This window comes from Embiotoca jacksoni, unplaced genomic scaffold, assembly GCF_022577435.1.
Source record: "Embiotoca jacksoni isolate LCO1_2020_lvr unplaced genomic scaffold, fEmbJac1.0.p SCAF_15, whole genome shotgun sequence".
Lineage (NCBI taxonomy): Eukaryota > Metazoa > Chordata > Actinopteri > Embiotocidae > Embiotoca > Embiotoca jacksoni.
Window position 1 is genome coordinate 5484884 of NW_027185285.1, and position 241758 is coordinate 5726641.

At 39.7% G+C, this 241758-nt stretch overlaps 16 protein-coding genes across 19 annotated transcripts; 3 read left to right on the forward strand and 13 right to left on the reverse strand.

Moving 5' to 3' along the window:
* Positions 1–4205: 4205 nt before the first annotated feature.
* med9 (mediator complex subunit 9) lies at positions 4206–5002 on the forward strand. Its single transcript, XM_069149075.1, has 2 exons — positions 4206–4305; positions 4510–5002. The coding sequence occupies exons 1-2, from the start codon at positions 4226–4228 to the stop codon at positions 4727–4729; spliced, it is 300 nt and encodes a 99-aa protein (XP_069005176.1). The 5' UTR covers positions 4206–4225; the 3' UTR covers positions 4730–5002.
* Positions 5003–5266: 264 nt separating this feature from the next.
* Positions 5267–6888, reverse strand: LOC138197987 (dexamethasone-induced Ras-related protein 1-like). Of its 2 annotated transcripts, none has more exons than XM_069149072.1 (2): positions 6345–6888; positions 5267–6237 (listed from the first exon to the last, which is right to left on the reverse strand). In XM_069149072.1, the coding sequence occupies exons 1-2, from the start codon at positions 6613–6615 to the stop codon at positions 5714–5716; spliced, it is 795 nt and encodes a 264-aa protein (XP_069005173.1). In that variant the 5' UTR covers positions 6616–6888; the 3' UTR covers positions 5267–5713. The 2 variants fall into 2 exon arrangements, with proteins under 2 accessions (XP_069005173.1, XP_069005174.1); XM_069149073.1 differs by having other exon boundaries at positions 6001–6163.
* Positions 6889–50438: 43550 nt separating this feature from the next.
* LOC138197989 (transcription factor Sox-8) lies at positions 50439–54299 on the reverse strand. Its single transcript, XM_069149076.1, has 3 exons — positions 53641–54299; positions 53065–53300; positions 50439–52903 (listed from the first exon to the last, which is right to left on the reverse strand). Exons 1-3 carry the CDS (start codon positions 54054–54056, stop codon positions 52149–52151), a joined length of 1407 nt encoding a protein of 468 aa, XP_069005177.1. The 5' UTR covers positions 54057–54299; the 3' UTR covers positions 50439–52148.
* A 40460-nt stretch (positions 54300–94759) lies between these two features.
* On the forward strand, positions 94760–137782 carry LOC138197993 (ras-related protein Rab-26-like). Its single transcript, XM_069149081.1, has 9 exons — positions 94760–95414; positions 97244–97354; positions 115116–115157; positions 116230–116296; positions 120136–120188; positions 133894–133959; positions 135269–135325; positions 135648–135724; positions 136222–137782. Exons 1-9 carry the CDS (start codon positions 95229–95231, stop codon positions 136319–136321), a joined length of 759 nt encoding a protein of 252 aa, XP_069005182.1. The 5' UTR covers positions 94760–95228; the 3' UTR covers positions 136322–137782.
* Positions 137783–138020: 238 nt separating this feature from the next.
* LOC138197991 (arf-GAP with dual PH domain-containing protein 1-like) lies at positions 138021–151535 on the reverse strand. Its single transcript, XM_069149079.1, has 11 exons — positions 151184–151535; positions 148937–149067; positions 147323–147414; positions 145854–145936; positions 141710–141822; positions 141249–141395; positions 140674–140757; positions 140161–140223; positions 139989–140060; positions 139232–139460; positions 138021–139152 (listed from the first exon to the last, which is right to left on the reverse strand). The coding sequence occupies exons 1-11, from the start codon at positions 151272–151274 to the stop codon at positions 139124–139126; spliced, it is 1134 nt and encodes a 377-aa protein (XP_069005180.1). The 5' UTR covers positions 151275–151535; the 3' UTR covers positions 138021–139123.
* A 665-nt stretch (positions 151536–152200) lies between these two features.
* Positions 152201–156561, reverse strand: LOC138197992 (RNA-binding protein with serine-rich domain 1-like). The gene is made up of 7 exons (XM_069149080.1): positions 156422–156561; positions 155433–155576; positions 155127–155306; positions 154858–154963; positions 154417–154570; positions 154169–154310; positions 152201–154037 (listed from the first exon to the last, which is right to left on the reverse strand). Exons 1-7 carry the CDS (start codon positions 156544–156546, stop codon positions 153932–153934), a joined length of 957 nt encoding a protein of 318 aa, XP_069005181.1. The 5' UTR covers positions 156547–156561; the 3' UTR covers positions 152201–153931.
* On the forward strand, positions 156520–160520 carry LOC138197990 (uncharacterized). Its single transcript, XM_069149077.1, has 4 exons — positions 156520–156713; positions 157612–158297; positions 158433–158546; positions 159220–160520. The coding sequence occupies exons 2-4, from the start codon at positions 157656–157658 to the stop codon at positions 160162–160164; spliced, it is 1701 nt and encodes a 566-aa protein (XP_069005178.1). The 5' UTR covers positions 156520–156713; positions 157612–157655; the 3' UTR covers positions 160165–160520.
* Positions 160521–162477: 1957 nt separating this feature from the next.
* On the reverse strand, positions 162478–167731 carry LOC138197998 (cytochrome P450 2K1-like). Its single transcript, XM_069149087.1, has 9 exons — positions 167525–167731; positions 167259–167421; positions 167016–167165; positions 166192–166352; positions 164543–164722; positions 164308–164449; positions 163508–163692; positions 163243–163384; positions 162478–162777 (listed from the first exon to the last, which is right to left on the reverse strand). The coding sequence occupies exons 1-9, from the start codon at positions 167729–167731 to the stop codon at positions 162590–162592; spliced, it is 1518 nt and encodes a 505-aa protein (XP_069005188.1). The 3' UTR covers positions 162478–162589.
* Positions 167732–168939: 1208 nt separating this feature from the next.
* LOC138197999 (phospholipid-transporting ATPase ABCA3-like) lies at positions 168940–173114 on the reverse strand. Its single transcript, XM_069149088.1, has 5 exons — positions 172932–173114; positions 172623–172793; positions 172332–172528; positions 172011–172084; positions 168940–171419 (listed from the first exon to the last, which is right to left on the reverse strand). The coding sequence occupies exons 1-5, from the start codon at positions 173090–173092 to the stop codon at positions 171288–171290; spliced, it is 735 nt and encodes a 244-aa protein (XP_069005189.1). The 5' UTR covers positions 173093–173114; the 3' UTR covers positions 168940–171287.
* A 138-nt stretch (positions 173115–173252) lies between these two features.
* LOC138197996 (cytochrome P450 2K1-like) lies at positions 173253–178446 on the reverse strand. Its single transcript, XM_069149085.1, has 9 exons — positions 178171–178446; positions 177905–178067; positions 177662–177811; positions 176839–176999; positions 175518–175697; positions 175283–175424; positions 174639–174823; positions 174374–174515; positions 173253–173914 (listed from the first exon to the last, which is right to left on the reverse strand). Exons 1-9 carry the CDS (start codon positions 178375–178377, stop codon positions 173727–173729), a joined length of 1518 nt encoding a protein of 505 aa, XP_069005186.1. The 5' UTR covers positions 178378–178446; the 3' UTR covers positions 173253–173726.
* A 1142-nt stretch (positions 178447–179588) lies between these two features.
* Positions 179589–183219, reverse strand: LOC138198001 (phospholipid-transporting ATPase ABCA3-like). Of its 2 annotated transcripts, none has more exons than XM_069149090.1 (5): positions 183062–183219; positions 182753–182923; positions 182462–182658; positions 182133–182206; positions 179589–181918 (listed from the first exon to the last, which is right to left on the reverse strand). In XM_069149090.1, the coding sequence occupies exons 2-5, from the start codon at positions 182890–182892 to the stop codon at positions 181805–181807; spliced, it is 525 nt and encodes a 174-aa protein (XP_069005191.1). In that variant the 5' UTR covers positions 182893–182923; positions 183062–183219; the 3' UTR covers positions 179589–181804. The 2 variants fall into 2 exon arrangements, with proteins under 2 accessions (XP_069005191.1, XP_069005192.1); XM_069149091.1 differs by having other exon boundaries at positions 179589–181922.
* A 519-nt stretch (positions 183220–183738) lies between these two features.
* LOC138197995 (cytochrome P450 2K1-like) lies at positions 183739–187887 on the reverse strand. The gene is made up of 9 exons (XM_069149084.1): positions 187681–187887; positions 187415–187577; positions 187172–187321; positions 186359–186519; positions 185651–185830; positions 185416–185557; positions 184770–184954; positions 184505–184646; positions 183739–184045 (listed from the first exon to the last, which is right to left on the reverse strand). Exons 1-9 carry the CDS (start codon positions 187885–187887, stop codon positions 183858–183860), a joined length of 1518 nt encoding a protein of 505 aa, XP_069005185.1. The 3' UTR covers positions 183739–183857.
* A 3037-nt stretch (positions 187888–190924) lies between these two features.
* LOC138198000 (phospholipid-transporting ATPase ABCA3-like) lies at positions 190925–192877 on the reverse strand. Its single transcript, XM_069149089.1, has 5 exons — positions 192832–192877; positions 192523–192693; positions 192232–192428; positions 191914–191987; positions 190925–191698 (listed from the first exon to the last, which is right to left on the reverse strand). Exons 2-5 carry the CDS (start codon positions 192660–192662, stop codon positions 191585–191587), a joined length of 525 nt encoding a protein of 174 aa, XP_069005190.1. The 5' UTR covers positions 192663–192693; positions 192832–192877; the 3' UTR covers positions 190925–191584.
* Positions 192878–193965: 1088 nt separating this feature from the next.
* LOC138197997 (cytochrome P450 2K1-like) lies at positions 193966–198713 on the reverse strand. The gene is made up of 9 exons (XM_069149086.1): positions 198507–198713; positions 198241–198403; positions 197998–198147; positions 197175–197335; positions 195874–196053; positions 195639–195780; positions 194995–195179; positions 194730–194871; positions 193966–194270 (listed from the first exon to the last, which is right to left on the reverse strand). The coding sequence occupies exons 1-9, from the start codon at positions 198711–198713 to the stop codon at positions 194083–194085; spliced, it is 1518 nt and encodes a 505-aa protein (XP_069005187.1). The 3' UTR covers positions 193966–194082.
* A 1433-nt stretch (positions 198714–200146) lies between these two features.
* On the reverse strand, positions 200147–226988 carry abca3b (ATP-binding cassette, sub-family A (ABC1), member 3b). The gene is made up of 31 exons (XM_069149082.1): positions 226712–226988; positions 225570–225660; positions 223703–223949; positions 220930–221057; positions 219541–219706; positions 218521–218780; positions 217153–217269; positions 216737–216857; positions 214661–214834; positions 214395–214576; positions 213372–213518; positions 213035–213164; positions 212795–212949; positions 212224–212379; positions 211921–212131; positions 211377–211527; positions 210851–210949; positions 209530–209728; positions 209138–209444; positions 208775–209048; positions 208252–208456; positions 207885–208104; positions 206691–206849; positions 206303–206475; positions 204754–204888; positions 204396–204590; positions 204078–204265; positions 203769–203939; positions 203478–203674; positions 203158–203231; positions 200147–202558 (listed from the first exon to the last, which is right to left on the reverse strand). Exons 2-31 carry the CDS (start codon positions 225621–225623, stop codon positions 202427–202429), a joined length of 5127 nt encoding a protein of 1708 aa, XP_069005183.1. The 5' UTR covers positions 225624–225660; positions 226712–226988; the 3' UTR covers positions 200147–202426.
* A 1938-nt stretch (positions 226989–228926) lies between these two features.
* Positions 228927–239421, reverse strand: ccnf (cyclin F). Of its 2 annotated transcripts, XM_069148521.1 has the most exons (18): positions 239254–239421; positions 238290–238444; positions 238035–238141; positions 237884–237951; positions 237511–237707; positions 237006–237059; positions 236556–236660; positions 236249–236326; positions 235646–235800; positions 235131–235295; positions 234888–235011; positions 234612–234792; positions 234354–234441; positions 232843–232942; positions 232577–232710; positions 231025–231203; positions 230570–230679; positions 228927–230431 (listed from the first exon to the last, which is right to left on the reverse strand). In XM_069148521.1, the coding sequence occupies exons 1-18, from the start codon at positions 239264–239266 to the stop codon at positions 230234–230236; spliced, it is 2211 nt and encodes a 736-aa protein (XP_069004622.1). In that variant the 5' UTR covers positions 239267–239421; the 3' UTR covers positions 228927–230233. The 2 variants fall into 2 exon arrangements, with proteins under 2 accessions (XP_069004622.1, XP_069004621.1); XM_069148520.1 differs by having other exon boundaries at positions 228927–230679.
* Between the last annotated feature and the right edge of the window lie 2337 nt (positions 239422–241758).

Consider the following 241758-nt stretch of genomic DNA (forward strand, 5'->3'; position numbering starts at 1 on the left):
TTTTCCCTTCTTAACAATCAATTCTAGTTCACTAGTGGAGCTCTGTAGCAGAATCACTGCTTTTTAATATAGTCTGTAGAAGATTTACCTCATGCTATTTGTTTAATGAACTAGATGAAGGAAAGGTAAAGGTGAAAGTCATGTTTAGAAGACAGACAATAGCTTTACAGTGTCTATGGCCTTCTGTAAGCCTTAAGTGCTTTAAGTCATCTAAAGTAGAGTCATTATTGATTTCCCGTTTATCACAAAAGAAGTTGTTACGATCTCTTAGAGAAAGAGAAATTAATTTCGATGAGGATGCAATTAAAAAGGTTGATGCTCATTAATGCTTTTCACACTGTTAACAACATATTATCACTATCAATACCAGTCTGAATGAAATGTTGTTTGAGTATTGTGATTAATGGTAATGAGGCTGTCTCTGACTTTGATGAAACCTAAACCACGGATGTATACTCAGATGTCAATGTGATTCACAAAAAATCGCGTAAAATTTGCAAAATTCATAAATCAATTGCAACAGGGAGATTTAACTAAATACAAAATTCTTAGTCAATGAAAACTATTCAATGAAATAAACTCTTACGTGCACATAATTTCCTATCTGGGCAGGATGTCTTCCTACTGTTGTCCCACACATTATATTCTGTGACATATCCTAATATCATTTCAAATACAGTAACAATGTGTGTGGTATTCCGGTCGAATATCTTCAATTGTTTGTGTGGGATTAAACTGTTGGGTCACGAAATGACCCACTTTTCATGTCATAAATGTGAGATGCAGCGCTTTCCCCATGACCCATATGGGAAAAGACTAAGACAACATAATGCCCTACAAACTCAAATCTAGGTCACTATACAAACTCTGTATATTTTAGCAGTGTGTTAACACTCAAAGTGATACTGGAAATGTGTGAGCACTGTCTGTCTGGTAAGGTCCTCCATACTCCCACTTAAATGGAGGCATGACCAGAGAAAATGTTAAATTACTGACACATTGAAATGTGAAGTTAAGTGTCTCTGAAGTTACTCTTAATTAGGGGTTCACTGGCTGTGTCACACAGGTGGTCTCTGCTTCGGTGGCTAATGAGGATTTGTTCCTGTGGTGTTTGCCAGGTGTGGGTAATGACTGTGTGGGGGGATCAACTGCTGAATCTATCCTTTGATGAGAACATATAGCTGTGAAGATATACAGTATATAGGTCAGCGATGTTTAAAAAATTGACAGATTCAATGAATCTTTCTATTCAATTTTCAATGAAATAGAAAAGACCACAGCGTTTTAACAACTACAACAAAGACCAGTAAGCTATCCCATGCCATGTGGTTTTGTGTTTTAAAATGAACTGATTCTTCACAGACTAATACACCACTATGTAATCTGTGATTCTGTTCATAAAGTGTATTAACACACTGTTATCAGCAGTCAAACACTCGGCCATCCTCTTGCAAAGTCCTTTGAGTTGTCAGACTAATGATGCTTGTTACCAACACTAAGATGATGGAGACCTATGGTTGATTGAAGCCCGATAATCACACTCTATGTAGGAGGCAGAAAAATATGAACCAAGCTATTTTTATATTTGCAGAGCTACAGAAATACTGTTCTTATCATGTTGGTTCATAAAGATAGGCTACTGCAATCGTGTACGTTACCAGCCGCATTTGAGCAGCAGTAAACTGTTGCTTAGAAATACAGTGAAGAGGAAGCAGTAGTGATGTTGATCATATTGTTAGGTTTTCCATTCTATTCCACATTATTGATCTTGTTTCAATACAAACTAACCACCTGTGCAATCAAGGCAGAGGGAAACCCAGGCAGAAATGTATGACCTGAATATGCAACACTTCAATAGTCTATAGAAAAGACATAGTATGACACATTGGAGTCCAATAAAGTTATTTGTGCCCATCAAGCACACTAACGTTTATACACGGTTGCCATGTTTCACTCTACATGCACATGTGGCACACTTGTGGACACAATGGGTTGTATTTAGGAAAAGGTGCTTCAGGTTGCCAGGTAGTGGGATGCAAAACATTTATTTCCAGTTATCGCAGGTCAGGTTTGTTTGCTCTGTGGATTAATAAATTATCCGTGGCTTATTTCATCGGAAATGTGGGCTATCAGGGGTTTCATTCAAATGAAAATTGATTTGGGGGGAAAGTCTTACATAAATTGCAGGATAAGTGAAACCTGGCGTTCTGGGGATCCCTGACAAAGAAATGCCTACCTGGCCTTTGCAAAATATATTTTTGTGACACACTGGACCCCCTGGCTAGATTTGTAACTCTAATCTCAGATGGGTTTGATCAGATTCAGACTACTGACTGGATTTTGTTAAATGTTCCACACATTAGATTTGAACTTGGAAAAACTGCTTTTAATTTTAGTGCACCTCACTCCATGAACAAAAGACAGCACCTTCTTAAAATGAATACACTTATGCCATTTAGACATTTTATAAATTTGATCTTAAACCTCCCAACCTTTACTTGCAATTGTTTTACATAACTGTATTTTATCCACTTTAATTATTTATTCAAACTAGCTATTGAAACTGAAATATCCTAATAGCTTTTTGACATGATTGTATTTCATGACATATTTCTGTTTATTTCAATCTATCTTTCAGGTTATCTTCCTCAATCTAAAAGTTAAATGGCCATTTATTTGATAAACTGTGGTTTACCTGTCATGTAATGACTCTGTTATGTCTTATTGTTGTCCTAATCTCCAAAATATAAATAAACGTGGAATGAATGAATACATTTATATATTACTACAATTTGGGCAAAAAAAAAAAGCAAACATAGTGACGATGATACTAAATTTTTCCACTTGTTTTTTGTGAAGGAAGAGAAATAAGAGTGAAATCCCCTCAGTTTAACTTGTTTCAACACCTGGGAAGCAACATTTGGGCCCAGCTAAACAAACCTCAGTTTCCTCGTTACTTTTGATCTGACATATTGTGCCACAAATTGCATACATATGAAAACTCAGAAGTCATTTTGAAACTATTGATGCTGACATCCTATCATGTCACTAGCCTACATAACTTTCTTCTCCAAAAATGTTGTTATGAGCATAGCTGTTAACGGAATCTGAATTTCAAATTGTGCCATTCTGTCTGTGTGTAATCAGCATCAAAACAAGGAACAACAGAAAAAGCAGACAAACACTTGTCTGGAATGTGGACTGCCCGTGTCTCTGTATAAGACTGGTGGATCCTCCATCCATTTTTTTTTTTTTTTTTTTAAGAGGTTATGCTACAGAAGGACTGTGAAATCCCAAGATGCCCTTTCGAGGAATTTGCTCACATAGAATTCTTCCAGAGAGAGCTGGATAGCATGAAGAAACAGGTAGGTGACAAAAAGAGGAAAAGGCCAGAGACCCCAAAAGCAGACCGCCTTCTGTAGACTTTGCCACGTGGTCCTAAAACATCGAACAAACAGCCCACACATTCACACACTGAACAATAGCCGGCCCTGTTGCTAGTTCTGTCATCACTCAGCATGAGGTTAATCTGAATGCAGACTTGGTTTGAGGTTATGTAATATTTTTCTTTCGGGATAATGAAGATAACTTGACAAACTTTGCCAGTAACTTTACAAAAGTGTACACATTTTGTAGTTATTCCCTTGTTAGTCAAGTATTTTACTCTGCTGAATATTGTATTGCAGAAACGCATTTTACAGTTGCAAATAACTTTCAATAGTTTCCACTCACAACACCTCAGTGGGGATTTGAACCCTGTCTTTTGTGTAATTTGAAGTAAATAATCAAATGCACAGGTTAGCATTTCAGCACCATGGATAGAACCAAAAGCTTCAATCCAATTGACTGTTTTTCTGCTACATCAGCAAAAGTTGTACCTTTTTAATATTTTAACTTTGTACATTTTATTTTTGTGTTGTATGTGTGGGTGGCTTTGCACCAAAGGTTCTGCATTTTTGAAATATTATGGCTGTTTTTTTTACATTCAAGAATGTTCAATAAAAACGTGCAATTCCTTACTGCTTACATTTTTAATTGAGACAAGTAAATACTGTATATTGATCAATAAAAAGTTCATTATTGGCTTGACTTAACTGCAATCTTTATGTGATTGTTTTTCAGTAAAGTAAGAAACTGACTTCGTTGCGATATGAGTCGCGTGTAGTGATGTCATCAGAATAGTGCATGTGACGGAAGCAGTGTGCGCCGGGAAGCAGGGAGAGCGATGGCGGTGGCTCAAACGAACCTGGAGAAAGAGAGCGACGACTGCTCTTTGCTGCCTTTAGTTCACGACATTATCAAATGGTGAGACTATAGACCGTTTCATGGTTGTTAAATGTGCATGTTTATTCACGTCTCGGCTTCAGTTCGTTCGGTGGGAGCTTATACGTTTGTTGACGTGTAAGCTAAAGCTAACGTTGCTAACGGCGGCTGAAAATGCGACGTTACATGTTCAAAATGGTCCGAGAAACACACCCGGGTCAATAAAGTGCTTTGTAATTTTCACAGCATGGACAAGGACAGCCAGGACGTGCATCAGGAACTGTCCAAACTGAAGGCGAAGATCCAGGAGGCTCGGGAGCAGATCTCCAACATGCCCGGGATCGACAGCAGCCCACCGGAGCAACAGCAGCAGCTGGCCACGCTGCGGGAGCAGGTCCGCACCAAGAACCAGCTGCTGCAGAAATACAAAAGTCTGTGCATGTTCGAGGTGCCGAAAGCATCATGAGACTTGAGGACGGGCTCAATGCGCTGAGAGACGCTGTGAAACAGAAACGTGTCCGATCCAAGGACGCTGAATGGACGTTTAAATGAAGAAGGACCTGTTTGGATCCATGTGCAAGATATTTTTGAACGTCAGAAAATGTCCTTTTTGTCCGAATTATTTGCATTGAGAGAATGGTGATTTGTTTATGTAGTATTTGTATTGAATGTTGATTTTTTTTTTTTTCTTACATTGTGATATTCCTATTTTATAATTAAATGCGTCAGATGAGCTTCATGTCGAGCCTTTATCATTAATTAAGCATCTTTTTTTTTTGTGAAGCCACCAGAATGCAGAGGCTGTTTTTTTTTTAAATTTTCTTTATTGAAGGGATTCACAATTCAGGTGCTAGTTTAAAATTGAATGAAAGTGCTGAAACAGTGTGGGGAGCATGTTTAGGGTCCCTTTGTTGCAGTTTCAACCGATCTGTCCGGGTATGAAGTGACAGGATGATGCAGTTTCAACAGATGGAGGAAACTGCTGAATGAAATGTCCAAAGAAGTGAAAGAAATGAGAAGAGGAAAGCAGGGGCTATGAAAGTAACAATTGGTTTTATTTTCTCTTTATGCAAAAGTTTGACAGACATAATAAATACACGTGTATAATTCAATTTGTTCATAATGCAACATGCATTCAAGTCCCACCATGTTTGCAAAAAAAAAAAAAAAAATAGCAAAATGTAAACATTTGTTTCCCTTGAGTGCTGCTTCTTGACGTAGTGCAGAAGCAGATTTACATCATTTTCAGAGCATCTACAGCACTACACGGGGAAAGCCGAGACGTATGAGCTGAGCCACTTCATGTGTCTCAGCCCGGCTTGGATGGTCGCTGACCCCTACGCGCTTAAGTCTTCAGTTTTGTTCCCTGAAGGCAGGCTGGCTGGCACGGACGCCACGACTCCGCAAAGTCGTCTCACAGGAAGTCTCTTGCACACTGGCACAGACATTGTCAGCATATGATGCAGCCTTTCTCTTTGGCCTGGCTGCCACCTATCGCTTTCTCCTTTATGTACATCAAGTCACTGTGCACGCTCGGTCTCCGCGCTAAAGGTGCCAAGATTCCGTATGCGTTTCCATCTTTGCACTTCTTGCTTCTGAAGGACTTTCTGTGGAGAACCTCGCAGGACTGCAGGGAAACTTTGCAGTGGCGGTCGGGGCTCATTTCGTTCGGCAGCTTGGCCATGGTAAAGAGGGTCTGAAACATTTGGTCCACGTTGGTGTTCTTCTTTGCTGAGATTTCAAAGTAAGCGCAATGTTCGTCTCCACCAACCAGCTGCTCTATCTCGTGCTCCTGCACCTCACGGTAAAAGTCCCTGTCACACTTGTTGCCGCAGATGACAAGCGGGACATCCACGTTCTCCTTGGTTTTGTTTCGCAGGCAGGACTTGGTCTCGTATATCTGACGCTTCAGGCGCTGCACCTCTTGGAAGGAGTCTCTGTTGTCTAGGCTGAACACCAAGATGAACACATCTCCTGAAAAACACAAGAAAAGACACGTTTTAATCCCCAAAACATGGCATTTTAATTGTAACAAATATCATGCAATATACAGGCTTGGAGTGGTTTAAAACTTGACTCACCTGTGAGAATTGAAAGCCTCCTCATTGCAGGGAAGGGATGATTTCCAGATGTGTCCAGAATGTCCAGCTGGTAAACATCTCCCCTGATGCTGTAGAATTTCCTGTGGAAGTCCTCAATTGTGGGAGTGTACTGGTCGTCAAACCTCTCGTTAAGAAACCGAGAGATGATGGCTGTCTTCCCAACTTTAGTGGAGCCTAGAATCACCATCCGGTGGCAATTCTTGGCTGGTATGTCGAACTTGTTCTCGGATGGGGACATTTTCTTAATCATAATTACAGCAGACGCACCCAGTCGTCGTTGGTGCTGTGTCAGATGGATGGACTTAAATCCGCTCAGTGATGTGAGGGGTCTAACCTCCCTGTCTCTATTGAGCCAGTGGAGAGCCTGCTGTGAATTTATCGGGGAAATTTGCTCCGCCTCCAATGCTTCTACGTCATTCTTCTGCTTTGGGAGCTGGAAGCAAGACCTGAAATTATAATGTTAGTGAGGCTGTTTTGTGTGCGTCACCTCTGTCCGCCCCCCAGCAAAAGAAAACGGAAAGATGCAAGCTCGTTTTCAATTAATAATTGTTTAATTGTTTTAAGATTTTACAATATTTGCATGCACAATTACCACATAATAAATGGCAATAATGTCTTCTCTTTTTTTTTTCTTCTTCTTTTTTTTTTAAATCTTGAAATGACAAAGTCGGTATAGTCACATATTTGCTTGTTGTGTGCATAATGATAAACGAAAAGGCTTTAATGGCATTGGATACCATTAAAGTCATTCGTTCTCCTGTGTGCATGAAACGAAAGAGCAGTTTTGTTGCTATAGCTCCGGCTCCGGCTCCGAATATTGCTGGCGAACACAACCTCCGCGTCCCCTCAATCACTAGTAATGAGTAAACAGTCTCTCCGTCAGGAGAAAGCAGCTGGAATGTGTAGGGATCGGGGAACGGACGGGGTCGCACCATCGGGAATGAGGGGGGGGGTTTGAGGTTTTTTTGGAGTCCTCATTGCCAATATGTTTTTTTTTTTCCCCACATGAGATGACGACTTTATGTGTCAGCCTTTTAAGACACCCTACTGGCAATTCAAGTTTGATTTATGTTATTACATGTTCGACAAAATGTCAGAATGAAAAACAATAAACCCACAACTGGAGTACAGCTGGGAGTGACTGGTGCCTGCAAGCGCTCCAATCCAATTTGGTATCGACTTCCGCGCGTGTATTAATCGAAGTAGCCCAATATAGAGCCCGCCGTTTGTGACTCAGTCTCTGCTCATCCACTTTACCTCCTCAAGCACGTATCGCCAGCTTTACTTGTCTTTTCACCCGTGAATCAGTGCAGAGAGAGCTTCTAACAGAAAGTCTGGTGGACGATGTATCCATGCGTTACTCATGCAGCCAAAATGTGTCGATATCCACTGTAATAGGACTACTCATTCTGTAAGCAATTTATTTCATTGTACGTCTTTTCTCAAGATTTGTGACAACCACAAAAAACAACAACACTGTTTTTACTGTACTTCACAAATAATAGCTTTGTTTAAACATGTACAAATTAAAGAGGCAATATAACGTCCAGTAATGTGTGATATTTGTGATTTTTTTTTTTAAAAGCATATTTTCTTGGCTATCATGATCATGACATCAGCTGTATCACCTTGTTTTAGAATATTGAGAAAATTACCAGGATTTAAAAAAAAATAATAATAATTTTATGATGTCCTGCATAATGCAATTTGAGAGTAGTTTGTACCTGACTGTTCTCGCTTATAAGATTTACAGGTTTATATACTTGCATCATCACAATTAAATTGAAGGAGACCAGCTGTTCATGGGGTTCAGGCATATTAAGGAAAACATAGTTATATGTCATATGTCTTGGTATTCATCTTCATTTTATGTGAAACCTAAAACTTGCCAACACTAATGACCTTTTTTTTTTATCCCTCAGTGGGGCAGCAGGAATGAAATCAGATAGGTATACTTAAGCCTGGGTTTTAAGCAATGGGTTTGTATAACCAAGGTGGGTAAGACCGCTGCTGCACCCTTGACTACTGGTCAGTAATCAAGCCAGTGTGTTCCCAGTGATTTGTACAGCAGGACACGTGCAGAATGACTCGTCCAACATGACTCCATAAGAAAACACATCTTTATCTCAATGTATTTTACTTTGTCGTTGTCAAGAGTTTTGATAGAGTGGTCTCTCCAAAGTACATTTTTAACCTTATAATAGTGGTTGTGAATAAGGGAATTTATGTTTCGTCTTCATACATTGCTATAGGATAGATTTCTGTAAGCCTGTATTATGGGGAAGTTATACAATGAATGGTGGAATTAAGAATAACAACATCATAAAAAAACTGCTATATTTGGTTCAAGCATGGTTTCCAGGTAAAAATTGATATTTGACAAATTAGTCCATATCTTGGTACCAGCTGACATAGCACAGGTCATGGTAAAGTGCTTAGCTGACAGAGGAAGAGAAACATCAACATTTTGATTTGAATTTTCTTGAACCTCAATGTTGGATACACAGACCCCGGCTGGTCACCTGAGAACAAGCTCATGGTCAGTCTTAGAAAATACAAACATACAGTACTGTATAATGTGTCTTCAGGCACAGTCTCTTTGTCTGTGTGCATATTGTCTGTCTTAAATCGTGAACCATCTTTGGGTCCCTGCCACCGTGCAGCCTGTTTTATTTGATAGACGGACCTTGACACATGCACCGTCCTGGCAACACGGCCCTCAGCAGAGTAAACACACCAGCTGCAGTCCACTCAGGCCATGGCCAGTTAAACACATTAGACTCACTTACTTACTTCTCAGTCATGTTTGCATTCGTCAATTAGTAAAGAGGACAAAAAACCTTGGAGGAAAAGAAAATTCTGTGTTTGTGAGGACACAATGTTTTACTGCTGATGTGAAAACAAAACTGTGTTTTTTGATCTCGTAACTGAAACCTGTGACACTAGAACTACACATCTTCTTGTTGTTCTAGATGTGTCAATAGGCACATCAAAGCCATGTTTTATTGTGAAGAAAGCAATCCAGTTAAAAATCTAAAATGGGATCATGGATCGGTTCCTTATTTTTGTCAGGGAAAATACCATAAAGGCTGATGACGCAGCTGCAGCATACTGTGGGGACAGTCTCAGTCGTTTTGCCGAGAGGAGCTACAGAGAGTGTATGAGTGTACATGGCATGTTTGGCATTTAGCACATTTGTGCAGTTGTAACAAAATTTGAGACATATTACAGATTGAAATATGTTTATGAGCCTGACGTCACCTTTTGCATGGACTTTTGCACAATTTGTCCTTTGGCCAACATCATAGAAATGATCCCTTTCTATATTGTATGAGTTGTGATGAGATCCAGACCCAGATGGAGGTTAAAATGTTATATTTGAATTGCGTATAGCCACAAAGTATTGACATCCCAGTTTTCTCTCAAATATGTTGGCAAAAAGCAAACAAAGACTACTATCGATAGTATGTTCACAAAGTCAGACACTTGCATGCTGATATAACTGATGGGAGGACTTGAAGGTACATTTTCTGATGCTACTTTTAAAAAATGAAATTTGAAGTTGGTGCAGCCCCATGAAAGGTTTGTGCTCCTTAAAAAGTTTGTGATTGCATTCACTGTTTACAGTATGAGTTGTTGCTAGATGGCTGAAATGTAGCGAAGACAATGTATTTTTCTTTTTTTCTTCACATCCATTCAAAATTGCCCGCCTCACTGAATGACTCCAATAAATGTGTAGCGTTTGTGTCAATGTTATTTGTCTACTAAAGTTTTAACTAACGCAAAAATATAGTTAAACCAACTGCGGTTCAAAAAAAAGAAAATAGATTTGTAATAATTAGTTATCTGGCCTGCAAGTCTAGTCAGTTTTGTTTATTGTAACAACCAAGAAAATAACTTAAATTGTGTGTGTTAAACATGTAATGTGTTTAAAGTAGCATGTTTTTTTTCTGCAGAATCACTTCGCTGATGCTCAGTTGAATTCAGTGACGTTGGATCTGCCAGTGCGGGGGGATAAAACTCGATGAATTTGGCCTCTCTGGTGCAGGAGAGGAGAGGCAACCTGATCCTGCATGTTTAGGGTAAGGAGGGGCCATGCTGTGTTTACATGGCGTGACACTGGCCCGTTGCGTGTCAGGCCGGGCCATCTTGCAGAGAAACTGTTGAATGAAGCATGAGCCTGTGATTTTGAGTACAAAGGCTTCAGAGCCAATCAGAGTCCTGGCTGCATTCTAGGTTTAGTTTACCAACCATCTACATGTTTTGATAATCTGTCAAGTGTGTTATCTGATGTTGGGCTCCCAGCATGACGTACAATGTGAGGTTGAAAATCTGTAAAACAAAACATCTTATATGGCAGCTGTGGGGTGACACCTGTGTTTTTTTGTATTTTATGTTCATGACGTTTAGTGAGTCTGACGGGCTACAAATTTATCTTACTCAGAGGGAGACAAAAACAGTAAATTATCACGGTTGAGTCTGAGAGATGATGACGATGGAAATCTGAAGACAGAATACGTTTTTTGAACTATCAGCAATGCATTTTCACGTTTCTAGGTAATCATAAATGATCTGAGAACAGTTGACAAACTCACATACTCTGAGCAGATGGTGGTTCAGAGGGTTCGCCTCGTTTGACCTATCTGACCTGAAGTTCTTCTTGCCAGGTGGTTATTTTCCGAATGGACTGAAGAGCAGTGAATATACAAGCGCATCTCATTATATGTGCCTAGAGACCTGAAAAAACCTTCAAACATTGGAAGGATTTCAGTTAGATCAATATTCAAACTTCCTACTTGAAAAACAACAAAGGACAGGAAACCCTCCAACACTCATCAGCCGGCGTGCGAGCACAGAAAAAAGTGCCATTTGTCTACATGCTCTAGTTAACCTTAGAGCCGCTCAGCTCAACATTTCTTTCTTAACAAAAGATCAAATGATTATATATACTGCAGTTTCCCATCAGCTCTACAGAGTTTGAGCATGTTTCAGTTTACTTTAGTGCTACTTTGCTGATTCAGTTTAGTCTTACTGGTACTTGCAGCAGGCAATTTCTCTCAGCAAAAAAAAATAAATAAATCCGATAAACCCACTGCACACTATCTGCCAAGCACCAATTTAAAATTAGTTGGTCAAAATAATGGAGCATTGAGCAAATTAAAAGCCAGCTATTTTTCCCAGAAGTTGGTGGCGACCAAAACCGATGAATAGACTATTGAACTTTCTCTGGTGGACAAAAACACCCCCCCTGAGATGACTGCTATGTTGCCCCATGTAACTGCCAGATGTGAAGACAGTCTAACATGTCAACTTTATGACATGTCAGTGTAACTCATGCACCTTAGTGACCCTAAGTATTTGGTTTAATTGTTGCATGTGTAGCCGGATGGGAAAGATATTCAAATTTCCATAACACCACTAGATGTCACCACTCTATCCGGGTGACCAAGGAGCAGAACGGATATTGGGGAGCTTATAAAGAGGGAACCGGAACGTTGTAGTTGTTTGTTTTACCGCGACGATGATGTCCATCGTTTTCCGAGTACTGGTTGTCATGTGAATGTAAATATCCTGTAAAAGTTTTGTCTTTTGCGTTAAATATCAAGTGCTGATTATTTGGAAGTGTTGGATATAGGCATATGAGGTTTTGTCCACAAAATTGTGACTAGATGTTGGATCTCTACAGATAAATGGACAATTGTCTAGTGCAGTGTTTAAAGATGAAGATGAATTATTTCATCACTTGACCATTCCCCTTGGAAAACTGTGCGACTTCTGAAGCTTCTGGACAGATGGATTAGTTAGTAGCACTATGTAAGTTTAGTTTATGCACTCATTGGCTACAAGACATTTGCCTAAATGTAAAATGAATCATTAGGAAATTGTGTGCTCTGTTGATGTTTACACACAGCAGTCAATGATGTTTATTTCAGCATCACTTTATTTTTATGAAGTCAACAATATAATACAGCTATTCCTATTTTTGAACGGTTTTAGATTACGCCTCTAAAGTATCCTTGTCCAATTTCAGCCATATTGTGTTCCTGCAAATATTTCACAATAATAGCTTTGATAACAAATTGAAGGGTTTCTTTATACTGAAATTCTAGAGGGCTTTTGATTTGAAACAAATGCAGGAAGTCTTGTAGTAATATGTAAACCAACTTTAAGAGGACAAATGATAGCAAATCTAAACCAGGCTTCAAGTTTGTTGTGAATCAATCAACACAACTTAACTTTCAATATGACAACTTTGACTATTTTATTCATTTTTATTGGCTGTGTTACATGACATGCACTAAGAGGGGAGCTCGGATCTTCAAGCATTTCAAAAAATTTAAATGTATTTCAACGGGATCAAGAAAACTGTTAACATATTTCCTCCCTTGGAGAAAAAGTGTTATAGTGTCATTCCTGGGGCAATCCGGCAGCACAACATCTACAGTATGTTGACCAACCACTATTTTTTTCTGTTCAGAATAAAGAACCCAAAAGATGTCTTTGTGTCAATTTTTCTAGGTGTGACAGGCACCAAATAAAAACTAAATTAGGAAATTTGGGGGTATCCATGAACATGAATGCAAATAGAGTACTTCGAAGTATTTCATGAAGGGAACTAGGAGACATGAATAATGAATTGTTTGTTAACAGTAATTTCCAAGATATCTTCCCTTACTTAACAGCTCAATGTGATGGATGTAACAGAAGATCATTTCTTTTCCTTGTGAGGTGCAAAGGAGCTCACTGAAAAGCACTTTTGGAAAATTGTCCCTCTATCCTTTACATTTTCCATGAGGCATTTTGCAGACTTGTATCAGGTGATGGTCAATTTTAAATCCGTGTTACGTCACTGAGCAGCGTAGTTGGTAAATGTGGCCACCACCGAGTGATCTTATAAATGCTTAACCTTAGACGTCAGTGAGCTGCTGCCCTTTGCAACACTGTTTACGTAACTCTAAAAGCTTCATGCAGAGACAAATTAGAGAGGGGGGGGGAGTAAGAGAAAGGAGAGAGAGAGAAAGGTAGCAAGTCTTTGGCAAGGACTGATTTTATTTCACTTCACGCGTGTGCTTGCACACACCTTTTATACCAGTAATAATGTGTTTAACAAACAACCAATATTACATAACCTCCCCACCAGGTATGAGCTGCTGTAAAAAACATCTTAGATGCCCGGACTGTGGGTGAAATAGTATTCCACAATGACTCAAGATTCAAAGACTTGGCAGTATGTACAGGCAATGGAAAACAAAACAAAAAACAAAAAACAAAAAAGCCTCCCATTGAAATTGTTGCCTTTTTTGACATATATGGACAAGCAAACATTTGATCTGTTTTGAATGTGGTTTACTTGTAATACAAGTCTGGATTTGAATGTGATAGGGATATATGTACTTTTACCATTCCACTGATCTGGTTTTTATATGTTTAAATAAGGAAAATAATGAAGGTATCTAATGTGTTAATCGGCACTATGCCAAAGAGGATCAAATGTTTTCGTATTCAGATATTCTGAAAATGTCATCAATTTCCGTGAGATGTTCTTATTAGTTTTTTGCAGAATTTTCATGCAGACATATTTGCAATAATTGCAGTTCTCAAGTGCTGACTGCAATGACACCTAAACTACACCCAAAGTGCTCACCCTTTTAACACTGAATGACCTGTTAGTGGGTCTCCAAAGGTTGTGCGTAAGGGCTGCATACATATACATTTAGAATACATTTAATTTGTTATTGTTTTCTAGTTTATCGTAGCATTTGAAAAATGTACCAAGATCCTATAATAGTAAACACTCGTACCATGACTTAAAAAGATGCCTGTAAGAATCTGAGGTTGCAGCATCAACATCAGGTGTTCCTGGTCTTGCTAACAGTATGTCACTTTCCTGTAAAAAAACATTTACCTCCAATTTCCAATACTAACTTTTTGGGGTCAAGAAAAACAGCCTCTTTTGAGAGGGTTTTGTAAATAATTTATTTCACTTAAAAGAATTTTTTTTTTTTCACTTAACGTGTAATCTTTCGGTTCATCTTCATTGGAAAGTAACATCATGACATTATGCACTGTGAATTTTCACATTCACTTCCTGTATTAGAGAACAACTCTTCAGGTACTGCCGCTAAAATCAACAAAGCCGGATTTCACAACACAAGATGAGACACGGTAACTCATGTCCAGAGATAATCACACGTGGCCTGTACTGCCTATTTTCTGTTTTTGTTTATGTCTACGCTGTGTAACTGGCGGCCATTACGACTCAGTATGATGCCAATTCCTCTGCTGAGCAAGGTTAGCGCTCAGCAGCCAACATGGACTTTCCTGCTGTTCAGCTAATAAGGCATATATGCACGTTCTTTTCAAATAATTACATTTTAACATGCACAAACACGGTCACTATCACCGGTACAGTGGATTTCAATATGGACACGTGATTCAGTCCTCTTAAACGAGCTCTGATATCTCTGTGATTGATCCGATGTGGAGACAGGAAGACATCACATGGATTGCACAGCACAAATAAATACGATTAGAAATGCACACACTGATTTTAAAAACAGTGAATGACAATTATTTTCTCAGAAATGATTGAACATTTAATTGACCAAAACAGGCATGGGATGTCATTTTATTGTAAAACGTTTTGTTTGCGAGAGCACCGCTTCCATGGCAACACATGGGGTAATCGCTAACAACTGGAAAACAATCAGTCGCCTCGGTAGAAGCGAATGTAAGGTATGCAATGTTGACCACTCCAAGAAGTAGTCCGACCCTCAGCAACGACCCAGCAACAGAGATGAGATCTAGTCCGTTTTATTGCTTTCAAACTGAATAAATACAGCACATAGAAACACTGAACTGCTCAGCTCGCTCAATCTCGTTGTAAGTAATATATCTGATGAAAGAAGATATCAATGGAGTCATGTATTTTTTAAGATTTTAGCACCGTGTCACGTGTTAAACATATCCAATCAAGTTAGCCGACGCTAGGACCATGTGACTATCTGTACTGTTACGGTGTGGGGTGCTCGGAGCGACAAAAAAAAACAAGTAAAAACAACATTATATTACATATTATATCAAATTCAATTCCAGTTATATATACCCATTGAGAAGGCGGAGTGATATTTCTAGTGATGAGCAGGGTGTGCTTTATGCTGATTTGAGCACGTTCCAAATGTACAGTTGACCAATCAGATCGCTGGGTCGGAACTACTTGTTGTATAACCTTACATATTGTGCAAGTCTGATATTCCAGAAAGGCTTAAAAACCTGATTCATTTCCTCTGTAAAACAGAAATGTAAAGTCTAAAGTCACAGAGTTATAAAACAACAGCCAGACCTTAACTACAGGAAGAAACCTGTGAGTGGTGGGTTCTTTCCATTGTGATTGATTTATTTTGCATGGAAACTGCTTGCTGAGGCACTCCTGAAGTGGAAGTAATCTTAGTGGAATATGAGAGCCATATTTGCTTGATTTCTTAAGCCCTTTCAGGTCTCGAACTCAGTGGGCTAATACAAAACTAATGTATATGAAGTGCTTTCATGTACTGCATGCCCTAATGTTTTATATGTAATAAGCACAACAAAAAAAACTTCATTGGATTTACTTGATTTTAACGTGTACATCGGTTCCACGTGATCAGAATGTGGCCACCTGACAGGATTTTCCTTGTCAAACAAAAGTATTTAATTCACATTAGACTGTTTGATAGAATCATATTAATTCAACATATTATTTTTCATTTAACATAAAGCCAATTTATTGAGTAATATTAGAGCAATTGTATTCTGCCAAAGGTACTTGATTTTCATCTGAAATGCCAATTTGATTTCTTCATGCTAATATTATTCAAAGGAATTAAGTAATTTTAAAGCAAATTAATTATGTCAAGTATCCAAGTTAGGTCTTGAAATCTAACTTGATTTGTTAAAGTTAACTCTATCCAAATGTATTGTAGATAGCAGTTTAATGTTCATGTGTGTGCAAAAACAAAATTAGGTGAAGAGTCAAGGGTTCTGTACAAAGTTTCTTCTGTATTGAACCTAAAAATGTTGAAGAATAAACTGCACACAGTTTTTGGAGGACTCAGTGCAATGCAAAAACTGGACACTGTAAGCCCTGCCTCAATAGTAGAGGATTCAGACATAAACACATTAATATCGGGGTTTTTTCTGTATCAATTAGACTGTGCTAATGCCCCATTTCACAAATGGTATGGCTTGTGCGTGGACTGGCTCCCTGTGGGCTGCGGCTGCACATTGCTCTGGATATGTGAATGCTCACTGCTCATAGATGTGTTGAATGTAGCTGTTAAATATGTAACACCCGGCAAAAACAATTCTTCTTTTTCAGAATCACATGAACAATAATTATTTTAATATCTCTGAAAAAGGAGGGTGAGATGGCACACTGTACTTGAATTGAAAGGACAAGACCGCTCCGGCAATATTATCAAGTGAGAAGCCAAGACTGAGCGAGGAAGAGCTGTGGAGAAAGGTGACTCATCGACAGGTGAGTAATGGTAGACACCTAAGGAGGAGACAAGAGAGCGCAACTGTAAACAAACTATACTGCTGGTTCAAATAACATTTCTTATAAAAGTTTTTAAAATGGATTTTGACTTAGATGCACTTTCACTAGGCGTTGTATGATGTGCAAAATGAAACTGGCCTTTGCGGGTCCAGGGGAAGTTGCCTGCTCTTAGGTTTGTTCGCCAGACTTGTTTGTGGGTTCAGTGCGATGGGCCTTTTTCACAACAGACAAACTTACTATAGTAGGAAAAGCCCAGTTGTAGCTAATATCATAAATGGTATGTCCATTTTATTCAAGTTTCTCTGTAACTCGTGACAGTGTGACTGAGACAGCATAACAGAACCCAGAAACTAAAGCATCTGAATGTGATTAATTACACCTGCTTTTTTGTCACTGGTCCATATTAAAATGTCCTCTGTGAAAAAAGCCTCTGCTATCTGGCAGCAGACAAAGGTGGAGATTTGCAAGACTGGAACAAATAAGAAATCAAATATCATTACAGAAAATTATTTTTCAAATGGTTGGTGTTGATTCATCTAGTGTTTCCCAGCTAATGATCAAAAAAATAACTCAGTGTAAGGTCATACTACAATACAAAACCCTGATTCTGTAATCTTTGGTGAGTAAATTAACTTATTTTACAAGAAGTGAAGAACAAAGGAATAATCTGATAGTCCAGCTGTTGGGGTGCATACTGTATCACATGGGTGTAAATGCCATCAACAGCGAGTCCCCGTTTTGATTGCCGTCTGGTCGGAGCTTTGCTGGCTGTCGGTCTCCTGTTCTATTCCCTCACATTTCCCATCCGTCTACATGGAAAAGAACAATTTAAAAAGAAGATGTGAAAAACAGAAAGGAGAGGTCAGTGAGGGTGCTGACTGAATGTACTCGGTCTACTTTAAAAATAGACAGACCATCTACGAGTGTGTGGGAACACGTGGAATATGGGAATTGACTATTTCTGTGGTTTCTGTTGTAGTAGTTGGATATAAGATCACATGTACTTTAGCCAAGGTTCAGTGAGTCCAAAGGACATTGTCGGAAATAGTTCACAGAGTGCAAACGTTATATAGGCCACTGTTTCCATGAAGTGGCCTATGTGGGTGAGTTCAGGTAAAAAAAAACGTAATGGTTGCAATTGCACATAGATACACTGCAATTATATGGGAGAACTTTTAGCCATTTCTCCTGGAAACACAGGTCAACGTTTGTCTGGTTCTGCTGATGAGATTAGTTAAATGCAATTTGGGAATTTCACCTGGTTTAGCACTTTAAGATTGTGGTCTGTTTATGTCTCTGAAATTATGCTCGTATCACCAGGTAAGTCTAATGGAAAGTGAAGCCAGGAGAGCACAGACGCAGTGAGCTAAGTGATAAAACAAGGTCATCTCTGCCTGCCAAGGTCATCTCTGCCTGTCTGCCCTTCTCTTGGCACCTACTTCCCTCAGTCTGCTGATGAATGCAAGGACAACTCAGTGGAGACAGCAACAAGTACAACAAATACACATATCAAGGTGTGTTTAGGGAGAAAGCAGTGACGTTATGGGTGCTTGGATAGGTCAGGAGGTGTGGGGAGTCAAATATTAGCCCATATTCCAGGTGGAACTGACCAAAACAGAATTTCCCCCCTCATGGTCTTGTTTCTAAATGTGGCAGGCGGTAATGTCTGTAGTTGTACCACATAACCAAGTGAGGGAACACAAGGCCATGTCCTACAAGCTGTGTGTCACTGTCTTTGTGGAACTCCTGGGTCCCAAACACCCATTATCAGCAGCTGGAGCACACAGTGTGCTGAGCAAATGACAGTCTTGGTCAATACTGGCTGACTGTTAGCCTAGCTACTGCACCAAGCTAATTGTGTATCACCAGCCCATGCTGCGTTGAGTGCATTAGTGGCACCATGGGTACAGGGATAAACGCTATAGAGAAGTGGATGTTAGTAATGTGAGACTGGACAAAGAGGTGAAAAGGTTCAAACAATACACAGCTAATGTGCATAACACATGTACAGATGCTCATACTCATCTGTATGAACTCATACACACATGCAAATACTGACCCTCGGTGCACTTGAACCCATCTCATTTCGCTCTGCGTCATGGCGGCTTTTGTGTTCATTCGATCTCTCATATCCTAATTTGACCAACTATGTTTATGAAGCATGATAGTGATCAACATCAACAAGGAGCAATCTTGTGCACCCGGTGTTCAGCTAACCTCAGGGAACCTGGATACTTAAGCCTTACCAAGCATAAATTGTACTGGTGTGCATCTGACTGAACTGGGGAGGATTTAATTACTTTGGGATCTAAAATACTTGAGAAATCTTTTTTTTTTTTCATTTATTGTCCTTCACCTACCAAATGGCAGCATTATTGACCCATCCAGACAGGAAATACAAATAACTGTTTGTGTGTGTTTTTTTTTTTTTTTTTTTTTAAAGTTTTCATCCTGGCCGCAGTGTAAGGAGAAGGATTCTCCACAAGATATACCCTAATATCGCCAAAGTGGCGGTGTGGCAGAGACTTGGTTGTTTTTAGAGTTTTAAAAAAAAGCAGTGGGAGTTGTTTATGGATCGTCGGTGCCCAAAACTTGTAGTTTGTTATTATATCTTTTTTTTTTTTTTTTTTTATCCAAATAGTTATGGCTTGAAACAGATTGAAAATCAATGCACCTGCTCTGCAGTTTTACAGATTGTCCAGTATTAGCTGCCATGTTGAAATGATGTTTTGCCCTCCAGGGTTCCGTGCTGTTCACGTTTACTTCTCCTTCAGAGCTTCAGTTCCCCATACTCTTTTTATTGTAGTGGGATGCTCTTACACGGACATGAAAAAGAAAAAAGAAAAACCTTTCACAGTGTGTTCTGTGAAATCACTCAATGTTCAACCTTTGTCAAAGGAACGCTGGATAAAGAAACTAATTTTAATTTTAATTTTTTTTTTAAATTTCCCCTCGGGGATTAATAAAGTAACTACCTAATAAAGTAACTACCTAATAGGCAGCCAGGGGATGTCAGGGGGCTGGGGAATTTTGAATAATCTAATGTTCCCTCACTGTGTTGTGTGTGTGACTACCTTGTTGACCCTTTTACATGCAGTATGTTACAACATGAAAAGCTTGTCATCTGGTCCCTTCTTACAAATATAAATGATACCAGTTAGTACACTTGTAGGATGTCATATGATCTAATTGGAGAACAGACGTCAGGAACTGCAGACAGCATTTTACTGTGAGGGGGACTTGAGTTGTTTAGTGTTGCTTCATTTAGCAGGGACAAGTATATCTGCGGATTAAATTATGGATGACGCAAATAGAGAGATTAACAGAGAGAATGAGGGTGTGCTTGATGTCACACTTAGATGTTATTGGTATGGTAACAGTCAGTCAAAACTAGCTGGGTCACGCCTCTATCCGCTTTCAATTTCCTCTGAGCTTTTGAAGATCAAAGAAGAGTCTGTGACATTTTGTATGTCTGTGTATTAGACACATTGAAAATAGGATTACATAACTAGTGAAGGCAAGAGCCACCCTTAATGCAGTTATAGTGCAAAATTAAATATCTCTCCCTCCCAACAATATGATGAAAATAGATTTATTTTGAATGCTTCATTGCACAAGTCAATATTTTTTGTTGCTATGTGCTACACTTAAATTTCTCATCGAGATGAGTATTCATGCTTGTGTACATAATGTATCCATACTTTCACAGCAAACACAGTGGCTTAACACACCTTGTACTGTATATTACTGTACGAGTCCCTGATAGTGTAGCACTCGCATTAATAACATTTTGTTGCTCTGGCCCTCAGTGAAACCTGTGTCCAGGGACTTTCTCTACAGGACTAGGTACAGTAGGGGCAGACAGGAAATTAGTAGGGGCAGACAGGAAATCAGGGATCTGGACTTTAAAATAAATAAATAAATAAATAATTTTGTTCTGGCTTTTAACTCTATCATTGCTGGAGATGTACCTCCAGTTAAAAGTAGTTGCGGGTTGGATCTGCAGGTGTTTGTTGATGTTGCCACCCACAGGCACAGAAAGTGAAAGCTGCTGCAACTGTAACATTGCCTCCTGCCACTCAATGAAAAGCACAGCTTCCACACTTTAAATTGCAAATCATATAACTTGTCTATGCCCAATAGAAAAACATGTAAAGGCCCTTTCAGATCAGACAGGACAAAATCATCTTTGTCGCCTAACCTCTTAAATTCCTGTTGACATAATTACAAAGCCGGCTTTCTGCTTTGTAGCTTGAACAGTTGTTGTTTCATGGCAGCTGCTGAAATGACTGATATTGTAATTCTTATTCAGGGACTGTCATTAATGTTTTCCCATCAGATTAAAGCAATAAAAAAATGTATTAAACTGAAATCTTTTTACTCATAAACAACAAATATTCTTACATTTAAAAAAAAAAAAAAAAAAACTCAGGTATTCTGCACTGAATTCAGAATTTAATCAACCTATTCTAATTTTCTGCTCTTTCAGCCATTGTAATCCCTTTCCTTCTTTATCTTCAGACAAACACATTTTGTTCAGGAACAGGAGTGGACAAGATGACACAATAACATGATGGACTCCTTTCAGTGTCCAGTTGAAAAAAAAAATGCTCTGGGTAGAAAAACTCTCCCTCTACTAAAGTAATAGTCATTTTGTGTAATTTTGGCTGTTATTATCTTCAAGCACTGTGCAGAGCCAGAGTGTAAGAAGGTGGAAATAAAAACAAAATAAAGCATCTGTAAGATATCCATTGTGTAACATTACAAGTCTTCATGTAAGAGCAGAGCATCAATGCATACACTGATACATATACTTTCATCCATGTAACTACTTCCATATTCTGTGCGTGTGACAGAGTTAAAGTGTGTGCCATTATGTTTGTACAAGATGTACCATAACAATTAGCAGCCTGGGGTCATAATGAGCTATAATTACACACCACATGCAATGACATTGTGTTTTAATCAGTGTAATGGTATGCAGTGTCACTCGCCAACCACAAACTGTGTTTTTAGCACATCTCCAGATCATGTGAGCATCTAAATCATCAGAGGATATAATTAAAGAAGCAGGATGATATTTAGCTAATATATCCTTATATAATACGCTTTAATTAATTTTTTGCTGTCAGAGCTCTGTGGAACAATCAGATTCACAGAATAATTTTCTTCTTTTAAACGTCTCCTTTTTAATATTTTGGTTTTGGCTAATTACCCGCTGGCCCCTATTTGCTAATTTGTCTGTTACCACATTGTGTTGTCTTGCGCGATTGTTTTTTTTACTTGTAGTGTTTCAGAGATGCCTGAAGCACTTTGAAATGAATGTGCTGCAAAAATCGAATTTAGATTATGAGTGGTAGTACTACAATGACAATAACAGAGAAAACTGAGCAGCAGGAAATCTGAGACAAACTAAACTACATTTCCTGAAGTTTAGAAATTGTTTGGAAAAATTACATGAAAGAACAAACAATAGCTTGATGTTTTTATGTAACCTAAACAACACAGACGGCAATTTATCTTCTGTTAAAAACAAGCACGTACAATAAATGGAATCTAGATTTTTTTTTTTTTTTTTTTGAGAAAAAGGAATGCGGAGAACTCTGTTCTGGGAAAAATATAGTTTTTCTGTCACAGATTTCTTTTTGGTATTTGGTGGTGTTATTTACAAGTAGAACAATGCAGCGGCTGGAACATACACAGGAAGCAGAACACTGAGTTTCAGCTACGAGCAAAGCAGCAACAGCTGCGAGGGAGGAGCGTTATCCAAGACATACACTCATAGTACAGAGACAAGGACACACCTGCCCTCATGTAGACATTCACTGGTCTATTTAGTTTTGCTGGACCCAGTGACCCATTACAACTGCATATAAAAAAAGCTCACTAAAGTGTAAGAGGATTAGTAGTTTTTGTATGCATATTCTATGTTAAAGTATGAAACATTATGTAAATCATGACTCACTTCTCTGTTACAAAAGCTTCACAAGTGCTAAAAGAATGTTTACCATAGCTGCCAACAGCTGGTTGGATGTAGGTCATTCAACACAAACCCTGTATTTCTGTTAAAAATAAGGATAGAAGCAGGCGTTAATCAGTGTCCCTTATATCTGTGCCTCTACGTGTGACGAAACAGACTAACTAACTCACCGATGTAGCCAAGGTTAATAGTGAGCTAAAAAGCAGAGAAAGAGGAGATGCGCTCTATGAAAATGTGTTTTTCAAGAGATTCAGGAACAGATTGTTCTCGCGCTTTGTCTCATTATTCAGTATTGAAGCTCTCACAGGGCGAAACAGTTTGAAACAGATGCACAATGAATGTCTTTACAGCGAGTGCAATAGAGACAAATCCAATGTAAATGGCAGTCATCTTAACCATCACAATCTGTTCTTTCAATACCATGTGGAACCAATCACAGACAGATGTGAACAAATGACAAAAGTGCTGACTTTCATAAGCCCTGTGGCAGTATCACAAGACCTTCATGCTAAGGCCATCGCAGCCCGAGCATAATTAAAAGAGCAGAACATTATCCAGAGTAAAACCCGTAGTGGAAAAGGTTAAGAGGAGAGGACGCCTAGATCTGGCTCGCTAACACACACACTGGACAAGCTGTTCTCTCTGTCTGACCTGTGTGTGTGTGTGTGTGTGTGTGTGTGTGTGTGTGTGTGTGTGTGTGTGTGTGTGTGTGTGTGTTTTCTCTCATGTTATACACATCATTTAAACCTTGCTCATTCCTGTTTCCAACCGCATGCCAGACAATAAGGAAGACTGTGATCTCTTGCCCACTCGCTGTTCAGGACACCCGCCTCCCCAGACTGCACAGTCAGAACTCTTTTTAATCCCCATCAGCAATATGCAAGGACGGGTAACATCTTGAACAATGTTGTTTCTGTCATTTCCATTACGCAGAGAAAAGTGTTTGATGGAGCAGACGATAAAGCCGTGTGTCCATGTAGGAGTACATGCTCTTCCCTTCTTCTTCTTCAGCCTCAGACACGCACTAATCCGGTTGAAGTGTAGATGAGTTAGTGGTGGGTGGCATGTAATAGAAATACAGCTCATTTCAGATAATAAATTCAGTCTTTGCTTGTCCCATGACAGGGCTTCATTTGTTGTTTATATATTAAATATGCTGTTTATGTGCATGTTAATACACATATTATATTGATACATTATTGTGCTCATGCATTGCACTGAATGTTTTACAGGCAAATGTGTACTGTATCTGCTTTGGGCTTCAGGCATTAGGTGTTCTCGTGATTATAATTTGACTCTCAATGATTTCGTTACATGATTATAAACCAATGTTCCCTGTGTTTGTGCTTCATATTTAACAGGGAATTGAAAAGTTTCAAAATGTATTATGAAGCGACAATAATGTGGAATACATCAATGCAAACAAAGGTAACACTTAACTCTAAGCAAATAGTTTATAACACAATATAATGTAGATGTAAGCTATAATTTAAATGTTTATTCATGCATTTGTCAACAACTATTATTCCTCTTGGAGCAAGCCATAAGTAAGCTGGTATACAAACAGATGAATGACATTGTTTTGAAAATCAGTAGTAAATACTTAAAATATGTCGCATAATATATCTTCACAGGATAGAAGTTTTACTTGTTAACAACAATGTTGTCCATGTCCAAACATTATAAAACTAGATGATAAATTATAGATCAGCACGCGCACGCGCACGCGCGCACACACACACACACACACACACACACACACACACACACACACACACACACACACAAACAAATTTCTAAAATCAAAAATGTATGTAGTCTAATGTGATATTTAGGGGAGAATCCATGGAAACAGATTAAGAAACTGAGCACATGGATTAATACACACGCAATTGTATCCCTAGAACCTAAAAACAAATGAATTATTAAAAAATAAATTACACGGTGGGCGTAAAATATAAGTGTAATTGAATGACCCAAGATCAATATAGTGTTTAAAGACATTTTTAAACTTCACACTTAAAGAAAATTTCACAAACATAAACATAGAGTTTATTCAGTTCAGGTCATAATATGCCTCCAAATCAAATTCTGTCTCTAAAAGAATCAAGCTGATGCTTACAGTGCAAAAAAATCCTGAGGACAACTTGTTTCACAAGTTTCACTCTCAGAGTGGACAGTGAGCACAAAATCTGTTATCTAAGGCTCAGAACAAAAGATACTATGTTTCTTTAATGGTGGCCCGTTCCTCTCTACACAGGAAAACCAGGAAATGTTGTTCAGAGAATATTCATCTAATCTCATTCACGGACAGGCTGACATTGAATCGACAGTAAAATCTCAAAATGTACTATCATGAAGAGGAAGATGTTGGTTCAAATCCCCTGACGAAATAGAGAAATGTTTTTAGAGGACATGAACAACAACAATATTTCGAGTCAATGTTCCTACAATGTGTCCCTATTAACCAATAGCGACAGCCTGTTTGCTATATGCTGAGAAACTGAATTGTATTACAAGTAATTGAAATTATACTCCAAAGAACAATAGAGAACATGCTCATATGTCTTGAAGAAATAGTTTCAACTAGTTCTACACTAAAAAAAAAACACTGAACACTGTACTATATACTCACAGTGTATCATCAGTAACCTAATTGTTAATACATTTTCATCAGAAAATGTAAAACTTGCTTGGTTTGCTACGGGAACTGTGATCTCTTACAGAAATCTTGACCACATCAGATTAAATGACCAAATGTAGACTGTCCACAAGGCCAGGTGCTGCACGTTGTATTCATGGTGAAGGGTGGGAGTCAGCTACATTCTTCACGCTTTTCCTGTAAAAAAAAAAAAAAAGCCTCTGTCTTTATTTGTGTGTATATAGACAAGGATTTCTTTAAATGCTATACAGCATGTTCAATTGTTCAATCCTCCCATTCAGGTCGAAGGGTTGGCAGAGCACAGAGAAGAGTCAGTTTGGTCCGAGTTGTGCATGTGTCTCGCTTACAATACAAGTAAGAAATCTGTTCCCATACAGGTCACTCAGATATTCCCCAATGTAAACCACAGATGGGTCGTTAGGGTTATGGACAAATCCAGTGCTTTAAATAGCAATAATCCATTTTAGTTTTTTTTTTTATTCAGAACATTGCAAGAAATATTCCTCAAATAGATGAACTGGCCGTATTGTCGTCATTGATCAGACCTTTTCTCAAAAACTCGTGCTCCATATATTGTTTGTCCATCATGGATTATTAACCTTTCACAGTGCTGTGAATGATTTGTCATACTCTATTGCAATAAATAAATCTATCCTGACTTCTGATGCCATGAAGATGTTTGAAATTTCTCTATCCCCGTAAAAAGTCTCTGCTCTACTTTGACAATTCAGACACCTGCTTGATGCACACTTTGATCAGTGTTTGAAATTCACGGTCAATTTGGTTTGTTCATACTGAGCCAACTTCATCTTTATTTGGCCCAGTGACCGCAGTAAAAACATTGCATTGAAATTCAAAGTTTGCTGCTGTTCATTTTAATTGGTGCAGGAATGATTCATTTTTCGAGGAATTGTAGCCGACAGCTTATAATGCGTGTCCAAACATCAGCACCTATTGTACCTCATGTCAAATCCATCCAGAAAAGCTATAATTTCACGTCATGCACATCTGAGTTCCTATGCCATGAAAAAAATTACTTTCAGCACCCTACTGAAATCCGTAGGCTTTATATATAAACAGTCTTTAGCAGATAGGAAGCAAGTCAGAAATAGAAATTGTCTCCTGGTACATCCGTTTATCATTATACAAGTACCATTATTTGTGCTTGGGATGTTTGCTGGTAAATATTGTATCATTAATGTTCATGCAGTTGAACTGTATGTTTCAACTATCCAACGTGACCATATTGGCGCAGCGAGGTGCATGCTGAAGGCACTCAGTCTGAATAAAAACACACCATTTGCCAGACACCAGAAGTGACATGTAAATGACTCACTCACTTTACCTATTAGCATCTACAACAGACAGTTAGCACGTAGCAGCACATGTAAATCATCATCATCGTAAGGCTGAGGAGCACAAAACCAGATGACGGATCCTGTAACAGGCTGGGTGCTTCACATTAGTCACACACACACACACACACAGGCTGAAACATAATGGCGAGCACATGAACGCAATGTTGTTACCAGCGTACTGAGCTGCTGACGTTGAATTTGTTCTCCAGCTCACACAGGGACACGTGCCTGGTCCACACTGAGAAATGATCTTTGATACGCACTCATTGTTTATTCACACACACGCACTGACAAACATCACTCACATACAGCATGAAAATACGGCCTTAAGCGGTTTTCCGTGCGCTGCTAAGGATTTTAAAACATAAAGAAATTCTTAAATAAAAGCCATTTTATTAAATAAAAGAAAAGATTTCAGTGTCTTAGTTGGAGACTAATTTTGAAATAAATGTAAAATCCTCCAGCTGGTAATTTCAAGACATTTTTAAGGGAGCTAAACCTAAGTGAAAAGTAAACATGACATGTTGCTGCCTATGATCATGGAATAATATTTTATTCAGAGCTGTAACTTCTCTTATACAGTAACACGAAGGGGAAAATGCTCTCAGACGAGCCCATGGACAGAGACCTTGAAAAGCTGAGCTTAAACATCATGTGCATGCAGGCAAAGGACCAACACTAAACTAAGAGATAATTCCAAATTGCAATTAATGATGACAAACACTCGTGTTGAGACTGGTTTATTTTTTCCGTCCTTCAACAAGGAAGGTCGCTACAGTGATTGTTGCTGGGCAAAACAATCAAACAAATTGTTCCTACTGGTACTGTTGAAACTCTCATACATATCAGATATGCACTGATAAATATTGCCCCAAGGTAATAGTCATGCTCACGCTCTAAAGCCTGATACATGGAAGCATAAAAAAACATGAACCTTAGTGTTACAAACTTGCTTGAGTACGGAGTGATAACATTTAGGTTTCATTAATAAGCGCCGGTGGTGACTGATACAGCACTACAAACATACGTACGCAGGACTTGAATTGGTTGCAGCTCTTGAACATACTCACATCCGACTAACAACCACAAAAACATCAGCAGCAACCAGTTCTGTCAGAGGTTTGTAGATTTAAAGGACTGAACTGTCACCTGGAACCAATTCACTTTAAAGTCACAGCTGGGCCATCATGTTCCCATGTGCAGTTCTACCATTTGACCATTTAGAGCATTGTGGTTGGATTTTGATCTTAGTGCATTGCTTGCTTGAGGGGCTTTGTAAATCATGTGTGGCCCGTCTACTATCCAAATCGGTAGATGGGAACATGAGTTCTTTACTTAATTTCATTGTGTCCGGATAACTAATTATCTCTGTATTATTAGTCTTGGATCAATAAAGAAACCTGGTATGGCACAGACATAACTTAACAGACTGATATGACAATGTAGCTGCTAAATGCATGTACTAACCCTTTAACCTTTGGAAATAATAAACACACCCAGAAACCGTTTTGAAATTAAATACAATGGTTTCCCACTTTAATTTAAGGCAAAATGAATCAAATAAATAAAAAAATAAATAAAAAAATAAAAAAAATAAAAAAAGGGAAATAAGTTTACTCTTCACTTTCTGTTACACTATGCAGCTTTAAACCAAATAGCTTGCTCTCCACACACTTGTCACTATGACCGGGATACACAAATACAAATGCACACACCAGTGACAATACCTAACTAAGCCGGCACATCAAGTCGTAAAAATAAAAAAATAAAACGTTGCGGGCCTGGTTCGATGCTCGGGCACGTGGAGACCAAAAACGTCACGGTCGCTTCACTCAACTGAGCACAAACAAATGAGACAGGGTGGTACCTTTTCCTGAAGTAATGCGGTCCAGCAGAGAGGGTTACCGGTCCACAGGCCTCCATCCAGGAGCAGGATGATGCGGGAGGGAGAGGGGGGGGGGGGGGTATATTCAGGGACCAGGGTGGTTATCCAGCGTTGCCAGAGGAACTCTGAGCAATCCCGGGTAGCTCAGAGCGCTATCTGGTGGTCCTCTCTCGGTTCACCGTCACAACCAGTCCAGACGAAGCCACTGAGAGCTGGGTCGAGCTGGGTCAGCTGGCAGCAGGCTGAGGTCCGTCCACGTGGCTAATTAACCACTCGCTGAATTAACGAGCAGAATACCGGTCACAGCGACATCAAACTTCGTGTGGAAGCTCACTGCTACTTCTCAAACATGTAGTCCTACAGATTATCTTTAATTAGATTAATGTAAAGATTTAATGAAATATACTTTTCCTGACCGCTTTGGCAAAACTATGCAAATACACCACTTTTCTCACTAATCCCCTCCTCCTTCTCCTTCTCCTTCTCCTCCTCCTCATCCTCTCTCTCTCTCTTTATCTTTCTATATCACACCCTCTCTCTGCATGTGCACACACCTCGGCACAGAAATCACTCAATCAAATGAACTACTTTTATCAAAAGAGGAAAACATAAAATACATGAATGCACTTTAAACATTCTTATCCATGAACTTTACATGTTATCACACACAAATGAAATATGTAGTTTAACCATACTTTTTTTTTTTTTTTAAATAAACTGTCTTTATTTATTAATTAAATCAAACTATTTATTAACTCCTGATTTATGCATGTTTTTACCTGGGCTACACATGTTTCATGTGTTAGTGTAAAGTTGACTGATCACTGCCAGTGCTGTGTTGTGTGTGTCTCTGTTTAACTGTTAAAAAGAATACATGACAGACAAACAAATACCACATAGAAATGAAAGGGTTGTACTTCCCAACAATAATCATTTTGGTTTGTGATGTATCACTTCAAAGTCAAAGTCAATAACGACAGGTGGGGTCGCTGTTATCTGCTGTCTACTTATTATTCTGTACTGCCTCCTGTGTGCGCCAGCGGTGGGAGGAAAAGAAACTCATGCTTATCCGCTTTAAGGAGTGAGAAGAGGTAATTAATACTTCTTCCACTAGCCTCAGTATTATCAGGGGAGGCCTCCGTGGAAATTATTTCTCAGTAAGTCATGACTTTGATCTTGTTCTGAGAGAGTGGGTCTGCAATTTTGAGGCATAAAGTGTTGTCAAAATCCACTTTATTTTGTTGTAAAGAAGAAGGTAGAAGCTCTGCATGGAGCTAATAACAAAGTGTCTGCTATCTGGAAGTTATTTCACGGTGTGAGGTATGATTGTTACTCGATATGGGCTGATTCCCAAAGGCCAGGGTTTGTTATCGGGATTGAAAAAGTAAAATCAATGCATGACACAAAATCTTTCTGAAAAGTGATTTGTTGTATCACTAAACTGAAGCAGATTACCTGGTTATTATTTAGGTGTTAAGTTACATAACTGAAACATTTTTATGACACCAGTGAGAACTCAAGTCCCTCAATAGGGACATGTTCTAAAGTAGACTATGCTTGAAGCTGGTGTACTTAATATGATATGACGAAAGTATGATCGGGTCTGAGCGACGTATACAAGCAGCAATTGTTAATTCATGAGCATCACCTTTGTGGTCCTGATGTGACTTTCAAAAAGTGCAGTCCCAGAAAGCTTTGTTCAACATTTGTGAGTAGCGAAATCACACTAACTAAATGCTTTCCACTATACATTGCACCAATGTAAAATATTGCAGCTGACGTGATGCTAGTCAATCTTTGCTCTTGAATAGTTTACCTGTTACTGTCAGATTGTTCTCCACTGAAAAAAAATAAACTAAGAGCAGAATAAATTCAACACTAACAAACAAAGCAGAACAACTCTGAAATACTTTTAGGCATACTTAATCCAAACTTCACCAACAAAAGGAAAGCAGTTAGCTGCATGCTTTTTTTTTCAAACATCATTAAACCTTTTTCCACACAAGTCCACAAGGGGACACCAAATCACCCTAAACAAGATCAGCTCAGTCATCTCTTCTTGATTCATCTTATCTGGTCTCCTCTTATTTCATCTTATCTCATCTTGTCTCATCTCCCTGTAAATGCATCCCCGACAAAAACAAATACATCCACTTGTCCCTTTGGACACTTGTGTTGGTGACCTGATGACCTTATTTGGCAGCAGTTTATTGGCCTCATAATTCTCTGGCTCCCTGGATGATCACTCACTGTAATCTCTCTAATGGGAAGCAGGGTTTCAATGTCACAAAAATAATCATCTTGTCCAAAACCAGCTGCGGTGTGAAGCTGCTATTCTCTCGTGTTTGGCTCTATAAGTACTTGACTTTTCAGTCACATATCAAAGTGAGAGCTACAGAAGAGCAGTTGTAAAATCAAGGTAAAGCAACAGCAGGAAAGCTCAGTGTTTTTAATAACAATTCTAGAAGTTAATGACAGACCTCCAACACAACTACAGATTGCAGATTTACATAAATAAACAAGTTCTTTGGTTAAATGAAAACATGCAGAAAAAAAAATTACAAAACCAGTTGCAGATTTGGAGCTGATTATTTAAAAACCTATTTTATTTTATTTGTATAGTTGCACAAGTTTGATCTCAGCTCTCTGCTTTCCTAGATAACCAGCTGCTTTTACCTGTAGTATGTAAAGCAACTAAAGGTCATTGGGGATTTTAATGCACATTGTTATGTATAACCTTAGTTCTACTTTTGTAAATTGCCTGTGTGGCCTTTCAGATATCTTCTCTCTAAGGTCATAACTTTTATTTAAGATTCATTGTCAAAATGTTTTAAGTTCAGGAAGTCAGTTCTAGTCTTTACATTTACCAGCCTATAGCCCATAGAATTTATTTGGAGTCGCGTTTCTAACCACCTGATGAATATAATGGTTACTCTTCTCTCATTACTGTTCATGTTGCTTTTTAAAGTTCCATAAGAAATACCTGTCACTTTAGCAACCAGATGTTTCACTGGGTTCTTCAGCTAGTTGATAATTTGGTCTTTTTGCTGTTTGGTGTTGGTGCGGTAGATCACAGTGGGGTTTTTAAAGCTTTTTTTTTTTTTTTGCTTTAAATTCCCACTGTGTTCAAGCAAAAAGAAAAGATTGTAGCCACAGAAACTGATGATAATATGTGAATACTAAACAATATAATTAGAATAGTCATCTCGAGGATGCAACAAAGAAAAAGAAAAGATGTTTTGCCAGCCATTTAGATGAGGTGGCTTTTATGTGTTTTATTATTTTCATGTATTTAAAGAAAATATGTCTCATATGTGCAGGTTTCAGTCAGGCAACGCCATTTTCCTTCAGAAAATTAATTGATTGTAAACAGGAGGCACACTTGTATGTTACCTTTCAGCTGCAGTAGGGACTGTCCTAGTCGTCACAGCCATGTGAGTCTGCTGATCTCAGTGACATACTAATACAGCTACTCTCAAAAATCCCTCTCAATCAAAGAGACACTTAGTACTGTCGACGCAGAACACATTAGCACATGCATGCATGCACAAATGTCTGCATACACACGACACACACAATCCCAGGACTACAAGTAGGTGGATGCAGGTGGGTCAAGTCACTAGTTCATCAAGTCACTAAACAACAAGTACAGCTGTGCCACGATGAGATAGAGAGGACTTGTGCAGAGCTGATGGTCATCACAGCACTGTAGAACCTTAGGGGGTGTGTGCACATACTGTATCTATATTTAATTGTAAAACCCGTCACACTTATATAATCCAATTAGTCGATGCGAGTGTGGGTGTGTCCATATCACTAAAGCATCATCTTCTAAGACCTGTATGTAACACTGAAGACAAGCTTTCCTAGGTGTATATGTGTTTTCCAAGCACTCTGCAATTGTACATCCCTTTAACCAATAATATAAAATACAATGGACATAGATTGCCATAGCTGAAATTTATTAAAAGACATAATAAATCACAATTAGATAAGGTTCTGTTTTAATTAAAAAAAATAATAATAATACAAAAAAAAAGCTTCTGATTGACACTTACTGATGAATGGGATTGAAAAATGTAGGCTTTTCAGACAGTTTACAATAAAAATTCTGTCTCCGTGTCACCTCACTCAGTTATGTTAAGGTGGCAGCAAAATAAAATAATTGGACTTGCACATGCAAGGAAGGTGTTAATACATGTGCATATCATTATAAAAGGGATCACATGCCAAGCAGAGAACACTGAGGTTAGAGGAAGTAAGTCATTACACTGCACATGGAAAAGCATTTAGATGTTCTGTCTGTGACTGTTCAGATGAGACAGGCTTTTGATGGGCTTTTTCATTATTTTAAAGTATTAAACTGTGTATATTTAACTTGATTTTTTTAAATCACAAAGTAAGTTTGAGAATTAATTGACCTATGTTTTGTTGTTATTGACTTCTATTGATTTCACTGTGGCATGAAAATCTAGTGAATGTGCCCCCATTATGTATAATCATAGATTAATTCAAGGCTTTCTGACCAAAATGCCTCCCGTATATCGAGATAGTATCTTGGTAAGTTAATAACCTTTTCTCATGATAAACTTTTCCTCATTAAAGTCCTGTTGCATAAGCACTTTTACAATGATGTTTTCTGATGTTACTAAACTTTCCAATTCAGAAACTATAAATGCAAATAGGGGACAAAGTTTCAGTTCGTAGACCGAGTTGTTCCAATTTTATTTTTTTCCAGGGAACCAGTTGCAAACTTAACTATGAGCTACTGTTCAGCTTGTATTTCATATATTTCCACTTAGTATTCCTCACTGGCCAAGACATAAAGCCACATTGTTTTCTCTGCCCTCCATTACGCACTTGAAACCATAAATATTTTTCTTCCCTACCCCATCAGAGTAAACCATTCAACACATACTGCTTCCTCTGCCCCTCACTGGCACTTGGATGTGTGTGGCAGAGCCCAATCATACAAAACACCTCATCGTGGTTGTTTAGCTGAGGCATTAAAAGGAAACGAATTACTCTTCAGAACAGAAAACATGCAACTTTCCAAAAAGGACTTTTGTACTCAGGCTTTTTTTTCTTTTGAGATCAGTTAAGTGCATAACTGTGATGCAACTGATTGTAGCTCATAGATAAGAGGGATGTCTGCTGTCTGTCCTTTTTAAAACACCATCATGTTATCATGCAAAAACAAAAAAAGGTCTTTGACTGGGGATTCATAAGAGGCCAACATTTGTCCCACAATAAGAGAAAACAGACTTATTTTACTTGTCCTGGTGTAATCAATAAGAAATTTCAGATTCAAAACTTTTTTATTTATTGTATTCATTTATTTTCCTTATGTTTAAGCTTTACATTTTATTAATATATTATATTTATTTATTTTATTAATTTCTTTGATATTGTGTAGAGTTATTTATAGAGGCTGGAATGAATACCATATACTGTATCATAAGTGCTATGATGATTGTTGTCTCTTTGACTTTAATTTTTCAAGTGCAGAGACAGACCTTCTGTATACAGACATCATTGAACATCCTTTGTTTCTTTTTCTATTCAAGTGCATATGAGACCACAATGCTTTTCTTTCTCAGCCATTAAATGTTCATAAACACTTAAACTTCAGGTATTTGTGTGTGTGTGTGTGTGTGTGTGTATGTGTGCGCATTTTTTTTTGTCCATGTGGACCTCATTGTTTGACAAAACAGAAAAGGGAAATTTAGGAGATTATGTTTTTTCGATATGAATAAATAGTCATCTGGATGTTGGATATGCTCCATAAATGAACAAAGTAATCAGTACACTTCATCGTAAGGACCACATGATAGTGGCATATTGTTCGAAAATCACATTACTTTGAAATACTCTAAAACTTGAACATGTATTTTCTAAGGTATTACAGTGTATTGTGGAGAAGCAAGAAGATTTACATTCTGAAATAACATCTCCCAAATGTTGACTTTGGACCCAGATTGCTGGTAAATACTTGCATTTCTGCATCCTGTGCTTGTCTCCATGACAACTGGGAGTCAGATGGATGCTGTTGCTAAGCAATGCTTTTAAAATACAGTGGTCAAAGGGCTGAATGAAACCTGCTATAATACCCATGCTTTTCACCCCCTCTTCCTCACTTCTCCCCCACTGAGCTTGTCTTTCCTCTAACAATGAAACACATCCTGTACATGCTGGTAACACACAGTCAGTGATCATACTCAAATAGGACTATCGCTGCACCAGCTTCATTTGTGCATTTGTTAGTAATGGACATGAACAAGCAGTCTAGACTTCATTGTAATATGTTTACACATAACTTACACGCAGAATTATCCATCCACGTATGAGCTACACCCGCTCATCCTTTTAGAGCTTTGTAGGAGGCGTGGAGACAATCCGGCCATTCATGGATCTGACAGAGAGACAGATAACTACTCACATTCATTCCGATTTTTTAGTAAATAAAATGTAGCAAAAACTACTTTGTTGCCAATTGTGTTACTCAATACAATGTTTTACTGTTGTCTCCCTCAGTATATGTTCTGCTGCCTTCTGCAAACTGCTAACCCTCTTATATTTCCTCCCTGCTGTATAACTTTTGTTACACTACAGGGAGTGTGTTTTCATTTGGTCAAAATGCAGTCAGAATAATTTGGTTTTTGCCTCTTGCCAGTCCAACATCATAAACTAGAATGCTTGCTTCCAAAACTCTAAGTTAATATGGTGAACAAAAAAAAAAAGTTAAATATTGAACATGTGTTTCACAAATCTCCTCAACACACTCCCTAATAACAGCCATCTGCTCTGCGTCCCCAGCCCATTATTATGGAGGGATCGGGGCTGCATTCAGCTCACACTCAATAAGACTCCCCATTACCCATTACTCACTGTTATTTACACAAATGAATAAGCCTCTCTGCACAGGAATATGATCTGGCTTTATTCATGCACCCGTTTCACCAACATTAATAAAATATGCTCATACTCAGGAAGTGAAAACATGGTTTACTGGCTAATGGGCATGCCTAATTGTTTTATTTGGATTCGTGTCTATATTTGGCACACATTAATATTTATGCATGCTTCAGAAATGATGAAAGTAAATATATGTTTGTTATATCTCAGCTGAATAGTGACATGGTATGATGGAGAAAAACTTTACTAAGCTGAAGTTTACAACTACAGAAAATATAAAAGGTTTTCACTTATCTGTATTGTTCAGGAACTAACATTTAAAAACTTTTATAAACTATCTTGCCTTGGTTTAAAATATTCAGCAAAACCATTTTGGAAGTTCTTCATACTATAGTATTGGGATTGTTTTGTTCAGATTTTTTCAGTACAAGTGCAACAAATTTAACAATTGCCTACTAACCTATTGCAGACAGTATGATGTGATATTTGTATTGGTAATGTATAGTGTATTTGGTACATGCTCATAAAGCTCAACATTCTTTTTATTCTAATGACTTACACAGTCCAATTTGTATGAAATTAACCTACGTTTTTAAATCCAGACTATTATCGGGGTGACAGAGGAAGTTAAATAGGTGAGCTACTGGTCTTCATGAAGGCGTTTCCACCACAGCCCTCTAACGAGTGGGCTCAGTTGATGTGTAAATGCCTCCCTAACAATCAGCCTAACAGCAGGGTTTACAAAGAGAACAGTTGTTTAGGCTTGCCAACTTGTTACATTCAACTGTCTGCAGACGTGGGTGAAGTGAAAGGATTATAAAACAGCAGTGTGGCCAGTATGGTCAAACAGATTGCTTAGTTAATTGCAAAAATTACAGAAAGTAGGTCTATCTGACAACCAGGAAGCTACTCTTAAAGATATTACAGCTAAAAAAAAAAACTACAACGATGTTTGGTCAGTCAAAAGTTTCAGGACTAGTCTATGAATATATGTCACTCAAACACTGGCTGAAACAATGCTTAAAATATTTGCATCAGAGTAATGTGGATCTTGACCTCAGTTCCCAGAGATTTGGGATTTAGGGTCACGCATGGTGCAGAAGTGTTGTTTTTCAGGACCCCTCGTGTTTTTGTTGTATTGACATTATTGTTTTTAAGTTTAAATCTTGGATCCAGCGCTTCACCATGCCTTTAGGTGGCAAGTAGCTGACTGATCTTTGTCATGCTGCCATTGGGGCATCACAACAAGTGTCAAAGTTGATTTTGCAAGTGTGTAAGCAGCCGAACCTGCAAAGCTTTTGAAAACAGTGTCCTTCTTTTTGTGCAAATGATGTTAATAACAGTGGTGAGAGCTGTTGAATGAGGACATTAAAATGATGGTGGATTTGAGTGTATCGTGCACGGTATCCTAAAAAACACACACAAGTAAAAAAAAAACACAAGCAAACTAAGAAAACATCTTCATCAATCTGACAACACATACACAACGTTAATAATTTAAAAAAAAAAGGTTGCTAAGTGAGACAACGCATGCTGCAAACAAGCTGCAAACTACTATGCAGATATTTCTTTTATCATCCAACAGTGGTATTAGAAAATAAACACATGAATATATGTTTTAAGATGTTGCTGTTTGTCTAAAGATTATAATTATTATAAATATTATTATAATATTCCAAATATCTGCTGCTAACTCTGCCGTGTTTCTTTATATAGCGGTGTTGTCGCTGCATTGTGAAGGCAGATTGTCAAAATAAAAGTTTAATGAGGCATCAACTATCTTTGCTGATGTAATTTACAGAGCTCAGGAAATTAGTGGATAATGAAGTGGATTACAGAGATTACGAGGGTTTCTCCATTGCAGTGTTGTATTGATAGAATAGCTCGGTTCATTTCTTAATTCTTTTATGAGAAAAACAGGTTTTGATATCACATGCCATGTCTAAAACCCAGTTTGATTGTTTTTGCAAATTTTTTTTGCAGAGAAAAATCTAATTCTTAGCATCTGGTGTTTAATCATTCGTTTTGTAATGGTAATTCATTTTAGTAATACAATATTCATGCACTTCCCTTAACAGTTCAAAGCTATAGATTGCAGTACTTTACATATTCACATATTTCTACTTACATCACTCACCAATCTATTTTATATATTGTCAGTTAGTCTTCCCTTACTAAATTGTTGGTAATGATCTTTTTAATAAGTCCATGTCAAAAAATTATCATCATCATCATTTCCAGTCTGGAACTCTGTTATAGACTAAACCTGGTTCCACTGATTTGCTGATGTCTCAGGAATCATGTACCAGAACTGATTAAGGAAGCACAGCTTTAGTCTCGACACACCACCGATGATCTTCAGCCAAAGATATAAAATGTATTTTTCTGTAACTTTATTGTCTTTGTTTAGGGTCCGGATCTGTCTCTGTAACCACAGAGGTGTCAATATTGTTAAGAGGAGCAGGGCTCATGTGTGAGGCAGCCTTTTGTGCCTCAGCTCCTATGGGAAGCTGCTCTGCTGTGTCAAGTCATGCAGAAGATCTTCAGTTTTTAAAATGTATTCACGAACCACTTTTCAGATGCATGAAATAAAATTTACAATGAGACCATTTTTCCTGCATTTCATACATTCAGGCAGATAGTTTACAAAAGTTTGTGTGTAATGTGTTCTTCTGAACACTCGGTGGAGCAACAGATCCCAGGATAAACATGAATTCATTTAAAGGGCTGCAGTGCCATCTTGTGGTGAACTCCTTTCTTTGTTTCTCCTGCCGTCCTGTTGTATTTGGGTGACACAACTATACATGTTCAATAATAATAATAATAACGTAAGTACATATGTTTTGTCAGTGTTAAGCCAAATCATTTACATGAGTTGAAAGGATTTACAGCTTTGCTTTGTGTTTATGAGGGTCGTATTGCTCAGCTGTGACTGGTTTCTGTGGTAACTGGGAGAACAGGTGGAACTTGGCCTCTTCTTTCTGAGAAAATCTGCTTCTCTCGAGCATCTCTGACCACCTGTGGGTCTTGTATTTTCCAGGAGAAAGTGAAGATGACATACATTCCCAACATTGAGCTGATCACTTCTTTGGTGTGGTTCAGCTTTCCCCCCGTGCCCACAGAGAGGAGGTGTGTGTGAGGTGGATCATGAGGTGTATGAGATACAGCGGGTGCTGTGTGTTTAGCTGTTACAAGAGGCTCTGCTTCTAATTTCCAGCACTGCTGAAGTGAATGGGTTGAGTGGGCTGGGTTATGGAGAGAAGTGACGATTTGGGTGAAGCACATGGAGTCAGTCTAAAGTTAGTATGTTTTAGATCATTCTGGAATGACTGTTGACAGAATTTGAATTGTTTTCGGTGGAAGGGCAGTCAAAGGGAGGCGGCTTTGAGGGGATTGTATTGGAGATCATGTTGGCACTCGCGACATGGAGGTTGCTGCGAGTAAAGAAGGTTGAGCCTCAGCTGTTGTTATGAACTAAGGACCTGGGTGACTGGACAGCTGCAAGAGCCAAGAAAGCAAAAGTTATTACTGTGCTGAGCAGTTGTCCTGTGTTGGTTGGGCCACTGAGTGTTATTATAGCTGAAGGTGCAGAGCACACAATAAAAGTGAGGGGAGAGAGCTGTGTCCTTCTGGTCCCTTACGATCTCACTCACGTGTACATACACACACATGTATAAAAGCACACAATCGGCATAATGTTTGTGATAAAAAGTAAACATTTCTGCTAATGACCAAATAGTCTATGTAGCACACAAAACCTAGTATTAATGCAACTTTCGAGAAATTTGATTTGTAATACTAAGCTAAATGTATTAACTTTAAATATTTGATTAAACAAGCATGTGATGTGCTTGCATCTTCCAATCCTCCCGGATGCAATTTCACATTATACGATTTTGGGTTATAGTTTGACAGAGATCGACTGTAGCCCACAAATTTAGGGGAAATCCCGTCAACTTTCCTGCCAAAATGCGGCTTGTTTTGCCCGCCAAATCAGGTGCCCTGGAGACATTTCAGAGGAGAGCTGGGGACAAGAGAAAGGGAGGTGGGGGAGGCGGTAGGGAATTTGGGATGAAAAGCAAATGATACCTTTGTCATAGTGGTGCCAACGGGTCTTGTGATGAAAGATCATGAGTGATGTTGGGAAAGTCCCTGCAGGGCAAGAACCTAAGATACCAAAGGCTATCATCTTTACCTTGGAGGAAATCAACATCGCATTTTGATTGTCATTTTGTAATATTAATTTTGTTCATCTTTTTATGTTTTGATGGGATAGTCCTATGGGCAGAATGGGTGATTGGACTTCAGAAGGCAGAGGAAGTCTAGAATTATGTGCGATTGAAAGCTTTTCTGGACCCAGTTCAAGAAGTGCTGACGAAGCAAGACTAAACATCACAAACCGCATTTGAAAGATTTGCACATGTGTTGGCTCTCCCTCCTCTCCTGCCACCCTGGGATTAGTCCCATCCTGGGAGAGCAGCTACATTTAAATTTACACACACACACACACACACACACACACACACACACACACACACACACACACACACACACACACACACACACACACACACACACACACTACACGTACTATAAATGGAAAGAAAGCAGAAAAGCAAAGCTGAGAAAAGAAGTAAGTGTCAAGAATGATGGGAAAAGGAAAATTGAAAAAGAAAATTGAAAGAAATGTAGATTCCTTGGTAACCACAACTAGCAGCATAAATAAAGTCGGCTACCCAGCTCGGGATCCAGTATGCAGGCCTAAGAGCAAGTTGTAAGTCTATATTTGGAATTGTAACTAAACAATAAAATACAATATATTCAATGATTTATAAAAAAAAAAAAAAAAAAAAAAAAGATTGTGGTGGTATTTCACCAAAAAAACAGAAAAAAAAGAATAACTAAATTATAGGTGGGCGTTGTAGCAAGAGAGCTTTTGTTCGACAGATGCACTCATTCAAGAGACATTTAATAAAACTGCTGCTCTTGAAGAATTCAGTGCGGATTTAGTGTGTGATATTCAACGTCTTAAATCTGAATGTAAGAAAACAGAAGGGAGATAGAAGAAAACAGGTGTTCAGGTACACTATGTGGCTATGAGGGAGTTGATTTCCCATTACAGTGACACGATTAAAAATGCTAGATTACAATATTTCTCCTACTTTATCTTTGCCTGTCAATATAACCCAAGGTTTTTATCCAGCACTGTTGATTGGCTTTTAAATCCAACCCCTCTGCCTCTGCTGAAAGTGATGCTGGCTGTGAAAAGTTTTTATCTTATGTTATTGATAAAGTAGAGTCAATCAGAGCATCTATTATCCCTACTGCCACACTCTCTAATGACAATCACTTACTACACAGCACAATAAGTCAATTTCCTCCCATTTCCCTGCTGGAGCTTTTAGAACTTGTAGCTCACATGGAAGCATCTTCCAGTCCGCTTGATGTAATCCCAACCAAAATTTTAGTTGAAGTCATTGAATCCATTGGGCCCTGGCTGTTGACAATTTTTAACAGTTCCCTATCCACCAGCTGTGTCCCAGACTATTTCAAAATTGCTTGTGTGCAACCTCATTTAAAAAAACGGGACAAGATACCAATCTCCCACAGAATTACAGGCCAAGCTTCCTTTTATCTAAAAAAAAATGTTAGAAAAATATGTATCCAAGTTTCTGGTTTTAGCAATGAAAAACAATAACATTTTTGAAAAGTTCCAGTCCGGCTTCCGAAAACACCACAGCACCGAAACTGCCCTTCTTAGGGTCAACAACGACCTCTTAATGGCTGCAGACAACAGAATGTACTCAATCCTTATTCTTTTAGACCTCAGTTCAGCTTTTGACACAGTGGACCACCATATTCGTTTAGACAGACTGAAACACTGGGTTGGACTTTCTGGCACAGCAGTGAACTGGTTCTCTTCCAATCTGACCAACAAGAGGTTCTGTGTGTCAATTAATAATTTTAGGTCATCTTTTGCCCCTGTAAAATATGGAGTGCCCCAGGGGTCCGTTTTAGGACCAATTTTATTTCCCTTGTATATGCTCCCATTTGGACAAGTTATACACAAACACAGTGCTTCCTTCCACTCTTATGCTGATGACACTCAAATATACCTGTCCGTTAGTGTCTCTGATCCTGGCATGCTGAGTTCTCTACACGACTCCCTTGATATCGTGAAAAGCTGGATGTCACGAACTTTTCTACAACTCAACTCAAGCAAAACAGAGATTCTTGGAATTGGTCCACCACACTTAACCAAACAAATCCACCCATCTGCTGGCCCGCTTGTAGAATACATTACACCTGTTGCAAAAAAATCGTGGTTTTGGTTTGATAGCAATTTGAGTTTCAAACACTATATCACAAAGCTTGTGCAGTCCTGTTTTTATCACCTTCGAAATATCTCAAAAATCTGTCCTATTTGAACATTTCATGATGCTGAGACGATTATACATGCCTTCATCTCCTCACGCCTAGACTACTGCAACAGCCTCTTCACCTGCCTCAATCAAAAATCCATCAGTCGACATCAAAATGTACAGAACTCAGCTGCCAGACTTTTAGCTAAAACCAGGAAAAGGGACCACATCACACCCGTTTCAGCCTCCTTCCACTGTCTCCCAGTATGTTTTAGAATTGATTTTACTGTTGACTTAACAGCCTCTCTGTCTCTCCTATTTAGCTGACCTGATTGTTTCATACAAGCCTACCCGTAGTCTGAGATCCTCAGACAAAAAACTTGTATCTGTTCTGGAGACACATATCTTAAAACTAAGGGTGACAAAGCATTTTCAGTCCCCAAGTTATGAAATGAGCTGCCTGAGGAAATACAGTCTGCAGTCAGTGACATCTTTTAAATCTCTTCTTAAAACATTTTTTTTTTTTATCAGAGAGCCTTTGCTGATTTTTTTTTATTTTAGTGATCAACTCATTTCTTTTATATCCTGTTCTAATTTGTTTTTTTAATTCACTTGTTGTTTTTTAATGGCTTATTTTATGTGAAGCACTTTGTAACTGTAGTTTAGAAAAGTGCTGTACAAATAAAGTTTATTATTTAGATTTAAACACTTTTTCCAGAGTTTAAATAAACAGCCCCAGGATTCACTCTATGCTGAAGTCAGCCTGGCTGGTTTACCTCCCCCAAGGATGTTTCTCTATGTAGACATCTGTCACACATTGCAAGAAAAGCACAACTAATATTATAAAAAACTATTGGATAAAATGTTCTCACAAAAAGTCTGATTTCTTTTGCTGACCAAACAAAATCATTGGAGAACTAATATCCTTTTTTTTTCTTTTTTTTTTTTTAAAAACAGTCTTGCTTTATTATTCTGACATAAAGGTTTCTGCCTATTCTAGTGATTTCATCCATTACTGTGTGGATTTCTAACCTACAGTAACCTTTCCTGCTGCAATGAGAGCACCTCTTCTCAGGGATATCACACCGCAAACCAGCGTAAGGTCTGTTTTATTAAAAAAAAGTCATCTCCCCAACTCCAGATCACTTTTCATATTCAATCATGCAAACCTTGCACACTGTCCTTCCCCACTTCAACGCTGCCAGATAGTGAAATGCTAGCCACCTGGCTAGCTGTGCGTGTGTGCTTCTCAGTGTGTGTATTTCCTCCGCAAACTTTAAATCTTTTGCATCTGTTGGTTTATTGCAAGAGAAGAAAGATGATGACCTCTAACTCAGTATAAAAGCCTAAACAGTTGATAAAAAAAAAAAAAACTTAAAAGGAGAGTTTCTTTCCACAAATATAGTGCAGATGTAACTTGAGTCCTGTTGTTAGATGATTCAGGATTTTATGTCTGAAGTAAGAGTAGGAAGTCTGTAACAGTCGCAATATATTCAGTCTTTTCATTGGAAAGCTTTAGCATATTCTCACTCCTCCTCCACAAAACCATAAAAACAGTTAGGCAGTACCAGGGGCAGTGCAGCCCCAGGCCCCCTGCCTAGAAAAGGCCAAAGTTCAAGCTCATTAGCTGCTACAGTTAATAGTTTGTCTTGCTGGCAAAAGCAAGCGTCCACCACGTCACTCTTCCTGCAGCCTGGCAGGACTCCACTCGGTCTTCTCTTTGTCCTTCTTTCTCGTGTTTGTGTCAGACCTTTAAAATTTGACACGGCCATTACTTCATAGCCACGTGACATCATGGCTCTGTCACTAAGACAAACGGCGAGTTTGAGGTTTCACTCTAAATGAAGAGCGATGCAGCTCGCTGGATTACGACATGTGACGGGAAGCGGGATGTAAAATGACAATGGAGTGTTGTGGGAAAAAGCAAGGTCCCTTCTTTTGACTCTTGGCTGAAGAACTGAGGAGACACTTGTGAAGGAGACTTTTATCTTTGGTCGTGAGGGAATTTCAGCATCCAGCACATCATACATCAGAAGTCAGATTTAAATTGTTTTACTGCATCTTTCTGTCGGGCTGTCTGATGACTTTTCAAACGGGCCAACATTTGATTTCAGGTTCATGTTGATTTTGAAGTCAATCCAGGTCGATTATCCAGGCCGGTGGTTCTGGCGGTGGATGTCCGTACTGAGTGCTAGCATAATGCTTATTCCTGGCCTTCCTGTAAAGTCAACATAGTGCTGTCAAACTTCGTTGTTGTTTCTCTATGAAATATCATGAATATAATTGTCACTGAGCACTGACTGTTGTCATGTGGATTCTCAACATGGGAGAAAATGGTGGAGTAGTACTAAGCCAAACATTACCTTGAGGAATAGGGGAGTAGAGAAAGGAGGTTAGGAAACCGCAGACTCTAGTCTTACCCTTGTCTTGTATTACTGGCTGTTTGCTGTCAAGGTTGGCACTCCCAGACCCAAAGTTCACCTCTGAAGGTTTACATACAGTGAGTCACTCCTTCCTTTTTGTTCGGCTTACATCTCAGAGCACCAAGTTTGCAGCGAGCATGACCGTAAAGTTTGTGTACACCTTATCTTCTACCCTCTAATATCTTGTCCTTAAACATGCTGATCTCATTTTCATTCACTCAAATCCTCATCAGCCTCTGCTGGTCCAAATATAACTCACTGCAAACATTTGCATCAAGCAGCATTCAGCTGCTGCAGTCAAATCAAACTGGTCTCCAACACAGGAATGACATTATCAGACACTGTTCCATCGCCTTAAAGCCACAGTTCAGGGCCCTTGTGTCCCAGCTCCCTGTGTGTGAGAGCAAGCCACGGTCAGGGACCCAGTGTCGGGTTGGAGGCGCCAGAGCATTGTGCAGCGGGTGACCTCCGCAACCACGCTGAGGTTTGTTGCTCTTACCATAGCTCAGCCATAATGAACTCAGCAGACCACTAAAAGGCTAAGGCTCTCTCTCACTGTCTATGCTCAGTCCCAGCTCCCCAGCCTTGCTGTTGCCTCAGTCCCAGGAAGAAGGGGGTCTAGCCACAGCAAGAGAAGGGCAGAAGATGGGGTTGAAAGCTAGTGTCATGGTTGTTTTACCTCTGTATGTGTTGTGTTGTTGTCCTGTTGAGATCGTCTGTTGACTGACTGCAGCTGATGAAGCACTTGGGTCCGATGTTGAGTTTAAATTGTTGATAGTTTTGTGTTGCGTAACAGTAAACCTAACAGTGGGGAGGTAAGTGGGTTCATTTATATTACAGAGAATATGGTTAATGCTATGAACCGCTAGTTCTTGGGATTTTACAATAATCTCCATAATTCATAAAATGTTTACTTATTTTTTGCAGTTGTGTGAATGCAAAAAACACTGAACAGAAAAAAAGGTGAATGAATTCTGGACAGTTTTGTTGCTAAATGCTCCAACATATTTCACTATATCTAAGTGAGAAACCTGGTAAGGAGATCATTGCTATTAATACAGTGTGTAGCTTGCTTGAAAGCCAAAGCAGGGAGCACTGCTCACAGTGTTAGGACTGTGTTAAGGTGAGAGAGGGCGGTGTAAATGCCCTCTCAGTCACTTGTTTTTTTTTAAGGTCCTCACACAACACACCTCTTCTACTGGCCCCTTATTGTTTTATTCTTTGACAATAGATTCAGTTACATAATGAATCCCATCCATATCAAAGGCTAAAGCGGGGACTGACTGGCGAGGCTCCAGGCCCCTCAGAATGGGCCAAAACCACATGGGAGAACAAACTCTTCCCGATTTTTTTCCTTCTCCCCCCCTCTACCCTGCTCTTTGTCATACCACAAACGCTATCAAGTGTGAGAGGATGGACATGTGTTGCTGATCATATGCATATTAAACAAATATTGCAATGGTCACCTAATATGTTGCGGTGTACTTTCCATTTTAGCATGGCCCAGAAACTAGAAAAAGAGTGGCATCCCAGACATGGATTTAAAATGCATTCCTCATGGCACTACAGTATATTGTATAGCCTTGTGAGAACTGCAGGCTTTTGGTACAGTATATATGCACAGATAGGGTAAATGATTTTGATGGGCTCTGCTGTTGTGTCTGAATCGCCATGTTGTGCTGGGCGACAAGATTTGGTGCTCCCACAGAGTGCACTCACACACAGCTCTGCCAACACTGAGCAACATTTAAAACTCTGGTCCTGCTGTCCCTGCAGCCCTTTCTGCCAAGCAGCTCTGCAAATAACGAGAGAAATATTTTTTTTCTTTTCTTTCTACCTGAGACTTTCCAGCCTTCTGCCTGTTTTCTCCTAATCCTTTCTTTTTTCCCTCTTCTTTCTTGACTTCTTTACCCTCTTCTCTTGCTTTGTATCTACATCTACTACCTCTATGCATCGGTAGCAAGAATATTTTGTGGCAAATGTTCCTCCAACACTCGACATTCCAGGATCTTACATGCTGGTGGCTCAGTCTTTCTTTCCTCTGTCTCATTGGTAACAGAAGAGTGCAACGTGTGGGTGTTGGGGGCTGTGGGACAGGGTAACAATGTGAGTGTGTGTAGGGGGGGAGGGGGGGGGGGGGCTAGAGGGTCGATAATATGCTAATTCATCATCCTTAATTACATCAGCCAGAAGAGAGATTCCCTCATTGACACAAAAAGTTTGAATTAATGATTATGGGTCTAAATGAGTCCATTTATTTAAGATATTAAAATTCTTGATGGCATCTCATTCACACAGACTGTAATACTTTAACATACACGCAGAAGTAGATGATTTGTCTTTAAAAAAAAAACCTTCATCACATTTTCAATCACAAAAAGAACCAAAATATATGTTAAATACTGTCAAGAAAAAGTCTTTATAGTGTGACTGAATCACGGGACAGTAAAGTCATATGAGAAGGGAGACAGGGAGTGTGAAGGGACAAGGTTGAGATGAGATAACTTGAAGAAAAGACAGAGAAAGTACATGACGATGGAGCGATGCCACAGTTCAACAAAAGCAGAAAGCTGTGACAATGAAAACACAGCCTCAGTTACTAATCAACAAGTCTTAAAGCTGTGGAAATAAGATGAGCAGCTATGTTACCACCCCATTCACAAATGAGATGTGCCAAGAAAAGTGAAAAGGAGAGAACAAATGAAAAAAGAAAGTGAAAGACTGTGGACAACTGTTCAGAGAACAGAACATGACCAGATGTCAAATTGTTGCTGTATTTATTTTCCCCATTTTCTTTCTTTATTAGAAAAAACTAAATAAGAACACTTAATCGACGATGAGCAATATCACTATTCAGATTTTACTTTGCTGATAAATCCCAGTTTTAGCCATGTATTTGTTATACATTTTAATAATATCTAGCCTTTGTCGTTGAAGGAATTGAAATGTGTTTTTTCTAAAATGTGAATCTTATAATACCAGAAACTTTTATTAATCAGAAAAGTAGAAAAAGTAACCTGACACTCTGTGACTCTTCCCTAATGCAGTAATCCCTCCCATCTGGCACTGCTAGCAGGTTGAATAAGACACTGAGTTATTTGCAAATACTTTGAGATCCAGGTCTGATTATCTTTCCAGTAAACAACCAAAATGAGACGCTCCACTGGAACACATTTAAATCAGAGGGCTTTTTTTTTTTTCTTCTTCTTTATAGTGTCTGATTGACGTACAAGATGTACAATTTTCTGATTACAAAGTTTTTAAAAGAGCTTAATTTATTGATCCCTTTTAATTTACAAAGACATATTACTTTTGTTTGTAATTTACAAACAAACTGCATCTTTACAGACATTTAAACAAAACTATTTTGCTTTGCATTTAAAACTCCAGACATGTTTGAAAAAAGTAATTTTTTTCTTGTCAAACATCATTTTTGGTTTGAGTTAGCGTCAGGTCCACACAGAAACTGGTTGATGTAATTATTGCCAGCCAATTGTAAGTGACCTTGGTGGAGCCAGTGTCAATTTAGTGGCATTTTGAAAGCCTGAGCGTTGGCACGGCACCTCTCACACTTCTTCTCTGTTCAGGCCAATCCGTGTGGAATTGGTCAGTGTTGGTTCTGTCTGCCACCCTGTTTTGCTTGGCCCGGTTGTGCCAGCAAACACAGAAGACACCAGTAATAAAATAGACTCCTTTATTTAGTGAGAAGAACAGGGGGACAAGACAAAATAGGCATCAGGAAGTCATTTACTTGGGTGGAGCTGCTAAAATTGAGCTAAATGTGTTTGCTTTGGAAGCAGCGCGAGATACTGTAGCAAACAAGAGCTTTTCTTTAGGAAACTGCTGAATGCCGTTTTGATTTTGATCGAAACATGCAAACACTCAGCTGTTACACATTTTACAGTGAAATAAACTGAAGTAGAATGGCTCCATCTTGAGTATAAAGTAATGTCCATTTTTATGACAAATACGTTTACATTATTGTAGACGCAACATACAGTTAAATGTTTAAAAATACATAACTTATTATTTGGTGTAGGATTTTCTTCTTCTTGCAGGCAAAAAAGAAAAATGCCACCAGTGATCAGAATTTAGTTGATAGGAAGATGACGATTCAGAGAACTTAGAAGAAATTACATCAAGTGGAATGAGGCTGAGCAGATTCAGCGGCAGGCAATAACCATGCTTTATGTCCACTTCATTTCCCTTGCAAATCAGCCTCGCATTCTTAGGGTTTTCACAGTTCCCAGCTCCCTCTTTTTTCCCCGAAACATGCCCTGAGTCAGCCAGGCTCATTAGGCAGGATGAGACTATTACCAGGCGAGTTATCCTGTGCCTAACAATGGGATGTGGTCAGGTGGTGGAAGCACCAGTTTCACTGGGTTCATAATGCTTTCCTCTCATGTCCTCTGGGTCCAAGACCACGACTCCCACTTTGGTCAATAACGCCTTTCCCTCCGTCTACAAAAAAATCTGACAGCTGGAATGTAACACAGCCTCAACACGGCATTGTTGAAATTAACGTGTATTTTATTTTTTCAGTTTCAGTTTCTGCATATATGTGTATGTGGAGTGAGAGGGTTTAGATGTGTGTGAACATCTACAGATGTATATACTGCTTATGTATTGTAACGCACTATAGGATTGCAGTGGATTTGAGCATCATATATGAACTGAACATATATAAGCAACTGCTGAGTAAAACTATTCCTTCCTTCCTTCCTTCCTTCCTTCCTTCCTTCCTTCCTTCCTTCCTTCCTTCCTTCCTTCCTTCATTCATTCATTCAGTCATTCATTCATTCATTCAGTCATTCATTCATTCAGTATACAGCGCGAATGTAACGCACAGTAAAGTTCCCCGTTGCAGTTCATGTTTTAGTTATTTACAGTAGGGCTTTCAAGAGGCCCAATCAGAAACTGTGGAGAAGTTCCAGGGAAACAGGACCCAAGCACCCTGAAGAGCCTTTTTGCCTCACTTTTATTCACTCCTGTTCTTTCTCAAGAGTTCCTCCTCAAAGTATTTGGCAAACACTTGTGAAAAAAAAAAGAGTTTGAGGGAAGAAAAACAACAAGTCGTTCTTGAGCCACCCACACCCCATCTGCTGTGGTATTATCTTCTTTTATTATCTACAGATTATGTGCGCTGATATTATTTCTGCAGTTTGGTCTGGTGGACATTGTGCTTGTTGTTCTTGTTGTTTTTTGTTTGTGGAGCGCTGTGATATGAGACAGCAAAGAGGGGGGGGGGAATCCTCCCCCATGTGCATCTAATCATCCATTCAGGACCCTCTTAATGGCTTGTCAGTTCCCCTTGCCCTTCCATTTTCTGTCCAATTAATTCCTTTCTAGCTCTCCGGATAAAGGGACACAATGGGGCCCCTCCACAGCATAATGAATCATTAAAATTCAGCAGCGCGGCCCTGGCACTTGGCTTCTCCCTGGGCTGGTTAGGGACGGCTGCTTGGCATGCATGCCAGGGCCAACTTGAGCATTCTACCCACTGGACCAGAGGAGATAGGATCTCTCCTAATTCCTTTCTCGTTGGAGGTTTAATGAAAAAATCAGAACCTGACTATGTTGATGGAAAAGTCTGCAAGCACACATTAAAGGTCAAATAAAGATCCTGTCAGGTCAGAAGGTGCTGAAGGGCCACCAAAAATGGCAACAACTGTTTCCTGCCATATATTGAATTTTTTTTTTTTATCATAGATATTTCTCAAGAGAAAATCTCATCAGGTCTACAGCAAGAATTTAAGCTGTATATAAACTTACTTACTAGATTTGAGCAGCATTCAAAGGTTTAATTTCTCAGAGTGAAAAGAATAATTCTCTAAAAGTGTCACCGATTCCCCTTACAGTTGTAGCTCACAGTACAGATGTTAGACAAGGAGGCCAAGATGGACAGCTGGTATCCAGCACACAGGGAAATTCAACAACACTGCTCACTGCAATTCAATTAATTATATTTATTAAAAAAACATTTCACAAAATCTTTTCAAATATGCCTAACAACCAAACCGTACAAGTTGAAACCAAATGTGGATGCAAATAAGAATGACAAATACAAATATCAAGAAAAAGAATCTTTTATTTAAAAAAAAAAAAAAAAGGCCAGCGAATGAGTTAGCTGTGCATGTGTGAGTGAAACTCTAGTTAATAGAACAACAATCCTTGTCACAGCCTTTCTCAAAATGATACACCATAATGATATACAAAACACAGTTCTGTGGACAAAACTTGGAATACGATGCTCTGTACGCTTCTCATACAGCGTGTCACAGAACATTACAAACCAAGGCTGGAAGGAATGATATCAAATTAAGGAGATAATCAGGAGCAAGTTAACTATCGGAGTCTCTGGAGTGGATTACTGATTGTGTGCTTCCCGCAGTTTGTTAATAAATCCATTTCATATCGAAATACTGACAATAAGCATTAGAAGGCACAAAAACATTTTATGCAAGACTGCAGCAGTGAGTTGGCACTTGATGGTTCATGAGATAAATATGGGCAAATGCTTTCACACTTCATTTTACTTTTAAACCCTTAAGTGCTCTTCTTTGACAGATGGATTAAATTCAAAGACAATTTTCAGTAAACAGTTGTTTTATGTATCATTTGGTGTGTATTATTTCATGGAAATGGCTCCCACATGCATAAATGTGTGATACCATACCATCTCTCTGACACACACACACACAAGGATGCATGTACGCACAAATATTCTTGTGCTGTCCATCGACGTATACAGAAGGTCCAGCTGACATGTCACTCAGAGCGTGTGGTGTTATTTTACCCCATTTCCTTTAACCCTAGATCATGACTAATCGCAATTTGCCAAGCATAGATTTCAGACACCTGTTCTGTCCTGTGCAAGTCTGTTGGTCCTGTCTGTTTGCTTGCAACTAGGAATGGAGATGTGTCTGGAAATTGGTCTTCAACGGAATAATATCAAATGCACTGTACTTGTACTTTCCTTTACTTCATTTACCTTGTTTTCATTAAAAGCCAAACAGTACTCTAAATAACCAAACCCACATTACATGTGTTCATCTACTTAAGAACAAAAACCAATAATGCATGAACATAAATACATATAAGACTTTTATGCCAAAATGACACTAGATTCATAGGAGCCATTTATTTAAGACTGATCCACTGATGCACGTAGTGTGTTGCGATATAGCTCTGGCCATTAATGCAAATTTTACTGCAAATTCACATAATTGGTCCCATGTACATTGTTCAATGTATCTGCTTCAAAACGGAGTTTGACCAAACTGTTTCAGTCCTGCCCGATTCAGTGGCAGGCCTTTGCTTTACCTCAAGTGTGCACACACGTGCAATCTTAAACTGGAAAGAAGGGGGATATACAGGATGTACAGGATGTAGGCGTAGGTGATTTGTCCTCATGGAGGAGTTTGGCTCACCAACAACACAATTTCTCTTTGTGTAAAAAGTCTGTACAAGTGTGTTTTCATGGCAACAATATAACTTTGTATAAAATCAGCAGGCACTTTTTCTTGTTTCTTTCATGTTCAAATGGTCACAGGTAGCCTACTAGCCCCGACACACACTTCTCCACCTGCTCCTTACTTCCTTCATTAGTAGTGCATCAATCTGAATGAGTCTCTGGTGCAAACTGACTATTTATTGTCCCCTTAAGGTCGAGACAGCGTGGTGTAGACGGGCTGGTCCCAGCTGGAGGTGGTGGGGCTGTGGGCAGGAGCCATGGACAGACTGTTGAGGATTGGGCTGCTATAGGGCCGCCTGGATGAGTGGAAGTAGGGGTACTGGTAGAGGCTGGAAGGATAGCCAGAGTACGGGTTGTAATAGTTGGAACTCTGGAGGTCAGTATAGTCACACTGGGAGCTGGAGAAAGAAGCTGCAGCCGAGGAAGCCGACGTGGCCGAGGTGACACAGGTCTGGCTACTGTAGGAGCCGTAATCGGAGTGTGAGGGTGACCCGTGGGAGTGCTCACTGTAGTGGCTGGGGCTCAGCTGCTCCGTTTTAATATGGAGACGGTGCTGACCCACCTCACTGGTGGAGGCAGAGGAGGAGGACAGGGTACTCTTTCGGCTCCACGCTGACCCGTTGCTGCCTGCATGGCTGTATGAGGAAGTGTAAGAGCTGCCGGGTACTGGAGCCTGCCCGTGGCTGTGGTCGGAGGACAGGGTGGAGGAGCCCGAGGCGTGGCCGTTGAGCGGGAGGTACTGGTCAAACTCGTGAACGTCAAAGGTCTCCATATTGCTGATGACATCCGTGCTGAGCTCAGAGATGTCTACATTGCTAAAGTCAATGTTTTGTCTGCTGCTGTCAACAAGGCGACGGCCCTCATGTTTCAGATCTGGCTTCATCCCGTGGTGCAGGTCTGTTTTGGGAGTAGTGGGTGGTGTTGGTGGACCATGGGGCTGCCCTGAAAAGCAAATTATATTACAAATCAAGTGTGAAGGTTCATCACTCCAAGTACAAAATGATTTAAACAAATAAGCCCATAACTATTTAATTCCTAAAATAAAAACTCACGCAGTATTTGTGTTTGGTGCATTATTTCTTGTGTTAAATTTGACAACATACCTGCATGTTCAGGGTGGTGGTGTCCATCAGTCATCCCTGCCAGTCCTCCCATCCCTGGTTCTGCTTTATACATATGATGTGCCAGCTCTGCTCCTGAGTCCGAGTCGCTCTGGCCTGGTTTCACATTTTTCCGTCGCCGTGGCTGGTATTTGTAGTCTGGATGATCTTTCTTGTGCTGCACCCGAAGCCTCTCCGCTTCATCTACAAATGGCCTCTTTTCACTCTCTGACAGCAAGCTATAGTGAAATAAATACAGATATAACATGTCAAAATTAACTAAACAAAGAATAATAAAAATAAAAATATACATTTATTAAATTCAGGGGTCAGAAACAAAATGCAAAAAACACCTTTTCTTTCTCAATTTCTTCTAAAACGTTTACATTCAAAATCAAAATATTTTGAAATTTTGTAAATTGTATATTTTCTGGTCAAAGCTGTAAATGTTATTTATGTAATGATGATCATCTCATGTTTAAATATTTAACAAGCACTTAATTCCCTAGTTCACGGTAATGTTACATTACCCAAATGATTGCTGCATTTCTGTTTATAATAAATAAAATATTTCCTTACCGCCAAAGTTTCCCCAGCGTCTTGCTCAGTTCTGCATTGTGCAGGTGTGGATACTGATCCGCCAGCTTTCTGCGGGCCGCTTGCGCCCAGACCATAAACGCATTCATGGGTCTCTTGACGTGAGGTTTATTCTTCAGGGATCCATTCCCTCTCACGGGCATAGGCACCAAGGACCAGTCGTATCCCTTGAGGACCTGAGAGACGGCGTCCCGTATGCAGGCTGGGAACCGGTCGTCATCCTCGGAGTCCAGTTTCTTGCCCAAACCGGCGAGCAGGGATCCTTGGCCGTCGGAGCCTGTTGGTGAGGAAGGAGCATCGGAATCGGACTCGTCCTGGGACATGGAACTGTTTGTACCCGATGGACTGCACGGCTGGTCGCTAATACACTTGTCATGCTCCTCTGTCATTTTTAACATTATTTGTTCAGTCCCTTGGAGATGAAAATCCGAAAATGTAATCTTCAATTGAAAAATAAAACTCTGCCACTAAATTCAAGCGCTCGACAAAGTGGCCAGTGCGCTTTTTACGCACCGTGCGCCACAATAAATTCCTCAAACAGTTTCAGTCAGTACGAGCCCGTTGTTTTCCCTCGGCTTTCCTGTTTGTTTGTCTTGTTTTCCTAGGCTGTCATTGGGGGTGCGGTCGTGAAAGTTGCGGTTCACAATGTGAGCTGTGGAGCTGCATGTTACAGCAACTTGAGTTGGAGTTTTAAAATCGTCACTCCACCTTCCGCCTAGGATTGGCTGGGGCAAAACACCACTTTCTCCCCATTGGTTCAGGTTTTTTATGTAGACTTCATTATTATAATGATTTTCATTTTTTTCATTGGTGACACAGTTCTGTTTTTGTTAAAGTTGCACACACTGTGTGACAATTACATTTTCTGCCACAATTTCCAAATGCTGTTTAGAAACGGAGTGAGTTCGGAAATTACTGCGTCTTATAAAAAAAATTGGGTCTTTGTTATTTGTTATATTATATTCAAAATATATCCATGGTTTATGGTTAAAAATCACATTTAGAAACATTATTGTTGCAATAGCTGGGCTGATGTTATTTTATACTGTATATTACTTTGGATTTTTTTCTTATTGTGGTAGAAAATAATTAAGTTAATTTGGATATTTCTCTGTCACAAATTACTCAACATATTAAGTCAAAGTAGATTGTTTTAGAAAATATCTAAAACATTGCTATTCCTTATGAAGATCGAGGTTTAACATTGGAGACTCCGAGGATACTTGATCTATACAAGAATTGATCCTCACAAAAAGTTGTGGCATTCAGTAGTAAAATGTAGTAAAATTAAGATTAGTAGATAACTACAAGTAGGTAGATAAAGGAATAGTGTGACTTATTAATTACATCAACAATTGATTTTATGTTTTTGAGGCATGACAAATAGCTTATGATTTGTACTAGGTATTGCTTATTATACCAATTATATAATTCATTTAAGGTCTGAAGGATGTCATTGTCGCAGGGATAGAATGACCCTCCCTCTTACAAGATAGAACTGGTGGCAGTGTTTTTTTCATAGTGAAACATGTTTAACGGTTGCTCATAACAATTGTGCAACAGTGTTTCAGGCAGGTTCTGCGTCTTTCATGAAAAAAATAAATAAATAAATAAATCGTAATTTCAGTGAAGAACAACATTTTGTGGCACCAAAACTTGTGTCTCACCTCAGAACTGATTTCTGGCAAAAGGTTAAAAAGTTTGATAACAAACTTCACAGGTCTGTGTGAGCCCAATTATAGCTTTAATAAATGTTCCAAGTTTAGAGGGAAGTTGACTTGTTCTATTAGTCTGTTTGTGATCCATTAGCCACTTCTCACCTTCAGTGAAACATTATTTTTATGACACTGAAGATACAGAGAGCAGAGGACACAGGAGGGTAGATTGAATCTCTGCCTTTGTTAAAGGTGTCTTTGTTCATGTATTGTGGGCTGATTTTTATCATTTGCCTCCCCATTAAAAGACAAGGTATGTTTGTGTGGACATCAGTTTGCTTTGTTCAATGCAACACTGCAGGTTGCTCAGGGAAGAGGAGAGTTTGTAATCTGGAGATAATAGAAACTATGGCTGGCACATTCAGAGTTTACTGCAAGAAAGGTAATGGCTTGTACAGTAAGGTAAGAAGTTTTCATTGTTGGTTCTTTTATTTACAATAGTCCTGCCAGTGACTTTGACTGATACAATATTGTGTTTGATGTCTGCAGTCAACATGTATTACAATGTAAGCCTTTTTCCTTCAACATTTTAATACAAAAAAAACAGAGAAACTGCTCACTTGGTCAGCCCTGATCCGTTTTCCATTCTAGCAGCTGCTGTCAAAGCAGTTGCCTGGGTCAAGTTCAGTGTGTGTGTGTGTGTGTGTATATATGTGTGTGCGTGTGCGTGTACGTGCGTGTGTGTGCGTGTGTGTGTGTGTGTGTGTGTGTGTGTGTGTGTGTGTGTGTGTGTGTGTGTGTGTGTGCGCGCAGACAGACAAGACAGCAGCTAATTGTCAAATGTGGATGACTCCTGGTTTATTTTCATTCTGATATGTAGAATTGAAATGCAGTGGCATTTTATTTACAACAACACCTCTAACAGTAAATGAAAGATAAGACTTATACTTCTCTTATCTCAGTGGTTTTTAACAGAAACTTTGACCTGTTGCTATTGCTGACTTAAAACTAGTGTTACTTTTGATAACTTAAAATTAAAAAACATATTTGAAAATGATAGGTTGATCATAGGTGAAGCTAAACAGCTTCGAATGCTCTTTAGAATTTGATGCAAAATTGAGAAAAGGTTCAATCTGCAGAAGACCCATCAGGTAAGTACCTTCAAACATCTCATCACAGGTAGCATGACAATAAAGACAAAATTAGTAAGAGTCCAAAATGAGTGACAGCTGCTGTCAAATCCTGCTAAGATAAGCGACTGTCTCTGTGTTTGGGTAGACAGAGAGAGACAGAAAGTAGGAAACAGGCTTAAACAGACTCCAGCCTTCCCCCTTCATGTCTCTGTATTGTGGGGAAAAACACTGACCAGAGTTTGCGGGCTTTTGACTCTTGATTAGAAAAGGAAGGAGCGACAGAGGAGAGGTAACCGCGCATGAACCCAAAGTGTACCAAAGATTGAAGGAAGGTTTTAATTTTCAGATTTTTGTGAGATGCATCTCAAAGGAAAAACCGGGGTGCAGATTTTCAGACTTTTGGGGGAGCCTTAGCAGAGCATGTTAGGGCCATTTCCCTTGGGCCCTTTGTCACTTCCACCCCACATGTAAATTATACTCTCTGGCTTCTAATGTACATACAAAATTAAATTACAAAGCCACCCACAGGAATCTTGCCCCCTTTGGTCTCTGCTTCTGTTTTAATACAGTTTGGCACATTTCTTCACTCTACCCGAGCTATTGGACAGAGTATGTTGAGTAGTTCAATTGACATAAATTGCCACAGCATTGTACCACATTGAAAATAGTTTAAGATTTGTGACTATGATGTGAATCTGATGAGAAGTTCATCGGGTCATCAACTTCAGAAAAACCTATGTTTGGTTAAATGTCTGTTCTGCAGCCAACTACATATTGCATGCCAGCCTTATATTAAATATTCAAATCTACATTTTTGTGCATGATGTATAAATTCTGCACCACAAGAATCCCGACAGAATTTCAATACAATTTGCCACATGAGGAACAGCTGTCTGAGCAGCCACCACAGCACCCTAACCCTAACCCAAACAGCAGGCCTTCATTTTGTTAAATAATCTCACTGATTGCACACTGAGTCAGTGTAAACTTGGTGAACTGTGGAGACTGGCATGCCCTCCCTCTCACCCAGACGATCCCGACCACTGCATAACCACATGTGGAACAACCTCCTGGGCTGCTAACAAACCATATTTCACCCCTGCACCACATCAACGAGACCACTTCTATCTTTGGTTTCACACACACACACAGAAAGAAGGTAATTAGTGCAAAATTAACAGTTGCAGCAAATGCAAGTGGAAGGTTGAGATACAGGTTTCAGACAGGATATTTCCAACTAGACATTTTACAGCCCTGGGGAATGTATAGGACACGGTATTGTTACATGTTCAACTGAAAAGATTCACAGGATTTTCCAGGTTCACACACAGTAAAGTGAACTCTCACTGATGGATGCACACACTCCTCTTTTCTGTTCCATCTCTTCTCATCCCACCCCCTCTGGAACTTGGACGGTGGATGTTTTCCATTTTGGTCTGTGGCCAAATCTATTTTCCAGGTTGTCTACTTAGTGAGGTCGAGGACCCGGGGATGTTTGACTCCACTGGTTCTAATCACAGTCCAACCCCCATGACAGCTGCTGTGTGTTAGGACCTCCCATTGACCTCTGACCTCACACTATCCTAAATTCATTCTATTAAAATACCATAATGAGGGGTTTACTGGACCAATTGCAGGTTTTATTTAAACCTATTAGTCAATGCAGAGAGGTGGAGGGGAGTGGAGGGGAGAGGAGGGGTGGCACGGAAGGGAGTTTTGAAGAGATTGAAGGGGGAGTGTTTGAGACTGAAGGAAACAATTAGTCCAAAATGTCTCTGGGTGTGTTTGGCCCTCGGCCACACTCAGTTTTTAATGTCAGGAGTATAAAAAGAGCTCAAGTGTTTCCAGATTATTTGCTGTGTTTTCTCTCTGACACATGACGGTTTTGTGAGGCAGCGGTTTTGCTTGTGATAGTTCTGTATGTTCATATGAATTAGAGCTTATGAAGAAGGAGGTTTTGGAAGCTGTTGTAGTAACAGGTTGGGAGGATTATGTTAAATCAATTTACCCCCCCAAGCCTCTCTAGAAATCTTTGATCTGGAAACTATCGGTAGGTATCTTGGTTGTGGAGTGTCTCACACATTTATGTGTACATTAGTGAAGCACATAATGGTTGTTGGGTTCAACAAAACCGTCTCTGTTTGGAAACTGAGTAAAGGTGAAGTGGGAATGTCCGTTCCACGTTATTTTCTTTTGACATGACAGTCTAAATCCTGAGATGTTCCGCAGAGACGACACTTCTCATGGTTTATCTTGTCCCAGCTTTGTCCCAAGAGGAGTGTGGGCGTATGTGTTCTTTTTTTTTCTTTACACTTTCTGATCTAGTCTCCCCTCTTTCTTTCTTTCTTTCTTTCTTTCTTTCTTTCTTTCTTTCTATCTTTCTTTCTTTATTCTTCTCTTTCTTTCTTTCTTTCTTTCTTTCTTTCTTTCTTTCTTTCTTTCTTTCTTTCTTTCTTTCTTTCTTTCTTTCTTTCTTTCTTTCTTTCTTTCTTTCTATCTTTCTTTCTTTATTCTTCTCTTTCTTTCTTTCTTTCTTTCTTTCTTTCTTTCTTTCTTTCTTTCTTTCTTTCTTTCTTTCTTTCTTTCTTCCCTGTCATCTTTATGGCATATGTTCTGAATAAAACTTGCGGTGTGCTCAGTTTTCCACATTGTCTACTTTTTTGATCGTTGATTCTCATAAATCATCTCCCTAATTTGCCTGTGAATTAGATGGTGCGGGACATGTAGACATTTAGGACAGGGCTCAGAGGCGGCGAGAGAACAGAGAGCCCACCCCTTGACTTTACGGGAAATGGAAGGCCGCTCCACAATACCGAGACTATTTAGAGGACTCGTCTGGCTGCGGGGACGCTGCCTCACAGTAATAAGATAACTGTGCTGCATTGTTTTTATTTACAGATAATTAAAACAAGGATAAAAATCCATTTGCAATGCTCATATTTATGTCCCTTTCATGAGCACAAGACTGAGCAAATGTGCGAGTGCAAGCCCATGTTTACACATACAAGTGCACACAGACAGTGTGTAGCAAATGAGCGCAGTGCACACAGATGAGTGCAGCATGAAACCTAAATCTCTTGTGTACAATTCATATATTACAGGATAATTTATAAGCTATTAAAGTGATTATTGGTGAAGTGGATCAAATTCTCCAATTAGGCTTTTTAGTGTACCAGCCAAGACTTTCAATGTTTATGAGCAGCAGTTAGTCTGTCTGTCTCCAGCCTGTCTATAACCTCTAATGGAATTGCTATAGTGAAAAAACACATCAGCACACCTGCTGCTAACCTCATGAAGAGAGCGTGTGTGTTGGGATCATCTTGGTGAGTTTTTTTTTTATTATATTTTATGAAGTTACAGCCCTGAAGTTATTTCCATGGACTCATGTAGACTCATGTTAATTTCTTATTTGACTGAAAACTTGTTTGTGCTTTAGCATGTGATCATAGGTGTTTCCCCCACAGGATGGTTGTATCACTTATCTACATATTGTCTATTAAAAATGCAAATTTACAATGTATCTGTTTTAGATTAACTATTCATATTTTAGTGTCTGAGTAAAAAGAAGAAATGTTTGAGGCTTCAGAAATATACTGGGTCCCCCATCCCCTCTATATCTTTGCATACGTCCTGTCTGTTGTCAACGTGTATCCATACCCCCATTAGCACCTCAGAGAGTCCGCAGTACTGACTGAAAACGGCATTGCAACATTATCCATAGATTAACACCATGCTTGTAGACTCTGCTACTTTACAGAGCCTCAGATCTGTTGTCACAAAGCCTCAATAGAATCAGCAGGCCTGACTCAGCGCTCAGCCTACCAGGGCAGCACCATTGTACCATACATTAATATTGTAAAACCTGCTCATCTTTTTCAGTGAAGACATTGCCTTAGTTTTGAGGGAGTTGATGTCATTTTTCAGGTGTTGTTGTTGTAAATGGTCAGAAGAGACTGTTTGTGTTTTCCCAGACCATGTTAAGGAGTGAAACAAGTAGCAGTGGACATCATATATTTAAATGAGCCTACCTAAAACAAAAACCCTGCACATAAAGATGACATGATACATTTTTAAATCGCTATCATACCTTTTCTTTCAAATCCTGAAATTATTTTTTGGGGTGGGATGATGAATTGTTTGCATGTTAATCTGTTGTGAATTGATATCTCACTTTTCAGTTTGAGTTGACATTCTTGATCCACAACATGCTGCCTAGCTTCCCTATCAACTGTCACACAGACGTCACTTGCCTCAGGCAGGGAAAGAAGGAAGCAATTGCTAACCGTTTCCACTGGTTACAGGTACAGGGTATTTCCTGGTAGCCACTTCACTATTTCCAACTGTTTACTGGACTGTTGCTAACATGCAAAGCAACAAAGTGAAAAGAGTATCTCGTGTTGTCATGTTCAGGAAGTGTATATTAAGGCAATGCCTCTGGCATACTTGTGGTACGGGTGAACTAGTGCTTCAACATGGATGTGCAGTACATGAGCATTGAAGTTGTTTTTTGTGTTGAATTTATTGGGTTGGTGTGGGGACTGTGGGCCATGGCTGCTTGGTGTACATGTCCAGATCACATGGGTGTAGGAGTTCAAGGTCACTAAGGTCACTTCCTGTTCGCTTTGAAGAGGTGCAGAGGTCTAACTGGGGACAAAAGAGAACACGGAAGTACTTGTGAGGCAGAGAGGATATAGGGTCCTTTCAGTCGACCACAAAGTCTGACCTTTTCATTCACAGAGGGATTTAACTTTCCCTAGAAGTTGTTTGCTTTGGAAATGCAGCCCTCTTTTCCTCCATCTGCAGCATGGTTACATTAATTCTGACGAATTGTTTTGCTCTCATAAGTTATTAATGTTTTGTCTACTTAATAACTAACAAAGATTTTGATTACTTTGTCTCATTATATTGCTCATGGTGAAGTTCAGAGTGTTTAACCTCTGCTCACTGGTGACTCTATTCAGCTCTTAGGACTATCAGTCAGTAGATGAAATTACATATCAGCTGAAATCAGGTCAAATCACCAACATTTGATTCCACTCACCACACTCACCTTGGCTTACCTTTCAGTGTATCCCTGTCTCTTTTCTCTCTCTTGTTTTGATTCAGTCACTTCCACCTTTACCAATCATTATTAATTTCATGTTTAATTTAAAGAACAATTCATTTTCACCAATTTTCAGTTTCAATATTTACTACTTAACCAGCAAAAAATAAGGGAATATTAGACACACTCCCCTTTCCCCTACCTCCTGTGTCTACTAATGGCTGCCCATGAGACATCTTTGGCTACATTTAACACAGAATGTAAATCTCCTCTGCCAGAGGGCACCTCGTTTAACAAGATGCTGCTTTATGGTGCTCTGCAAAAATCAGCTTTTTTTTGTGGATTATATGAAGAATATGTCATTGTTGGTTAAGTTGATTGATTATTGCATTTTACTTTGGACGTCTGCACTCCCCTGTTTTTTTTTTTATCATCTGTAATTTGACAACGTTTTAACTCTCAAACCAAGCTTTAACCAGAACAGCTGAATCCTCTTACTTGGAGAAATTGGAAAATTGTTTAAATACTTTATTGTGTACGTGCACATGCATGTTTGTATTGGTGTTTATGCAGCTCAGACTATTTTTGTGGCCCATGAGTTGTCCACTTATGACTCCGTATATTTTTGGGATAAATTGGTACCAAATTTAATCAGAGCCAATGACCTAAGCCCCCCCCCCCCCACCAGGCAGCCCAATTTTAGCTACATTGGGGCCTTTATAGCCTCAAACTCAGGTACATGTATTTATGATGGCAGTAAAGCAGGCTGCTGTAGTTAATCTCCTAACGACGTCTCCCTTCCTCTGCCACCAGTGAGTCTGGGTTCGGGCTACAGGGACCGATCGCTGGAGACAGAATGAGGATAACAGGGTCTAGTCTTGGAATGCAAATTCTGGGGTCCGAGGCCTAAACTGCACTGTGGTCGATAGGGTGGTGTGAAACTGGGAACTTTCTGTGTAGAGTGAAGTGCAAAATGACATGCATGTGACACTGCATATTCCAGAGGCATGAGAGCCATTACAAGTATGAGTGCCAGGGGGAAATTTTGTTAATGGGAAACAAATGGGCCACGTTTCTCAGTTCTTGTTACTTTCTACTTGAGGCAGCCTGCTGCTTTCTCTTTTCTCTTTTTTTTTAAAGGGCATTAATTTGCAAAGAAGCTTTGCATACACCTCTCAAACACCTTATTTAAACAATATTCACCAGTTCAATCATGCAGTCTTCTTTTGCATACATGCCTATGCACAGGTGTGTGGTCATTATTTCTATGTGAGGGTATGTTTTTTCTTTGTTGGCGGCAAAGCATGACTCCTTTGTAAGAGTACCTGCTACTGTATGTAACTTCACTTAAAGATACAGGATGGTGTGACATGCCGAGCAGAACAGTTACCGCCCTTTTCCTCTTTCTGTCTCCACTGTCCATCTTCCCTCCTCCTTCCTCTCTCCTCTCCTGGTTGCAGTTGTATTTGTGCGCCTTGGGAAGATTACAAAGAGGCGCTTTGTGAGGGGATGCAGCTGCTGAAATCCAACTAGATCCAGCTGAAGAGAGAAGGGAGCAGGTGGGTCAACAACGCCACCCTGCTGTTCCCAGAATATCAGGCTGCAGAGCTGTGCCTCCCTCCCCCACACAGATATACACACACACACACACACACACACACACACAGCAACACACGCACACACAGCCTCAGAGCACCCTTACCCCAAACCAGCGCACATACAAACATTATACCCTGTCAAAATACAAACACAGTGACACCCACAAAACAGCAATACAGCAATATGCACATGTCAAAGGACTGCCTCAGTGGGATTACTGCCCACTCAAACAAGTGTGTGTACAACAAGTATCATTCATACAGCGGAAGAATGTTGGCAGAAAGTTTGCTCCACAAAGATACACAAATTACTCTTAACACAGAAACATAGTGCTGCTTATAAGGCCCTATATTAATACCAAGTTGTGGCTCTGTTGCCTTATTTTATAATTTTGTTAACAGCAGTAATGACAAGGGCAGTCACAGGGCTGCAGAAAGCGAGAGGAAGATCCTGTCAGCTTTGTGAAGTTAAGATGTTAACAGGTCAGGATGCTGCCAAAATGTTGGATTTCTGCATCACAATGGGGACATTGGTAAAATGACCCTCATCCGGCTTTGTGCAGCTCAGAAAGAGGTGGTAGGAGATGGAGAGAGGAGAGGAATGAAAGAAAGGAGAGGAAGTCCTGCAGGCGAGCGATCTCGCTCATGTTGAGGCGGATCAGATGTCACCGTCCTCTCTGCAGGGGACACAATGCTGGACCAAGGTGACATAAAATGATCCAAATATAAATTTGCTTTGTCATTAGTACATTGTTTTCATTTATAAATACTAGGGGATTCAGTCGAACTGAATTATTACTTGAAAAATTAAAAATGATGCTCCCACTTTGAATTATCATCTCCATCTCCTGCCTTTATCAGCTCCAGCTCCAGACAATCTGCTTTTTTTCTTTTTTTCACATGAGCGTTTTCCTTGCAAGCACCAACCAAATTATGGATACATTTTTGGATTAACTTTGCATATGTTTTTACTCTGCCGTCATGTTCCATAGACAAGCTTTTTGATAATCATAAAAGAAATGCTAATGTGATGCGAAGGAGTCGGGCTATACAGAAAGCTGTGGGCTTTGTGAACTATTCATCAGCTTTATAAAACATGTTTCTCCCACTGAAGTCCCTCTGTATCTTTAATGAGAGTTTTTGACGCACTTGCCCCCCCCCTCTCCTTGATGTGTGCAATAATTCAGCCACATTGATAATAAGTTCCTCTGTCCCTTCCTAAAAATGCGTGAATGTCATTTCTTACATAGGGCTGTACCCTGAAAGAGCCCAGTGTCTGTCACACTTAGTATTCCTGCCTTGAGATACTTGCAGACATAAGAGTCCTGGAAGCTTTTAAAACCAGCAACTTTCATCCTTGTTTTACCAGAAACATTCATTTCCTCTGATATTTCTTCTTTAATGCAGGACTTACTAACTATAAGTGTGTCTCTGTGCATGTATGCAGTGTTTTTTCTGTCTCTCTGAAGACAATCAGCTTCAAATTTCATCACTCTCTTGACTTTTTTGCCCTTTAATAGCATGGCATTTTCATTATCACCATGCTAAAGTTCCATCCAGCTGATTCTTCTGTCTCTCAAAATAAAACAAACTCTTTTCCACTGGCCATATGTCACCACATTCCCCCATTTGTCATTTTCTTCCATTATATCTGAGTGACTTCAATTCCTTTCATGGGTCAGTTGTCTTGCACCATAGTTTTATTGAGACACTGAGTTCAGTGACATAATATCAGCTCCATCACGGAGCTGTCACATGCACCCCGCTGGCCTCTAGCCATGTCTTGCACCAGAGGGGGAAAGCACGGCTGCCGGTCCTCATACAGAGCTCTAGGTTATTATTAATTTTCTTATCTGTCATCCTGGTTCATCTGATACAGATAAAACAACACATTCTGGGTCATTCTGGGTTTCTTACTTGCTCAGATAACGGTGTGGGAGAGCAATCGTCATTAAAAGGTGGATCTCTGAAAATGTAGACTTTGAGCCATCTGGAGCTCCATCTCTCCACATGTTTTGGAGTGTGGGAAGCTGCAAGAACGTGTCACTGGTTTATATCAAATCACTAAATATTTCATCAACTCTGTGCTCACTCGTGGGCGTGTGGAAGTTATTGTTTGAATGGTTTCCTTCTTTTTTTTTCTTGTGGCCAATAACTCTCCCATCACTGTCATTTACCTTCATTTACATCAGTTCATTTGTCCTGTTAAATTTGTTTAAGCCCTGTAATCTGTGTCCAGTCCTCGTTTTTGAATTTTGACTAAATGAAGCCATATGCCCTTTGTAAGGCACTGATCAGATGTGTTTAGCTCAGCGCATCTCTCACCTCTATTCCATAACTTTTCTAGGAGAGTAATGGTCTCCACATTGCCTAGAGAAGCATCACGCCTGATTGCCGCCATTCTCACATCTGCTTCCTGGAACAGCAGCGGGGAAGTCTCCAAAAGGCTCCCAGCGGAGTGCGGGGCATGTGTGCTCACATATGAGGCGAGAGTTTGAGACGGGGGCTTGCCGGTGTGGTTTATTTTCAAAGGGTAGTGCTGAGGATGTGTTGAGAGGTTGAGGAGTTGAGAGAGCTCTCTGCACTCTGGTTTAGGTTTCGCCTCCCTGGGACACAGCTGGGGGGGTTTGGGTTAGGAGCCGGGGGAGGTGGTCCACAAGGAGTTTGTGTTTAGACAACAGCACAAACAAGACAGATTGTTTTCAGGGTGTATTTGTTAGAGTGAGAATGAGAGTGAGAAAGACAGAGTGGACAGCCTTGTACATAATGTTATATTCCTTTCATATTTTTCAGAAAGGGTTACCTTTTCGGTGACCTTGTACAGTTAAGTTTTGTGTGAGAAGGAAAGAAAATTAAAAAACATGCAAACAACCAAACTGAACACCAGCAGAACAGGGAAGTAAACCATCTACACCAGTTCCAGCAAACTGTCATATTTGCACCATTCATTTCCCTATTTTTCAGCAGCCACAGTAGCATGTGGAGTGATAGGCATCGCTCCAAACGGGCCACTTTGCATTGAAAAAAGGGCCTCGGCAATATGGAAAACGGAGGTAAACCGAACTTATTTGGTTATTCAAAGCTGTCACTCTCTCCTTACTGGCCTACATCCCCGTACATGTGCATTCCCCAGCTGGCACAGCAAACAGGGAAGTTGAATGCAAAATAAGATGCAAAACTGAAAATTTGCATCAAAGCACCGTCTTCGTACGAAGTCGTCAAGGCACACAATTTAGGCCTGGACATTATTGTGGGAGTGGTGATAGCAAGTAGGACAACGTGCTGACTGAATTTGGGGAAAATGACTTTAAACATACCCTGTTCAAGTTTAAATGTGATGTGTGGTTATTGACTGAGGTTTTATTATAAACCACTCTTGTTGTCATAATTTGCTGTTCAGCCTTCATCATTTCCCCTGGTTACAGTCAGTATTATTCTTTTTCCTCACATTAATTTTTAAGTCATAAACATCCTACTCTACACCCGCCTCCCTGGTAACCAATGTCCCACTGTACTGTGCCTCTAGAATGCAAAAGGGAAAGCAGACAGACGGCATGTCTGGATCTTTTTCTTTTTTTTTCTTTCTTTTTTTTAATGATTCTTATGGTTTCTCTGCATTTGCTGCATGGTGTTACCTGCCAAACACTGAGGGTGCCACAGAGCTGCTGCTGATGTTTTTTCGATCAGACTGGTGTGGACCTGGGAAGCAGAGAATGTGCCACAGTGGCTTTCAGGTGCCAAGAATATAATTTTCCTTAAGTGCTTACAACTGTAAAAACCAAAGTTGATTCGCTGAGACTGAAAGTAATTACAAGCCATTTCAAATGGAGAAAAAGGCAAAGCAGTAAGCTCTTGTGGTCTGTCTAATATCTGTTTAATTTGAATGGTTTAATTTTCAAGTTGGTAATTTATATTGGCAGTGTGTGATTCCTCTGGAGGAAATGCCACTGGCTGTGGTTAACCCGAAGACTACAAATTGTGAAAGATGGATTGGGCTTACATATCAATACTAATATACAAAGTAAAGTCTGGGATTAAATGGACTGTAATATCTATATTTAACATCTGTCTAATTATCCTTCTTCCTACAATATGACTGATTGCCTCTCTCTCAGCTTGTCTGTATAAATACCTAGAAGTTGGTTTTGTCTTCACACAGAGAGAACTTGAAACTCAGGATGCACTGAGCGTGTCCTATATCTGTTATGGCGGAGCAGAGGGGGGGGCTTCACCCGGCTTGCGAGAGCGTGACGGTGCACCTGTCAGAGAGGAAGGGCTGGCTCATGGCTGTAAACTGGCCACAGAGTGAACATGTGCGCTGGGGAGACCCTCGGGCCAGAGCTTGCCTGAGCTAAAGTGTTTCAATAAAAGAAAAAAAGGATGATGTATTTGGAGAATTTCCCCACATCATTCCCCCACCTTCCCGCTGCTCTCACTGCTCCTTGGGTCATCCCCCTTCCCTCACACTCCTATCCTCTTCAGACATCAGAAAAGTTTCTCTGTTTTCCTTGTTAAATCATCTGATTCTTGACAGTGCTTGCAACCTTGCTCATATTTGTTGACTCATCTCTTCTGTGAAACCCACTTTCCTGGGACTATCTGGCCTTCCATTGGCTCCCTCAGGTCTGATAGGGTAGAGTCTATTTCTCTGGTCTCTCTCTCTCTCTCTCTCTCTCTCTCTCTCTCTCTATCTCAAGATATTTGAGTCATTCTCTGGGAAAAGTAAATCAGCTCTCCGCAGAGATTCCAGGGAATAACCTCTCCGGTTCTGTTGACGAAGGGTGAGGTTCTTCTTCTCCTCACCTCTTGAGGCAGGACCACACAGCGTGTAAAAATCTGGCTCACAGATATATCTCAGTTTCCATGCGCAATAAAACATACATGTTTTTCCCACAACATATGACTTCACACAACAGTTAAGAGACACAAGATAATCCCCACTCTGTTTGTTGGAATAACTTAGGGTTTAGTTGAGTTTGTGCATAACTCTTGAAACAAATAGGTAATTACTTATAATGACCAGCAGTGGTGCGGTCTAAACAGCTGAAGGCAAACAGAAGATTTGTCTGGAGTTCAGCAGCATTAGCATGTTGCTCGCTCAGTCTGCCAAATAGAAGGAAAGTTTTCAATTAACATCAGATGTGGATGTCAAAAGTGTACCTCAGTTTTGTGTATCCTCATGAACACCAGTTCATTTCAGTTGTACATGTTTTTTGATTTATTGTCAAATTCCTGGAAGACTCCAAATTTATATTACATTGAGTTTGGCCGGACGGACTCAGATTTGATTTCGTAAACCCCTTTGTGTTTTCCGTGTGTCGGGTATAACTAATTGCATTTGGTCGGCACATCCAACTGCTTCATGTTTGTCAGTAATCGTTTGAAGTGACCACCATGACATTCCTTGAGAAGTCAAACCCTCGATTTTGTTGCACTAATGCCTCGATATTTTCCACATCGTTCATTTCCTTCAAAGGACCCTGAGCAGCCTAATTACTGCAGCTTGCAATAACAGATCATCAGTATTTCAAGACGAACTAAGAAGCCCACTTTCTAAAAGGGCTGCAGAAAGCACAGGCCATCTCTGCTGTTTCAATGCTTTGAAATACAATCACAGCCGACTGTAAATTAATTCTGCATGGCACATTGGCGATAAGAGTCTTAACTCCAGTTAAATTTTATTTTCATCAAGCAGAGTATTGGAGGTGGTAAAATAATAAATGATCTCAAAATATATCTCCAAAATACTGTCATATATGAGACACAATAAATATCGAGCAGTCGAGCTGTTGTTGTGTTGAAGCAATGATTCTTATTTGCTGGCCAAATGGGATTTGGTTCGTGGTGTTCACAAGTTAACACCTTCCTCAAAATCTGAAAAATGGGATCTTCAGTGGAAACTAATCCTCACACAAACCCATCAAGTGGAGTTTTAAGTGAATCGTCAAAAAACTGTCTTTTTAACAGATCCCTCCTAAACACTGGAATCTCGAGTGGGCATTCAACATGCAGAAAAGTGCCTTCTGTCTACAGCTTGCCAATGTGCTTCCACTTATATCCACCACCTCCTCCTTCTTTCTCCTTTGTCTTTCTCTCCTCTCCCTCTATCTCTTCTGACCCTGTCTTTTCCCCCAGGGAAGAGTTTGAAGTGGCGTTTCTTGCGCTTTGTTTCCTAAATGGGATGGTTTTGTTGTGTCTAGTGTCTGTTGGCAGGGGCTGGATGCTGAGCTGAAACCTAATCTAATGCTGCTCTCGCCACACCACAAAAGATGTTTTTTAGGATCCTCTTAGTGGCCGCTGGCTGCTTTATTCTGGACTGCAGACTCCCTTCAGAGGGCAAAGCCTTCCCATCATGGTTTTCTTTCTTCTATGGCCCGCTTTAGTTCAGATGTTCCTCCTATAGCCTCCTGCAAACTTATTGTCTTTACTTTATGTTATAGATAACAAACTCTCAAAATATTTGAATATGTTGAAACTGCAGTAAGAGATTATGGTGAGGATTTTGAGTCCGTATGTTCTGGAATTTTAGGATTCTGCCATCAGTCAAAAGACACAAATAAATTAATTTCAAAGAAAATAGGTAAGGCTTCAAGTAACATTATGCAACAGCGTCCCCTGTGGCCATAAGTGGTGACTACACCAAATAACAATTTCAATGCAAACAAAGATTTTTTTTTTTTCCGTTCAATCATTCATTCATGCCTTAAAGGTGACTTTTACGAGTTTGTAAGTTTGTTTTTTCATGAGGCGCAGCAGTGATCAGCTTGGATTATTTGTGCTGCAATGTGTTTCTTTCTCAAACCTCTCTTGTAGTGTCGCCAAGACAGAGCATACAGCACAAGATTAGCAGTTTAATGAAGGCTACATTATGAACAAAGCGCAGCAGTGGACATATGGCTATTTGGAATATACAACATTTTTGGATGGATAGACATAGAGTTGACATTTCTGTGGTTATGTCAATGCTTTAATGTAAAAATTGGTGTAATTAAACTGATATGATAAACTTTTACATCTTCAGAGGGTGAATATATGATGCTCAAAAGATACATTTTGGAATGAGACTTTCGCAGCCTGTACCATTTTCTGCTACTGTGCCTTTTTCTGTACCTGCCTCAACACACATACACACACACACACACACACACACACACACACACACACACACACACACACACACACACACACACACACACACACACACACACACACACATGGTCACAGAGCACTGTGGGTCCCCTGGCCTGACTGGGCTGTGGGTAGCTTGTAACCCAAGTGTTTTATTAGCAACTGGTCCAACACAGCTAATTGCTTCCTGAGGGAGCCGCCTCCCTCCGCTCCGTGACTGATTAACGGCCCACATTATGTGTCTCGACAACCTTGACAATTTCTTCTTTTTTTTTTTTTTTTTTTTTTTTGGTCACAAAACTTTTTATTACACTGCACTGCTGCAAATCTCCAGTGTAAATGTTCCCTCAAACCAATTTTTCACTGTGAAGCCATTAAAGCGTTCAGAAACTTTTTTTGTTGTAATTAATTCTTATTAATATGATTTAATGATTATTGTAAATGGTGTATTTAAGGCTCACTTACTGGCACAACTGGTTAAATGTCATCTGTTTTAGCTTTGCAGCATGTATTGGATATTTTTGATTTATTATTAAGAAATATCTTTTCCACATACAGATGAATCTCAGTTCTTTTCAGTCATATTTTGTCATTAATACTAATTACTTCAAACACATTCATGAATAATGAACTGATGATACACAACTGCATCTTTTGGTAACTTTTTAAATAGAAAATAAGTTTAGATTTTAATATTCTTTGACATTTCTGCTTTGTTTAGGGAATATTTGTGTTGCCTATAAATATTAGCATTCGCTGTATGTTTCTTGTTTCCAAAATGGGTCATTCATATTCAATAGTGGTTTTCTGCTTGTAATCAAATTTGTTGCTTGTTTCTTTCACAGGCCTTTTATGTTGCTTTTCTGAACTTGATTAGTTTCTTACTCTAAAACCATTTGCTAGGCCTGTTAGTTTGAACAGATTTTAGTTTGTCTTCTCCTTTTATGTGTGTGTTCATGTGTGGTTTGACTCCGTCACATACATGTATCACTCATGATGTAAGCATATAATAATGGGCTAAAACCAGGCATCATCTGGTTTTTGACCTGTTACTCCCCAAAAGAAAATCCTGAATAAATGATCAGTGGACATCTGTGTGGGTGGACATCAGCTTTGTGGCTGCTGAGAACTTCCCCTCATTTATTTACTTTCTTTTATGGTGTAGATATTTATTTAAAATGAAGCTTTTCATCTTCTCTTAATACTTTGTTCTTGAAAATCTTAATTACAAATGCTGAATCTCTGATCATAAAAGCAGCCAGTGCTTTCCGGACTCCTCTTGTTGCATGCGCTTGTCTCATATGTGTCTTTGATGATGCCACTGGGAGCTATGAGATGGGTTTCAAAAGGCTGCTTTCCCAAACAGGATATAGATGATGTGTAGGCCTGGAACAGGGATCAAATGGTGTTCTTCCACCCCCCACTGCTCCCTCCATCTCTGAAGGGTGGGGCCCGGACGGATGGTCTAAGGAAGAAATCATCCTCAAGTGTGTTTCAAGGTCAAATTGTCAGAAGTGCTGTATCATCATCATTTCCTGTAAACATAATCGTATTCATCTTTCTCCATTGTTTCTGCACCTTATTTTGATCCAAAGATAGAGCACTCTTAAATAATTGTCACAGTTACAAATAAAATGGAAAGCCCGGGCCCTGAAACCATGTTCAGGCACACTGTGGTAATAAATGCATATTTCTGGTTTGGGCTTGGAAGAACCCCTCCTGTGTCTTTTCTCAGAAGCCCAGAGCCAATGTCAACTACAGAAATACATTATTGACATAGATTTCTTTTGTGCCATTTCTTTTTGACATTTTCTTCCATAAACATGTCAGAATATTGGACATCTGCAGAGTGGACTCATCTGAGGGATCTGTCCTCTGCAGTGCACATGTGTTTCAGGATGTGCAGCAGTTACTGAATGGAGGAGAAGGACAGTAAAAATGGCACCGACATCAGGGGACGATGCTGCAAAGTCTTCTTCTGCCCAATGTCGTGTCAACCAAGTAGGCAAAGCCACTGTATGTGTTTGGTAGGAGGGCCGCTGGGGCAGAAGGATGAGGAGTCATTTTTGCATTAGCAGAATCAGATTTTGAGAAAGATGCAGCATTCCAGGGCCTCTTTATTTGATTAGCAGTAATGTCATAAATGCAAGAATGTACTCGGATAAATGGAAAAAGTAGCTGATGAATTAGTTATTCCCGTCAGCAAATACCCACACTAGCTTGCCCTCCCTGTCCTCATCCCACGGGCCACATTGCCTGCTCAATCTGCAATATGGAGCATAATTATACTAATTTCTGTCAATTGCATTAGCAAGGGCCTGGAGAAAAGAAAGGGTGTCTTTCAACGCAGGAGTCTTGACTATGCAGTCAGCCTCACTGCATGCACCTCAGAGAGCAAGTACAGAGGGAGGCAACATGACCCTTGGTCATCACCCCACCTCCACCCCACTCCCCCCATTTGCCTGCGCTCCCCTCTCTCCTCCTCCACTTCCTCCAGCTCTTGTCCCTCTTTTCTCATTCCATGCTTTCCTCCCACACCGGCTGCTTCATCTGATGTGAAGTGAAACTTACATGTTGGAAAACACTGATGTTCCTCTGGTACTTGTTGAATCTGAAAATTTTGTCTTTTCCATTTTTGTCTTTCATCTTTTTTCTTTGAGGGGGAAACGTGAAGGCTTCTATTTATATAGGAGACTTCTAACATTTCTTTGAGCTCATGTTGAAACATTACCAAACTCCTAACTTCTGAGGCATATACCTGCTCTGTCAAAGCAAGGCATCTCTTTGACCACTAATCCCCCAAAATGTAAAGCAATCACATCATATCATTTGGAAAGGTTTTTGTATCTACAGATTTAAGAACTACTTGGTTTAGTTTTGAATATGTTCTTTTACTTTTAAGTTTTTATTTGCATCTTTCTGACAAGAGCCAAAAGTGCAGCTTAGATCTTACAGCAAAAATTATATTCATATTGTCTTAGTCTACCTTTTTTTTTTTTTTAATGGACTGAATACACATTTATGGATTGTACAATATATAATGTGCAGTGTGTGTACATAGGCCCATACGATTCCTCTTTCTGTGTCCCCTTCCTAAATAGAACAAGTCCTCCATGACCAGGTCACATCACATCGGCCTGGTGGATGAGGGACTCTGGGGGACTGCAGGGTGCTGGTAGTGGGAACACTGCCTTCGTTATGAAAGACGCCATTGTCCTGTCTGGCTCGCCAACATAGAAAATGAATAAATCAAAGTGGAGAGATCAAGAGTGGAGGAGAGGAGGGGATGGGGAGAGAGAGGGGTGCGGGGGGGGGGGGGGGGGGGGCTATCTGACATCTGCATTTTTAAACTGGGCATTGAGCTCTGCAAGAATGTTGTTATCATCCACCCGCAACTGCTACAATGGTGAAGAATTTTATGATCTGACCTCTGATCGGATCTACCCAGCAGCCACCCCTCACATTTATCGACTTTCTATTTATCATAAAGTTTGGTTCAAAGCAACTCATGTTTTCTTCCGTCCTTTGATTTTATGATTTTTGGAAAGACTACAAGTAAAAAAAAAATAAAATATATATATATATATATATATATATATATATATATATATATATATATTATCAGTAGTTGGTGGGAAATGATTGCATGATTGCAAAGTTTGTTAGGGTAAACAGGTTCAAGCCAAAGATGATTTATCTTCACAAGACTGTAATTAGCACTGTCATGGAGCAACAGCCGTTTTCTCTTTAATATCAAGCAGTTGTATTGATGCATGCAAACATAATTCTGTTGATTTCTCCAACAGTAGTTTTAATTGATGTTTCATCATTTCCTCGTACTGCTCCAACTAGAGTTTGCCTTTTAACTGCATAAAACTGACAAGAGATGGATTCATTTTTTGAAAAACCAGCTAATTCAATCATCTGCACTCAATATAACAAAACAAAAAATTGACATTCAGGTCCAAAGATCAAAGGATAAACTTGGTAGCCGTGGTGATGATTCCAAGACAAGACTGGAACTATTTTTTTTTTTTTATCTGTAAGGTAGGGGCACAGGTTGAGTGGATGAGCCAGTTGTGTTATGTGTTTGTTTAGCAAGTTTTAAGTCAAGTAGGTTAGGTTAGGTAGTTACTTTATTAATCCCCGAGGGGAATTTTTTTCACTACAGCAGCATACAGGAAGCAATAAGATAATAATAGAATAATAGAAAGCAATAAAATAGCAGTAACAGTTTCTGTTTCAAGTCCTATATTTTTGAAAATGCCCTAATATTTACTCAGTACTCATTTCAAGTCCTGTCTTATTGGAAGATTATCCTTCAATAATAGTGACATGTCAAATAACTATCATTAAATAAGGGTACCCTACATAAGGGTGGCCAGTCAGTTGCCCAGCCTCTGCCTGACCTCCACAGTTTTACAGCCACGGGTATACTGGTGGATCCCTGTAACAGCAAGACAGCAGCTGGCTCTCTGATTCAGTTCAACACAGTGGCACTTTGCTGCTGCCTCCCATCCCAGGTGTGTGTGCTTGTATATATGTATGTGTGTGTGTCTGTGCATAAATGGTGTCCGCACAATGGCCACCCTGTGTGACCCTGTGCATCTGTGTCTTGCCCGGACAAGCTCTACTGTCCTGCCTGCTGCTGGGTCCTCTCTTGAGTGTTGACGGCACGCTACAGGTGCCTCACACATCTGGTGCTTCACACAACCAAACACATCTGCCGAGGCACTGATGAGTTCAATTAAGATAGCCTTCAAAGGAATACACTAACAAAATCAGTAGGAACATAACAAATTGCCTTCAGTGGTTAAAGAAGTGAGAAGTTAAGTGACTTTTTTTTCTTTATAGGGCCACAAATGCGTTCATTATTTGACCAGGCCACAAGTTCATGACCAGACCTCGAGTCATTAATGAAAGTCTGTGTCTGGGGTGGGACTCTGAACAGTCATCACACTGTTATTTCATCTAACACCCCCCGCCATCTTTCAGTACCAAACACATTCTGCACATAATCAATGCTCTGTCCGGCGGCAACCTCTGTTTGCTAACTCTGGACAGGCAAAAAACTTTGGTTGAAAGGGGCCATTTATAGATGTTTTTGTAAGCTAAAAGAACATTTGTGATTCATTTGGTAACTTCTGAAACACCATGGCACCCTGCAATTGTACTCGTTCACTCACGCTTCACTCTGCAGCTTGCTGTTGAACCCAGCTTGGCTACAAACTGGAATGTAAGCAATACACTTTTACCCCAGCCCAGATATGTGCAAAGCTATGCAAATAAATCATGTAAGTTTGTGTTTTAGTTCTGGCAAACAAATCCAACAGTGAGATCATCACCTTTGGTTTTCCTCACTGGCAAGCAGAAGCACAGCGTGATAATGCAGACCAGAGGTTAACCAGTTAACAGGTGCACTTCCTCCTTCACCTGACTGGATATTTGCATGATCATCTGAGGAGGAACTATTATCCGTGCCACCTGTGAAACTGATCAGTCTGCAAAGTTTGTGGCAGGTTTGAAGTTCAATCTCTTCCTCATTAACCTGTCAAACAGGTTTGTTTTTACACCAGAAGACAAGTCCACCTAAAAAATACTTTAAGGAAGGTTTAGCAGTATCTGTATCAAAATCTGTCCTCTTGACAGAGCAGAATGTCCCTCCCACTGTGTGTGTGTGTGTGTGTGTGTGTGTGTGTGTGTGTGTGTGCACGCGTGTGTGTGCGCGTGTGTGCGCGTGTGTGCACGTGTGTGTTATGACAGCTCTTGGTCCGGCAGGTCAGGTCACAGGACATGACAGTTGGCCAGTGAAGAGCAGCCTCTGGACGAGTACGAGCCCCCTCTCTTTCTCCCTCACTCTGGGTGGCCTGTGTTTACGAGCTCCAGGAGCAGGTCATCACTGCGCTGAGAACACGGCTGCTGCAGAGGGACTGTTACTGGGTCAGCCATATTTTTTCCTTGTCGTGCATGTCTTTACATGTGTATGTGTGTGCCCGCTGATGTGAGTTTGTGTGTTGATTCTGACTTCCTGTGTGCAGCAGTGCGGGGGAACTGGAGATGGGGGGGTGAGATGACCCTCGACCCTGACCACATGTCCTGGTCTGTTGGTCGATCACCCACACTTCCGCCTGCAGGGCCTCTGGGCCCCAGGAGTCTCCCAGCTCATCAGCACCATTGTAGTCATGTTGCAAAATGATTGTCATCATCATAACGGTTGTTGTTTGCAGTGTCACAGTTTTCATTCAGCTTCCTTCCTTTTCAAATACCATCTTTAAAGTTTAGGGGATAAATATGAGTGGAAACAGCATCTAAGCGCTGGGTCATGCTCTCTCAGAACTTAAGAAGGGCTGTGCAACCATGTTAGAAATATAGTGTTAATATAGTTGTTCTGAATAGCCACACTGGACGTCTGAGTGAAAAGCCTACTGTCATGGAGAGGGGGAGATGAGATATGGTTACAACTATGACTCTCTCACTTCCACACAGCTGGCGTGAAGTGGGTGTGAATATCAGATTGTTGGTTTTAAAAAGTTACACATATGTTACACAGACAACAGAAATGTGGTGGTGGGGTGTTCGGGTGCTATCCGACCATCCGACATGTAGTCTGGACATTCATATCGTTCTTTAAATTATGAACAAAAATGTATTGAAATTTCAGTTCATCTAATTTTTTAACTGCCCCCTTTTTTTAAACCAGTTTTATGGTCTGATTTTCTGTGTGCTCTTTAGTGACCTTTTAACCCCTAGCTTCCCTGGGAAAACGATCATTCCTGTTCTCTTACTCACAGAGCAGTAGTCACCGTCTCAGGGCAAACCCACCACAAGGCTTTCTTTGACTATTCCTAATGAGAAGACTATGGTACGGTATTGCAAACAGCGAAGAGAGTTTTGTTTCCTTTACTCCTCTCCTTATCAGCCAGTGAACCGCAAATTATTCAATTATATACATCTCCGCTTTCCGAGGATTACGTCCACTCCCGGTAGCGCACACTATTCTATTAATGTAGTTAAATACAGTTAAATGATATAATGTCAGAGGCTGCAATTAGTGCAGTATGCTTGTTAAGAAAGGGGCTAGTATGTCTGTTGGCGGAGCACGATCTCATTCAACATCTCAATTCCTGTAATTAAATGTAGGGGTCTGCGTTTTGGTTTATTGGATTTATTTTGACTGATTAGCCTTGGCATTGACTGATGGGTAAAACAGAGGTGGTGGTGTGTTGGTGGAGACAGAGAAGGGTCTGGCACAATGTATGAGCATGCTATCCCATTGCTGCTATTTGCCCATGAGAATCTACCCGGAAGGTCAGAGGTCAATAAACACATAATCAATCGTAAAGCCTCTTTGCACTTTCAAAAAACACGAAAAGCGACTGTATTTCATGCCTGAATAAAATGCCTGCTTTCCTTCAGTAACTGAGCTTACATTCGTCTGTCGTGTGAGTGTGTGTGTGTGTTTGGAGTGGCATTTGCTGTGTTTATTTGGTCAGGGGTGTCAGACAGATTAGCTGGTGTGTTACAGGTGCTATAAAAGTTGTTACTTTGGACACGGCTCATGAACAACATAATGACTCCAGGCTCATGTTAATCTCACTTTGCCTGGCTCCGTGTTGGTGTGCTGGCTGGTGTAGCTGCCGGGCCGAGTTTAGGGCTAACAGGCAAGCGATGACGCAGAGAGGAAGAGAGCGCTCCAGCATTACGCCTACTGGCACAGGACGGGAAGCAGGCCAGAGAAGGAGAGGAGGAAGGGAGGGAGGCCTGAACATGGAAGCGGTTAGATATTGTGTAAACCGAGATTCTAATTTGTTATCCAAGATGAACACTTTTTATCCACAATCACTATTCTCCCTTTCTTTATCTGCTAATATGGAAGGATGGAGATCTGGAGAGAGGTGTGATTTAGCGCACAGCAGAGAGGAGCCCAGGAATACGCATGAGTGAAAGTAAAAAGAAGAAAAAGACGGATGGAGAGTGTTTAGTCGCTCAGTGTGTTCTCATTGGGGGTGGGGGGGCATAAGTGTGTTGTGGAGTCCATGCTGTTTGCTTTATTGGCCTTTGGGGGGAAAGGAACAGAAGATTTGTGCTGCATACCAGGAACCACATGGCCTGAAGTTTATTTGCAGATGATACGCAACTCTTTGAAAGAGCATTTGTCTCTTACTGTCACAACAGTTTGCCCAAGCATCTTTCCCCCCCCCCCCCCCAACTAGTCTCTAGCCTATTCTTTACTTATCTAAGCTCCTTTTTCCCCTCTCTATAATCTGAATAAAGTACAGTATGATGAGAACATTTTGGGAAAACCTGTTCGTTTCTTGGTTGGAGGACTGCCAACCTGTCAGACATGTTTCCCCTATGAGGTAGTACTTTGGCACAGCCAGCAGACAGGCTGAAAGCTCAGGTGTAGTTTAGAACTACAGTGTTTACGAGGCACGACACTGGCGTAATCCAAGTAATTGTTTATTACAAGCCTCAACCTATGTTATAAGTAATTACTTTCGGGTTCCCCTGCCCTGTAAAAATCAGCTTTGTATCCTGTCTGGGTGCCGAACACCACAAGCTAAGCTCCTCCTTCCAAAATGTATGTATTTTACTACACCCTGCAAATAACATTGCATATAATTGTTGGTTTTCTGTGAGCCGCACAGTTGTAAAATACATGCATATGTTATTAGGGATCATTAGAGCTTTGATGGTGCGGAGCAATTCCTCAAAGACACTCCATCACCTGTGCCCATAAAACTCTGTGTGCCAAGCCAGTGGGGGAGGATTTTAAGTGCTGCATGGTGCTCCAATAGCCACTTCCTTAATCAGACGGCTGGACAAATTGTAATCATTAGCACTGTTGTGAGCAATGTGCACGACATGGGTCTCAAAACTCATTAGAGTGAGTTAGCTGGACGAGGGAGTGAGTGAAAAGGAGAGAGGAGGCCGCTATCACACACTCACCTGGGTCTGTTTGCAATCAGGCAGCTGAAGCAGGTAGTCCTATTAGGGCCTGACTGAGCACTGTACCAGCTTACACCAGTGAGGCTTACATCATATTCAACCACACACGAATGCGAGCACTTCTCTGACCTACACATGCACGCAGAAACAGTCAGACGTGTGCACAGTAACCCACACGCAGTGTTTACAGTTGAAACAATCACACATGCACGCACACACTCAGCAGGACACAGATACTGTTCATACTCTGATTCACACTGTTGTCTTTCTATGCTACGTGAAACTAATACCGCTGGCAACAAAAGGCAGTGAGCTGTTGAATAAGTGATACCTGTGAATCCTGTGGCCGAGTTGCCCTTTGTATTTCTGCCACAATATTCTGGTGCATGTTTTTTTCCATTTTTGGCCAGTTTCTTTTAATCTGTTAATGCTCATGAGGCAAGGAGAACTCTAACTGTACTGATGACCATGCACACATGAATACTGTACACGAAATACTGTACACAAAAAGCGCAAAGCCACACGTGTGCACATCCACACAGCTGCACATGCTTGAGCAAAGCTAGCATCTGTCGCAGACACATCCGTCAGTGGCTCCACATCTGTGTGTTCCAGCTCAAGCCTTTGGCTCCCCCCCCACACCCCACACACCCCACACACGTTTCCCTCAACTAGGTTTGGCCTCGAGCCACCCTCCTTTAGTTCTCCAGCTGAGTAATACATGCAGTAAACTCAGACAGCTATACAGTCCTGTAGCCTATTTAAAGTATTCCTAAAGGGAATGTGACACGGTGGGTTTTATTTGAAACTTTTTTTGATCGAGCGGGAGATGTGACAACTGCCTAACTGCACTTCTAATGGCCCTAATGTGGAATGTCTTTTTCACGGTGACACATGTTCAAAGCTTTTCTGGCAGGCGGCTAGAAGCAGCAAATGCTGCTAAAACGTGACTTTTTTTCCTCATGGACAGACATCAGTTGAGCAACATCCCTGATATTTGTTGTTGAAAGCATCACTTACGGACAGTGACTGGCACAACATGTTCAACAACAATGCAGAGCAGTTTTAAGGACAGGTTTACGTCTTTTAAAATGTTGTTGTTCAGGTTTTGAATCCTGTGATGATGTTGTTATCGTGGCATCTTCAGTGACAGCATCACACCCCCCCCTCGTCCCCTCCACCTTCACCCCTAACTTACCCCTGCCCCGAGGTCATTAGTCATAAGCGCGGGGGGTGGAGGGGGATTGTGAACAGTGCAGAATGGATCCTATTGTGGTGGCTCCACAGACCAGAGGGGGCTGTCTTACCCAGGGAAGTATCACCATTTGGACTATACTTGGAGCCAATTGTGTTTTCTTGGGTGTCCGTGCGTGTGCGCGACTTTTTCTCTGTGAATGTGTGCATGTGTGTTTGTCTACAAGTGTATGTATGTGTGTCTGCCCAGACATATCACCATGACAACTGCTCTTTTTGGTTGCTCACATGAGATGTGACACTGGCTGACACAACCACATGAGCATGTGAAGCTTCTCACAAGCTAATTTGAAAACTTGTTATCTCCCATCACATCTCATCACTGTTGTATCTAAAGGTATTTCCATATGTTGGCTTCCCTGTGCAGCCAGAGAAGTGTGTGCAACTGCCTGTGGGAGCTGGTGTGTGGGTTCACCAGAGACGGTTTGTCTTAATTGGAATTTATTTTGAGTGCTTGCGGTCAAATTAATTCCGATTACCATAATCATATCTGGATATGACACGACATTGATTTCCGGCCAGCTCGCTTTCATACATCTCGGCAAACTCATTCCTCTTTGACTCCCCTTTAAACCCAGCCCAGCATGTTAAGGTCCCATCCAGTGAGTGAGCACACCTTGTTTTAGGAGATTTTGTCCAAGGGGAAAATCTGCATTTAATAAGTTTGTAAAGGAAAAGACTCGACCTGCCAAAATGGCAGCCACCCTGTACATTGATCAAATGACAGGCTGTCAACCAGTGAAGAAGGGATGGGATTATAATTCAAGAAAAAAATAAAAGTGATTTTCTGTGAGTGTGAACCAGCAGATTTATTCTCATTATTCTCCTCTCATGCATTGCACAGACTCACCTGTGACAACAATCATGTCCTGTTTACCAGCTGCTGAATGAAACCAAACTGTAAAAACTGTGACCCAGACCTATCACCTTGCATGCCTGCACTTTCCTTGCTATGCTTTAGTGGATGCTAGCTGTTGCATGGTTTGTTGTAGTTAAGTCTTGAGTCTGAGTTGAGAGAAGCTTGGAAGGGAGGAGGCTCCAGCATGTTGGAAACCACAGCACCACCGGCGCCAACTCTAGTGAGACATGAGTTATAGCCCCAGCTTCCCCGAAATCAAATAAATAATCTCTCCCTTATTTATTTACTTAGACTCTCATTATGATTTGCAGCCTCTCAATTATTCTATTGGAGTAAGACTTGCTTTCTCTCTTGTCACACTTTGCTTTCCCTGCATGAACACACATCACTGCTGATGTTTCAGACTCACACCTGCCACCTGTTTTTTTAATCTATATTAAAGTCAGGATATTCCATCATTAAAGTAATTGCAGCCAGGCTATAATAATGTAAAATCATTGTCAGAACATTTATGCAGCGGCAGGGTCCGCCATTCTTCATACTCACCAGCACCGACAGAAGCAAAAACATTCAGCCTACCCATAAACACACACACACACTCAAAATGAGTCCTTGGTAGCAACAGTGTTACAGCTATCAGAGCCTTTTGGCCATGTGTTGAGTGCAATAATGTTAAAGGCAATGACAGGCTCAGCCCATGCTTTCAATAAGGCTCCCCAAGTGCTAGGTGTGGAAAGGTGTCTGGCAAAGCGCCTGACCGCAGCACTCAAAGAGCACTTTGTCTGCGCACCTCACACCCACCATACCTGCTCATGTTGTGGAAACAGCCCAATGTTGTCACACAGTTGATTTAATAAAATTGGATCCCCAAAATGAGTCTTCTAGTGTTTCAGGGGCGCAATAGTCGTAATGGAAACACATATACTCCACCCCCACCCTCACTTTAGCTTTACAGGCATCCTTCCAGAGTCAGAATGAGTGGGGGAGACCTGGGGTAAATGGATACTTCCCCACTGTGAGCCCAGTAGTCTGGGTATGGCACGAGTAACCCCACATCTACTGCAAGCTCATATCTAGCCACAGCCCTCGTTGTTGCTGCAGCTCACAGACTTGTTAAATGATGATTGCTTAAACAGAAAGAGTCTAAAAAGGAAAATAAAGGTAGCACCAGTGGGGTTGAGGTGCTGCTGTGGTTTTGTAAGTTGGTTTTGGGATTGGCAGGGAACCTGTTTAGTCCCCTGCAGATCAGTCTAGTGCGACATGTTTCAGAATATAGTGCATGTTTACAGTAGTGACATTTTTATAATTACCCCAAAACCGAGCTGGACTTACTGGACATATGGTGTTTTTTTTTACAGTATATCAACCAGTGTTGGCCAAAGGCTTGGAATGCAGGAGGATGTTCGAACTGCCAAAGACGTTGGCAGTATTAGAGGGCTGAGCTTGGAAACCGTGAAGAGCCTACACAGTGAAGTGATGTCTTGGAAAAAATTTACTTGATGATGTATTTTTAAAGGCCTAAACCCAAGAAAGGAAAGAAGAAATGGCAACTATGGTGTGTGTAACATCAGAGTTTTTTTTCATTTATATCAGGTTTTTGTAGATACACAGTCATGAAGACACAGCAGTTGGAATCTTTTAACCTGATCTCAGACCTCTAAATCAACTCCCATGTCTCTACATTTTTGTTAGCAGACTGACAATTCAGTCTGATTATACATTACAGGCAGTCCTAGATTGTGACTACATGTGGGGGAACATTGCTCTGTATATCTCTATGCATTTTCAGGGCATGTGACAGCACACATGACAGACTTCCTGGTTCATGCTCTGATAGTATATTGATATTGCGAACAGATGATGATCTATATGTGTTTTCACGCTGCCATTTTTGTGTACATACTGCGTCTTGGAATGATTTCTTCCATCTTTGAATAATATTTACAGCTTTTGTCTGCAACTCTCCGACACATTATGCCCATATACAGTATACGGCCATTTGCACACTTGACTATGTGATTCCAATATATATTTTTATGTTTCTACATCACTGTGTCTCAAATACTTACACATATGCTATCTCCCTTATTGTTATATTTGGCATATTTAAAAAAAATAATATTCTACTATCTATTATACATTTCAATTCAGTTTTACTTGTTGCAGATATTATTATGCCTGTTTCTCATTTGCTTTTATTTGTAATACTAACATTTAATACATCAATTCTAATTTCAGGGTGGGAATAATAATTATAAAAAAGCATACAACTGTGAACCAATGCAGTGAGATTGAGTTATGTGCAGTCGGTAAACAGGTAAACACCCTGGTGGCACGTGTGTGTTGACATAGATATTGCCACCGCACTCTTAGGAAGGGGTGGGGTGTCAGAGGCTTTTGTATGCATCTATGTGTGTGGTGGGTTTGCAGAGGCCTTAAAGAGCTCACATTGTGGTCAGAAACTGAGTGTGACAGAGGTGCTTTTAGTAATGGAAGGAAAATGACCCTAAACTGCTGGTAAGGCTTGACCACAGGTGATTTCATGAAGGATTACATCACAGTGTCTCTCTGCAAAACAGCATCATTTCTAAATCAGTTACTTTAAAATTGTTGCGTGCCTCAAATTATATTCACAAGTGGTCACATTAGAGGCTGATGTAATGGCTCGTCTTTGATCACATAAATGAGATTAGAAAGAGGAAAGATGGTGACTCACACAAACACAAAAGAAATATGGCAGCGAGTTTCAGGCATAAATGGTTTTAGCTCCAGCACAATTTTGCTATCTTCAAATGTGTTCTTCTGTGACTGCAGGCGACTGTTTTGGCCTTACTGTATGTGCATATGTGCTCTAATGTCCCGTACATCCTGCAACCATCTTCAGCCAAAGTGATTTAGATGGGTTTGTGAGGTTAAATCCCATGGCCTACAACGTGGAGGTTTACCTCCATAATTACACTTTGCAGAGTTATTTGTGTATTTTATGGGTCTGAACTTGTGACCTTGGATGCATCGTGGAACAATTTATGATTTCTTTTTCTTCCCTCCTGTACACGATAAACATCTGCAAACCTCCCCAGAGTTGACAACTTAGAGCGAAGGAGTTTCAAAAAAAAAAAATGAAACAGCAGAAATCTCCCCTTTCCTCTCTACCTCCCTCGTGCCTTCCCTGTCCTCTTATCCCTCTCTTCTTCCTCACTTCCATGTGTTTCTGTAGTCTTTTGAATCTTTGGAAGCGGGGAGACTGAGTGTGTGTGTGTGTGTGTGTGTGTGTATGTGTGTGTGTGTGTGTGAGGCGGAGGGGGGGGGGCAGATCCTGCTGCACATCTGAGGCTTATTTGGCCTCCCCCTGGGGAGTGTGGTGAAGCTCTGCATCTCAAGGAAATTGCCAGCGCTTTCTGGTCAGCTTGGCATATTCTCAAACACACACTCACATGCACACACACGCAAACACTCCTCAGCTGACTTAAGTCCCCCCTTCTCACTGTCACAGTGGCAAAGTTTGTCCACTTGTATAGCCCTCGGTGTGTTTCCATCCAGCGCACATTATTTAAGCATATAAAGCCCTTTGTTTTCGCATCACCCGCTGTATGCTTCCTAAGTCGGGTTTGATTGATAATTTTGATAACAAGTAGGCCTTGAGTTGTTGACAGAATATGCGTTCCAGGAGTAAACGCGAAGCCAGTACATTTTATAAATCCCATTTTTGAGAGGAAGGTGCCTAACTTCTAACATCACAGTGAAAAGATGAGATGACAGCAACCAAAACACCTGGCAGCTTATATTCTAGCATACAAATACTGTACAGCCATGCACGCACATTTTCAGGTCTACCCGTTTGCCACTGATGATTTTTTTCCCTTTATGTCTAAAGGACATGTTCGATTGTTGCCAGTCTTTGTACCTCACTCCTTGCCTCATTTGCACTGACCCCCTCCTCTTCTGCATCCATCCCCCTCTCGCTGTATCTTTGCCCCCACCTGGCTGCCATTGACGTTAACATCTGGGGGACAATCAGAGACAGGTGGCTCCTCTTGTGACCCAAATGTACTTATCCCCTGATACCTCATGACCCTGACAGGAAGTGACTCGCTGGCCAAATGACCTCCCCCTGGTGGCCTTTCCTGTCCCTATGTTGCCTTGCAGGAAGGAAGGATGCGGTCGGTTGTCCTCAGGCGCCGCTCACTCGATCTCCCCTCCTCAGCCTGACTAGAGAAACCAGATTATTGATTCCAGGCTTGTCTCTCCTTGTGTTCACTTTTTTTTTCTTCTGTTTTTTGTGTCTCTTTCCTTTCTCATCATCTCCTCTCTTGTCTCAGCACCCTCTTTATCCTAATTTGACATCATTCCTCTTTTCTTTTGCCGTCTTCTCTGTGTCGCTTTAAGATGTAAGTAAACACTGCGGACACTGGCAAACCACAGTATCCCCAATAGGGGCTAACAAGTCCCGTGATTTATCGTCACCGCTTTATTTTTTTCTGACACGGATTTGTTTATTTGTATTGTTATTTTATAGTCCATACATTTACATTAAATATGGCAGTCATTTCATGTGGTGAAGAAATCCCAAGGTCAGGCTTCTGGGTTTAGTCTGCTCTCAAATGATGTGCACATAGTGAATTAAAGGACACCATTTGGTCGTATTTAGGAAGAGAAGGGGACTTCCAGGCAGAGAGAGACTTCGCTAACAACATCAAACACTGTTTTTGCTGTTCTTGGCTGAAGATTAAAAACAGGAACTTAAAGCCATGGGTGAGAAGGTCATGAAAAACCACTGCCAACGGCTCAGTCATCACTTGTTAACTGTATTTTATCTATGTTTTCTGTCTTGGTAATTGGAGCACATTAATATTAACATGGTCACACTCTTTGGATGTAATGAGGCAGGCAGAGCCGATGGTTTATTGGTCCTTGTCAATACTGCTGCTACACAATGACATTATGGTGCGGATGTTTACATGTTTACACAACACAATGCGAAAAGATTGTAAAATATATCTGCCAGGTTTAATTCTTCATGCTATTGAAGTTTCTATAAAGTGAAAATATAAATTAAGGTTTAAACAAAATATTGTGAGCCAATATAGAGCTCTGGAGAATTAAAATAAATAACAGTATTTAATCCAGAACAAAGCTGATGAACACTCTTCTTTGTCACTTAATTAACTCGTTTTTAAAATGTGATGTCTGGATGTATACTGTAATTGTATTGTGCTATGTTTCTTCAGAGTCTTTTGGTTGTCTAATTAATACATTAAGATTAAAAAAATAAATATTGAATCTTGTCCTTACTCTGTCTTTTTGTAAGATTATACTGGAATGAGATTCAAATCAGTACAGTTGTAATCAGTAATCAAAATTTACAGCTTTTCATTTGCCACTATATCTTATATTCTCAGAGTTTTCCACTTTTTTTAAATTCAAATAGCATTTATAAATTAGGGTTGCTTAAGACTAGGCTCAAATGCAATAGTTCTATTTGGAAAAGGTTTACTAGAAAATCCTTTGGACATAATGACAATATATTTGTTATTTCTAATATAATTGGATGCATTTATAATTTGCCATCGACAGAGAAATCGAATGGATTCAGTAGATAAAAGTGCAGTATATTCTTTGTTTTGTAAATGGAAAAATAACATGTTCCAAAAGACACTGGAGGACAGCAGGGAGAGTGTGAAGTGAGATGTTGTGATCCCACAGGTGTTTTTCTTTCCTCTATAGTGTGAGTCTGCAACTGTATTGCCACCTAGTGGGAAAGAATGTTTACTGTCTTCAAACTACTGTGGTTTAACTTAAGTTGCATTCGGTAAAAAGAGGTGGTATGCTGTGCTGAAAACTAAAGCAGCAAAATAACTGCAAGGTGTTTAAACCAACAGCTTGGGACAATCGTCGTCTTCATCAGCAAACTGTTGGTTTGTGATTGTGACATTTTCCAGCTGAGTTCCTCCACCCAGCCTTCAATAAACATCAGAACCAAACATCAAGCCAGTGAGTTCACATCTGGAGTTTGTGTTGGAGATAGACATCAATAGGCCCTCAGGCCATAAGTTGGGCCTGAGTTGTGCATCCCTACAGTTGCAAAGCATCAAGAACACTCATAATGAATAAATCACCAACAGCCTACAAGAGGCCAAAGACACTTTAAACTTTTGTTCAGTTTTCTACAGACAGAGAGAGAAAATAGATTGACTGGACAAAGAGAGGGTAAAAAGTATGAAAATGTTGTAAAAGCAAGGGAAGGTTTGTTTGGCTACGTTTTGCTGATTGGTCTCAGTTGTGCAGCTAATGGTTTTGGGTTTATGTCCAACTTCCACTGAAAAATAAGTGGGAACCAATGAAAGGCTATAGCTGCTGTGTTTTATGTATTTTCATCAATTTGCAAGAGAAGGAGAGTGTAAAGTGCACATAATTGAAAATGGAGAGTGAAATCACCTAATTTAAAGCCACACATAGCACATCCTGTTACTCCTTTATGTTTTTAACAGATGTCAGGTAAAGTGTATTTGGAACGGTTTCATCCATTACAAGCTATTTCAGGTGTTCTCACCCTAAATGTCAAACTGTTTTTTGAAGATCAGAAAAATGCTTTTATCCACTTTGATATCTTCCATGTCTGTCCCTGTCTTTCAACCCTGTCAGGTTATAAGTAGCCCTTCTCTTGACCCTCACCAGTCCATTTTGTCCCATCTTTCATCGACCATAGCTGAGGCATGCAGCAACAAAGCTCTGCAGCGGTCAGATGGCATCTGTCCTTTCAATAATCCTGGCGTTATCGCCACACATCAAAGAGTTAAAGGCTTGCATAATTGAGTTAACGAGTGTGTTTGGTATGTAACCTGATCCTTTATTCCCAGCGAGGACTGCGGTCACAGTGTGTGACCACAGAGATGAAAAAAGGGAGAGAGACTGAGTGAAAAGGCCTTAAAGCCCTGCAACAACTGCGGGTTCACGCTGTGGGCCTGGCAAGCTGCACAGCACCCTGGGCAAGCATCAAGCTAATGATAAAACAACACCAGGGTAATGCTGGTGTGGAGCTGGGACCGCAAAACCATGCCCACTGCACAACTGCCCTGGTCAGCACTGGCACTGGCCACAGCGCCAGTTGTCACGGCCTTAATCCTGCCTGCTGAATGACCTCATCATTGCCTGCCTGTCTCTCTGCAGCGGCTGCCATGACTTGTTACCGCAGCAGCAACAGACTGACCTCACCTACACAACACACACACACACACACACACACACACACACACACACACACACACACACACACACACACAATCACATGCAAAGTAAGCTGATACACTGGTGCAATTGCCACAACAACCTTAAAGGAATAGTTAACTCAAATTTCAAGAAGACATTTTTTACTGTTTGTATCTGGCCATACAGATAGTTTCTGAGTTATGTCTGCACCCAATACAATGGAGATGAATGGAATTTCTGTTATTGTTGTTTGTTTGTGCTGCTCAGAGCACTGAAAATAATTATTTAAATATAAAAAGAAATGTTGCTATGTACAACATCCCAGTTTTTTGGATGACCCATGGGCAGTTTTTTATTGAAACTACTTTCTACAGAACAAAAACAGCAGAAAAACTGCCGTCAACAAGGTCTGGGGAGCGTGCAGAGTTACCAGTGAAATGTTACTTTCTATTTAATTATCCAAATGTCGTTTTTCAATGCTCTGATCAACAAAAGCACAATTCCATTGACCTCCATGATAGTGTAGTGCCAGCAGTGGTTGCAGAGGCGTGCTTTGACAAATAAAGAAACTGCATGCATTAAAGCCACTCATGGTAAATGAGACATTGCATTTTTGTTTCTGTGTGTGTGTGTGTGTGTGTGTGTGTGTGTGTGTGTGTGCGTGCGTGCGTGCGTGCGTGCGTGCGTGCGTGCGTGCGTGCGTGTGTGTGTGAGAGAGAGAAATTAGCAGGTGGGGGTGAGGGGGATTTGAGCAAATTGATCCTTCAGCTGACAAATACAGCAAAACATATGATGCTAGTCTACATATATTGCTCTCATATGAAACAAGATCAGACTGTCCTCTACATACAGACCAAATTACCATGAACATGGCTAATATCAGACACAAACACAGATGTACATACTGTTCATGAACATATATCCACACACAGACATACTTGTGTGCATGTGATGAAAATAAAGAGACACTTGCTCCGTTGGCACCTCCTCCAATCACACACGCCTCCACTCCTTCATCCCAGCTGTCACAACTGCAAAAACTATACAAATATACACGCACACTCTCACATATTCACACTCACCCACACACACCACTTTTCCTGCTCACACCTTTTCCCGCTCACCATGGCTCTCTCCAGTTGGTGCTTGTGTGCCCACTCTCGGCCACAGCTTGTATGTAAAGTGCGTGTGTTTATGTGTGCATGCGTGTGTCATCGTCTTTTATTGTCATAGTTCCAGCTGAGAGCAGGCATGAAGTGCCCACCTCTGCTCCTGCAGAATGAGAGAGAAAGGGGGGACAGTGAGTCATGTGGAATTCTGGCCTCCTCTAAACTGTGAAAAATTACGGCCGCCTAAAACTTAATCTGTTCTGCGTCTGAGAGCAAGGAGACGATTTAAATGGCACTGGACAATTTAGACACGCCTTGTAGTGAATCTCTGCTTTTTCTCCGCTTTACACTCCTTTACTCTTTGCTCCAAGTGTTGAACTTGATCCATCTCACAGACCGACTTCAAGTCAGGCCAGTGGGTCTCATGATCGCGGTGTGAAATCACTCCTGTGCTTACTCTGCGTGTTTTGGTGTGTTCGAGTGAGTCAGTGCAACACCAAATGCTTCCTGTTTGACAGCAGCACCATGTGCAAGGTCATAAATCTGATCACCAGAGCAACAAAATACAGCGACACTGTTGCTTACAGGAAGCACCCTGGATTAGCAAGGATTTATTGTTGGGCCTTGGATAACACACATCACTTGTGAATGCACATAGTATCCATTTTCTTAAGATGGACAGACTGGCATCTTTGCAAGTAGAAACAGAAGTGTCCTGCAACTTCAATTAGAAACACAGAAGACATTCAGATAAAATTTAACATAAAGGGCCTATATCCAAATAAATAAAGGGACTGAAACAAGGAGCAGATATTGGGGTAAAAATTGGGCCCCTGGTTGTGATTATTGCCTTGTGGAGTTTTTCCATTCTGGTACCCTGGCTCAGACTCTTATGTCTGGATCTTTTAAAAGGCCCGGCGAGGTTTAGGCATGTATTATTTTCAACACTTCAGATTAAACCCCGCTACAGCTCTCTGAGGCCTTACTAATACAGACCCCCTGTTGGGTTACAGCAAAATTAAAAAAGGCAAAAAAATAAATATCGAGTCAACTGTGAAAACAGTGGTAAAAGAGAGGTGGAAATTGCAAGTGTGACACTGGGATGGTGTAGTGACGTCTTTGGAAAGGTAATAATTGACGTTCTCACCTTTTTTACGATGCAGAGGAAAGAGAATTAAATATTTTGTATGATGACAGATTTGAAGTCAGGGCTTGGCTTCATTGGTTCAGCACATTAAAATATGGCAAAATTGAGTAAAATGATCAGGCCAAGGCGCTTTCAAGCAACCATAACATATTGTGTTCGCAAAAGGCCTGTTTCTTCCCATTTTCTCTTGTGTTAGCTTCAGTTTATAGAGGCATTGAGATACTCTTTAAGTTTATATTAAGTTTCTCAGGTTGAAATTCAGAAGTAGAGAAAAGTTAACAAGAAATACAAAAAATTACAGATTTTATGCTGTGCTTTATATGCAAATATTATATATGTATATATACTTATGTGTGTATTATTATTTTAATTTACTTTTGCTAATCACACAAATTGTGCTCAGTAGATAGTGAGGAGTTGACAGCTAATATACATTTGAATAAATTGCAGGGGGATGGGTGGACAATGCCTAATTTTAAGGAGTCATGAGACAAAATGGTTGGAGACTACATGAAATAAATACAGTTCAGTGGCTTAAGTAATCCAAACCCATATTTGTTTTATATTTATGGTATTCTGTATACATGTAAAGCTTTCTTCCTGACTAAATCATAACAGATTTGAGTTATGATTCAGATTTTTCCTTACTATGTGAAAAGTGCTGTGGAGTGAAAAAAAAAACAGATTTTTCATAATGAGGATTATGTAATTATAGTCAAATTAAGGGATGCCTCAAGTATTCAAGGTGTCAAGATAAATATAATGATGGTTATATTGTAAAGGTGTACTCTGTAGGATTTCTTATTCATTAAAACATGTCTGATACAACCCCATTCAAATCAGTTTAACAGACACTGAACAATCAGCACCCATCCATTCTCCTCTCTCTCTCAGACACACACATAAGCACTGTGTGTTTTTTCCCGTTTAAGATGCCTCAGGGAACGAAGAAGTGCCAGGCAGTACCAGTCCACTGGTGGTTTCTCTCGCCAAGGCCTGACAAATGGGGGTGCGGGCTGGCAGGATGCCCCCCTGCAACCTCCCCTTCTCCCCTCCCCTCCCCCCCGCAGCAGCACTCGGGCCACAGGCAGCTGAGAGAAAGAGCAGCCAACAGATCAACAGTTGCCATGACTTTGGTTGAGCGACTGGCCAGGCTGTTGCACGCCACCCAGCCCACACTCAGGGCACCTGACCCTGGGTAAACTGACAAATGCCTGGCCTGTGGGTGTGCCTGCAGAGTGATGTGGCCCTGAGGGCGAGACGACCTTACCGCACTGGGCGCACAGACGCATCCGCATGTGTTTACTTGCAGCCACCCGCTCTCTGCCTTACTTAGTCAGGATGTTTTTTCTAGCACCTGACCAAATACATTGCACTTGCCCTCACCCACACTTTGTAGGAACTTTTGAGTTATTCTCATAGAACAACTTCAATGATGCTGCACCCAGGAAAGAGTGCTGTATTTTATACCAAATTAAAATGTTGATATGACTGAATGCGTTCTTGACAGCTGAATCACACAGTGCCTTAATAGTGCATGACTCTAAAATGAGTGCTTTTATTGAATGGCCGCTTTGTTAATTTTAGCAATGAAGATTCGATTTCTCTGAACTGCCTCCACAGTTTGTATTCATAGGCCTTCTTATGTGCTCTTGCCGTCATATTTTGGCACAAACACTCAAAAAACACACAATCATATTGTACACCGACTATACTCTAAATTATAGCTTCACAATGTACAGTACAGTCGTTGGGCATATTTAACTCATCTTGACAAGGCTGTTAATTTCTCTGAAACCAGGGATGGATTCCAATGACCCTCTCTATCCACGTCCCATATTGCCTCCAAAATGCCCAGCTGTTGCCTCATTAGACAGCTGCTTTGGGGGCAGAACAAATCTCAGCTGTCGAGGGGAGCTGTGTGCGGGGGTTGGTGGATTTTGGGGGTTTGTATTCCCTCAAACCAATGACACTCCACTCCCGGCTCTGCATGACGTTGGGTGTAGTGTGGAAAAATGCTGACAGATAGCAGATTTAAGGAGAGAAACCAGAGGCTACAGCTGTCCATGTGGTTATAACCAAACTGCGCAGTACCGACGAACTGCAGGTCAAACAAGAAACATCCCCCCCCCCAAAAAAAAATCAGTGTACTATAACTTCAGCTTGGTGCGAAGTTTGCAGTTGGAAAAACAAAGAGGGGAATACCATATGCTTGGTACTTTAATGTTAGATTAAATGTTCAAATGTAATTTTAACATTAACTGTTTACGACAGTTAATATTTACCACATGGGGATCAGTTGAAAATTTTTAATTAAGCCTCTGCCAAATCCAATGAGAGGTGTACATACTGTCAGTTTAAATCTATTACATTGACCGTTATGTTCCTCATAGGCTGTTTATTGCTGTGTTGTGTCTTTCTGGGGGGATTTTCAATCTGTTCAACTTGCATGTCTAAACTGCCTGCTGTATTCATCATACACATTGTAAAGGTCAGGGGTAATACAATCTCACTTTGGTCTCCTGTTTTCGGGGATCAGATAAGTTCTCTTGACTGTGATCTTCAAGCAAGTACTAATGAGCCTGGACAGTCTGGCACTTGAACAGAAAGACGGTCGTATCACACACACATTTTATATTGCATAACAAACTGGATTGCAGGGAGGGGAAGCAATGCAGCATTTCATACTGGCTGCAGAGGATCAGGATCTAATCAGAATGAGCTGCTGTTCTGTGCTGCAAATGTGGACAATATGTGGACTCCACAACAGAGTGACATCCGCCATGTTACAGAGTAACATATACATTATGTTATAAACCATAGAGCATCCAGTGACCATTTTTTTTAGGCTGTTTTCCTCAAATCGCAAACAGCTGAAAAAGAACTGTAGCCTATACAGAGGCTACCACTAATAATTAAAACCTTCTGTAAATGTACATTGATTTAATTGGGATTCGTTGTCATATATCTCATATAATTGGTAGATATAACATCTTTTGTTGTTGCTGCTGTTATCATTTTCCTGCAAAAGAGGTTGTTTTTTTTCCTATTCTAAACAGTGATCTCATCCTCAGCTCCCAAAATGTATAGTACTACAGCAACCACATCCATTTTCTGGAAATCAAAACATGCTGCGTATCTGCGACTACAAAGACTAGCGGGAACTTTATTCTGCTGTTTTATCTGTGACTATTTTGTATTCCCACACCGCCCTCTTGTGGCAAATTGTTGTAAACACAACATACACGTTCTACAGGTGTTTAATGTGTTTCAGCTTTTTTCCCTTCACATTACATAGCCTAAAAAAAAAATGGTGATTCTAATAGAAGCAGACTGCTTTGACTGCTTACATTTACCAGTTGCATATATGTATGGCGGTGTCTTGGCTTCTCATTCAGTTACTCAATCAAATGAAAGGACGTCACATACTAGTCACAGTTTACTTTCTTCTAATTTGTCCTCTCCTCCTCTTAAATATGAATGCCAGGAATGAGTTAAACGCATAAAATAGGTGGTGCCACAAATATATGCAAAATTAGCAATTATATGGTCATATTAACGGGAATATTCATATATTTACCTTAAAACACTGCTATGTAACAGAGTGTGCCTTATTGGTGTAAGGCAGGTTGCTCTAAATAGCAACCAACGTGTTCGCTGCCACAACCTTACATCGAAGGTTTACAAAACACTGACATAGTTTGATCAAATTGATTATTTCAAGAATCCAATGAGAAACATATCAAAAAGACTACTTTTGACTCAGCTCAACAGTCGCATATAATAATTGATGCATTGATTTGGATTTCATTAAATCCCAAAATTCATTGTTAGAGGGAAGAATTTGTTGCTTTGTGGCTACTTGTACAGATGAAGTTGTGCAGCTGTATTTTTTTTTTTTTCTCATTATTTTTCAGCACCACGGACAGCGTTCTGTGCCCTCCATCGACATCATCAACAGTGAAAGTCTTGGTACGATAAGCTACCGTACAGTTAAGTCACGTCATGATCAGGTGCTGCTCATGTTTCACCTTTTAAACTGATCTTCTCTTTTCGATCGACCCACATCGTTAGTCACCGAGGACTGCTCTGATGTTACAATTTGAGGATTAACCCCTCGTGCTTTACTTGTCCCAAGCCTTGATTGTTTGCCCATCAAGGTGCAGCTCTGTGCCACATCACGTGTGATCGCTGCCGCTCCGACGCGCACTGCTGAAGCGCTCGTCCTGACAAGAGCAAGCTGTCAGGAGCAGGAAGCGGCAGATCAACAGCGGAAGCGAGAGCGTTTGGCATTTCGCGACAATTGCACTCCTACTTTGAGTGGAGAGGTACCGAGGAACATGCGCTCAACGCACAGGTGAACATTTTGCGAATTTAACTTGTTCGCTGCTCCAACTTTTCGGTCCTACCTCACGCAGGCTCGGGCAAGATTGTCTTGCCTGTTTGATTCTGCTGAGATTCACGGAGATAGTTTGGAAATCTTGAGACATGTCTCGCAAGAAGGCAGTTAAAGGCAAAGCCGCCGGCAGCAGCCCGTCTGCGGGCAGCCCCGCCGGGAAGGGGACCGGGAAAGCAGCGAGAAGCAGCCCGGGCATTGTTCAGATGAACGGTGTGGTCCATCCCAGCAGACCCTCCATCAGCAACAGCAGCGAGTTTTATGACATCGCTTTCAAGGTAAGGTCCCTGCTGTTGTTGTGCAATCGTCAAGTCAAAGTAGTCTATTTTTCATCACTTTAATCAGGAAATAAAAAAAGATGAAGGGCACTTCAAACACTGGAAATAATGCAGCTTACTGTGGACACTTTCTGTTTTTTGTTTCCCTGTAAAAGGACAATATATTAGGTGTTTAGACAGATACTCATAGTAAACCTGCTTGTGGTCTACTTTTCTTTGCTGGGGTTGTGCCCCTGTTTAGCTCCCATTGTCCTCTGTTTTACAAACAGCAGCAGCTCAGGGCAGCAGCTGTGTCAACCCAATCGATAACCTGAAAAGGTGCATCTTCAATAGCCAATACACACGTCTGTGCAGCGGGTTGAATGCATGTTCTTCTCAGCAGCGTGTTTTGCATGTAGTAAGCAATTATCACTGCGCCTAACCATAACCTGAGGATATGTTTGAGTAGAGACCCGCTGCCTCACTGCAACACAAATACAGATTGACACCCACATATTCTCAGCGTGCACTCCCAAAATGGCTTTAAGGGACTTTACCACCTTGTCCTGGGTTTGAAGCAGCTGTTTGATGTGAGTGCAATGATGACTTTGTGTTGCTCCGTTTGTTGAAGAATTGATCGCTCCATCCAAGACACTCTATTGATTGATTTTTTTTTTTGTTGTTGAAATGGTGGACTATCTTTTCACACCAGTCAGACACACCAGGTCTGATACGTTTATGGATAACCCATGATACCTTCGCATAGGTATAAGAGCTGACAAGTCGCAGAAATATGTTGAGGCAGAAATTCAGAACTTCTGAGTTTTGCTGAAATATTTGATTTGATACTGCAAGACATGAAAAAAAAAAAATCCAACCTGTGGCCTCAAGGTTACCTATTTACAAGAGGATTTTTTTTTTTTTTCGGAGATCAGCATGTACCATTTTCTGATTTTGCAGAGAAATATAAAATCGCAAGCCATTTGCAGGCCTTGTTTCACCATTTAGATACTTTAAACCTAAAGGCAGGATGAGACCAGGTCTTTCACGCTCCCGCAAACATTACGATCATGCAGAGCCATTTGTGTGAAATTGCATAAAAGAAGAGAACGGAAGAAAAGAAAAAAGATGCAGTGATGATTAAATATTTGAATGAGTAATAGAGGGTGCCTGGAAACAGAGGGTAAGATCCTCAGACCCTTTGCAACATTGTTTATCTGTTCAGTGACCCTATTTCTGTACATCCCTTCCCTTCATTCGTCCTCCGCCTTTCATCTCCTCTCTGCTTCCGCTGTGGACCCAGGAGGCACTTTTGATTTCCATAGTCTTGGTCCCACAGTCCCTCGGCTAACCTGATAACAGTAGTCACATGAAACCTTCAACCTAATCACAGCTCAGAATAAAGAAAAAGACAGAGAAATGCGCAGCTGTCTGTTCAAGGGGAACGAAACACACAAAAAAAGTGTGCGTTTTGTATGTGAACACACTTGCAGAAAAGATCTAAGGACTTTCAGTGGGAGCCAGAATGAGCAGTCACACACTCATTCATGTAACACCCTCTTCACTGGCCAAGCACCAAAATGCAGGACTAATTTAGCTGAGTGATTCAAATGTTCTGAGGACAAACAATCCGTCAATAATATATATTTAAACAAGAGCAACAGCTCACTTGTTCATTCTCCCATATGTTTTTTTATTATTTTTTTTATCCTTCCTCTTTGGATATTTCCGTTGTATCTGGGGTTTACATTCATTGATCAGTCAGACAGTCCGAGGTTTCATCCTCCTACATTTGTGTGTTTAATGGTCATTCCTGTCTGAGTTTTGGTCTCTCTTGGTTTCCTGTGCAGGTGATGCTGGTTGGAGACTCCGGTGTGGGGAAAACCTGTCTGCTGGTCCGTTTCAAAGATGGAGCTTTCTTGGCTGGCAGCTTCATTTCCACTGTGGGCATTGACTTTAGGGTGAGTTTAAGTCAATGGCACCCAAACAAAAACAAGCTTACATGCATACTTTCAGGTTTAATGCCTTTTGTAAAACGGGGCCATGTACTAATTGGGATTTTTATCACAGCTATTCAGTGTCTTTACGTGTCCCTGAGCTATAAGTATTTCCTGTGTCTGAAGTCTCACAAGATATTGATTTCTTAAATTAGTTTGACATGCTTTAGTTTTTTTTTTGTCTCCCCAGGTGATTATAGTGTCTACCATGTGCCAGTTTCTTTGTCTAATTTAGGCAGACAGAAACGGACTTCTGTCCATCTTCTCTAATGATCACATTCAGGTGTTTGTCTGTCCATAAGGCAGCAACAGGAGACCACTCAGACAACAGGAAGACCCAAGGTCGCACCATGAAAGCGGTTCCTTTCAATCAGTAGGCCTTATCTCATGGCTCTTTTCTTGTCTTTTAACGTGAAATAACCCAAGTCCCTTAATACTGACTGACACATGTAGACACACACAAACATCATTGTATGATAATCTGTTCCATTAAACATGTTCTGCAATATAGCATGATCTAATATTAGAACCTTGAAGAAAGCTTCACTTTTATGAAGTTATTTTGCTTGTCAGCTCTGTGTCAAAAAGGTGATAAATCCACAGATTTACAGTATAATCGCTCTCCTGTTATATTGGCCAATTCACGGCTAAAAAAAAATATGGGATCAGAATTGATGCAGCAGAACCAGAGATATCATCTTTTTACTCCAAGCATTCCTCTTTTTGTCAGAAGCTGGCAGCTACCGAAAATGCAATTCGACTGCTGAGAGTTGGGTTCAATATTTGGGTGTGTTGCTCTAGGAGCAGCTAGTCTAGCCTAGAGCCACGACAGAGGTCTGCTGAAGTCATTTCTTTCAACCACCCCCATATTTTTTTTCTGTTTCAAAATTGGAGATGATGTTTTTCAGATTTTTTTCTTTATCACCAGGAGCAACGAAAGCCATTTTTCACGTGTGCAGTAGAAGTCCCCGAGGCCTGTAAACAGACTTTGACGAGTATAGTTCTGCTTTGTTTCAGAGTGCCATCATTTGTTGTATTCTGTCTTTTAGTTTTTGCTCTCTTCACCTGTCAGAGATTTCAGTCTTTAATGTTCAGTGGTGTGTAGTAAATCGTGAATCGGCACATTATCTTTTTTTTTTTTAACAGCAGCGAGTTTCTCACTGACCCAGGTTACATTTTACTACTTAACCTAAATTATACTTAGTGACTGACTGAGTGACTACTGATTTGTTCCTCCGCCAATCTTTGTCAGTACTGTGGAAACTCCCCACCTATCCTGCTAAAATGTTGATTTAAGTTTCAAAGGTAATGACATTACATAAAATAAGAGTGAATAGATACTTTATACTCTTGGGAGGCATACTCACATAGGCTACAACTGTTAAACTAAAGTATGCTACCATTGTATAGCCCTGTGTGTGGGTTGAATGAGTTTGTGGGTGGATGAGCAGTTGATTTATTTACTTATGTAACATCTCTTATAATACTGTCTGTCGAGCTGATGCACATTTAAGCTTATCTAAGCAAAGGAGAGGCCTTCATCAGCCATCTCTCCTTGCTACATTTATCACTCAGCTCTTTTGTCATATTGACTTATTATTTAATTGCGGTGTGGCACAGAACTGTGTGACATGAATAATTTCATTATCGTCCTCGAGGCTCCCCTTCTCTTCTGCATGGTTTCTTATCATTGTGGTTCAGGTTTCTGGTAAAAGTGAAAGAGACCTCCCTGAACTTGAATCTTAGTAGAGGAGGTTTTTTATTTTTATTTATGTTTTGTGTTTTTAGTTCCCGTTTTACACACGATGTACAATGTTCACATTACCTAATGAATTAACATTACAGAAATAGCATACACTTTATAGATGCCTATGTAAAGCTCCCTATTATTCATCTGTAGAAATCATATAAACTGTGAGTATGAGAAGTTTGGAGGGCAGTGCTTTGTTGAGTAGGAGAACACGATGATCTTTGGTGTTTGTCTTCTTATGGAGAAAACACACAGAGAGCAAGAGAGACACGGGGTGATCGTTATTTTTAGGAAAGACAGTTCTGATCCCTTTTAGTTGGTGGGAAAGAATGGCAATTTGCTGCGTGTGGGGATTTGATCCGGTTCCCACTTCAAAGCCTCCAGTGAGATGCTTTGTTTTCTTCCCCCTCTTGTTTATTGTAGTCTCATCTCATTTGAACCTCAACATGTTCTCAGGATTAAAGAGCTACAGTACTGCATTGTTAAGCTTAAAATACAGGGAGTCTTAAGTGCAAAATACTGCCTTACCCTGCACTTGCATTTGATTATAAAAATTTACCTAAACGCAGCGAGGCTTATAAGCATAGACATGACGGGGGGAAATAAGACCATAAACTAGCATTAATCATTCCATTTAAATCAGAAATCCTATGCTGCTATGGTAATGCAGGTGCTAATTGATGGCAGGTGACTTCACAGGGCCGAGCTTGTCTTTATGCTTCATTGTATGGCTCACGGAGTTCAGAGAGACTTCAATCGTGAGGTCAAAGCAGCATGCGAGAGGCATCAAGTGGGTGTAAAAGACTCCTGTCGCTCAGGCCAGATTTAGCTTTTTTTGTTTTTTGAGTGAAAATGGCCTCCGATGTGTTCTTCATGCTGGTACCTACTCTGTAAAGCTTAGGTGAAATATGGATGTAACATGCACAGACGCACACTAGATAAAGATCAATTCACACTCTTTCGCTCCTTTAGAAAAAAAAATTCTCCATTTCTAGAACACATCTAGTCACCTTCTTTAGCCACAAGGGTCCCTGTTAGGTTTCAGTGTGTGGAAGATAGCTGGGCTCTCTTCTATAAAACCAACCAAAAATATCTCTGCATGAGAAACCAGAAATAACCTTTTAGAAGACTTGAATAAGTTAAGTCTTTTGGATCTGGCACTGGCTCTGCAGGGCACACATCAACAGATACATCTCTGCCATGAAATAAAAAAAAATCCTTTTTGGATGTGATATTTGTTTTTACACTCAGTTTATTTTGGTTGTTCATAAAAAATTTGAGCCATTAAAGTGCGTGAAATATTGCCATGTAGGATATCACAGTGCATGCATATGGATTAACTTAATTAATGTCTTTTAGAAAAGTTAATGAAGAAACTGCATCATAGGAGAAATCTCTCCACTCTCATATTGAGCTAGCACAAAAAGTTCACATTCCCAACTTTTTTTTTTTTTTTTTTAGCATCAAATCTAGTCTATACTTGCTGTAATGATTAAAGACATACAGTCTTCTTTGCAGTTCAGAGATATTAGGCCAAATAATTTTGTTGCAGACAGAAGTCTGTGTCACTCATTTTCACATTATTCTGACAAGACTTTGAAACATTTGGCGGGTCTATGACCATTGTTAGAGGGTTGCATGGGAATGAATTTTGACATTTTTATTTTCTCATGTCTTAATTAACAGTCTTGCTTTTCACAGCGTTGTTCGAAGCACTCGATTTCCACACCATTCATTTTCTCCATTTATATTTGAAGCCTTATGTTTCTAATCTAAACTAGGTTCTTACAATTGTCAGGCTAGTGTTATCTTATATTCTTTTGTATATCAAAAATGTGTTGTTGTTGTTTTTTTTTTTCATTTCAACGTCTCAGTCGGTTTTGAAAATAGCAGGGCATTGTGTTTTTTTTTTTTTTTTTGTTTGTTTTTTTAGCAAATACTACTCTGAAAGGATTAAATGTGTTTGGGACTATTTTCCTCTATGGAACACATTTGGTATTCAAGCGAGTGTTCCCTGCAGCATTACGGCCTGTGTGGGACTGACTGAAAATAAACTACAGTGCCGATATTCATCATAATGAAGTATAACAAAGTGGCTCATTGATGCATTTTAAATTAGTTTTCGAGATTTGTATGGCACAGAGGTATAAGCTAAAGGCCTTACGCTACATGGACAATACAGTTCATTGTTGATTTTGATCTTGTGATGGGTCTTTAATGCACCATGTTCAATAAGAAAAGAGAAATAAAGTTGCTGATCATGTGACAGCTCTCACCTCCAAACCTGCCACGTGGGCACAGAGCTACCAGATATGAGGATATGAGCTGTCCTTGGTGCTGAAATCCTCCTCTGAAGTGCATTAAGGTGCAAAAGGCTAACAAGTTCACCAATCGATCACCAAATTCTTGAAATACTTGACATGTCAGTCAGTTTATCTCAATCTAGTGCAGTCAGTTTTTCTTGCTCTGCGGGACCAATATTACCTGTAATTGTTCACATCTATCACACTTTAGGTGTGCTTCATTTTCCTGCTCCCTGGCATCCTATTCGAAATGTCATGCATATTCTTGCTAAAAGTAACGAGTGATGCAGGGATTGATTGATACTTTGGCACCCGGTCGATTTTTGTCAAATGGAGATTGTCCACTTGCTCACTATATAGTCCACTACTGGCCAATTCGTATTGACCTGTGTAGTCCTATATATAAATGGTAAATGGTCTGTACTTGTATAGCGCTTTATCACCTTTCGGTCTCAAAGCGCTTTAACATGGTTTTCCCATTCACCCATTCACACACTAATGAGACAGATCACCGTGCAAGGTGCTGCCATCAGGAGCACATTCACACACTGATGGTACACCATCGGGAGCAACTTAGGGTTCAGTGTCTTGCTCAAGGACACTTGGGCATGTGGACAGGAGGAGCTGGGACTGAACCACCAACCTTCCGATTAAGTGTTCAACCCACTCTACCATCTGAGCCACAGCCTCCCATTGTCATTGTATATAGTAGATAGGTGGACAATCTGACCACCGACTGGATCTGCACACAGAATTCAAGTTGAGAGAGTTTCAGTCTGTCACTATATATTAACCAAATGTCATCACAACGTTCACATTCAAAAATGTTCCTGCCATTGTTTCTGAACTGCGACAGCTGTTCATGTTGTAGCAATGCTACACAGACAATTTTCACAGAGGCTAAGTTAGCCTCTTCAGTCTCTTCAAGCCGCTTCCTCATCCCCTCATCTGACGTAAATGCAGTGTTGGGGAGAAGAAGATCACTTCTCTCCTCTACTGAGAGACAAGAGTGCTGCTCTCAACTGTCAGTTATGTCTACAGCCCCTCAACTGACAGATCACTTATGCAACCATAGATTTCACCTTTTTACACTCCGAAAATCACATTGGGCTCAGGAAGACGGATACTGCATGAAGTCTGTTTGGATGGCTCATCCAACTTTGATCAAAATGTCAACAGTCATCAGATGAATTACCTTAAAATGTCATAGGAGGATGACTCCTAGATGTATTCTTAGTTTCCTTGTGCTTTACTCTGGAGACACAAACAAGTCAAAATGTTCACTAATTACAAAATGGATTTGAACGTGCGAACTGGATCACAGCATTGTCACTGTCAGCATGTTAGTGTTCTGTTCGCATTTAGCTTAAACCTCTATTCTGCCTTAGTACAGCCTCACAGAGCCTCTAGCATGGCTGGAGGCTCTTGTCTTGTTCAGATTATGATCAGTGGAGAGAACTAGAAATTCTATTAATCCTATTTAAAAAAAAAAAAAAAAAAAAAAGATAGTCCCTTTATCTTCAGTTCCTTTTTGGATGCTGTTTGTTTTATGTGTGTAACACTGTGAAATTATCATAAAGATGAAAGGGAAACTATTTGTCTTCTTATCAATTTCCCAAGGTTTCCAGGAGACTTTTATTGTGACAGAAATGTACAATTTAGCTTGCTTATTGTTGTCGGTACAAGAGGAAAAACATCTTTTCTTTCTCCTTTTGTGGCATCTTGTTCATTGTGTTTCACCATCCGTTTGAACGCCCTTTCTGATTGAGATGCATGACCGAACTCGACCCCAGTGACAGTCCCTCCCCTTCTCCTGCCTGCTGTGGGGACAAAATGTGCGATAGCTCTTCTCATGTTGACATGTGATGTGCACCAAAACATTAAGGTTTGACCAATGAGATCATTTCTACCCCGAGGATGTATAAATACCTTTACCACAGACCACCTTCTGCAGCCCAGAAGAGATGAAATATCACAACGCTGCCCAAGTTCTCCAGTGATTTACTTGGAGCACTCTTTTGAGGAGTGGTCCATAAAATGTCCCTGGCAGTTTAAAGAGACATGGCTCACATCTGGCATACTAATTCATCTCATCCTGTTTGTAGTCTGTATTGTACATAAGACCTTTATCTTAGTGATTTACCTTTGCAATGCAACATCAAGGGAGGTGTCTTTTGTGAGCTACAGCTACAATGGATGGACTCATGTTTGTCATTGCCTAAAAGGTGACAAAAGCAAATCCAAGACTTTCTGTTTAAGATATGAGATTCAGGCCAGGTTGACGGTTACTGGTTTTAGCCATGCTGGCAGCACGGCCATAGATATGGCAATGTCAGCTGGCTGGCTGACCTGTCCACCACTTTGATCCAGAATTAAATATCTCTGCAGCTATTTGATGGTTTGCCAGAACATTTTGTACAACCGTCATGGTTCAGAATGTATCCCACTGCATTTGGTGATCCCCTGGCTTTTCCTCTACTGTTATGAGGTTGACATTCATGACTCTCAACAACTATTGGATGATTGCCACTAAATTTGGTACACACATTCACACACACAAAAATCATCCACCATATTCACATTTACACTGCTGACACTACTGACACCTGTTTGTCACAAGTCAGGCCATGAGTTTCACACGTCTTTGATGAATTATGTATAATCTAGTTTCCATCTTTAACCCACAGCAGGGGAGAGTTACACAGCCCCATTGATTCCTATTTCACTTTTCCTCTGATGTTATTTTTGGGTGCACTTAGTATGTATGTGGGGGTGGGGGCTATGAATCAGGCAACTGCAACATTTTCTCTGCATTTCAGCACTCTACTAATGTATTTAGTCATTTAGATCCCGTGTTGTTTTGTCCACGACCCTGTGAGAGACAACCGGGAAACTATTCCATGACAAAGAATGTTAAGAACTGAATGTTTCTAATTGGAGGTGAAGGAAACTTCAGCTTTAATTTATTTTTATACAGAAACCAAAACTGGTGCAGAGGTTGAAATTGTATTTGCTGAATGATTCAAAGTACCTTAATTGTCTTGGGTGAATTGCCCAATTTAGTTTGTTGCATTGGCCATCAGAAATAACTGATTTCTAATTTCTCCTTTTTATCTATCTCGGAACAAACGATTTGTTGAATAATTCAAATAAGTTGAGTCCTAGTATGGAGGCAGGGATCAAAATTGTCTTGTGATACGTGTGTGCATTTACATGGTAGTGAGGATGGGTTTGTTCCACTTGGCGATGCAGAGATGAGACGGGGGCAGCAGCTGCACAGAGAGGTGAGAGACGGGGTTAACAGAGTCACAGAGAGGTTGAATCAGCTGTAGATTTTATAGTCTAGTTGGCACCAGACCAACACACACCAATGGACACTGACTGCACATGCTATATGTCTTCTGCGATATAATGACAAATTCAGAATATTCCTCCATATATTGTGTTATAATGATGCACCCACTCACTTTAAAAGATTCATGGAGTGAGGTATTGCAGTCTTTTTTCATGTGTGTAGTTAGGAATTTCTCATCTTCCTTATCGAGCAACATCAGAGTTACATTGAATTTTCTACTTGTCGTTTCTGCAGTTAAGACTAGTAATTATATATACTGATAAACTGAAATCAGGCAACTCATATTTTTATAACAAATTACTGATTCATTTTCTTGATTAATCATTTGATCTAATGCCAGAACATGATGCAGAAATACTCCTTTTCCCAGAGTCCTTTGTGGCATTTTCAGTTATCTTGTCTTATCCGACTAAAAAATACGCATTTTATAATAAAATACACTAATGAGCCAAAATGTCATGACTAATGTGACACCAATACTACCCGAACCTGCCAAGGCATGAACTGTGAATGTGTCCTTTGGTATTTAGCAGCAGGTCCTTCAAGACTTGCAAGTTGCCACTGCAGATCAGACTTTTTCCGTCGCATCCAACATCTCCCTGTCTCCGGTTCATGGGCCATAATGATTCGTCAAAGTCGTCCAGGTTTTTGTCATTTAACAAATTTAAATGGAAGTGAGATGTTTAATGTTTAAGGAGGCAACAAATGTCTGACATTGTTGATGTTATTTGTCAGCTGGAACTGTAAATATTGATTTCTTTCCTGACCTCTGACCCCCATAATGCTGAGCCAGTCATCCCAGTCAGACGTGTGATTCATCACAGAGGCTGTATTTTCTGTGGTTTGGTCAACCTCCAGTAAACAGTGTATCACGGTTGCACTGGCAGACTGAGCCGTCGTTGTGTGGTCAATAGCATTGATAATAGCTTGGAAGGTAAAAGGGCTGAAAATCTGTTACATGGTCACTCCACTGATCTTAAATTTGACATTATTTAATTTCGATTAGCTTTCCGGGGGAGACAGTGAGGTTATTTAACCGTATGTATGTATGTATGTATGTATGCATGAGGAGTGTGTGTGTGTGTGTGTGTGTGTGTGTGTGTGTGTGTGTGTGTGTGTGTGTGTGTGTGTGTGTGTGTGTGTGTGTGTGTGTGTGTGTGTGTGTGTGTGTGTTAAAGTATATTTGCTTCATTCAACAATATATGATATAATATGTATGTCTCGTTCGTGATAAATCATGATGTGAGATACTAGTGAGGTTTCTGTTCAGTACCTTCCAGTCACACATTGTACAACACATTTCATGGCTGTCAGTGACAGACACACATTCACTGGGAATATACAAACACACACAGATAACAATGCTCAACAGATGTGGCACCTGTTAATGATCCAGGGAGATCCTGGCAGGCAGCGTTTGTGATGCACCTCCGTCTTTCTCCTCTGACTGTAACCATACTTGTTAACTGTCTCCCTTACATCACTGTTGGCACATAACCTTTGTAAAAAAAAAGTTGCACCATCTACTTACTAGTCACCAAGTTTTAGATGCAGGCCGTGTGTTCAAATGCAGATTCTCTGTTAAGAAGTTCAAAAGGTAATTGTGCAGAAAGTCAGAACATTTTTAAAAGTAAGATGCAAAGGAGAAATGTGCTGATAGCTGAGTACACAATGTTAACAAAGGTGTGTTCATGTGTAAAATAGAGCTGCAACGATTAGTTATAATTCATTTGCAAAGGATTCATTGTTTAAGGGATTTTTCAATTGGCGGTTGCAGGTTATGAAATTAGATTATTGTATCCTTTTGTGGTCCATTAGTACCCTTGCCATGGGAATTATGTCTTCGGTACTGTTTTGTTTGTTTGTCAGCAGGGAAAATAGAAAAACTACCAATCTGATTTTAATAAAACTTGGTGGAAGGTTGCAGCATGGACTGAGGAAGAACCCATAAAATTTTGGAGTGTATCTCAATCACGGGGCGGATCAACAAGTTTTTTGTAACCTTCATTACAATTGCTAAATAGGGCAAATGCCATCAATCTGTTATCTATAATGGATCCCAATCTGTGAGGTGACAGTGCTAACCAGTGCATCACTGGGCCACCCCTACTAAATGCCATACATCTTCAAATCAGATGGTAGTAAAGTTCAGTCATGGAAAAACAGGCTCGTCTAGAAATCCGATGACACCATCTCACAATCCAAATTCATGGGTACCAGTAATCTTCTAAGATAAACATGTACTTGCTCAAACAGCAAGCAGTTGTTGTATAGCACTCTGGGACAGTGGTTTCATAAGATAGAACCAGAACTGGCACAAGTGTATTTTGACATAATTCTAATAAGCTTGGAAATATATTCAGACATACTGTATACAGTGTTTGCAGTTGCACATTTACATATCATAGAAGAGTGGCTTTGGTTGAGGTCAGCGCTCTCAGAGTGCCCTTTTCTTTATACACTGAATTGTGAAGTGTCTGTAATGGCTGAAAATCACTTTGTTCAAAGAAACACGAGGTTGTCACCTTCAGATTGTTTTGAGAGAATGACTCATGCAACAAGTGTGTTAGTCATCGCATCATTACTCAGACTCAGTTGGGGGCAAACACCAGATGCACTTTGGTTTATTGTGAGTATGTGTATATGATGTGATTATAATGTTCCTTCAGTATTGTTGAAGACCTCGTCTTTGATTTCCCTTTCATGCAAAAATAAAGTCTATTGTAAAAGCTTCTTGACATCGGCATGACATTGTAGACCAACAGGAATCAAAATCAAGGTGTTTGTTACTTTGACAAAAGGCTGATGCAGTGATTAATTACTTTATTTTTTTACCCTGACTCCTAATACTTAAGTTCCTGCTTTTTTTTTATTATTAATATTATTTAAACACTTTCTAAACAGCAAACTTCTGCTTATGGTCAAATAAAAACTGACTCCACTTCATTCAAGCCTCCAAAATTCGGTTCAAGGAACAATTACAAAGTTCAAACCTGCAGATGCCATGATAAAAGTCTGTTGAGTGTCTGTTAAAAGTGTCTTTTCCGCACCTTTTACAGAGATAATAAAGAAAAGAGAGGGAAAGTAAGACGGCAGAGAGAGAGACAGCTCTGGCATGTGAGAGGACGATAACGGACCCATCCTAAAAATCAAGCTGACTTGAAGATTGAATCTTCCCTGAAAGCTTCCGCTCCTCTTTGATATATCCGCTGTCATTGTGGATGTCACTGACAGTCTATCGCCTCACTAATAATGGTCGTTCTGCATCTGTCTTTCACTAGTTTCAAGCTTCGATACTCTTTCTTTTTTCGTAGTTAGTGTCGGGATGGCTGACTGATTTTTTCCATTAACCACTCTCCCGCCTGCCAGTTTGTCTACCTGCCTGCCTTTTCTGAGTGGGTGCAATTAAAGTGCCAAGCGTAATCATGCCAGCAAGTGGCAGTAATGATTTTTCTGCTTTGAAAAATAAATTGAATTAAGACAGGTAAGGGAAAGCAAAGGCACACTTAGACCCATTAAAAAACAGGGACTCTATGCAAGTATATTTACTGTGTAAGTGATTGCCAAGAGTTGCTCTGTTGTATAGGGTTCCATAACCATGGCTAAGCTATTTTGTAATGTTTTATACAAGCCCAATGCCTATTCATCTACCCAAGCCTAAACATATTGGGTAGATGTTCACTTCTGCCGGGGGAGGTGTTGGTAATTAATGACAAGCAGCTTTGCCACCTGCTGACCTAATGTCACTTGGATCGAGAGATGCAAGCCCTGAGGAGCACCATGAATATTTAAAGTTGACATGAAAAAGGTGAGGAGGCAGTTGTTGGATTATGGGACGATCGTTGGATGAATGATGAGATGGTAAAGAAACATAAAGCAAGGGGAGTTGGAGATGTGTTTCAGAATGTGTATGAGAACGAAATCCGCATTTTTACACTTTTTTTCATCAGGTAACGAGACTGAAGCCTCTAAACTGATCTTATAAACCAGAAATTGTGTGTCATTTTCAGTTTGCATTGAATCTTCTTTTATACGAGTTGATTATTCAAGTATTATCTAAAACTCATATCACAGCTTCACCTGAAAATTTTAACGTTTGAATAAATGAAAGTGCAGATAAAAGCCATGATAATTTATTATAAAACTGATTATATAAACAAAAACACTTAAACCATTTAATAAGCCACTAATCTAGTTATTTTTGTAAACGCTATAGTGCATATTTGTATGCAAAAATCGAATCCCTTCAAGCATCACATATTGCACAGTGTGCTTATTAAAGGTGCCTGTGAAGTTTTCTTGTAAACAAATGAGTTATGTTTTCATCCAGTGTTGCAAAAGTAATTTAGTAATGTGTTTTTTCTGTTCTTCATTGTTTACAGTTCTGTAGCAGGAAATCAGTGATTTGCATTAGCTTTGTGACTTAGCTTTGTGATTTGTTTCAAGGTCCAGTGTTTGGCTCAAAATCAGTTTGCTGTCACAGACAAAGCAATCAAAACTTTTGAAATTAATTTCATTTCTGTGTTTTGAATCATTCCCATCATGAGTAGCCAATTCTCTGTATTTGATGGCTTTTGTGATACGTCTGAAGTTTACATTTTATTCATATGAAAGGGCTGTCGTTTTTGGATAGTGTATTGTACTTTGTTAGGTTTGAGTTTTTTACAGGTGGGCTTGGTTTATCTTTTGTGTTTTTGGATTCGGAAAAGTGCAGCAGGATCTCAGGAAATGTGGTTCAGCAGTTGCGAAAACAAATCTGAGCAACATATGCAGTGGCCTTGGCATAGTCCGTGATGATACGGTCCAAAATAAATAAAAGCGTTTCTCAGTGAATAATGATCACGCAGAGAAAAGAGAGTATGAAACCTTTTTAGTCTGGCCACGCTTCTGTGTTCACGTGCATGTTGCGTGTGGTTTTTTTGTTTTTTTTTACAGTGTAATATGTATTTTATACTGCACACTGTTCATATATTCATGTCAGCTGATGCAAAGAGTGAAAATTATAATTTTGCAGCCAACAGCTTGCCCCGCTGCCTGCCCTTTTTTTTATGATTCACGCATACTACTGTTGTGCGTCCATTTTCACTTATATTATTCCACTGTGTGAAAGATCCTTGGGAAGAGCTTCAGAGGGGTTGAGGCTTCCGCTCACAGTATTCAGCTGAATAATGAATCGATGACAGCATGACAAATGCTGTGTGAGTTTGTGTGTACCTACTGCCTGTGGGAGTGTCTGGATCACAGCAGGTTTCTGCGTTGGTGTGATCACGTTGCTACAGGTTAAAGGTGAAAGATCAAATTCAAAGCAGAAGCTTTTTCGAAGAAGGAGCTTTAATCTGAAAAATGCACTGATATAAAAAACAACGGCATGTAAATCAGTAAACCAGCTTCTTGGAACAAAACTCCAGAATGTAAGATTTTAAGTCTTCATACTTCTTGGAGTATAAATCAGGAAAGGTAACCAAGGAAATCAACTTTTACATATAAATGAACTCCTGTTATATCCAAGTTGTTGCCAAATGAGTTCACACAATGCTGATTAAACCTTCCATTACCAATTAAATTTCTCTCTATTTCACATTATACAGAGTTTTAAAAAGTGATGATGAGGTATTCCCACGTTGGTCAGATTAATTTATCGGACCGAATTGATCAAAATCTGATAGTCAAATGAGTCATTTTGAATGAGTTGTGACGCTGAAAACAATTTACACTGTTTTAAAGCTGCAACAGTAGGGACAGGGGAGGCTGCAGGGGAGTCAATGACAAAAAGTACTTGTCAGCAGTATTTTCATAATTACGCTCTTACGGCAGGTTTACCACAAAGCTACTCTACAAGTTGTTCTACATGGATTTTATGCTTTCATGTAATGAATATTAAAGAATGGTCAGTTGCCAGATATTCCTGCGAAGAACTAGAAAAACATGTTTTTGTCAGACTCAAGAGGTTTTTTTTGCACTTTTTAATTTTGATCTTTGTAGTTTTGTTTGTCCATGGCTTTCTGCTGTAAGATGAGGAAGCCTGCATTTCTGCAGCAGTGCAAGTCACCCTGAAAGGACCCTAAGGCCCACTGCTCTTTCAATTAGTCTCCGTTTTTAACTTCCCCTGGTCACTCAAGTGAGAAAGTCAATAACAGGATGGTTCAAACTATTTCACTGACTGCACAGTCAGAGATGTTTTGGGAGAGCAGAATTAGCTTTTTCAGGCATATACAAAGTTTTACTCAGCCCTTCATATCCTTCCAAAATTCTTGGATAAAGCTTGATGTAAATCATATATATATCATTTTTTTTTTTTTTTTTTTTTTTTTTTTTTTTCATTTATCTTGACAAATTCATGGCTTTCTAGGAAAAAAAATCTGCATACAGGCAAAATTATTGTTGCCACAACAACTATAGCCTCCCTGCTAACTGTGCAGGGTCAGCAAGTATATCTGCCAATGATTGAATCCCATAGTATTTATTGGTTGTATTATATCTGTGTCTGGTGCAGTGAGATTTATTGTGCTATCTCGGTCTCCAGGAGAATATCCATTGCATCCTAATTGAAAGTATTTGTAAAATAGTGTCTTGTGGTTTGAAAAGGCTGAGTAAACTGTATCTAGTATCTCCAGGAGAGAAGAATAGGTCCTTTGTGATTATGAAATAATACCAGGTTTCATTCTAGTAGATAATGACATATCTCAAACCAGCCTCCTAAATAATAGAGGGGGAAGTGTCTGCTTTAGTTATGCCCCATTATAAAGGCTCCATTTCACACATAGTGCCCAACTGCAATAAGAGTAACTTAACAATTACACGAAGATAATAGTAAACTACACAATGTGATAAATGCCATGCAGGTTGTAAGCTACTGGCAATTTACGTACAGCTGCCGGTAGAATGACAGTTTTTGTTCTGGCAAGTCCTTAAAAGTATTGTGTTTTGACTGACATCAAACTTCAATGTCCACTTTCTGTTACATCTGTTGAATTCCAATTATGATGTAGCTAGAGCAAACACTTCCTTTAACACCTATGTACTTATAAAAAGAGAAAGAAAAACCTCCCCTCTTGCAGAAAATGGCCAAACACTTCAATTCGCACACAACACTGCTCTGATTTCAGATTTGACTTGACATGAAAGGGATACAGAGAGGAAGGGAGTAATTGTAATTGATCCGAACTGGGTGATCCTTCATCAGAATCATTGCTAAACATCTTTCAGAAACAACTGGTAAAAAGTGTGGCTCCCTGAAGCAGGCAGGGAGTGTGATGAATGCTGCATGTGTCTGTGCAGTATGTGTGTATGTGTCTGTGTCAGCATGACTTGGAAAGCTTGACAGCTGGGGGTTAGTTGGGCTGACTGCAGAGTAGAGCCCTGCCTCTCTGTATATCCCTGCCCTCACTTCCTCAGCTTTTTACCCCCATTGCTTTGATTTCTGCACCAGTAAGCCGTCTGTGCAAAAAGAGAAGACCTGGAGGAACAGCACCACAAAGCTTCTTTCTCATTATTCCCCGTTAATGCTTCAAATGTATCTCATACAAAACCTTTTGGTGGACATCATGCTCCTGTTAGTTGCTTCATGCTGCAGCCATTAATGTTTTATTGACTTCACGGGCCCCTCTGAAAGCTCCTCATACATTTGTAATTTATGATCCCTGTGAAGTGCTGCTGGAGTCATTCTGTTCTGAGGGTACCTTCTCACTCATGTACCTTTGGGGGAAAAGATTGGCATTTAATGGCTGACATCCAGCGTCTGGCTGCTAAGTAGAGCAGTTTGTATTTGAAGGCGTCCTGTGGTGCGTTTTGCTGCAGCTCAGGGAATGAAATTGGCCTGAGAGTGTTGCAAGCTTCTTGAGAGTAAATTGTAACTACACAGAGCCGAGAGCTGTTTCAGCCTGAGAAAGTTCTGAAAGTAAAGTGGAGACTGCTGTGAGAAGTGTGATTGACAGTCTTTAATCCACAATACCTTTAATTCCCCATCCTATTGCAGTACACTGCCTTGTATAAGCTGCTCAGATACAGTACATTTTATCCTGCTCAACCCACACTTTCAGTGATCATTAAGTCTGTGTTATTAGGTTGTCCTCTGCCTGATTTCAAGTATTTCCTCTCAACAAATCCAACATTATTAACGGTGCAATCGAACCTGACTAACCACCCAAAATACTCACCACGGTGCTATCATGAGACACTTTTTCTGGGTCACTAAATATTTATGAAGCCTCTAAGCACATCACCGGTTGTTTTTAGTGACAACAACAACAAGGAGGTCGTCTTTTGAGACTGTGATTCCTATCTGAACACATTTACAAACTAGTCCCAGCAGCTCGAGTTGCCATGAATATTTATGACATCCCTCCTTCGGGACTCTCAGGAGGTAGATCAGCTGAACGCGTCAACAAAGACTATATCTTTTTCGAAGTGCTCTGCTGGAAGATTAGCAGCATCTTGTCAGGACCGAATATCTTCTGCTCCTCCCCCGGGATCAGGGAATTAGAAGGTCAACAGCGGCTCTCAGGAATATCCCAGAGTAGATGATGGTAGGGGGAGGCTTTCGAAGGGTTGCTGTGACACCAGGTGATGTAATCCTCATTGGCATATTGGGAGGCTGAAGAACATGTTGCCTCCTGTTTTCTACTGCAGATATCAACGGAAAATTCAGTGTGATGAAAGACACAAATAGACGTGAATGTCCAGGAATTATAGAATATAAATGTGGCTTTGTGGGTCTTTCAAAGTACATTAGCCCTCCTTAATGTTGAAAAACACATATGCACAGATTTTTTTTTTTTTTCTTCAGGGGAGTTATATAGTTTCGAAACATTTCCTCTGGATCTCAATTTTTTTTTTTTACTAACCCAGTCATTGGATGACATAAAATGAATCGGTAACAAGTTGATGACTGTAATTACTATGAGTGATGATGATAATAAAGATGGCAATGCTTTTTCTGTTTGTAGCTACTTTGGTTCAAAATACCTCAAGATGTATTTGTTGCCATTAAGTGCTTGTATAACTAATATATTGTTATCGCCATCCCTCGTCACCCATGAGGTTGCGGTTGTTGGTTTTAGTGAAATGGCTCTGCAACTACTGGAATAGTACAAACTTGGTGAAACCTGTAACTTTCAACCTTTATCAGGTGCAAATTTGATTCATCTGATACTTTAGTTTATTGCCAAATAACAGCAAACCAAATGACATCAGTGTTAGTTTGCAGGTGTTAACATTCAAATATGCTAGACGATGATGGTGAACATACGAGCAGCCGAGTGGTAAAACCTGTGCACATCTGCCTCCGACTGTAATTCTGAGTTGGGGTATTTCTGACGCAGATGATATCTCCCACATGGTGGAACGAATTACAGTCAAAATATTGGCAGAAAGGATCAAAAAATGCACCACCAATGGAAGTTACATCAATATATAATCCGATATTAACATCTATACTATTGATTCAGCGAATTTGAATAGTGCTATACACTGTTGGCTTGTATCTGGTTTCACTTGACAATAAACAGATACTAGGAGAATACTTTTTAAGAATAATTTCACAGAGCTGCTCGCATGGCTGTTAACTTTTTCTCGTTTACTTTGGATTTGGATTTGCCACTCTCTTTGTAAACTGAGTACCCAATCTACATGTAGCAGGTCTTATACTGTTAATCAATAAGATATAATGCTATTGGGCACAAGAATAATGATCAGGCAGGGTAGAGGGAGCCTTTCGTAAATCACAATAATGTTCCAGTTTAATTAGTGGTAACAGGCTTTTATTCTGATGATAACTGATAAGAGCAGACCTACTTTTCATTTTGCCAAGATATTTTTAATTTGAACGTGCAGATCCTATCATCATTTGGACTGACTGAAATCTGATGGCAGGATGTTTAACCTTTGTGCACCCAGCTCTACCTCTGGGGAAACCTGGGAAACTGCACGCTCCATTTGGCTGAGCTTCAATGTGCCGTGGTGGTGGAGCAGAGATCAGAGAAATGTCTCCTTAAAATGGAGAAACTGGGAGAGGCAAGAGAGCAGAGGGGGTTAATCTTCTGGAGGAAAGAGGCGAGACTTCATCAAAAGAGGCCAAAGTCAGGTGGAGACGTGCAATATTGATGGAGAGTGGAGAGTGGAGAGGAGTGTGTGGCAGGTAGATTAGAGGATGAGAGGAAGAGACTGTCCAGCCAGGTGTCTCACCACACACACACACACACACACACACACACACACAAACAAACCTCAGGTTATTTCTTCCTTACACTGAAAAAGTTTTTTGGCAAACTTGCCTAAATTTAGGCAGTCACTTACATCATTTCTTGCTTTCATTTCCAGAATAAAGTCATGAACATTGATGGAGTCAAGGTGAAGCTTCAGGTAAGAACGTTAATTTATCCAGACAACCATAAAAAAAAAACAGTCTGGGCATGCAAAGGGAAGAACTTCACCAAAAAAAGTGATGTTCCAGAAAGAAGGTATGTACTGGGAAATTCTTTCATTGAAAAACAAAGTGCAGTCAGCTTGCACAGGTCTGCTCTAGAGTGAGGAGAAAATGTAACTGTCATTAGGGCCAAATTGGGAGGAGAGACAGTGCTGCCTGATGGGAAAAAGAAGACTTAATGAGTCTTATTCCCCAGAGATTTGACATATCAGCCACAGGTCATTTCTATTCAATGTTATGACCCAGACAGAGGTAAAAATATGATATAAGGCATTTTTATAAGTGTATATGCAGTATGTGCAGTGACCTTTTAGCTGCACTGATCAATATTTTTGTACTAATAATGGATTAAATTATGTGCACTTAGAGACACAGAATTATCACGTGATCTCAATGCCGTCAGCTCTGCAGAACATTTTAGCATCTTTTAGCTAATTGTTTTGTTTTCATGACCCGTGGTTGGTTTGGTTGCTTCTTGGTTGCCTCTTGATTATAAACCTTGTTTCTGATCAACTCACTGTTCGCTACCTCCTCAGCAACAAATAGCAGACAGACAAAATTGGCAACTAGCTGGTGAAGAGCTAGATGTTTTTCCTCTGGAGTTGGAAATCAAAACAAAGCTGAAATAACAGTAAATTTTGAACTCAAATTCTTCAGGTGGACAGAAACAGAAACGACTGCAATTTAATGTTAATGTTGCTTCGTGTCCGCTGTGCTGGATGTGTACACAGGAAATAATTTACACAATAGCCAGAACAATTCTGATGCGTTGTCAGCAATGGGTTCGAGAAGTCTGTTTCTGTGCTGAATTCATAAGAGAGTGAATTGTTAAAGAGTCCTGTGGATCTCTTTTCCATACTCCAGGCTTATCCGGTGTCTTCTGAGTACATTAAATTTATGGTTTCACAATGAGCTCCACCAGGCTGACTGAGAAAACTTAAGAATCATTAAAAAGACGGAAACTTCCTTCTCTACTCAATGACTACCTTCCTCTCTAATTATCTGCAGATCTGGGACACAGCTGGACAGGAGCGCTTCCGCAGTGTCACTCATGCCTACTATCGTGACGCCGACGGTGAGACACTCGCGCACTTTTTAAAACTTTCCTGGTTATGCAACAGATTTACCTTTATTCTTGTCAAAAACCCATTGATATATGCTGTGACCGTTCATGTTTCATACGTACCATCCCATGGTTTATTGCCCTATTTTGTGCATAACGGTATTGTGAAATTTTGAAGGCCTTTGCACCAAAATAAAGTTTCGTGGTGGTTATATTTCACAGCTGTGTTTGTATCAAGCTGTGGAAGAGATTGTTTTTCTTGCTCTCTGCAGTTTTATCAACCTCTGAGGTTTTATAACTTGGGATGGAAGGACAACACATTCAGGACTCAGGGGACTCTGATTATTTGTAATCAGTCATCAGATGTTGGTGTGTGTTTTGGTCTTTGTGTGTGTCTACATTTCATTCATATTCATGTCATTATTAACGATGCAAGGTAATTAAGAAAGCTCTTGGCTCTTGATAACATTAGTTTCTCATGAAACTGGTCATCAAGTTTGTAGTGCTTTTTGGAAATTGCTTTAATCAAATGTGCATAATCTGGTGCATGATGTGCAAAACCTGAACCCTGGCATAAAAAACATAATATAGTCTGATTTCATGTGTTCTGCGCCATCCAGGTGCACCTCAAATTATAAAAACAGTCTCGTAATGATTCACCTTGTTGTCACTGTTAATCTAAACCACCCAAGTATTTGCTGGATAACAGATTGGTATGAAATGCTTTCCAGTGACTGGGTACACACTGTACAGCTTTCCAAGCTGTGCTGACTTTTCTCTGAGTGAATAAATGGAGTCTCTTCCCCGTTTTTGGCACTTGATATTCACTAAATATTTTAAGATGTGTTTGTAATTTTGTGCTCTCCTGTATATGGAGAATGCATCACTTCATTTTGTCTTTGAATCTCTGTGCAGTCAGGGATTCTTGCGTGATCAAATTGAATATTTGCCGTCTGGATCTGTGTGACTGTGTAATCTATTCAAGTTTGCGCAACTTAAGCAGGGATGGGTTGTGTGTGTGTAGATGTGTGCGCAATTACATTCAAATATGATTTAGTGAGTATAAAGGATCTGTGTCTGCGTATTGTCCACATTATCCATGGTTTGGCAGTCAGCCTGCATAATTACAACAGGATTCATTTCACAGGATTGTGTCTGTCTCCTGTAAGAAAGGGGACCCTGGAGGACTTTTAGCAGGGCTAGTTTTAGGCACATTGCCTGGGAACATAAATTTCTCTGAAAACCACTTCACATCTTTGGAGTGTAGCCATAGACATCTGTGTCAGGACTTTCAATTACTTTTCCATTACTGGCGCAAAGCATGTCACTGAATGTCCACACATCCTAATCAATCCGAGACCTGTTCAATCACCTTCTATTTTAAGAGCTGGGGAGAGAGAGAAGAATTACAAAATAACCCCCAGGTATTCATGAGGAAATATTAGGTACTAGGATTTAATGTTCAACTTTATTGGTGGCCATTGTAGAATTAATTCAAACTTGACAGGCTCCTCTAAAGACTGTAGACTTTGCTTTCCTTTAAAGACTGTCTCTGTGCTAAATGTAAAAAAAAAAAAAAAAGACTACTCATCACTTCAACACTCATGTAGATACCAAGCCTATAAATGTTGCTGACTGTGATTCATTGTGACTGCACAATCTGACCAATCTGACAACACCAATAAATGCTCACACAAATCACTCAGGACTTTGATTACCCTAAACCCATCACACTCACATTTGACAAGCAAACATACAGTCCTCCCCAAAGCTAAGATGAAGAATGATAAATGAAGCTAATTGTCAAAAAAAAAAAAAAAATCACATTTGGAGATGGTTTATGTTCCCACAGTATGACCGAAAGTGTCTTGTCACACAGGAACCTTTAATACCAACCAAACCAACCATTAATTTGCCTTGTCTGAGACTGATGGCTGTCTGTCTGCGTGGGGACTATGGGATTTGTGCTGGATTGGTCTTCATTCTGTGGATAGAAGATTTGTTAAATTTAAATGTATACTGTGCAATCTTGTCCTTTCACTCGGCTTTTTTGTTTTTGTTTTGACCTTACAATTAATCTAGTCATTTCAGACATGATGACCTGAATGCCGAAGCAAAGAAATCCAGAATACAAATCAAATCTATAAATCCAGATACAATTTGAACCAGTTTGAGGGCTTCAGTACTGAAATTATTAGGTTTTGTAAAATTCACTATGACACATTTTAGTGCCTTAAGATCTTGAAAAGGCATCTGAGTTTCATATTAGGGTTCCTCAATATTTGTGCTGTAACAAATTGTACTTTGGGAAATTAAAAAATGGTCATCACCTTTGTTTTAAAATACCATTTTAAAATACTTAAGGATCTGTGCTGTTTTTAGATAGCATATTTATATGAAATTGAGGCTTATTTACAAAAAATATAGTGTGGATATTTTGCAAAACTTCCTGAACTGTCTGTCAAAGTCATAATTTCATCGTGATGTTGGATGACATTGTTATTACTTTGTGCTTCCAAATTTTCTTTTAATTGAAAACATCGAAATGAAACGAATAAAAAGTTGACTACAAGAAAGAGTTATACAAATTAAAGTTGCAAGCATATTTTGCATCAAAAAGTTTTCTCCATTTCCCATTGCTATTCCTCCGTTTGGTTTTATCTTACCTCTCTCTTGAAAGCGCACCACCAGTGTAGCTCTTTCTCCTTTGTTGTCATATTGCTTTTCATCCGAGCTTCTGTTCTTCCTTCTATACTCACAAACTCTGTTCATCTCTTCATTCAAAGCTCAGTTTCACTGTTCCATTTGCCAGTAAATCTCTTGTATAATGCGACATTGTGATCGAGTCCATTTGTTTCTGGGCTCAAATCTAAACAGAAGTTCTTTATACTTTACACACAAACTGCAAATAACTGATTTGGTTAGCTCATTTCATTCATAAATAACAATCGAAACTGACCTTCACCTTTGAACATTATTAATAGCAAACAGCTGGACGGGATGTTTAGTACAGGTATGCAATAATCCACACAGACATGTAGCAGCAGTTTATGATTTTTCTGTGTCCTGACTTCACCAACTGAGTAACAACAAATAGCAAAATAGTGAGAAACGCCTCGGGGGCAACTCTAGCAGAACTTTATTACACAACTGTCAGTCTGCATCATGCTCATCTCTCCTGGGCTGCTCCTTTTCTCAGTTGCAGTTCCTCACTGCTTCTCAAATACCTGAACTGTCTAGTTGAACTGCTCCATAAGACAAAAGACATGGACTGAGACATCTTTGCAGTTTAAAAGGCTCTTGTTTACCAGATTAAGACACATCTCAGATCAATGCATCTCGTATTTAACCTTAATTTTATTTTATTTTACTAAAGATTGCAAACATAATGGGTTGTATAATATCTATAATTATATACTCATGTAGTGCTTCCTGTGTTTTTATTATATCCATTTCAGCAAACATCAGCATAAAGCAAAGTTTTACATTCAAATAAGAAAAGAGGCCTGTCTGACGCTGCTGGAAAAGCAAATTTGGTCTTGTGGGCAGTTGTGAAACATTATTATAAAGCTCATCAAGATTATAAACTACTTAAACTTGTGAATATGCTGTAAATTCACCGGTAAAAGGCTTAAATTGGGTCTGTTTGAGTTCTGCCTGCATATGATGCAGAACTTTGTTTTTGAGAGAGAATCCAATCATTGTGCCCACAGTGAAAATTAAAATGACTGCTTTAATGATTTAATATGAAAGGGAGTTGAGACATCAAGGTTGAAGATAAGATCAAACATTTACTGAGAAATCTTTCCTCCTCACAGTTTGGAATTTAATCTTTGCTTTGTTTCTTTCAGCTCTTCTGTTGCTGTATGACGTCACCAACAAAACATCCTTTGACAATATACAGGTAGGTCACTTTTTGTCAGTCTTCGTTCTAACTCTTCATGTGATAAATATGTATTATATTATTACAATTATTATTATAATATAGTATTTGAAAAAGTAATATAGTTGCTGTAACTGTTTAGAAGCCTTTCAGTGAGTTTGTGTTGTATCTACCAACCTAGCACTTCCTTTCAATACGTTTACTTGAATACACATTGTTTTTCTGTCATAAATATGTACACCAAATGTCACACCTTATATCTGAATTCAAAAGGATTCATTTAAATTACCTTTACCATCTGCCATTAATTTTATATTAAAAGGTTGTGATGAGATTGCGGTCTCAAGGGTTCTCAGAAAAGGCTCTGTGACATCTTATACATTAATCATTATTGATGAAAAAATAACTGGATGGATGGTGCAGCTTTGTAATGCTGAAATGTAGAAATTGATTGTCATCGTGGGGATTTGTGAAAAAGCAAGCTATCTGAAGTTCCTCTCTCAGTCCAATCTGGACAAAGCAAAAAGCGGGAGGGAGACAAACAGGAAAACAAAGAGGATCAGGAAGATTGAGGGGGGCTGAATGTGATGTATTGTGGGATAGCATGGTCTGCTTTTCATCCAAATTGGTTTCTTTATATTAACCAGAGAGTCTATTTGACTGTCCATCGATCTTCTTTGACATTCCCATCCTTTATCTGATGAGCTGTAATGCCTACAAAGACGGGGGAATCATATGGTGTCTAATATGTCCTTTTTATTGGTGTCCTCATTCTTAGGTTCAAATATCGGCGGTCAGAGCTGGCAAAATATACCATAAGGAATTATTCAGTTTAAGCTTTAGCTGAATCTGGTATCTCCTATTTACTCTGCTCTTTGAATTGTAGTATACCTCCAAGTTTATGAAACTGAAAAAGAATGGCTTTTATTAAGCAATTTAGTTCCTTCTAACTTTTTCATTCTCTTTTGTGAGTCCCTGTGGCGATATTAGGTGTCAGGGGGCAGCCACACTTACAATGACCAGCTCAAGTTCTGAGCCCAGCATCTTGGTCTGTATCAGGTTTTTTTAAAAGGCTGTTTCACTTAAAATGCTCTGGCTATATGTGGTAGAAGACAAATATCATGATGAGAACATACAAACTCCGTACAGATAAACCTCAGTGAGTCCTGGTGGCCCTCGAACAGGGTCCACTGTGGCACCTGTTCACCGACTGTTAAATGTTCATGCTTCATGCACTCTGACAGCACTGAAAACAGATTAGATAATGAAGGATTAAACTGATAAGACTCACATGAGCACTCATGCAAAGGAAACCATCTGTTATTGTTTTTTTATTACCTACATAACCAGATCAACTCTATGCACAGCTCATTGTGATATACTGTATCTTATATAGAGATAGTTGTTTGATGTATTTCATCTTGTAGAACACAGTTTGCAATTTAGTCTTTGCTGCCCAGACATAGTCCCTTTATTGATTTAGCTAATTAAAAGAAAAGAAAAATTGAATACAAAACGTATACAAGCACTTCCATAGATCTTATATTTTGTCATTAATTACGTAACAACTAGCCTGACTTTTTTATTCAAATGGACAAGTTGCTTTTTGCAACCAAGATTGCTCCCTTCTTCTAAATTTAGAAACAAGTCATTTATAATATCTTGGGGTTAAAGAAGTTCAAAAAGAAATGTCAGCAGCGAGGGAGTAGCCTATTACAAAAGATTCAAAATACAAGCAAAACTGAGTACGTTTTTCCAATCAATAAGAAAAAATGACATCTTTATGATGAAAACAGCTGTGTTTCCTGATGTCAGGAACACAAGCTCAACAGTACCACTCATCCATTTTGTGATTATAAAATATTTTGCGCCAGTTATTGTCAAAAAAAAACCTAACAGTTAGGACTGTAAAATGACAGCTTCTCAGAAACATCTCCTCCATCACCCTCCTTCTGCTGTCAGAGGGACTAAAGTGTCAGCTGGATCCACCATGTTACCTGCTGTTTCTCTTTGTGTCGTAATTATAATCTGCAACACAAGGACGGGCCAATTTTCACCAGCTTTAATTGACACGAGCCCAAACGGGGCTCTTTCAAAGCACCACAGGGCTTATTAAGGGGAGAAGAGGCTGTTTGTTACCAGTCGATGCAAGAGCAATACAGTATGAGGCTGCCCTGAAAGATCATTGAAGCAGGAAAGATGGATCTCGGGTGCCAGACGAGAAGAGCAGCTCGAGGAAAAGAGATGGAAGGACAGTGATGTTTGCCAAGCAGTAACTCAGGGGAGGATGAGTAACAAACTGTCTGCTATCTAACAACGTCTCCTACCCTCTCTGTGGTGAGCTGGTGTAGCTACAAAGGGCCTTCAGCCTTTGTCTTTATGGTCCAACACACAGTGCTGCAGGATCCGTTTTATGCCCCAAAAATCTACTGCTCGGCTTATTGTGAGGTCACTGATATGAGTACCTGCTCTTTTGTGTCTTTGATTATTCAATTAGCTTTTACTGTTCACAGTATATTCAATTATATTATTATATCTATTATATGTACCGCATTAGCAATGGCAAAGCAACAAACCTTTTTAGTACACTCTTAGTAAGATTGTGTTAAAAGTTGGTCATCAATGGGAATGTGCACTCCGATCAATCCCAGGGCTGAAACTATTGCTCGAATATCGATTAAGTGTTAATGGTAGCGAACATTACAAATATTTGTACTAGTACAGCAGATGATATGGGAATGTCATTTGTTTTACAGGTATTAAGCCATTTTGTTCCCATGATGGAATGAGATGAAAAGGGGTAAGGGATTGCCACAGTTAATGCAATTCATCCACTTGGCACCAATGATTGACCAATCAGATTTCATGGCTATATATAAATTAGATGTCAAGATCTTTTAGTTAAACCAAAACTGTCAAACTGCTGGTGGTGCCAGAATAAAACAGTGAGGATGTCATCAAAGTCAAGTGGGTTTATTCTTTGGGACTGTGAATATCTTTACAAAAATTTCCTCTTAATCAACCCGAGTTTATTTTTTTATATTTTAGTCTTAAATAAAGTGGCGGACTGGACAAATAATCCAAACCAACGATGCCATGCCTAGAACCATCCTGCTAGCATGGCTAAAAATACCTTTCACCTAATTGGCCCTAAACCTGGGAGGGAGGCCCTGCATGTTGCAAATTTGACTTGACAATTTTCCAGTTGCTTAAATGAAACAGTTCACAACATGGCATGGCACATGTCAAAATGTCCACCATTGCTTTCCTTCAGTCTCCCACTTGTGTCACATCAGTGGTTAATTGAGACTCATACTGAAGTCATCCCCCATCTGCAGTGTGTCATTTTCACAGAAGACGTTTTGACACGTCACAGTAAGAAAAGTGGGCGTAAATAGTGATGAAGTGAAAAAGTTAATGATGTTTCAGTTTTTATTTATTCTTGGTTGCATTAAGTTATATTTCACAACTGCCTTAGTGTTGTTGTAGTTTATCATTTTAAACAGTTTTTAAGTTTACTAGAGAGATACCTTTGGATTAATCTCAGAGGCAAATATTAAGAAGTCCTTCCCCACGCGGCTCAACCTTTCCCTCCACCTCTCTCACGTTCAGTCATTGTCTATTACAGTGAGGAGATAAACTGGCGCTAAGCTGCAGATGCCTGCTGGCACACCGTTGCCTAACGAGCACTAACTCATGTTAATGAACACTAATGGTGATGAATGCCGAAAGGAAGAAATGAGAGGGCCGAATCGTTCTCTCCTCTTGCGCCCTCAGACCCTCTCCTCTCTGCGCTGCATCACTTGTCTCCCCAGCGACGACACAATTAGGCAAGCAAAGCATTAACGTCATAGGAGCTGTCCATCATCTCAGGGAGAAGACTTCACATTTAGGGGTCAATCGAATTAATTAATATCCTCTGACATGGTGGATCTTAAATATTCAACTGCTGCAGTGTAATTGTTTTAAGTGGTTTGAAGATAAAAGTGTTATTCCTTCAAACACACAAATAAATGTTTTTCTCTTGTATGCGAGCATGTACATCCAGCCCAGGTGTGTCTTTTAGTTTGTATTGGCCAGCACCATGCATCAATTCTTTGATACACAATGGCAAATGGTTTAAGTCATTACTGTCGAAGAAATATACAAGCCATTTAGTAATGTGATGGATATCTTCGTGTCAGAAGGAGTGCTTCAGGGAGTCTGTAAAAGTTCATTTAGGCCTCTCTTGCAAGTAATTTGTCTGAGTTAGTCTGTTAATAAGCAGCCCGGCTCAGGCGGTGCCATCATTCAGAGGTCGGACCACTTAATGTGGATGGAAATCAGAAAGACTCTTAAATCAGAATAATTAATCAATAAAATACAGGGCAGCTGACTGGTCTGATAATGAGAGAGATTTCCCGTCAGCGTTAAGATCCACAGCTAAGCTGCGATGTTGGCAAGACCCTTGCAGAGTCTTCAACGGAAAAAAAACAGCTCGTCTTTAAATAGTTTACAAAGCAAAATCACTCTCCTGTGTTAATGTGTCTACTGCGATACCTCCATAACGTCAATCACCAGCAATCACCAGTGTTGGTCAAATCTTTACTCGTGACCGCAGTCTAAAAATGAGGCAAGTAGGTATTGTGCCTACACTTAACCAAACTTTAAACCTGCATTAATTTGTTTTTTTTGGGGGGGGGCTCTTACCACGTTCCTAAATATCATCATCTTTAAAGTGAATGCAGCAAATTTGTTAGCAAACGGTGGCTTATTTAACACTTTGTGTGGCAAGGGAAACAATATTAGCACCTATGAGAAGTTGAGTTTTGGCAAGTTCACAAATAAAAGTTCCACATTTTAGCTCCAGAGACAAGCTGAATGAAACACTGTGTTGTCCTGTTCCTCACCTTCTGTATCCCGCTGTGGTTTATTGCTGGGCAGGTAGCACACAGAGGGTTTATCACAGATTTTCAGTAAAAACAGCTGCCTGCTGTGGCTGTAAAAATGCTGATTGGTACCCTGTAGAGTTAAAGAGAAGCTGTCTCCTTCTAATTATACATAGTCATTTCAGCCATTGTTAATGTAAAAGTATTAGAGCCGCTGTAAACATAGGGACATCAGTACTGTGTCCAGTCATGCGGTTTTCAACTTTTACTCAACTTCTATTTTTGTTTTCAAGTATAATATGTCTCTATAGCTTTCTGATCACATTAGCATTCATAAGCACTCAGGCAGTGATCAAAAGGAATCTCATGAGTCTCACAGGATATACAAGCTGTCCGTTGGCATATTGCAGATGTGTTGCTCTAACCAGGATTAGAATGCGTATGCAAATACAATATAAAGTGTCTTACCAGTCTGACTTTGATATTGATTGTTAAATGATGTATCACCGTGTGGCTGCACTTGCTGTTAAATCTCTGTGGGCACGTGCTGATGTCCAAATACTCCATCACGCTCGTGTGTCTGTGTTGTACAAACACAATGAAAGCTATGAGGGAGATGAAACTTTCATCTGTGTGTCTTCATTCATGTCTCGCTGTCTGTCCGCAGGGGCATGGACTGGCTTTAAATGAAATGGCCGCCCGCCTAGCTCATAGCTGTTAGTTAAATGTCATGGCACCAGCGCACCAGATGGTGATGAGAGAAACTGTCAGGAAATAATGCAGTGATATGAAGTGAAATACTGTTCTTTTATAATCAGTGGAGACTGACATTTTAGAAGTGACTCGTTTCGGATTTGCCAGTGTTGTATAAAGAAGCCCATCACAGATTATTCTGCATCATCAGGTTCACAGGTTTTTAAGGGCATGATATGCAGTAATCATCATTTACTACCTTGTCATTCAGACCTGTAAATTTGTCTCCTGCATGGAACATTATCAGTATGTCAGCTCCATTGCTTCTGTAGATTACCACCTGTCCGCATCTGTAGTCATATATGATCTAGCCAGTGAAGCGTGGCCCTGCGAAGACAAAGCATCACAGGAAAAATGATCCACCAGTGCTCAGGCAGCTGCTCTCTGTGGACATTTCTATTTACTTTGATGTCAGCTGCAAAGTGACAAAACAAATAGGACACTTACTTTATGTGCACACTAACATGCACACACAAACACTGCAAGATAAATAAGAGCTTCGGGGGGGAAAAGGACGACCATGTCGTCTCCCTCGTCTCACAGCTCTGTTAAACAACACATAATTTATGCGTGCCTTTTATGTTTGTTTTTGTGGAAAGAAGCTCTTGACCTGTGAGGGGGCTGACAGGTCAAAAGGTCAAAGTCATTCAGTCGTTACCGAAATGAAAATATGATTTGACAAGCGTGTCTTTCTATCTCTTCTTTTACTGCCTCCAAAAGTTACGTAAACTGCTGATTAAGATCATGACAGCTTTCTCCTAAGTAAAAGTGTTTGAACGCCCATTCAGGCTACTTCTTTATTATTTTAAAGATCATCTAAGAAGGACAGACATGTATTAGTTCTATTGTTCAAACTCCATTACCCTAAAGTATTTCAATGAACCGAAACTGAAAATAAATATTTAAGGCAACAAAAAAAGGAGTACCCAGACAGTAACACAAGTTTATTTTCCTTGTCAGAAATTAAGGTGCAAAGATATGGGAGGCTGACAGGTAGAGGGAATGCTGAGGAGTGAGATGACCGAAGAGCAGTGCTGAGTTGAGGTTAGGTCTGGGAGGCGATGGATGATGGAGTGTGGAGACGTGAGCAGGCAGACTGGTGATCCAGGGCACAGGGGGCAATATCACAGCTGAGAAAACACCTACTTGGATGTTTTTTAGTTGTTGTTTGTTTGTTGGCCTCAACACAAACTTTTCCATCATATACGTCTATTTGTATACACAAAGTCACTTTTACATTGTCATTGTGCTCAAAAATCTTTCAGACATGATTCAGACTCACCTCATACTGTTGTCAGATAGTGTTTGTTCTCTTTGTGTTTGGTGTGACATAGGTTTGCACAAGGTGACTCATCCCATCATCTTCTACATTATTTGTCTGCTTCTGTATCATTTCATCTGTTAGCCACAGTAACTATTGACACTACAGTTTCAGGAAATCCTTCGAAAACCTAGAGCTGCTTTCCCTTTGCTCACAGATACCATTCCCCTTTTTACTTCATAATTATATCAAGTCCATATGTTTTTGTTCTGGTCACAAGTTCCGAAGTAGGTTCAAGAAATATATTGTTAATCTTTCACAGGGATGCTCATACAAAATCAAACACACATATGAAAAACATTTTCTGTCACCCTCTCCTCTTTTTGGAGCGTCTTATCTCCACTTGGTATGAAACAACGCAGAAGAGTCATTAGTTTTGTTATTCTGTCTTTTTTTTATGATATTCCTGCTGTCCTTTTATCATCTAAAGGGACATTATCGTTTTGTTTGAAAAAGACTGAAAATGGGTTTCGATTGTATGCACAAGCAGAACAGTAAGTGGTCCCTTTTAAAAAACAAAACAAATTGGAAGTGGCTTTTATATGAATTTGTGATGATGTGTAATTTGGAATCAATATCTGATCACGAACAAACAAAACAACTGTAAGTTAAGTAGTAGTCTACTGGCACAGCATGTCCTGTGGATTATCCAGAGTAATTATGACATTATTTCTGAAACGCTCTTGTTTTGCAAATATACATTTTCTGTGCTTCAAGCACCACAATTAAACATTTCACCCATTTATCCTCCATTCTCTCGGGGTGGTGTCTCGGCAGCAGATGTCTCAAAACCAAAACTAGGACACACCACTTGAACCACTGGCCTTGCTGCATTATATATTTTTTTTTCTCTTACAAGTCCCCACCTTGGACTTTTTTCTTATGTAATGAAACCATAATTGCAAGAAATCATATTTGCACAAATTATATTATAATAGTTTATCCACTAACATAGATGTCCTAAATGTTTATTAGAGGGAAGCAAACAGACTGAAAAATACTCTGCAGGATATTCAAATTAATGGCACATTTACAAATGAGTAAGTACATGTTAAAGGCTTTCTTCACAGAACCAGAGCAGATAAATAAATCATTGCAGCAGTGCTGAAATAGTTTGGTGCCAAATGCCTACAATATGTCTATGCACAACACGGCCTGCTGCACTACAATCCATTTGGGGTCTCTGGTGTTAATTGGCCTGCAGCAAATCAAGACATCAGTACTGAATCTAAAAAGAGTAATGTCAGCAGAGGCCAGGCTCCTCCCACACAGGGTGACTCCACAGCAATGTCTCAAAGCCAGCAAAGTATTCGTATAGCTTGAGGTGTTTTCTGAGCTTTTCAGCACTTGCCTTCTTCCTCTTTGATTTATTGTGGCCTATAGCATTAATTTAAATAACACTTTCCTTGATACAATGAATGCGCTTGATTCAAGAGGTTTTTTTGTTTTTTTTTAAACTCATTCTCCTAAGAATATCAGCTCTTTCTGACCAAACAAAATGTCACATGTTAAAGTGAATTCTGTTCACAAGGACGGAAAAGATATCAGCCTGATTGGCAGGAAGGGACCGAGGCCCACACCCTTATCTGACACCCAGTGCATGTCTCTGGAAAGAAAAACCTGGCACAGATGTCAGAGGATATCATGGTAATGAGAACAATTCATGTCCACAGAATCTCAGAAAACCCCACACCTTACTGGAGAATGACTCCACACGGTAATTCCTGCCGTAAAGTTACGGTAAATGGATCAATTTATTATGATAAGAATCTAGCAGTGACACATTTGCAGGTTATTGACTTTTGTTCTTTTTCCATTGCAGCTTTGAGACCATTATCCCCTCTGCAATGAATCTGCATTTAACTGGCACTTGACATTTTGCTCACTCTATATCATTCCCTTCATTATATATTGAAAACCTTAAATTATTGATTTCCTCTTTTATATTCATGCATTCAGACAGTGACTTAGAGAAATACAGATTAATTCTAAAAGGTCAGCGTCATGATGTGCACCGACAGGGTTGGTTAACTAATGTCATTCACTCCTTGACTCGACCGTTTGTCTCTGATGCATCAAATAATTAGACTTTAACCTTTGCTTTTCTCATCGTGGCAGGACTGTTGCATTTCAGTTTCACACACATGATCGACAGAGATGCAATAGGAAAAGAGCAGATCAGAATAAGCAAATAAGCTAAAGTAAAAACAAATTCATACCTTGAGAATCATGCAGGTGGTAGATTGGTATAGTACCGCTTTGAAAACTGTACAAATGTTGTAAAAATGTAGCTCGCTAACTAGCGTACTGAAAAAGAGGAGTTACATATGTTCATATTCTTACTGTACTTACTGGAGAGCTAGTTAAGGAGTGAACTGTTTGTACCAGTTGCAATATTGCCTTTTGGCTCTAAAGCAAAAGTCCCTCATCTGCAAAAAGCTTTTCAGTCATCTCGACATGTCCCACACCCATGTTTGCTGGCAGATAGACACGTGAGCTGTGCTTTTATAAACATGAAAGCCTTTCTCTTCCCCGTCAGGCCGCAGACGTCAACTTACAAGGCTGTTGTCAGTGATCATTTTTTATTAGATGTAGTGTGTGCCTGTAAAAATCTACAGAAGAAAACGTATAATGCTATTGCCAACATTATAAAGTGACAGTATTTTTTTTTTTTTTTTTTTTTTTAACCAAGTAATACCTATTGATTTGTTTCTGCCTGCATGCATGAATACACACAGCTCCGAGTGAGACAGGATTTCTCAATGTCGCCCTTGTGTGTCAGCCAGTGACATAGTGTCACTCTGTTTAGCTCAGCTGCCTGAACCGTCTCCCAGGGGAGTAGTCCTACTTTCTCCCCACACTTCTCTGGGTTGGCTCAGTCTGACTCTGCTTGTTGTTGTGAGCCGACGTCTCCCCTGTCTCTCGGTGTAATACTCTGATCAAAGCTTGGCAAGAATAGCATTGTCACCCACAGCAAATCTGCTTAGAAAAAGTGCAACAGAGGAAATGTTGGGTCGTGGAAAATCTCCAAGGCTCCTTGAGGAGATTCAGTCACGCTTATTATAAAGTGTCTTTGGATTTAACAGGATGCAAAGAAAGTTTTTATACAGTATTAAGAAGGCTTAATTCAGGGAGGGCAAATCATTCAGATTAGTCGTTAATGTTGGAAATATGTTGCCACTGATTTGAGGTAAAAATGCATAAAACTGATTTCGGGCGTTAGATTGTTTATTTGAATACACTTAAATCAAGATTAATATTGGCACTTTTTGAAATTCAGATTCATTTTGAATTGTATAGGTTGTTTATGTCCTTATGCTTTTATTGTGAAATGTTCTTCGCTGCTCCCGACCATTTTTTGTTGCACTACGTTTCTCATTGACTAATCATCATCATCATCATCATGATGTCGTAGTCTTTTAAGGTTTAAGATAACATATATTAGAGCTACAATGTCAGCAAATAGCCTTAGCTTTGTCGGTAATTTTGCCACCTACAGTGTAAAATTCATAATGCTTCCACAAACTGCTTCTCAAATCCTTTGTACTCTAGTATCCATGTACATCTATTACCAAAGTTTGTGATGTGTTAGTAGGGCATGCGGTTAGTGAAGTAAAGGCAACCATTTCAAAAAGTCTATTTAATGTATAGACTTTACATTTTGAACAGATTGGGAACAGTTTGCATGATTATTAATATTTAGAATAAAAAGTTACAGCCTTAAGACCCTGACACACCAGAGACTTTTTGTTTGATTAATTTTACCGTCAATTAAATTTTTTGAAGGATTGTTTTTGTTATGAACACTTTCACACTTTCACAGATATTTCGGTGAAAAATTTGTGTTTTAGTTTTGTCAGAAGGATGTCAATTATAGTAGAGTTGTACCAGCCGCGTCAATTTTGAAAAGTAAATATTTTAACCGTTTTGAATCCAATCTTTTTTCTGAAGAATGATCTATTTGAATTTCTTTTAATGAAACTATCGCTGATTCGCCTCGCTGCCTGAATAGTTTTGATGCGAAATACCAGGCAAATATTTCGCATTTTCGTGTCGTGTATTTGTTAAACCCCCGGAGTGCAAAAATCTTTCATCTGCCGCTGTAGACCGTGCGTGTTTGTGTGTAGCACACAGTTGAAATGCTTATTACAAAAATGTACCAAGGAAACACAACGCACTTAATCATTATCAGCTACAGATTCTTTTAAGCCATAATAGCGGCATGTTTACAATTTTAAAGAATTATTCTTTATAGATAAAGAAAAACAAAGGACGAGAGACAGTACAAAGCTGTGACCTGGCTGTATCCTAGAGTAGTACACAGCCTTGCTTTCTCTTCTCAATGACAACAAAAGAAAATCGGATACAAAGCAACATCAGAAGTACCCTCACATAACTCTGGCAGTGACAACTTGTCTTGCCAAAGTCACAATGCCGCTGCCAGCAGCTGTCTGCCTGGCTTTTTATTTCCCTTCTTCTTTGATACAGATCCTTTGGTCTTTGTCTTGTCTTTCACTGTCACTGTCCATCTTGTTTTTTTGGCACCCTCTCTCTCACATCTATCCCTTTGTCTCAGTCTCTCTATGACTGTTATAGTCTCTGGATCATCTCACACACTTCAAAAATTGGCTTTATGAAATAAAAAATTTGAGCGCAAATAGCAGCTAGTCACTTCTTGACTGGGACGTCTTTTAAACTAAACATTTCAATTTAAAGATCTAGAGAACAGAAATCCGACATGCTATTTGTGAAATAGGAATCGCACGGCTAAATTTGTTTGTTAAAAGGTTTTTTTGGCCTTTAAAACAAACAAAACAAACTTTTAGCTCCATCGCATTTTAATGCCATGACAATGAGCAGACAAATTTATTGCCTCCTCTGATACTATGCCACACTGTCATTGACACTTGGCTCCCTGAGCATTTGGCCAGAGATCCTGTTATTAGCATTGAATAAAAGATGAACCCAGCCCAATTCTTTCAGCCACGGCCACTGAGGATATAATGAAATTTTTTGGCATACTTGCTTATAGGATCTTGCATAATTGCCCTGATATGTACTGTTCACGCCTTGTGTGTGACTTTAGTTTCCTTTCCCTTAAAACACTGCTGAGATAAACTGAATGACCATGCATTTTTACAGGAAAGTTTATGGATTAGAGCTGAAATGCATTTGCCTTTTTTTTTTTTTTGAAGAGTATAGAAATTACATTTCAGAATAAAATGGAATGTTGTGTCTGCTGTCCCTCTTGAGCAGTACGCCTCATTATAACCTCCTTTGTAAAACTGATTGAACCAACACTCAGAGCTCCACAGGTTTTTTTTTGTTTTTTTTTAGAGATTAAAAACAGTCTGAAGAAGGTTTAAAGGACGAAAGATTAGTTTCATATTACTCCAGAGATAAAATATGGAATTCTGATGTATTTTTTTTGTGCTGTCATAATTACTCAGGAATAGCAGAGAGACAATGGAAGTTCAGTCATGTTTGAAATGTTAATTGAAGCAGCAAAACATAGTTAAGAGTTTGACATCAGTTCCGGTCTCAAGACTCCCTGCAGATGTGATTACATAAGGATATTGGGAAGTGATGAGTAAATACCTTAACACCCCCCCCCCCCCCCATCAACCTCCCTTCACCTCCAGCATTTTCGTTGACAGGCCAAATAGAAAGCCAAATGGGGGAGCTGTGAATGTTAGATGATTATGGAGAATGAGGCATGTCACACGATGCAGAGCAGAGCAGCTCGACGAGACTGCCAGACCTAGCTCAGGCATTGCTCAATTTATGGTTCCAGAAAAGAAAAAGGAAAAAAAGGTCCATTCCACTAGCGTGGCTCAAATTGTCCATTTAATTTCAGCATTTATTGGCAAGCACCTACCAATCATCATACAAAAACAAAAAAAAAAACATATCTGACTCCAATTGACACATGCATTGTCTCCTTTAATCACATACTGACCTACACAGGCAGCAGTGTCAACACATTGCCGATCTCATCTGTTATTTGACACGACCTTTGGCTGTAGCTGACCCTGAGAGAAATCCCTCTCCAATCAGAGTCATCACCAGAATTAATTACAGAGACTGCGGTCACAGACGAAACAATTCTGGAGCAGGACGACCGAATAAAAGGCAGATAGATCACCAGCCAGTCAGATACCCAAAGTGGAGTAATTCACTGTGGGTATAATTATGCTCTGTGCTGAGATGTGGGGAATTATTTCAGCAGAAAGGTTTACAGGTGTTCGTATGAGCTAATTAACTGCTTATTAACAGTCAATGGATGGTTCAGCTGCTGTCGGAGCTCATAGTCAGAAGGGCTGTTTGTTCTCCAGCTAGTTTTAATCTTTCCCCTGTGTACGTAGTGTAGTTAAAACAGGATGCAGCAGACAGTGTTGATTATGATGATGATGATGATGATAATGATGATGGTTACAATATTCTTACTGTATTCCTCTTCCTCACATGCTGTCTTTACCCTTGCCTTATTTTTTTTCTCTCATCTTTCTGCAAGTTTGTTCTCTCTTTATTCCTCTAAAAGCCACAACAACTCTCCATTTCCTCCCATCTTTTTATTCATGTTATAAGATTTAACGCTCAGGCTTGTCCTTGTCAAATCCCAGATGAGGTTTTTCTTTTTCTGCAACCTTTTATGTGTGCATGACATTTCTTGTCTCTTATCTCAAGTTGTACTTTTTTCTTTTTTAGATTTTCATGTTCATAATATTTTCTGCTTATGGAACAGCTTCATGTCCTTCTTCTATCTCTGTCTTGTGTTCACCAGGCTTGGCTGACTGAGATTCACGAATACGCCCAACAGGATGTGGTGCTCATGCTGCTTGGAAACAAGGCAAGGCACTGAAATTTATCACTACCATAGAGAAAATATTTGTAGTTTAATGCTTTTTAAAATTTTTAGTTTACTTGCTAATGATGCAAATTTGTGATTATTTTATTCAGACAAAGTTCTCGTATGGCAGGATAAGTCCAGTTATCTTATTATTCACCAAATCTTTTTTTTTTTTTTTTTTAAAGGCTGAAACCAACATTTAATTTTAAAATGTAATAATTTTAAATTTATAATTTTAAATTTAATTTAATTTTAAAAGGCTGAAACCAACATTTAACATTTAATTTTAATAAAACAACCATTAAAAATACAACAATGTGCAGTGGGTGACATGTTTCTTGCATAAATTGAACTGAATGGACAGTTTGTTTCAACTCAGTCCCACATACTGTACACCATCCTGCTCCTGTGAACACTACACCACAGCCCCAAAAACTGTGCTAATCCGCAGGTAAAAAATAGTCTCTAACAAGGACACATCAGAGTCTTGTCTGAGTAACTTTTAAGCTGTTAAAAACCAGTTTAGGAAATTATACATATGTGACACATTTTAACATTTACATCTTTAGTTGGAACAAATTGAGTCAAGTCTAAGTCATTAATTGGTTAAAGTAGTGAGAGACAGACTTCTGGCCTGTTAATTTAGTCTTTCATGCAAATTTGTTAATAACATGTTGAATATCAGGATTATCCTGTATAAAGGATAAACAGCTTTTGTGAATGAAACAGTCGTGTAGAAAATGTATGCTCCTCAATGTGAGTAATCACAATTAATGAATTGTACTTTAACTGTTTTTTTTTAGCACCAGTAATGGCTCCAATACACATATTCACAGTATCGAGCACTGTGCGTTCAAGTACAACAACGTTCACTAAAACAGCTCAGTCAATTTATCATTGGTCACATTTGCTTTTAAAACCTGGTAATATTTTCTAAAAGTATATTTAGTGTCATTTATTCTGTGCACATACACACTCACAAACATGCATAATAATATCTGTTGATAACATTTACAAATATCAGTGACAGTTTCTTTTATAATTGTCATTCACATCCCTCCCTCACAGCAGAGAACAGATGTTTCCGTCTCGGAGCTTTGTCAACTTTCAATCCCCTCAAACTCTACATCAGCCATTAATTAGCATCCTGGGAGCCAATCTCGACTCATTAACTGCCATCAGACCAGAAAAGCCTCGTATATGAACTGTGGACAAAAGCACACAAATCTGTTGGATGTATGTTGAGTTTCGACACTGATTATGTTGCTTGATGCTGGTATATGTGTCCTTGTTTTTCTTGTCTCACCAGGCTGACGCTACTCATGACAGGGTGGTGAAGAGAGAGGACGGTGAGAGGCTGGCTAAGGTAAAGAAATGAGAAGTTTAGAAAGCATGAGTCGCGTTTTGTTTGAGTATGTTGCACACAATACAACCAGAAGTTTTCCCCACATTTTTTTTTTTTAAATGGTCTGAAAATAAAAGCCTCTGTACGTGACCAGTGAAGGCGACAATTTGTCCTGCAGAGGGAAAGCTTGGAGACCAATTTATCACTTTGGAGCTGGATTATCCAAAATATACAAATACATAGTGCAACTATTGTGCTGTGAGGCTCCTCTGCTGTAAACTTGTATATATTTTAATCCAACAGTCACTGCCAAAGTATTGCTGTCATTGCTTTGCCTCTGCAGGAATTTGGAGTTCCCTTCATGGAGACCAGTGCTCGCTCAGGTGTTAATGTAGAACTGGCTTTCACTGCTGTAGCCAAGTGAGTATCATTCTCTCTGCATGTGTGGATGATTAGACTAATTGAGATGGTTTGTTATTTTAACATTATAAATATATAGTCACACACAATTTTAAAATAGGACAGCATTTTGTAGTCACTAAAAAAAACTTTGTTGAGCTACAACTAAAAAAATTTTTTAATTGGAAATAGTTTGACCAAAAACAAAAATACATTGAGATTGACTGTAGTTTCTTTGTAGGCTTACAACCAAATATCATTCAAAGCTAGAGGTAGACGGGGACCTTGACCTTAACTTTTTGTTATAAAAAAAATAAAGTGATCTGATCAGTTCTGACATACTGTATACAAAAAGCTCTTAGTTTCCTGTTGGGGTTTCATATTTTGCATCTCAAAGGCAATACATTCGAGAAATCTTGTGGTTATCAGTTCTTTGAAAGATGATTTTTTTTGGTGTCATTTGAGGTCAAAGGTTTTTGTTGTTTTTTTTTATCTCATTTTTTTCTTCCTTATTTTAGGGAGCTGAAGCACAGGTCCGTGAAAGATCCCAGTGAGAAGTTTAAGCTCCAGGAGTATGTAAACAAGGAGATGAAGGGTGCTGGCTGCTGTAGGTCTTAAAAAAACCTTCTTTACTCCCTTTTTGAATCTGTGTGTGTGTGTGTGTGTGGATCACTTATCTTTATACAGAATGTGTTCTTATCTGGCCTGATCAGAGATGAGGAGTCAGCTACAGCGAGGTATAACCCTTTTAGACCTTGTTTCTCCATTCTCAAACCTCTTTATCTCAGTACACACATCCTCCTTCTGTTGTCCTGCACTCATCTCGCTGCCCTCCTCCAACATGTGCCCTGCTTTTCCTCAGCCGCCTCCTTGTAGCTGTGAATGTAGCCCAACGTTATGATTTGAAAGAGACAAAGATAGGCACAGCACACCTCAGTTATTACCCTGTTAATGGACATTTTCATCCATAACTGTAGCTGCACAATCATCTTTTTGACCCTGAAAATGAATGCATTACCTTGTGTGCTTAATTTATTGCAAAGGGATTTAATCACGCCAGAGTTCATGGTCTATCTGCAGAGTGAAGATACATGTTTTGAAAAGCAATTTATTTTCCACTCTACTGCAAATGTTAGTGGCAGTTGTCATTTTGCTTGAGTGTTGTGGATGAATGTTCATACATTAGATATGTAGTGATGTCTCATGTCCATGTTTCAGTGTTCATGTCAGTAATTCGACAGGCTTCCTGCAGCCAGTTTAGCTCACCAGCATAAAACTCAATCTAAGTATTTCCATGAATCCACTCTGGATGTTCGGGACTATGTATTACTTCAACGCAGTAAAAAAAAAAAAAAATGGATGTTGCTATTTTTGGACACAAAAGGGTACGAAGTAGTTTTAGATTTGAATTCATGCTAGCATACAATAGTTGAATCAAATCTACAGGAACTTGTCATACATGGGTAACAGAACAGTACAACTTTTTTCACTCATTAGTGGGAGATTTTCAATAACAGGATTGATATGTAGTCTTGGAGAGCCCAAATGCAACCTCTCTCAACAATATATATTATTTTGTTTGAAATGATTTAAAAACAGATGGTCTAACATACTGTATGTATACTATATAGCTTTGGATTTCCACAAATTTGATGTAAATACTTTTCTGCATGTAAACAAAAAAAGGTTCGATAGAGGAGAATAGCACTTCAGATGGTAAAAAAAAAAAAAAAAAAAAGAGCGTGGGGGTATACAGCGCTACATTTACCTAAAGTATTGTATATGGAACATGTAAATTTCTGGTTTTATTTCTACTGCTTTATTTGTAGTTCATGCAAATTGTAGTACACTGCTTTATGTTTTGTTTCATCTTCCTTTCATTAATATATAAATGGGCTATATAGTGCCATGCTTCTTATAATCTGTTAACAGTATTTTAACTATTCTTCATGGAAGCAGCATTGGCTTCTTTTTATATGATTGTTGTTTTGTTAGACTGCATCTTAGTCACTGAAACATGTAAATGGTGTATCTCTCTGTACTGTACTTACTGCACATTAACATGTTTTTCAATCTTGATGTTCAGAGTAATGTTTTTTTGGTTTTCCTACTTTCAAAGTGCAACTTCTTTCTTGTAACTGAACGTTTACTAAAATAAAAATAAAAAAAATAAAAAAAAGATAACGCTGCAGATGATGTGGCGCTCAGCCTTTTAATAGTGACCGTATTTCAGGATCAGACACAATTCAGATTCTTATACACTCCACACACAGATCAGTGTATGCAGTGGAGCGTGTCTTGTTCAGTGACACTTAAACAGGACAGGTGCATGCTCGTGGTTTGCTCGACTCCAGAGCTTCAGGTTGGTACAAAGCGGTTACTACTCCCATCACACCTCATGTTTTTCTCCCTCAGTGCTTTAGCACAAATGATTTAATGTGTAGTCACTGCTGGTTTCTTAAGGTTAATGACCCCCTGGAATTTTTAAACAGGTTTGGAGTAAGTTTAAAGCCTTTCCTATGTCGCCCTCTGCTGGATAATTATGCATAACGTGAAAGTAAATGCCAAATTGGATCAGTATCTTTAAACAGTTCTACAAAACAAAAGACAATAATGTGAGCCAGCACTAAAAAGCTGCATTAACCTGCTTAAATAAGTACCAAAATAAAGGCAAAAATAGCTTACCGTATCTGCAGTGTTTGGCACCATAACATTAAGAGCTGCATATAGCAAATTAGACAGTAAAAAATATAAATATGACAGTTAAATATCAGTGCTCATACATGTACTACATAATGTAAAATATGAAAAGTTTGTGTGCGACCATTTATGTCTAACTCCTTAATGACATTTTACAGTTGAGTGTCAATTAATTTTGTTTTAGTCTGCATACAATATTACTGGTCAGAAGTGTGCAGTTTGTACACTTTGTTGAAATGCAAGGTAGATCTCACTGATACAGGTGTTGATGCTTATCTCATTGATAACAGAGAACATATTGAAATCTCTTCACGTGAGCCGCAACAGTTCTGATTCCTTCACAAAAAGGGCATACATACATACATACATACACAAGTTCTGCACATTCAGAGTCAGGGTGACTGACCTCTTTCAAGTATATAAGTCACGTCACATAACAGATGAGTGAGTTAGGCTGACATTATTGAGCTTAGGAAGGACCCACTCCCAAAGAAATGAGCCTGACGCATAATGTGAGTGAGGTTGAGGAGGGCAGCCGGAAGACAAAAGGGTAATTGTTTGAATGGTAACTGTTCAAAGCCATCTCACCTTGCAGTCCTTTTCTGTCACCATATGGTTGTTAAAAGGGCTTTTATTAAGAGATGTCAAGGTTCCTTTTTCTACATCCCCCAGCTTTCTGCGCCTCATCCTGCACCAACATTTCTTCAAGCACTAAGGACTTCACGGTTTGTGCTTAAAATATGCCTCCACTGCAGAATGGAAGAAGAGAAATATATCAGACTTCTTGAGCCAGAAAAGTAGGGACTTGACCTCCTTTTTCTAATTTACCTGCATACTCCTGAGGCTGCATGGTTCTGTTGATAACAGTCTGAAACGCAGTGATCCAATCTTTCTGGTCCTCTTCAGTCTCACATGCAAACAGAAACTTCCTGTCTGGGGTCAGTATGGTAATTCCAAACTGCCAATGGTAGCCTTGAATGGTGGGAGGAAGGCCGGGAAGCACAGTGTAGCCATTTTCCTTACTGCCAATGAACACCTCACCTCGTGCATAAGCATCCTACAAGCAGAGAGAAACATATTTAATCTCCCCAGAATTAAACTGAAATTCAGTGCTGTTGAGCTGCATGAGAAGTTGGGGTTACAATAAGATATACAGGACACAGACGCTGGTCAAATAAGGATTTTAACTATCATGTTCTGGTCTGAAATGTTGAGCACCACAAAAACAGTCCACATATTCTGCTAACTCCACAGAAACTGTCTGCATAGACGGCTACTTATCTAGGAGGAACATATTTTCTATCGAGTTTTTTGGGGCACTGAGTTGAGGGGAAAAAAAAGAGGGAGATAAATGTATTGTGGAGAACTGACAACACCATCAGCTGGTCACAGTATGTAATTAAAGCATTTTCCTTCTGTATTATAGGACGTTTTTACCTCCAACGGTCGATCACGTGGGAATTGTTGAGTTCCTCTCTCCATTGTTGATAATGTTATGTTGTAAGGACTTTACTCTGTTGAGTGCCTGTGATTTAGCACTATACAAATAAATTTAATTGAAAAATGAAATGTGCAAATTAAATACCAGTGGATCTTTGAAGTACATGAGCCTCCTCTCATCCATCGTAAACCACCTCTTCTTGAAGCCCATTGTGCGCTGTAGGACAGAAACGGAAGGTTCAATTTACATTGAAGGCACTGTTATGACCTCTACTTCTTTACCTTTTTTTGTGTTGGTATTTAGAACAAATAGTCACCTTTGGACCAGTCTTCTCCATGTAACCCTCCTTTATGTAGTTCCTGGTTAGCTTCAACAACAACTAGACAAATAAAAATATTATATTTATTCACTGTGTGTGTCTTTGTATGTAACACAGGTAATGCTTAAGGTGTAAAAATGGTGCAAATTTACAGCCACCGAAATGGTCAAATACATCATTTTATTGAAGTGAAATGTGTGCATTGGTAACCAGTGTAGACTACTCAAAAGGTGTAAAATACACACACGTTTACATGTGTGTACGTGACAAGTTCACATGTTAATGCATGTGCACATGTGTTTACATGTGCAGGAGATTTTGTGGACCATTAGTGATAATTCTGAGCTGACTCTTAACTATTCTGACCATTTCTCACCAGAAACAATGATCTTGCTATCCAGTTTTCACCTACAAGTTTTATTATAACAAACTAGAAAATAAAAAAACCTCAAGTCCTAAACTGTAGCTGTATACACACACACACACACACACACACACACACACACTCACCTCAGAGTTGAGAGCCCCAGGAAAAGCCACCTGCAGGTAGTGAAACCTTGCTGCTCTGATGGCATTGAACCAGTCTACAATTTCCTTCAGGACAAGACATCAGAGGGAACAATGGCTGACTCATACAGCAATATCATCTTCTCATTTACACCATAAGTCCAAACTGTACCCAATTACCTCCAGCATGACAAATGGCACTCATTACAGACAAAATGGCTCCTTAAAGAGACATTTTTATGTAGTAGTACAATAACCATCTGAAAACCTCTAAAACCACAAGAGAGGTGCACAATTTAGAAGCATATTTTGATTAGGCAGTAAAGCATGTGACTGAGGGTTTCTGAAGCCATGATGACCACTTAAGAATTGAAATGGTATTTACAGTATTGTTGTGAAGCCTTCAGTCACACTGACTTGTAATGACAGACTGTCTGCACTAGAGGGACTCTTGTGCCTTTCCCACCATCCTCTCTCTCACTCACACACACACACACACACACACACACACACACACACACACACACACAGTCTGTCATTTCTCACTCTAAACACAAAACAGACGCACTCCACCTCACCTTGCCATCCTCGTGGTAAACAAAGATATTCCTCGTGCTGTTGTCCTTCAAATAGGTTATCTGCAGGCCATGGGCAGTGCCAATTTTAGTTGGCTGAAAAGTGGCATTCACCGTGTTTATCTTCATTATCGCTTTGGGCTCCCTGGCCTGCAGAAAGCAAAGTTTTTTAGACAGTAATGTGGCCTGTGCATATGGGAAAGAAGAAGGGAATTATATGAATGATACCAAGAAATTGAAAATACAGTGATTATGGTCCTGACAGGCATGATTTAGCTCTCCGTCACTTTTATGGTTTTTAAAATGGGGTCATAACAAAGTGCACATCTTGTACTTATGCAGCTATTGATATGAAAACCTTTCAACAGAAATTTGAAAGGGATAGCCAAAAAAAAAAAAAACAGGACATTTTGTAAAGGAATACAAACCAGCTAAAACTGACATACACAAGGGTAAGCACTCACATCATGCTTGTTGAAGTACTTCAAAACTCCCTCCCGTTCGGACAGAATAAATTTTCGGCTTAAGTACTGCCCGTTGTCTCTGCCTCGTTTCCATAGAAACCCCTCTCTGTAGCCTTCCAGTAGGGGAGCCCAAAATGGTGCCGTTCCATTGACAGGGACAAGAAAACAGAATAGACACAACTTCTATTAAACTACTAAAATACAATCGATGAAAACTTCACAAACAATGAAAATGTATCAACAATAAATGTGATTATTATGTAAATAAATTGAAAACTTAGTGACATTATTGTTTTTTTTTTATAAAGTTGATATGATGCAAGCAAATTCTGAGTGCGTATTTACACATACTGTAATATTAGTATTCATTTGGAGTCCTGTTTCTGGTCAACTGCTGAATGTTGCTGAAGTCACTCTCCTAAATCCTGAAATCTCAGTTTTTTTTAGTTACTAAAAGCAGCACCATGTTCACAAGTAGGTCCCTGCTGTTTGGTGCCATTTGGTGCCAGGCAGGTAGCATACAAGTTAGCGCTTTATTTTTGCTGCTGTGAGTGGAAGTGAGGTTGACCACCGAGTTGTTCGGAAAGTGTGAAATGCTCAAATTCTACAGCTCCGTAGAAGTGCACATTACACATAGCTGCTCTATTTTCATGTAAAAATATTGACCTTTTAGCTTTAGTTACGACTAAAGCTGCTGTCCCATCATAACTGCCACTATAATTAACCCCACAGTTTCCTGATAAAAGGAGCTCAAATGAATCCTAATGTTATTTAAAGTATGTTATTTACATATTATTAAACCTTCACTTGTGCCTATTCATACATACGAGTATTGAGTGCAATAAAACTTATTATGCAACACCAAGAGTTTAGGACATATTTTGCTATGTAACCAGCCGACTGAAGTTTCCTGCATTGCAGACATTAATGGCTGCACATTTTTAGAGTATGTGGTCACTGTTCTAAGAACCTCAGTAGTGTTGGGAGGAAAGCATCTCTGCTTTTACTGTATATAAATAATTCAGCTTTGACTAATGGCTTCATCTACAAGCATGAGCCAACAGAAACAGCACCGGAGGAAAGAATGCATTGTCTTTGTCGTGCACAGCAACATACAGGCTCACAGAGATGGGCAATATGTTAAATATTAAGCAGAGACTTTTTTTTCGAGGGGGGGGGGGTATCAGTTCTCTTGATTTTGATGATACAATGATCTGAATCTCTCTAGCGTCAGACCACAAATGTCTTAGTGCTGGATGATTTCAAGACAGTACACTTAAGTATTAGCCGTTATCATTTCAGCAGCACTGATGCTGCAATGTGAACCTGTTGCAAGGAATTTTCAATGAAAGTAGTCCTTGTTTACATTATGTTTTAATTTGTTCTACGTTTTTTTGTTTTTTTGACCTTGTTAGTGTTATTTTAACACTTTCTTTGAACACTTGTGATTTTTCTCAAAAAGTATAATAACGAACCATGGGGATCCTAACCATACCCTCCACAGAAAGACTGCCTTTAGATTACACAGGAACTTTTAAAAAGTAAACTACATCATAAATAACTGGGTTAATCCACTTCCTTTGCAAGACACTGTACAAGAAAACTATTTCCCCAGAAAGTAAAGTACCTCAGTTAATTGCTAGTATGGTATGAGGTAAAGTTAAAAACAATTCAAAAAGCAAAACAGGAGAATTTTGAGGAACGTATGCCCTAAAATTATCTCAGTTAATGTTTTCTCAAAGCTGCACCTCAAATTCAACTTAATGTTTGTCTGCTTGTCCACCTGCACATTTGTTCCATCCTCTTCTTCATTTAAATCTTCTTACTGGCATGGCACAGTAACAAAGTAATCTTTGAGCCACAGACAGCAGTAAAACTCCTGGTTGAGCGATGGCTTCATCAATAATTTATGAGTCAGAATGTTTTGTTCCACTACTGGGAGGAGGGGATCAGCCTGTCCACAACAACATAACTCAGCAGAGGAGAAGAAAAGAAGTCATTCACTGTAACAACACGATGCCAAAGATCTGCAAACACTTGGGAGAGCAAACTGAGTTTTGGACCACAACGTCTGTCTTTCTCCACATCCAGCACAGATCACTGCAAATATTTTTGACCGAAAATCAATGAGCAATGTTATATAGATTGCTTGTACACAAAAGAGGGCATTCTTTCTCCATGGCAGAGACGCAGAGCCACATGCTCGTAAACCTCTGCACAGCCCAACACAAGAGGCCATTGATAGAGACACAGAGTTTGACAGTCATGAGACTCTGATAACAACGCTCTATCTTCTCTACCTGAAACTAAGATTTGACTTTTAGCTTCTGCATGCACATATCAAATATGCATTGCATGACAGTAGTCCCGGGAGCCACTCTGCAGGCAGCCTTTTAGATGCATTTAGTCCCCTTTGAGAAATATGAGGGCTCTTTTTTTTTTTTTTTTATCCAAAAAGGACAGAAGTACTTCATTATAAATTTCTCAGTTTGCCTTGCACATGTTTTCTGCAATATTTCAAATGCTGTTCTTTTAACCTTCTCAATACAGCCGATTTTTAAATTGTAGAGGATAGGTCTTGGTATTACAACTTGGCACCAGTCTCTCAGAGAAATTTCAGCTGTATATGTCCACAGTAAAGACACATCCTAAACTGTCAACCTATGTTTTAAAAAGAGGTTGTTCAATGTCACCCAGTGAGAAATAGTATGGCTTCCTTAAAAGGGAACTGTTTGCTTTTAGACATAACAATCTGTTTCCTCATGTGAACTACGACATAGTATGTGAAATGTTTAACTTTTTGTGTGAACTTGGCACGGTGACATCACTTCACTACTGCTCTAAAGAGGCAGTCCAGCCCATTACTTGCACAGACGAGGTGTGGAGTAAAATGTTTTGAAATATTTTACCAAATAAATTGCCACAAACCCTCCTTCCTATCGGGGTTAAACTGACTATTTTTACAGCTTCCTGTTTCCGGCACAGAAGTTACCAAGGGAAACAGACAATTAAACCTTGATAGCACAGTTGGTGACCATCCTTTTTTTTTTCATCATCAGAATACATTCATGTTTGACAGCTTCCCATTTCCCTAGATTTTGCAAAAGTCTAGTGAGAAGTTGCAGCAGAAGTGAATTTCTCAAAACTAAATCACTCTGAAGTTGAAGGTTTTGTGATTTAGAAATGTAAAAGGAAAAAAAAACTATTATTGAGAGCAGGGTGAAAAGCAATGGGTCTATCGTTTTACTCATGGCTCCACTTTTATGCATTATTTTTTTGCATTAGGTGTGACGGTACTTAATGCAAGTGAGCAGGCATGCACGATACCAGACACTGAAACCTATGAATAGAGTTCATGTCCTTATACCTTTGTTTAACCAGTCAAATTGCCTGCTGTCTTGGCACACCTTCTGTATTAGGTGTTGCATGTGTCAGTCCATTTTTTTTTTTTTTTTAAATGCTGGCTAAATCATCAGACTCTTCTTCATGAGCATCTAAGAGTAGAGGCTGGTGTTAAGAAGTTATTGTTGACAAATACTGTACATTATTAAACACCTAAAAATGTGCCTTTCTCCTTCAAAATATATGAGAACGTCCGTTAATAATTAGTTGCGTCTGGTTAGGTCAGTGCCGCTTTCTCTCTTTTTAAAGAGGCTGCGCTGGTCTGTGAGACACTGACATGGGAACGTGAATCAGCACAAGAGAGACGGGGATAAGTGTTATGTAATACACATTTAGTGAGGAACTGAGCTTAGGCCAATGACAGAATGATCACACAGTCATCCATGAGAAAAGGATGATGATGCTGGGCTTATCATTAGTTATTTATTATTGCACCTTTTTGACAGTATCATACCATTACCAGGCCAAACCGCACACAATACACTACCGACACCTCTGGAGCTCACCAATTAACATTATGTATCTTTTGTTTAACCCTTACAAAAACACATTTCAGGTTTGAGCTTTTGTTTATGTCCTCTTACTATTTTCTTATTTCCTAAAATACTGAACTATTACTTTAAGAGGAGGCTGCTGTTTCAAACAATAATTCTGGAAGATGCTATTTCCCTTAGTATTCATTCAGAATTGAATATATAGTGCGTTTATGTCTTCAACTGCACAGACACGTTTTAATTCCTACCTGCCGAGTAGGGCTCCTGCCGCTCCACACACACAAACTCCTTCCTCTCGTACTTGGCTCGGATCCATTGTTCCCGCAGGAGCCTGTAAAAGAGGGGCTGTTAGACACTCAGCTTTTCCTGGGTGTGATGTTTACTTCATGCTTCAGCTAATTTTGTTGTAAACATCTCATTAACTTGCATGGACCTGGAGCCTCTGGGCTTCATTTCATAGAAACTCTTATGAGATACTACTTGGCTCATCTTCTCGTAATGATCACTTGTGTCTCGTTTGGGCTCCATCTATCATGATATCCATTATGGCTTGTGCTCTTTTCTTTTTCTCATATCCTTCTTTATTAATTTCTCTGGATTTCTTTGCCTTAATAATAAGTCTTGCATCTTCAGTATGCTTTTCACCAAGGCACTTTTTTTCAATATGCTTGACGAGCTCTGTCACTCAACAAATCAGCATCACACTGATGTAACTCCTTTGTACAGCTCATCCACTCCTTTTTGTATTGTATCACTTCCTCAAACACAATGCAGTTCTGTATGTTGCTTAGTGTTTTGCCATGGTGTTATTTATATCACAGTTAAGTTAAAATGAAGCCCTCAAACTCAGCTGTTGCTTTCTGTTCATGCTACAGGAACTTGACATTCTTATCACTCAGGAGTTTCTGCATCCTGACACACTCAAAACATTTGTCAAAGATGGCATCCATTTGTAGAACAATAACTGCAGCCTTTAAGATGACATTGGTAATATTTTACTGTCTATGCACAAAATGATCAATTTACCCAATATATCAGCAAAGGTTTAAAAAAAAACTTGAACTGCGGCAGAAAGGCATTAGATTGCAATAATATGATGTAGCTAACATCAACATTAATTATATAAATGCCCTAACAGGCAATAAGTCAAATCCCAAAGTAGAATTTGACTTTGAAATCTCATCATCCCAACCAGAAGAGGCAAATGGCTGGCCAACTCAGCTTCTGGTTCTATCAGAAGTTTCTTTCTATTGAAGAGGAGTTTTTCTTTACAGCTATATGGGAATTGTTAAATTATTGGGTTCCTCTCTATATTGTTGTAAGGTTCTGTGGTAAGGTCTTTAATTACCTTGAGATGACTTGCGTTGTGATTTGGTGGTATAAAAATGAAATGAAAATGTTGTTGTTTCTAACAGATGTCACTAAATTTGACAGATGTTCCATGTTTTATTGATAATGCCTAACATTTGAACAAATGTGTTTTTTATATATATAGTAATTTCATCCTAAACTACTTTGCAGACAACTTGATAGCTGGATGGGCATGAAAATCTTCCATACAGTGTTCAGACATTGGCATAAGACGAACGGAAAGAAGTTTCTACAGTATCCTGTCACTAAGTTATCTTGCATTTCGAGGTTAGAACCTGCACAACATAAACACAGCGCAAACACCTGAATCAAACATAAGGAGAGAAGGGAAGGAAGCATCACTTACATGCAATCTTTGTATGTGGGACAGTAGTAGAAGGCAGGAACTAGCTGTTCATATTTGGCCTTGGCAGCATTGTTACCCTCAGAGTCCATAAACTGCAGAGACGCATCATACAAAAAAAATGCAAGTCCACACACGCACACACACACGCACACACACGTAAGAAGGAGAAAAAGGGGAAACAAAGGAGAGAAGGAGGTGATTGCAAAACACTACAAACTTTTTTGCTGCACACATTCAGTGGGGTGCCAAGGTGATACAGCTAATCTCACACGTCAAAATGTGTGAAAACAAGAATGAGGTGTAAAACAATTGTACATCTCTTGAGATTTTCACTGTGAAATCAACCTGCTTGTAAAATCATTTCTGAGAGCCCTGGGATCTTAAGCGCTCATACAAACACCATCACATACAGTGGTGTGAAAAAGTGTTTGTACCCTTCCTGATTTCTTTTTTTTTTTTGCATGTTTGTCACACTTAAATGTTTCAGATCATGAAACAAATTTAAATATTAGTCAAAGATAACACAAGTAAACACAAAATGCAGTTTTCAAATGAAAGTTTTTATTATTAAGGGAGAAAAAAAAGTCCAAACCCACATGGCCCTGTGTGAAAAAGTGTTTTGCCCCCTAAACCTAATAACCGGTTGGGCCACCCTTAGCAGCAACAACTGCAATCAAACGTTTGCGATAACTTGCAATGAGTCTTTCACAGCGCTGTGGAGGAATTTTGGCCCCCTCATCTTTGCAGAGTTGTTGTAATTCAGCCACATTGGAGGGTTTTCCAGCACCAACTGCCTTTTTAAGGTCATGCCACAGCATCTCAATAGGATTCAGGTCAGGACTTTGACTAGGCCACTCCAAAGTCTTCATTTTGTTTTTCTTCAGCCATTCAGAGGTGGACTTGCTGGTGTGTTTTGGATCATTGTCCTGCTGCAGAACCCAAGGCTTTTGAGGATCTTTTGGTCTACTTCACTTTGTCAGGCAGGTCCTATTTAAGTGATTTCTTGATTGAGAACAGGTGTGGCAGTAGTCAGGCCTGGGTGTGGCTAGAGAAATTGAACTCAGGTGTGATAAACCACAGTTAAGTTATGTTTTAACAGGAGGGGACAAACACTTTTTCTCACAGGGCCATGTGGGTTTGGATTTTTTTTTTCTCCCTTAATAATAAAAACCTTCATTTAAAAACTGCATTTTGTGTTTACTTGCGTTATCTTTGACTAATATTTAAATTTGTTTGATGATTTGAAACATTTAAGCGTGACAGACGTGCAAAAAAATTGGAAATCAGGAAGGGGGCAAACACTTTTTCACACCACTGTACATACACAAAGATATTGGTTATGTCTGCCAGATGCTGGCTCATGCCTTTCAGGCCATGCTGAATTGATACTGATGACTTGACTTATTCTTCCAAGCAGGGAGGCAGGGGCAGGCCAGCCAACAGGGAGCAAGCCGGGTGGGATGGGTGAGGGCCAGAGGTTGCAGGCGTTACTTCAAGCCAAGTTTTGATCAATGGCTGGTCTTCTCTTACAGAACAGGGTTTTCTACTTTGTTCAGGATTTGTATGAATAAAACTGACAACATAAATTTATTAACAAGAGACAATAGTTCTTACCTCCAACTCAGAGGAGCTCCAGGGATCCAGCAGGAGAGATTTGACCTTGCTGATCTGAGCAATGTTTCTGTGGAGGCCTGAGCAGCTGTGACACACGAATACACCCAGGGTGTAGGATGCCCACTCCAGGTCTGCAATGCAGCATAAAGATGTATGAATGAACAAAAGAACTGACCACAATAAAACATTCCTCAACAGACTCTAGGGACAGTGGTTGAAACATTTTTACATGCAGTAGTGTCACACTGGGGAACTAATATTCACGTTAGAGTTTTCACATGGTTCTTGTGGTGGATTACGTTCCTAACAAAAATGTGTAGGTAATAGTGCCTGACAGAAATGTCAACCAAAAATGACAGATTTAAGAGAAACAGCAGGGGTGTCAGTCCTTTAGATCCTGGAGGAATTTGATAAAATGAGACATAAAAAATAGTTTTTCTCTCTTTATCACTCTGTCTTTAATATTAGCAAACAACTGCCTCAATACTGAGCCATCTGTCTGTGCATCTAAAAAAATAAAAATAAAAAAAAATACATTTCCAGCATGTGCTCATTGTCGTGAAGACAGGAAAATGCATTGAGCTTGTCTCCATGACCTAGATTTAAAAACAGTCTAGATCTTCAAAGTGACTATGGTACTATCACTCATATACCAGATATTCATACATGTATGTATGTATGTATGTATGTATGTAGAGATAATTGTATAGTATATATTCACTGCTGGCATATGTAACTCAAGCAAGCATCACATTTTTTTGTAACGGGTTAGCTTCATGGCTCTCTTTGAAGTGTGACATCACACAGTTCAAATACGTTTTTGAAGACAAGTGTGAAAAGAGGAAAGCATAGCAAACGTGAATTTCACAGAATTTCATAAGCAAGACAGCTCGTTGTTGTTTTTTTAAGTTATATGATGCAGCGCACACTGAGCAGGGAAGTGGCAAGCAAAGGTGTGAGTGACTACACATTCAGACACTTCAAAACAAATTTTCAGAATCATCACTCTGATCAATGCCAGGTGAGATTACAGCTGTCACGGAGGTTATTTTGTAAGTGAGCCAGAGAACTGGATCAGTGTCATGTAGGTCACATCAGTGGGCCGCAGTCCTTCAACCATTGCAAATGAAGACAAAAAGCAGCTCGCGATGCGAAAATAGCATGAGAATAAAGAACTAGATCACTTCCTCGAGTGTACTTATCAAACTGCAACAAGGCAAGATCATGCATCTGTACAAGGGACAAGACAACGATGTGCGGTTAGCCAAGCCCGACCTCACTCATTAGAACTACATATAAGTAATTCTATATAGAAAAGAGGATGCATTTGGCATGGAAGTGGAACCTAGCACAATCCAAAAAAATAAAAGAAAGAATCTTAAAATCAGTCACTTAATCTAAAGAGACCTGAAAGAATCAAGCTGAGATTAATGTTATTGGCATTTGACAAGGTGTATTATCAAGCTTTTTTTTTTTTTACTTTTCACACTACAGCTTCAATTTGTGAGAATCTTGATACATACATTTGACTCGGAGTGAGTGCATGCGTCCATTTGTGCTGAACTGTAGATTTGACAAGTGTAAACCAATTAGGTGTGATCATGAGGGTGAGTGACCACAAGTGCGCATGCTGAAGAAAACTGTGGTATTCAGTTAGACATTATCTTATTGCTTCTGTATGCTGCTGTAGCGAAAAGATGTCCCCTCGGGGATTAATAAAGTAACTACCTAACTTAACCTAAACTAACTACACGATGAATAGGCCTACATATTGAACTGCTGTGTCTACATGCAAAATACATTTAGGAAAAACCTCACTTCATTTTCATATATTTACACCTAAGTGGAGCAAATAGGAGTTTCAATAGACTTCCAGTTCGTGTAAAAAAGTGCTAAAACCCCAGAAGTGGTTTTAAAAGGACACTAATTGCTCTTACGAATTCATTGCTCGACTATGTGATGCTCTTCATTATCAAGTATTTAATATTTCATAAGCATGCCTCGGCCACATCGTGACTGTCTGAAAAGAGAAACGAAACGACCTTGCACTCTCTTCTGAAAAACAAGGGACACACTGTGGAACTGTGGTATTAAGTTAAATATTATAGCTCATAATATCCTTAGGGGAAACATAACGAAGTGAAGTTGTCATTGAATGTATTAACAAACAAAACAAAACAAAAACCAAGTAGGAAAAGAGAGACTAAAATGTGTCCAGCATCTATAGGTGATTCCCCTCCAACCTACCAGCAGCTCCGCAGTCGGCACAGTTTCCATTGCCAGGTTTCTCCAGAAGCTCCTTCACACGCTGTCTGTTCATTTCTTGATCCGAAGCCATAATGCAACTGATTCAGCGCCAACGGCTCCTTTGCGGCTAAAAAAAACCCTTGAACTCTCATGCATCGAAAGTGAGATTGCAGCTCCGGACGCACTTGACAGATAGTAAAAGCGCGTCGTGGCGCGCCTAAGCAACTAACGAGAAGGCATGTCATTTGAGGAGGCTAAAAAAAAAAAAAAAACTGGAGCATGATCAGTCTCGTGGAGAGACCCACTTAAATACCACGACAAATGTCGAAGTCTTCTCTCACGTTCTTTGTGAGTGAGACCTCCAGTGGCCATAGGGTGGTAAGAGAAACGCACCATGAGCCTCTCCCAGACGGTGACGAGCCTCCTCCTTGAGCTCACGACCGCCTCCCTCACTCACTCACTGGTCACTCATAGTTAATCATGTGCCAGATCTCAAGAGGTTTTCTTCAGATAGTCTAACGATTTGATGGAACTAATTCAAAAAATATATATTACAGAAGTTATAAAACAGAAGACCCTTTTTACAGCAAAGTATAACTTTAAAAAAAAAAAAAAAAAAAAAAAATGTTCATAGAGGTTAATGTTATCAACAACTGATGTGTAGTATTTTTCTGAATCTAATTTCTGATTATGCTGGTACAACTGCAGTGAGGCAGCAATCTACTGTATTCTTTCTGTAAGCAGACAGAAGAATAAAAGCAGCCACTGCTGTGAGCACATTGCTGCATATACAGTATACGAGTGCTTCCAAGTTGGCTGTCAATGTTCATTTGAAAGTATGCACGCACAAACATTGTGATGCTCTGCAAATACAAATACAAATACAGTGGTGTAAAAAAGTGTTTCCCCCTTCCTGATTTCCAATTATTTTTTTTTTGCATGTCTGTCACACTTAAATGTTTCAGATCATCAAACAAATTTAAATATTAGTCAAAGATAACACAAGTAAACACAAAATGCAGTTTTTAAATGAAGGTTTTTATTATTAAGGGAGAAAAAAAAAATCAAAACCCACATGGCCCTGTGTGAACAAGTGTTTGCACCCTCCTGTTAAAACATAACTTAATTGTGGTTTATCACACCCGAGTTCAATTTCTCTAGCCACACCCAGGCCTGACTACTGCCACACCTGTTCTCAATCAAGAAATCACTTAAATAGGACCTGCCTGACAAAGTGAAGTAGACCAAAAGATCCTCAAAAGCTAGACATCATGCTGAGATCCAAAGAAATTCAGGAACAAATGAGAAAGAAAGTAATTGAGATCTATCAGTCTGGAAAAGGTTATAAAGCCATTTCTAAAGCTTTGGGACTCCAGCGAACCACAGTGAGAGCCATTATCCACAAATGGAGAAAACATGGAACAGTGGTGAACCTTCCCAGGAGTGGCCGGCCGGCCAAAATTACCCCAAGAGCGCAGCGACGACTCATCCGAGAGGTCACAAGAGACCCCACAACAACATCCAAAATACTGCAGGCCTCACTTGCCTCAGTTAAGGTCAGTGTTCATGACTCCACCATAAGAAAGAGACCGGGCAAAAATGGCCTGCATGGCAGAGTTCCACCGCTGAGCAAAAAGAACATTAAGGCTCGTCTCATTTTTGCCAGAAAACATCTTGATGATCCCCAAGACTTTGGGGAAAATACTCTGTGGACTGACGAGACAAAAGTTGAACTTTTTGGAAGGTGTGTGTCCCGTTACATCTGGCGTAAAAGTAACACCACATTTCAGAAAAAGAACATCATAGCAACAGTAAAATATGGTGGTGGTAGTGTGATGGTCTGGAGCTGTTTTGCTGCTTCAGGACCTGGAAGACTTGCTGTGATAAATGGAACCATGAATTCTACCGTCTATCAAAGAAATCCTGAAGGAGAATGTCCGGCCATCTGTTCGTGACCTCAAGCTGAAGCCAACTTGGGTTCTGCAGCAGGACAATGATCCAAAACACACCAGCAAGTCCACCTCTGAATGGCTGAAGAAAAACAAAATGAAGACTTTGGAGTGGCCTAGTCAAAGTCCTGACCTGAATCCTATTGCGATGCTGTGGCATGACCTTAAAAAGGCGGTCGGTGCTGGAAAACCCTCCAATGTGGCTGAATTACAACAACTCTGCAAAGATGAGGGGGCCAAAATTCCGCCACAGCGCTGTAAAAGACTCATTGCAAGTTATCGCAAACGTTTGATTGCAGTTGTTGCTGCTAAGGGTGGCCCAACCGGTTATTAGGTTTAGGGGGCAAACACTTTTTCATACGGGCCCATGTGGGTTTGGACTTTTTTTTTTCTCCCTTAATAATAAAAATCTTAATTTGCAGGTGCTAGATCAAGATTAGCATCGAGGGGCTTTCATTATGTTGAGGTTCCTGCATTTTTATTTTTTCAAAATGTCTAAAAATTCAACACATGGTAAAAAGTCACAATTTAAAACAAAACATGGGTGAATCTTACTAAAGTCCAAACTCAACTTGAAACAACATAAATACTGCACCAACATTTCAGAATAAATTTAGCACAGAATTGGGGGCGGGGCGGGATTTTTCACACAAAAAAGAACTTCTGCTTTCCACAGATGTCATGTTGACTACAATGCAGATGATCTTATTTCTGCAGATTTCAGGAAAGCAGAAGCTGCGGCTGATCTGGTGTCAGAGAATCTAAGAGATCACACGGTTTGTGGCGGTAGGAAACCGTTCTATCTGGAGGAGTTGGAGCTGGAACGAGAGCGGTGACGCCTACGACCAGGAGATCTGGAGCGAGAGCGGCGACGTGCTGGCGACCGCCTCCTTGGGGAGCGGGACCTGCAAAGACACACAAAGAGGAATACAAATGTGATGGGAAGGCATCAGGGAAGAGTAGACTTGATGGTCTGACCCAAAGAACAACAAAAAAAAATATGCAAAACAATTACTGGTTAAATTACTCATAATACCTTCTCCTCATGCGTGGTGGGCTGCGACGCCACATAGGTGGTGGTGGGGGCATTCTGCGGGGGGGCGACGGTCTACGAGGTGGAGGACGGACTCGCTGAGTCAGCACGGCAGATGCAGTGATCTCCTGTCCGTCAATCTGACCTATTAAAGGTCGTCATCACAGAAAGTTAATCGACATTCCCGACATAAGAGACTGCCCAGGCTGATCCAGCGGGACTGAGGCATTGATGTGAACATGTTCCCTTACCTCCATCCATGTGTTTAAGGGCCTTCTGGGCCTCGTCGGGGGTCTCGAACTCCACATAAGCGTGGCCCCTGGGCAGGTGTGGGTGGATCCGATCCATTGGCAGGTCAACCATTTTGATTTTCCCATAAGTAGAGAAGATCTCTTGGATGTGATCCTTTTAAACAATGCATAGCAGGAAATTACAGACACACAATGCAAAAACCTGTTTGTCTGTGGAGGAAAACTTTATCTAAATTCATAACCAATTCAATAGTCTGCTGACTGGACCAAAAACATATTTAATAAATAAAATGGCATCATCTCATTCTTTTTTTTTGTATCGCTCACGTTCAATGATTCCACGATAGTCCAGTAGATTATGAACACGCATAATATTGTATTTCTGAGATGGTGCCATAATCTTAAATCACATTCAATCATACTCGTGTTTTCTCAACTAACCTTGGTTACATTCCTGGTCAGTCGCCCTAAGTGGACTTTAGTGGGTTTGGGGCTTGGGCTTCTTTTCCTACGTTCCTTGTCATCTCCCCTCTTCTGTGTTTTGGAGCTGCAGAATCACAAACACAACACTTAAAACAATTCAGTTCTTAAACATATAACAATACAAAGCATTGCCGTATATATATATATATATATATATATATATATACATATATATATATATATATATATATATATAAAACGTGGTTGTATTAGATGATGGTGCTTACGCTGAGGGGGAGCGGCGACGGTTGTCATGGCGTCTGCGGCTGGGGCTGGGAGAGCCCGAAGAGCTGGAAGAGGAGGAGGATCGAGAGCTCGAAGAGCCGGAGCGGCTGGAACCAGACGAGCTGGATCCACTTGAGGAGCCTGAGCTAGAACCAGAGCTGCTGCTTGAAGAAGAGCTTGATCTAGACATTAAAAAAAAATTAAAAAAATAAAAAATTAATAAAGTGTACGGAAATGTGCATTTAGGAAAAATTGTAATGTCCAAAATTAATATAAATAATCTCCTCAAAATGACTTTGAAAGCATACCTGCTGCTGCTGCCAGTGGAAGCGCTGCGACGTTTCCTTACTTTCTCCCGTCCTCTCTCCTTGTCTCCTTCCTTGGCGCCAGTCTTTTCTTTGCCTCTGTCTTTAGTTTTTTCCTCCTCTTTGCGCTTCGTCGGTGATGGTGCCCTTAAGTCAGTAGAACGTTACCGTTACTTCGACTGCATTTAGACAGCGAATGGTGTGACCCTGCCAGTTGAGATTTGTATTCATTTTAAGTACAACTTTTTTTATTTTTGGATTAACCATTTAGTTTACGTCAAAAAAACAAAACAAAAATAGGAAATTAAATGATTAAATGCAACACCCAAAAATGTCCACATACTGTATTGTTTGTCTGAGCAACAGTCCAAACATTCAAAGTGGGATTTTCTTCAGAAAATTAAGTAAATTGGTTTTTTTTAAGAAGCTCCAAACTGAACATCTTTTGGATGTGGACTGTTGTTTTGGGAGGGAAACACTAGTCAACATGCATCATTGTCTGACACTGAAGACCAAACAAATAATTTAGGAATCAGAAAAAAAAAAAAAAATCAACAGATTAATAGATCAAACGTTTTGTTATTTTTGCTGCCCTGACATGAAGCTGTAAATAATAAAACACAGTAACTCAGCGTCACTGAACTAATCGGAGCGAATTCCTTTCCATTGAAATGAGTAGGTCGAGCTTCAGTGAAAGTGCGAGCGTCGTTTAATGTCACTGCTCTTATCACTGAAACATAAACAAAGGTAACTTTGCTCCCGACCGCTGCACTCGCGGAAAGAAATCCGCCGCCATTGAAATTTATTCAACCGACTCCCTCAAAACAAGGCAGCAGCCACCGGGGGCTGCCGTTCACCGACTTATCTGTCTCCTCTTCAATCGTACATGCGATTAGGAAACATCACAATTTGTCGCGCGTGAATAAATATATGCTGGAGTACGAGCGAACTCGACTGCATGCCAATAAAACGCAAAAAAAAAAAAAACTCACATTGTTCCCAACGAGGTGATTTCGCTTCGGATGCAGGCGGCCTGAAGGGGGGGGGGGGAACGTCGCTTAGTGATGACGACGAGGCGGAAGTTGTTACGACCACCTGAGCGCCACTTACAACTCATTTGCTTATTTTTTTTTAGGTTGTTGACGATCAAATCTAAGTTTTTTGTTGTTGTTGTTGTTGTTTTTTGGATGACCGCGTCGCAGCTATGCAAAAGACGAAACGTTTCCTCGCGGTGCGTGGCGTGATGTAACCGGACAGGAAGCAGGCTTCCCTCCAGTCGAGAAGGTGAGCGGATCACTTTATAACGGCGCCGTGTCGGCTTGTTGTCCTTAGCTTCCTCAGCTAAGATCTGCTAGTTACGGATGAACGGAGTTACTGCCGTGCAGCATCCCCTAACACCGCAAATGATTAAATATTCTTTACGTTGTAAAGTCATTGTATTGTATTACCACGCGTGATTATGCATGAAATGTCTCCAGTGCGATCACGCAGGCTTTCGCCGTCATCCTGCGTAAACAACGGCGTTATCGATGTTTTTGAAAAAGCCCTTTGTCCTATTAAAGCATTTACTGGAAGTATTTCAATCAAGTTTCCCGATTTACGTTGACAACAAGATGGCCTGTTGATATAATGTGCTGCAAGAAAGTTTTACTCATTATTAAACATATTTGTAAAAATAAAAATAAAAAATCACATCCTTTTTAGTCCAACAAGAAACTGAGCAGATATATATTTTTTTTTTTTGTAAAGGTGGCAGCAGTGCTTCAGAACTAGAGGATGACCACAGAAGGAGCACCGTGTGTTACACACTTACACACTACATATATTTTATTTTAGTATTTATTTTTGACTAAATACCTCGATATCGATAGTTCAACAGTATTATAGGGTTGACTATTGGTGGCTTCACAAAAAAAAAAAAAAAAAAGAGGTTTTTGATCAAAAGTTATCATTAATGTGGATTTAATGACAAAGTGGATAATGGCAAATATAACACCTTGAAGAGTCTGGCAAGTTCAGAAAATTACAACACTTTACTGTAATGGAGCCTTTTAAAACCAGGAAAAGACAATCATGCCATATTATCGAAGACGTATCTAGTCTCGTATCACAATAAGGAAAAATAGATTTATTGCCCAGCCCTAATGTTAATTACAGTATTTTGATTTTGTGAATCTCCTAGACGTTACCGGCTGAATTCATTAGGTTGCTCTGGAGTGAGAGACCATGGGCCGACTTGATGATGTTGCCAAACACAGAGTGGTGGAGCTGCGGAAGGCGGGTCTGAGTTTTCGTAAGATCAAAGCTGTGCTGGAGTTGGAGAACATCAAGGTTTCTGCGCAGGCCATCTACCTGTTCCTGAGGGAGTTCCAGGGTAGGCCCCCAGGGAGGGTCAGGCCCGTGGAGGCTGGGAGCAGCATATCATCTGCACAGTTGCAGGCTCGGTCCGGAGCAGTACGCGAGAGCTGGAGTAACGTTAATCTCCAGCAACTACTCCGAGAGGCGTCTCACCATACTGGCTTTGCAGCAGCTGCGGACTTCGCCAAACAGACTTCCACAAATTCGGAGGCCAGTGCAAATTCTTCCGGGTCTGGGGAAACCAGTGGAGGCAGCAGGCCAGAACAGCAACGCTTGGACAATAAGGAGGAAAATGACATCCAGATTGTTAGCGTCACATCCCTTGCGCAGCGTAGCCCACAAAGTGCTCCCCAGTCCACTGTAACAAGGACAGAGACGGGTGCTGTGTCTTCCACACAAATGGCCTCCGGAGCATACACGAGGAGGAGGATCACACCATCTCAAGCTGCCAGTTCAATTCTGGCGGCTCGAAAGAGACTCCTGGATAAAGCATGGTCACACAGGATAAGGGTATCTTCCTCAATATAAATTCACTTGTTGTCATAATCTTACTGTTTAACTGCACAAAAGCCGTGTCATTTGAAAGTCAGTTGGTATGCTAATACTTTTTGTCAGTCTTAACCCGCATACGCTGTTTGTCAACAGTCATTTCACCAGATGGCAACATTGTTGAGGAGAGATCACTCAAGTGTCCAAGGTACAGATTTGAGGAGTGCGATGCCGCAGCCACCTGAAACCTATGATCTGACCACTGAAAAGGTGAGGACAACAAAAACCTCAAATTCCCAAAACTCTTTTCATTCACCTTGAGTAAAGAGTCAGGATTTTCTCAGACATATACAGTTGATGTAAGTCAAAGGTGATGATTGCGGAATAATTCGTCCTGACAATTCAGCGACTTCTTGGTGTACTTTGTCAATGGGTGATCCTTTTATCAGCAGGAACCAAAGGAACATCTGCATCTTCATCAATCCAGCACGGTGTAGATTTCCAGCCTGCTGTTACTTCAGTAGTCCAGTGAATACAAAAAAAAAAAAAGCAGAAGTCCCATGTCGCACAGTGAAGCATTTCTCTGACTAGTGGTCTGCCGTGTTTTCACAGCACATTTTAGTATCTGTTCAGCTAGGTTGGAACCTCGACTGAAGTGATGCCAAAAATAGTACCGTGTCCCATCCACTGTGAGGATAGAGAGGCAGTAGAGCAAAGCTGCTAACGGGGGCAGTGGAAACGGGGCATAACTGAAACTGTGTGAAGCTCGCAACGATATAGCGTAGAGCTGCCAGATGATTTGTGGACCCCGAGGCAAAATCCAATTGGGTATGTTCACTCCTGAGTCTGTGAGCCTGGCCATGCTAGGACTCCATAGTTGTTATTTTTGTTTGTATGATTGTACTATAATCACCATTTTAATTAAATGTTTGTAATGTTACAGACTGTTATGGAGGGTCAGCCTGGTGGTGTCAGCGACCCCAGATGTTTCCTCGCACAGAAACCAGGACCATCCGTCCGTTCCCTTCACCCTCCTCCTCGTGTTGGGATTCGTCTTCCTAACCGGCCAGCAGCGCCTTCAACATCCGCTGCTCCTGGGGCTGCTGTTATCCGCCTACAGACGCCTGGAGGTCAGGGTGCCACTCGTAGCGAGGGGAATCCGAGTCCGCAGCAGGCAGTCCAGGACGCTAGCGGAAGAGGTGGTTTCCAGGATCAGATTCAGACCCTGGGCTCTGAAGTGCGCAGCTTGGGCCTGGCAGTGAAAATGCTTGTGGAGCAGCAGTGCCGCCTGGAGACGGAGCAGGCACAGCAGACCCAGATCCAGAAGGATATCCTCAGTACTCTGCAGAGCCTTGCCTCCAAAGTGGGACATTGTAGCAGTGTTCAGCAGCAGCACAACAAAACTCCCCCACCTTCCGCTTCTGCCTCTACCTCCTTTAGCCAAGATACTTTCACTTTTAGCCAAGGCACATACAACCACTGCAGCCAAACCCAGCCAAGCTTCAGCTCTATAGAAGGTTTAGAAAATGTAGAGGACTTTAAACTGCCAGAATTGAGCCCTACAAACATGAATGGGTTTCCACCATGTAGCACTGCCGAGAACCTTCCGCTTACTCACACTCCCCCTCAAACACAACCGTACGCAGCCGCATACACACAGCAAACCAGTCCAACAATCATGTCTCCCTACACACAATCTTACGTCTCTACATACAGCCAGTCTCATCCTCAGCCTTTCAGAGCAGCAGAGAGTAAACCATCTGATTTCCAAAGCAGCTGTTCAGGGAGGACTTTCCAGGACTGCAGTGTGCCCACCCAGTCGGTGATGAACTCAAACCACTCTTCACAGGATCAGCAGATCAATAATATCAAAGTTGAAGGACCTTAGAGGGTTTCAGACTCCACACAGTATTTGGGGACCATAAGGGCTTGGGTGCATTTTTGTTTTGTTTTTACAAATAAATGATGTAGCTTTTTTAATTAATTTATTCCCAAAATACATTTTCAGTCAATACAAAAGGCAGCAATAGTATAAATTATAAAGCTTAGATAATGTTATGATTTGTTTTTACTATAGGCAATGAGTACATTGTATGCAGGCACCTTTCAGTCATGTGTGAAAACACTTTTTGTTAATTTTTTTATCAATTTATCTTGTATCACTAGTGCCATTATGAACTATTCATTTTTGTACCTCTATGCTAACCGATTTAAAAATGAATAAAGACCTGGTTTTAATCCAAAGCATGTTTCCATTTCAATGTAAGAGAGAAGTTGAGAATGCTTCTTGGAGAAAAAAACTCCGCCACAACTGGCATTAGTCATCTAATTAAAATATCAATGCTAAGTTGGCTTTGCAAGATTACGAAGAGGACGGTATCCATTCTGGCCAAACTCTCCCACACAAATCGTGGAAGGGTCGGACTTCTCTGTTTCCAAACTCATTAGCATGGTTTACCAGAGCTTGTTTGACTGTCCTGTAACCTGCTAGGACAACCACCTTCTTTAGTCCAAAGTACACTGTGAACAGTGGTCCAAATTGTTTGGATAGCTGAAAAGAACAATAAAGAAGGTAAATGTGAGACTTGCAATCCTAGATATGAAATGTAAAACAGTCTTCGGTCCACATAGTGGACAGAATTGTATTGTTGATGGCAGACACATTTCTCCCATCAAAAAGAGCTTTGTCGAGTCTCTGGAGATCCAACTGAAGCAGGTTACCAAGCAGAGGAAGAGGTCTGGGTCCTGGAGGCTCCCTCCTATTTCCTTTGGAGCTGAAGCTGGAGTAAAGAAGGTGGAGGACCAGAAGACTCACAATGACTCCCAAACACAAGGTGACTGAAGGAGACGACTGAAGATTGTCAAACATGATTGTCAGCTGGAAACTTCGTCTGCAATTTGTCTCTTTGTCCTCCTGCCCTTTTCCTTTTATCCGGCCACTTTAGATGCTAGCTGATTGCATCAGGCTGAACAGACCTCATGTGGTGGGATCAGTTGACTTGTTTACGGAAGCCTTGTTTTAAATATTGTTAATTAGTTGTGAAATATTGAACTGCTATTAAAGATTGTCCTGACAGTTTGCTGTAAATGTTGGTTTGCACTGAAGCTGTGATGCAGCAGTCAGACTAAAATCTGCCTGGTTGGTTTGGTATAACAATATCTGTGCTGAGGCCTGTTGGCAGTAAAAACACGCCCAGGTTCCAGCCTTAATTAAGCAAACATTCCCCTTTTCAGCACCTTGTCAATAAAAAAAAATTAAATCTGTCTGGGTTACACCTACAGAGATTAAAAAAAAAACTGGCTATGCAGTTTTGTACATTGTCCTAGATAATCTTGTTTATTTTTCCTTTATTTTTTCTAGACAAGGGTACAAAGTCTGAACATTACACAGAAAATTGTTAATATAAAACAGCCTGTGCAAAGGACACATGCCAAACAACAGTTTGAAAGTTAACGTTTGGTTTCAGAATTATATATTTTAGCATAACATCCCGGCTACTCTTCTACAAATCTTCTCTTTTATGACTTTTTTACTTAAACAATGCAGTTAAAGGTGACTCATTCACTCCACTTTAGACAGTCGAATGATTGAGAGAAAATGTTATCAAAAGACAAAGTCATCATCAGTTTAAATATATTCTGTGTATTCTGAAATCCTTTGTAAGATTTCTGTACATTTAGATTTGACTGGAAGCTTTTACTATTTGGTATTTTAGCATTCAATTCAGGTTTTAGAGCGAGTATTATTGCCTTTTTTTTTTTTTTTAGCAATAATTATATTAAGGAAATACTATTAATTCTCTTAATTTCCTTTAATTATATACATTTTTTTGTCTTCTTTCAAAGCAGCAGTACTTTAGATTTTGATTCATATTTACGTCGGTATAATCGGCCAACTAAACTTTTTAATTTTTTTTTACAGATTTATTCTTTTTTGCACTTGAGGTTTTTGGTATTTTGTGAAGTTCAGCATGAACACGAGTGAAGAAGCACGCTGACACTCAAGTGATGAGAGAAAATGTTGTCAAATGACAAAGTCATCATCAGTTTAAATATATTCTGTGTATTTTTAAATCTTTTGTAATACTTTTTGTGTCAGAGTATGTGTGGGATTTTATAGTTATCACATATTTTGACACAATATACACCCCAAATGACCAAAATGAAAGTTTATATAATTAGTTTATTGTTTATTGTTAATTGATACAGGTGTCAATGATTGGGGCTGCTCAGTATGTAACAGCCTTTGTTAGGGTAAAAACATATTTATGCAATAAGCACAGGTGTGCATTATCATTCTCCAGCTCTCTTCCTTATTGGCGACTGACAGCACACAGCTCATGAGGTGAAGGACAGAGGGTGAAGCCCGCAGCTGGTGTCAGATCCAGTTCATCCTCAGAAATTCCAGGTGGAGGACTGAAACGAAAGCGCTGAAGGAGGGAAACGAAGAAGAGGAAGAGCTCCATCTTAGCCAGACTCTCCCCGAGACAAACTCTGCGACCTGCAAGAAAAAGGAGTTCCAAGCATTTAAAGTCAATTATATCTGCAAGTGTAATCTCTAATCTACAAAGAACTAAAACTATCTCCTCACGGTCGTATGCCTCCAGCAACCAGTCAAATTGCAGTTTGCATTTATTTATGTGTAGTGAAGACTTTGACAGAATTTACTAAAAAAAGTGTTAGGTGTATTCAGGAAAATATCAATTAACTTTGACTTGACTGAGTTAACTTCAGTTGTTATTGTTCCGCTGTACATATGTCCACTCTATCTATAGCTGTAGTTAACCGAAGTGTCGTATGGAGCTGCTTTCTTTGGTCTATGAAAGTTGCAAATCAGCACAAGTGGCTTTTTTCCACGTTTTCCACAAAATATCATTGCGCCTGGATTTGCACTTGCGCTGCGCCAGATATATATATAAAAAAAACAACACAGAACTGTAACAAAAACCTGAAAAAGCTGTTTCACCTGCAGAAAAGGGCATGAAGGCATCTCTTTTGATAAATTGTCCATCCTTATCCAGGAAGTGAGAAGGGTTGAACATGTGTGGGCTCTCCCATTCACTCTCATCATACAGGACAGAGGTAAGAAGAGGAAACACGATAGTTCCCTGTCGGCAAAAAAAGAGAGCAGATCTAACAAGTAAAAATGAAAACGTTTTCAGGTTGTCAGAGGGGAATAAACATTTTCAAAAGATATTGTTTTCTGGATAGATAGTGAAAGCGCAGCTGACCTTTTTGATGAAGTAACCCTGGAAGGTGACGTCTCGGCTGGTCTTGTGGGGAAGAGACATGGGGAGAATATTTGCCCGTCTCTGTATCTCATGAATGACAGCATCGGTGTACGGTAGGTTCTTTCTGTCATTTACGCAGACCTGATGGCTTCCTATCACGGTGTTCAGCTCCTCCTGAACCTTGTCTGCAGACACAACATAGGAAATCAATAACCTTTCCCTGCATTAACTCTGATAGAAACAAGTGTCTACTTGTACATGTTAGCAGCTCTGCACAGCTGTACTGCATGCTCTCTGTAACAAAGCTCACGTGCTGATGTTAAGCAGGTATAATGTTGACCATGTTACCTATTTTAAGACAACTTAATTTGCTAATTAAAATTAAAGATAAAGCAAAGCTAATGTGGATGGGAATCTCTTTATTTTTTTTTCCTGTATTTAGTCATAAACCAGCATGACACGTAAAGATTGAATTTTTTTTTACTTACACAGGAAATATAGACTTTCCCCCATGCATTACACCTTCAAATCTATCAAACCTTAATTAGTTTCAAGATTAGGTGCCAATGCTTAAAACATCAAGGTGGAACCTGTCTTATTTAAAACCTCTGACATCAAGGTTCTGCTGTGTTTAAGCCAGTGGCACAGATTTTGAAAAAGGCAAATAGCAGACCTTTTGATGCAAACTGAATCTGGAGGTAACTCTTGAAGGTGTTGATGTCAATGTGCATGTTCAGCGAAAAATATAAACGCACACCTATATGAGAAATGATTCACAAGCCTCATCTCTGACTCTTCACCTTGTATATGTGGATATTTGGCCAAAAGCAGCAAACCCCATCTCAGTGTCGTTGCTGTGGTATCAGTGCCAGCAGAAAACAAGTTGGTCACTGTGAACATCAAGTTCTCCTCAATGTAGTGAGTGTCCTTAACACAAGAGTCCTAAGAGAAAGAACATTTACTTAAAACAGACGTTGAAAACAATGATGTTCTTTTACAAAAACAAAACAGCAACTGCAAAACATGTCATCTCACCTCATCTTTCTGTTTCCGAATTAGAAAACAATCCACAAGCCCTCTGCATACGTGAGGGTTCAGTGTCTCCTTCAGAAGCTTGGTGAAATCCTTCACATCTCCGATGTTAATCTCAGAAATGTTTAGCATCACCTGCCGGTTTTTTATCCATTTGACCAGTCTGGGAAACATGTTGTAAAGCTATGAAATAAAAGTTAAAAAAAAAAAATTCAAACACAAAATTTTCATCAAGTGGATTGACTTCAAAGATGTAAAATTGAATGAATATTTAATTTAAGCTTTTCCTTGTATGTCACAGAATGAATCACAAACTAGAACTTTTATAAAGGATAAGTTGAGAGTTGCGTAAAATATTTTTTAAAAAAAAGAACAAAATGCTATACCTTACAAATCGTGTAAACTGATATTTAATTGATGATAGAAGAAAGACAACATGTCAAATGCTGTAACTGAGAAATGTTATTGTTTTATGAATAATATATGCTCATTTCAAATTTGAGGCCAGCAACAAAATGTTTGGACAGGGGCAACAAAAGACTGGAAAAGTTCTCAAATATATCACAACTAACTAGGTTAATTGTCCACATGCTTTTGTTAAAAGAAGAGGTGATGCAACACAGTGGTAAAGATGTCCCTGTCTGAACAGTTTTGAAATGTGTTGCTGGCTTAAAATTCCAAATAAGCATATATTTAAAATATAATTGTAATTTTACAATATAATTTCTCAATTTTAAGATTTGGTATGTTATCTGTATTGTATTTTTCAACTTATAATGAGTTTATATGATTTGAAAATCAATTTGTTTGTATTTATTTTTTAAACAGTGTCCCAACTTTTTTGGAAACTGGGTGGTAGTTTGACATCATTTGTATCATTCATTTGTAACAGGTAAATGATTATTTTTCTGTCACTAAATACCTATGGTTTTATTTCCCATGATGCTCTGTTTTGCCACGCAAAGTTACTCCCAGTGCAAATAAGATGCATGTCTTTACTGACACATTTACCTTATTAAGGATTTTTCTTTGCTTAAGTTAATGACAAACTACATCCTCCACATTTAGGTCAACAAAAGTCAAAATCTTGTGGAAAGGCTTTCAGAAAATAGTTAGCTTTTTGTTGCAATATAGTGATGAATTGAATCTACTGCCCCAACAGGAATTCAATGTTGTTTAGTTTGGTAGTTTGACATCATTTGTATCATTCATTTGTAACAGGTAAATGATTATTTTTCTGTCACTAAATACCTGTGGTTTTAATTCCCATGATGCTCTGTTTTGCCACACAAAGTTACTCTCAGTGCAAATAAGATGCATGTCTTTACTGACACATTTACCTTATTAAGGATTTTTCTTTGCTTAAGTTAATGACAAACTACATCCTCCACATTTAGGTCAACAAAAGTCAAAATCTTGTGGAAAGGCTTTCAGAAAATAGTTAGCTTTTTGTTGCAATATAGTGATGAATTGAATCTGCTGCCCAAACAGGAATTCAATGTTGTTTAGCATTCTGCATAACAGCTTTACTTTTGTGCTAAGTCCCACACTCACAGATAAAAATGTGTCAGTTGTCATTGATTACCCAAAACGATCTTTTGTGTCATTTATTTTAAATCAGAATCAAGTCAAGTAGTAAACATTAAACTCACCTGGACAGATGCAGAACCTGCGATGCGTATTGAATAATTGGCTCGATTCACCATGTTTGTGAATCGAGGATCAGTGTATTCAAATCGGCTTCCATACACAATAGAGGAAATAATATTGGATGTTGCGTAATTCAGCGGACGTGTTGTATCAAAGGGTTTACCTAAAAAATGACAGTGAGAAATAATGAACCAGGACGGCTACATACTCATGTGCAATACTGTTGTTTACACTTTTAATTCTACACTTATTTTCATACACAGTATGAAGTGTTTTGTTTCATTCTCTTTAATTTTCTATTTTACAGCCTGTATCTTATATAACTAGCTTTTATTGTTGTGATGGCCTATTTGCTCGTCTAACAGTTCATTGTGCCCTTAGTTAACTGATAAGACTCATCTGAATTGAAGTTTTTGGGACGAACTCAATAACTTATTAACGAGACTGTAAATGAGACTTATGTTTTTCTTTTTTTTTAATGAATTGGAATAAACATTAGCACAACTGCTCATGCTTTTAATCCTGTTAATTTTTTTTTACTGGTGTAAGCACTTTAGAGCTATAGTTTACAATTTGACAGGGCAAAAATATCACATTTATGTCATGTGTTCTCATGAATACATAACATTTACTGGCATACAGAAGGTGATTTGTTACTCTTTTTGAAAACAGAATGACACTGCATAAACCTCAGTCAAGTAGAGGTTCAACGAATCAAGCAGATTGGACTAATATAAACAACTGAAGAACAGCTGTGACCCTGCACTCTCTTTGTAGGGTGGATTGGAAAAAAAATATTCTATTCTACACAGTATTAACATCATACCTCCATGCTCTTCAAACATTTGAATCAGTTGTTCACACTCCTCTAGGATTTTAACCTCAGCAATTCTTTTGCCCATCCCAAAGTCTCTGAGGGTAGTGATGGTAAAACGTCTCATCTCTTTCCACTGTTCTCCATTTGAAAACAGAACTCCTGTGAAACATGCAATTTACATTTACTATTCTCTATTTTCTTGTGCTAGAATGACAAAAACATAATAAAAAATGTTATAAAGGAAGGTCATACCATGGCCTCGATTTGAATCCTGAAATATAGGGGGGATGTCTCGGTCACCAAAAGTTTCTCCATGGGTGACCAGAGCCTCTTTGACTGTCTTGTAGCCAGCAAGGACCACCACTTTGTTGGTTCCAAAGTAAACCGTAAATACAGACCCATATTTCTTTGAAAGCTGGAAAAACATTTTTATTAAAATGCTGTCAAATATTAAGGAAATAGTATGAAGTAAACTGAAATGTTGTTTCAAGGGTTGTTTTAAATTATTAATCCCTCACCTCACACAGGGTGTTGTAGGGTCTCTTGAGATCAAGTTGCAACAGGTTTCCAAGCAACAGCAGAGGCCTGGGTCCTGGGGGTTCTCTCTTATCATCAGAGGTGAAACTGCGAAAGACAACATAAAAGAAAAGCAGGACAAGAACAGTTCCCAGCGCAGTGGCTGGACTGGACAAAAAAGAGGAAAGAAAATACTCCAAATAAGTCATTTGGTCGGTTGTTGATAGAGCACCTCTGAATAACCTACAACAAGACTGTTTATATCTGAGTAATGACCACCATGGAATATACACCCAGTTTATTATGAGCCCGCCCCTCTGTGGTGCTGTTGTTAGAGTAAGAACAAGTACAACTTGTTCGGACAGTGTGTGGTTGGTCTTCCAGTAACAACTACTTGCAGATTAAAATGTGGGCCTGTTTCTGTGGGATATCAGGATTCAAAGTTCTGCTGCAGAACAATGTGCAATTGTATTTAAGTTCTTCTCAGGGCCCGTCTGCACCAGGAACCATTTTGCCTTGTTAGTACAATTAAAAAAAAAGCTGGTTGCTCTCATGAGCCGTCATGTGTTCAAAGTATGGTGTCAATGATTGGCGCTGCTCACCATATAATGGCCTGTATGAAGGTGAGTAAAACAATATTTATGCTATGAGTACAGGTGTGCATTATCATGCTCAAGGTCTCTCACTCATTGGCGGTTGAAACCACACAGCTGATGCGGTGAAGGAGGGCGGGTGAAGCCCACAGATGGCGTCAGATCCAGTTCAAGTTGCAGTTTCCACAATGTATGTCCAGATTAAATTATGCATAAAGAGTTTTATGAAATTTAATGGAACGAATTAAGTGTATTCAGAGAAACATAAATTAAATTGATTTGACTCGACTTTGTTGAGCTCTGTTGTTATTGTTTCGCTGTACATTAGTGTGTATATCTGTTAGTGTGTAAAATCAAGGAGCGAAAGTGGCGCCAAAGTCCAATGACAACATCGCAGCCGTGAAAGTAGACAATATTTCAAATATAGATGTTGCAGCAAAGACGTTACAAATCTTAAAATGTGGATGTTCATCTTCAACTTAACAGTACAGAAGATCTGTGCAATCAGCACAGTTTCAAGGTCCACGCCCAAAATTAGTGTCACCAATACAAAACCTGAGCTAAAGTGAAATATGGTCACAATCTCACCTTCTGTTCCTGAGTTATGAAGTTGTAAATACAGACACATAGCCTATTTATTTCAAAATGGGAGTAAACAAATTTAAATGCCGTCAAATAGCCTACTAATGAAATGACAACAAATTCTGCCAGGTCACAAAATGGTTTGTTTTAAATTATTATTAGCCCCTCATCTGACACAGGGTTTTGTCGGGTGTAAAAAGCATGACGTATACTTACTGTGAAAATAAAACCAGATTCTGGTGTTTCTTTACCCTTTGCATAGAGCATAATTTAATTTAAAAAGAATAGTGATACACAGAGAGTTGACAAGGTCAGTTCCATGGTAGAGTACAGTACAGTACACAATTATTATGATGTAAATTCCCTTTATAAATATGATACAGCATTAATCATTCCTCCAATTTCAGCAGCACAAATCCTACCATTTTTGCTCAAACTACGTGCCTTAACATTAGAGTAATTTCAAGTCGTACATGTAATGAAAGATGAAATGTGCAAATACTGAAACAAATGTAAAAAGTGAAAATTAAAGGTTAAATCCTGTGATGACGAATCAACAACATTTTAGTGACTTTCTGGACAATCATGTCTACTTTTTTCAAATCAGTCGGCATGGTGAACATAAATCATATCAAGCAGTTAAAAAAGTTGACCAAGTGCTTTTTGCTTATATGTAAAACGGTGAATACATTCATTTCACGTCTGTGAAGTGTTTTTTCTTTAGAGTAGGAATGTCATTTGCACACTTAAAATTAGTTCATCAGATCAATAATCACCAAAGATTGTAGTATAGATCTTTAAAAGGGATGAAAAGCAGGAAACCATGAATATATTTATCATCAATGTGTGTGGGAAGTATTTTTTGGAAACATTAAATGTTATTCTAATTATGTCTACAGAATGTATACATCATTTTACAAGCTCTTTATGTACAATTAGGTACAAACAAGGCTTTGGGAATGTGATAACCAGTGCACACTTTGAACTGAGGTGAGAAAAACAAAAAAAAAAACCTGTGTTGATCATTCTTCTTCAGAACAAGGCATCTGTTCATTTGCAGAGGCCTGGATGTTCTATTATCCATTTTTGAGAAAAAAAACAACAACAACTGTGCTGATCATTCTTCTTCAGAACAAGGCATCTGTTCATTTGCAGAGGCCTAGATGTTCTATTATCCATTTTTGGGGGGGCCATTTTTATTGCAGCACCTCATTAAAGATAAAAAATAAAGATAATACAGCAGAAGTTTTTCCACTGCACAATGACAATCTCTTGGTTTTAACATTTAAAGTCTATCAAAGCACTGGTGTAAGAAAGGCTGGATGAATTCAGGGATCATACAGCCAAGTTCTCTGTTGTTCCTCTGTCGTACACACACACACGCACGCACACGCACGCACACACACACACACACACACACACACACACACACACACACACACACACACACACACACACACACACACACACACACACACACACACACAGTGCAGGAAAAACGAAAAGAAAAAAAAAATTAAAACACCTCAAAGGTCATTGCATTCTTGCTGTTCTAGGTCCAAATCAAATCCCATACAATTTTGATTTGAATTCAAGACTTCCAATTTCAGCAACATTTGAAAATAATCTCCTGCATCACACAATGCTTTCAGGATTTCCTTCTAAATAGCTTCCATGTTAACTGCAATGGCTGACATCAACCTATTACACACTGTTGCTATAAGTTGTTTGGCAGCAAAAACAGAATCATCCCCACACAAGAGCTGAAAATGAAGAGGTACTAAATATACTGAGAATGGACTAAATGTAATCTGAGGATGGATCTTCAGTATGGACGGTCTTCTATTGTTTGCTAGCAGTTTTCTGCTCGCCCAGAGTCATGCATTCAGTAAGTCGTATTTCATGCATGCATTCATTAATGATCCCAAAACAGTTTTTAACTGAGTATATGGTTTTAGTACCATGAACACGTAACATTATGTACATCTGGCAACAACATTATGAGGCTCTTAAGGATAACCAGACCTTCTGTTAAGGGAAATATAAAGAAACAATAACCCTCATTTGTTAGATAAGGCTCAAAGGTGTGCATCAATTGGAGTGGTTCATTCTCTTGTAATGATTGATGATCACCAAAATAAAGCACAAAGTCTTGAAAACAAAATAAAGTCATAAAAGTCATAAATAACAAAAAGACAATCTATATACACACACACACACACACACACACAAATAAACCCTGACACACACAGAATAGTGGTGGCATGTTTTCAGTGGTGTCATTGTCTTTGACCTCACTAAAAAGGTGCAGTACTGAGAGTTCATTACTTGGTATAATCAATGCCCCACATACCATAATCAGATCAGTATCCGAATAACTTTTCCTACATTCACACAACAACAACGGCATGAACGACCGAACAAAGACGCACCGAGGTGGTACAGGAGAACAAATGCTGAAGTTTGCGACTGGCCCATTGAGTGTGTGTTCAAGGTAAAAACAGAGTTGGGAGATAAACCACATTCTGCTCCAGCCTCTGTTCACACACTGTGGAGACAGGACAATGGATGAACGGACTCCTCACTCCGCCTACTTCCTCCCACTCTGTGTGCAGTGCTGGAACTGGGCAAAGCTAAGGAACACCTGCTCCAGAGATATCTGGCTCACACAGTAGTCTTCAATGCAGTATTTCTCTTTGGCTGCCTCCAAAGTCCCAAACACCTGGGAGTGTTGGTGGGAGTGGAGAGTTGGGGAAAGAGAGAACATGAAAAGGTGCCTCTGGAGCTGCCAAAGGTTTTGTGCCAAGTTCATAATTTATAGCTGAAATCTGTATATTTTACACAGTGATAATTCAAATAAATACATTATTTACACGCTTGTGCACACCCACTGACAATTTATCTTTTTCCACATGTATCGCTTCTTTTAGGTAGTTGTTTGGGGGCATTTTGGAGAATTTACCATGACATACTAGCATACCATTACCATTTGTATTTCAAATTGTGTACAATTTAAACAACACTGTTCCATTTAAATTACAGATTGCCTACATGTCACATGTTGAATGTATGTTGTTTCCTTACAAATCCTGATCAACCTGCCTTTAAAATTAAAAAAAGAGATGAAGGACATGCTGAGGTAGAAAATAAAATATAAGGAGAAGGGGATGAGAAAGTACCTCCTAGTTAAATAACTTGGTTACCATTTTGTCCATTAGAGGACGATATAACACAGCACAAGTGAGAGCCTCTTCTGTATTTTACTCTTGAGCAATGTGACAGAGGCTTTTAATCTGTAAATCAGCTACTGTACCTGCGCCCAGGTTAGTGTTTTGTCAGTCAAATGGTAGTGCACCATGCCCTGGTGCTCATCCTTAAGTTGACTACCTGTTGAGGGGGGGAAAAAAAAAAAATCACCCGGTTACATCTACTTTGTTATACTTTAACAGTGACAGATCCCTTTAAAAACAAGACCTTCAACGGTCAAATGCATTGCAGGAAACATACTAAAATAATCCATATTTAACACAGCTATCTGCCCACTCAAGAGTGAAATTATAACTGTAAATGTGCAGCTATAATAAAACATTGTGTTTTACTGTTTTGCATTGTAAAGTATCCCGACAGCTCTGACCTGGGAAGGTGCTTTTAATGAAGTCTTTAAATAGCAGCAGGTCACTGCCCTCCAGCTCAGCTTCTATATGTACTTTAGCCAGCAGGGTGTAGCCACTGCCAAACTTGCTCTTCAGGTGTTGGGGACTCCCGAGGCATTTGAACTGACCATTGACCATCACCGCCAGCCTGGTGCACAGGGCCTCACACTCCTCCATGCTGGTGAGCAGACATATCAGGGGGGTAAGCTGCTTAACATGTATCAAGATGGAACTTCTTTTAGCCAAGACACAACATATTCTCCACAGCTCACCTATGGGAAGTGATGATTATGGCCTTGCCTGACTCCCGTGTGCGTGTAACAGCATCCCACAGCAGCCTCCTGGCCACAGGATCCATCCCGGTTGAAGGTTCATCGAGGAAGATGACTGGAGGCCCACCAATCAGAGCCATTCCTGCACTCAGCTTTCGCTTGTTACCGCCACTGAAAATGTTCAAGGTACCATATGATTTGGACATACTTTCTCAGCCAAATAAAGCAGTATTCAGGGTAACATGTGGAGTGTATGGCAACAAAACCCATCTGAAAATGGCTCCGGTTTTTCTCAAAAGATCTACCAACCTGTAGCTGCGGACCAGTTTGTCAGCATGAGGCTCCAGCAGCAGCGACCTCAGGACATTCTCCACACAGCCAGACACATGCTTCTCTGGTATTCCCCTGAGCCTGGCATACATACACAGAATTTCTCTTCCTGTCATGTAGTCCAACACGGCGTCAAACATGGACAGTAACCTATGTGCTGCTGCACCTGCAATCCCGAGATGAATGTTAAAAGCAGTGAGTTTTAGATGGAAGAGTTTGTCCGTTTAAATCCAAAATGTTGTTCGACTGAAGTCGAGTTCCCTTTGATTTTCTCTCACCGTCTCCCTCCCTATTACCTTTTTAACGTCCCTCAAGATGCTGTATCCATCAATGTAGGCGTCTCCAGACGTAACACTCTCATCACATGTCAGCATCTTAAACGTTGTGGTCTTCCCTGCTCCATTGAAGCCCAAAAGGCTGAAACTTTAGTGCAGCTCAGCATAGACATGAGTGAAGAAACATGCTTTGATTGAGAGAAAATGTTATCAAAAGACAAAGTCATCATCAGTTTAAATATATTCTGTGTATTTTTAAATCTTTTGTAATACTTTTTGTGTCAGAGTATGTGTGGGATTTTATAGTTATCACATATTTTGACACAACATACACCGCAAATGACCAAAATGAAAGATTATATAATTAGTTTATTGTTTATTGTTAATTGATACAGGTGCCAATGATTGGGGCTGCTCAGTATGTAACAGCCTTTGTGAGGGTAAAAACATATTTATGCAATAAGCACAGGTGTGCATTATCATTCTCCAGCTCTCTTCCTTATTGGCGACTGACAGCACACAGCTCATGAGGTGAGGGAGGGAGGGTAAAGCCCACAGCTGGTGTCAGATCCAGTTCATCCTCAGAAATTCCAGGTGGAGGACTGAAACGAAAGCGCTGAAGGAGGGAAACGAAGAAAAGGAAGAGCTCCATCTTAGCCAGACTCTCCCCGAGACAAACTCTGCGACCTGCAAGAAAAAGGAGTTCCAAGCATTAAAAGTCAATTATATCTGCAAGTGTAATCTCTAATCTACAAAGAACTAAAACTATCTCCTCACGGTCGTATGCCTCCAGCAACCAGTCAAATTGCAGTTTGCATTTATTTATGTGTAGTGAAGACTTTGACAGAATTTATTTAGAAAGTATAAGATGAATTCAGGAAAATATCAATTAACTTTGACTTGACTGAGTTAACTTCAGTTGTTATTGTTCCGCTGTACATATGTCCACTCTATCTATAGCTGTAGTTAACCGAAGTGTCGTATGGAGGTGCTTTCTTTGGTCTACAAAAGTTGCAAATCAGCACAAGCGGCTTTTTCCACATTTTCCACAAAATATCACTGCACCTGGATTTGCACTTGCACTGCGCCAGGTATATAAAAAAAAAAACACAGAACTGTAACAAAAACCTGAAAAAGCTGTTTCACCTGCAGAAAAGGGCATGAAGGCATCTCTTTTGATAAATTGTCCATCCTTATCCAGGAAGTGAGAAGGGTTGAACATGTGTGGGCTCTCCCATTCACTCTCATCATACAGGACAGAGGTAAGAAGAGGAAACACGATAGTTCCCTGTCGGCAAAAAAAGAGAGCAGATCTAACAAGTAAAAATGAAAACGTTTTCAGGTTGTCAGAGGGGAATAAACATTTTCAAAAGATATTGTTTTCTGGATAGATAGTGAAAGCGCAGCTGACCTTTTTGATGAAGTAACCCTGGAAGGTGACGTCTCGGCTGGTCTTGTGGGGAAGAGACATGGGGACAATATTTGCCCGTCTCTGTATCTCATGAATGACAGCATCGGTGTACGGTAGGTTCTTTCTGTCATTTACGCAGACCTGATGGCTTCCTATCACGGTGTTCAGCTCCTCCTGAACCTTGTCTGCAGACACAACATAGGAAATCAATAACCTTTCCCTGCATTAACTCTGACAGAAACAAGTGTCTACTTGTACATGTTAGCAGCTCTGCACAGCTGTACTGCATGCTCTCTGTAACAAAGCTCACGTGCTGATGTTAAGCAGGTATAATGTTGACCATGTTACCTATTTTAAGACAACTTCATTTGCTAATTAACATTAAAGATAAAGAAATGCTAATGTGGATGGGAATCTCTTTATTTCTTTTTCTGTATTTAGTCATAAACCTGCATGACACATAAAGATTGACATTTTTTTTACTTACGCAGGAAATATAGACTTTCCCCCATGCATTACACCTTCAAATCTATCAAATCTTAATTAGTTTCAAGATTAGGTGCCAATGATTAAAACATCAGCTAAAAATATAAACGCACACCTATATGAGAAATGATTCACAAGCCTCATCTCTGACTCTTCACCTTGTATATGTGGATATTTGGCCATAAGCAGCAAACCCCATCTCAGTGTCGTTGCAGTGGTATCAGTGCCAGCAGAAAACAAGTTGATCACTGTGAACATCAAGTTCTCCTCAATGTAGTGAGTGTCCTTAACACAAGAGTCCTAAGAGAAAGAACATTTACTTAAAACAGATGTTGAAAACAACGATGTTCTTTTACAAAAACAAAACAGCAACTGCAAAACATGTCATCTCACCTCATCTTTCTGTTTCCGAATTAGAAAACAATCCACAAGCCCTCTGCATACGTGAGGGTTCAGTGTTACCTTCAGATGCTTGATTAAATCCTTCACATCTCTGATGGTATTCTCAAGATGTTTTAGCATCACCTGCCGGTTTTTCATCCAGTTGACCAGCCTGGGAAACATGTTGTAAAGCTGTGAAATAAAAGTTTTTAAAAAATCAAACACAAAATTTTCATTAAGTGGATTGACTTCAAAGATGGAAAATTGAATGAATATTTAATTTAAGCTTTTCCTTGTATGTCACAGAATGAATCACAAACTAGAACTTTTATAAAGGATAAGTTGAGAGTTGCGTAAAATATTTTAAAAAAAGAACAAAATGCTATACCTTACAAATCGTGTAAACTGATATTTAATTGATGATAGAAGAAAGACAACATGTCAAATGCTGTAACTGAGAAATATTATTGTTTTATGAATAATATATGCTCATTTCAAATTTGAGGCCAGCAACACATTTACAAAATGTCTGGACAGGGGCAACAAAAGACTGGAAAAGTTCTCAAATATATCACAACTAACTAGGTTAATTGGCCACATGCTTTTGTTAAAAGAAGAGGTGATGCAACACAGTGGTAAAGATGTCCCTGTCTGAACATTTTTGAAATGTGTTGCTGGCTTAAAATTCCAAATAAGCATATATTTAAAATATAATTGTAATTTTACAATATAATTTCTCAATTTTAAGATTTGGTATGTTATCTGTATTGTATTTTTCAACTTATAATAAGTTTATATGATTTGAAAATCAATTTGTTTGTATTTATTTTTTAAACAGTGTCCCAACTTTTTTGGAAACTGGGTGGCAGTTTGACATCATTTGTATCATTCATTTGTAACAGGTAAATGATTATTTTTCTATCACTAAATACCTGTGGTTTTAATTCCCATGATGCTCTGTTTTGCCACACAAAGTTACTCTCAGTGCAAATAAGATGCATGTCTTTACTGACACATTTACCTTATTAAGGATTTTTCTTTGCTTAAGTTAATGACAAACTACATCCTCCACATTTAGGTCAACAAAAGTCAAAATCTTGTGGAAAGGCTTTCAGAAAATAGTTAGCTTTTTGTTGCAATATAGTGATGAATTCAATCTACTGCCCCAACAGGAATTCAATGTTGTTTAGCATTCTGCATAACAGCTTTACTTTTGTGCTAAATCCCACACTCACAGATAAAAATGTGCCAGTTGTCATTGATTACCCAAAACGATCTTTTGTGTCATTCATTTTAAATCAGAATCAAGTCAAGAAGTAAACATTAAACTCACCTGGATAGATGCAGAACCTGCGATGCGTATTGAATCATTGGCTCGTTTCACCATGTTTGTAAATCGAGGGTCAGTGTATTCAAATCGGCTTCCATACACAATAGAGGAAATAATATTGGATGTTGCGTAATTCAGCGGATGTGTTGTATCAAAGGGTTTACCTAAAAAATGACAGTGAGAAATAATGAACCAGGACGGCTACATACTCATGTGCAATACTGTTGTTTACACTTTTAATTCTACACTTATTTTCATACACAGTATGAAGTGTTTTGTTTCATTCTCTTTAATTTTCTATTTTACAGCCTGTATCTTATATAACTAGCTTTTATTGTTGTGATGGCCTATTTGCTCGTCTAACAGTTCATTGTGCCCTTAGTTAACTGATAAGACTCATCTGAATTGAAGTTTTTGAGACAAACTCAATAACTTATTAACGAGACTGTAAATGAGACTTATGTTTTTCTTTTTTTTTAATGAATTGGAATAAACATTAGCACAACTGCTCATGCTTTTAATCCTGTTTATTTGTTTTTACTGGTGTAAGCACTTTAGAGCTATAGTTTACAATTTAACAGGGCAAAAATATCACATTTATGTCATGTGTTCTCATGAATACATAACATTTACTGGCATACAGAAGGTGATTTGTTACTCTTTTTGAAAACAGAATGACACTGCATAAACCTCATTCAAGTAGAGGTTCAACGAATCAAGCAGATTGGACTAATATAAACAACTGAACAACAGCTGTGACCCTGCACTCTCCTTGTAGGGTGGATTGGAAAAAAATCTTCTATTCTACACAGTATTAACATCATACCTCCATGCTCTTCAAACATTTGAATCAGTTGTTCACACTCCTCTAGGATTTTAACCTCAGCAATTGTTTTGCCCATCCCAAAGTCTCTGAGGGTAGTGATGGTAAAACGTCTCATCTCTTTCCACCGTTCTCCATTTGAAAACAGAACTCCTGTGAAACATGCGATTTACGTTTACTATTCTCTATTTTCTTGTGCTAGAATGACAAAAACATAATAAAAAATGTTATAAAGGAAGGTCATACCATGGCCTCGATTTAAATCCTGAAATATAGGGGGGATGTCTCGGTCACCAAAAGTTTCTCCATGGGTGACCAGAGCCTCTTTGACTGTCTTGTACCCAGCAAGGACCACCACTTTGTTGGTTCCAAAGTAAACCGTAAATACAGACCCATATTTCTTTGAAAGCTGGAAAAACATTTTTATTAAAATGCTGTCAAATATTAAGGAAATAGTATAAAGTAAACTGAAATGTTGTTTCAAGGGTTGTTTTAAATTATTAATCCCTCACCTCACACAGGGTGTTGTAGGGTCTCTTGACATCAAGTTGCAACAGGTTTCCAAGCAACAGCAGAGGCCTGGGTCCTGGGGGTTCTCTCTTATCATCAGAGGTGAAACTGCTAAAGACAACATAAAAGAAAAGCAGGACAAGAACAGTTCCCAGCGCAGTGGCTGGACTGGACAAAAAAGAGGAAAGAAAATACTCCAAATAAGTCATTTGGTCGGTTGTTGATAGAGCTCCTCTGAATAACCTGCAACAAGACTGTTTATACCTGAGTAATGACCACCATGGAATATACACCCAGTTTATTATGAGCCCGCCCCTCTGTGCTGCTGTTGTTAGAGTAAGAACAAGTACAACTTGTTTGGACAGTGTGTGGTTGGTCTTCCAGTAACAACTACTTGCAGATTAAAATGTGGGCCTGTTTCTGTGGGATATCAGGATTCAATGTTCTGCTGCAGAACAATGTGCAATTGTATTTTAGGTCTTCTCAGGGCCTGTCTGCACCAGTAACCATTTTGCCTTGTTAGTACAATAAAAAAAAAAAAAGCTGGTTGCTCTCATGAGCCGTCATGTGTTCAATGCATGGTGTCAATGATTGGCGCTGCTCACCATATAATGGCCTGTATGAAGGGGAGTAAAACAATATTTATGCTATGAGTACAGGTGTGCATTATCATGCTCAAGGTCTCTCACTCATTGGCGGTTGAAACCACACAGCTGATGCAGTGAAGGAGGGCGGGTGAAGCCCACAGATGGCGTCAGATCCAGTTCAAGTTGCAGTTTCCACAATGTATGTCCAGATTAAATTATGCATAAAGAGTTTTATGAAATTTAATGGAAAGAATTAAGTGTATTTAGAATAATATAAATAAAATTGATTTGACTCGACTTTGTTGAGCTCTGTTGTTATTGTTTCGCTGTACATTAGTGTGTATATCTCTTAGTGTGTAAAATCAAGGAGCAAAAGTGGCGCCAAAGTCCAATGACAACATCGCAGCCGTGAAAGTAGACAATATTTCAAATATAGATGTTGCAGCAAAGACGTTATAAATCTTAAAATGTGGATGTTCATCTTCAACTTAACAGTACAGAAAATCTGTGCAATCAGCACAGTTTCAAGGTCCACGCCCAAAATTAGTGTCACCAATACAAAACCTGAGCTAAAGTGAAATATGGTCACAATCTCACCTTCTGTTCCTGAGTTATGAAGTTGTAAATACAGACACATAGTCTATTTATTTCAAAATGGGAGTAAACAAATTTAAATGCCGTCAAATAGCCTACTAATGAAATGACAACAAATTCTGCCAGGTCACAAAATGGTTTGTTTTAAATTGTTATTAGCCCCTCATCTGACACAGGGTTTTGTCAGGTGTAAAAAGCATGACGTATACTTACTGTGAAAATAAAACCAGATTCTGGTGTTTCTTTACCCTTTGCATAGAGCATAATTTAATTTAAAAAGAATAGTGATACACAGAGAGTTGACAAGGTCAGTTCCATGGTAGAGTACAGTACAGTACACAATTATTATGATGTAAATTCCCTTTATAAATATGATACAGCATTAATCATTCCTCCAATTTCAGCAGCACAAATCCTTCCATTTTTGCTCAAACTACGTGCCTTAACATTAGAGTAATTTCAAGTCTTACATGTAATGAAAGATGAAATGTGCAAATACTGAAACAAATGTAAAAAGTGAAAATTAAAGGTTAAATCCTGTGATGACGAATCAACAACATTTTAGTGACTTTCTGGACAATCATGTCTACTTTTTTCAAATCAGTCGGCATGGTGAACATAAATCATATCAAGCAGTTAATAAAGTTGACCGAGTGCTTTTTGCTTATATGTAAAACGGTGAATACATTCATTTCACGTCTGTGAAGTGTTTTTTCTTTAGAGTAGGAATGTCATTTGCACACTTAAAATTAGTTCATCAGATCAATAATCACCAAATATTGTAGTATAGATCTTTAAAAGGGATGAAAAGCAGGAAACCATGAATATATTTATCATCAATGTGTGTGGGAAGTATTTTTTGGAAACATTAAATATTATTCTAATTATGTCTACAGAATGCATACATCATTTTACAAGCTCTTTATGTACAATTAGGTACAAACAAGGCTTTGGGAATGTGATAACCAGTGCACACTTTGAACTGAGGTGAGAAAAAAAAAAACCAACTGTGTTAATCATTCTTCTTCAGAACAAGGCATCTGTTCATTTGCAGAGGCCTGGATGTTCTATTATCCATTTTTGAGAAAAAAAACAACAACAACTGTGCTGATCATTCTTCTTCAGAACAAGGCATCTGTTCATTTGCAGAGGCCTAGATGTTCTATTATCCATTTTTGGGGGGGCCATTTTTATTGCAGCACCTCATTAAAGATAAAAAATAAAGATAATACAGCAGAAGTTTTTCCACTGCACAATGACAATCTCTTGGTTTTAACATTTAAAGTCTATCAAAGCACTGGTGTAAGAAAGGCTGGATGAATTCAGGGATCATACAGCCAAGTTCTCTGTTGTTCCTCTGTCGTACACACACACACGCACGCACACACACACACACACACACACACACACACACACACACACACACACACACACACACACACACACACACACACACACACAGTGCAGGAAAAACGAAAAGAAAAAAAAAATTAAAACACCTCAAAGGTCATTGCATTCTTGCTGTTCTAGGTCCAAATCTAATCCCGTACAATTTTGATTTGAATTCAAGACTTCCAATTTCAGCAACATTTGAAAATAATCTCCTGCATCACACAATGCTTTCAGGATTTCCTTCTAAATAGCTTCCATGTTAACTGCAATGGCTGACATCAACCTATTACACACTGTTGCTATAAGTTGTTTGGCAGCAAAAACAGAATCATCGCCACACAAGAGCTGAAAATGAAGAGGTACTAAATATACTGAGAATGGACTAAATGTAATCTGAGGATGGATCTTCAGTATGGACAGTCTTCTATTGTTTGCTAGCAGTTTTCTGCTCGCCCAGAGTCATGCATTCAGTAAGTCGTATTTCATGCATGCATTCATTAATGATCCCAAAACAGTTTTTAACTGAGTATATGGTTTTAGTACCATGAACACGTAACATTATGTACATCTGGCAACAACATTATGAGGCTCTTAAGGATAACCAGACCTTCTGTTAAGGGAAATATAAAGAATCAATAACCCTCATTTGTTAGATAAGGCTCAAAGGTGTCCATCAATTGGAGTGGTTCATTCTCTTGTAATGATTGATGATCACCAAAATAAAGCACAAAGTCTTGAAAACAAAATAAAGTCATAAAAGTCATAAATAATAAAAAGACAATCCATATACACACACACACACACAAATAAACCCTGACACACACAGAATAGTGGTAGCGTGTTTTGAGTGGTGTCATTGTCTTTGACCTCACTAAAAAGGTGCAGTACTGAGAGTTCATTACTTGGTATAATCAATGTCCCACATACCATAATCAGATCAGTATCCGAATAACTTTTCCTACATTCACACAACAACAACGGCATGAACGACCGAACAAAGACGCACCGAGGTGGTACAGGAGAACAAATGCTGAAGTTTGCGACTGGCCCATTGAGTGTGTGTTCAAGTTAAAAACAGAGTTGGGAGATAAACCACATTCTGCTCCAGCCTCTGTTCACACACTGTGGAGACAGGACAATGGATGAACGGACTCCTCACTCCGCCTACTTCCTCCCGCTGCCTTTAAAATTAAAAAAGAGATGAAGAACATGCTGAGGTAGAAAATAAAATATAAGGAGAAGGGGATGAGAAAGTACCTCCTAGTTAAATAACTTGGTTACCATTTTGTCCACTAGAGGACGATATAACACAGCACAAGTGAGAGCCTCTTCTGTATTTTACTCTTGAGCAATGTGACAGAGGCTTTTAATCTGTAAATCAGCTACTGTACCTGCGCCCAGGTTAGTGTTTTGTCAGTCAAATGGTAGTGCACCATGCCCTGGTGCTCATCCTTAAGTTGACTACCTGTTGGGGGGGGGGGGGGGGGGGGGGGGGGGAATCACCCGGTTACATCTACTTTGTTATACTTTAACAGTGACAGATCCCTTTAAAAACAAGACCTTCAACGGTCAAATGCATTGCAGGAAACATACTAAAATAATCCATATTTAACACAGCTATCTGCCCACTCAAGAGTGAAATTATAACTGTAAATGTGCAGCTATAATAAAACATTGTGTTTTACTGTTTTGCATTGTAAAGTATCCCGACAGCTCTGACCTGGGAAGGTGCTTTTAATGAAGTCTTTAAATAGCAGCAGGTCACTGCCCTCCAGCTCAGCTTCTATATGTACTTTAGCCAGCAGGGTGTAGCCACTGCCAAACTTGCTCTTCAGGTGTTGGGGACTCCCGAGGCATTTGAACTGACCATTGACCATCACCGCCAGCCTGGTGCACAGGGCCTCACACTCCTCCATGCTGGTGAGCAGACATATCAGGGGGGCAAGCTGCTTAACATGTATCAAGATGGAACTTCTTTTAGCCAAGACACAACATATTCTCCACAGCTCACCTATGGGAAGTGATGATTATGGCCTTGCCTGACTCCCGTGTGCGTGTAACAGCATCCCACAGCAGCTTCCTGGCCACAGGATCCATCCCGGTTGAAGGTTCATCGAGGAAGATGACTGGAGGCCCACCAATCAGAGCCATTCCTGCACTCAGCTTTCACTTGTTACCGCCACTGAAAATGTTCAAGGTACCATATGATTTGGACATACTTTCTCAGCCAAATAAAGCAGTATTCAGGGTAACATGTGGAGTGTATGGCAACAAAACCTATCTGAAAATGGCTCCGATTTTTCTCAAAAGATCTACCAACCTGTAGCTGCGGACCAGTTTGTCAGCATGAGGCTCCAGCAGCAGCGACCTCAGGACATTCTCCACACAGCCAGACACATACTTCTCTGGTATTCCCCTGAGCCTGGCATACATACACAGAGTTTCTCTTCCTGTCATGTGGTCCAACACGGCGTCAAACTGAGGACAGTAATCTATGCGCTGCTGCACCTGCAATCCCGAGATGAATATTAAAAGCAGTGAGTTTTAGATGGAAGAGTTTGTCCGTTTAAATCCAAAAAGTTGTTCGACTGAAGTCGAGTTCCCTTTGATTTTCTCTCACCGTCTCCCTCCCTCTTACCTTTTTAACGTCCCTCAAGATGCTGTATCCATCAATGTAGGCGTCTCCAGACGTAACACTCTCATCACGTGTCAGCATCTTAAACGTTGTGGTCTTCCCTGCTCCATTGAAGCCCAAAAGGCTGAAACTTTAGTGCAGCTCAGCATAGACATGAGTGAAGAAACATGCTTTGATTGAGAGAAAATGTTATCAAAAGACAAAGTCATCATCAGTTTAAATATATTCTGTGTATTTTTAAATCTTTTGTAATACTTTTTGTGTCAGAGTATGTGTGGGATTTTATAGTTATCACATATTTTGACACAACATACACCGCAAATGACCAAAATGAAAGATTATATAGTTAGTTTATTGTTTATTGTTAATTGATACAGGTGCCAATGATTGGGGCTGCTCAGTATGTAACAGCCTTTGTGAGGGTAAAAACATATTTATGCAATAAGCACAGGTGTGCATTATCATTCTCCAGCTCTCTTCCTTATTGGCGACTGACAGCACACAGCTCATGAGGTGAGGGAGGGAGGGTAAAGCCCACAGCTGGTGTCAGATCCAGTTCATCCTCAGAAATTCCAGGTGGAGGACTGAAACGAAAGCGCTGAAGGAGGGAAACGAAGAAAAGGAAGAGCTCCATCTTAGCCAGACTCTCCCCGAGACAAACTCTGCGACCTGCAAGAAAAAGGAGTTCCAAGCATTAAAAGTCAATTATATCTGCAAGTGTAATCTCTAATCTACAAAGAACTAAAACTATCTTCTCACGGTCGTATGCCTCCAGCAACCAGTCAAATTGCAGTTTGCATTTATTTATGTGTAGTGAAGACTTTGACAGAATTTATTTAGAAAGTATAAGATGAATTCAGGAAAATATCAATTAACTTTGACTTGACTGAGTTAACTTCAGTTGTTATTGTTCCGCTGTACATATGTCCACTCTATCTATAGCTGTAGTTAACCGAAGTGTCGTATGGAGGTGCTTTCTTTGGTCTACAAAAGTTGCAAATCAGCACAAGCGGCTTTTTCCACATTTTCCACAAAATATCACTGCACCTGGATTTGCACTTGCACTGCGCCAGGTATATAAAAAAAAAAACACAGAACTGTAACAAAAACCTGAAAAAGCTGTTTCACCTGCAGAAAAGGGCATGAAGGCATCTCTTTTGATAAATTGTCCATCCTTATCCAGGAAGTGAGAAGGGTTGAACATGTGTGGGCTCTCCCATTCACTCTCATCATACAGGACAGAGGTAAGAAGAGGAAACACGATAGTTCCCTGTCGGCAAAAAAAGAGAGCAGATCCAACAAGTAAAAATGAAAACTTTTTCAGGTTGTCAGAGGGGAATAAACATTTTCAAAAGATATTGTTTTCTGGATAGATAGTGAAAGCGCAGCTGACCTTTTTGATGAAGTAACCCTGGAAGGTGACGTCTCGGCTGGTCTTGTGGGGAAGAGACATGGGGACAATATTTGCCCGTCTCTGTATCTCATGAATGACAGCATCGGTGTACGGTAGGTTCTTTCTGTCATTTACGCAGACCTGATGGCTTCCTATCACGGTGTTCAGCTCCTCCTGAACCTTGTCTGCAGACACAACATAGGAAATCAATAACCTTTCCCTGCATTAACTCTGACAGAAACAAGTGTCTACTTGTACATGTTAGCAGCTCTGCACAGCTGTACTGCATGCTCTCTGTAACAAAGCTCACGTGCTGATGTTAAGCAGGTATAATGTTGACCATGTTACCTATTTTAAGACAACTTCATTTGCTAATTAACATTAAAGATAAAGAAATGCTAATGTGGATGGGAATCTCTTTATTTCTTTTTCTGTATTTAGTCATAAACCTGCATGACACATAAAGATTGACATTTTTTTTTTACTTACGCAGGAAATATAGACTTTCCCCCATGCATTACACCTTCAAATCCATCAAATCTTAATTAGTTTCTAGATTAGGTGCCAATGATTAAAACATCAGCTAAAAATATAAACGCACACCTATATGAGAAATGATTCACAAGACTCATCTCTGACTCTTCACCTTGTATATGTGGATATTTGGCCATAAGCAGCAAACCCCATCTCAGTGTCGTTGCTGTGGTATCAGTGCCAGCAGAAAACAAGTTGATCACTGTGAACATCAAGTTCTCCTCAATGTAGTGAGTGTCCTTAACACAAGAGTCCTAAGAGAAAGAACATTTACTTAAAACAGATGTTGAAAACAACGATGTTCTTTTACAAAAACAAAACAGCAACTGCAAAACATGTCATCTCACCTCATCTTTCTGTTTCCGAATTAGAAAACAATCCACAAGCCCTCTGCATACGTGAGGGTTCAGTGTCTCCTTCAGATGCTTGATTAAATCCTTCACATCTCTGATGGTATTCTCAAGATGTTTTAGCATCACCTGCCGGTTTTTCATCCAGTTGACCAGCCTGGGAAACGTGTTGTAAAGCTGTGAAATAAAAGTTAAAAAAAAAAATCAAACACAAAATTTTCATCACTTCAAAGATGTAAAATTGAATGAATATTTAATTTAAGCTTTTCCTTGTGTGTCACAGAATGAATCACAAACTAGAACTTTTATAAAGGATAAGTTGAGAATTGCGTAAAATATTTTAAAAAAAGAACAAAATGCTATACCTTACAAATCATGTAAACTGATATTTAATTGATGATAGAAGAAAGACAACATGTCAAATGCTGTAACTGAGAAATGTTATTGTTTTATGAATAATATATGCTCATTTCAAATTTGAGGCCAGCAACAAAATGTTTGGACAGGGGCAACAAAAGACTGGAAAAGTTCTCAAATATATCACAACTAACTAGTTGTTTAGCATTCTGCATAACGGCTTTACTTTTGTGCTAAATCCCACACTCACAGATACAAATGTGCCAGTTGTCATTGATTACCCAAAACGATCTTTTGTGTCATTCATTTTAAATCAGAATCAAGTCAAGAAGTAAACATTAAACTCACCTGGATAGATGCAGAACCTGCGATGCGTAATAAATCATTGGCTCGATTCACCATGTTTGTAAATCGAGGGTCAGTGTATTCAAAGCGGCTTCCATACACAATAGAGGAAATAATATTGGATGTTGCGTAATTCAGCGGATGTGTTGTATCAAAGGGTTTACCTAAAAAATGACAGTGAGAAATAGTGAACCAGGACGGCTACATACTCATGTGCAATACTGTTGTTTACACTTTTAATTCTACACTTATTTTCATACACAGTATGAAGTGTTTTGTTTCATTCTCTTTAATTTTCTATTTTACAGCCTGTATCTTATATAACTAGCTTTTATTGTTGTGATGGCCTATTTGCTCGTCTAACAGTTCATTGTGCCCTTAGTTAACTGATAAGACTCATCTGAATTGAAGTTTTTGAGACGAACTCAATAACTTATTAACGAGACTGTAAATGAGACTTATGTTTTTCTTTTTTTTTAATGAATTGGAATAAACATTAGCACAACTGCTCATGCTTTTAATCCTGTTAATTTTTTTTTACTGGTGTAAGCACTTTAGAGCTATAGTTTACAATTTAACAGGGCAAAAATATCACATTTATGTCATGTGTTCTCATGAATACATAATATTTACTGGCATACAGAAGGTGATTTGTTACTCTTTTTGAAAACAGAATGACACTGCATAAACCTCAGTCAAGTAGAGGTTCAACGAATCAAGCAGATTGGACAACTGAAGAACAGCTGTGACCCTGCACTCTCTTTGTAGGGTGGATTGGAAAAAAATATTCTATTCTACACAGTATTAACATCATACCTCCATGCTCTTCAAACATTTGAATCAGTTGTTCGCACTCCTCTAGGATTTTAACCTCAGCAATTGTTTTGCCCATCCCAAAGTCTCTGAGGGTAGTGATGGCAAAACGTCTCATCTCTTTCCACTGTTCTCCATTTGAAAACAGAACTCCTGTGAAACATGCGATTTACATTTACTATTCTCTATTTTCTTGTGCTAGAATGACAAAAACATAATAAAAAATGTTATAAAGGAAGGTCATACCATGGCCTCGATTTAAATCCTGAAATATAGGGGGGATGTCTCGGTCACCAAAAGTTTCTCCATGGGTGACCAGAGCCTCTTTGACTGTCTTGTAGCCAGCAAGGACCACCACTTTGTTGGTTCCAAAGTAAACCGTAAATACAGACCCATATTTCTTTGAAAGCTGGAAAAACATTTTTATTAAAATGCTGTCAAATATTAAGGAAATAGTATGAAGTAAACTGAAATGTTGTTTCAAGGGTTGTTTTAAATTATTAATCCCTCACCTCACACAGGGTGTTGTAGGGTCTCTTGAGATCAAGTTGCAACAGGTTTCCAAGCAACAGCAGAGGCCTGGGTCCTGGGGGTTCTCTCTTATCATCAGAGGTGAAACTGCTAAAGACAACATAAAAGAAAAGCAGGACAAGAACAGTTCCCAGCGCAGTGGCTGGACTGGACAAAGAAGAGGAAAGAAAATACTCCAAATAAGTCATTTGGTCGGTTGTTGATAGAGCTCCTCTGAATAACCTGCAACAAGACTGTTTATACCTGAGTAATGATCACCATGGAATATACACCCAGTTTATTATGAGCCCGCCCCTCTGTGGTGCTGTTGTTAGAGTAAGAACAAGTACAACTTGTTTGGACAGTGTGTGGTTGGTCTTCCAGTAACAACTACTTGCAGATTAAAATGTGGGCCTGTTTCTGTGGGATATCAGGATTCAATGTTCTGCTGCAGAACAATGTGCAATTGTATTTTAGGTCTTCTCAGGGCCCGTCTGCACCAGCAACCATTTTGCCTTGTTAGTACAATTTAAAAAAAAGCTGGTTGCTCTCATGAGCCGTCATGTGTTCAAAGCATGGTGTCAATGATTGGCGCTGCTCACCATATAATGGCCTGTATGAAGGTGAGTAAAACAATATTTATGCTATGAGTACAGGTGTGCATTATCATGCTCAAGGTCTCTCACTCATTGGCGGTTGAAACCACACAGCTGATGCAGTGAAGGAGGGCGGGTGAAGCCCACAGATGGCGTCAGATCCAGTTCATCCTCGGGAATCCCACGTGGAGGTGTGGAATGAAAGCGCTGAAGGAGGGAAGCAAAGATGATGAAGAGCTCCATCTTAGCCAGACTCTCCTCAAGACAAACCCTGCGACCTGCAAGAACAAGAATTTCAAACATTTAAATTCAATTATATCTCCAAGTGTAATTTATCTATGATCTAGAAAGAACTACAACCATCGCCTCATGGTTGTGTGCTTACAGCAACCAGTCAAGTTGCAGTTTCCATAATGTATGTCCAGATTAAATTATGTATAAAGAGTTTTATGAAATTTAATGGAAAGAATTAAGTGTATTTAGAGAAACATAAATTAAATTGATTTGACTTGACTTTGTTGAGCTCTGCTGTTATTGTTTCGCTGTACATTAGTGTGTATATCTGTTAGTGTGTAAAATCAAGGAGCAAAAGTGGCGCCAAAGTCCAATGACAACATCGCAGCCGTGAAAGTAGACAATATTTCAAATATAGATGTTGCAGCAAAGACGTTACAAATCTTAAAATGTGGATGTTCATCTTCAACAGTACAGAAGATCTGTGCAATCAGCACAGTTTCAAGGTCCACACCCAAAATTAGTGTCACCAATACAAAACCTGAGCTAAAGTGAAATATGGTCACAATCTCACCTTCTGTTCCTGAGTTATGAAGTTGTAAATACAGACCCATAGCCTATTTATTTCAAAACGGGAGTAAACAAATTTAAATGCCGTCAAACAGCCTACTAATGAAATGACAACAAATTCTGCCAGGTCACAAAATGGTTTGTTTTAAATTATTATTAGCCCCTCATCTGACACAGGGTTTTGTCGGGTGTAAAAAGCATGACGTATACTTACTGGGAAAATAAAACCAGATTCTGGTGTTTCTTTACCCTTTGCATAGAGCATAATTTAATTTAAAAAGAATAGTGATACACAGAGAGTTGACAAGGTCAGTTCCATGGTACAGTACACAATTATTATGATGTAAATTCCCTTTATAAATATGATACAGCATTAATCATTCCTCCAATTTCAGCAGCACAAATCCTTCCATTTTTGCTCAAACTACGTGCCTTAACATTAGAGTAATTTCAAGTCTTACATGTAATGAAAGATGAAATGTGCAAATACTGAAACAAATGTAAAAAGTGAAAATTAAAGGTTAAATCCTGTGATGACGAATCAGCAACATTTTAGTGACTTTCTGGACAATCATGTCTACTTTTTTCAAATCAGTCGGCATGGTGAACATAAATCATATCAAGCAGTTAATAAAGTTGACCGAGTGCTTTTTGCTTATATGTAAAACGGTGAATACATTCATTTCACGTCTGTGAAGTGTTTTTTCTTTAGAGTAGGAATGTCATTTGCACACTTAAAATTAGTTCATCAGATCAATAATCACCAAAGATTGTAGTATAGATCTTTAAAAGGGATGAAAATCAGGAAGCTATGAATATATTTATCATCAATGTGTGTGGGATGTATTTTTTTGGAAACATTAAATGTTATTCTAATTATGTCTACAGAATGTATGCATCATTTTACAAGCTCTTTAGGTACAATTAGGTACAAACAAGGCTTTGGAAATGTGATAACCAGTGCACACTTTGAACTGAGGTGAGAAAAAAAACAACAACAACTGTGTTAATCATTCTTCTTCAGAACAAGGCATCTGTTCATTTGCAGAGGCCTGGATGTTCTATTATCCATTTATGGGGGGGGCATTTTTATTGCAGCACCTCATTAAAGATAAAAAAAATAAAGATAATACAGCAGAATTTTTTCCACTGCACAATGACAATCTCTTGGTTTTAACATTTAAAGTCTATCAAAGCACTGGTGTAAGAAAGGCTGGATGAATTCAGGGATCATACAGCCAAGTTCTCTGTTGTTCCTCTGTCGTACACAAACACACGCACACACACACACACACACACACACACACACACACACACACACAAGGCTTTGGGAATGTGATAACCAGTGCACACTTTGAACTGAGGTGAGAAAAAAACAAAAAACTGTGTTGATCATTCTTCTTCAGAACAAGGCATCTGTTCATTTGCAGAGGCCTGGATGTTCTATTATCCATTTTTGGGGGGGCCATTTTAATTTTTTATTTTTCACACACACACACACAGTGCAGGAAAAACGAAAAGAAAAAAAAAATTAAAACACCTCAAAGGTCATTGCATTCTTGCTGTTCTCGGTCCAAATCAAATCCCATACAATTTTGATTTGAATTCAAGACTTCCAATTTCAGCAACATTTGAAAATAATCTCCTGCATCACACAATGCTTTCAGGATTTCCTTCTAAATAGCTTCCATGTTAACTGTAATGGCTGACATCAACCTATTACACACTGTTGCTATAAGTTGTTTGGCAGCAAAAACAGAATCATCGCCACACAAGAGCTGAAAATGAAGAGGTCCTAAATATACTGAGAATGGACTAAATGTAATCTGAGGATGGATCTTCAGTATGGACAGTCTTCTATTGTTTGCTAGCAGTTTTCTGCTCGCCCAGAGTCATGCATTCAGTAAGTCGTATTTCATGCATGCATACATTAATGATCCCAAAACAGTTTTTAACTGAGTATATGGTTTTAGTACCATGAACACGTAACATTATGTACATCTGGCAACAACATTATGAGGCTCTTAAGGATAACCAGACCTTCTGTTAAGGGAAATATAAAGAAACAATAACCCTCATTTGTTAGATAAGGCTCAAAGGTGTGCATCAATTGGAGTGGTTCATTCTCTTGTAATGATTGATGATCACCAAAATAAAGCACAAAGTCTTGAAAACAAAATAAAGTCATAAAAATCATAAATAATAAAAAGACAATCTTTATACACACACACACACACACACACACACAAATAAACCCTGACACACACAGAATAGTGGTAGCGTGTTTTGAGTGGTGTCATTGTCTTTGACCTCACTAAAAAGGTGCAGTACTGAGAGTTCATTACTTGGTATAATCAATGCCCCACATACCATAATCAGATCAGTATCCGAATAACTTTTCCTACATTCACACAACAACAACGGCATGAACGACCGAACAAAGACGCACCGAGGTGGTACAGGAGAACAAATGCTGAAGTTTGCGACTGGCCCATTGAGTGTGTGTTCAAGGTAAAAACAGAGTTGGGAGACAAACCACATTCTGCTCCAGCCTCTGTTCACACACTGTGGAGACAGGACAATGGATGAACGGACTCCTCACTCCGCCTACTTCCTCCCGCTGCCTTTAAAATTAAAAAAAGAGATGAAGGACATGCTGAAGTAGAAAATAAAATATAAGGAGAAAGGGATGAGAAAGTACCTCCTAGTTAAATAACTTGGTTACCATTTTGTCCACTAGAGGACGATATAACACAGCACAAGTGAGAGCCTCTTCTGTATTTTACTCTTGAGCAATGTGACAGAGGCTTTTAATCTGTAAATCAGCTACTGTACCTGCGCCCAGGTTAGTGTTTTGTCAGTCAAATGGTAGTGCACCATGCCCTGGTGCTCATCCTTAAGTTGACTACCTGTTGAGGGAGAAAAAAAAAAATCACCCGGTTACATCTACTTTGTTATACTTTAACAGTGACAGATCCTTTTAAAAACAAGACCTTCAACGGTCAAATGCATTGCAGGAAACATACTAAAATAATCCATATTTAACACAGCTATCTGCCCACTCAAGAGTGAAATTATAACTGTAAATGTGCAGCTATTATAAAACATTGTGTTTTACTGTTTTGCATTGTAAAGTATCCCGACAGCTCTGACCTGGGAAGGTGCTTTTAATGAAGTCTTTAAATAGCAGCAGGTCACTGCCCTCCAGCTCAGCTTCTATATGTACTTTAGCCAGCAGGGTGTAGCCACTGCCAAACTTGCTCTTCAGGTGTTGGGGACTCCCGAGGCACTTGAACTGACCATTGACCATCACCGCCAGCCTGGTGCACAGGGCCTCACACTCCTCCATGCTGGTGAGCAGACATATCAGGGGGGTAAGCTGCTTAACATGTATCAAAATGGAACTTCTTTTAGCCAAGACCCAACATATTCTCCACAGCTCACCTATGGGAAGTGATGATTATGGCCTTGCCTGACTCCCGTGTGCGTGTAACAGCATCCCACAGCAGCCTCCTGGCCACAGGATCCATCCCGGTTGAAGGTTCATCGAGGAAGATGACTGCAGGCCCACCAATCAGAGCCATTCCTGCACTCAGCTTTCGCTTGTTACCGCCACTGAAAATGTTCAAGGTACCATATGATTTGGACATACTTTCTCAGCCAAATAAAGCAGTATTCAGAGTAACATGTGGAGTGTATGGCAACAAAACCTATCTGAAAATGGCTCCGATTTTTCTCAAAAGATCTACCAACCTGTAGCTGCGGACCAGTTTGTCAGCATGAAGCTCCAGCAGCAGCGACCTCAAGACATTCTCCACACAGCCAGACACATGCTTCTCTGGTATTCCCCTGAGCCTGGCATACATACACAGAGTTTCTCTTCCTGTCATGTGGTCCAACACGGCGTCAAACTGAGGACAGTAACCTATGCGCTGCTGCACCTGCAATCCCGAGATGAATGTTAAAAGCAGTGAGTTTTAGATGGAAGAGTTTGTCCGTTTAAATCCAAAAAGTTGTTCGACTGAAGTCGAGTTCCCTTTGATTTTCTCTCACCGTCTCCCTCCCTCTTACCTTTTTAACGTCCCTCAAGATGCTGTATCCATCAATGTAGGCGTCTCCAGACGTAACACTCTCATCACGTGTCAGCATCTTAAACGTTGTGGTCTTCCCTGCTCCATTGAAGCCCAAAAGGCTGAAACTTTAGTGCAGCTCAGTATAGACATGAGTGAAGAAACATGCTTTGATTGAGAGAAAATGTTATCAAAAGACAAAGTCATCATCAGTTTAAATACATTCTGTGTATTCTTAAATCTTTTGTAAGATTTCTGTACATTTATATTTGACTGGAAGCTTTTAGTATTTGGTATTTTAGCATTCAATTCAGGTTTTAGAGTGAGTATTATTGCCTTTTTTTTTAAGCAATAATTATATTAAGGAAATACTATTAATTCTCTTAATTTCCTTTAATTATATAAAAAAAAATTGTCTTCTTCACTCACAGTCCAGTCCCTGTTTAAAGTACTGCTACTTTCAAAGCAGCAGTACTTTAGATTTTGATTCATATTTACATCGGTATAATCGGCCAACTAATCTTTTAAAAATTTTTTTTACAGATTTATTCTTTTTTGCACTTGAGGTTTTTTGTATTTTGTGAAGTTCAGCATGAACACCAGTGAAGAAGCACGCTGACACTCAAGTGATGAGAGAAAATGTTGTCAAATGACAAAGTCATCATCAGTTTAAATATATTCTGTGTATTTTTAAATCTTTTGTAATACTTTTTGTGTCAGAGTATGTGTGGGATTTTATAGTTATCACATATTTTGACACAATATACACCCCAAATGACCAAAATGAAAGTTTATATAATTAGTTTATTGTTTATTGTTAATTGATACAGGTGTCAATGATTGGGGCTGCTCAGTATGTAACAGCCTTTGTGAGGGTAAAAACATATTTATGCAATAAGCACAGGTGTGCATTATCATTCTCCAGCTCTCTTCCTTATTGGCGACTGACAGCACACAGCTTATGAGGTGAAGGACAGAGGGTGAAGCCCACAGCTGGTGTCAGATCCAGTTCATCCTCAGAAATTCCAGGTGGAGGACTGAAACGAAAGCGCTGAAGGAGGGAAACGAAGAAAAGGAAGAGCTCCATTTTAGCCAGACTCTCCCCGAGACAAACTCTGCGACCTGCAAGAAAAAGGAGTTCCAAGCATTTAAAGTCAATTATATCTGCAAGTGTAATCTCTAATCTACAAAGAACTAAAACTATCTCCTCACGGTCGTATGCCTCCAGCAACCAGTCAAATTGCAGTTTGCATTTATTTATGTGTAGTGAAGACTTTGACAGAATTTACGAAAAAGTGTTAGGTGTATTCAGGAAAATATCAATTAACTTTGACTTGACTGAGTTAACTTCAGTTGTTATTGTTCCGCTGTACATATGTCCACTCTATCTATAGCTGTAGTTAACCGAAGTGTCGTATGGAGCTGCTTTCTTTGGTCTACGAAAGTTGCAAATCAGCACAAGCGGCTTTTTTCCACGTTTTCCACAAAATATCATTGCGCCTGGACTTGCATTTGCGCTGCGCCAGGTATATAAAAAAAACAACACAGAACTGTAACAAAAACCTGAAAAAGCTGTTTCACCTGCAGAAAAGGGCATGAAGGCATCTCTTTTGATAAATTGTCCATCCTTATCCAGGAAGTGAGAAGGGTTGAACATGTGTGGGCTCTCCCATTCACTCTCATCATACAGGACAGAGGTAAGAAGAGGAAACACGATAGTTCCCTGTCGGCAAAAAAAGAGAGCAGATCTAACAAGTAAAAATGAAAACGTTTTCAGGTTGTCGGAGGAGAATAAACATTTTCAAAAGATATTGTTTTCTGGATAGATAGTGAAAGCGCAGCTGACCTTTTTGATGAAGTAACCCTGGAAGGTGACGTCTCGGCTGGTCTTGTGGGGAAGAGACACGGGGAGAATATTTGCCCGTCTCTGTATCTCATGAATGACAGCATCGGTGTACGGTAGGTTCGTTCTGTCATTTACGCAGACCTGATGGCTTCCTATCACGGTGTTCAGCTCCTCCTGAACCTTGTCTGCAGACACAACATAGGAAATCAATAACCTTTCCCTGCATTAACTCTGACAGAAACAAGTGTCTACTTGTACATGTTAGCAGCTCTGCACAGCTGTACTGCATGCTCTCTGTAACAAAGCTCACGTGCTGATGTTAAGCAGGTATAATGTTGACCATGTTGCCTATTTTAAGACAACTTAATTTGCTAATTAACACTAAAGATAAAGCAAAGCTAATGTGGATGGGAATCTCTTTATTTTTTTTTTCTGTATTTAGTCATAAACCAGCACGACACTTAAAGATTTAATTTTTTTGACTTACACAGGAAATATAGACTTTCCCCCATGCATTACACCTTCAAATCTATCAAATCTTAATTAGTTTCAAGATTAGGTGCCAATGATTAAAACATCAGCTAAAAATATAAACGTACACCTATATGAGAAATGATTCACAAGCCTCATCTCTGACTCTTCACCTTGTATATGTGGATATTTGGCCATAAGCAGCAAACCCCATCTCAGTGTCATTGCTGTGGTATCAGTGCCAGCAGAAAACAAGTTGATCACTGTGGATATCAAGTTCTCCTCAATGTAGTGAGTGTCCTTAACACAAGAGTCCTAAGAGAAAGAACATTTACTTAAAACAGACGTTGAAAACAATGATGTTCTTTTACAAAAACAAAACAGCAACTGCAAAACATGTCATCTCACCTCATCTTTCTGTTTCCGAATTAGAAAACAATCCACAAGCCCTCTGCATACGTGAGGGTTCAGTGTCTCCTTCAGATGCTTGATTAAATCCTTCACATCTCTGATGTTATTCTCAAGATGTTTTACAATCACCTGCCGGTTTTTCATCCAGTTGACCAGCCTGGGAAATATGTTGCAAAGCTGTGAAATAAAAGTTTAAAAAAAAATCAAACACAAAATTTTCATCAAGTGGATTGACTTCAAAGATGTAAAATTGAATGAATATTTAATTTAAGCTTTTCCTTGTATGTCACAGAATGAATCACAAACTAGAACTTTTATAAAGGATAAGTTGAGAGTTGCGTAAAATATTAAAAAAAAAAAAAGAACAAAATGCTACACCTTACAAATCGTGTAAACTGATATTTAATTGATGATAGAAGAAAGACAACATGTCAAATGCTGTAACTGAGAAATGTTATTGTTTTATGAATAATATATGCTCATTTCAAATTTGAGGCCAGCAACACATTTACAAAATGTCTGGACAGGGGCAACAAAAGACTGGAAAAGGTCTCAAATATATCACAACTAACTCGGTTAATTGGCCACATGCTTTTGTTAAAAGAAGAGGTGATGCAACACAGTGGTAAAGATGTCCCTGTCTGAACATTTTTGAAATGTGTTGCTGGCTTAAAATTCCAAATAAGCATGTATTTAAAATATACAATTTTATGATTTGGTATGTTGTCTGTATTGTATTTTTCAGCTTATAATGAGTTTATATGATTTGAAAATCAATTTGTTTGTATTTATTTTTTAAACAGTGTCCCAACTTTTTAGGAAACTGGGTGGTAGTTTGACATCATTTGTATCATTCATTTGTAACAGGTAAATGATTATTTTTCTATCACTAAATACCTGTGGTTTTAATTCCCATGATGCTCTGTTTTGCCACACAAAGTTACTCTCAGTGCAAATAAGATGCATGTCTTTACTGACACATTTACCTTATTAAGGATTTTTCTTTGCTTAAGTTAATGACAAACTACATCCTCCACATTTAGGTCAACAAAAGTCAAAATCTTGTGGAAAGGCTTTCAGAAAATAGTTAGCTTTTTGTTGCAATATAGTGATGAATTGAATCTACTGCCCCAACAGGAATTCAATGTTGTTTAGCATTCTGCATAACAGCTTTACTTTTGTGCTAAATCCCACACTCACAGATAAAAATGTGCCAGTTGTCATTGATTACCCAAAACGATCTTTTGTGTCATTCATTTTAAATCAGAATCAAGTCAAGAAGTAAACATTAAACTCACCTGGACAGATGCAGAACCTGCGATGCGTATTGAATCATTGGCTCGATTCACCATGTTTGTAAATCGAGGGTCAGTGTATTCAAATCGGCTTCCATACACAATAGAGGAAATAATATTGGATGTTGCGTAATTCAGCGGACGTGTTGTATCAAAGGGTTTACCTAAAAAATGACAGTGAGAAATAATGAACCAGGACGGCTACATACTCATGTGCAATACTGTTGTTTGCACTTTTAATTCTACACTTATTTTCATACACAGTATGAAGTGTTTTGTTTCATTCTCTTTAATTTTCTATTTTACGGCCTGTATCTTATATAACTAGCTTTTATTGTTGTGATGGCCTATTTGCTCGTCTAACAGTTCATTGTGCCCTTAGTTAACTGATAAGACTCATCTGAATTAAAGTTTTTGAGACGAACTCAATAACTTATTAACGAGACTGTAAATGAGACTTATTTTTTTCTTTTTTTTTAATGAATTGGAATAAACATTAGCACAACTGCTCATGCTTTTAATCCTGTTAATTTTTTTTTCTGGTGTAAGCACTTTAGAGCTATAGTTTACAATTTAACAGGGCAAAAATATCACATTTATGTCACGTGTTCTCATGAATACATAACATTTACTGGCATACAGAAGGTGATTTGTTACTCTCTTTGAAAACAGAATGACACTGCATAAACCTCAGTCAAGTAGAGGTTCAACGAATCAAGCAGATTGGACTAATATAAACAACTGAACAACAGCTGTGACCCTGCACTCTCTTTGTAGGGTGGATTGGAAAAAAAATCTTCTATTCTACACAGTATTAACATCATACCTCCATGCTCTTCAAACATTTGAATCAGTTGTTCACACTCCTCTAGGATTTTAACCTCAGCAATTCTTTTGCCCATCCCAAAGTCTCTGAGGGTAGTGATGGCAAAACGTCTCATCTCTTTCCACCGTTCTCCATTTGAAAACAGAACTCCTGTGAAACATGCAATTTAGGTTTACTATTCTCTATTTTCTTGTGCTAGAATGACAAAAACATAATAAAAAATGTTATAAAGGAAGGTCATACCATGGCCTCGCTTTAAATCCTGAAATATAGGGGGGATGTCTCGGTCACCAAAAGTTTCTCCATAGGTGACCAGAGCCTCTTTGACTGTCTTGTAGCCAGCAAGGACCACCACTTTGTTGGTTCCAAAGTAAACCGTAAATACAGACCCATATTTCTTTGAAAGCTGGAAAAACATCTTTATTAAAATGCTGTCAAATATTAAGGAAATAGTATAAAGTAAACTGAAATGTTGTTTCAAGGGTTGTTTTAAATTATTAATCCCTCACCTCACACAGGGTGTTGTAGGGTCTCTTGAGATCAAGTTGCAACAGATTTCCAAGCAACAGCAGAGGCCTGGGTCCTGGGGGTTCTCTCTTATCATCAGAGGTGAAACTGCTAAAGACAACATAAAAGAAAAGCAGGACAAGAACAGTTCCCAGCGCAGTGGCTGGACTGGACAAAGAAGAGGAAAGAAAATACTCCAAATAAGTCATTTGCTCGGTTGTTGATAGAGCTCCTCTGAATAACCTGCAACAAGACTGTTTATACCTGAGTAATGACCACCATGGAATATACACCCAGTTTATTATGAGCCCGCCCCTCTGTGGTGCTGTTGTCAGAGTAAGAACAAGTACAACTTGTTCGGACAGTGTGTGGTTGGTCTTCCAGTAACAACTACTTGCAGATTAAAATGTGGGCCTGTTTCTGTGGGATATCAGGATTCAATGTTCTGCTGCAGAACAATGTGCAATTGTATTTTAGGTCTTCTCAGGGCCTGTCTGCACCAGTAACCATTTTTGCCTTGTTAGTACAATAAAAAAAAAAAGCTGGTTGCTCTCATGAGCCGTCATGTGTTCAAAGCATGGTGTCAATGATTGGCGCTGCTCACCATATAATGGCCTGTATGAAGGTGAGTAAAACAATATTTATGCTATGAGTACAGGTGTGCATTATCATGCTCAAGGTCTCTCACTCATTGGCGGTTGAAACCACACAGCTGATGCGGTGAAGGAGGGCGGGTGAAGCCCACAGATGGCGTCAGATCCAGTTCATCCTCGGGAATCCCAGGTGGAGGTGTGGAATGAAAGCGCTGAAGGAGGGAAGCAAAGATGATGAAGAGCTCCATCTTAGCCAGACTCTCCTCAAGACAAACCCTGCGACCTGCAAGAACAAGAATTTCAAACATTTAAATTCAATTATATCTCCAAGTGTAATTTATCTATGATCTAGAAAGAACTACAACCATCGCCTCATGGTTGTGTGCTTACAGCAACCAGTCAAGTTGCAGTTTCCATAATGTATGTCCAGATTAAATTATGTATAAAGAGTTTTATGAAATTTAATGGAAAGAATTAAGTGTATTTAGAGAAACATAAATAAAATTGATTTGACTTTGTTGAGCTCTGTTGTTATTGTTTCGCTGTACATTAGTGTGTATATCTGTTAGTGTGTAAAATCAAGGAGCAAAAGTGGCGCCAAAGTCCAATGACAACATCGCAGCCGTGAAAGTAGACAATATTTCAAATATAGATGTTGCAGCAAAGACGTTACAAATCTTAAAATGTGGATGTTCATCTTCAACTTAACAGTACAGAAGATCTGTGCAATCAGCACAGTTTCAAGGTCCACACCCAAAATTAGTGTCACCAATACAAAACCTGAGCTAAAGTGAAATATGGTCACAATCTCACCTTATGTTCCTGAGCTATGAAGTTGTAAATACAGACCCATAGCCTATTTATTTCAAAACGGGAGTAAACAAATTTAAATGCCGTCAAACAGCCTACTAATGAAATGACAACAAATTCTGCCAGGTCACGAAATGGTTTGTTTTAAATTGTTATTAGCCCCTCATCTGACACAGGGTTTTGTCGGGTGTAAAAAGCATGACGTATACTTACTGGGAAAATAAAACCAGATTCTGGTGTTTCTTTACCCTTTGCATAGAGCATAATTTAATTTAAAAAGAATAGTGATACACAGAGAGTTGACAAGGTCAGTTCCATGGTACAGTACACAATTATTATGATGTAAATTCCCTTTATAAATATGATACAGCATTAATCATTCCTCCAATTTCAGCAGCACAAATCCTTCCATTTTTGCTCAAACTACGTGCCTTAACATTAGAGTAATTTCAAGTCTTACATGTAATGAAAGATGAAATGTGCAAATACTGAAACAAATGTAAAAAGTGAAAATTAAAGGTTAAATCCTGTGATGACGAATCAACAACATTTTAGTGACTTTCTGGACAATCATGTCTACTTTTTTCAAATCAGTCGGCATGGTGAACATAAATCATATCAAGCAGTTAATAAAGTTGACCGAGTGCTTTTTGCTTATATGTAAAACGGTGAATACATTCATTTCACGTCTGTGAAGTGTTTTTTCTTTAGAGTAGGAATGTCATTTGCACACTTAAAATTAGTTCATCAGATCAATAATCACCAAAGATTGTAGTATAGATCTTTAAAAGGGATGAAAAGCAGGAAACCATGAATATATTTATCATCAATGTGTGTGGGAAGTATTTTTTGGAAACATTAAATGTTATTCTAATTATGTCTACAGAATGTATACATCATTTTACAAGCTCTTTATGTACAATTAGGTACAAACAAGGCTTTGGGAATGTGATAACCAGTGCACACTTTGAACTGAGGTGAGAAAAAAAAAAAAAAAAACTGTGTTGATCATTCTTCTTCAGAACAAGGCATCTGTTCATTTGCAGAGGCCTGGATGTTCTATTATCCATTTTTGAGAAAAAAACAACAACAACTGTGCTGATCATTCTTCTTCAGAACAAGGCATCTGTTCATTTGCAGAGGCCTAGATGTTCTATTATCCATTTTTGGGGGGGCCATTTTTATTGCAGCACCTCATTAAAGATTAAAAATACAGATAATACAGCAGAAGTTTTTCCACTGCACAATGACAATCTCTTGGTTTTAACATTTAAAGTCTATCAAAGCACTGGTGTAAGAAAGGCTGGATGAATTCAGGGATCATACAGCCAAGTTCTCTGTTGTTCCTCTGTCGTACACGCACGCGCACGCACACACACACACACACACACACACACACACACACACACACACACACAGTGCAGGAAAAACGAAAAGAAAAAAAAAATTAAAACACCTCAAAGGTCATTGCATTCTTGCTGTTCTAGGTCCAAATCAAATCTCCCATACAATTTTGATTTGAATTCAAGACTTCCAATTTCAGCAACATTTGAAAATAATCTCCTGCATCACACAATGCTTTCAGGATTTCCTTCTAAATAGCTTCCATGTTAACTGCAATGGCTGACATCAACCTATTACACACTGTTGCTATAAGTTGTTTGGCAGCAAAAACAGAATCATCGCCACACAAGAGCTGAAAATGAAGAGGTACTAAATATAATGAGAATGGACTAAATGTAATCTGAGGATGGATCTTCAGTATGGACGGTCTTCTATTGTTTGCTAGCAGTTTTCTGCTCGCCCAGAGTCATGCATTCAGTAAGTCGTATTTCATGCATGCATTCATTAATGATCCCAAAACAGTTTTTAACTGAGTATATGGTTTTAGTACCATGAACACGTAACATTATGTACATCTGGCAACAACATTATGAGGCTCTTAAGGATAACCAGACCTTCTGTTAAGGGAAATATAAAGAAACAATAACCCTCATTTGTTAGATAAGGCTCAAAGGTGTCCATCAATTGGAGTGCTTCATTCTCTTGTAATGATTGATGATCACCAAAATAAAGCACAAAGTCTTGAAAACAAAATAAAGTCATAAAAGTCATAAATAACAAAAAGACAATCTATATACACACACACACACACACACACAAATAAACCCTGACACACACAGAATAGTGGTAGCGTGTTTTGAGTGGTGTCATTGTCTTTGACCTCACTAAAAAGGTGCAGTACTGAGAGTTCATTACTTGGTATAATCAATGCCCCACATACCATAATCAGATCAGTATCCGAATAACTTTTCCTACATTCACACAACAACAACGGCATGAACGACCGAACAAAGACGCACCGAGGTGGTACAGGAGAACAAATGCTGAAGTTTGCGACTGGCCCATTGACTGTGTGTTCAAGGTAAAAACAGAGTTGGGAGATAAACCACATTCTGCTCCAGCCTCTGTTCACACACTGGAGACAGGACAATGGATGAACGGACTCCTCACTCCGCCTACTTCCTCCCGCTCTGTGTGCAGTGCTGGAACTGGGCAAAGCTAAGGAACACCTGCTCCAGAGATATCTGGCTCACACAGTAGTCTTCAATGCAGTATTTCTCTTTGGCTGCCTCCAAAGTCCCAAACACCTAGAGGTGGGAGTGGAGAGTTGGGGAAAGAGAGAATATGAGAAGGTGCCTCTGGAGCTGCCAAAGGTTTTGTGCCAAAGGTTTTGTGCCAAGTTCACAATTTATAGCTGAAATCTGTATCTTTTACACAGTGATAATTCAAATAAATACATTATTTACACGCTTGTGCACACCCACTGACAATTTATCTTTTTCCACATGTATCGCTTCTTTTAGGTAGTTGTTTGGGGGCATTTTGGAGTATTTACCATGACATACTAGCATACCATTACCATTTGTATTTCCAATTGTGTACAATTTAAACAACACTGTTCCATTTAAATTACAGATTGCCTACATGTCACATGTTGAATGTATGTTGTTTCCTTACAAATCCTGATCAACCTGCCTTTAAAATTAAAAAAAGAGATGAAGGACATGCTGAGGTAGAAAATAAAATATAAGGAGAAGGGGATGAGAAAGTACCTCCTAGTTAAATAACTTGGTTACCATTTTGTCCACTAGAGGACGATATAACACAGCACAAGTGAGAGCCTCTTCTGTATTTTACTCTTGAGCAATGTGACAGAGGCTTTTAATCTGTAAATCAGCTACTGTACCTGCGCCCAGGTTAGTGTTTTGTCAGTCAAATGGTAGTGCACCATGCCCTGGTGCTCATCCTTAAGTTGACTACCTGTTGAGGGAGAAAAAAATAAAAATCACCCGGTTACATCTACTTTGTTATACTTTAACAGTGACAGATCCTTTTAAAAACAAGACCTTCAACGGTCAAATGCATTGCAGGAAACATACTAAAATAATCCATATTTAACACAGCTATCTGCCCACTCAAGAGTGAAATTATAACTGTAAATGTGCAGCTATAATAAAACATTGTGTTCTACTGTTTTGCATTGTAAAGTATCCCGACAGCTCTGACCTGGGAAGGTGCTTTTAATGAAGTCTTTAAATAGCAGCAGGTCACTGCCCTCCAGCTCAGCTTCTATATGTACTTTAGCCAGCAGGGTGTAGCCACTGCCAAACTTGCTCTTCAGGTGTTGGGGACTCCCGAGGCACTTGAACTGACCATTGACCATCACTGCCAGCCTGGTGCACAGGGCCTCACACTCCTCCATGCTGGTGAGCAGACATATCAGGGGGGCAAGCTGCTTAACATGCATCAAGATGGAACTTCTTTTAGCCAAGACACAACATATTCTCCACAGCTCACCTATGGGAAGTGATGATTATGGCCTTGCCTGACTCCCGTGTGCGTGTAACAGCATCCCACAGCAGCCTCCTGGCCACAGGATCCATCCCGGTTGAAGGTTCATCGAGGAAGATGACTGGAGGCCCACCAATCAGAGCCATTCCTGCACTCAGCTTTCGCTTGTTACCGCCACTGAAAATGTTCAAGGTACCATATGATTTGGACATACTTTCTCAGCCAAATAAAGCAGTATTCAGGGTAACATGTGGAGTGTATGGCAACAAAACCTATCTGAAAATGGCTCCGATTTTTCTCAAAAGATCTACCAACCTGTAGCTGCGGACCAGTTTGTCAGCATGAGGCTCCAGCAGCAGCGACCTCAGGACATTCTCCACACAGCCAGACACATACTTCTCTGGTATTCCTCTGAGCCTGGCATACATACACAGAGTTTCTCTTCCTGTCATGTGGTCCAACACGGCGTCAAACTGAGGACAGTAACCTATGCGCTGCTGCACCTGCAATCCCGAGATGAATGTTAAAAGCAGTGAGTTTTAGATGGAAGAGTTTGTCCGTTTAAATCCAAAAAGTTGTTCGACTGAAGTCGAGTTCCCTTTGATTTTCTCTCACCATCTCCCTCCCTCTTACCTTTTTAACGTCCCTCAAGATGCTGTATCCATCAATGTAGGCGTCTCCAGACGTAACACTCTCATCACATGTCAGCATCTTAAACGTTGTGGTCTTCCCTGCTCCATTGAAGCCCAAAAGGCCGAAACACTCCCCTTTCCCTACAGCGAGAGACAGCCTGTCCACGGCCAGAAGACTCTCCCCGCTGCTGTACACCTGAGAGGTAGAGAGCACAGGCAGTCTGTACCACCTTTTCGTATCTCTTGGAGACACACACCACTAGAGTCACACGTATTTTAAGACTGGGGCACTCCATCTCGGTAGTTCAGGGAAACATTGAGACTTTTGCAAACAGGCAAAAGACTGCTGAGCTACATACCTTGCTGAGCTCCTGCAGTATTAGGGGGCTACCGACCATAGACTCGACTATCGGCTGGCACTCCAGAACCCTCTTCCTCTCTTCGGCCACATCTCTGTCCTCTGGAAGCAGTGCTGCATCCCCTACTAGGGGAATCTAAACCAGATGGCAGCACATAAGATGAAAATGAATGACGGAAAATATCAACCACAAATAGGACCTCCATCTCACAGGGAAAAGGGTCTTACAACTGCATGATATATAACTATTATTACAGTTTACTATGTTTATAGTCTAGTTTTCATGTCACAGCAATCTACACAGAATAGATTGAAATCATTGAAACCCTTCATGGACAAGATTGGACAAACTCAGTTCAATTACACAACAGATGGAGCTTGAGGAAACTAATACTTGACCTGAGACTGTGATTCCCTTTATAAAGGGATTTAGTTGCAACAAACACTTACTTTCATTACTGATAAATCTGTGGATAATTTAAAAAACAAAAAACAAACATGGGTGACACCTTCAAAAACCTAGAAACCAAAATAGAGAAATAAATATACAAAATAAATTTCTACCACAGAGGACAAAGAAAATCAGCAAATCCTCACAACAAAGAAGCTCAGAATAGTCTTCTAGTCTCTAATAGTTCTTTCCTCTCTATGATGTCTCCGCTCACCCAACCAGTCGAGGCCTGGTTCTGTCTGAGGTTTCTCACTGTTAAAAGGGAGTTTTCACTTCCCAATGTCACTCATCTGACTAGTTAAATTGTTGGGTTTCTTTCTGTTGTTAGGACTCGATCTTATTATGTTAACTGCCCTGAGATGATTTATGTCAGGATTTGGCACTTAATATTAATAAATTTATCTGAGTTGAATTAAACAAATATTGAACTAATAGTTTTTGATCTAAATGCATATTTCCAAAACACAGTTTCATAAAAGTTTTTTTTTTTTTTTTAAATCAGTTGGGGGGTCTCAAATACAATTCTTAAATGTCCCTTAAGTGAAGTCTCAGCGCTGATTAATGCAGAGATGGTAAGATATGTTAAGAGGTGCCAAGAGCCTTAAGTGACATGTTGCTTCTTCTGCTTGATGAAGTGGGGCTGGGACTGCAGTTTCATTACAAATGAAGATATATTCAGTATGTTCTCTTGATAAATTAATCTTTGTTGTTTGGTTATTAGTCTCATGCTGCTTTAAAAACAAACAAATAAAGATGGTAATTGCCAGACCCCTCTTATAACTGAAAAATTAAATGATAAGGACCACCCTAGTAACTGTGTTTTCAGCTACATCTGAGGTACTTCAGAGTTAAAAGTTAATATTCTTGAGGTGGTAACACCATTTTTTTCCATTCCCTGAACAGTTTAACAAATGACTTTGTGTATCTCCCACTACTCATGCTGTCTTTAGATAGCTTCCCTTTTTATAGGCTGCAATTTGAATATATTTAATCACACTTGAAAATTGCTTCCCACGCAGTGCAAGTTGTGGTTGCAAGGGATTTTCTTCACAGTAAAACAAGCACATAGCTCTGTTTGGTGCTCTGCCAATGCATCTACCTGTTTGCGTCTTCTGCCCAGAGAGATGAGAAGTCGCCAGAGAGTGCGGGCGCCTTGCAGCTCGATGATGAACAGCAGAATGATGAAGACAACACCCTGCACTGAGAAGGCCAGGACGAAGCGCCCCACACCAGGCTCCGACATTGAGAAGTAGTTTGTCTGGTATGTAATGTCTATAAACACAGAAAAAAATAAGTTATATCAACTAAACACAATTTACACAAGAAATCAAGGAATTTAATGGAGTATTTATTTTTGTAATTAAAGAAGGGGAAATTTTGATTAAAAAAAATAACATTATTGTCACTATCAAAATGAATCACCCTTCTCATTCAAAGGCATCTGTTACACGTTTTATTCTCTCAGGCTACATTTAGGCAGGACTTACTTAAGTAATTGCAGACTGCTTTGCTGATAGAACTGGAGGTGCAAAACGAGAGGAATTCATAGTTCTGGTAGAACTGGCTGAAAGACATGCCCAGGCAGTAGTTTGGGAAGATCAGGAACACCTTATCCAGTAAGTGCGACAGGTCCTTCAGGTTCAACTCTGAAGAAAAATTTCAGAGGCAGTCAACACAAATGATAAAGAATAATTTTCCCAGCATTTTCCCCATTTTCTCAATGCTGTGCCTCTATCTCTACCTCTATCTTTGTCATCATGGTGACCAGGAATATTTAACAATCAAAGATTCATACAGATGAAATCACAGCAGTTTCCTTCTATTCAACAGCTGCAACCCAATCAACCCCTAGAAGGTTGCTAGAACATGATCCCACACGGGTTTCCCCACACACAAATTCGGCATATTAAGGGAACAGCCAAGCCAGAGGCAGTGTTGCTGAATCGAAATGCAGTACAGCCAAAAGCTCTACACACATAGGCCTGAGCCTACTTTTTATTTATTTATTTATTTTTTATCAAACATGCACTTGAAAAGGTTAGAGTTGTATTGTATTCAGGGATTAGACTAGACATATTCACAACATCAAAGCACCAGCACCTACAGATTGTTGCATTATGGATTGCTTGTTGAGATTAGAGTGCATGTTCTTGAGTTAGGCCGCAAGGAGTTGGTCTAGTTTAACCTGCATGAGTTTCTGATGGTTGCAATCCTGACAAGTAAAAAGACTTAAAAGTGTTTCTACTACAGAAAAGGGCAAAGGACCAACTAACCAGTCGAGTGTTACCAATGTCACAGAATGTTATAACAATGAAAAGACACAAAAGTACTTAAACCACTTCAAGAGTTTGACTTGACAGTATGTGGCTGATTGACATGCAAACAAAAGAATCAGATGCACCTCAAAAATTCATATGGACAAGCAACACACATGTGGGATTTTACTTTATAGGAAGCATTTAGTGTTTTATTTTTACAAAAAGAAAGGCTTTGAACATCAAAAGTTTCTTATTTTCAGAAAAATCGGAAGGACAACAGAAAATCTGCCCAACAGAACAAGTCTGAAGGTGTACTATCCTTCCAAAAACAGTAGTAGGAAAAGCAGGGGCTGTCTTATCATCTGCGTTGTCTTATATTCTGGCCAATAAGAGCTACTGTTTACAGTGCATATCATCTCTCACCTGGGATTGTCATGATGGTGACAGCCAGAAAGGTGGCAGTGCCGGAAATCATGTTGAAGATGGTGAGGCGTGTGTAGGCAGTAGCAGCAGTGGAGAAGAGGAAGCTGAGCAGGTACATAAGAGGCACAACAGCCCAGCCATACAGCAGAAGTAACAACAACACATCTACAAGATGGTTTTCCTCCACAAAAGCCTTCACGCCAAATGCCTGGAATACCACCTGAGAGCAAAAAAATACACTGGGATATGAGGCTGTACAACCCATATATCAAATCTTGAATGCTGTAAATATAAATGCTCTATTTGGACCAACACATCAGTCTCATCATCGTTATCTCAGTAAGAAGTGCAATGATGTCATACTCACTAGCATGAGGAGACAGGGCATCAGGAAGTTGACCAGGTCCCACAGCAGGGCCGAAAACCAGAAGTTTGACAGGTAGACGCCACTGACCTGCTGCACATGCTTGGACTTGATGGAGGACTCCGTTACAAGCAGCAGGGCAAAAGTGCTGGACAGGGAGGCCATGCCGTACATTAGGTTGATGGCAATGATAAACCCTGTCTTACTCCTGCAGTTGGAGAAAAAGAGTGAGTTGGTCAGGAGAGATAAAGAAAGGATAAGGAGGAAGAGGGTTGATGACAGGAGGAAAGTAAAGAGAAATGGCACCAAATCACTTTATCAATTAATGGCAGAATGCATCACCACTTAAGTGCAACAAAAATGACTGACATTTATTAACAATATCAACATTTCTTGTTCTGTTGAATGGACAGTCATCCCTGGGAAATCTCCACTATTTTTGAGTGACTGACTTCTCTTCAAGAGTTTGCAATGTTTGAAGCTCTTGACATGAAACAAAATACTGTCCCTCCCCACCTCTACTCACTCTGTGAGCTGGCTCTGGGCGGCCTCAGACAAGTTACGTGGCATGGGGTAATTGCCTGTTTGGATGGAAGCATTCGGCCCCGCTAGAAGTTTGAACAAAGCGTTGTCCACCATCATAAGAGCTGTGGCGGGTGTATGGTAGCCCTCGTTATTGTAGTAGGCAGTAGCCTCTGCGTATTTCCTGCTGCTGCCACGGAAAGCAGCGCCCACCACACAGTGCTCATTAAAGCTGCCGCCTTCTGCCTGTGCCTGGGTCAGGATATAATCAGTAAAGTCTAAAGGGAGAAAGAGAAAGAAGACATTTGGTCAGTAAACACTCAATTAAGCAGCGATGCCAGGTACTCGTCTTTCTCACGAGGCTTACCAGTGATGTTGATGTGCTGGCCTAGCTGTGCAGAGAGCTGAGAAATATATGTATTTGCCAAGGCAGAGGCCAGGGGACCTGCCCCGGGCTGCAAAGCCACCGGGACCCCGGTGGGACCATAACGACTGAGTGCCAGCCTCAGCTGAGGAGCGTCCTGGTGATTGGGAAAGGTGCGTGCCACAGCTAAGGCCACAACAGTGAAGACCAAAGGGACCAGGAACTGAGCCACCATCACCTTCCAGTTTCTCCAGCTGTACAGCGCCCTCTTTAGGAACATGCTATAAAACTGTTGCAGGTGCAGTCTGACCTGGTGGAGGAGATAATGGGAAGTAAAACGTGAGCAGTTTGAATAAAATGCAATAAACATGATGAGTTTGTTTCCACTGTCTTACCCCAGTGTTCAGCTTAATGTTGGAGCAGTCCTCTGAGATGAGTGTGCCACTGTCTGTGAAGTCAGTGACATCGGTCAAGCCGCTCATGCTGCTGGCGTCATCTGTGGTCCAGTCATGAGAGCGTCGCTCATGTTGGTACTGTAGAGCTGGCAGCTGGATAGCCTGGATGTCCAAACTAGAATCGACCAGCTTTCCCACTCTGTGAAAAAAAAAAAAAAAAAATCAATCAAAATATTTCATTATATTATTCTCAAATTCAAACTCAAATAAACGCAATAAAAATGCCACACTAGTGTAAAATTAAAAATAGAAAAAGATATTGCATGAGGAAAGGAGAATCTATCGAGTATGTTAATTTTTTTTCCTTTAAGCAGTTCAGTAAGGTGACGAAAGCAGGAGAGCTGCTTGCAAATAAAGCTATTTCTGGACCTTCCAAATCAATTATCAGTGAGACAAAGGCACCTACACAGAAGGGAACTATATTACACACCCTCATCTTGCCAGATACACAGTGCCTTTATGAGCCTACAGTGACATTTTATCTATCTAGCCAATTAGTCCATCCCCTTTAAACCTCTTATCTCTGGGGAACTGAATAATAACAATTGGAAGAAAAACCATGTCATTTTACTTGGTTGTAAAATACTAAATGCCAGAAGGAAGCCAGTTGACCAAATTTTCAAACAGAAGCTTTTCTTGGTGTTGTTTGACATTTAGTTTATCGTGTAATTGCCAGAACACACTGCTGGACTCTCAGTATGACTTGCAAATAATGAGGCCTTGGTAGAGACCAATTACCATGTTGTGCACTTGTGCCAGATGAAGCAGCACACAGTGTTGGGGGAGCGGTCTTGTGCTTGTTGCCACAGATACACAAATCTAGTCAACAGGGAGGCAGGCATAACTGGCACTGAGATGCACGAGCAAAGGAGAGAGGCAAACATGTCCACTGCAGTTCTGATTTGCAAGTAAACGAAACTAAAATTGGTTCTATTTACAGTGAGGTGTGGTTCAAAGTTCCACACATGCTAAGACAGATTTACAACACTGGGCAAAGGGCAAAGCGAGGAGGCTTTCAAACGAACAAAACAATGCCTTGTATACTTGTGTGAATCTAAACATTAAAAAGAAGGCATTTTCTAATGCACTAAAATGTCTGCCTTGCTGTACATTACAAGGCTTGCCATTGGCCATAGCATGACATTGCAGCTTAAATGCAAATGTGGTTAGCACTATGAGGGTTGTCCTCAGTGTCAGATCCTACTGATATGTAAAATTAAAAAGGCTAACATTAAGCAATGTCATACAGCATATCTCCTACCTGAGGAAAACCTCCTCCATAGTAGTCACTGAAGCTCCGTAGCTGGCGATGCCCAGCTCCTCTCTGTTCATCTCCAGCTCGGCAAACAGCAATTCAAACCTGAGAGAAAACACAAACAAAGAGCAGAAGGGAAACAGATTACACAGTACCTCACAGGCATACAAATGCTAACACTTGATATTACAATATGAGCTCTTGATTAAATGTAAAACATCGCACATTTTCATTTTGAAATTATGATATATTTACCATCCTAATTCAGTTTCTGTGTTGCTCTAATGAAAAGAAGAGTGTAATGCATAGAGGCAAAGAGCGAAAGATCAATTAGTATCTGTATTCAATACAATAATGTCATCAGTATGTGAGTAGGGTAAGCCTTTCACATAGTTCAGAGTAATTATTATTCTTTCATTCATTCAGCAGGTGTGATTTGTAGTTGGCCAATTGTCTTTCTAGGCATTCGGCCTCCTCACACAGAGTCTAATTGTGAGTATTGTGAACATAATTTAAGACCTGACTGACTTACGTGCTGGTGCTTTCTTTGGGCAGAATATAAGAGAGCTCAGCTCCAGCACTGCTCTCCAGTGTGGCGTTGGGAACATACATGTGGACAAGGCGGGTGATTTCAGACACATTACAAAGGGAATCCTTCACTATCACCATGTGGTAGCCGGCACCTGTGGAGCAGAGGGCCAGTGTAGTTAATGGTAGCAATCATGGGTGTTGACACCAATAATACTGATGTAGTTCATTTCCTGGATTTTCAGTTCCCCTGAATGTCCAACCACGTTATAGAAAGCACTTATATCGTGTATGTCCACTTACATCTGAAAATGTGCAATATGTACAGAGAAGTTAACTATTTACACCAATGTAACAGAATCGAAATCAAAAAGGTGAAATTACATTGAAAGCTGACATGTACAAAAGTGCAGTGTTTTGTTTTGTTTTGAAACTAAAACAAAACATTACTAGAATATATTTTTGTCACATCTGTGCAGGTCTAAGAAAGGCTATTAATGTAATGCTTTAAACCTGCTGCAGCCATTTCCACTGCATTCTTCACTTACCGTATTTGTTCTTAAGGAAGAGTGATGAGCCGCAGCACTGCAGTTCTCCTCCTGCCATGATGGCAATGCGATCACCAAGCAGGTCGGCCTCGTCCATGAAGTGTGTGGTGAGCAGGATGGTGCGACCTCGTTTCTCCCCTTGCAGTAGGTCCCAGGTTGCACGTCGTGCTGATGGATCCATACCAGATGTGGGCTCATCTAACATGACAACCTGGAGATGGGTAGAGTTAGGTGAGAACATTGATGGGGATGGAGAATATGACAAAAGGGATGAGAGAGAATAATGCTTGAGAAATTCCGAACCTTGGAGTCTCCAATGAGGGCAATGCCAATAGAAAGTTTTCTCTTCATGCCACCTGAGAGGGTCTTAGAGCGAGCCTGTCGCTTGTCCTCAAGGTTCAGGATACGGATGATCCGGTCCACCTCATCTGCAATCTTGTCTTTGGAGTAGCCTTTCAGCTGAATATAAGACACATAAACACAATGTGTACACATAGGTCATACTCTCATCCATACTACCAGCATCTATTATACATTCATTTCAATGGAGGGCCTGGAAGAAAGTGTCTGCACCTGTCTTGTTCTTAAAATGGAGAGGGTTCGACTTTTAGACAAACCGGAAAAGTACAGTAAACTTGCTACTCAGATCGTAGAGGTTTTGTGATAGTACATAGAGAAGGAAAGCCAAGAAAAAGTTGGCCAAATAAAGTTTAAACAACGTAAAGGTTCATTTATGGGTACAGGAAACTGCTGAAACTAAAAATAGTTTTATAATCATGGGATGTTTACTGTTGTTTATAATGGAATTTCTTAATTTTAAATAAGTTATATACAATTTAATATGGAAACAATATGAGCACCTCATACTAAATACCTGTGCGTAGAAGAGCAGGTGCTCTCTCACTGTGAGGTTATCAAACAGTACTTCATGCTGGGGACAGAGTCCAAGACTGCGTCGGATCAGAGCCATGTCCTGACAGATGTCATAACCATTGATGTAGGCCCTGCCACTGGTGGGGGGAAACAGACCTGAAACATGAAGACGATGTCATTTAGGTGGCATGTTTCCCGTGGGTGCGCATTGCTGGATGGCAAGAGTTTTTAGGTGTTTAACCTGTTAGCATGGACAGTGTTGTGGTCTTCCCAGCACCATTGTGTCCCAGCACCACTGTGATCTGTCCTTCAAACATGTTCAGGGTAAGATCTCGTACAGCCTGTCGTGTCTTGTTGCCCACTTTGAATTCCTGCCAAAAAGAAAAACTCAGAACGTTTACATGCATCACCTGAGCAGAAAAAAAAGGAGAGCAGATTTACTTTGCTACCTATTTACCATCTATATAATCCACTGTGGTAGTACCACATTAATAATTCATCTCTTTTGGGTCATATGCAATGTGTTACACTAAAATGGGGGCATGCTAACCCTTGGGTCACAGTGTTTTACTGCTCACCTTAGCGAGGTGTTTGATCTTTATTCCGGAGACAAGTCCAGCTGGCTCCTGCTCTATAAACTCTCCTTTCAGAGCCTTTTCTGCATCCTCCTCTTCCTCCTTCTCATTCATCAAAGCCATGCGAGGGCTGCTGCACCAGTATGAAGGCTGCAGATGAGGGGATTAAAACACAGTCAGGGATGGACAGGCATTGGTTGTGATTCTTCCCTCCCCAAGTTTTAAAGATGTGTAAAATACAACTTTATAATTCCAGTATTCATTTCCAACACGCTTTTACATATTTAAAGTCAAAAGTTACATCATCAATTGTACACTGCGTTCTCTCTGATTACTGAAGCAAGGGAAGTGCAGGATGAAACAATGGAAGCAGAGGCACACAATAATTCATTAAAACACAAGATAGAGAGAGCGGGCCAAAATTATCATTGTTTATCATGTACACTCTACATTACAGGGGAATGCTTCCTGAGCAAAGTCACCCTTGGTGCACTTCCTAAGAACCAGAGTCAAACCTCCTCTTTACGCCGTAGAAACAGCATCTCACATTCACACACACACAATAGACATAGAGTGAAGTGCGTCAGCATCTAAACCGCACCCTGCTGGCAGACTCTTGAATTCCTGACTACCGGACAATGGGTTAGTATGAGTTTATTTATGTGTGTAAAAGCACGCCATTTCGTGATCGTCCATAGTTGCTACAAAGATAAACCTTATTTGTGTTGGCAAGAAAGACTCAGACATTTCCTGTTATTCTAACTAGCTGGACTTGAAGACTTCCCCTGGCCAATATGTTGTGACCTGTCATTTGCAATCCCCTCGCTCCCACTGTATCAGAGACACTTTCACTGAGTGTTTTCTAATCTAAGAGGATTTTCTCTTTTGCTCGCATGTGACTTTCTTTACATTGGTATACTACATTCAGGTTTGAAAAAGAAAATGTAGTACACTTATGTAGATACTAAAGACATAGGAAAGGCATCCCTGTTTGTGCATGTTCGAGCAGCTTAGTTTAAAGCATACCAGTAAAAAGAAATAGGACGGTAGAGGCACTCCGTACTCCCCAGGAAAAACTGCCTCCATGTACCAGGCCACCAGCCCATACAGCACAGAGTCAAACAGCAGCAAGCCCAGAACCTGGCCCAGGGAGAAGTCATCATCCACTGTCACAGAGTCAAACAAGTTTGACCATTGAACCCCCGTCCCTGAAGAGCAAGAAATGGACAAAGTTAACCTTATGATAATCCCACATTTGACAAAATTTAGTTTGGCCCCAGCCCAAGTCTTACCTTTGCCTTCAAACATTCCTATGAGTTGTGCTCCCATGGCCATGGCCACATTAGAGATAAGGCAGGCTGACACCTTCTGGGCATGGCTCAGTAAGTCGTAGCGTGGCCACAGGAACAAATAAGGCAGGTAGCTGAAGAAATAGATGAAGCCACCCGCTGCTGCTGCCACATTGGCTACAGTCAGGTAGAAAAGAAAGAATGAGAGAATCATGACTCATGCCTTAAATTATGTGAGGTTGGACAAAGAGAAAGTCATGAATTGCATAGTGCAATCTCAGCTCTTGTCATCTTTCATTGCCACAGTTATAGAAGAAGAACATTGCTGATGAGCTAAAACTCACATGGTCTAGAGCTGACAGGCAAATGACTGAGAACTACTTTTTCAAAGAAACCCATTTCCCTGATTGACAGAACAAGTGTTGGAGTGCTGTTCAGATGGAACATTAGGAAGGATGAATGAGAGATAGGGAGGGGGGAAGCTGAGTAATGTGAATGAAGAGAATGAAAGACTTTCAGAACTGTTTTTTTTCCCATTTCTGAGCACCATGACAAGACCTCTCCAAAGACCACTTGTTGCAAACAATGTGACATTTTGAGTCTGCATGAAGCATGCATTGATTAAGTGCTATTATCTATTGCCCCAAAAAAAGTACATCAGTGGGAGGCGAGAAGTATTCAGACAGCTGCACACACAAAGACAGCTAGGAGAGAAGAAGTAGCCGTGCTTTGTTCAAAATTGTCCGAGGAGGTCACTGAAGGATCCTTTCTGTTGGCTTGGCCTATTTTCTGTAAAAGCCCTTCATCCTTCCCTTGTTCCTCTTCTATCTACAAAACATAATTTCTAGGCAAAACCCTTGAACCCAGTTGGGGTTGAATACATAGGAAGTCTTTGTATTTTATCAACTTTATACATAAAGTGTCACAGGGAAAACAACATGATGTTGTGGTTTCTTTGGCTTATTTAGCTCACCGAGATTAGCAGAAGTTGGCACTATTTAAATGAGATTAGTCAGGCGGTCAAATTTTACAATTGGACAACTGTTCATGCACCAAGGACATGCCAGGTTGAGTGGTGACAGCTGGACAGAGAAAGCAGCAGGAAGAAAGGAAGAGCAGGACAAGATTAATAAATGGCACATCATTATGTGAAACCACTAAAGGAGAGCTGTCTGGGCAGGTGACAAGGCACATTATATTCCTTACTCTGAGAACAGAAATACATTGTCTGAATGTGAATACCTAAGAGGAAGGCTTTTAAAGTATTTTTCAACAACTCAGCCGCTGTAGAAAAAAGCGCTTTAAGACCTAATCATAAACGGTCATTACCAGGTTAATGTTTCTTATGACTGTAGAATGAAAAAAGCCAAACAACAACATCAAAAAGTAAGTGCTTCTGTGAAACTGCTTTGCAAAAGGTTACATAAAACTGAGGCTGAGAAATATTTGCAATCTGAGCTGCTTTGTTGTGGAAAGCTGGAAGGGGATGGATTCTGTTTTGAATGAGAAGCTTTGAGTGAGCGAGAGAGTAAAGAAGCAGGGAAAAGGGGAACGTGAGAAAGGAGAGATTTAAATAGTTTTCTTTATCATGGAGGTTATCCAGTGTCGGACAGGGAGCTTGAATTTCACACAGATAAAGATGGAAATAGTTCCAAACTAAAAGTCATTTGTTAACTTAGTGAACAAAACATTTCTCATCACCAAGATATGGCACCAGACAAGTTAGAATTATTATATCAGAAATTACTTTATATGAAATATTTACACTCGCATACTTCTTCAATAAAAATGTAACTATTACGTGCAAGTATATTTGTATTTGATGTAAATATTCTTTATGGCCACTGTGCTTGTATTTGCTGCTATTATGCTTCAGTCTAACAGAAAGGAGCAACGCAAACAGTAAACACTTTGTCCTACATCTCAGGGACCACTTCAGACCATTTCAGCAAAATAGAGCAGAGTGCAGTGTAAAAAGCCTCGGACCACACATGTCCAGTCCACAGCAAGAGACGGACGGTCAAAAAGAGACGTCATTATCCTTCAGAAAAGAGCAGACAGACAGAAAGAAATACATACCTCGGGAGAAGAAGGCACTAATCATGAAGCTGAAGTTGATGGTGGCCACAGTGAAGATGAGCAGGAAGAGGAAGACCAGCGTGGGGTCACTGTGGGTCAGCACAGCTCCGTTAGGGCTCACCTAAAATAACAGATTCAATTTCAGCAGTTAGTTAAGACTTTTTTGGGCACATCTATAACCTCTAAAATGGAAATTTAACTCAATGCTGGACATATGGAGAAATTAAGCTATGGACTTTGTTATTAAACTATAACTAAGGTATAATTTGCTTTGCAACAAAGTTCCCTTTTATATTCTCCTTTTTTTGTTGGCTTTGTTTGTTTCAAATTCACTTTTAAGCAGCCTCATGACTTATTAATTAAAGCATTGCAGGCTGAATTGTGTAAAGTAAAGATTATCTCTGACACTAACTCACCTGGATACAGAGGAGCACAGTAACAAAAAAGATTGAGATGGAGAGGAAGAGCAAGAACATGAGGAACCAAGCGCTCCAGTGAAGCCAGTTGCTGAGACCCATCATCCTCATGTATTCCTGAGACACACAAGGAAAGGCAGGACGTAAAGCATGACAATTTTATTGCTAATTTCAGGACTGCTCTTAGGGCCTGATTTACTAAAGGTTTAAGTGTGTAAAATCACGTGCAAACTTCACATCACCCGCAAAAATATGTCCAAGCTGATCTACTAACGACGTGCAGTGAGGATTGCATCTTTCAAATGTGCAATTTAACACACGTTGTCCATTTTGCGTGTTTGCCTGAATGCGCATGTAATATTGGGCGTTTCTACTCGAACATGCAAAATATGGGAGGGGAAATGCAAATAGAGCAATTTAGCACCCGCAATGATATTAACTAAACCTGAAAGTAGAAATAGGAGACGTGATTGCGTGTGCATTTTAGTATGAAAGAAAGGCACATATTAATCAGGTGCACAAATCTGCAGAGACGGCTGCTCTTATTAGTTTGGTGAGAAGGAGACGCAGGAAAGCAAATAATATGCTATACCAGAATAATACCCGTTTAAACATTTATGAGATGTCAGAGGCAAAAAAATATTTAGACATATCGTTTGTCCAGTTGTGACTTTTCTGAATTTTTGAATGAACTGAATGGTGATTTACAGCCAACAACAAGGAGGAGCCACGTAATACCAGCAATGACTGAACTTCTTGCGACTCAGCATTTTCCTGCATCTGTCTATCACTTTATATCCCATCCATACCCGTTATTCGGGTGTGCTGTCCCAGGTCCTGAATGTGTCCCGCAGAATTCACAGATACATAAGGTTCCCGAGCACTCGCGAGGCACTGAGTGAGACTAATTCACCTGTCCATCACAGAAAGAGCTGGACCAGCTACTCAGTGTTTGTTAGAAGCATCTTCCCGTCCCTCCTGTTTTATTGCCGATGTTTTATTATTAAGCCGTTTTTTTTCCGCCTTTTTCTTTTTCCCACGGCATTAACTTTCTTGCTGATAATCTCCTATAGAGCGTTTTGTTCTTGTTATTTTTATATTTCTTAATTTCAATGGGATCAGATTTCCTTTTCCTTTCGCAGTCATTCTGTTAGAACGCCTGGAATCACTTTAACACATGAAAACCCCTCATTTAAATACAGCAATTTGCACCTGATATCAGTGACGCAAATACTCTTAGTAAATCACCCGCAAAACAGGTGCAAAATAAATGTGCAAACTTTTGTCAAAAAAAACACGCAATTTACTCCCCTTTATTTGAGATCTTAGTAACTCAGGCCCTTATTGTATAGAAGCTCACAAACGCACCTTGAGCTTCCTTTCCTTTTCCTGCACCACCGATCGTACTATGTTGAGGGAGGTGTAGGTGAAGCTGAGCACCAGTAGTAGGGGCAGTTGGTTCTGGATGGCCAGGATGAAGACGTCGTATATAAAAGCAGGGTAGGGAAAGCGTGACAGGACCACTCTGATGTGTCGCAACAGAGGCACAGCAGCGCTTCTGTTGTAAGAGCGCATGATGGCTCGGTCAACTGCATGCTGCACTGTCAGAAAACCCTCTCGGAAATAACCTTCAAAGAAGCAGAGAAAGAGGTCAAAAATGTTCATTCCACCATTATATTAGCAGTAACCTGGGGACTCGGGGCACAACACCATTTAAAACATGACCTGTTCCACAGAGCAAAAGCCTTCTAAGCGCCATCTAGAAAGTTAACATGAAAAAGGGCAAGTAACCTTGAGTAACAAAACAGTAGCTGCAATCATGAGTTATTATGCATGTGGAGGATACAAATCCATATTCATGCGATTCTAAAAGCTGGTCAGTTCTATTATGCTGCCAGCATGACTTCACCGCTTGGAGTATACCACTTCCTACCATTGTAGTTAAATGCAGTTTGGGGATTTAATTATATTTAAAAAAAAAAAAAGATCCAGGCCTGCTGTGAACAGCACAAGAGTGTCTTATCCAATCCCACTTTGATCATCATCGCATCATTTAAACGTGATAAATCAGCAGCATAAATGTGAAAATTGAGTTAAGATCACTTGATGCATCCTGAACAGTTCTTGACACCTCACAAATTCCCCACAAATGATGCGAGGGCACACTGTATCCTGGACGGATACTGCATATCACCAATCATGCCAAAGATGTGCGGGGCTGTGGTTGCTATGGAAACACAGCCGGATAAGAAACTCCAGAGAAAAATTAAGAGCTTTTCACCAATCATAACCTCTGTATCAGAAGAAAAATTGAAATGTAGCATTTAAAAACAGACGTGTGATGGTATTAAGGACATTACATTTTTTCTGACAAACAAAAGTTCTCACCAGGTGTGCCTCCATCGTTGTCATGCTGCTCCCTTGGGCCTGGCAATTGAAAAAGGGGATAGAGGCTGAGCGTGTGCCAGTCAAGGTCACTATTAGGGTTCAGCTCCGACTTCTCCTTGGACGGGGCATTGCGTGGGGTGAAGGTGAAACGCAAGTGGTAGCTCACCTAAATGTCAGAGTGCAAAAAGAGAACAGAAGTAGTAGAGACGAACGAAGCCATGAGTAGAGAGCATTTTTCAAAAACTCAGGGCGCTATCTGACAATTGCCACAAAACAGCACCAAGAGCAATACATGTGTTTCCAGGTTTCAGGACAACATAGTTGTCATTTTCCCGTCCGGCACCCACGTTGTTTAAATAGTAAATATACGTGCACCGACCAAAGCACCTATGGGCATGTTGGTCTTTAAGTGAGGTGTGGTCAGGAGTATTGTTGACTGACTTGAAGCAGATCTGTTTCCTCTGCAGAGAAGTGTTTTTATAGCAATCCACCGAGGTGCAAGCACACCTGGCTTTTTAAGGGAATGGGAGGTGACACTGTTTTTTTTAGCCTTAACATGAAATAAACCACTTGTGATTAACTTTGGGACTAACTACAACCCCTTTGAACCATGCGCATTACTTTGCACTCAGATTACCAGTCATTAAACTAGAACTTGCACTTTAGACTTTACATTCCTGGGTCTCTGAATCAATTTAGCTACACTTAGTGCAAGTGGCTCTCACCTGGTCAGTTTGTTGGAAACAAAACAAACCAACTATGCAATAAATGAGCCCATACTAAGCTGGATCTCAAAGACTTTGGCTCTTCTCACTTTGGCTGAACTGCTTTGATTATGACCGCATCTGTAACCAAGCATTTCTTTAAACAAGTCATTTGCCAAAATGGTTAAGAATGACTGCTCCACAGAGCTGAGACAAGCAGGAGAAAAAAAATAAAAACAAAGAAAGAAAATAGCAACCAAAAGCTGACAAATAAAGAGTATTAATGTTTCATCTGGCAAGTTGAACTGAACTGATGTGACAGAGACAAAGGGAGGATGGCACACAGGCATGATAATCCAAAAAGACTGAGCAGGAACTTGGTTATAAACATGAGGAGGAGGATTTTCACCTCAACTATTATTCTTCGGAAAACAAAAAGCTTGTTGGTTCAGACTTTTCCTTCTACTCAAACATGCCAACTGTACACATGCCAATTGTACACAAGCAAACCAAGAGGAGTCAAGGAAGAAGAGAAAAGTGACTGAACTAGTATTACTGGTAACACACTCTGAAAGTGTAAAGTACTCTTCTCACATCAGTAAAATGATTATTGCACTACTATTCAGGTGTAAGACTCAGCCGTGTACCTGCGACAGTGTGTGACAGTGTGTCTGCTGCCTTTTACCTGCAGGGGCAGGGGTTCATCATCATGGGTGAAGGGGTGCTCAAACACCACAGCAGCCAGCAGCTTTCCTGACCGAGGGTCAATTCTCACGTAGTTCTCAAACTGCTCCTCTGTCTCAAAGCCCCGCACTGGAACAGAAACAAAACACAACACATTCCCCGAGGAACGTTACATTAGCTGTGGTGTGGTATTCCTCGCACGTACGCCTCTTTCCATGCCTGTCTCAGCACCTGACCTTGCAGCTCGCTATACTCACTGACAGGCAGGGAATCGGTTCGGCACGCGGTGAGCATACCAAATTCTGTGACCAATATTATAAATACTAAAGATTGAGTCCCTAAGAGAAAAGAGTGTACTTGAACACACACAGATGGTAGTTTACTTAAAAAAAGGAAGAAATACTAGCAGGGCCAAAACACAAAGGATGTCATGACACACTTCAATACCACCGACAGCTAGGAAAAAAAACCTGAACATAAGGACCAGGCCAATAATAGAGCAAAACAGATCTTTTTTTCTTTTTTTATTCCTGTTGATTAAATCTCTTTCTTTCCTGAACTGGTCTTCCACTTATCAAGCATTCGTGATGGTATTCTGAGTCTGGCAGTGTTACACCGGAGGTTAAATCTGGGTCAGGCTCATAAAATAAACATTTCCAAAGAGATACACAGAGGGCACAGAGGGAATATACAGTTGCCAAAAACACAAATTCAAGCATGCAATTGACATAATGCTGAAATGCTGCATGCTTGTTTAATTTAGTAATTCCAAACCAGGTGTTGACGCTTAACCCAAACTGAAAGATGGGAGAAGTTCAACTAATTTACAAAAAAATTTAATTAGGATTTTCTCAAAGAAACATTCACATTAGTGTTTAAGTGAAAGGTAAACATCTAGAAAAGTAATCTTTAGTGAATTTACTAATATTAATATGCCAGCTATGCTCAGTCATTTGTAACAGCTTGCCATTCGTTGATTGAGAGCGATTGAAAACTAGTTAGCTAAAAGTACTGACAGCATGGGTTAAAGTAGATGTAAGGAGTAAAGTAATATAATCATTTGAAAATGAAAGCGAGTATTAAAATTTACACGCGAATGTTCTAAATAATTAGCCGCCATTAAAAATAAGATCAGGATGTTGGTGTACCAGATATAAAAGGTGGGAACCAATAGTTTAAATGTTACAAGTTTGATAATGTACTATACAGTATATTCTACTGATTAAAGCTTCTCAAATTCAGTGATTTTCAGACTTTCCCTTTGGCCACTGTGATAGAACATTGTTATTATCATATTCAAACTAATAACAGATCAACTGCAAATGAAAAGAAATGGAGTAGTCTTATTCTTGAATAGTACAAGGAAACACCTATCAATGATGACCTAGGTTCAAGACAACATTTTAATAACATAAATTGTGATTACACAAGAAAAACCATTTCGCACCACACTCTTTCAACGTATAGTTTGAAAAACAAGCCCTTTCAATATTCTGTTAATATTTTCACAGAAACACCACAGTTTCAGTGCTCACAATCTAACAATCCTTAGGTCAATTAAACATGTGAAACTTTGACATCACACATCACAGGGCTGCTGTGAGGTGCTGTCAACTCAACAGATTAAAAGAATCCCTTATTTTAGGCCAAACTTTGTGGACGGACTTCAATGATCTATAAAAGTCAGCCTTGATCAATCCCCTCCACCTTTCCCTCTGAACCAGCGCAGTTAAATGATTCATTAATAGCTGAGCTGAGATCTCAGAGTACTGCGTACAGGGCTACCTGCAGTAACACAGATCTGCCCACCTGCCTATCTCTGCCCTCAACAAATATGTACACTGGCCATTTGCACGCACGTCAGTCAGACAATTTGCATGTTTATCGGGATACGAGGCCATGCAGAGACGGTGGGAGTGAGTGTGTGAATTGAAAGGAATGGTGTGTATGGTCCTGAGGGAGCAGACTAACAGGCTACAATGTGTGAGCTTCCTTTCTTTGCCTGTCTAAACTCCCAATTGATAGTCTGGCACGGGATCAGGGTGCAGCCTGTTTGTCCTCCTGACGCCTGTTTCTGGAGGAACCGGTATTCCCAGTTTTCTCCTCAACTACAAATGCTGTCAATACTGTGGTGTTTGTTTCACTGGTAAAAACAGCTTGAACTGATGTGAAATGTGAAACTTTTTTTTACAACACCGTAAATATATCGGTATAATAGGATATGGCCATTGCTTTTTATAATACCCAGCAAACATCTTATCCATTTTCATTCAGAAGATCAGTACAATGTGTTAATCACTGAGCTTTATCTGTGCTGTTGGGTGGATTTTGTTACCTTTGGGTGAGGCCAGGCAACCTGTAACCTGCTAGCTTTATAGCCGATTAAAACTTCTAGCTGTAACCTCGTGTTTACCAGACAGATACAAGAGTGATCATGATCTAACTCTTGAAAAGACAGAATGATAGCATAGCTCCCAAAATGTCAAACTATTCCTTTAACAAAGCCCATAGGCTGTGGGATGATTACGTTAAAAAAGATACAAAAAGAAAAACTATTTTGTGCAACATATGACAATGAAAAATTTCTATCATTTAAAAATGCCCCTGACCAATCTTTACTGTCAATCAATGTTAGCTGTTGATTGGCAGATGGAAGCTATTTCAAGCTGTGGATGACCTGCTTTTCACAGATTTGCATTTGAACTGAAACTGCTTTTGAAGTAAGCCAAGCGTTGCTAAACACGCTGCCCATTTCCTCTCTGACTATTACCCACCTGAGGAGAGGGACAGGCTGCCTCGCACATCCTCTGCCACCTGACGCACCACACTGGAGTTACCGGGAACATAGGCCAGCTGTAGGTGCTGCAAGAATGATTTTGGTAGTGTGTCGACAGCGTAGCTCTCATAGACTGTGGCATTGGGGTAGTCCTTAAAGGGCACCTTCTGACGCAGCACGATGAGGATGCCGGAGAAAAGCAGAGGTAGGAGTATTTCCACCAGTGTCACCAAGATCTGCCTTTTCTGGAGAACAGAAAGAGAGAGAAAATATGTCATTTATACAATCGAGATAAAATGGAAAGAGAAAGAAATTTTCTTTTTGAGGGAATATATGAATTTTGTTTTTAAGGAGGGAGTGTATTATCATGTATTGAGATGAAATAACCATGCTATGGCTTGACAAGATATTTATCATTTTTAAGTAGCTCAAAACCTCCATGAATATTAAATGAACTCTCTTTTATATCCTCTATAAAGGAATTGAAAAGTGCAAACCCTTTTTTTTTTAATTTCCCTGTATGGTGTGAAAATTCAAAGTGTAAATTAGTTTTAGTGTAGATGGGGTTTTCAATGGGGTATTCAGAATAGAAACTAGACAATTTCACAGATAGTTGAAACAAAGCTTAACTTATGTGATGGGTTCTTCCTGTTGAGTGATTGAAGTACAAAATGACTTGGACAGTTTCAGGACTTTTCACAGTCAATGTAAGACGGGCGCCAATTTCACACCTTTCTTTTTCAGCATGAAATCAAAATGATTATTTAGAGAAATAAACGCCACCTCAGAGTAGATATGGTGTCATGTTAAATTTTGTCTATTGGCTCCATTTGAGTAATATTTCTTGGTATGAGGCTGTATATATTGAACCTTCATAGTGACTCAATTATAATATGTCAAAATCTGTCAAGTTGGAAATTAATGTTTGGCCAGTCTAGTTTAACCTGATTTAAAAATATAAATCTCTACGGCTAGTTTTTAATTGTTTATCTCAATTGCAAACAAGGGACATTTCATCAAAATCTAATGTAGCTGAACTGAAAATACATGATCACCATGACCTAAGCAGGACACCACCAAAGAAAAAACAGACCCGGAACAGAAACGTACTGTCTATGCGATGGTTTCATAACAGGCTCTCAGGTCTAAATTACATTTCCTCAATTTCCTTGTGAAGGTAAAATATGTTTACAACTTTTAAACTAAACTAAAGGAAAACAACTGGAGCTGCAGGGAGAGGAGGGTGATGAAACAATAACCTCACACCACACATGCCATACAGCAGACAGCCTATTCCATTTCTCAATATCTGCAGCATTGTGAAATCACCAACTGATATTAAAGTACAAAACTATGCAAATAGCTATTCAGAAAAGATATGTGCCAACATGAGTAGAAATCAGGCACTAACAGGTTAGAATCAAAATTATCTTCCCTCAAACACAATAGAAAAATGTGTTTCTTGTCTCATGATCAAGTCTCATGATCAAGTCTCATGGTCAATGTCACAAGAATTTAAAAAATGTAATCACTAAAGATACAAACAGTAACTTCCTCTATAGATAGCCATATAAGGCTTAGAAAAGCATGTGGCAACCACCAACATGTCGACCCAGGTAGAGTCTCTGTCAAAAGCACAACGCAGACCAACTCTATTACTGGGGCAGCTGGGTAACATCTAAAGTTGTTCAAACAAAATGTGAGTCAGTTTACTGTATGTCCCATTTAGCCTATAAATGAAATACTGTCATACAGGTTGCTTCTCTGTAAACACAGCTACTTCTGACAATACGCAGTTAAAAACATTGTCAGCCCCAAATGAAGTCACATACAGGCTGCTGTAGGTGCACCTTGTTCCAACTCACCTGCTGCAGATAATTTTTCCACACCAGCAGTCCAAATTGTCGCATGATAGCCATTTTGACCGTAGACAGTCCAGGCAGCCTTCTACAGTGGCTGAAGACAGAAAGAAAGGGACATTTTTTAATCTCTGTTTGATAAAAGTTTATTTGAAGCAGCAAAACAGCTGTAATGAAAGCAATAGAATTGTATTTCTCAGTTTCTATTTCATAATAAATGGGAAAAAAACAAAAAAGAGAAGTGAAATTGAGCAATCACCAGCATAATAATTAGCATGACGTTTTAGTTAGTTCAGGAAAAGTTAACGGGAAATTTAGGAGAAAACAACTTACGAGATGGGTTAGACAATCAAGACAATTTAACAACTACCATAGAAATTCATGCCTGGAAATGACTTCAGACCAGCTCAACCACCAATGAGCAAAAGATTTTTTTTTTTTTAAAGCGTGCCATTGACATGCATGCACAGTCACTCAAATGACCTCTCAAATTGTTATAGGAATATGAAATGATCACAGACTGAGACCTCGTTGTATCAGCTAAACACACATGCCAAGATAACGTGGCCATTTAAAGTCACATTTACAGCTCTATAACAAGGCACAGTTCACAGAGGGTGAGCAATAACGATCAGTCAAAGCCACGGGAACCAGTTTGGCCTCACTGAGGTCGTATTTCACTGCCCACCACAAATTCAGTAATGTAATTCTGAATTTGACACTGGGTCCATTCATCGTGATAAAACAGGGGTCATTTTACTTATTATCACTGTAATTGAGTTCAGAAGACCATGTGCTACATATTTAGAGCAGCCATTTCTCTATTAGTATGCTCTTGCAGACAATAAACACACGTAACATGTAAGGGACATGAACCTTTTCTACATTTTCACTGGGAACTGCCTTTCCCTTCCCTGATTGGTCCAACGCAGACTACTGGCCCTCCTGATTGGACAATCAACCTGCTCGTCAATCCCTAAGGAGTCCGATGATGAATGCACATAATGGAGCTAAGGGACAAAGCTAAGAATTACCGAAATACTATGTGCTGACTCACCAATACGTTTTCGTTTTACACTGCATCAACAATGACACGTCCCCACCGAAGTGACTGTGAGGTGTTTCCTTACTTAAACATTTAAAATTACCTCAAAAGCAAAGGTTTCAGCACATGAAGTCCACTAGCAGTCGTCCCCCTCTTCCTGTCGAGGTGAAAACAGTTCTTCCTTGTTGCCTTAAGACGATGACAAAAGCATCACTGCGGGGCCTCTTCCATCACCGACACCGTCGACGCTCGGTTGTGTTAAGCTCGGGACGTCGGCAGCCTGCTCCAGGTTTATCCCCCTCCAGTTCGCTGCCTGCCAGCGAGGCTATGACATTGCACCCGCTGCTGGATAAGCCCGTGAATTCATTGTGCGAAATGCAGCGACAAACGTCAACAAAACATGTCACGTGACCTCAGTGGAGCAACGTGTCACATGATCCCAGCAGCTGGGCTCCGTAGGCGCAGCTGCATAGCCTCGGTATATTCTTAAAGCAAGAAACAGCTGTGTTAAATGTGCTGTGGCTCATTTTATGCGTTTTTGGCATAAATAAATTAAATTATATCATTGTTCTAAAAGTAGTAGTTTTGTCCTCCTACATGGTGCTTTGTAGTCAATTATTTTTCCCTCACGAGAATTTTTCTAGATTGAAATAACAGATTAAGTTTGGATGCGATAACACGAACATCCCATGTTCAATATGCCACTAGCTCAAAAGTTACTGCCCCACTGCTTCCTTTTTTTTATGTTCCATTTTTATTTTATCTTTTTTAAAATTAGTAGCCTATTTTGGTTCACTTTCGTAGAGCAGAGGGATTTCCAAAGCAAAATAAAAAAATATATATATAGAGAAGATGAAGAGGAAGAACAATAAAAAGAAGAAGAAGAAAAGGAAGAAGAAAAATAATGTTCAAAACCAATGCAGCAGAGATATCATGAAATTAGCCCATTTATCAATCTCCAAAATTGCCGGATCCTATTTCCCTTAATGCAGCTTAATTGTGTCCTTTAATTAGGCTATGTCATGTTCATGTAACTACCCTTTGTATAACACATCTCATTAAATTCCGGACACACATCTTAAGCCGGACAGCATTAAAGCTCTATACCATCACCACATTTTCAAGGTGGACACCCAAGATTATTATTCAAAAATTTGTATCCACCCAAATGTGAAATACGGTCACAATCTCCCCTTCTGCTCAAGAGTTATGGTGTTGAATAATGGCCAGAAAAGTGTTTTTGCATAACATTAAGATGTCACAATCAAGTTAAACTTTTTGGATATGAAAGGTCTTATTATAATTTGACATCTGTGTGAATTTCTTTTCATAATTAGCACACAAATTCTTGAGTTATGGCCACACTGGTGTTTTGTGAAGTCACAGGGACTTTTGAACTTTGACCACCAATTCTAAGTGGACATTTGTTGTATGTTAGATTGAAGGTTGGGTGATTTGAGGTTCCCCTACAAATCATTGCCATCCAATCATTGGATATGGTCTAAAAAAAACTACTCTAAGACAATGACATCATCAAAGTTATTTCAGAACAATTCATCCAGATCTAAAGGACTTTGTTCCATTTTAGCCACTTATTTTTGACAAGTAAATTGAACTCTACAATTAAAATTGGTGGTATTACTTTAATAGCAAGAACTTTTCGATAGCCATCATTAAGGACACTGAAGGACATGTCTTTTCTTTTTCTTTTTTTTTAAGGGAAATCTGTGAGCTTTGCTGAAAAACATGCCCATTTACAGGCAGATTTCTTGGCAGGTTTTAGTTATTTCCGGGTTTGTCCAGGTCCCTTTCAGTTTGCACATGGCAATAGTGTGGAAGTAGATGAAGCACTACTTTTAATGCTTTGCAGTACTTACAGCCACCTTTAAACAACTGGCGGCTGTCAGGATTCAATTTTTAGATTTTTCTAGTGCTTTAAAAACAATTCAACTACTTCTTAGAGGACAAATTACTAAATTATAAACGGCACAACACAACTATCATAGCAAGTGTCCTGATTTGTGAAGAGGCAACATCACTGCAGATGTTAAAAACAGGATCAAAAGGATAATCAGAAGAGGGTGGCTTAGTGATTGGTATTATCCCAGACTCACTTGAGGTCACTGTAGAAAAAAAAGAACAAGGGCGACACTAAAAACAGTTTTGCCTCAGTGGTCTATAACTTCAAACGTCCTCTATTCCTGCAGCACTCACATTTCTTTTTTTTAGTTTCAGATGTCGTCTATAGTAACTTTCAGGAGTTAGTCAGAAAATATAATTGAATAGATATTAAACAATGAAAAAAGAAAAAGTGGGAGTTGAAAACAAAGCATGATGGCTTGTTTTATTTAAAATCAGTAAAAAAAAAAAAAAAAAAAAAAATTACATTCACACAAGTCTATGAAGAAAACACTGCACTATATATATATATAAAAAAAAAAGTTTCACAAAGTAAACTGCCTTTTTGGAATGAAGCGCATACGATTTCAAGTAGTAGTGGCATGTTCTTTGTCTTTTTTTCCATCCATACATATAACACTATGTACATTTAAAAACACAGGAGATAACCAGTTTAGAGTGTATTTACAGTTTCTCAAAATCATTTAAGCATTTACACTGTGTCCTGAATGAGGCATACAGTACTTTGAAAACCCCATCAAGTAAAATAGTCTGAACTTCCTTTTAAGTCTAAGGAGGAGATGCAAATGAATTAAAAAAATACTTTAGAACTGATTGTTCAAGCATGGAAATGATTTTCATTGAATCACACTCAGTCCGTGATAACTGTGTTAGACCTAATTCAGATGGAAGGTAAGCGGGTAAAACTTATCAGCACGTTTCATGTTGTACTGGATGCTTCACCAGCACAATTAATGCAGTTACAAAACGATAGAACATACCGACTTCTTCATGACTCATTTCACAGCTCTGCTTATTTTTCAGGTAGATCCTGCTGAAAAGACTAAATGACACCACCACAATACCTTTGGCAAACGTGTAGAAAGAAGAACAAAACTGAACAAGAAGAATTCAAACCATCAGATCTTTTAGGCGGACAGTTTCATCAACTGGATGACAGAGGTCACTTCATTGTTGAAATTCACCAAATACTTGTACAGATTATTGTACAAACAGTGCATATCAGAGACTATGATAACCAGAACAATAACAAAAATATGACAGCTGTTTTTCTATATGATCTTCACAATGAACACTTTTTTACCCTGAAACAAGTCTGTGAGGTTTAATTTCTTTTACCACTATTGAACATGAACTGAGATAGGTTGTTGTAGGAGGCTGTAATTGTAACCATTGTATCAGGGTCCTGAGGAACGTCAAGTCGGGTTCCAGTGGTTTCAGAGCTGACTAGGAGTCTCGGTTTATGGGAGGTATTTTTACTGCTCCATGCCTGTAAACATGTAAATGAAATGTAACGCAATTCATATTCACACACGTGTTTTCCCTTATATGTCTTTAAGCTCAAAGTCTCTTGATCTTGTGGCAGTTGATGAACCAGTGCAGACTGAGAAGGTTGAGGAACATCGAGAACAAACAAAAAGTGCTGTAGGTTAATAACTGAGCAGGTGGTCTGTGAACAGCCTGTGGCCGTTCAAATAACAACTGTCTACAGGCTTAGAAACCCTGCATACTCTTCCCCTTCCAAATCCTCTTCTTCTCTTTCCACCTCACCTGTACTATGAGCCGCCACGTTCTTCCTCTTAACTTGTTGCCTGGAGGTGCCCCGGGGCCTCTGCATGGGCACTAAAAGGCGGAAGCCTGGCTGAGCATTGGCAGAAGCTGCACCCAGGGGTGTGGTGAAGGTCTTAAATGTGCAAGGCATGAGGGAGGAGGAGGAGGAGGATGTAGATGAGGTATTAACACTCTGGACAGAGGAGTATCCTGAACTATGAAGGTCTGCGGAGAAGGACAGGGGTTCTTGGCCTTGGTAATCCTCGCTCACCTCTATTTCTGCTCCACAAAAGCTGTCTTCATCGCTGGACAGAGCTCGGCAGTGCTCCAGTCTTTTGTCTTCCTCAGTCAGCGGGTGCAGTTTGATCGATATCATAGAAGCTATTGAAAGGAAAAATGGTCAAAACCAGTAAATCAGTTTGAACAACATTTAGATCCACAGCCAAAAACACACCATCATTTATATGCTAATTTAACATGGTGGACAAGGAAACTGCAGAGTCATCTAGGTAGGTAGGTAAGTATTTACTTTATTAATCCCCGAGGGGAAATTTTTTTAATTTTATTTTATCTATAGTCACATAACGTCCAATTGGACTCACAGTGTACATTATTATCCTCCACATATAAAGGACTACAATCAAAAAGAAACAGATCTGAGGCTGCTCGTAATAACACTGGAATGAAAGTACCCGGCTCCCTTTCCCACCTCTTCCTCATACTCACAATCCTCATCTTTCTCTCCCTCACTCTCTTCCTCCTGGTCCCCCTCATATCCAGAACAGGAAGTGTCCAGACTCCAGTCCAGGATGTCGCCCAGCAGCGTCTCTTCCTGATTGGACAGCTCTGCAGTGGGTGTGGCCACAAAGCTGCCCCTGTGGGCCTGCATGTCGTCATCACGTCTCCTTGAGAGAAAAGTGGACAAGCAGAAGGTTACAATGAGTCACAGGCACTTCTCGCAGATGGCACAAACAAACACCTTCTGAAAAAGACAGATCAACAAGTCCGTTTGTCACGGCACACAGGAGACTCAGCCACAAGAACTGCTAAGTGAGCAAGAAAAAGAGGCGGGGGCGAAGGTCGTATTTTCTGTCAGCGAGTTGTTTCTAACAACTGAATTCTTTGTATATTTTTCAAGTCCCATCACAGAGGCACCCTAAAAACTTGGTTCAGTTTATTCTATGTAAAATGATTCAAATCTGGGAGCTGTAGTATCTAACAGGATTTAAAATATGTGACAGCAGATGTTTTTATCTGGAATTTTGGTTTTATTCATGTCACATATTTTAGTGTCTTTTTCTGGTCTGCTACAGCTGCAGTCAATACAATTATCTGAAATCATTTGACTGCTTGTGCAGGGTACAACGAGCAGTGAACATCTCTATTGGCTTGTCCAATTATTCATGATTTTTGTCAGGCTTTGTGTCATCTGTAGCATGAGGTCGCTATCATTATGCAGAGGTTATGGTTGATGTCAACCGACAGTCAGCATGTGGACAGTGACGGTCAAATGGCACTGCAAATGGCAATTTACAGAAAAACAAAATACAACATCTCATTTCTCACTCCCCCTCCCTTCCCCCCCCAGTTTCCAGAAGGGTATACTAATGGGAAAAAAGGATTTGTCCCTTCCTCTTGTTTGCACTGTGGCTCCGGAAAGTCTCTTGTCAAGCAGGCTCCGAAACGTTTCCTTTGTTTTCTGTCTTATTTGCAAGTGATTCTTTCCGCATCTAATTGATGACTCCCCGGTGTCCTTATCTTGTGACCTGCAACCAACTCTGTATTACCATACGAAAGCAGATACAAAGGGAATGGGGGTGACTGTCAACTGTTTGCCAACTGTATAAAAGCTGCCCTAAAGAAAGCCCTGGAAAAGAGGACTGCGGAGGAGAGTACTGCTGGGGGAAACCAGGCTGGGTAGAGCCCGGGTATCTCTTGGCAGAAATTAAATATAATATTCATAATTATGACTTCTTTATGTCTATTCTTGTAAAATTACTGGAAACCAAGAAAGAGCCCACATCTATCTACTTCGGGACACACACACACACACACAAAAAGGGTTCTGCCATGTTTCTACAGTAGCCCAGAGGAGACAATCTGTTCACGACTAACGTAGATTATCTTAGATAATGTTGGAAGGGAGGGTGTGGTGAGGTGTGTTCAGTTGGTTGCCATCTGTTACCTCACCACTAGATGCCACTAAATCCTACACACTGCTCCTTTAATATCATCCAGCTCTAATACGTTGTAACCTTTGTGTTGGTAACTGGTTTACCTCTTGCTGGTGCTTGACGGAGAGGCCAGGAAGGTGTGGATGTCTGGAGGTTGACCAGTAGGACTCGGAGGCTCCATCTGAGGCACCACCTCAGGAATCTCCAGGATCTGACAGAGCTCTTTAAAATCCATCACCTTGTTGAGGCCATGAAAAAAAATATCAAACATCAGTTAGAATTTGAAAACCAATGAAAGTGCTGCTGCAAAACAATACAGTGACTCTTAACCTTTTCTATTCAGTTAAGAAAAATAAATAAAGCCAAGTACCTTTTCTTTGCCGATGTGCTGGTAGGCCTCATCTTCAAACCGCTGCTTCACGCCAGTAAGAGACACATGCCTGTAATCTTTAGGAACATCTTTGCTGAAACTGAAGGCAGACAGAGAGTGAAGGGGAAACAAAGAAAAGAAAAGAAAACTACTGAGTTTGATCCACTTTGCTTGGTGCATCACTATAATCAACTCTTGGGGACAAATCTTGTTACTTGTCCATTTGAGAATTACAGTTTGTCGATACGATGCTCACCTATCAAAGTGACACACCCTGAGGCACGTTTCTGTGACTAAGTGCGTGATTCACTGATGACTCACACTCACACACATACACAACCTCCTATTGTCTTCATGAGCTCCCTATACTTTGCATTAAAACCCTAATGGCCATCCAATTTCTTGGTCACCAGATGTCATAAACAATCTCATATCTAATCAATGTGGCTATATGGACATGCTGAAAAACAGCCAGACGCATCACCAATCAATTCTCGTTATCTGTTTTCATGGAAGAAAGGGCAGTGAGATAGTAGTCATGTATGAGCCGTGACACAGAAACAAACCAGAAAACAGACTAGAACATTTTTAAAGGCCACTTTCTTTAGCTTCTTGGAAAAACACATTTGTGTTTCCAGAAAGTGGGTTTTGAAAATCTGTTGTGCGGTAAATTAATGGCTGAATAAATCAAACGAATGATCAGCACTTTTAAAAACAAGCCTGTAGGGATTTGTTGTATTCACAGTGGGTATTTTAGGTTAACTAACAAAGCTGGTGTCATTATTGCGCCCATGGACACAGTGTCCGTTCGCATTGTTCATGATAAAATTGATATAATTTATAATATAGTAAAAAATATAGTATGGTATAGTTATAATGGCAGTTTTCCAACTTATTCACGTAACTTCAGTAGTGTAGAGGGAGATTGGTTGTACTGAATATTTGACGGCAAACCACCATGTCTATGCTGAGATATATAAAAACTATAACAATTATTTTGTTTCATATGTATGTTGTTGAAATTAATAATACAATATTTGTCAGGGCCATATCACCCAGACTGAGTGTCCATGATGCCCAAACACTTGTAACCAGGCTCACGCTCAACCAGGACATGATGACCTCAGCTGCAACATGAATACATTGAATAATATGATTACATTCACAGACTTCTGACATGTTAGTAATCACTGCTGTCAAAGAGCCCAACAGTTTCAGTACACAATTTTTGTTGCATTGTTGAGAAATTAAACATTATTTTCTGCTGGGTGGAACAGAAACTACATACTATAGAAATAAATACATAGTCATGATAACATTTAATTGATATTTGAGATGAACTCATCACGGCGAATAATGTGAAGACAACTTGTAGAGAAAGAAAAGAAAAAAAAAAAAAAAAAAAAAGGTCAGAGTGCAATCTATCTGAATGTAACATGATAGACTGCGTGATTGTGCAAAAGGAGGGGGTATGATGGAATTGAATTGTTTGGCTACCGATCCAAACTTACCACTTGACATAGAGCAGCACGGAAAGAGGAACAAGGTCTTGCTTGGAAAAGCCTGTGTAGTCAGCTAACAGGGTGGGCCAGAGGGGAGCTGCAGGGCGGGGGAACGCAGACATAAGTCAAGGTGAACATAAACTTTACACTTAACTAAAGCTGTAAATTCAAAAATCTGTTTGAAAAGTGTATTTGCATTGCATCGTTGTGTTGAAAGAGTAAAATGATGAATATGTTGTATGCGTGTGTAGCAATGAGTGTTCTTACCATAGTGATGCAGTGCCCGTGAAAGCAGCAGTGCAGCACAGGCTAGTTTGGCCGGTGGTGGCGCAGCGAGAGCAGAGTACAGCAGCGACAGCTCACAGATGTAGCTGAACAGGTGAGTGGTTCGCCTCTCCAGAGGGAGCAGATAGAGCAGCACCTCCCCGTAGTCCAGCAGTGTGGGGCTCTGCAGGGGAGTGCAGAAAATCATGTTTTACACTAGGTCATAAAATCGTTCACTGGAACTAGTCTGCATTACTTGTGGATAGTTTTTGTACTCACCCTGATCTTTCCCACCAGCACAGAGACAACCTCTCCCATCATTCGAACCAGGTCCTCGTATTTGTAGGTGTTGTCTGTGAGCCAAACAGCTTCACGTATGGTCAGGATTTCTTTACTAATATAGCTGAAAAGAAAGAAAACAAACATTGTCATAAAAGCACAGAAAGAGATTCTCAGCTACTACCAATTTGCCTTTGAACAATTCAGAGACCAAGGAGGACCCTGGCATGTGTGACCCCTCACCGTGTACAAACTACCATGCAGGCGATCCCTAACAGCTGCAGGCGAGCCTTGGGCACAGAGCGCAGGGCCAAGTAACGGTCCACACAACCCACTGTCACATGCAGCGTCAGGCTGGAAAAGTCCTTCATGGTGGTCACCTCCACAAGCCAGTCCACCAGGATGTACCTTGAGAGACAGGATAAATAAACAAGTCAAAATACAGAATCATGTGCATAAATAAAATCGCATTGAATAACTAAGATTATATTTTAAATCACTTCTCGAAGTCTGCCTGAAGACCATGTGGTCTTTGCCATCTTTCAGGGTTTTACCACCCTTCTCAGAGAAACTTTTGACTGGTGACGTCGTTCTGTTTCATCTCCTCTTTAGTAATGTCATTAAAGAAAAGATAAGATGATCAAAACAGTGAGTCATAACAATGACTAACAGGAACACTTCATTGTCTGGATGGATATTACCACCACTAGACTCTATTATGGCAGGAATATCATGACGGAGTTTCTGTTCCAGTGTACCTCATGGTGTCTTTAATGCCTCGTCTCAGGATGCCCTGAGCGCAGTGTTGTGACGCTGTATTAGAGGAACTGAACAGCTGGGCCACCAAGTCAGAGCAGGCCTTTAACTCCAAACCCAGTGGATTTCCACTGCTGCACACTTTGGCCAGGGCCAACTGGCAAAGACAAAAAAAGGTAAATGTTTGACAAAGGCTTGACAGCGTGTTGAACTGTGGCTACACTAAAACACAACAAGTGCTGCACTGGTTTAGCGCTGTAATCACAGAGCTCATGATTAGGATGACACATTTTTTTTTTGATTCAGTGGAGGGGATTGAAAAAAACCCCAAAAAAAACAATGTCTGTCAAGCCCTCTTGACACTGCCTGATAGCACATCAATAAAAACAACTTCCAAATGTAGACAAAAAGAGGAGTGGGAAATGAAACAAAACATGACTGTTCCCTCGTGTAATAATACAATAAAAAAGAACTGTGAAGTCTTTTGTCTTTTGACAGCTTTTCATCAGAGAGACAGGGAAGCTGCAGACTGACGAGTAAATTCATCATAGGTCAAAAAAAAAAAAGACAACATTAAATCATATAATTTGTCCTCAATCACACACCTGTGCCTCCCAGCATCCTTTGCCAGCATAGTCCCTGAGGGTTCGTATGCACTGCAGGTACCTCCCTGGATCTGCCATCTGAAATACAAAACACACAGAATCTCATGTTTGGCCTCATTTGTCACTTGCTATAGAGGCAAAAGCCTTTTCTGCATTCAATTTAAACATTTATTGATTTAGTTGCATACTTCCGATAGTATCAACAAAAGTGTCTATGATTGAACTTGTAAATAAGAAAAAGCTCAGCAGTCTTAATCACTAAGGTCATGTTTCCAAGAGAGAAATAACAAATGAGAGAAGCACTCACAGATGCTTTATGGCTGTGCTCCCACAACAAGTATGAGCTCTGTAGACAGCCAGCCAGCGACGACTCCTCCAGCATAGCTATGGCATCCGACCGTCGTTCATCCTCCTAAAAAAGGTAACAGATGTTAAATGATGGATCTTGCTTGACAGGAAAAAAAAAAAAAAACATTCTGTGCCTACACTACTGAGAAAGGAGCCAAAGGCAACAGTAGGCAAAACATTGACTGTTATGATTCAAATTTTTGTCATACTGATAAAAAAAAAAAAAAATTAAAAAAAGCACACCGGGACTGTAAATAAGACAACAGCTGATACATGAAGCAGATAAAACAACTATTGTTCCATCCCCCCAAGGCAGCAGCACACAGATTTATACGTCAATTAAAGGCTAAAAGAAACTGGGCTAACCACACACCCAGTCAGTCAGATTCAGCCTCACTTTTATACTCACGTCGAACAGCTGCAAAACTCTGGCCAAACAGTGCAACAAGGGCCCCCTCTTCTCCTGCAGAGGTAAGAAAAAAATCATTTATGAACATGTGATATACTGTTTAAAAGCAGTCGACATATAGAGAGCTAAACATTTGTACATGTGGCTTTAAGTGCAATGCATCGTGAATGTGAATTGAATTCACAGCAGTGTTTATATCCGTCGACTGAGTCGTAAAATAAGCACAGCTTTGGTTCGAGTTTTATCTAAGGAGAAAACAAGGACAGGGTTTCCAAGCTGGCCTCGAAACCAAAAATGAAAACGTGCCGTTGCAAAGCAAAATAAAACATCTTGAATGTAACGATCTGCCCATTTTGTCGTTGCCACTTACCTTAAACTTTACCATACCAATTACAAATCAAGTATCATCATTTCAAGTTTGAGATGAATGCAGCCTAATTTTACAAGAATAGTCATAGCAGAAGTACATTCGTTTTCCCTCTGAACTGGAAGAAGCAAAACCTACTATGTTGTTATCACATTCGGCCTTGAGGCGATCGAACACCACGGCCTTGCAGCAGCTGCCAGTGGGCGACCAAGGAGGACGGATGAACACCCAGATGAAGGGATCCACTGTGGGAGAGCGCAGGCTCTCCGCCAGGCTGAAGAAGTGGGAGGCCTTTCGACCACATACATCTGCTCGCCCCTCATCGCTCAACAATGCTGGAGGTGAGAGAGAAAGCACAAGTGAAGAGATGTTATCACTTATATCATTCATCAAGATGATTTCATTTTGCCGACATTAATTAGACTTGCATTCAACCATCACTGTGTATTAAGACAGATGTTTACTGTGCGGACACTGAACCCAACATCAGAGGAGAAGGAGTGTTACTTACGGCCTTCATTGTACAAATAAGCAATCCCAAGCTTCACAGCAGCTTCAAAATTCCCTTTCTCAGCAGCTCTGAAGTAAGAGAGAAATATTGAGTAAAAACTCATATGGACAAAAAACAATTTATACTTCTTATTGGACAGAAGTAACTGTACCTTTCAAATAGCCATAAGGTTTTGGGGGATGGCCACGTGTCCCTGAAACGGACTCTGGCCCATACACTGGAGTGGTTGTCAACAATGTCCCGCAGCTGGGAGTGAACCTGTAACACATGTTAAACTAAGCAATCCCTCAACAAAACAGATCATGTGACCCATCAAAACAGGGATGCTCAGCTAGAACAAATGTGGGATGACACGTCACATACATGTCAGAGGGTTGCGTAGTAGTGTTACGGTATGTTAACTCACTGCTCGGATAGACAGGAGGTCCTCTGCAGAGAGACACTGGAGCACATAGAGAAGGATCTCCTCAGGAAGGGATAGCAAGGATAGGTCCACCGATCGCTTACGAACCCGCTTCCGTGCTGGAACCTCGTAGCATTTTGAACAACGGCAGTGGATAACTGGGGGAAGAAAGAAAAAAACAAAAGGACATAAACATTACATAATCCATATATTTTCAAACAGACAGTTTTGTATTCTTTAGTATCTCTTTCATATTCAATGCAAGAGGCAGCAGACAGGGAGACATATATAAACACACAAAAATCACTGAAAAGCATTTTACATCTCGGTGTAAAGCTGGCAAACTAAGGCCCAACAAATATTTGCACCTCATTTAAAAGCAGGCCGGTGGGCAGTTAGGTTAGTAGAGCAGAGCGCCGGGCACTCTTAAGGTGAACGTAAGGGTGGTAGTTTAAAAATGTTTAAACGAGGGCAAGGATGATTTTTTTTTTTTCCCAACAGTATTTCAATAAGCATACACGATCATATCGTAAATTGCTGTGGGCACTAACAGTTATCTGACGATGGTGAACCGAGTATCTGAATGACAGCAGTCAAACCAAGTGAGCGCCCAAATTTCCCTCCCGTGGTTCAATAAACGCAACGTCCAGTTACGACTAAGTTTCATGACGATTAACATTACATTTTAGCTTTTTAATTGCCAAATGCGCTTACAATACCGAGGGGGGAGGTGACACGTTTTAGCTTTATAAATATTGTCAAATTGACTTAGTACCGTCCAGGAGGCTAAACCAGTTAACGTTGGCGTTAACTAGTTGCTAGTTAGCCTCGCTAACTCTGTGCAACCGCAGCGATTCAATGCAAATTCACAAACGCGTGCTTCGCATGAAGACAATCCCATTTTTTTTATTATTATTTTTTTTTTTTGGTGGTTAAAAAGAAGGGAAATTAGACTAAAGTTACTCACCGCCCGCTTTCATTGCAAGTACACGGATCTCTCCTCAAACAGCGATGCCTGTGGATACAACACCCGAGCAGCGGTTTAAACGTTGCGGCGATGCAAGCTGATTACTACGCACATACAAAGTCGGAATCTGTTTAACAAAAAAAAACACAAAAAAAGTAAAAAAAAAAGTACCGGGTATCAATCCTGCTCCCTGCGTTTGTTTAACTGTGGCAGACAGCTAATAAGCTTGACAAGATGTTAGCTCTAGCTTGAATTCAAATTCAAGCACGCGTCCTCACTTGTTGGACCCGCCCCAAAGATACTCTTAGGACCGCCCGCGCTCGCAATTTAAACTCTATATTCAATCTGATTGGTGAAGACTGATGACGCCCCCGGACGACATATTAGCCTTGTGATTGGCCGCCGCGAAGACTGGTAGCACCGATTGGTCAGCTGGTATAAACTCCAGAATGTCAGAAGCTTATTGGAGAACGTGATGCCATTTCGAAGTACGCGCTCGCCAGCGGACGTATATGATTGGTTGACCTGATTACGAAGGACGTCCTGTGGGAAACGTAGTAGGATAGAAATACCGTTTAAAGGTACCACATTTAAAGGGACAGGCGCAGAGTAGGATCTCCTTTATAGTGCGGTATAGGTGGCAATAACAGCAGAGAGTGCTTAGTTGTAGCTCTTGCCCTGGTTACCTGTATTATATTTGTTCTTTTATTGTATTCAATTGATGAGTGTAGATTCATTTTGTGTCATTCTTTAGATCTCAGTTTTAACTTTGCATAATTAGCGAAACTATTTCAGAAACTGATCTTTAAGTAAAAAGGTTGCCAATAAAATTCCCGTGGTCCCCACTTAGCCTACATTCTTGCATATTTTGCCCAAAATCTTAACAAACATGGGCTACATGTAAAACTATACAAATTAACAGTCTTTTAGGTAGAGAAATTGTCCCAGAGTCTGTTAAGATTGGTTGAGCATGTGAATGTACATTTGCAGACTGTGCAACAGAATACTGAAGAAGAGAAGTACATATTCATTTAGCATGATACTGGAGGGGTTAAAGGTTAATCAAGAGAAGTCAAAAGTTAACCTTATAATGTGTGACAAAAAGGATCAGCATATAAACAAAATGAAAATACTATTGGAGTAAACCAGATGTGTTCCTCGTATTGGAGCACAATAAGAATGTATTATCTTGGTTGCCTTGTACTTTTGATCATCACACACACACACACACACACACACATGCTCTCATAGTCAACTTTTTAATTCATCAATATTTGTGTAACTGAGAAGAAATGTAAATGAATAAAGCAACAGATTGGCTCGGCCTGTGAAGCAGCTGCCTTTGCAGACATGACAGGATGACCATTGTGTTGGGTCCCCCATTGTGAATAAATAGACTTCTCTCCCAGCTGAATAGTGTCCTATTGATTGCTGGTCTTTTGAGGAAGATCATAAAGAAGCATAGTACACTTCTTAGTCTTAATTTGTCCATTTCAGGCTGTCTATTGATCAGCACATCACCTGCTTACCTGATCTCATTATTACCTCCAAGACCCATTGTGCTCTACAGTAACTCTACTCAGGTTTCTATAAGAAAAACACAAGAAAATGCTTGTGTAAGTTCGTAACAATGTTTAACGTCATTTCCAGAAGCATTAAGTCAATACTTGGGCATTCTTCGTCTATAATCATGGACTTACATGATGGTGAATAAAGACCAAACATTTCTTTTATCTTCCTCTGCTCATTGTGGTATGTTATTTGTGGTCCATTTATTACTGGGGGTGTGGTATGATCAAATTGTCTTGTCACTGAGTGACCTCAGACATGGCAGGGACTTTGACATCCTCAGCTGGATGCACTGTTTCCATAGAAACGGCAACATATTTCTCGGTAAAATACTGACTGGTAAAGGCTGCATAAAAGAAATCCGATGATAATTTAAAAAATAATACCAAACACAATGCACTAAAAAACATGTGAGTTCTAAGGGTTTTCTTCCATAAGTAACCATTATTTCTTTGTATATTTTCACTGAAAAGATGTGTCATGTCAGGAAAATTATATTCGTTTAATCTCAGAAGGGAAAATGATTTCACACCTGAGTGGTTTAAGAGCTGCTCTGATGCAGCAAAGTCTCAAATAATAAGTAAAGAACTTGTTTTCAAGTAAACTCTGCAGTTTCCTTTTGCCTGATTAACCCAGCGCTGTCTCATCTCATTTGTTTCTATTACAATAACTACACTAAGACTATGTTTCGTGTATCATTCTGCTCCTGATTTGATTTGACTTTCTGGTTAGGCATTTGTAATTCCCATCTACACTCTAAAACAGCTGCCTTGATATCTAAAGCAGGTTGCAAATGTAACACAATCCTGCTACAAAGGTATCATTTGGAAATATCTGCAGGCAGTAGCTGAATAAACAGATTTGTCTCTTGCACAGATGCTTGGGAATTTGAATAAGACAAATAAAGCCCATCAAGTCCCAGATGGCTCAAATCTT

Bases quoted from the DNA above. Each gene is read 5' to 3' on its own strand.
- LOC138197989 (XM_069149076.1), bottom strand. From the start codon at position 54,056: ATGTTAAAAATGACAGAGGAGCATGACAAGTGTATTAGCGACCAGCCG. The intron at 53,301-53,640 runs GTAAGGAAATAT...ATTTCACTATAG, and splicing joins ACGCTGGGGAAACTTTGGCG to CTTGCTGTCAGAGAGTGAAA. The intron at 52,904-53,064 runs GTATGTTGTCAA...TTTGCTTTTCAG, and splicing joins CCACCACCCTGAACATGCAG to GGCAGCCCCATGGTCCACCA.
- LOC138197999 (XM_069149088.1), bottom strand. From the start codon at position 173,092: ATGTTTGACGCCGTGTTGGACTACATGACAGGAAGAGAAATTCTGTGT. The intron at 172,794-172,931 runs GTTGGTAGATCT...GAACATTTTCAG, and splicing joins AAACTGGTCCGCAGCTACAG to TGGCGGTAACAAGCGAAAGC. The intron at 171,420-172,010 runs GTACAGTAGCTG...CAACACTCCCAG, and splicing joins AAACACTAACCTGGGCGCAG to GTGTTTGGGACTTTGGAGGC.
- LOC138197995 (XM_069149084.1), bottom strand. From the start codon at position 187,887: ATGACTTATTTGGAGTATTTTCTTTCCTCTTCTTTGTCCAGTCCAGCC. The intron at 187,578-187,680 runs GTGAGGGATTAA...ATGTTTTTCCAG, and splicing joins CCTACAACACCCTGTGTGAG to CTTTCAAAGAAATATGGGTC. The intron at 185,831-186,358 runs GTGAGTTTAATG...TTTATTTCACAG, and splicing joins CAGGTTCTGCATCTATCCAG to CTTTACAACACGTTTCCCAG.
- LOC138197992 (XM_069149080.1), bottom strand. From the start codon at position 156,546: ATGAGTTGTAAGTGGCGCTCAGGTGGTCGTAACAACTTCCGCCTCGTC. The intron at 155,307-155,432 runs GTATGCTTTCAA...TTTAATGTCTAG, and splicing joins TCCACTGGCAGCAGCAGCAG to ATCAAGCTCTTCTTCAAGCA. The intron at 154,571-154,857 runs GTTAGTTGAGAA...ATTGTTTAAAAG, and splicing joins TGACCAGGAATGTAACCAAG to GATCACATCCAAGAGATCTT.
- LOC138197990 (XM_069149077.1), top strand. From the start codon at position 157,656: ATGGGCCGACTTGATGATGTTGCCAAACACAGAGTGGTGGAGCTGCGG. The intron at 158,298-158,432 runs GTATCTTCCTCA...GTTTGTCAACAG, and splicing joins CATGGTCACACAGGATAAGG to TCATTTCACCAGATGGCAAC. The intron at 158,547-159,219 runs GTGAGGACAACA...GTAATGTTACAG, and splicing joins ATGATCTGACCACTGAAAAG to ACTGTTATGGAGGGTCAGCC.
- abca3b (XM_069149082.1), bottom strand. From the start codon at position 225,623: ATGGCTATCATGCGACAATTTGGACTGCTGGTGTGGAAAAATTATCTG. The intron at 216,858-217,152 runs GTGAGTTAGTGT...CTGTTATTTTAG, and splicing joins CTGTGCTCCTCTGTATCCAG to GTGAGCCCTAACGGAGCTGT. The intron at 211,528-211,920 runs GTAAGTGAAGAA...TCTGCTCCACAG, and splicing joins CTTCCTTAAGAACAAATACG to GTGCCGGCTACCACATGGTG.
- med9 (XM_069149075.1), top strand. From the start codon at position 4,226: ATGGCGGTGGCTCAAACGAACCTGGAGAAAGAGAGCGACGACTGCTCT. The intron at 4,306-4,509 runs GTGAGACTATAG...TAATTTTCACAG, and splicing joins GTTCACGACATTATCAAATG to CATGGACAAGGACAGCCAGG.
- LOC138197997 (XM_069149086.1), bottom strand. From the start codon at position 198,713: ATGACTTATTTGGAGTATTTTCTTTCCTCTTCTTTGTCCAGTCCAGCC. The intron at 197,336-197,997 runs GTATGATGTTAA...GTCATTTTTTAG, and splicing joins AATGTTTGAAGAGCATGGAG to GTAAACCCTTTGATACAACA. The intron at 194,271-194,729 runs GTGAAACAGCTT...TTTTTCTTGCAG, and splicing joins CTTCATGCCCTTTTCTGCAG to GTCGCAGAGTTTGTCTCGGG.
- LOC138197998 (XM_069149087.1), bottom strand. From the start codon at position 167,731: ATGACTTATTTGGAGTATTTTCTTTCCTCTTTTTTGTCCAGTCCAGCC. The intron at 163,693-164,307 runs GTGAAGAGTCAG...TTGTGTCTGCAG, and splicing joins CAAATATCCACATATACAAG to ACAAGGTTCAGGAGGAGCTG. The intron at 162,778-163,242 runs GTGAAACAGCTT...TTTTTCTTGCAG, and splicing joins CTTCATGCCCTTTTCTGCAG to GTCGCAGAGTTTGTCTCGGG.
- LOC138197996 (XM_069149085.1), bottom strand. From the start codon at position 178,377: ATGACTTATTTGGAGTATTTTCTTTCCTCTTTTTTGTCCAGTCCAGCC. The intron at 177,812-177,904 runs GTATGACCTTCC...CATGTTTCACAG, and splicing joins GGATTTAAATCGAGGCCATG to GAGTTCTGTTTTCAAATGGA. The intron at 177,000-177,661 runs GTATGATGTTAA...GTCATTTTTTAG, and splicing joins AATGTTTGAAGAGCATGGAG to GTAAACCCTTTGATACAACA.
- LOC138197987 (XM_069149072.1), bottom strand. From the start codon at position 6,615: ATGATTAAGAAAATGTCCCCATCCGAGAACAAGTTCGACATACCAGCC. The intron at 6,238-6,344 runs GTGAGTCAAGTT...TGTGTTTTTCAG, and splicing joins GAGGCTTTCAATTCTCACAG to GAGATGTGTTCATCTTGGTG.
- ccnf (XM_069148520.1), bottom strand. The intron at 237,708-237,883 runs GTAAGTAACACT...TCTCACCTCCAG, and splicing joins TTATTTGTACAATGAAGGCC to CATTGTTGAGCGATGAGGGG. The intron at 234,442-234,611 runs GTAAGAACACTC...CCCGCCCTGCAG, and splicing joins ACGGGCACTGCATCACTATG to CTCCCCTCTGGCCCACCCTG.
- LOC138198001 (XM_069149090.1), bottom strand. From the start codon at position 182,892: ATGGCTCTGATTGGTGGGCCTCCAGTCATCTTCCTCGATGAACCTTCA. The intron at 182,659-182,752 runs GTGAGCTGTGGA...TCTGCTCACCAG, and splicing joins ATAATCATCACTTCCCATAG to CATGGAGGAGTGTGAGGCCC. The intron at 182,207-182,461 runs GTCAGAGCTGTC...CCCCCCCAACAG, and splicing joins CATTAAAAGCACCTTCCCAG to GTAGTCAACTTAAGGATGAG.
- LOC138198000 (XM_069149089.1), bottom strand. From the start codon at position 192,662: ATGGCTCTGATTGGTGGGCCTGCAGTCATCTTCCTCGATGAACCTTCA. The intron at 191,988-192,231 runs GTCAGAGCTGTC...CTCCCTCAACAG, and splicing joins CATTAAAAGCACCTTCCCAG to GTAGTCAACTTAAGGATGAG. The intron at 191,699-191,913 runs GTACAGTAGCTG...TTTTAAAGGCAG, and splicing joins AAACACTAACCTGGGCGCAG to CGGGAGGAAGTAGGCGGAGT.
- LOC138197991 (XM_069149079.1), bottom strand. From the start codon at position 151,274: ATGGCTTCGGATCAAGAAATGAACAGACAGCGTGTGAAGGAGCTTCTG. The intron at 141,823-145,853 runs GTAGGAATTAAA...CCCTACTGGAAG, and splicing joins GCAGGAGCCCTACTCGGCAG to GCTACAGAGAGGGGTTTCTA. The intron at 140,224-140,673 runs GTGAGTGTGTGT...TTATTTGTCTAG, and splicing joins CTGGGGCTCTCAACTCTGAG to TTGTTGTTGAAGCTAACCAG.
- LOC138197993 (XM_069149081.1), top strand. From the start codon at position 95,229: ATGTCTCGCAAGAAGGCAGTTAAAGGCAAAGCCGCCGGCAGCAGCCCG. The intron at 116,297-120,135 runs GTGAGACACTCG...TGTTTCTTTCAG, and splicing joins CTACTATCGTGACGCCGACG to CTCTTCTGTTGCTGTATGAC. The intron at 120,189-133,893 runs GTAGGTCACTTT...TGTGTTCACCAG, and splicing joins CATCCTTTGACAATATACAG to GCTTGGCTGACTGAGATTCA.